This window comes from Carcharodon carcharias, chromosome 1 (genome assembly GCF_017639515.1).
Source record: "Carcharodon carcharias isolate sCarCar2 chromosome 1, sCarCar2.pri, whole genome shotgun sequence".
NCBI classification, from domain to species: Eukaryota; Metazoa; Chordata; class Chondrichthyes; order Lamniformes; family Lamnidae; genus Carcharodon; species Carcharodon carcharias.
In genome coordinates, this window is record NC_054467.1 from 231,677,009 (window position 1) to 231,896,746 (window position 219,738).

The following is a 219,738-nucleotide window of genomic DNA, read 5'->3' on the forward strand; positions in this document are numbered from 1 at the left end:
TTAATAGTCCCCTGGACAAATGTAGGTTAATTAAGGAGAGCAGCATGGATTTCTTAAGGGAAAATCATATTTGACTAACTTGCTGGAGTTTTTTGAGGGGCTAACAGAGACCGTTGATGAGGGCTAAGCTTTTGATGTGGTGCACATGGACTTCTAAAAGGCTTTAGATACAGTGCCACACAACAGACTTGTGAGAAAAGTTATAGATCATGGTATAAAAAGGATAGTCGCAACATGGATACAAAATTGGCTGGAGGACAGGAGACAGAGGGTAGTGGTTAATGGATGTTTTTTGAGCTGGAGGAAGGTTTGTTCTGGAGTTCCCCATGGGTTGGTGTTGGGACCCTTGCTTTTCCTGATATATATTAATGACCTAGACCTTGGTGTACAGGGAACAATTTCAACGTTTGCAGATGATACAAAACTTGAAAGAATTGTGAACTGAGGAAGATAGTATAGAACTTCAAAATGGGCATAGATAAGTTTGTGGAATGGGCAGACAAGTCGCAGATGAAACTCAATGCAGTGAAATGTGAGGTGATTCATCTTGGTAGAAAGAACATGGAGAGACAATATAAAATAAAGGAAACAACTCTAAAGAGGGTGAAGAAGCAGAGGGATCTGGGTGTATATGTGGATAAATCATTGAAGGTGGCAGGACAGGCTGAGAGAGCAGTTAGTAAAGCATACAGTACCCTGGGCTTTATTGATAGGGGCATAGAGTACAAGAGCAGGGAAGTTATGTTGAATTTGTATAAGTCACTAGTTCGGCCACAGGTAGAGTATTGCTTCCAATTTTGGGCGCCGTACTTTAGGGAGGATGTGAAGGCATTGGAGAGGGTGCAGAAGAGGTTCACAAAAATGATTCCAGGATGAGTCCTAATTTCTGCAAACTATCTTCATAATTGGCCTGTTTTCCTTTGAGAAAAGAAGGTTAAGAGACGTGAGAGAGGTATTCAAAATCAGAAGGAACCTGGACAGAGTAGATAGAAACTGTTTAAAGTAAATAGCAAAAGAAGCAGATATGATATGAGGAGAAACTTTTTTACGCAGTGAGTGGTTAGGTTTTGGAATACAGTGCCTGCGAGTGTTGTGGAGGCAAGTTCACTTGAAGCATTCAAAGGGGAATTAGACTTATCTGAAAAGAAAGAATGTGCAGGGTTACAGGGAGAAGGCAGGGGAGTGATACTAGATGAGTTGCTCATTCAGAGAGCTGGTGCAGACACGATGGGCCAAGTGGCCTCGTTTTGGGCCATAACAATTCTGATTCTGTGAACTCCAATTTCCTGCCTGGCCCCATAACCATTGACACCCTTTTAGATCAAGAGTCCATCTAACTCAGCCAACAATTCTGATTCTGTGAACTCCAATTTCCTGCCTGGCCCCATAACCATTGACACCTTTTTAGATCAAAAGTCCATCTAACTCAGCCTTGATTGCCCAGCTTCAACTGCTCTTTGGGGTAAAAAATTCCAAAGACTAATGACCCCCTGAGAGAAGAAATTCCTCCTCATCTCTGTCTTAAATGGGAGACCCCATATTTTTAAACTGTGCCCCCTAATTCTAGATTCCCCCATGAGGAGAAACATCCCATCAGCATCTAACCTGTCAAGCCCCCACAGAATTTCACGTTTCAATAAAGTCACCTCTCACTCTTCTAAATTCCAACGAGTATAGGCCAAACCTTTTCAACCTTGCTTCATAAGACAGCCACTTCTTCCCAGGAATAACCTAGTGAACCATCCCTGAACTACTTTCCAGTGCAAGTATACCCCCCTTAAGTAAGAGACCAAAATTGTACACAGTACTTAGGTGAGGTCTCATCAATGTCCTGTAGAGTTGCAGCAAGACATCCCTGCTTTCATACTCCATTCGCCTAGCAATAAATGACAACATTTCATTTGCCCCACCTAATTACTTGCTGTACCTGCATATTAACTTTTTGTGATTCATGAACAAGGACACCCTGGTCCTTCTGTATTGCAGCATTCTGCGTCTCTCTCCATTTAAATAATATCTTGCTTTTCTATTTTCTTTACCAAAGTGGACAACTTCACATTTTCCCACATTATACTCCATCTGCAAAATTTTTGTCCACTCATTTAATTTACCCATATCCCTTTGCAGACTCTTTGTATCATCCTCACAACTTGCTTTCCTACCTATTTTTGTATCATCAGCAAAGTTGGCAATAATGCAGTCTGTCCCTTCATCTAAGTCATTAATATTGATAATAAATAATTGAGGCCCCAGTACTGATCCCTGTGGCACTCTACTAGTTACAGTTTGTCAATCTGAAAATGATCCATTTACCCCAACTTTCTGTTTCCTTTTAACCATTTGTCTATCCGTACTAATAAATCACCCTCAACAACATGATCTCTTGTGCTACTTATCGAATGCCTTTTGGAAATTCAAATAGACTACATCTACTGATTCCGTTTTATCCACCCTACTTATTACATCCTCAAAGAGCTCTAATAAATTTATAAAATGTGATTTCCCTTTCACAAATCCAGTTTGACTCTGCCTCAACAAAAACAGAATTGCCTGGAAAAACTCAGCAGGTCTGGCAGCATCGGCGGAGAAGAACAAAGTTGACGTTTCGAGTCCTCATGACCCTTCAACAGAACTAAGTAAAAATAGGAGAGGGGTGAAATATAAGCTGGTTTAAGGTGGGGGTGTGGGGGGTGGTTGTAGGGACACCCCACCCCACCCAACCCTCCCACTTCTCTCCCCCCACCCCCCCTCCTTAAACCAGCTTATATTTCACGCCTCTCCTATTTTTACTTAGTTCTGTTGAAGGGTCATGAGGACTCGAAACGTCAACTTTGTTCTTCTCCGCCAGTGCTGCCAGACCTGCTGAGTTTTTCCAGGTAATTCTGTTTTTGTTTTGGATTTCCAGCATCCGCAGTTTTTTGGGGGTTTTTTTGACTCTGTCTCATTGCACAATGATTTTCTAAATGTCCTGCTGCTACCTCCTTAATACCATGAAGACAGATACAAAATACTTTTTTTTAATTCATTCATGGGATGCGAACTTTGTTGGCCGGGCCAGCATTTATTGCCCATCCCTAGTTGCCCTTGAGAAGATGGTTGTGAGCTGTGTTCTTGAACTGCTGCAATCCATGTGGTGTGGGTGCACCCACAGTGCTGTTAGGAAGGGAGTTCCAGGATTTTGACCCAGCAACAGTGAAGGAACGGCGATATATTTTCCAATTCAGGATGGCAAGTGACTTGGGAGGAGAGCTTCTAGGTGGTGATGTTCCCATCTATCTGCTGCCCTTGTCCTTCTAGATGGTAATGGTCGTGGGTTTGGAAGGTGCTGTTGAAGGAGCCTAGGTGAATTCCTGAAGTGCATCTTATAGATAGTACACACTGCTGCTACTTTGCGTTGGTGGTGGAAGGGGTGAGTGTTTGTGGATGTGGTGCCAACCAAGCGGGCTGCTTTGTCTTGGATGGTGTCAAGCTTCTTGAGTGTTATGGGAGCAGCAATCATCCCGGCAAGTGGGGAGTATTCCATCACACTCCTGACTTGTGCCTTGTAGGTGATGGACAGGCTTTGGGGAGTCAGGAGGTGGGTTACTCGTCACAATATTCTTAGCCTCTGACTTGTTCTTGTAGCCACAGTATTTATATTGCTAGTCCAGTTCAGTTTCTGGTCAATGATAACCCCCAGGATGTTGATAGTGGGGAATTCAGTGATGGTAATGCCATTGAGCATTAAGGGGTGATGATTGGATTCTGTCTTGTTGGAGATGGTCATTGCCTGACACTTGTATGGTGCGAATGTTACTTGCCATTTGTCAGCCCAAGCCTGGATATTGTTCAGGTCTTGCTGCATTTGGACACAGACTGCTTCAATATCTGAGGAGTCGCAAATGGTGCTGAACATCTGCCATTTCCTTGTTGCCCATTATTAATTCCCCAGTCTTACCTTCTAAGACACCAATGCTCACTTTAGCTTCTCTTGCCCTTTTTATACACTTGTAGAAGTTTTTATTGTCTATTTTTATGTTTCTAGCTTTTTTTTCTTGTACTCTAATTTCTCCCTCATTACTTTTTTTAATCATCCTTTGGCTTCTATAATTTTTCCAATCTTCTCACCACCATGACTCATTGCAACAATATACATCTTTCAATTTGATACCATCCTTAACTTGTTTAGCTAGACACAGATGGTGCATCCTTCTGATAGAGTCTTTCTTTCTAAATAGAATTTATCTTTGTTGAGAGTTATGAAATATCTCCTTAAATGTCTGCCACTACTTGTCTACTGTTTTGTCTTTTAACCTATTTTCCCAGTGCACTTTAGGTAATTCTGTCTTGTAATTGCCTTTATTTAAGTTTAAGACTCTTGTTTGAGACCCACAATTCTCACTCTCAAACTGAATGTGAAATTCTATTATGCAATGATGTCTCTTATCGAGAGGATCCTTTCCAAGAGGTCATTAATTAACCCTGTCTCATTACACATTGCCAGGTCTAAAATAGCCTGTTCCTTGGTTAGTTCCAGGACATATTGAGTGTCCCAAATAACCTCTGTAAACCATTCCTGCAGCCACTTCTGCAAATTTGATTCATCCAAAGTATATGAAGATTAAAATCTCCCACAATTATTGCTGTATCTTTCTTACAAGTCCCCATTATTCCTTGATTTATACTCTGTCTTACAGTGTAGCTACTATTAGGGGACCTGTAACTATTCCTATTAGTACTCCTTTGCTATTTCTTATCTTCACCCAAACTGATTCTACATTTTGATCCTCCAAACCAGACGGCTTCTCACTATGGCACTAACTTGTTATTTGTTAATAGAGCTACCCCACTTCCTTTTCCTTTCTTGTCCTTCAGAAATGGCAAATACCTTTGAATATTCAGGTCCTAGCCATGACCACTTTGTAACCATGTGCCTGTTATGGCTATTATGTCATACTCATTGATTTCTATTTGTGATATCAATTCATCCAACTTGTTACAAATGCTGCGTGCATTCAATTAAGAACCCTTAATCTGTCTCTTTACCATTTTTCCCTATTCTGACTTTCCTGTCACACTCAAGTTATCATTACCCATATTGCTACCCTGCACAGTTACCTCGTCCTTTCTCTTTAACTCTTCACATCTCCCCTCATGTGAACCCTCCCCCCTCCCCCACCAACTATTTAGTTTAAAGCCTTCTTTCGAGCCTGATTTATCTGATTTGCCAGGACTCTCATCCCAGTACAGCTCAGGTGAAGGTTGCTGCCACACTCTCATGCTAATGTGTTCAGATGATTTGACAATGATAATAGAGTTCTTATGAAAACTAGAAATTGATATAAATTTTAATTTCCTTCATGCAGATACTACCTGTGGTTGTTGTATATGTTTTGACCTGCATTTATATATTTATATTTCTGAATATATTCTGATATTCTGAAACTCTGCTTCTCTCTCCACAGAAGCTGCCAGACGGGTAGCCAACATAAAGGGGAATCCCAAACTCTTCTATAGGCATATGAATAGTAAAAGGGTGGTAAAAGGAGGAGTAGGGCCGATTAGGGGCCAAAAAGGGAATTTACACATGGACGAAGGGGGGTGGGCCATGGCTGAGATATTAAATTCATACTTTGCACCTGTCTTTACCAAGGAAGTAGATACTACCCAGGCCATGGTGACAGACGAGGAAACTCATGTCACTAGAAGGGTTCAAACTTGATAAGGAGGAAGTTTTGAATAGACTGTCAGTACTTGAAGTTGACAAGGCACCAGGACTGGACGAGATGCATCTGAGAATATTGAAGGAAGTGAAAGTAGAAATTTCAGGGGTACTGGCTATAATTTTTCTGTCTTCCCTAGATTCAGGGGAGGTGCCAGAGGACTGGGGAACTGCAAACATTACGCCCTCGTTCAAAAAACGTTGTAAGGATAAGCTCAGCAATTACAGACCAGTTAGTTTAACTTCAGTGGTGGACAAGATTCTAGAAATAATTATTCGTGATAGAATTAATAGTCACATGGAAAAATATGGGTTGATAAGGAAGAACCAGCATGGATTTCTAAAGGAGAAATCACGTTTAACTAATTTTTGAAGATGTAACAGAAAAGGTTGCTGAGGATATGATGTTGATGTGGTGTACATGGACTTTCAAAAGGCATTTGATACAGTGCCACACAACAGACTTATGAGAAACGGTATCGCCCGTGCAATAAAAGGGACAGTAGGAACATGGATACAAAATTAGCTGAAAAATAGGAAGCAGAGAGCAATAGTCAATGAATATTTTTCGGACTGGAGGAAGGTTTATGGTGGAGTTCCCCAGGGGTCGATATTGTATCCTTGCTTTTCCTGATATATATTAATGTTCCAGATCTTGTTGAGCAGGGGACAATTCCAAAGTTTGCAGATGATACAAAGCTTGAGAGTGTTGTAAACTGCAAGGAGGACAGTAGAACTTCAAAAGTTCGTTGACAAGTTGGTGGAGTGGGCAGATAGGTTGCAGATGAAGTCCAATGCGGAGGAGTGTGAGGTGATGCATTTTGGTAGGAAGAACATGACAGACAATATAAAATAAGGGGTGAAATTTTGAAGGGGGCGCAGGAGCAGAAAGACCTTGATGCATATGCGCATAGATTATTGAAGATGGCAGGACAGCAAAGAGGAGAAGAGTTTCCTGGTCAGCCATACTGCAGAAGGCAACAGCAAACCACTGCAGCACTTTGCTAAGCATAATCATGGACCAATCCACTGGAAATCCATGGTCACTAAAACCTTCTAAGGGCATGATACCTAAAGGAGGAAGTAGTACAGAACTTGAGCATTACTGAGAAAAGAGACATGTTGGCGAAGCTTTTTATCTTGTACTCACCTGGACAGATACAAGAATGCCAAAATCCCAAGGGAGCAACAATTTATGCTGCAGGAGAAAAGAGGTGCTGATTGGTTGGCAAGTTGGCTCTGGTTGGTTGCAATGTTGCCGTGGGGAATGCATCATGGATCTATTGTCCCTCAAACTTTTATTTATTCAAAAAATATGCAATTTCTAGACATATTTCTTTTGCCTGCAGATGACAACTTCCTGCACATTAATATTTGTAGCTTCCAGCAGGCACTGGAGTGCTAAATAGGGCTGCATTAGAGTGCTTCAGTTGGAGTTTGGTGAGAGAGGGAGTTTACTGAAGAGGGAAGGAAGGATCCTTTCATTTTCTATCTTTCCTCAGTAAGAAGAGCGGTGGCCTTGTTAAGTAGGAACTCTCCTTAATATTCTCTAAACTAGAGGAAGTAAAAGTAAAGGGAGTAATTTAAGAGTAAGTCATGGCAGGGCAGCTCAGCCAAGTGGAATGCTCCGCCTGTGCAATGTGGAAAGTTAGGGACACTTCCAGTGTCCAGGGCGACCCCATGTGCGGGAAGTGCCTCCAGCTGCAGCTACTCGAAATCGGTGTTTCAGAGCTGGAGCTGCACCTGGAGTCACTGTGGAGCATCCACAAGGCTGAGATCATCATGGATAGCATGCACAATGAGATGGTAAAGAATGCACAGGCAGAAAGGGAATGGGTGACCACCAGACAGAGTAAAAACACTAAGCAGGTAATGCAGGAGTCCCCTGGGTCCATCTCCCTCTCCTAACAGATTTTCTGTTTTGGATACAGCTGGGGGAGATGGTTTCTCAGGGGAATGCAGCAAGAGCTAAGTCTGTGGCACCATGAGTGGCTCAGCTGCACAAAGGGGGTGGGGTGGAAAGAGTGGCAGAGCAATATTGATAGGGGATTCTATCACAAGGGGAACAGATAGACATTTCTGTGGCCACAGACATGACACCAGGATGGTGTGTTGCCTTCCTGGTGCCAGGGCCAAGGATATCACAGAGCGGTTGTAGGACATTCTGAGGATGGAGGGTGAACAGCCAGAGGTCATGGCCCATACCAGTACCAATGACATCGGAAAAAAGAGGGATGAGGTCCTGAAAGCAGAATATGGGGAGCTAGGAAATAAATTAAAAAGCAAGACCTCAAAGGTAGTAATCTCAGGAATACCCCCAATGCCACATGCTAGCAAGATCAGGAATAGGAGAATAGACCAGATGAATGCGTGGCTGGAGAGATGGTATAGGAGGGAGGGAATTATATTCCTGAGGCATTGGAACTGATTCTGTGGAAGATGGGACCTGTACAAGCTGGACGGGTTGCACCCCAGCAGACCAGAACCAATATCCTCGCAGGGGTATTCGCTAATACTGTGGGGGAGGGCTTAAACTAGATTGGCAGGGGGGTGAGAACCTGGGCAGGGAGACACAAGAGGGAAACAAATATAGTAGTAAAAGGTAGAAAAGTAGAATGCAGAAGTGGAAGACAGAGGAAATAGGGCTAGCAGCAAATAGGGCCATAGTACAAAAAACAATATGTAAAAATGTTAAAAAGACAGGTCTAAAAGCACTGTATCTGAATGCACAGGGCATTCACAATAAGGTAGCCGAATTAACAGCCCAAATAGATGTAAACGGGTGCAATATGATTGCGAATACAGAGACATGGCTGCAGGGTGACCAAGGCTGGGAACTGAATATTGAAGAGTACTCAATATTTAGGACGGACAGGGCAAAAAGGAAAAAGAGGTAGCGAGGTGTTGTTAGTTAAGGATGAAATCAGTGCGATAGTGAGAGAGGATATTGGCTCAGAAAATCTAGATGTAGAATCAATCTGGGTGGAGCTAACAAGCAACAAGGGGCAGAAAACATTAGTGGGAGTTGTATATGGGCCTCCAAACAGTAGTGATATGGCACGGGACGGCATTAAACAGGAAATTAGAGTTGCATGTAACAAGTGTGCTACAGTATTCATGGATGACTATAATCTACATATACACTGGGCAAACCAAATTAGCAATACTACTGTGGTGGATGAATTCCTGGAGTGTGTACGAGATGTTTTTTTTAGACCAGTATATCGAGGAACCGACTAGGGAATAGGCTTTCCTAAATTTGGTATTGTGCAATGAGAAGGGGTTAATTCATAATCTTGTTGTGCAGGGTCCTTTAGGGAACAGTGACCATAACGTGATAGATTCCTTCATTAGGTTAGAAAGTGAAGTAGTCCGATTTGAAACTAAATCTTAACAAAAGAAACCATGATGGTATGAGGCGTTAGTTGGCTAGGATAGATTGGGGAACTTCATTAAAAGGCATGATAGTGGATAGACAATGGCTAATATTTAAGGAACAAATGTATGCATTGCAACAGTTATACATTCCTTTCTGGTGCAAAAACACAACAGGAAAATTGGCCCAACGATGACTAACAAAAGAAATTAAGGATCGTATTAGATCCAAAGGGGAGCCATATAAAGTTGCTGGAAAAGTAGCAAGCCTGAGGATTGGGAGCAGTTTAGAATTCAACAAAGGACCAAGAGATTGATTAAGAAGGGAAAAATAGAGTATGAGAATAAACTTGCAAGGAACATAAAAGCGGACTGTAAAAGCATCTATAAATATGTAAAAAGATAAAGATTAGTGAAGACAAATGTAGGCCCCTTACAGTCTGAAACGGGAGAATTTGTAATAGAGAACAAGAAAACAGGAAGAGCAATTAAACAACTGCTTTTGTACTGTCTTCATGGAGGAAGACACAAATCACTTCCCAGAAATACTAGGGAACCAAGGGTTTAGTGAGAAGGAGGAATTGAAGGAAATTAGCTGCTGCATCGCGGATGACTCCAGAGGCACATCATCAGGCACTGACTGAGCATGTGCCTGGTCCCCTGCAGTCTTCTGACTGCTGGTGTCATCAGCACTCTCTGTCTCTGCCAGCTCCTCCAGCGAATGTGAAGTGCCCTCTTTACTGTGCCCCGGGACACTAGCCGATGTTCCAATGCCCACCGAGGTGCTAGTATCTGCGTTGGTGCCTGACGCAGATGACACTTGAGGACCCTCAGGTGTGAGAGGTGGCATCTGCAGCTTCTGCTGGCCATGTTCTGATGATGCTGAAATGAACAACAAGGACAGTGGATCAGTTAGCGTGCACACAGTGACAAACTTCATCCCTTTCCCCTCCTAAAATGTCATAAGTATTTGGATGTGCGATGCCATGGCATACAAGGCTATGGACATAGTGCTGGAAAATGAGATTAGAATACTTAGGTACGTGTTTGACCAGCGCACCATCGAAGGGCCAAAGGGGCTTTTTCTATGCTCCATAACTCTGACTCTAACACTCTGCGACCGAGCAATGTTGTAACAATAACAAATTTAACAATCATCAGCGTATGGATGTTGGGAGGACATTGCGGATCTCACTGTTGGCCTCAAATACCTCAAAGATGCTTAAGAAGGCATATGCCATACTTGCCTTTATTAGCCAAGACATAGAATGTAGGAGCATGGAGGTAATGTTCCAACTGCAGAAAACGCTGCTTAGGCCACAGCTATAGTTTTATGTGCAGGTCTGAAATGCACTTTATTGGAGGGATGTGATTGCAGTGGAGAGAGTGCAGAGTATGTTTACCAGGATGTTGGCTGGCCTGTAGAGTTTCACTTATGAGGAGAGATTGCATAGGCTGGGGTTATTTCCCTTGGAGCAGAGGAGATTGAGGGAGGACATGATTGAGGTGTATAAACTTATGAGGGGCATAGATAGGGTCGACAGAAAGGAACTTTTCCCCTTGGCGGAGGGAACAGTAACCAGGTGGCATAGATTTAAGGTAAGGGGCATGAGGTTTACAGGGGATGTGATGAGCAATTTCTGGCCAATGCACCCCTTGCTTTTCAGATGAATGCCTTGCTGCCCTCTTCGAGGAGGTGGCAGCACGGTAGAAGGTGTTGGTCCCCCAGGATGGGAGGAGGGTGGTGGGAATCTGAAACGCACTGCCTGAAAGGGTGGTAGACGCAGAACCCCTCCTAACATGTCATAAGTATTTGGATGTGCGATGCCATGGCATACAAGGCTATGCTCCATAACTCTGACTCTAACACTCTGCGACCGAGCCATGTTGTAACAATAACAAATTTAACAATCATCAGCATATGGATGTTGGGAGGACATTGCGGATCTCACTGTTGGCCTCAAATACCTGGCCGCTCCACCCCAGCCTCACCGACATCAGTTGACCTGGGTGCATGGCGCCTCTCAAGCTCAAGGGTCTCCTGCTCGAAGTGGCTTGCCATGAGGTGTGCCTGGCCGCCTCCAGTCCTCGCACGCTCCGAGGCATTATGAGCGTTCTTCTCCTGAGAAAGAGAACATCATTCATTACTGCAAATTGCACATGGACTCTGCACGCGCACGCCGCACCCCAACCACTGTGGACCATATCAGGCCTCCAGTGCCTCCTCTCCCCGCTTCTGCTGATCATTCACACAAAGATAGTATGCCTGCTCCCAACTCCCCACAACAGCCACCTTGACACATGCTGCGTATATCACTTTAGGAACCACACAGTCTTTGCTCCCGTAGCAAGGATGTGCAACTATGTGCAGCATCAAGGGCAGCAGATGGTTCTTGGCCACGATACCTTGAGGCTCCCCTTTCACCATCTCATCACCATGAGTAGGACATGTGCTGGAGTTCTGAGTATGCGCCTAGCTGCATCACCTGCAGGTTGCCCCCAGACTAGTCTTGTATGACTAAGAGCAACACATGGTGTGGGGGAGAACTCATCTCCTCATGAACCACTCAGGCTGATCTAAGCATGGGCACTACCTGTTTGTCCATCCAGCATAGGAAAAATGCCCAACATAATTCAATGCAGTCACGACAGAAAGACTTGGTCGGGGGGGGTGGGGGGGACCTCAAAGGCTAAGTCCTACTTCCTGGGTTAAATGCCCAATGCCAACATAGTACTCATCCTGCCAGAGCGCAACAAATTGTTGAAGCGATTCTGGCACTGGATCCAATTGCGCCACACCATGTTGTGGGAGCTCACCACCTCCGCCACCTCATCCCAGGCACGTTTGGCCATTGGGGGGGGCCTCCTCTTCCCATCCTGGGGGACCAACACCTACTACCATGCTGCCACCTCCTCGAGGAGGGCAGCAAGGCATTCATCTGAAAAGCAAGGGGTGCATTGGCCACCCATTGGCTTACCCTGTAGCCTGCCCTGCTCCTGTGGCAGACCCTGCACCCTGGCCTTCTCCTCTGCCCTTCCCTCCAGCCTGGCCTGCTTAGCAGTCCCCCTGTGGTGCGCCCTCGAATTGGCCATTGTCACCAGCCTACAGGAGGCTGCCAGGCTTTCTTTTAAACAGATGCCAGGTTGTCATTGGACCTGGCGGTCTGTGCATGCCCGCCGCCACCTGCACACTCCCACTATCCACGGGAGTCAGCAAGTACGCGGGCCAGTAAAATGGCAGCATGGACCTGATCACAGACACTGATCGGGTCCCTGCCCGCACCCAGTCTTCCCTCCTCCGCAACGGAAAATTCTGCCCCTGGAATAACGTGTGCAGTCTTGGTCTCCTTACCTAAGAAAGGATATCCTTGCCATAGAGGGAATGCAGTGAATGTTCACCTGATTCCTGGGCTGGCAGGTTTGTCATATGAGGAGAGATTAAGCTGACTAGGCCTGTATTCACTGGAGTTTAGAAGAATAAGATCTCATTGAAACATATGAAATTTTGACAGGGCTGGATGTAGGGATGATATTTCCTCTGGCTAGGGGGCCTCGAACAAGGGGTCACAGTCTCAGGATATGGGGTAGACCATTTAGGACTGAGATGAGGAGAAACTTCTTCACTCAGAGGGTGGTGAACCTATGGAATTCTCTACCACAGAAGGCCGTGGGAGGCCAAGTCACTAAATATATTTAAGAAGGAAATAGATTTCTGCACTCTAAAGGCGTCAATGGATATAGGCAGAGTACGAGAGTATGGTGTTGAGATAGTGGATCAACCACGATCATATTGAATGGTGGAGCAGGCTTGAAGGGCCAAATGACCTACTCCTGATCCTAATTTCTATGTTTCTGTGTAAGTGAGCTACATTGCAAGCCCAACTGATAATCTTAAATTGGTTGTTTGTGTACTTCTTAGCACACTCAGGATTGAGCACGGAATCATATCTAATGTTAGACATTATGTTCTGAGTTTTGCAAGCACCTGTTGGTTGAAAATGGTCAGTACTCTGTCTACTGCGAACAGTTGAAGGGACGTGCTGTCTGACACAATCCACCAGTCATTGGGATGTACGGTCTACATACCTGGCATCGCACTGACATTGAAATTCGTTTACCACATTACTCATTTGCGTGGTAGGCAGAATGTCTTTTTGGCTTGACGGCAGCATCGTGTTAGTGGAAAACACCACTCATGTTGCCATTGCATAGTAGCAGCGTGAAGCAGCTAACTTCACCTGCTGCTCAAATTTTTGAGATACTTTGCCCTTCCAGGGTAATTTGAGGTAGACTAGGCACTTTTCAGGTCCAAAAGTGGCAGCCTTAGGCCTGTTCATGAGTATGCGCGATGCACAGTGAGCAATAATCCGATCAGGGTAGCTGTTATCTTGCAGGATAGCTTTGATGTGCCCTATTTCAGCGTGAAGCTTGCACGGTGAACAAATGGCTCAGGCCCTATTTATGAGATTGCCTATAAGACCAATCTTGTAGCACATGGAGCCTTGGAATTCTAATGTGTATTTTGACCAGGGAAGTATCTTACTAAGGCATTCAACATCATCAGATCTCTACAAGATTTTGGGGAAAATTGTCTGTCCATAAAGCTCCTCAATCACATCCTCTCTTTCATGACAAAATACACTGCACTGTACAATTTGATGGCTCCACTTTCGACAGTTTCAGAGTGAATAATGGAGACAGGGCTGTGTCCTAGGACCTACTGTGGCATCTTCTCCATACTCCTGACTTTGCCTTCTCTGCAGATGTGAAAGGAGTTTACTTGCACACTAGACCAGATGGCAAGCTCAACAGTCTCTCAAGACTGAAAATGAAGACAAAAACACATCGCGTCCCGTTCAGAGAACTCCATTACACTAATGATGCTGCACTAGTCACCCACACGGAAACTCAGCTACTGAGAATCATGAACTATCCCTTCCATGCCTATAACCGGTTCTCCCTGACTATAAGTGTCAAGAAAACTATAGGCCTAGGACAAGGTGTTGCATCTCTGTTCCTGATTACATTAACTAATACCCCACTGTAGGAGGTTAGCAAATTCTGCTATCTTGGGTCCATGGTGACAGACAATCTGTTCATTGATACAGTACTTGATACACACATAGGGAAAGCAGCTACCACCTTTGGCCTACTCATGAAACGTGCATGGAATAACATCAAGCTGACCCCTAGAACCAAGCTAATGATTTATAAGGCCTGTGTTCTCAGTCAGTTCTTCAGTATGATGAACAATTTGCTTCATCCCAGCATTCTTCAAAATTGCAGAGAATAGATTGCTTTCACTTGCAACTCGGATGATGGTCTTCATCATCCTGCAACAATAGCAACTTGCATTTATGCAGCGCCTTTGACATAGGAAAATGACCCATGGCATTTCAAAGAAAATAATTAGGAGGGGGTGATTAAAAGCTTGGTCAAAGAAGTTGGTTTTAAAGAAGATCTTTAATGAAGAGACAGGAAGATGGAGAGATTTATGGAGGGAATTCCAGAATATAGAAGACATGGCTACCAATGGTAAGGCAAAGCGAGTGAGGGATGCTAGAATCAGAGGAATTGAGAATTGTTGGAGGGCTGTAGGTTGAGGGAAGTTAAAGAAATAGTAAGGGGCAAAGCCATAAAGAAACCTAAACATGAGTATTTTAAATTAGACACTGTTGGGGACAGGATGGAGGTCAATGTAGGTCGAGAGTGATAGGTGAATGGGACTGGGTGTGGGGTGGGATACAGGCTGCAGAGGTTTGGATGAGCTGAAGTTTTTAGTAGGCAGAGGAATTTTCAGCAGTCCTGTATAGATTGTGCAAACCAGTCATGTACAAATTAGCTTTGCATTTAGACTCTCCACTTGATATGTCACAGTAGTGGAATTAATTGTAACTAATGTTATCCGCGTGCTGATTCCACTGTAGTATGTGTGCTGGGTAGTTAGATACATCTGTTTAGTATTACATTTGCACTTCATTTAACATGGCATCATCAGTTTACTTCATTCGCCTACGAATAAATTCCATTAATTGCCTCAACTGATGTGACTAATTCACTGTTTGCAATGTTTTCCTTCACTAAGAACTTGACATTTATCCAAGATAACTGGGTAAACCAATAATTTGAGTTTGTTCAAAATTATCTTCCCTCTTTCATCTAAGGATTTCTTTGATGTATTAACTCTTAAACAAGCAAGGGCAGACTCTCTGGGCAGCACTGTAAATTTCCAGGTTATTAACTATGTTGAAATAATTAATATTACAGTAATAAATTGTTGTTTCAGAAATAGATTTTATTGGATCAACCCTCAACTACAAATTATTTCAATTAAAAATCTTTAAAAGTAAATAATTCCAGTTGTCCTATTGTCATGTTTTCCCCCGATTTCACATTCTGTACCTATTTTTGTTACTGTTCAATTTTACTTTTTTTTTATCCTAATCTTTATTATGTAAAACTAACAAAAACCTCCTACCTACCTTCTTCTGACTCTTCTCTGCTGCTTCTATTTTAGAAGTGGGAGCAACTTCTAAAAAAAAATCAGAGCCAGGAACCAACTAGAAAAGTTGTTTGCTCGGGCAGTAAAGTAGGGGAGTCAATCAATATTATTTTATCATTCATTTTCACAACTCTACACTGGAAGAGGCTGTACATAGGTGTAAATGTTAATCAGAGGTCCACAGTGGAAGAGCACACTGTGAATGAACATGTCTATTTTTTTTAATATTCATTCATGGGATGTGGGCTTCATGGGCTGGGCCAGCATTTATTGCCCATCCCTAGTTGCCCTTGAGAAGGTGGTAATGAGCTGCCTTCTTGAACCGCTGCAGTCCATGTTATGTGGGTATACACACAGTGCTGTTAGGAAGGAAGTTCCAGGATTTTGACCCAGCGACAATGAAGGAACGGCGATATATTTCCAAGTCAGGATGGTGAGTGACATGGAGGGGAACTTTTAGGTGGTGATGTTCCCATCTATCTGTTGCCCTTGTCCTTCTAGATGGTAGTGGTTGTGGGTTTGGAAGGTGCTGTCGAAGGAGTCTTGGTGAATTCCTGCAGTGCATCTTGTAAATGGTACAGACTGCTGCTACTGTGCGTCGGTGGTGGAGGAGTGAATGTTTGTGGATGTAGTGCCAATCACATCCTGGTGTCCTGGATGGTGTCAAGCTTCTTGAGTGTGTGGGAGCTGCACTCATCCAGGCAAATGGGGAGTATTCCATCACACTCTTGACTTGTGCCTTGTAGATGATGGACAGGCTTTTGGGAGTCAGCAGGTTAGCCTCTGACCTGCTCATGTAACCACAGTATATATATATATATATATATATGTATGGCTATTGTGAACCAAGAGTTACATATGCTGTTTTATTCAGCTAATAGAGTAGGAGTAACATAATTTAAGAACTAGGAGCAGGAGTAGGCAATTCAGCCCCTCGAGCCTGCCCCGCCATTCATTATAATCATGGTTGATCTCATTTCGGCCTCAACTCCAATCTCTCACCCTCCCCCTATAACCTTTCAACCCATTACTAATTAAAAATCTGTCTATCTCCTCCTTAAATTTATTCAGTATCGCAGCATCCACTGCACTCTGAGGTAGTGAATTCCACAGATTCACGACCATAAGGCCATAAGACATAGGAACAGAAATTAGGCCATTCGGCCCATTGAACCTGCTTCGCCATTCAATCGTGGCTGATAAGTTTCTCAACCCCATTCTCCCGCCTTCTCCCCGTATTTCTTTGATCCCCTTACCAATCAAGAACCTATCCATCTCGGTCTTAAATATACTCAATGACCTCGCCTCCACAGCCTTCTGTGGCAACGAATTCCATAGATTCACCATTTTCTGGCTAAAGAAGTTTCTCCTCATCCTGCAAGTTAACCTTAAGAGAATCCTGGACTAGGACTCCCAAGTCCTTTTGCACTCCAGATTTCTGAATTCTGTCCCCATTTAGAAAACAGTCTATGCCTCTATTCTTCCTACCAAAGTGCATGACCTCACACTTCCCCACGTTGTATTCCATCTGCCACTTCTTTGCCTATTCTTCCAACCTGTCTAAATCCTTCTGCAGCCTCTTCAATACTACCTGTCCCTCCACCTATCTTTGCATCATCTGCAAACTTAGCCAGAATGCCCTCAGTTTCTTCATCTAGATCATTAATGTATAAAGCGAAAAGTTGTGGTCCCAACACTGATCCTTGCAGAACTCCACTAGTCACCGGCCGCCATCCTGAGGAGGAACCCCTTATCCCCACTCTCTGCCTCCTGCCAGATAGCCAATCTTCTTTCCATGCTAGTACCTTGTCTCTAAAACCATGGGCTCTTATCTTACTGAGCAGCCTCCTGTGCAGCACCTTGTCAAAGGCCTTCTGGAAGTCCAAGTAGGTAACATACATTGGCTCTCCTTTGTCTAACCTGCTCGTTACCTCCTCAAAGAATTCTAACAGATTTGCCAGGCGTGACCTGCCCTTGATGAAACCATGCTGACTTTGCCCAATTTTACCATGCACTTCCAAGTATTCTGAAATCTCAACCTTAATAATGGACTCTAAAATCTTACCAATGACCGAGGTCAGGCAAATAGGCCTGTAATTTCCCATCTTTTGCCTCACTTCCTTCTTAAACAGGGGGGTTACATTTGAGAAAATGTAAAAAAAAAAGACCCTTTGAGAAAAGTCATTCCTCCTCGTCAAAAATAAAAATACCTGGAAAAACTCAGCAGGTCTGACAGCATCTGCGAAGAGGAACACAGAGTTAACATTTCGAGTCCGTATGACTCTTCAGCAGAACTAAGGAAATTTAGAAAAGAGGTGAAATATAAGCTGGTTTAAGGGGGGGTGGAACAGAGAGAGCTGGATAGAGGGCCAGTGATAGGTGGAGATAGACAAAAGGACAAAGAGGTGTTGAAGGTGGTGATATTATCAAAGGAATGTGCTAATAGGTGACATTAAGGGTAGAAAGCAGCACGAGCAAGGTACAGATAGCCTTAGTGGGGGTGTGGGTGGGGTGGGGGGAAACAGGCTAAAAGGTAGAGATAAAACAATGGATGGAAATACATTTAAAAATAATGGAAATAGGTGGGAAAAGAAAAATCTATATAAATTATTGGAAAAAAGGGGGAATCGGATAGGGAGTGGGGATGGAGGAGAGGGTTCATGATCTAAAATTGTTGAACTCAATATTCAGTCCAGAAGGCTGTAAAGTGCCTAGTCGGAAGATGAGGTGTTGTTCCTCCAGTTTGCGTTGAGCTCCACTGGAACAGTGCAGCAGGCCAAGGACGGACATTTGGGCATGAGAGCAGGGTGGAGTGTTGAAATGGCAAGCGACAGGGAGGTCTGGGTCATGCTTGCGGACAGACCAAAGGTGTTCCGCAAAGCGGTCACCCAGTCTGCGTTTGGTCTCTCCAATGTAGAGGAAACCGCATTGGGAACAGCGAATGTAGTAGACTAAATTGAGGGAAGTGCAAGTGAAATGCTGCTTCACTTGAAAGGAGTGTTTGGGCCCTTGGACAGTGAGGAGAGGGGAAGTAAAGGGGCAGGCGTTGCACCTTCTGCTTCATCTCTGATTTAAATCTACCACCCTTTACCCTAAAACTATGGCCTCTCATTCTAGAATGCCCCACAAGCGGAAACACCTGCTCCACTCTGTCTATCCCCTTTAGCATCTTATATACCTGAATTAGATCTCCTCTCATCCTTCTAAACTCTACCAAATATAGGCCTAAACTGCTCAAACTCTTCTCATAAGACAAGCCCCGCATCTCTGGAGTGAATCTAGTGAACCTCCTCTGAACTGCCTCCAGTGCAACTACATCCTTCCTCAAGTAAGGGGACCAAAACTGTGCACAGTACTCCAGGTGCGGTCTCAACAATGCCTTGTACAGTTGCAACAACATTTCCCTATTTTTATACTCTATTCCTTTAGCAATAAATGCCAAAATTCCATTTGCCTTCCTTATTACCTGCTGTACCTGCATACTAGCTTTCAGTGATTCATGCAGGAGGACACCCAGATCCCTCTGCACTGAAGCATTCTGAAGTTTCTCTCCATTTAAATAATAAGTCGCTTTTTTATTCTTCCGACCAAAATAGATAACCTCACACTTATCCATGTTAAACTCCATCTGCCAAATTTTGGCCCATTCACCTAACCTGTCCATATCCATTTGTAAATTTCTTATTCCTTCATTGCAACTTACTTTCCCACCTTAAGAGGAATATACGAACATACTTATAGGCAAGTAAGTCTTGCTTAAACTCTGGTCAGAGTAAACTGAGAGTACTAAGTACTGTTTTTATCCCAAAGACATTCAAGCCCTGGGAGTGTTCTGCAAAGAGCTGCAAGACTGATTCTAGCATCAAGGAGTTAGTTATAAGGAAATGGGAGCTTGTAGTCTTGAAAGGTGACTGGGAAGTGATATAGAGAAATATAACAACAATGTAGTAAAACACCCCAAGGTGGTTCACAGACATGCTGATCAGACTAGACAAGGAGTAAATAGGGAAATTTAACAAAACTTTGGTTAAAGAGGTAGGTTTTAAAGAACATTTTAAAGAAGGAGAGAGGCTGAGAAGTTTAAGGAGGAAATTCCAGAGCCATGGCAGCTGAGTGGTAGAGTGAAGTAAATCAGGCCAGAATTGAAGGAGTGCAGAATTCTCAGCATTGTGAGGCCATTGGAGGTTACAGAGTTGGGGGAAGCAAATAGCGTAAAGCATGGATACCACTTCGAACCCAAACTGAGAGTAGGAGAAAGGAGCACAACTAGTGAAAAGGCAAATTTAAAATGGAAGTCAAGAAGTTCTTAATAATAGAATTATCAACACATGGAATTTAGGTAGAGTTGTAGAGGGAAAAACTCTAGAATCATGGAAGAAGTAGTGAACACCATTGTCTGTACAAATGGATCAAATAGCCTTCTCGTAATTTATTTACCTCTAGAATGTTCAAATGAAAGAACAGCAAAAAACATACTTCAATTTTTCAACAATAATGTAAATCAATATCGCGTCGACCTCTGAAGGTTAAAATAGATACGTGTGACATTCTAGAAAGCATTTGTTTGGGAATTAAACGAGAATCGGCTCAGAATTGATTGGGTTGATTTTCATGATCAAATAGTTTGTTATGGCTCGTTTTACACTTGAGCAATGATCATCAGGCTTCTGGAACCTTTAGGAAAGGGGTTGCCACTTCCTTTTCACATGCCAATTTTCTTCTCTCAATACTGTTTCCAGTGATTGAGGGATCTGAAAGTGGAAGGGGAGACATAGATGTATTATTACACATATGAGATTCAGAACAAAGAACAGGAAAAACTGCGTTTCTTTTATACACACGTTTCTGCAACTGTCAAAGGCACTGCTGGAGTTAGTAATTGAAGCGGAAATCATTTCAACATATACAAGTAGATAGGCGACGGTTCAAGAAAAAAGAGATAAAAGGAAATGGGGATCAGATAGGCACATAGGATTAGCACAGCAGCTTGTCTGGAGGAAAAATACCAACTTGGACAGGCTGGGCAAGCAATCATTTCCCATGTTGTAATTTTGATGTAATTCATGAAATAATTAACCTTTGTTGTGATACAGTTTCGTGGGCACTCGGTTCCCTCCAATAACTCGCCCATTGTTTATGCAAGCCTTAGCACAGAGTGCTGGCACGTATTCCAGAAGGCTGTGCCACTGCCAATGTAGCCTTCATGCAGTTTTTACACATGGAGTGCTGGTTCTTCATTGCTACATATACAAAGGTTAACTACAAAATAATAGCTTAGCACATAAATTTCAGTCCTTTTTATTCAACAAGCTGGTTAGAATTATCTAATGTACTCATATATATTCTATTACTGTTGTATATTCTCTTGTTTATCATTTGTTCAATAAAATTTCCTGTTAGTTATAATCTACAACAAAGTCTGACCCTTCACTTTTTCTGAAGACAAGAGAAAAGCTCTGTGAAGTTGCCAGATGGGTCCAATAAAGTCTTTCACAAAAACAGTTTTCTGTTTATTATTCTACTCATGCTTTTCAAAATTTATGTGTGTTTTTCTTATTGTTGAAAGTGGTGGAGTAACAGCTGTATCAAATACAGCTTCAATTTATATAGTAAAACATCCTAATGAACTCAGGAGCATTACCAAACAAAATTTGACACAGAGTCACATAAAGTGATATTAGGACCAATGACCAAAAGCTTGGCAAAGAAGTAGGTTTTAAGCAGTGCCTGAAAGGTGCTAGAAAGGATTAGTGAGGGAATTCCAGATCCTAGGGGTTAAGAGCTGATGGCAGTTTTGGAGAAATTAAAATTGGGGATGGGCAAGGCTAGATTGGAATGCAGGATCTCAGAAGGTTGTGGAACTGGAGGAGGTCATAGAGATAGGGAGGGGCAAGGCGCTGGAGTGATTAGAAAACAAGGATGAGAACTTTTCAAAGCATTACTGGATGGGGAGCTAGTAGGGAGCACAATGGTAATAGTTAATTGGGTCTTGGTGTGAGTTAAAATATGGACAGCAACGTTTTAACTGCCAGTTTAATTTATAAAAGAGTAACTCACCTTGTGACTCCCCGGAGCCTCTCCACCATCTACAAAGCACCAGTCAGGAGTGTGATGGAATACTGTCCATTTACCTGGATGAGTGCAGCTCCATCAACACTCAAGAAGCTTGACACCACCCCAGACAAAGCAGCCCGCTTCATTGGCACCCCATCCACCACTTCCAATATCCACTCCCTCTGCCATGATGCACAGTGACAGCAGTGTGTAGCATGTAAAAGATGCACTGCAGCAACTCACCAAGTCTTCTTTAACAGCATCTTCCAAACCCTGCAACCTCTACCACTTAGAAGGTCAAGGGTAGCAGATAGATGGGAACACCATCTCCTGCAAGTTCCCCTCCAATCCACACCGTATCCTGACTTGGAACTATATCGCCACCCCTTCACTGTCACTGGGTCAAAATCCTGGAACTCCATAACAGCACTGTGGGTGTACCTACACCACATGGACTGCAACAGATCAAGAAGGCAGCTCACCACCACCTTCTCAAGGGCACTTAGGGATGGGCAATAAAAAGTGCTGGCTCAGCCAGCAAGTCCCACAATCCGTAAAAGAATTAAATAAAGTTAGGAACTGGACAAAAAGTGAAAATGGAGTTGAGGTAAGAAACAGTGTTATTCTTTATTTTTATTCATTCAAGGGAAATGAGTCCAAGTCATAGATAGTTGCTGAGAGATGAGTTGTGAAATTCAGCTGTAAATGCTATGCATTTTCAATTATGATGGCATAAATATGAAGGTACCAGCACTGGTGAATAGTCAAATCTATAGGCAAGGACAGATGCATTAGTCTGACATCTACTCCATGTAATATAATGGAATTGATTCTCAGGAATAAATTTGTCAAAGATCTGTACAACAATAACCTAGTTAACAGCAGTCAGCATGGTACTGACCAGATCAATCTCCTTGATTTCTTTGAGGAAACAGCAGCTTAAGTGGACAATGTTAAGTCCTATGGCATGGCGTACCTCAACATCTAAAAGGCTTTTGTTAAAAGTTCTGCTGAAAGATCATTGAGTAAATTCTGAGCTGTGGGAATTAGATAAGAAAATGGCTGAAGGGCAGGAAACAATGACAGCAATTTTCAACGTCTGCCTGCTGTGCTTATGAGGCATCCAGCAGTTGAAAATGACAGGTGGCTGCATCTTCAATGCCTGAAGGTGACCTGATGCATTTTTCAGCAATTGTAAACTCAGCAGGTGAAAGATTATATGTTACAGATTGATGGAAAGGAGGATATTAGTGAGTGAGGTGTGGTATATATTGGGGTGTAAGTGGGAAACATTCCAAGACTACAATTCACCTGATATCGAGAGTTAAAGGCTGCAAAAGCAATGGGCCCTGACAACATCCTGGCAAAAGCATCCGAGACATGTGTTCCAGAACCAGCTGTGCCCCTAACCACACTGTTCCAATACAGCTACAATGCTGGAATCTACCAAAAAATGCAGGTCAAATCCAATTCAGCCAATTACCACCCCAGCATCAGCAAAGTAATGGAATGTACCATTGACAGGGCTATCAAGCATGAGTCGATAGTGTCGTGGTATTGTAGCTGGACTAGTTGGACATCCAGACACCCAGGGTAATGCTCTGGGGACCTGGGTTTGAATTCTTCCATGGCAGATGGTGGAATTTGAATTCAGTAAAAATCCAGAATTAAAAATCTAATGATGACCATGAAACTATTGTCGATTGGGTCTCTAATGCCCTGCTCTGGTCTACATGTGACTTCATACCCAGAGCAATGTGCTTGACTCTTAAATGCCCTCTGAAATGGCCTAGCAAGCCACTCGGTTGTATTAAACTGTAAAAAAAAGTCTCAAAAAAGGAATGAAACTGAACAGAGCACACGGCATCGACCTAGGCACTGGAAATGACAATAGCAAACTCAGCCCTGTTATCGCTACAAAGTCCTCCTTACTAACATGTGGGGGCATGTGCCAAAATTGAGAGAGCTGTCATAGACTAGTCAAGCAACATAGCCTGACATAGTCATCCTCACGGAATCATATTTTACAGGTAATGTTCTAGGCACCACCATCACCATCCCCCAGTATGCCCTGTCCCACCAGCAGGGCAGACCCAGCAGAGGTGGTGGCACAATGACATACAGTCAGGAGGGAGTTCAACATCGACCTCATGAAGTCTCATGGCATCAGGTCAAACATGGGCAACGAAACCTCCTGCTAATTACCACGTACTGTCCCCCCTCAGCCGATGAATCAGTACTCCTCTATATTGAACACCACTGGAGGAAGCACTGAGGGTGGCAAGGGCACAGAATGTACTCTGGGTGGAGGACTTCAATGTCCATTACCAAGAGTGATTCGGTAGCACCACTACTGACCGAGTTGGCTGAGTCCTAAAGGACATAGCTTCTAGACTGGGTCTGCAGCAGTTTAATCAAGAATCTATCTAGCTCTGCTTTAAATTATTCAAAGATCCTGCTTCCATTGCCTTTTGAGTTCCAAAGACTCATGATCCTCTGAGAGAAGTTTCTCCTCATGTCTGTCTTAAATGAATGACCCCTTATTTTTAAATCGCTCTAGCTTCTCCCACAAGAGGAAACATTCACTCCACATCCACTCTGTCAAGAACCCCTCAGGTCCTTAAAGATTTCCACCAAGTCACCTCTTACTCTTCTAAACTCCAGCAGATACAAGCCTAACTGTTCCAACCTTTCCTCAGAAGACATCCTGCCCATTACAGGTATTAGTCTAGTAAATGTTCTCTGAACTGCTTCCAATGCATTTATATCCTTCCTTAAATAAGAAGACCAATACTGCATGTAGTACTCCAGATGTGGTCTCATCAGTGCCCTGTACCACTGAAGCATAACCTCCCTACTTTTTATTTATTTCCCTTTGCAATAAACATTCTATTAGCTTTCCTAATTACTTTCTGTACCTGCATACCAATCTTTTGTAATTCATGCACTTGGACATCCAGATCCCTTTGAATTTCAGAACTCTGCAATCTTTCACCATTTAGATAATGTGCTTCTTTCTTAATCTTGCTGTCAAGATGGACAATTTCACATTTTCCTACGTTATACTCCATTTATCAGGTTTTTGCCCACTCACTTTATATCACTTTGTAGCCTCCTTTTGTCCTCTTCACAACTTACTTTCCTACCTATCTTTGTGTCATCAGCAAATTTAGCAACCATACCATCTGTGCCTTTATCCAAGTCATTTATATAAATTGTAAAAAGTTGAGACCCCAAGAACTGACCACTGTGGCACACCACTCGTCACATCCTGCCAAGCAGAAAAAGACCCATTTTTGGCTACCCTCTGTTTCCTGTTGGCTAGCCAATCATCTATCCATGCTAATATATTACCCCCTACACCATGAGCTTTAATTTTCTGCAATAAATTTTTGATGTGACACCAAACATCCACACTTCTGACCTTATGATGGAAGGAGATCATTGACTGAATGTGGCATCAAGGGCTTCAAAATTGAAGTCAATGAGAATCAAGGGGAAAGCTTTTCATTGGTTGGAGTCATACCTAGCCCAAAGGAAGATGGTTGTAGCTGATGGAAGCCAATCATCTCAATCCCAGGATGTCGCTGCAGAAATTCCTCAGGCCCAAACATCTTCAGCAATGATCTTCCCTCCGTCAGAACTGGGGATATTTGCTGATGATTGCACAATGTTCAGCACCATTTGTGACGACTCAGATACTGAAGCAGTCCATATCCACATGTAGCAAGACCAGAAAACATTCAGGCATGGGCAGATAAGTGGCAAGTAACATTTGCTCCACACAATAACTATCTCCAATTAGATCAAATGTAACCATCTCCTTTTGATATTCAATTACATTATCTTTGAATTATCAATACAATCTGCTTTGATTATATCTACAGCCCCCATTCATTTTGGGACATCCACATTTTATTTTCTCCTTTGATTTAATTCATAAATGGCAATAGTCTTGAAATAAGTACAAACAAATTAGTAGTTAATTTTTTTATATGCATGATCATTACATGCCCAGCCCCATTATCGGTAAATTACAGCAGCTTTTATTTAATACCAATTTTTTTCACAACCAGTTCCATTTAATAACCACTCCTTCAATTTAATTTATAGATTTTGGCAGAAACCGACATGCACACCATTTTTAACAATCAATTTTCAGTGATTTGCTCCAATTTTCTGTCAACATGACAGAAAAACCACAAGTAGTTTAATAATTTCTAAAATAGGGAATCAGTGTGCAATATAAATTTCGTTGAACCATTATTTTAAATGCATAATTATAATAATGGTTCATGGAAATTTATATTTCATGCTGATTCTGTAGCATTTCACTGTTACATTTTGGCCACTAGAGTGTGCTGTTTCATAGATTTATTTCTGCACACTCATTTCTGAATTAACATGGTTATTGGGAGAGGGTGACAGAGGAGTTTAGGAAGCAGACTGGTAAGTATGACTATATCAGGCTGTTGCTGGACTCGACTGGATGACAACTCTGCCAAAGTTGACTCAAGTCTCCATATGAGTGAAGAGGACTTCACAAGTCAATTGGGCTGGGTGTCCCTTTGTCACGTCGAACAGCTTCTCTTGTTCAATGCTTCCTATTCTTTGTAGTAGTTTCTGACAACCAAATGGCTTACCAGGCCACTTCAGAGGAGTGAAGAATGAAATACAGCAATATAAATTAATGTGATTAACTATAAGAATATAAGATATAGGAGGAGGAATAAGCCAATCTACTATGCCATTCAACAAGATCATGGCTGATTTGATTGTGGCCTTAACTCTACTTTCCCGCCTGCCCCCTATAACCCTGGACTCTCTTGTAGATCAAAAATCTGCCTAAATCAGCTTTGAATATATTTAATGAACCAGCCTCCAATGATCTTTGGGGTAGAGAATTCCAAAGACTAATGAACCTCAGAGAGAAGAAAAAAGCAAAAAAACTGCGGATACTGGAAATCCAAAACAAAAACAAAAATACCTGGAAAAACTCAGCAGGTCTGGCAGCATCTGCGGAGAGGAACACAGTTAATGTTTCAAGTCCGAATGCCCCTTCAACAGAACTAAGTAAAAATAGAAGAGTGGTGAAATATAAGCTGGTTTGGGGGGGGACAAGTAGAGCTGGATAGAGGGCCAGTGATAGGTGGAGATAACCAAAAGATGTCACAGACAAAAGGACAAAGAGATGTTGAAGGTGGTGATATTATCTAAGGAATGTGCTAATTAAGGGTAGAAAGCAGGACAAGCAAGGTACGGATTGCCCTAGTGGGGGTGGGGTGAAGGAATCATAAAAGGCTAAAAGGTAGAGATAAAACAATGGATGGAAATACAATTAAAAATAATGGAAGTAGGTGGGAAGAGAAAAATCTATGTGAATTATTGGAAAAAAGGGGGGGAATCGGAAAGGGGGTAGGGATGGAGGAGAGAGATCATCCTCTAAAATTGTTGAAGTCAATATTCAATCCGGAAGGCTGTAAAGTGCCTAGTTGGAAGATGAGGTGCTGTTCCTCCAGTTTGCGTTGAGCTTCACTGGAACAATGCAACAAGCCAAGGAGGGACATGTGGGCAAGAGAGCAGGGTGGAGTGTTGTAATGGCAAGCGACAGGGAGGTCTGGATGATGCTTGTGGACAGACCGAAGGTGTTCTGCAAAGGGGTCACCCAATCTGTGTTTGGTAGAGAAAACCGCATTGGGAGCAGCGAATGCAGTAGACTAAATTGAGGGAAGTGCAAGTGAAATGCCGCTTCACTTGAAAGAAGTATTTGGGCCCTTGGACGGTGAGGAGAGGGGAAGTAAAGGGAGGTGTTGCACCTTCTGCGGTTGGATGGGTAGGTGCCATGGGAGGGGATTGAGGTGTAGGGGGTGATGGAGGAGTGGACCAGGGTGTCCCGGAGGGAACGAACCCTGCGGAATGCCGCTGAGGGGGCTGAAGGGAAGATGTGTTTGGTGGTGGCATCATGCTGGAGTTGGCGGAAATGGCGGAGGATGATCCTTTGAATCCGGAGGCTGTTGGGGTGATAAGTGAGGACAAGGGGGACCCTATCATGTTTCTGGGAGGGAGAAGAAGGTGTGAGGGCGGATGCGCGGGAGATGGGCCGGTCACGGTTGAGGGCCCTGTCAACGACCGTGGGTGGAAAACCTCAGTTAAGGAAGAAGGAGGACATGTCAGAGGAACTGTTTTTGAAGGTAGCATCATCGGAACAGATGCGACGGAGGCGAAGGAACTGAGAGAATGGGATGGAGTCCTTACAGGAAGCAGGGTGTGAGGAGCTGTAGTCGAGGTAGCTGTGGGAGTCGGTAGGCTTGTAATGGATATTGGTGGACAGTCTATCACCAGAGATTGAGACAGAGAGGTCAAGGAAGGGAAGGGAAGTGTCAGAGATGGACCATGTGAAAATGATGGAGGGTGGAAATTGGAAGCAAAATTAATAAATTTTTCCAGGTCCAGACGAGAGCATGAAGCAGCACCAAAGTAATCATCAATGTACCGGAGAAAGAGTTGTGGGAGGGGGCCGGAGTAGTACTGGAACAAGGAATGTTCCACATACCCCTTAAAGAGACAGGCATAACTGGGCCCATGCTCAGCCTCTTGAGATCTTCCTTCCACAGCTTCCAACCTGATAGTCTCCCAACCTCGGACTTCTACCTCCTACCAAAATCCACAAACAGGACTGTCCCGGCAGTCCGATCATGTCAGCCTGTTCCTGCCCCATGGAACTCATTTCTTGCTATCTTGACTCCATTCTCGCTCCCCTTGTCTAGTCCCTTCCCACCTACATCCGTGATTCCTCTGACACCCTACATCATATCAACAATTTCCAGTTCCCTGGCCTCAACCGCGTCCTCTTCACCATGGACGTCCAATCCCTCTACACCTCCATCCCCCACCAGGATGGTCTGAGGGCCCTTAGCTTCTTCCTCGAACAGAGGCCCGAACAATCCCCATCCACCACTACTCTCCTCCGTCTGGCTGAACTTGTTCTCACACTGAACAATTTCTCCTTAAACTCCTCTCACTTCCTCCAAATAAAAGTGTGGCTATGGGTACCCGCATGGGCCCCAGCTATGCCTGTCTCTTTATTGGGTATGTGGAAGATTCCTTGTTCCAGTCCTACTCTGATCCCTCCTACAATTCTTTCTCCGGTACATCGATGATTACTTCGGTGCTGCTTCATGCTCTTGTCGGGACCTGGAAAAATGTATTAATTTTGTTTCCAATTTCCACTCCTCCATCATTTTCACATGGTCCATCTCTGACACTTCCCTTCCCTTCCTTGACCTCTCTGTCTCAATTTCTGGTGATAGAATGTCCACCAATATTCATTACAAGCCTACCGACTCCCACAGCTACCTCGTCTACAGCTCCTCACACCCCGCTTCCCGTAAGGACTCCATCCCATTCTCTCAGTTCCTTCGCCTCCGTCGCATCTGTTCTGATGATGCTACTTTCAAAAACAGTTCCTCTGACATGTCCTCCTTCTTCCTTAACCAAGGTTTTCCACCCACGGTCGTTGACAGGGACCTCAACCGTGACCGGCCCATCTCCCAAGCATCCACCCTCACACCTTCTTCTCCCTCCCAGAAACATGATAGGGTCTCCCTTGCCCTCACTTATCACCCCACCAGCCTCCGGATTCAAAGGATTGTCCTCCACCATTTCCGCCAACTCCAGCATGATGCCACCACCAAACACTTCTTTCCTTCACTGCCCCTGGCGGCATTCCGCAGGGATCGTTCCCTCTGGGACACCCTGGTCCACTCCTCCATCACCCCCTACACCTCAACCCCCTCCCACGGCACCTTCCAATGCAACTGCAGAAGGTGCAACACCTGCCCCTTTACTTCCCCTCTCCTCATCGTCCAAGGACCCAAACACTCCTTTCAAGTGAAGCAGTATTTCACTTGCACTTCCCTCAATTTAGTCTACTGCATTCGTTGCTCCCAATGCAGTTTCCTCTACATTGGAGAGACCAAACACAGACTGGGTGACCGCTTTGCAGAACACCTTCGGTGTGTCCGCAAGCATTACCCAGACCTCCCTGTCGCTTGCCATTTCAACACTCCACCCTGCTCTCATGCCCACATGTCCATCCTTGGCTTGCTGCATTGTTCCAGTGAAGCTCAACGCAAACTGGAGGAACAGCACCTCATCTTCCAACTAGGCACTTTACAGCCTTCCGGACTGAATATTGAGTTCAACAATTTTAGATCATGAACTCTCTCCTCCATCCCCACCCCCTTTCTGATTCCCCCCCTCTTTTTTCCAATAACTTATAATGATTTTTCTTTTCCCACCTACTTCCATTATTTTTAAATGTATTTCCATCCATTGTTTTATCTCTACCTTTTAGCCTTTTTTGATTCCTTCACCCCACCCCCACTAGGACAATCTGTACCTTGCTTGTCCTGCTTTCTATCCTTAATTAGCACATTCCTTAGACAATATCACCACCTTCAACATCTCTTTGCCCTTTTGTCATTGACATCTTTTGGCAATCTCCACCTATCACTGCTCCTCTATCCAGCTCTACTTGTCCCACCCTCCCCCCCGCCTTTAAACCAGCTTATATTTCACCTTTCTTCTATTAGTTCTGTTGAAGGGTCATTCGGACTCAAAACGTTAACTGTGCTCCTCTCCGCAGATGCTGCCAGACCTGCTGAGTTTTTCCAGGTACTTTTGTTTTTCTCTCAGAGAGAAGAAATTCCTCCCATCTCCACCTTAAATGGGACACCCCTTATTCTTAAGCTGTGCTCCCTTGTTCTAGATTCCCCAAAAAGGAGAAGCATCCTTTTAGACCTGTCAAGACCCTCAGAATGTTATATGTTTCAATAAGATCAACCCTGATCCTTCTAAACTCCAATGGTTATAAGCCCAACCTGCTCAACCTTTCCTCCGAAGCCAATCTCTTATCTCAAGAGTTAACCTAGTGAACATTTTCTATACCACCACCAAAGCAAGTAGAGCCTTCCTTGAATAAGAAGATAAAAGCTGTACACAGTACTCTGGGTGTGGTCTCACCAATGCCTTGTACAGTGGTAGCAAGTTGTATCAAGAACTGGGTATAGTTTTAAGTAAGTTATATTTGTACTTGTGGGTGTTAGAAACATGATATAGCTTTAAGTTTAATTTATACTTTTTTATTTGTGTGTTAAGAAAGGTGAACCATGGGTTTGGTTTCATTTTAGAGGGTTTTTTTGAGATGGAGCCAGGAAGGCTCCAGGCCATATTTGTATACTTGCATTTTTAATGAGGATTTATGACTCTTGAAGTAAAGAGATGGGTTCCCAAGGGGTTGGTAGTTTAGGGAAGTTAAAACAAATACAGGGAGTAGGAAAAAACTGTGCTGTTGCCTAGCTACAGGGAACAGAGAAAGACCCATTGAGACACAAGGAGAGAAAGAACAGCAGATCTGAGTTCAGTTGGTATATGTATACCACAGAGTGAAGGCAAAGAAGATCTAAGACTCTCTCTAGCTGGAAATGATGCCACACTACTGAGGAAATTATTTTAAGGAACTCATATGTATTGCTCTAAAGTTAAAGTAACACTGAATTTAGAGTGAGTCTTCTGGTTATCTCAAAGGAGATACCAATTGTGGAAGGACTTCTCGTGAATGTTTAGAAATCCACTGAAAAATAAAGCTCTTGGCAATGAACCATATCTAGCCTTGGTGTGAAAATAGTGGTACCTCTTCACTGGTGTGTTGGGTCTGTAAGGGTAATGCTGGGACAAAAAGGATAGTGCGAGTATGAATTTATTTTTTTCCTTGGTGTCTGCCTTGAAATCTTTCTAATCTTTTTGTTGTCTAGTGCAATATAGTTGTCAAGGAGATATAATAATGTTATTGGAAATTATTTTAAAGTAGAGTTTAATAGTGTCTGTGTATGTAAATGTCTGTGTCTTAATTGGATTAAAGCCAGCTAGTCTAGAGGCTTTGATGTGAAGAGAAGTAGGTTTGAAATGGTAATTAGGTAAACAAAGGAAAGTTATACGGTGAAATGAAAAGGGGGCAATTTTCATTTTTAAATAAACCATTCAAAAGAATGGGTGAAATATCACACCTAGCCAGAAGAAGCTAAACAATGGGTTTATTTTTTTCCCCAAAGCTTACTAATAAAATTGGTGACATGAAAGGGATTTTATTGTTAGAAGAGGTAAAAAAAAACCTAGTGATACAATGAGAATTTGCATTCAAAGAGGAAAATATGTATAAAGGAAGAAAACACAGTTGGTAAAAGAGGAGGGATTCTAAGATCTAAAGCCTCCCGTCTGTAAGCCTCAAGCCACTGTCTGCAAGGACCCAGAGCTGAAGGAAATTCATTTTGAATTTGACTGTCCAGGGTGTGCTTTGCCAGGGGTCTGTTTAAATCTATATGTGTTACTGTTGCCTTAACGGAGGTATAACTGAGAGTCAGATTAATTAGGGGATTTTTTTTTAAAAGTTATTATTGTAGTAATTTGTAGACATATGCATGCGCTTACATTCCTTTAATCAATAAATGTTTAACTTATTTCATAAAAACCTCTTGAGACTCGATGGTCTTATTACTGCTGAATTCAAAGCCTGCTTCTCGAAACATACAAATTGCAAAAATTGAATATGACAGCTGTTTCATGTTTTCCTCTGTGATTTGAACAACTCAGCATTTACCATCAGCTGTCTCATAATAATTGGGGGCTCTTTGCAGGATATATTTGAAATTCCTTGATTTTTTCGGAATTGGCGAATCTTAAGGTTATGAGTGCAAGAAGCACTTTCTATTCAGGAGTGGGTGTGAGGTAATTTTGACGTGGTGAGTCTGAAAACGTGGCTGTATCATGGCTAAAGCTTTTTTGGAAATAAAAGATATAACTGATTGGGTTACAGAAAGTATTCAAGAATAATTTAACAGAGTTGGTGGATAAATTACAATTGGGGTTACCTGAAGGGGCTAGGAAAGCAGATTTGGTTGAAGGTATAGCACAGCATTTGAAGTTGGAAGTGATACCTGACACTAGTGAGACACAGCTAGAGGTAGTGAGCTTCAGTTAGAAATGAAAAAGTTGAACCTGAACAAGCAAAGGAAATGAAAAAAACTTGAGCTAGAGGCAGGAGAAAAAGAAAGGACATTTCAAAGGGAGCAAGTGGAAAGGCAGGGGAAAGAAATGAAGCTGGAACTGGAATTCCACGCAAGAGAGAAGGACAAAGAAAGAGAGGCAACAGAGGGGTTAGAGAGAGAGAGCATCCTGGATTGTTTACACATTGTGTTGTAAGAGTTAAACAGGGACTTATATTAGTAAAACCAAAGTCAGCAGAATTCTCCAGACGAACCTTGTACGCCATAGGGCCAATATTAGCAGAACTCTCCAGAAAGACCTTGGGGATCATAAGGTTGTCCTGGTTAGGAGACAGAAGGGGGGATGATGAAAAAAGATAAGGATAAAGACAAACAGTGCCAAGGACGGGAGACATCTGCTTATCATGTGACTATGTACTGACAGGATTAGAATTTGAAAAACACAATATATACATAACTAGTTGTGTATAAAAAAGATGGTTTTCCTGCAATCAGTAGAGTTCTGTTTTAGCTAGTCTAAGGCAGACTCTCCCTGCATTCACTTGAATAAAGTAATTGTTAACCTGTACTTGAGTCTCCTGTGGGTCGATTCTTAGAAGGCACCACAACAGTGTGATAACGAGATCACAGGCACATTGGTTGAAATAAGAAAAACAAGAAGGACAAGCAGTTCAAAAGCTGGAAGAAGGTATTGAAGTCCACTTAGCAGGCACTGTGTTTTATAACATTGTTCAGAGAGACACAATAGAGGACAATTCAACTGAAGGTTTAACTCAAGGCAGTTAATTGCAAAAGGATTTGCAATTAAAATAGTTAGATCAGACAGCTTACTCAGAAAAATAGGCAAAATTTATTACAGAATGTTAATATCTTAAGGGTGATATTTTAATGAAAAAATTGAGACCAGATCATGTCTGAACAAAAAACTGGAGGGAGGTACATCAAATTGTTATCCTATTACGGTATAGAAATGAGATTCTGATGATGGCTTATGAAATTCCAAAGGGGGACTTATAGAAGTTAGGAAAACACAGGCAAAAATACAGAAATATTTTTATTGGCCTGGTTTGCATAACGATGTAATCAAATTCTGTAGAACATGTCACGCGTATCAGGGAATGGGGAAACTACAAGCAGTGGTTTAATCCCAATTCCATCATTTTAAGAACCTTTTACTAGGGTCATGATTGATTGTGTAGGAACCCTCCCTAAGACTAACAATGGAAATCAGTACTTACTGACAATAATAGATGCATCTATCAGGTTTCCTGAAGCGATACCTTTAAGAAATATTACAACCAAGAAGATTGTGGAAGAGTTAACTAAATTTTTTACAAAGGTATGGTTTACCTAAGGAAATACAATCAGATAAGGGTTCAAATTTTATGTCACGCTGTTTAAGGAAGTAGTGAACAGTTTGGGGATAAAACAGTTTAAGCCAACAGCTTACCATTCAGAGTCAAAAGGAGCTTTGTAAAGATGGCATCAAACTTTAAAAACCATGATGAGAGCATACTGTCAGGATTACCCGGAGGATTGGGAATGGGGAATTCCATTCCTGTTATTTGCTATTAGAGATGCCCCTAATGCATCGACTAGTTTTAGACCTTTTCAACTAATTTATGGTCATGAGGTAAGGGGACCACTGAAATTGATTTATGAGAACTTGGTAGATCAACGTTCAGAAACTTCTCTCCTGGATTACGTATCAAACTTGAGAGAGATTAGACAGTGAGTTGGCTAGGGAACATTTAAAGATATCACAGTAAGTGTTGAAAGTGAAAGCAGACAGGAAAGCTAAAGCTCGCAGTTTTATTGCTGGAAACTGTTAGTTCTGTTACCAGTACTGGGTGACTCATTAAAGGTCAGATTTGGTGGGCCTTACAAGATTGAAAAGAAATTGAATGAAGTATCTTATTTAATAAATACTCCAGATAGAAGAAAGCAGAGGGTGTGTCATGTAAATATGTTTTAAAAGTGACAGGGAAGATAAAGAGAAAGAGGTAGAAATGCAGGATTCTGAAATTGATTTTCCTCTAATCAAATTGGATAATGAGGGGGTACTTGAAAACTTAAATGTAATATTGAGTTACCTTCCAGACAAGTGTCAAAGTGAATTGAAAAGCTATTGCAGTCACACAAGGCTACCTGTGGAAATAAATGGTGGGGCTGGATGGGGGGTGGGGGGACAAATTTAGCTATACATGACGTCTCTGTAGAAGTTTCATCTTCAATAAGGCAACATCCTTATAGATTAAATCTGGCAAAGTATCACAAGTACAGAAAGAAATTTGCTTTGTGCCTCAAAATGATATAATTAAATCTAGTTGCAGAAATTGGAGTTTGCCTATTGTACTGGTACCAAAACCAGATAGAACACAAAGACTGTGTGTGGACTATCGAAAGGTGACCGCAGTGACAAAAGCGGATTCATATCCTATACCACGGTTGGAGGATTGTTTTGAGAAAATGGGACAATCAAAATTTATCACAAAGATTGACTTGTTAAAAGGCTATTATATTAGCAAGTACCATTAATGGAGACAGCATTATTGGCTTTTGTAATTCCAAATGGTCTATATCAATTTAAAGTCATGTCAATTGGTATGAAGAATGCACCTGCAACATTTCAAAGACTGACAAAGTAATCGTGGGCCTAAGCAATTGTGCTGTTTATATTGATGACCGAATAGTTTTCAGTCAGATGTGGAATGAGTATTTATAGAATTTGGAAGAATTACTCACATGATTACAAAAAGCTAATTTGGTGATGGACTTGGCTAAAAGTGATTTGCAAAAGCGCAAGTTACGTATTTAGCCCCTACCATTGGACCAAGAGATGTGAAAATCAAGGCTATCATGGATTTCCCAGTGCCTTCAACAAAACAAGAAGTTTTAAGAATGCTGGGCATGAGTGGGTTTTACGGGTAATTTGTAACAAATTTTATCAGTGTTGTTGCTCCATTGACTGAACTATTAAAAAGGAACAAGAAGTTTCAATGGACACTGGAGTGTCAGAAGGCATTGGATAGTTTGAAAACTGTTTTAACTACGACACGAGTTTTGGCAGTAGCCAATTATGCCAAGCAATTTAAGTCATCCATTGATGCAAGCAATTTAGGCATTGGGGCAGTACTGTTACAAAAAGATGATGCTGGAATTGAAAAACCGATAGGGTATTTTTCACGGAAGTTGAATGAAAAACAGAGAAGATTGAAAAGAAGACACTGAGTTTGGTGTTAGCATCGCAGCATTTTGAAATCGATGTAGTAAACAATTATGCAGAAACAATTGTTTATACAGACCACAATCCTTTAAAGTTTCTGGACAAATTTCAAGACAGAAGTGCAAGGCTATTCAGATGGAATTTATTACTGCATCTGTTTAATCTACAGATAATAAATGTCGCTGGATGAGAGAATCTGATTGCAGATGGGTTAGCAAGAGTTTGAAGCTTAAAGGGAAAATTGGACATTTAAACCCTGGACACTGAACTTGAATGATTTCTGTTGATACCAAGGATTTGTAGATATATTGTTATGTTAGTGCATCCATCTGGTAATGTAATGGAGTAAGTATATAGTTAAGCATAGGAGATAGTGTAAGATAGGTTAATAAAAATGAAGCTGTCTTTTAGAATTATGACGGTTCATTTTTCGATAAGGAGGGGGATGTCAAGAGGATATAATAATGTTATTAGTAATTATTTTAAAATAGAGTTTAGTGGTATTTGTGTCGATGTATGTGTGTGTGTCTTAATTGGATTAAGCCCAGCTGGTCTAAAGGCTTTGATGTGTGAAAGAGAATTAGGTTTCAAATAGTTATTAGGTAAACATAGGGAAGTTACAAGGTGAAGTAAAAAAGGGGACAATTTGCATTTTTAAATAAACCATTCAAAAGAATGGGTGAAATATCATGCCTAGCCAGAAGAAGATAAACAATGGGTTTTTTCTCAAAACGTACTAATAAAATTAGTGTTATGAAGGGGTTTTCTTGTTAGTAGAGGTAAAAAAAAGTGATACAACAAGAATTTGCACTCAAAATTGTATAAAGAAAGAAAAGGCTGTTGGTAAAATAGGAGGGATTCTAAGATCTAAAGCCTCCAGCCTGTAAGCCTCAAGCCACTGTCTGCAAGGACCCAGCGCTGAAAGAAACTCATTTTGAATTTTACTGTTCAGGGTGTGCTTTTCCAGGTGTGTGTTTAAATCTGTGTTTTACTTTTGCCTTAATGGAGGCATAATTGAGAATCAATTAAGGGATTTTTTTTAGAAGTTATTAGCATAGTAATTTGTAGACCTTTGTATGTGCTTACAATCTTCTAATTAATAAATGTTTCATTTAGTTTTATAAAAACCTCTGGAGACTTGGTGGTCTTATTACAACTGAATTCAAACCCTGCATCTTGAAACATACAAATTGCAAAAATTGGTTGTGACAGTTGTTTCATGTTTCCCTCTGGGATTTGAACAGTTCAGCATTTACCATCGGCTGTGTCATAATAATAGTTAATATTTCTTTTTTAATAAATGTTTTTATTTTCATTAATAAGTTAACAGCAGACTCTTGCGAATGTATTACAGCAAGATTCATATAGAAGGACAGCTGAATTCTGCTGTACTAGAACATTTTGTCATATCTATCTAAATAATATTGGTAAGAATAATAGAAAAACAAAATGGACAAGCTCACATATTTCCACTTTATACACCATCTGCCAAATTTTGGCCTACTGCACTCAACCTATTCATATCCCTTTGCAGACTCTGTGTCCTCACAACTTGCTTTCCTACTTATATTTGTATCATCAGCAAATTTGGCTGTGATACAGTCTGTCCCTTCATCCAAGTCATTAATATGGATTTTACCTTAAGGTAGCGGGACAGGTAGATAAGGTGGTTAAGAAGGCATATGGGATATTTGCCTTTATTAGCCAAGGCATAGAATATAAGAGCAGGGAGGTTATGCTGGAACTGTATAAAATGCTGGTTAAGCCACAGCTAGAACATTGCGTGCAGTTCTGGAATCCACATTATAGGAAGGATGTGATTGCACTAGAGAGAGATTTACCAGGATGTTGCTTGGGCTGGAGAGTTTTAGTTATGAGGAGAGATTGGATAGACTGGGGTTATTTTCCCTGGAGTAGAGGAGATTAAGGGGGCACATGATTGAGGTGTATAAAATTATGAGGGACATAGATGGGGTAGACAGGAAGAGACTTTTCCCCTTGATGGAGAGATCAGTAACCGGGGGCATAGATTTAAGGTAAGGGGCAGGAGATTTAGAGGGGATATGAGGAAAATTCTTTTCACCCTGAGGGTGGTGGGAATCTGGAACTCACTGTCTGAAAGGGTGTTAGAGGCAGATACCCCCATAACATGCCATGGCATACAAGTCTATGGGCCTAGTGCTGGAAAATGGGATTAGATTGGAATAGTTAGGTACTTGTTTGACCGGCGCAGACTCGATGGGCTGAAGGGCCTTTTTCTGTGCTGTAGGCATCTATGACTGTATGACTTTAATAGAGCTTTAAGCTTCCCAGATTTGAATTTAAATTACTGCCCCAGTTTTGAGAAAAAACATAAAACTCACCAACCAATCACCTACCTGCTCACCTAATTATTTCCTCTAATCCTCAGCTCTCAGGTCTCGCTGACTCTCACTCCCTATCTTGTAAATGATTATAACAGCACCTATTCCCTAACTGAGCCAAATTCCCTCACACAACCCAACTCCCAAGTTCAGTTCTCTATTGAGTCTATACTCTATGTTAATTACCGCCACTAGACAAGTCACTAAATATTATATAAAAGGTTAAATGTGATGATAGCAAACCTACAAACATATGAATTAGGAGCAGGAATAGGCCACTCAGCCTCTCAAGCCTGCTCTGCCATTCGATAAGATCATGGCTGATCTGAATGTAACCTCAGCTCCATATTCTTGCCTACCCCCGATAAGCAAGGAGGTGAAATGTTATGAAGAATCTACCTACATCTGCCTTCCACCGTCTTTTGAGGAAGACTCCCAAAGATTCATTATCCTCTGAGAGAAACAGTTTCCCCTCATCTCTGTCTTAAATGAGCAACCCATTATTTTTAAACAGCAATCCCTAGTTCTAGATTCTCCCACAAGAGGAAATATCCTCACCACATCCACCCTGTCAAGACCTCTCAGGATCTTAAAGGTTTCAATCAAGTCCCTTCTTATTTTTCTAAACTCCAGAGGATACAAGCCTAACCTGTCCAACCTTTCCTCATAAGACAACCTACCCTTTTCAGGTATTCGTCTAGTAAACCTTCTCTGAACTGCTTCCTATACTTAAATAAGGAGATCAATACTGTACCCAGTACTCCAGATGTGGTCCCACCAGCATCCTGTACAACTTAAGCATATTCTCCCTACTTTTGCATTCAATTTCCCTCACAATAAACAATAACATTCCATTAGCTTTCCTAATTACTTGTTGTACCTGCATACTAGCCTTTTGTGATTCTAGGAACCCATATCCCTCATATCTCAGAGCTCTTCAATCTCTCATCATTTAGTTAATATGCCTTTTATTCTTCCTGCCAAAATGGACAATTTCACATTTGCCCACATCATACTCCATTTGCCAGGTCTTTACCCATTTACTTAACCTAACTATGTCACTTACGTCCTAAGTCTCCTTATGTCCTCTTCATAAATTTGTGTTGTCAGCAAATTTAGCAGCCATACCATCTATCCCTTCATCCGTCATTTTTATAAATTGTAAAAAGTTGAGGTCCCAGCGCTGATCCCTATGGCACACCACTCGTCACAACCTGCCAACCAGAAAAAAAAACTCTGGGCTTCCTGTAAGCTAGCCAATCTTCTATCCATGCCTGTATATTACCCCCTACAACATGAACTTTTATTTTCTGCAATAACCTTTGATGTGGCACCGAACATCCACACTTCTGATCTTGTGATTGAGGGAAGGTCATTGACTGAATGTGGCATCAAAGAACCCTGCCAAAATTGAAGTCAACGAGGAGCAAGGAGAAAACTTTCCATTGGTTGGAGTCATACTTAGCACAAAGAAAGATGGTTGTGGTTGTTAGAAGCCGATCATCTCAGTCCCAGGACATCGCTGCAGGAGTTCCTCAGGGTAGTGTCCTAGGCCCAACCATCTTCAGCTTCTTCATCAATAACCTTCCCTCCATCGTAAGGTCAGAAGTGGGTTGTTTGCTCATGATTGCACAATATTCAGCACCATTTGTGACGGCTCAGATACTGAAGCAGGCCTTACATATATGGAGCAAGATCTGGCAACATTTAGGCATGGCCGAATAAGTGGCAAGTAACATTCCTACCCATCTTTATGTCATCAGCAAATTTAGCAACCATTCCTTCCGACCCTTCATCCAAGTCATTTATATAAATTGTAAAATGTTGAGGCCCCAGCACTAACCCCTGTGGCATACCACTCATCACATCTCACCAACCAGAAAAAGACTCATTTATGCCAACGTTCTGTTTCCTATTAGCTAACCAATCTTCTATCCATGCCAACATGTTACCCCTACACCATGAGCTTTTATTTTCTGCAATAATCTTATACACATGTTTTTGACAGCTTAGCAGGCCAATTAACATTTGCACTAAGTTTCTGTCAATGTTCCACTGGAAATGTCTTTTAATGTTTTGTCCATTCACACTATTGTGTAAGTGGGGCCTTGGCTTCAAGCTTACCTGGGCTGCACATTGTTTTGATCAGTGGAAAAAACCGAATAAAGCTAAACTGCTACAGTCATACAAGCAGCACAGACCTGCTGCTCTTCACTATCAAATAAAAGAATCATAGGAGGGTTATTGCACAGGAATCATGTCAGGAATCATTCAGCTATCATGTCTGTTCTAGCTCTTTGTGAGAGCAATCCACCTAATCCCATTCCCCCATCTTTTCCCCATAGCCCTGCATTTTTTTTCTTTTCAGATAATCAACCAATTCTCTGTTCAAAGCCTCAGTTGAACCTGCCTTCACCACACTGTCAGGCTGTACATTCCAGATCCGAATCACTCACCACTTAAAATGCCTTTGCCTCAGGTTGCCGTTGCTTCTTTTACCAATCACATTAAATCAACCCTTCTGCAAACAGGAACAGTTTCTCTCTACCTATTCTGTCTGAACATCTCCATCAAATCTCCTATTAATCATCTCTTCTCTAAGGAAAACAGCTCTATCTGCTTAACTGAAGTCTCTCATCCTGGAATAATTTTCTGCACCCTCTCTAATGACTTCATGTTCTTCCTAAGGTGTGCTGCCCAGAATTGGACACAATACTTCAGTTGAAACTGTGTTTTATAAAGGTTCATGATAACTTCTTTGCTTTTGAACTCTATGCTCCTATTGATAAATCCCAGAATTCTGTAATGCATTATTAATCACTTTCTCAATCTACCCTGCCACACTCAATGAATTGTGCATGAATACCCCCAGGTCTCTTGGCTTCTGCAACCCCTTTAGAATTGTACCCTTTATTTTATAATGCCTCTCCTGGTTCTTCCTACCAAAATAAATCAATTCACATGTCACTGGATTAAATTATCTGCCCCCTTTCCCCTCCGTTACAAAAGCCTGTCTATGTCTTCCTCACAGTTCACGATACTTCGAAGTTTTGGCCATCTGCAAGTTTTGAAGTTGCACCATGCATACCCAAATGTAGATCATTAATATAGATCAAGAAAAGCATTGATCCTAACACTGATCTCTGGGGAAAACCATTATATGTTCTTCCAGTCTGAAAGACAACCTTTCACAACAGCTCTCTAATTCCTGTCACTGAGACGCTCATTTCTACACTGGCACTGAACCTTCTATTCCATAGGCTACAAATTTGCTGACAAGCTTTTTGTGTGGCAAACGCTTTTTGGAAGTCCAGGTACACCATATCCGCTGCATTTCCCTCATCAACCCTCTTGTTACCTCACCAAAAAACTCAATCAAGTTAGTTAAATATGTTTTGCCCTTAACAAATCCATGCAGGCTTTCCTTAATTAGCCCACATTTGACCAAGTGCTGGTTAATTTTGTTCTGAATTATAGTGTTCAAAAGCTTTCCCAGCACCGGAGGTTAAACTGACTGGCCTGTAGTTGCTGGGCTTATTCTTACACCCTCTTTGAACAATAGTGCAACATTTGCAATTCTCCACAGACCATCCGGCATTAACCTCGGCACCAGAAAAGACAACACCAAACTTAGCCCTGTCAACCCTGCAAAGTCCTCCTTACTAACATCTGGGGGCTTGTGCCAAAATTGGGAAAGCTGTCTCACAGACTAGTCAAGCAACAGCCTGATATAATCATCCTCACGGATTCGTATCTTACAGATAATGTCCCAGACATGACCATCACCAACCCTGGGTATGTCCTGTGCTACCGGCAGGACAGACCCAGCAGAGGTGGCGATACAGTCAGGAGGGAGTAGCCCTGAGAGTCCTCAACATCGATGTGGAACCCATGAAGTCTCATGGCTTCAGGTCAAACATGGGCAAGGAAACCTCCTGCTGATTACCACATATCATTCCCGCCCCCCTCAGCTGCTCCTCCATGTTGAACACCACTTGAGGGAAGCACTGAGGGTGGCAAAGGCACAGAATGTACTCTGGGTGGGAGACTTCAATATCCATCACCAGGAGTGGCTTGGAAGCACCACTATTGACTGAGCTGGCCGAGTCCTAAAGGACATAACTGCTAGACTGGCCCGTGGCAGGCGGTGAGGGAACCCAAAAAAAAGAAAAACATACTTGACCCCATCTTCAGCAATCTACCTGCTGCAGATGCATCTGTTGACGACAGCATCAGTGGGAGTGGCCACTGCACAGTCATTCTGGAGACAAAGTCCCATATCCACATTGAGGATACCCTCCATTGTGTGTGTGGCACTACCACTGTGCTAAATGGGATATATTTTGAACAGAATTAGGAACTCAAGATTGGGTATCCATGAGGCGCTGTGGGCCATCAGCAGCAGCAGAATTGTACTCAAACACAATCTGTAACCTCATGACCTGGCATAACCCTCACTCTACCATCATCACCAAACCAGAGGATCAACTCTGGTTCAATGAAGAGTGCATGAGGGTATGCCAGGAGCAGCACCAGGCATACCTAAAAATGAGGTGCAAATCTGGTGAAAGTACAACACCGGACTACTTGCATGGAAAACAACATAAGCAGCAAGTGTTAGGCAAAGCTAAGCAATTCCACAACCAACAGATCAGATCTAAACTCTGCAGTTCTGCCACATGAATGGTGGTGGACAAGTAAACAATTCACCGGAGGAGGAGGCTTCACAAATATCCCCATCTCAATTACGGGGGAGCCCAGCACAACAATGCAAAAGTTCTGGCTGAAGAGTGTTGCGGATGCTTCAGCCTTCAATGCCAAGTGAATGATCCATCTCAGCCTCCTCCGGAGGTCCCCAGCATTACAGATGACAGTCTTCAGCCAATTCGATTCACTCCATGATATCAAGAAACAGCTACAAGCACTGGATACTGCAAAAGCTATGGGCCCTGACAATATTCCGGCAATAGTATTGAAGACTGGTGCTCCAGAACTTGCCACACCCCTAGCCAAGCTGTTCCAGTACAGCTACACTGGCATCTACATGGCTATGTGGTTAATTGTTCAGCTACATCCAGTACACAAAAGTCAGGACAAATCCAACCTGGCCAATAACCACCCCATCAGTCTACTCTCGATCATCGGTGAAGTAATGCAAGGAGTCATCAACTATCAAGCAGCACTTACTTAGCAATAACCCACTCACTGATGCCCAGTTTGGGTTCCACCAGGGACACTCAGCTCCTGACCTCATTGCAGCCTTGGTTCAAAAATGGATAAAAGAGCTGAATTCCCAAGGTGAGGCGAGAGTGACTGCCCTTGACATCGAGGCAGCTTTTGACCGAATGTAGCATCAAGGAGCGCTAGCAATACTGGAATCAATGGGAATCAGGGGGGAAACTCTCCACTGGTTGGAGTCATACCTAGCACAAAGGAAGATGGTTGTAGTTGTTGGAGGTCAGTCATCTCAGCTCCAGGGCATTACTGCAGAAGTTCCTTAGGGTAGTGTCCTTGGCCAAAACATCTTCAGCTGTTTCATCAATGACCTTCCTTCCATAAGGTCAGAAGTAGAGATGTTCACTGATGATTGCATTATATTCAGCACCATTCGTGACTCCTCAGATACTGAAGCAGTCCATGTCCAAATGCAGCAAGACCTCAACAATATCCAGGCTTGGACTGACAAATGCCAGGCAATGACCATCTCCAAAATAGAGCATCTAACCATTGCCCCTTAATGTTCAATGGTATTACCAGTACTAATCTCCATTATCAACATCCTGGGGGGTTACCATTGACTAGAAACTGAACTGGAATAACTATATAAATACTGTGGTGACAAGAGCAGGTCAGAGGCTAGGAATCATGCGACAAGTAACACCTGACTTCCCAAAGCCTGAATGCCATCTACAATACACAAGTCAAGAGTATGATGGAATACTTCCCACATGCCAGCATGAGTGCAGCTCCCACAACACTCAAGAAGCTTGACACCATCCAGGACAAAGCAGCCCGCTTTGATTGGCACCATATCCACAAACATCCACTCCCTCCACCACCGACACACAGTAGCAGCAGTGTGTACCATCTACAAGATGCACTGCAGGAATTCACCAAGGCCTTAGACAGCACCTTCCAAACCCATGATCACTACTATCTAGAAGGGCAAGGGCAGCAGATAGATGGGAACACCACCAACTGGAAGTTCCCCTCCAAGTCACACATCAACCTGACTTGGAAATATATTGCCATTCCTTCACTGTCAATGGGACAAAATCTTGGAACTGCCTCCCTAACAGCATTGTGGGTGTACCTACTCCACATGGACTGCAGTGGTTCAAGAAGGCAGCTCACCACCACCTTCTCAAGGGCAATAAATGCTGGCCTAGCTAGTGAAGCCCACATCCCATGAATAATTTTTTAAAAAGCCAATTGCTGGGACTTACAGCCCACATACCTGGCATCACACCGACATGGAAATTTATACATGACATTGTTCAATTCTGTATTAGGCAGAAACATTCACTGGGCTTTGGGGACTAATTGGATAACTCTTGCTAAGAGTCTGCACCGGCCACATGGATCAATGTCCTCCCTCTGTGTTGCAGGATCCTATGATTCATTTTGCTGGGCCATTGTAAGTAAAACATATAAAAGTGATGTTACCCCACCACATGATAACTTACATAAATGCTGAATGAAGTTTCAAATACAAGCTGTCAGACATTGTCAACTAAAGGCAGCACAGGTTCTACACTGCTGCAAATTGGATCCTCCTTGACAGAACTTCCTCTAATGCTCTCCACTGCCCTAGTCCTGAAGTTCAATCAGATTTCTGCCCCCGTCAGTGTACTGAAACATCATTCACCAAATCACAAACGTGACTGTGACAAAAGTAAGCTTTCTCTCCTCCATCTCTTCAACCTGTCTGCAGCCTTTCTCCAATGCCTCTCCACTGTCATCCAGTTGGATGAGACTGGTCTCACATGGTTCCATTCTTATCTAATTATAGCTAGAGAATCACTTGCAATGGCTTCTCTCCCTGCTCCAGCACTGTTACCTCTGATATACTATAAAGATCAATCCTTGGTCCCCTCCTATTTCTCATCTACATGCACCTCGACAATATCATTCGAAAGCACAGTGTTAGTTTTTAGATGAATGTTGACAACACCCAGCTCTACCTCACCACCGCCTCTTCACTCTTCCACTGTTGCTAAATTATCAAACTGCTTATCCAACACCCAGTACTGTATGAGCAGAAGTTTCCTTCAATTAATAATTGGGAAGATTGAATCTATTGTTTTCAGTCCCCACTCCAAATTCTGTTCCCTAGCTACTGACTCCATCTCTCTCCCTTGTAACAGTGTGTTTGGAACCTTAGCCCAGAGTGTTGTCACATTTGGCCCAGAGATGAGCTTCATATTCACACCATCATGAAGGTGGTCTATTTCCAGGGCCTAGGAGAAGGCGGGTGCACAAGGTGCCTGTGCTTTGTGGGGGGGTGGGGGGGGGGGGGGGGGGGGGGGGCGGTGTGTGTGGCTGGGCTCAAGTAAATATTTTCAATACACTATCATAACCCACAGCAATCACTGGGTGAATAGCCCATCAATTGGGATAATCTATGTGCCAGATTGGCTCACCATCAAGCAGGAGGCCAGGAAGCTTGGACATCAAACGTGGAAATGACCAGGGCTTCAGTTCTGGAATCCCTCCGGGTGACCAATTATATCAGAATATTTAAATGTTTAACTGAAGTAGACCACAATGGGCCATGGATTATCTTTAACGGGTGAGCTTGATATAAATCATTCTGGATTATTAAAGGGAAAACCACATTGCAAATATTCCATTGGTTTCTACATGTCCTAGGCCCAACCATCTTCAGTTGCTTCATCAATGACCTTTCCTCCATCATAAAGGTCAGAAGTGGGGATGTTTGCTGATGATTGCACAATGTTCAGCACCATTCGCGACTCCTCAGATAGTGAAGCAGTCCATGTCCACATGCAGCAAGACCGGGATGATATCTGGGCTTGGGCTGACAAGTGGCAAGTAACATTACAAGTGCCAGGCAATGACCATCTCCAACAAGAGAGAATCTAACTGTTGTCCCTTGACATTCAATGGCATTACCATCACTGAATTCCCCCACAAAACATCCTGGGGGGTTACCATTCTTCAGGAACAGAACTGGACTAGCCATATAAATACTGTGGCAACGAGAGCAGGTCAGAGGCTAGGTATCCTGTGACAAGTAACTCACCTCCTGATTCCCTAAAGCCTGTCTACCATCTACAAGGCACAAGTCAGGAGTATGATGGAATACTCTCTACTTGTCTGGATGAGTACAACTCCCACAACACTCAAGGAGCTTGTCACCATCCAGGACAAAGCAGCCCACTTAATTGACACTCCATCCAGTGATGCAGTGGCAGCAGTGTGTATTATCTACACGATGCACTGCAGGAACTCACCATGGCTCCTTAGACAGCACCTTCCAAACCCATGACTTCTACCATCTAGAAGGACAAGGGCAGAAGACACATGGGAACACCTCCGCCTGGAAGTTCCCCTCCAAGCCACTCACCATCCTGACTTGGAAATATATCATAGTCACTGGGTCAAAATTCTGGAACTCCCTAACAGCACTGTGGGTGTACCTACACCACATGGACTGCAGCGGTTCAAGAAGACAGCTCATCACCACCTTCTCAAGGGCAACTCGGGATGGGCAATAAATACGGGCCAAGCCAGCGTCGATGAAGCAGCTGTCAACTGGCTCCACTGAAGGGGAGGGTTAAGGGGAAGAGGGGATAAGGGTCCAAGAAACAGAAGCACCAAAGCCAATTATTTTTCTCCCCATTGGGCCTATTTAGACCCAAGAACATCACCTGACTTCATCCCAGACTCTGCCCATCTGTTGCTCCTCATCCACGCCTTTGTTACCTCTAGACTTGACTATTCCAATGCACTCTTGGCTGGTATCCCAAATCCTACCCTCTGTAAACTTTGAGGTCATCCAAAACTCTACTGCCCTGCCTTAACTCGCACTAAATCCATTTCACCTATCACTTAACACCAAATCCTTTTCATCCATTGCCCCCGTGTTTGCTGACCTGTATAGGCTCCAGGTCCTCATATTTAAAATTTTCATTCTTGTTTGCAAATCTCTCCACGGGCTTGCCCCTCCCTGTCTCTAATCACCTCCAGCCCCATGACCATGAGACATTTGCATACCTTTAATCCTGGCCCTTGGAACATTCCTGATTTAATCACTCATCATTGGGGACTGCACCTTCAGTTGCCTAAGCCCTAAAGCTCTAGAACAGAGATTGGATAGGTTGGGGTTATTTTCCTTAGAACAAAAAAGGCTGAGAGGTGACTTGATTGAGGTGTACAAAATTATGAGGGGAATAGATAGAGTGGACAGGATAGAATTGTTTCTCTTGATGGAGAATTCTAGAACCAGGGGACAAAGATAAGTGGCAGAAGGTGTAGGGGGGACATGAGGAGGAACTTTTTTACGCAGAGGGTAGCGGGAGTCTGGAAATCGCTGCTCAAGTTGGTGGTAGAGGCAGAAACTGTAAACTTTTTTTTAAAAAGTACCTGGATCTGCACCTAAAGTGCTGTAAGCTGCAGGGCTATGGGCCAGTGCAGGAAGGTGGGATTAGAAAGGGCACAGGGGTGTCTTCAGGCTGGCATGGACAAGATGGGCCGAATGGCCTCCTTCTGTGCTGTAACTTTTCTATGGTTCTAATATCCTCCTAACACATCTCTGCCTCTCTAGCACACTGTCAGTCCTTATAAGCTATCTCTTTAACCAAACCTTTGTTCATCTAACCTAATTTGTCCTTGTGGCTCAGTGTTATGTTTTGCTTTATACTGCTCTATTGAAGTACTGTGGGATTACAGAATTACATTTGATTACATTAAAAGCACCATGGAAATACAAGTTGTTGTTATTTACACATCCTTAGAATATCCCCAAAAGTGTATGTACAGATAGAGCATGGGGAAATGGGGAAGGCAAGTTGCACAGAGCAAGGTACTTTGTTCATCTGTTTTTGATGTTGGTTGGAGGATAAACGTCAATATGAGATAATTTTTTCTTCTTCTTTGGATAATGCCTTGGCATCTTTTGCAACAGACATGGAATTTTGGTTTAACACCTATCCAAATGACAGCACCTCCACCAATGTAGCATTCGCTCTCCTGCACTCAAGTGTCAGCCTAGATTGTGTACAGCAGTTTGGCAATAATCCATGACCTATAAAAACAAGAGCGCTTTCAAAGGGCCACCATCAATCATGATTTCCTACCATTTAGCCCATATACATACATGCAAACTAAATACATCTGAACTGACCAAAAAAGATTCCAAGCCAGCAAGTATTGGAGTTACAGTTTACGTGCAGGTTGGGGGAATGCAAAGATTGGAACAGGATAGTGTAGAATCAACTGCCAAAAACAGAAACAAAATGGGTCGTATTTAAATCTCCTGACACTATGGAGGACGTAGAAGGAGCGTTCAAGTCAGTCTCCGGCTTTGTACAACCTGCGAATCCTTCTACAGTGCTACAATTGTGAAGGAATAGGTGTAAAGAAATGTGGCCTTAATGAACGTGTTTAAGAGTAAAATAACTATTTTCCTATAAATAAGAGCTTAGAGAATTTTAAAAGGTTTTTTTTTTAAAAAAGACAAACAGTTCACAATGCCTAAATTACACATCCTGGCCTGTTACAGACTTGTGTCTTTTATAACAATAAGAGAGTCCCTGAAAAGAAAGACACATCCAAAAAACTGCACACCAGCACACTTGTTGAACACTGTTAGGAAAGACCACACAATAAAATGATATGATACTGATAATCCTAGACCGCACAACTGGAATTTTTACAACCTAGAGCCGTGTTATAATCTTAAAATGCAGACTCCTGACCAAAAAAAAACCATCATGAGTTCTGGCAAGTGTGGCTTCCCTGGCATCAATGAGTGCCAGGCCTTACATGGAATTTAACAATTTTATAAGTTTCTTTAGAATCAATAAGGATTGTTCTCAAGTAGAAATTAAGTGATCAAAGCCAAATTTGGAATGTAAAATAGGAGGAACCTAATTATAATTAAGAGAATTGTACATAAGTAGTTAGTAATGCAGCCTCAAAAAAAGTACTATAAATATTGGGGAACAAACAGAAGACAGTCAGATTTTTGTTTCAGATTTCCAGCACCCGCAGTATTTTGCTTTTATCTTCGGAAGCCAGTCAGATTTGCTTGACTAGCTCAGAAGTCTTCAATCACTCGGGAATTCAGATAAATGTTACTTTAATATTTGATGTAAAGGAATGAAATTTAAAACTGAATTCTATACTAGAAACAAGATTGTACCTTTTCTCTAGAGGCAATTTAATGTTGTGATTTACTGTTTCTAACATAACGTTGAACTGCATGTTTGGTTCTTTAATAAACTTCTATATATTTTAGAACTTATATTGTCTTATTCTTCTGTCTCACCGACTTGAAAACCCGACTCCATACTCCCTTTGATGGTGGAATACATTAGAAGAATTTTTACCTGGTCCCCGATATCTGGGTAATTATAATCTGGCTTTAATTTATTAAAAAGGCTATCCAGAGGATGTTAATAATCTTGGCTGGCTCCTCTCCTTTGGGGAGAGATGAATCAGTTCTTCAGCCCCATTTAAGTGTCCTGTGGATCTGTTTTTCTCAATCTAAAATTAAGAATCATCACTGATTGGGATTGTCCCAAAAAGAGAGTAGGGATATAACACACCATAAACCCAACTTCTTGCCACCCAGATTTCCAGAACCCGTGTCGAATTGTAATGAGGAAAAGTGCAGCGACACATCAAGACAGTAACAACTGACACTATTAGCCTTTGGGTCTAGGTCAAATTAATCACAACTGCTGGTTTCAGTATGCTACCTTTCTCTAGGCTGCGAATAATTCATTGGCAATCAAAGGGAACCAGGGAGACCTGGAAACAAAAGTAATGAGTCTATTTCCTTGATGGCTCTATGGATAAAGCATCAGTTAGCCAATCTAGCTCAATTGTTCTTACGCCCTCAAGTTGGGGAAGGAACTAAAAGCATTAAAACACAATCAGGATCTCAGCTTTTGATTGCTAACTAGTAGATAGAAAATAAATGCATAAATGGCACTCTCTTCCGCCTTAGCAGGGGTCAGCAACCTAAGGTACGTGAGAGGATTTTGAGTGGCACCCACATTGCCAGTCCAATTAATAGCACAAGTTCTAAATCTAATATTTTGTCATTTACTTATCCCGAAAAGCTGTGTTACACTGATAAAAGATGTACAGAATTTTAAAAGTAAATGCTTGCGATTTATTCATTACTGGGCTATTTTTAAGTCCCGATTTGCTGCTTACCTCAGTATCACAATGTGGAACAGTGCACTGCATTTGATGTGTATTATCTGTCGTGATTTTTTTCACTGTAAATTAAGGGGTACACTTGACAAAACATTAGCTCCTAAGAGAGCAAAGTTAGATGTTCATTCATTTCAGACTTCTTCGACAGACTAATTTGGACTTATTCAAAAGAAGGACCGCGCTGTCTGTTGTGAAAGTGTTGTTTGTTGCTCATCAAGTTTTCAATGACATTTTCAAATGAAGCATGAGAAAACCTTCCTGGACAAGGTGGAATTGTGGGCAAATTTAGAGATCTATAGAGTGCACTTGAAGCTACCAAGATCTAACACTATTCTGACCTGCTGGATGTCCCTGCCAATGAAATTTAACTGTTTGAAGAAAGTTCCATTTGCAATGCTTACAGCATTTGGATCCACATGCCTGTGTTAACAGGTATTTTCACACATGAAGTCAGTGCTCTGTCCCTCTCAAGAGCCAGTTAATAGCTCATCACTCAGAAGCCTGCGTGCAACTTAAAGTATCTAAATATGTGCCGGATATTGGAAAACTCAGCAAGGAAAAGCAAGGGCAAGGATCACACTAAACTGGTAAGGTCTGCATTTTAATTTAATTTTAAATGAAGTTTCTTCAGCATTTTAAAACCCTTATTTACTTTACATACAATATATATATATTACTGGCACATGACCCTTGCTCTAAGCTAACAAAAATGGCCATTTACAAGCATTCAAAACTATATTCAAATACACGCCAACATCTTCAGAAGGGATTTGTGGAAAAATATCTAAAAAAAAACCAGTTAATTTGAATATAGATGTGCGATGAAATAAAAAACAAAACAAGGTTTTATTTGATTTTTTTTAATTAACAACTGCTTCCAACCTTCTTGAAGATATAATTTTTGGTCTACAATCTAACAGTATCTGCATGCATAAATAGTGCTAAAATGTAAGGTTCCTGGAATTTCCAACCTCTAGTACTTGGAACGTTATCACAATTGCTCAAAATATGGTAGGTTTTTGTTCTACAGCTGATCCGGTTAAACTGAAGTATATTAGTGCAAACTACTCTAAAACATTACGACCTGAAAACACTTTTTTAGTTGCAGTTGTGCAAGTTACGTAAGTTTTGAAGGCTTGAAATAAGGCAGCCGAACAAGTTCAATATTGTACCCCCAAGCACAACACTAATGCGAGTTACTAAAGTTAAACTTACGAATGAAGTACATTTGAAAACTGTCAAAATTCTTCAGATAATGTAAACCACTACAAAACCCATGTCAAAGCCTCATTTGTTTTATTTCACCTTTTCAGTACAAACTCTGCCCGAGTTCATCATAAGCTCCTTTTTGTCATCATACAATAGTAAGTGTATTTCTTGTTCCTTTTGGATCTTTGGTCGCAAGAGACACACATATCCCACCAATAAAAAGGTGCATTGCCACAGGTAATCAGCAGCCCCCAGCAGCCAACAGGATAAGCTTGACCAACATTATCCTGTGGTTCAGATTCTAGCCTTGCCCCTTTCCACATTTCTACATGATGTACACTTTTTCAGCTTGGGAGAAGTTGTAAACCTCTTTGGTTCTTGGGCAGATGATTTTGTCATCTTGGCGAATAGAAAGTAGTGACTGAAAGAGAACAAAAATCTGTAAATCATCAGCCGACTGATTACTTACAAGCAAGCAGATGGGAGAATTAACCACAATGTCAGTTATAAGTTAATCCTGCAGGAGAAAACCCTTAACAGCCTTATGCTGAATTATTCAACTGATAAGTTATACCATTGATGTGTAGAAGGAACAAGCTTGTTGCATCAAATGTCTCTTCATTTCATAATTTCTAATGCTGTAATAACGATATTTTCTACTGCCCAGTTTGCTTTTCTATAATTAATGAGCCAATGTGAATGTTTATTCTTACAACAAAGTTAGAAATTATCTTTTGTTGCATTTATCTCCACTGCCAACATAATTTCTGGCACTTCCTTTCAAATGGGACAAGCAAGCAGTGGTGGGTAATACTTTCATATCACAAGATAATCATCTCAGTACGGGGCACAATGTAGGAGTTCCTCAGGTCAGTGTCCTAGGCCTAACTATCTTCAGCTGCCACATTAATTGCCTTCCCTCCCTTATACATGTGGATGTTCGCTGATGATTGCATGTTGTTCAGACTATATGCCTCTCCTCAGATACTGAAACAGTCCATGCTCTCAAGCACCAAGACCAGGACAACATTCAAGCTTGGGCTGATTAGTGGAAAGTAACATTCATGCCACGCAAGTGACGAGTAGTGAGCATCTCCAACAAGAGAGAATCTAATCATCTCCCCTTGACATTCAATGCCATTACCATCGCCGAGTCCCCCACCATGAGCATCCTCACTGACCAGAAGCTGAACTGGACCAGCCATATATATACAATGACTATAAGAGCAGGTCAGAGGCTGAGAATTCTGTGATGAGTAACTCATCTTCCGGCTCTCCAAAGCCTGTCCACCACCTAAGGCATAAGCTAGGAGAATGATGGAATAACTCTCCACCTGTCTGGATGAGTGCAGTTCCAAGAACTCTCAATACCATCCAGGACAAAGCAGCCCTCAATACCACCTTCAACAATCACTCCCTCCACCACTGACAGATTGTGGCAGCAGAATGTACCAAATTCAAGATGCACTGTAGCAATTTGCCAAGCCTCCTTTGGCAGCACCTTCCAAACCGGATGATTTATACCACCTACAAGTACAAAGGCAGCAGACATATGGAAACACCATTTGCAAATTCCCCTGCAAGTCACACATCATCCTGACTTGGATCTATAATCGCCATTCCTTCACTGTCACTGAACCAAAAGCCTGGAACACTCATCCTAATAGCACTGTGAGTGAACCTACAGCACCCTGGTAGCAGCCATTCATGAAGGCAACTCATACCACTTTCTCAAGGGCAATTAGGGAGGGATGGGGCTAAATGATAGTCTAGTCTAGCCAACGACACTCACATCCCATGAATGAAACAAAGAAAGATGAAAACAAATGTGACTGCATCACTGTTACGTCAAATGCCAAGGCATGACTGAGTTCATTAAGTTTGGATGCTCAAGTAATTGCTAGCAGTATAACATTCTGAGAAGAAACTTCAAATCACAAACTCAAAAGGGTTGAAACAGAACAGTTTGTTTAGTGTACATTACAATAAATTATGTCTGGTCGCCAATTTACCTTCTGAATTTCAAAGACAATGGCAACCAGGTTGAATCAATAAGCCAAAAGATGACCCCTGAAAATATCTGTGGACAGAATGTATAGCTCCATGTGTCCTCCTTCAACTCTTGCGAATATTAAATGTAAGAGGTTTTGGGCCTCATAATCATTTTGAAAATAAAGATTGGCAGGCCACCAAAGAAGAGTTAGAAACCTACATTGTATCCATACACGTAGCCATTAGGTAGCATCATGGGTGGATTATTTTCATTCATAACTTCGCCAGAGATCTTGCAGACCAGTCGGGAGTTGGCACAGTGTGCCATAGGCAGAGGCTGTGCAAGTTTGTTCAGAGATTTGCTACAGACAGGGCAGTCTGGGTTTTTAGAGGTGCCATCTTCTTTGTAACACTGTCTGTAGACGATATTGCTTAGGTATATAATATAGAAGGGAACCTGGATTTGCCATTATCATGCACTCTTCACGCTACCCCCATTTCTTACTTCACCTGCCCTTCTGCTTTCTTCTTGCACACGACCCTCCCTCCTCCCCACTCCACCAGTAATCTCAAATTAGTCTCCAGTCCAGAAACGGGATAACTGAAGGTAATCTTATCAACCTGTGTAAAATACATGACTACATTCCAAAAAGACATGCTTTCCAATTTTGCATTCTTCCTTGCTGAAAGGAATCTGCATTAATACAAAGTGGAGGGGAAAACAGCTGGAGTTATTTCCATCTTACAGAGGCAGCATTTCCAGCAGTAGTTTATAGACAACTGATTAGAATAGCCTCCTGGAAGATGCAACTAGTGTGTATTTTTTTTAAACTCTCATATTGAGTCAGTCTATCTCAGTATTATCAATTACTATCTCTGTCTTTCTTGCACATAGAGGTTGGAAGTAATACACTCATCTTACTTTTAATTTTAGATTCCCTTTATATTACAGAACTGCCTCAACTGAAAGGTTATCATGATATGCTGCAGTTCCTGATGCAATGGCACAATTGCTTGAAAGTCACAAATCCTGACTTCATTTTGACTCACCCAATTGATTTCTGGGGATGATCTCAACAATTGCTGCCTCAAGCAGCACCTGGGAACATCGTTATAGCACTAATACTATTCCATTATATATTGCATTGCCACTGGAGGTAGGACTGTTACAGGCAGCAACAGTGTCATTAAAGGAGCATTGTTTCCATAGAGAGATTTCTGGTATGGTTCATACACAGAAGTGCAGGACGACTTCCTTGCTATGGCTAACGTTACTGCATACAAAAAGTAGGTAAGACATTGTTGGTATACATCATAATCACTGATCTCCTGGAACTCACTTTGCTAATCTTCCTGAAAGAAATGCCGCAGATTTCCCACTCCTGAACTGGTCTGTTTCCTTTGTATTCTTTTTTTTTTACATCCCCCCCTTCCCCACCCCCCTCTCCTCCTCCTCCCTGGAGAAGTTACATGACTAAATGGGAGAGTACGCTGGGAGTCAAGATGCTTAACTGCACCATGACTACTTGGACATTCCTGATGAACAGTCAGAATTTTCCCTTTCACCTGTGTAGAGAGGCTATCTACTTGATAGCTATTATAATCAGTTGTCTATTTCAGGATTAGCAAAGCAAGATGTCTGCCCTCATTGGTGGTTTAATATTTGGTCTCAAGTCTACCACTTTGGTCCGTGCACTACTCAAATTGTGGCCATCGACTTTTAACCACTATGGCCCTTTGGGCCTTAACACAGCACTTCTATACACAACCTCTGTCCTCCATGCCTCACCCCTCCTCATAAACTACTCCATTAATTAATTGCTGGTTTGCCTGCTGGTCTGTGAATTTAATACATTATTTGCAGCTAACTGACTCTCCTGAAACCCATTTTTATCTGCTGAAGCTACATTTATTTGATTAATTCGTAGCTTGCCCCAAAAGTACCTTTAATAGCTTTTAAGCTTAGTGACAGGGGAGCCAGTTGTAAGCCTAGCTGGATGATGGAAGTTTTAAATGTGCAACAAAGCCAGCCACCCATGTTTATTAAAGATGAAAAAATATTACAGCTTTATCTATTAAACTTATGGAATCAAGTGTTACTTCTGTGCTATTAAGTGACATAAGACATGACAAAATTGTGACACCAAAAGGTAGGTGGGCATGGTGACCTAGTGCTTATGTTGCTAGATTGGCAGCTTAGGAGTCTTCAGTTCAAATTCTAACATGGAAAATTGTGAATTGAATGTAATACATTTGGTCAAAGCCACAAATCCTATTTTCCCAGTTGTCAATTCTGGTAACGATCCTGCTATTGCCACTTAAACCACCTCTAGACCCATCTTGTTTCTTTTTGCCTCATTACCACCCACTTTTGCCTGGCACCTTTTGTCATATCATCTTTCCTTCCCCACCGCCTTTTTCCCTAGTTCTCCAATTGTTTAAAAATTGTTATCTCTGACTGTTTTTCTCTCTCTTCCTCCATGGATGCTGCCTGACCTGTTGCGGCTTCCAGCATTTTTTGTTTTTATTTGAATAAATCTAGCAATTTTCTAGCACCAGAAAAAGTAATTATGTAAGCTGGCAGATTGTTATAAAAATCTAAATGGTTCAAAGAAACATCTAGTTCAGAATGCCACTATCCCAATATTCCTAGTAATCTTGCAATTTTAAGCACCATCTCATAAGACTGTGCGCATAACCAAGGGTTTCACAAGTTGGTTGTTTTAAGACAAGCTGAAATGTGTAAGCTTAGATGTATTTAAAAGTAACTAAGCTTTTTTTTTGTAACTGAAGCACTTTGAAACTTTGATACCAAGACTTGTAAAAGGATACGGTGTTTTTATGGCTGACAGCCCTGCTTGAAGTGTTATGGTGAACACAGAACTATTTCCAAGTTGGTGAAGTCTGTAGTTATCATATCTGAACTGCTGAATAAGCATCTTCCATCGGGCTGGATCCAAAAGATCCTGCAACAGAAACAGAAGTAGCTGACACCTATATTAAAATAAAATCTGCTCCCAAGCTTCAGAGGTTTGAACTCTCAAAGTAAACAATGACTTCCATTTCCACAGTTCCACAGCGCAAAGAGTGCACCACAGAACAGATGAAAAACCTGGAGAGCAGCAGTTGGGGTAAAAGGAAAACAGAAAGTAGATGCTGAAAACATGGTCACAGAGTTTTATTTAAGTAGCTTTCGAAAGTACTGCTGGAGGGAAAAAGGTAGAAATGAAAGCAGAAAATGTTGGAAATACACAGCAGATCAAGCAGCATCCATGGAGAGAGAAACAGAGTTAATGTTTCAGGTAGATGACCTGAACAGGGAAAAGTTAGAGCAAGTTATGAGCAAGTGAAAGAGGATAAAGTAGGAAAAAAGAACAAAAGGTAAGGTCTGTGATAGGGAGGAGGACATGAGAAATTAAGTGACAAACGAGTTGGTGATGCAAGGCCAAAGAGGAGTGGTAATGAAACAATTAAAGAAACAAAAGATTTGTCTCAAAGAGGTGCGAATGGCAGAATGATGAACATCCACCATCTGAAAGCAAAAATAAGAGAAAATGAAGAGTAGAATCAAAACCCGCAAAGAAAAAGAACACAAATTAGGGAAAAGGAAATGATGATCTGAAATTGTTGAACTCAATATTGAGTCCGGAAGATAGTAAAGTGCGTCATTGAAAGATGAGGCGCTGTTCCTTGAGCTTATGTTAAGCTTCATTGGAACAGTGAAAAAGGCCGAGGACAGAGAAGTCAGTGTGAGAGAAAGGTTAAGAATTAAAATGGCAGGCCTCCAGAAGCTCAAGGTCAGGCTCGCGGACTGAAGGAAGATGTTCCGCAAAGCAGTCATCCAGGTTGCGTTAGATCTTCCTAGTGTGGAGAAGAATGCCTTGTGAGCAGCAAGTTCATCAGTTTTGCACTATAGTCTCCCATCACACTTTAGGAAGGGTGTGAAGGCTTCGGAGAAGGTTCAGAAGAGGTTTACTAGAATGGTTCTAGGAATGAGGGATGACTGTTACTTGGATAGACTGTAGAAGCTGGGGTTGCACTCCTCAGAGCAGAAGGTTGAGTAAAAGGAGAGAAGTTATTTCTAATGGGCTGAAGGTTAAGAGAGTCGAGATTTAAGGTGGTTTTCAAAAGTACCAGAGGCAACATAAGGAAAAAACTTATGAAGAATCATATGCGACTCGAAACATAACTCGGTTTCTCTCTCTGTGGATACTGCCAGACCTGGTTAGTATTTCCAGCACCTGCAGTATTTTGCTCTCATTGAATGAGCAAAAACTTCTCTGATGTAACCCATGGTTAGGATTTAGAGTGCACTGCCTGATAGAATGGCATTTACAGATTCAATACTAGCCTTCAAAAGGAAATTGGGCAAAATATGCAAAAGAAAATACATTGAAGAGATATGCAGAAAAATCTGATAATGGGAATAATGGCTGCTCTTCAAAACAGCTAGCATTGATGCAATGGGTCGAAGGCCTCCTTCGCTGCTATGTTATTCAATGATTCTATAGAAAGTGGCCCACAGTAATATGATCTCAGACATTCCTTTCCAAGTTGGTGCGTTCCCTAGTAGTTGAGCTATATCCTACCACAGTGTGAACCAAACGAATAGGGGTCAGGACAGACTGTTTTTTTGTGCAATTTTTCATGGATTGTAAATCTGATGGGTATGAATTCATTTTATTACACAAATATATTAAGGGTATCATGCATACTTCTGAAGGGATATAATTTTAAAACAATATTTCAGGCTCTCTGGTCTGTAATTTATGATGTTTATGTTTCACACAAAGATCACAAGGAGAATTAACAAATCAACTCCCTTACCTTATAAGGTGAAATGTGAGTATCTGAGGGAAAAGCCAGCATACCCATTACTTGCCGCACCTCATCCAGCTGTCCTCCCTCAGCTTGACTGAAGTGTCTCCGTGCATGTCTGAACACAAGAGAAATAATATTCAAAATTTCAAATACACCCTTCCAATAAAAACTTTTTTTGCATTCTACTCACATAATGACAAATTATTGATTACACATCATAAAATGTCAAAGTATAGAAAACATTGCGATCAATTTAACTCAAGCAGCAAAAGTCTGACTTGGTATTCTGAGCAATTTCTTTCTATTCTGTAAGCTAAGGTTTGGTTCTATGAGCGGATTCTGTTGATCTCAAAGATAAGCAATTCACCATTTGGCGGACTGTAGGTCCAAACTTTCACAACTTAAAACACTATTCTATTATAAACCAGGATAGGAATGTGTCAAATAGAAACCCTTCTATAGCCTGTTGCAGCAATTACTCAGCTATATATTAAACTAAAACCAAATCACTTATGTTTAAATGGAAAGAACTTTGAGCCTATGAAAGCTTAAATTGCTAGGTGGTAAAATAAAGTATCTTGCCACTGAGAAATATCTGTTATAAAATCTCTCACGCACAAACACAATTCAAAAGGTTTGTCTTGGGAATCTCATACAACATGAATATAATTATGATTTAATAGGAAATCTATAGACATCATCTACCCCATTATGTTAATGAAGAGATTAAACGCACAAACTAGATCAGTATTAAATGCACTTCAAGTTACAGTTACACCATCAGGAGTAAAGAAATGGGTTCAAGAGAAGAAGGAGTTGTATGCTATACTTAATTAGCTAAAGTAACTTAAAATCAAAATACTGCACACAAATAATGCTTAACTTCTGGTCTTCCATGAGGCATGTCTGGAAGATATGGCTAAACACCAAGCACCAAATGTTAGAAAAAGTACTAGAGAAACTTAAGGGACTGCAAGCCAATAATTCCCTAGGACCTGATGGCCTACGTCCTCAGGTTCTAAAGAGATACTTGCAGAGATGGTGGATGCGCTGGCTATGATTTTCCAAAGTTCCCTAGATTCTAGAACATTCCCAGCAGATTAGAAGTTAGCAAATGCATCACTGCTATTAAAGGAGGGAAAGGGAAAAAAAGGAATTATAGCCAGTTAGCCTAATATCAAGGTTAATACATAAGATAAGGGCTCATAAATTTGGGGGTAATATATTAATATGGATACAGGATTGGTTAACAGACAGGGAGCAGAGAATAGGGATAAACGGGGCATTTTCAAGTTGACAGTCTGTAACAAATGGAGTGCTGCAAGGAATTGTGCCGAGGCCTCAACTATTTACAATCTATATTAATAACTTAGATGAAGAGGCCGAGAGTAATGCATCTAAGTTTGCTGATGATACAAATTTAGATGGGAACGTAAGCTATGAGAAGGATACAAAGTGGCTGCAAAGAGATAACACGGGTTAAGTGAGTGGGGAAAAAAGGTGTATGGAGTTTAATGTGGGCAAGTGTCAGGTTATTCACCTTGGTAGTAAGAAAGAAAATCAGTTTTTTTTTAAAAAAAGGCTTGATACTTTTTAAATGCTGATCTTCAGAGACACTTGAGTGCCAAGGAACACAAAGTTAGCACGCTGATACAGCAAGCAATTAGGAATACAAATAGTATGTTGGTTTTTATTGCAAAGGGATTTAGAGTACAATAACAAGGACATCTTACTACAATTGTATAGGGCTTTAGTGAGATCATACCTGGAGCACTGTGTGCATTTTTGGTCTCCATATCCAAGGAAGGATATACTCGTTTTGGAGGCGGTACGAAAAGGTTCACTAGGTTGGTTCCTGAGATGAGGGTTGTCGTAAAATGAGAGGCTAAGTAAACTGGACCTATATTCTCTGGAGTGCAGAAGAATAAGAGGTGATCTGTTTAAAGCATACAATATTCTGAAGGGACTGACAGAAGTTGTTTCCCTTGGCTGGAGAGTCTAAAACACAGAGGCAGAGGCAGTCTCAGGACAAGGGATTGATTATTTAGCATTGAGATGAGAAGAAATTTCTTCACTCAGTGCTGTGAATCTTTGGCATTCTCTACCTTAGATGGTTGTGGATACTCCATTGTTGAGTACACTCAAAGCTGGGACAGATAAATCTTTGGTATCTCAAGGAATCAAGGAATATGGGGAGCAGGCAGAAGTTCAGCTGTAATCACACTGAATGGCAGAACAGTTTGACGGGGCCATATGATCTTCTACAGCCACATTACCTTCAGAATTTGTAAGATAAGAAAAACATACTCTGTTTTGTGACTACTGTGGATGTATTTTCACAGTGACACATACTCTATGACTTGGACACAGGGAACTAGAAGATTAGGATATTTCTCTTGGTGAATATAATTTGTTACAATCTACCAAATGAATATGAAAGAAACGTTACTCAACTTTTGGATAGTCACCAACATCAACTGGCAGAAAAGCAGATAATACGTATGAAACACCGATTACAAAATGGTTTCAATAAATCAAGGTTTATTTATGGTTTTCACTTGAAGTTTCAAATCTAATGAGATTTTTCACAGTTTTGGATGGTTCATCCAACTGTGGTGTGTTGTTTTACATTTCAATGGAGAATAGATATTCACGCTTTGGCTTATTAAAATTTGTATAAATGACACTTACAAACTCTTTTATTTTAGTTAAAATGAATCAGGCAAAATTAGATTACCAAGAGATATTGCAACCTCTGATGAAAGCAAAGCTTTGGACTGTTTTATTTTGGTTATAATGAATCAGACAAAATTAAATTACAGCTATGACGTGACACTTTCAAATCTATTTTTAATTTCATGCTAAATATCTTTTATGTCAATTTATTTCATAATACATATGTATTATTGCCTCCATAAAATTTTGGTCTCATTTGCAAGTTTGAGAGGCAGCCATGATTAATAATGAGGAGGCAGGGATGCTTTTATAGTTTAATAAATATATAAAATTAACCTGTCTGCACAAGAAATGCAACAGAATGATTAACCTTTAGCATTCTCAAGTGCAAGGAAATTGGTCCCCCTATTGTCAACACATTTATTTTATGCTTCAGTTCAAGTATTGCAACACCAAAACAGACATTTACAATAATAAAGGTATTGGGATGTCAAGGTTTGCTTTACAGCTGTAATATCAACTCCATAAGATTTAAATTATTTATATTTATAAATAAAAAAGTGAAACATTTTAGATCCACTTGGTCTTTTGTTACCCAGCCCTTCAAATGTTCTTTACATGATTCTTTTGTTTTTGTATTGTTCCTCAACTCCTGCTTTGGATCACAGTAATTTCCAAAAATGGGTGTGATCATATCAGTCTTTGATATGTAAAAACGACAAAACAGAAAGGCTGATGCAAGAAGATTCATCATTGGACCTTGCAGTGTAATCATACCAAGATGAGTAACTCATCTGTGATGCCATTTGGATATACAAATAAAAAAAATCACATTGTGTGAAATATTGTTTCAATTTGCTGTAAAAATTACAGTTGTTCATCAAATCTGCACCAAAGAATAGAGAAGCAGAGCAAAGTACAATAGGACCAGATGATGGGAGCAAGCAGCAGGCTGGTTTTGGGTATCTGTATGGCACTGTGCAGAATTGTGCCACTTAACCTGGAGAGACAACCAAGAATCTCAGGTGACACTTTTTGCCTGCATGTTGACCTCCAACTACAAGGTCAAGCTGGGCAGATTCAAATCAGAGGCAAATAAAAGAAATAGTTAAATAGATGGTCACACCTTAATTACATAATGGTTAAGGAAACAATTACTTTTTGGGTTATTATGCATCATTGATCACTGGCCAGAAAATCTGGTGGATCTTTCCTGTCTAATATTTAAGTAATTGATGGCGATGCATAGGAATTGTAACAGGTGATCATAACACTGTATACCTCCATCTGATTCTCCTCTTTGAGAAGCAAACCATCAGACCTAGCTCTAGATCAACACATTGTTTGTTTAAACAGAATACTACTTAGTCATGCACTTAACTATTCTCAAAATGCAGCTTACTTTCTCTGTGTATATATACTTTAAATAGGCAACTAAATTCAATTAAATTAGACCACGGCTGCACAACCTTTAAATTCTATGGGAGTGGATCTAGCCTGTACCAATCAATGCCCCTTGAGCATTTTCCATTGTGTGCACATATTTTTCCTTTCCAGTTTATCTGGATTCCTTTCATTTTCATCTCGTTGAAACTAACTTTTTTCTAGTCAAAGATGTCTTCGACAATTTCTCATTTTCAAATTTTTACACCGCACCTACATTATGGTTGTGGTCTCCTAGGTGTCCTCCTGCATTGCTTGCTCCCTACAATGCTGTCTGAAACTCTCATCAGAAGATTCTCATCAGGTAAAGGGATATTGGATGAGCAGGTTTCTGCTTTAGGATAAAGTCCTGCATGGACTCCTTATCTTCTGAATGTCCATGTCATGCACACGTTTTTAAGGACCCTCCTGTGCACCTTTCTCTTCACTCTCCTCCTCCTGAAATTCTTCCTCCTCTTCCTCCTGCTGACCCGGCTCCCTTCCTCACTCTCCTCCAATGCCAAGTTACGAAACATGCAGCATGCTAAGATTCTACAGGAAACCGAGGAGGGGCATACATTTTAAAGCCCCACCTTTTTATTTTATATTTGTTCACAGGAGTGAGTGTCGCTGTTTAGGCCCTTGTTCAGAGGGCATTTAAGAGTCAAACACACAGCACATTTCCTTCCCTAAAGGACATTAGTGAACCAGATAGGTTTTTACATCAATCTGCAATGGTCATCATCAGACTTTTAATTCCATATTTTTATAGAATTCAAATTTCATCATCTGCCATTTGAACCTGGGTCACCAGAGCATTACCCTGGGTCTCTGGAATACTAGTCCAGTGACAACACCACTATGCTACTGCCTTTGCCACCCAAGTAATTGAGTTTGTCCCATCAATGATCAAGGGACTAGGATACATGTCCAAGACAGGATTCAGAGGCCTGTCAAATGAACAAGGGCAATTAGGGATGGGTAATAAATGTTGGCCCTGCCAGCAGTGCCCACATCCCATCAACAAATAAAAAAAACCTACACTGAGCAGCAGCAATATAATCAACATTTACATGCAGGTTACAGCTTGAGGAAAACCCTCTATATAAATTATCAGTATCATTTAGAATTTTTGGTGCCCCCAGATCCCATCCTGGCTCCACCAGTTATAATTATGATTTCTAGTTCCTGCTCATTTAGTGAACTATAGTATCCTTGGTATCCTTATTAATATTGGCACATGGGTGAAAAGTGAAGGGAACTTGCCAGATGGGAGGACCATGTTCCAATTGATAATTGTACACAAGCGTACAATTATCAAGCGCTTGCACTACACCGACAGATTAAAATTTGAGGGAATTGATCACGGGGGGGGAGAAAAGCACACTAACATTCCCCTTTTCCACCTGGAAAGGCAGTGAAAATATAATTTATAATTTTCATAAACATTCTCATTATTTCCATTTGATGAATAAAAATACAGAAAGGTGAAGGCCTACCAATTCAGATAGACGCAGTCTTCAACAAGCTCACATTGATAGGGAGAGAGAAAAATCAGTGCTGTTTGCTTTCCTTATTTATTACTATTTCATTTAAATGTGGGTGAACATAAAACAAGCATATATACTCCATACTATAACAGATTCCTGCCAGAATAAGTTATCTTCATAACAATGTTAATTAACAACCCAATGCATGGTTTTTTCCTCACTGAAATTGGGATTATTCTTTAATTAATGTATATGATTAAAATTATTGTAGCTTTCCAATTTCATGATCCCTCCAAATGCTTCCTCACCAGTGCTTGAGCCAAAATAATGGGGTACTGGCCAACAGTAACTCATCTTTCTACCAGGGAAAGATGGCATCAGACATCTGGTTTTGGCTTTCAGGCTTTATGGAGTACTTTAATAGTTGATATAGGGCACTACTTTCAATAGATGAGGGCACTCTGAGGTATAAAAGCAGTCAATCTGAGAGAGAAGATGGATGGAAAGCTGTCACTTAGGCTACTGCACTGTGATAATGACAATGTACTTACGCCAAATGTTGAAAGACAATGGACTGAATTTTTCAGTCCATTGTCACGTTACACATTGACAAAATAGTTAATGCTGATCACACCTTATCAGAAAGAACAGAGGAAAATTTGCATTTAAAGACTATAACGGTGAAAAAATCTAATGCAACATTACACAATTAAATACCCAGTAATTTTTTTCCAAAAAGAGCACAGTGAATCCATTATGTAGGCAAATAGCTGCAACTTTCATGACAAAATAGCAACTAAAACTTGTAAAAGGTCTATTTCACTATAAATTAATGCATATGGTACATTATTTCCTCTGATCTCAATATTATTGATACCTCTCAACTGATTCAGTTTCTCATTTAGAATTAGCAGCTGAATTAAGCTATTTACATATTAGTAAATAACTGTACCTCAAACATTCTGAAAAGTTTAAATATTTATCACATTTCTTAAAGAAAAACTCTTTGTAGGCAGCAGATACTAGTTTCAGTGGAGAATTAGTTACATGTTGATGCAGCATATTGGTATTAGAACTGCAGGAAATAAGCTTCACAGAGTTAGAGTCCAGAGGGGGATTAGAAGGCAAAAAATCAAAAGATGAATCGAATAGTGTATATCTACATGCAGCCAGCCTCAGGTGATGCTCCAGAGGGGTCTGAAAAAGAGATTGCCTGAATACACTTGCAGCCAGTAAGCAGTGGGAGGGAAACTTAAAATGCCAATACAATGACTTTTCTTCGCTAAACTCGGGAGACCAGATGGCTTCTCAGCATTGCTTTACTTTAATTAGCAGAATGTTGGATTCCCACCCCCACAACATTCCAACATTTTAAGAAATCGGAAGGCATGTTCTGGAGAACACTTTTAAACACAAAAATAATTTAATTAGTAAAACTGTCTGAAATAATGTGTGCTATTATACTGAACTAATGTAGTAACAGTAAAGTGATGGAAAGGCTCATCAACAGTGCTATCAAGTGGCACTTGCAAAGCAATAACCTGCTCACTGATGCTCAGTTTGAATTCTGCCAGGGTCACTCAGCTCCTGAGCTCATTACAGGCTTGTTTCAAAACATGGACAAAAGAGCTGAGCCCCAGAGGAGAGGTGAGTGTGACTGTCTTTGACACCAAGGCAGCATTTGACAGTGCGGCATCAAGGAGCCCTAACAAAACTGGAACCAATGGGAATGAGTCCTTCCACAAACATTAACTCCCTCCACCACTGACACACAATGACAACAATGTGTAGCATCTACAAGATGCACTGCAAGAACTCATCAAACCTCCTTAGCCAGCACTTCCAAACCCATGACCACTACCATCTAGAAGTACAATGGCAGCAGATGCATGGGAACACCACCACCTGGATGTTCCCCTCCAAGCCACACATCATCCTGACTCAGAACTATATTGCTGTTCCTTCATTGTCGCTGGATCAAAATCCTGGAACTCCCTCCCTAACAGCACTGCAGGTGTACCTACATCACATGGACTGCAGCAGCTCAAGAAGGCAGCACACCACCACTTTCTCAAGGGAACTTGGGGATGAGCAATAAATGCTGGCCTAACCAGCAATGCCCACATCTCATGAGTGAATTTTAAAAAATGACATTTTAATTGGAGCAACTGACCAAAGAAATTTTTCTTAACTGAAGATTGTGTAAACAAAATAATTATTGAATTAGGTGTCACCTAAAATAGATTTCAGAATGAAAAAAGTGTGCTACTTATGAAATGATGACAATCGTCATCAGATATTGCTGAAATTCACAGTATACCATTAGCTTGAGACGTTAAAAAATAGCCCTAGTAAAAGATTCCTTTTGAATGTGTTACCATTTAAAGAAAGATTATCCAAAAGAATGCCTTAAAATTATAATATGTATTTTATGTTGCATGCAAAGATTTTTGTTTAAACTGCCAGAAATAAACACATTCTTTGTTTAGTAGCTTCCATTAAAATGTACTTCATTTCTTTTGAGATCTATTGAATTCTAACAGTTGAACTGTCACTCAGCTTCTCAGCAGGGAGGGAGTCCATTTTAAAAAAACCTTATCACCACACCAGCTGTGTCTCAACAAAATACCAGGAAGTAGCTCAGTAAACAGCACTTCTTTATGCTTTCTAATGGATCTCTGACCTATTTTGGGCACCAAGCTTGCAAAGCAGAAATGTCCTGCTGTTGGCCCTCAGCAGACAACAACTACTTAACTATGCACAACTAGGATAATAAGAGCGAAGAGTTTATTGCCTGGTCATTTATTTGCTTCTTCTGCTGTATTAATGAAATACATTGCATTTATCAAGCTTAAATAAATTCTTTCATGAACTCAGAACAGAATAAAATTTCTACCGAGCAGTTTATTACTGCCCAATACAATCATAGAACCAACAGAAGGTCATTCGGCCCATCAAGTCAGTGCAGGCACTATGTAAGAGTAATTTAGTTAATTCCATTCCCATGCCTTACCCCATAGCCCTACAAATATTCTCTCAGGTCCTTACCAAATTTCCTTTTGAAAGCCATAATTGAATCCAATTCCTCCACCCTTACAGGCAGTGCATTCCAGCTCCCAACTATTTGCTGCGTAAAATAGATTTTCCTCATGTTTCTTTTTGTTCTTTTGCCAGTTACCTAAATCTGTCTCCTCTGCCTCTTGATCCTTCTCTGTCAATGGAAACAGTTTTGCCCTATTTACTCTGTCTAGACTCCCTCATGATTATGAGCAAATTTCCTCTCAACCTTCTCTTAGGAAAACAGTCTCAGCTTCACCAATCAATGCACATAACTGAAGTCTCTCACCCCTGAAACCCATCTTGTAAATCTTTTCTGCTTCTTTTAAAGCCTTCACGATCTTCCTAAAGTATGGTACTCAGAATTGGACACATAACCCAGTTAGGGCAGAACCAATGTTTTGTAAAGTGTTCATCAGAGCTTGCTTTTGGTACTCTATGCATTTATTTATAAAGCCCAGGATCCAGTATGCCTTTTTAATCATTTCTCAACTTGCCCTGTCACCTTCAGTGGTTTGTGCCTCTCCCTCAGCTCTGTTTGAGAAGACCATAAGAAGTAGGCCATTCGGCCCATCGAGTCTGCACCGCCATTCAATCAGATCATGACTGACCTGATAATCCTCAACTCCACTTTCCTGCCTTTTCCCCAAAAGCCTTGATTCCCATATGGATTAAAAATCTGTCCATCTCCGCCTTGAATATACTTATTGACCCAGCTTCTACAGCCCTCTGCGGTAAAGAATTCCACAGGTTAACAGGGAGAAGAAATTCCTCCTCATTTCTTTCTTAAGTGGGCGACCCCTTACTCTGAGATTATGCCCTCTGGTCCAAGATTCTCCCACAAGGGAAATGACCTCTCAGCATCTACCCTGTCAAGCCCCCTAAGAATCTTGTATCAATAAGGTCGCCTCTCATTCTTCTAAACTCCAAAGAGTACAGACCCAAACTACTCAACTCTCCCCATAAGAAAATCCTTCCATACCTGGGATCAACTTAGTGAACCTTCTCTGGACTGCCTCCAATGGCCAGTATATCTTTCCTTAGATAAAGAGATCAAAATTGTTCACAATATTCTAGGTGTGGTCTAAATAGAGCCTTATATAGTTTTAGCAAATAGGATTTATATGGCTGTTCCAGTTCAGTTTCTGGTCAATGTTAACCCCTGGATGTTGCACTTGTTAATTGAAATAGTTTTGCTCATCAGTTAAATAAAGTGAACAGAATAAAATTTCTGTTTTAACTGATTTTTTTTTTGTAGAATCTAAAATGGAGGCATAGAAATAAGATACAAAACCTGGTTAATATGTGGAATGTGAACCAGGCTTCAGCTGCACAGGCCTTAAATGCTGGAATTCTCTCCCTAATCTCCCTGATTCGCTATCTTTCTTTCTTCCTTTAAGGTGATCCTTATGTTTTTGACCAAGCTTTTGACCAACTGCCCTCATACTGTCTTATGTGACTCAGTATCTAAATTTGCTTTATAACCATGAAGCATTTGGGAAGCGTTATTATGTTCATTGAGCCATAAGTATTAATATTGTTGTTCTTATAGAGAAACCACCTAGTTCAATATCACTATTACTCATTCCCCATACCCTTCAATATCCAATTTTCTCAAGTAACTTTCTAATTCTTCCCAAAATATTTGGTGGATTCTGCTTCAATAATTGTAGTGGCAGAAAATTCCACATTCAGGTTTTGTATCTTATTTCTATGCCTCCATTTTAAATTCTACAAAAAAAGAATCAGTTAAAACAGAAATTTTATTCTGTTCACTTTATTTAACTGATGAGCAAAACAATTTCAATTAACAAGTGCAACATCCAGGGGTTAACATTGACCAGAAACTAAACTGGACCAGCCATATAAATATTGTGGCCACAATAGGTCAGAGGCTGGGAATTCTGCAGCAAATAACTCACTTCTCGACTTCCCAAAGCCTGTTTACAAGGCATGAGTGTAATGGAATACTCCCCGCTTGCCTGGATGAGTGCAGCTTTAACAATACTCAAGAAGCTAGACACCATGTCGAACAAAACAGCCCACTTGATTGGCACCCCATCCACCACCTTCAACATTCACTCCCTCCACCACCAACACACAATGGCAGCGGTATGTACCATCTACAAGACGCACTGCAGCAACTCACCAAGGCTCCTTCGACAGCCCAGAAGGACAAGGGCAGCAGATGCATGGTCAACCATGGTCTATCCAAGCCACACGCCAGCCTGACCTGGGACTATATTGCCATTCCTTCACTGTCACAAGGTCAAAACCCTGAAATTCCCTAACAGCACTGTGGGTGTTCCTACATCATATGGACTGCAGTAGTTCAAGGTGGTAGCTCACCACCGTCACCTTAGTGGGTGATTAGGAATGGACAATAAATGCTCGCCTAGCCAGGGGCGTCCACATCTTCTGAACAAATAACTTAAAAAGAGAAGTGCAAATGTTGATTGAAAAAAAAGGTTCATATCACAGCATGTTTCATTTTTATAAATCCTTAATGTATTCATGAATTGTACAACAGATCTGCATTAGTTTGGTGTTCAGAACTAAAGGACTTATTTTCTTTTCTATTCACTTTCTAAATTTCAGTAACTTGGTGGTAGGTTTAAATCACTGCAGATATTGTGCATTGCTGAATTCTATGACAAATTAAGATTTTGAAAGTAACTATTTACTTTAGCGGCCTAAATGTATCAAACAGACCAGCACAGCAGATAGAAAGTACAGGCTCCACAGAAATTAACTCACTAAGGGTAGATCAACTGTACTATTGATTTTAAATGTAGATGTTAAGACGACAATTGGAGGAAAGAGACAGTGAGGGAGGCTCAAATATTTTATTTAAAAAGTGCAATGAGGTTAGTAATCCAAGGACCTTGCATTGGAATCTACAACCTTAGCAATGGGGGAGGTGATGACGTAGTGGTATTGTCGCTGGACTAGTAATCCAGAGACCCGGGTCTGGGGACCCGGGTTCTGTTGACCCTGCAAGGTCCTCCTTACCAACAGCTGGGGGCTAGTTCCAAAATTGGGAGAGCTGTCTCAAAGGCTAGTCAAGCAACAGCCTCACAGAATCATATCTTAGAGATAATATCCCCAGACTCCACCATCACCATCCCTGGGTATGTCCTGTTCCACCGGCAGGAGAGACCCAGCAGAAGTGACGGCACGGTGGTATACAGTCGGGAGTTGCCCTGGGAGTCCTCAACATTGACTCTGGACCCCATGAAGTCTCATGGCATCAGGTCAAACATGGGCAAGGAAACCTCCAGCTGATTACCACATACCGCCCTCCCTCAGCTGATGAATCAGTGCTCCTCCATGTTGAACATCACTTGGATGAAGCATTGAGGGTGGCAAGGGCACAGAATGTAATCTGGTTGGGGGGCCTCAATGTCCACCACCAAGAGTGGCTCGGTAGCACCGCTACGGACTGAGTTGGCTGAGCCCTAAATGACATAGCTGCTCGACTGGGTCTGCGGCAGGCGGTGAAGAAACCAACAAGAGGGAAAAACATACTTGACCTCATCCTCACATACCTGCCTGCCGTATGACGGTATCAGTGGGAGTGACCACCACACAGTCCTTGTGGAGACGAAGTCCTGCCTTCACATTGAGGATACCTTCCGTCGTGTTGTGTCACTACCACCGTGCTAAATGGGATGGATTTTGAACAGATCTAGCAACTCAAGAGTGGGCATCCATGAGATGCTGTGGGCCATCAGCAGCAGCAGAATTGTACTCTAACACAATCTGTAACCTCATAGCCTAGCACATCCCCCACTCTAACATTACCATCAAGCCACAGGATCAACCCTGGTTCAAAGAGTGCAGGAGGGCATCCCAGGAGCAGCACCAGGCATACCTAAAAATGAGGTGTCAACCTGGTGAAGCTGTAACACAGGACTACTTGCATGCCAAACAGTATGAGCAGCAAGTGATAGAGCTAAGCGATCCCACAACCAACAAAGTTCCACAGTCCTGCCACATCCAGTGGTGAATGATGGTGGACAATTAAACAATTCACCGTTGGAGGAGGCTTCATAAATATCTACATCCTCAATGATGGAGGAGCCCAGCACAGCAGTGCAAAAGACAAGGCTGAAGCATTTGCTACAATCTTCAGCCAGAGGTGCCGAGTTAATGGTCCATCTCGGCCTCCTCCAGAGGTCCCCAGCATCACAGATGCCAGTCTTCAGCCAATTTGATTCACTTCATGTGATATCAAGAAACTGATGAAGGCACTGGATACTGCAAAGGCTATGGGCCCTGACAATATTCTAGCAATAGCACTGAAGACTTGTGTTCCAGAACTTGCTGTGTCCCGTGTTCCAGTACAGCTACAACACTGGCATCTACCTGGCTATGTGAAAAATTGCCCAGTTATGTACTGCACACAAAAGCAGGACAGATCCAACCCGGCCAAATACCACCCCATCTGTCTACTCTTGATCATCAGTGAAGTAATGGAAGAGGTCCACAACAGTGCTATCAAGCAGCACTTGCTTAGCAATAACCTGCTCACTGACACACAGTTTGGGTTCCGTCAGGGACACTCAGTTCCTGACCTCATTACAGCCTTGGTTCAAACATGGACAAAAGAGCTGAACTTCTGAGATGAGGGGAAAGTGACTGCCCTTGACATCAAAGCAGTACTTGACCGAGTGTGACATCAAGGAGCCCTAGCAAAACCAGAGTCAATGGGAATCAGGGGGAAAACTCTCCACTGCTTGGAGTCATACCTGGCACAAAGGAAGATGGTTGTGGTTGTTGGAGGTCAGTCATCTCAGCTCCAGGACATCACTGCAGGAGTTCCTCAGGGTAGTGTCCTAGGCCCAACCATCTTCAGCTGCTTCATCAATGACCTTCCCTCCATCATAAGGTCAGAAGTGAGGATGTTCGCTGATGATTGCACAATGTTCAGCACCATTCGCAACTCCTCTGGTACTGAAGCAGTCCATGTCCAAATGCAGCAAGACCTGGACAATATCCAGGCTTGGACTGACAACTGGCAAGTAACATTCGTGCCACACAAGTGTTAGGCAATGACCATCTCCAACAAGAGAGAATCCAAACCTTGCCCCTTGATGTTCAATGGCATTACCATCACTGAATCCCCCCACTATCAACATCCTGGAGGTTACCATTGACCAGAAATGGAACTGTACTAGCCATATAAATATTGTAGCTATAAGAGCAGGTCAGAGGCTAGGAATTGTGCAATGAATAACTGACATCCTGACTCCCCAAAGCTTGTCCACCATCTACAAAGGCACAAGTCCGGAGTGTGATGGAATACTCCCCACTTACCTGGATAAGTGCAGCTCCAACAACACCCAAGAAGCTGGACACCATCCAGGACAAAGCAGTTGGCTTGATTGCCACCACACCCACAAACATTCACTCCCTCCACCACCAACGCACAGTAGCAGCAATGTGTACCATATACAAGGTGCACTGCAGGAATTCACCAAGGCTTCTTGGACTGCATCTTCCAAACCTATGACCACTACCATCTAGAAGGACAAGGGCGCCAGACACATGGGAACATCACCACCTGGAAGTTCCCCTCCAAGTCACCCACCATCCTTACTTGGAAATATATCGCCGTTCCTTCACTGTTGCTGGGTCAAAATCCTGGAAACTCCCTTCCTAACAACACTGTGGGTGCACCTGCACCACATGGACTGCAGCGGTTCAAGAAGGCAGCTCACCACCACCTTCTCATGAGCAACCAGGGATGGGCAATAAATGCTGGCCCAGCCAGCAAAGCCCACATCCCGTGAATTAATTTTTTAAAAAAGCAGGACTTAAAACTGGTCAGATCATAGCACCTAGGCAGCTGAAAGTGTGACTGCCAAGGATGGGATAAATAAGAGGTGACATACAAGAGCTCAGATTTGAAATTCTCAGAGCTGGAGCTCAAGTTCTTGAATCTGAGTTGGTGGGCAACTGGGAAATAATGTGGGTGAGCTAGTACATAGGTGATAGGCAATTAGGTCTTGAAACAGGTTAGAACACAGACAGCAGAGCTGTGGATGAGCTACTATTACCAAAGGATATGAGACTAGCCAGGAGAGAATGAGAATATTTGATTCTGTAGATGAGCAAAGCATGGGCATGGATTATAGCAGCAGATGGTTAGGTGGAGATAGGCAATGTTACGAATATGGAATTAAGTAGCCTTCATGATGGAGACGTGATGGGACTGGAATCTTAACTTGGTGTCGAACAAGATGCAAGGCTGTATGAACATTCTGGCTCCAACATATTTTGGCTAGTGAGAGGGATGGAATCAATGACAAGGGTATGAATTTAGCAACAGGGACCAAAGTTGATGGCTTCAGTCTTCCCAATTTTAACTGATGGAAACTTAATCTAAGGCTGGATGTGGGATCAGTAGTCCAAGAAATCACAATCAGTGAGGGCTTACAAGGTGGAGGAGAGGTATAACTGGGTGTCATTAGCATACATTTAGAACCTAACCCCATGCCTCCAGATAATGTCACTAAGTTGCAGAATAGGGGGAATGACAAAGATGGACCCTTGGAGTGCTCCAGCAGGAATGGTTTCAATCAGAAGAGGAGACATTGCTGGAGAAGGGAAGCAAGAGAAGTTGTATAGGAGTGTCTGACCATCATTATCCAATCCTCTCTGGCTACAGTGTGGTGCCAGAGGACAGCCAATGTACCATGGTTTAGAACAAGGGAATACAAAATAAACTGGTAGGGTACTGACAAGTATAGAGAAACAGAAGAACCTTGAAGTGTATGCTAATGACATACCTCTCCTCCACCTTGTGAGCCCTCACTGATTGTGATTTCTTGGACTACTGATCCCACATCCAGCCTTAGATTAAGTTTCCATCAATTAAAATTGGGAAGAGTGAAGCCATCAACTTTGGTCCCTGTTGCTAAATTCAGATTCCGTGAAAGTGGCTGGACAGGTAGATAAGAGGGTCAAGAAAGTACATGGGATGCTTGCCTTTATTAGGTGGGCAAAGAATACAAGAGCTGGAAGTTATGCTAGAACTATAGAAAATACTGGTTAAGCCACAGCTAGAGTAGAGTAGAGCAGTGTGCGCAGTTTTGGTCACCATGCTATAGGAAAGATCTGCTTGCACTAGAGAGAATACAGAGGAGATTTGCAAGGATGTTGCCTGGACTGGAGAATTTTAGTTATGAGGTAAGACTGGATAGGTTAGGGCTATTTTCAGCCAGAGGAGGCTGAAGGAAGACTGAATTGAAGTGTATAAAATTATGAGGGGTCGAGATAGAATGGATAGGAAAGCCCTATTCCCCTTGGGCTGGATCGTCCATGACCAAGAGCATAGATCTAGGCTAAGAGGTAGAAGGTTTAGAGGGGATTCAAGGTGGAAATTTTTTCACCACATCCTCAAAATTTAAAAGGTATTTGGACAGGCATTTGAAGTGCCGTAACCAACAAGGCTACGGATCAAGAGCTAGGAAACGGGATTAGGCTGGATGGTTACTCGTCAGCCAATGCAGACACAATGGGCTGAATGGCCGCCTTCCAAGCTGTACATTTCTATGGTTCTGAGATGCCCTATGACTGGATAGGTAAGAATGAAGTCAGAGAAAGTTCAGCTCCCACTAAGCAGGATAACAGAAACGCATTGAAGAAAGATAATGCAGATTAAATAGAACAGAAACCCAAGGCACCAGGGGTTGAAAAGGAGTGGCGGCAGAGAGCAGCAGCTCATTGGAGGGAGCAGGAACTCTAGAAGGTGGTGAGAAACCAGCCATCACATAAGAACATCAGAACAAAATAAAAAAAGGAAGAGTAGGCCATAAGGCCCCTCAACCCTGCTCCACCATTCAATAAGATCATGGCTGATTTGATCTTGGTCTCAACTCCACTTTCCTGCCTGTTCTCCATTGAGCTAGACTCCATTATTGTTCAAAAATCTGTATCTCAGCCACAAATATAGCCAATGTCTCAGCTCCCACAGTTCCCTGGTTTTGATAATTCCAAAGATTCACAACACAGAGGAAATTGCTCATCTCTGTCCAAAGCTATGCCCCCTCATTCTAGATTCCTCCACAAGGGAAACAATCTTGCAGCATCTACCCTGTCAAGCCCCCTCAGAATCTTACATCTTTCAAGCACAGAGCGAGGGGCAGCAAAACCTGAGGGTTACAAAGCAAGTATATAGGTGGAGTATCTCGATATCGTTTTGTGTTTAGCATTTTTAGCATGTGATTAATTAGTTCAAGAATCAGAGAGCCTGGGGTAAAGCTGTGCGAATGCCAAGGTAAAAGAGCCCAAAATTAAGTCAGTACAAGAGAAAAAGCTGATTAATGAGTAACTGGCAAGTGCTCTTATTTTTGAGTATTATAGTACTTATAGTAGTTCTGTCAAGTCCAGTTAGTCTAATAAACAGAAGGATGACAGGGCATCTCAGTAGAGTGGAGTGCACATCCTGTTCCATTTGGGAGCTCCAGGATGCTTCTCATGTCCTGGACAATCACGTTCAGGAAATGTCATCAGCTGGAGCAGCTTGAACTCTGGGTTTGAGGGCTCGAGCAGCAGTTGGCGCCTTTGTGGTGCATCTGCAAGGAAGACAGTTTGGTGGATATCATGTTTTGGATGTGTTCACCCCACAGGTTAAGAGAGTGCAGGCACTGATGGAATCCATGACTGCCATCCTGTCAAGCAGGGCCGGACAGAGCGTGCAGCAGTCTGAGTGCATCTCCCTCTCTAACCACTATTCAATTCTAAATACTAGTGAGGGTGGTGATTCCTCTACGGATTAAAGTCAGAGCTAAGTTCACGTCACCACTGATGGCTCAGCTGTACGGGCGGAGTGAGTGGTTTGGTGGGGGGGGGGGGGGGGGGGGGGGGGGGGGGGGGGGGGGGGAGCGGTTTAGGCGGTGGTTGGAGGAAGATTGGGAAATCAATAATGATAGGGGATTCTATTGTTCAAGGTGAAAACCAACATTTTTCAGCCACAGATGTGACTTTGTGACTTCAGAATGGCATGCTGCTTCCTTGGTGTCAGGATGTCACTCAGCAGCTGCAGAACACTCTAACAGTGGGTTGGGGGTGGGTGGGAAAGGTGAACAACCAGAGGTTATGGTTCATATCAGTACCAATATAGGTAGAAAGAGGAATTAGGTCCTGAAGGCAGATTTTAAAGGAGTTCAGAAAGATAGCAATGCAGGACCTTAAAAATAGTAATCTCTGAATTACTCCTGGTGCCACATGAGTGAGTTTAGAACGAGGAAGATAGAGTAGACTGTGTGGCTGGAAAGATGATGTAGGAGGGAGAGCTTCAGGTTCCTAGGACATTGGGGCCAGTTTTGGGAGAGGTGGGACCTGCCTAGACCAGGCCAGACCACAAAAGGGACAGGGCCAATGTCCTCACTTATGTTGTTTGGGACGGTTTAAACTAACTTAGCAGGGAGACAAGGTCAAGTTGGGGGTAGATAATGCATCACGGTCACAGTCATTGACATGATATTTGTGACTTGGATTGGGGGCAGTTAGTGGCAGGGTTGGAAATGTGATTGAAAAGCTTCAAACATGCAGTTGCAAGAAAGATGAACACGGATTTAGGAGGTGACTGCAAGCTTAAGGGCTTCGAAAATGAAAGGGAAGTTGTAGATGGGGTGGTTATTTGAGTTCAAAGGTGTCGAGGGCGGACCTTTTTGGGGAAGAAGTGATGATGACAGTTTTGAAAGAGCACAGGACAGTATCTAAGGAGAGAAGCTATTTATGAAATCAGCTAGAATGGAAGCCAAGTAGGGAACATAAGAAAAAAAAGCAAAACAGCCCCTCAAGCCTGGTCTGTCATTTAACAAGATCATGGTTGAACTTCTCCTCAAATCCATTTCTGCCCTATCGCTAAATCTTTCGATTCCCTTTAAGTTGGTCCTCAGCAGTATCATAGGGTTGAAGTCAAGGGAGCAGGAGGCAAGTCTCAAGAATAAGGTGAGCATGAAGAAAGCAAGAAGTAAGATAGGAAATTACAAGCCATTCAATACTATTCCTCAAAACATTGCAAGTGAAAGTCCCAGGAGGTTTGAAATGGCAAGTCTCTTTCAACTGCATAGAAATAGCATTTCCTGCCATCTGCAGCATATTCTCTACCATGAAAAGCCAAGGCACATAGGTGGTAGTTATATTTTTATTTGTAAAGTGTGTAATGGCCAGCTGCAATGCTACTTGTCCCTCACTGGAACTCTTGATTGGTCCAGTCTCCACAACCTTTGCATAGCTCTGTCATGCTGACTGCAACATTTAAGCAGCCTTCAACATTGCTTCAACCTAATTAAAAGCTAAAGTCTTCAACATGTATCAAGGCAATTTTCTTTCAAAGAAACAAATTATTCTCAAATATAGAATGGGAAGTAATAACATTGGGGATAAAACAGATAAATGCATTTCTCAGCAGTAGAATTTTCAATAAGGGTGGTGCTGTTGAACTAACACTGTAGCTGCAGTACATCTTGTAGATTATACATACTGAGGCCGCAGTACACCAGTGGCTGGACTGCCATTTAAAAATTGAATGCTCTGTGCAGAAGAAGAAAGGGAAGAGTGAGTCTCTGATCTGTTGCACATGATCTGAGCTGAATCAATTACTCGCAAACACACGGATGCCATTTTGGAAGCTTCCATAAAAATCACAGACACTGTGGCCCAACACAGTGCATTGAGAGAAACCTGCAGCCAAGACACAGAATTTCTATAACTTAACAGTGATGTTAACTGACAGCAATAATCAAGTTATAAGCATGACAATTAACCTTCTGGTCCTTACGGGCCTGAGTTTAGTAGTGAAAGGCAGTGGCTGGGGCTTGTGGGAAAGGCTAGTTGCATCAATTGTCTCACCCTTAAGGTCTAAAAGTTGTGATTAGAGGAGAAGGCAGCTCAAAATGGAAGGCAGTGGTGGATGTTTGGTCAATATTCAATTAGGTTCATCTTTTGAGGTGACTGCTATAAAGATCCCCAGGGATGATAGCTTGGGGAGGAAGCTGAGAAAGGTATAATAGCAGGAATGCCCATTACTAAGGTTTCATTAGCCTCTGGAGTGCAAATGAATGTTGCCAAAACTTTCACCTTCCAAACCCACAAGCTCCATCACCTAGAAAGACAAGGGCAGCAGATGCATGGGAACACCACCAACTGCAAATTCCCCTCCAAGCCATACACTTTCCTGACTTGGAATTATATCACTCTTCCTTCCTGGTCGCTGGGTCAAAATTCTGGAACTCCCTCCCTAACAACATTGCATGGACTTCCACAGCTTAAGAAATTATATGTTAGCCATCATTGTGAGGGGAGTTGAGTACAGGAGCAAGGATGTCTCACAGCAGCTGTACAGGGCCTTAGTGAGACCATATCTGGAGTAGAGTGTGTAGTTTTGGTCTCCTTACTTGAGAAAGGATATACTTGCCATAGAGGGAGTCCAGCGAAGGTTCAGCAGACTGATTTCTGGGATGGCAGGATTGTCGTATGAGGAGAGATTGGGCTGACGAGGCCTGTTTTCACTGGAGTTCAGGGAGTTCTCATTGAAAGACATAAAATTTTGACAGGGCTGGACAGACATGATGCAGGGATGATATTTCCCCTGGGGGGGGGGTGGGGTGTGTGTGTGTGTGTGGTGTGTGGTGTGTGGTGTGTGGTGTGTGGTGTGTGGTGTGTGGTGTGTGGTGTGTGGTGTGTGGTGTGTGTGTGTGTGGTGTGTGTGTGTGTGTGGTGAGGTCTACAACAAGGGGTCACAATCTCCGGATACAGGGTAAACCATTTAGGACTGAGATGAGAAACCTCTTCACTCAGTGTTTGGCGACCCTATGGAATTCTCTACCATAGAGCTGTGGAAGCCAAATTACATGTATTTAAGGAAATAGATAAATTTCTAGACTCTAAAGGCGTTAAGGGTATGGGGAGAGCACAGGAGTACAACATTGAGGTAGAGGATCAGCCATGATCACATTGAATGGCGGAGCAGGCTTGAAGAGCCAAATGGCCTACTCCTGCTCCTATTTTCTATGTTTTTAAGTAAGTGGCTCACCGCCACCTTCTCAAGGGCAATTAGAAATAGGCAATAAATGCTGACTAAGCCTGTCACTCCCACATCCATGAACGAAGATATAAAAAAAGGCAACTGTGAAAGGAAGAAATTAAATTTGTTTTATCATCATCCAGAAAACCACTAAGTCATTACGCTATCATTCATTTTATGACTTCCCTATATTGTGTTTCAGAGGTCCTAAGATGAAATAGCCCAAACGCACCACCACTCATCTCATCACACTCTTCCGAACTACTGAGTCCCATTTGCTGCCGAGTTTTGGAAGTCAAGGGACACAACTGGTGAACTTTTGGCACAGGTGTGGAAGAAGCGCGATGGATAAAGAGATGGTCACTCTCGAGGGTGAAGGCACCACTCTCCCCAAGTCGCAGCTAGCAAAACTGAGTGCAACCTGATGGGTCCATTTTCTTACTTATTAATTGTGAATACAGGCCAATGATTGTTGCATGCTATTTGACCTACACCAAAGTCAATCTTCCTCTCCTACAATATCAACTGCTGCTGAGCTTGAAGACAAGGTCAAAATGCCCTTCTCCATCAGGTCATTGCAACTAACAATGAGAGGGAGAGTGGGAATTACCCTGTACTGTGGCACCAGGTCTTCACTTAGATATTTTTCTGACCACCTCCCCAGAAGACCTGAGTCTGTAGATGCTTTGTTCCTCAGTTATGTCCTCTGGGACCTTTAGTTGTAGTATTGGAGATGCGGACAAATAGAAAACCTCCTTCTAGCACTGAACGTAATTTCTATGTTTCTTGGAAAAACTCAGCAGGTCTAAGACCTGCTGAGTTTTTCCAGGTAATTCTGTTTTTGTTTTGGATTTCCAGCATCCACAGTTTTTTTGTTTTTATTTCTATGTTTCTTGTTCATTATCTTCATCAACCAGGTGTAAGATAAACGGGAACTCCAAAAGATGCATCCATTAGGCTCAGTATGGCAGCTGGGCTCGAGTATGTAAAGGTTACTGGTCTCTTTAAAGCAGAGCAAACGTGTTACCACTATATCTCCTCTTCAACATTATAAGGAAATTTGCAATACAAAACTTACATGGCTTTGACTTCCGATAGCATCAAATAAATTGAGCACTGTTCTGAATGCTCAGTCCTGACCTGGGGAAAATAGAGGAAATATCCAGGTCACTGACTTCATTTATTTTGTTCACCATGTTCATGGGGTAGATGGTTGGATCTGATCTTATCTTATGCTTTAGGTTTATTTTATAGCTGAAGGTATGCTGGCGTGGCGCCTCAACTTTTGTCCAGGGATGATATGTTCAGGGTACTTCTGCAGATCAAGCGTACAAAGCTATAATATGACTCCTTGCTGATTTCTGTCAGAGAGCCTTTAGTCATTCATGGGCCTTTGATTTTTAGTCACTGTAGGAAAGAAGTGTGGTTAGTGCTTAGTGGGAAGGACTGGCTCCTATGGGGACTTTATTCTGGTGTTTCAATTGACTTTTTTTGCACTATCGGTTCAATTTACATTCTGCTGAATTTTCAATAGTTTGGTTACAGCTGGTCCGACCTTAAAGCTTCAGCACTTTCAGTGAACAGATTCATCAAATGTTGCTCCTACATTTGTTTTTTGGCTTTTCGCTTAATACTTTGAGATCCGCAATTGTATTCAGAATCACAGAATTGTTACAGTGCAGGAGGCCATTCAGCCCATCGCATTTGCAATGACTGTCTGAATGAGCATTATGACTCAGTGCTTTTTCCCCATAACTCTGCACATTATTTAAATAGAAACAATCATCAAGTGTCCTCTTGAATGCCTCAGCCATTCTTGCAGGCGGTGCATTCCAGGCCGAACCATTTTTAAAAAATTCATTCACAGGATGTGGGTTTCGCTGGCTGGGTCAGCATTTATTGCCCATCCCTAGTTGCCCTTGCCTTTTTGAACTGCTGCAGTCCATGTGGTTTAGGTACACCCACAGTGCTGTTAGGAAGGGAGTCCAGGAATTTGACCCAGCAGCAGTGAAGGAACTGCAATATAATTCCTAGTCAGGATGGCGAGTGGCTTGGAGGGGAACTTCCAGGCGGTGACGTTCCCTTCTGCCTGCTGCCCTTGTCCTTCTAGAAGGTAACAGTTGTGGGTTTGGAAGGTGCTGTTTAAGGAGCCTTGGTGAATTCTTGCAGTACATCTTGTAGTTAGTACACACTGCTGCTACTGTGCATCGGTGGTGTCAATCAAGCAGGCTTTTTAAAAAATTTGTTCATGGGATGAGGGCATTGCTGGCTAGGCTAGCGTTTATTGCCCATCCCTAATTGCCCTTGTTCAGAGGGCATTTTAAGACTGCCAGACCAGGTAAGTACAGATTTCCTTCCCTAAGGGACATTAGTGAACCAGATGGGTTTTTAACAACAATCAGCAATGGTTTCATGGTCATTAACAAACATTTATCGTATTCAAATTTCACCATCTGCCGTAGTGGGATTCAAACACGGATCCCCAGAGCATTACCCTGGGTCTCTGGAATATTAGTCCAGTGACAATACCATTATGTCACTGCCTCCCTTGCTTTACCCTGGATGGTGTCAAGCTTTTTGAGTGTTCTAGGAGATGCACTCATCCAGGCAAGTGGGGAGTATTCCATCACACTCCTGACTTGTGCCTTGTAGATGGCGGACAGACTTTGGGGAGTCAGGAGGTCAGTTACTCGTTGCACGATTCCCAGCCTCTGACTGCTCTTGTAGCCACAGTACTTATATGGCTACTCCAGTTCACTTTCTGGTCAATGATAACCTCTGGGATGTTGATAATGGGGGAATCAGTGGTGGTAATGCCACTGAACGTCAAGAGGCAATGGTTAGATTCTCTCTTGTTGGAGATGGTCATTGCCTGACACTTGTGTGGCACAATTGTTACTTGCCACTTGTCAGCCCAAGCCTAGGTATTGTTCAGGTCTTGCTGCATTTGGACGTGGACTGCTTCAGTATCTGAGGTGTCATGAACGCACAATGTTCAGCACCTATCAGCAGCGAACATCCCCATTTCTGGCCTTATGATGGAAGGAAGGTCGTTGATGAAGCAGCTGAAGATGCTTAGGCCTTGGACACTACCCTGAGGAACTCCTTTGTTGTTGTGTCCTGAAACTGAGATGATGGACCTTCAACAATGACAATCATCTTCCTTTGTGCCAGGTATGACTCCAACCAGCAGAGAGTTTGCCCTCCTCGATTCCCGTTTTGCTAGGGCTCCTTGATGTCACACTCGGTCCAATGCTGCCTTGATGTCAAGGGCAGTCCCTTTTATTCCATGAGCTACAATTGTTCTCACAAGTCTGTTGTGTGGCACTGTATCAAATGCCTTTTGGAAGTCCATGTACACCACATCGACAGCATTACCCTCATCAACATTCTCTGTTACCTCTTCAAAAAATTCCAAAGCACACTTTTCCCTTAATAAAACCATGCTGGCTCTTCCTAATCAACCCACACTTTTCCATGTGACTTTTAATTCTATCCTGAATAATTGTTTCAGGAAGCTTCCCCACCACTGAAGTTAAACTGGCGGTCTGTAATTGCTGGGCTTATCCTTACAACCTTTTTGAACAAGGGCATTGGCAATTCTCCAGTCTTCTGGCACCACCCCTGAGTCTAGGGAAGACTGAAAGATTATGGCCAGTACCCCTGAAATTTTCACTCTCACTTCCATCAACATCTTTGGATGCATCTCATCTGGTCCTGGTGCCCTGTCAACTTCAAGTACCGACAGTGTATCCAATATCTCCTCCCTATCAATTCTGAACCCTTTTAGCGACAGAGTTTCCTTTTCTGTCACCATGGCCTCGGTAGCATCTGCTTCCTTGGTAAAGACAGATGCAAAGTATTCATTTAACACCTCAACCATGACCCACTGCCTCCATATGTAAATCCCCGTTTTGGTCTCTAATTAGCCCTATTACTCCTTCTACCACCCTTTCACTATTTATGTGCCTAATGACAACTTTGAGATTCCATTTTATGTTGGCTACCAGTCTTTTCTCATAATCCCCCTTCGTTTCTCCACCTCTCCTCTGAACCTTCTGTATTCAGCTTGATTCTCAACTGTATTTTCTACCCGATACCAGTCATAAGTGCACTTTTTCTTAATTTCTAAATCCTTTTTCATCCAGGGGCTCTGGATTTGTTTGCCCTACCTTTCCCTTTTGAACAATTTCTTCTTTGAAGATAGCCCACTGTTCAGCTACAGTTTTTCCCACCAACCTTTGGTTCCAGTCTATCCAGCTCAGCTCTATTCTTGCCCCACTGAAGTCGGCTGTCTCCCACATCATTATTTTTACTCTGGGTTGCCCAATGTCCTTTTCTACGGTCACTCTAAATCTTATGATACAATCATCACCATCTCCTAAATGGTCCCCTGCTGACACTTGATCTATTTGGCTCACCTCATTTCCAAGAACCAGAGCTAGCAGTGCCTCCTTTTTTGTTGGACTGGACACATACTGTAGAAAATTCTCCTGAACACACGCTAGGGATTCTTGCCCCTCTCTGCCCTTTACACAACCACTATCCCAGTCTATATTCAGATAATTAAAGCCCCCCATTATAATTACTCTTTTTTGTTTGCACCCTCTCTGTAATTTCCCTGAAGATTTGTTCCTCTACATTCTTCCTAGTTGGTGGGCTATAGACTACAGCGAGCAATGTAATTGCACCCTTTTTGTTCCATTGCTTTAGCCAAACTGATTTGTCCTTGAACCCTGGGACATCCACCTTCTCCAGCAGTGCAATGCTCTCCATAATCAATACAGCAACCCCTCTCCTTTCCTTTCTTTCCTATCTTTCCCGAACACCTTGAAGTCAGGAATATTTAACACCCAGTCCTGCCCTTCCTTTCTTATCAACACATCATTATAATTCACATGACAATCTGCATTTGTAATTCACTGAACTTATTTACTATGGCATTACCATCACTAAATCCCCCCACTATCAACATCCTGGGGGTTACCACTGACCAGAAACTGAACTGAACTAGCAATAAATACTGTGACTAGAAGAGCAGGTCAGAGGCTAGAAATCCTGTGGCAAGTAACTCACTTCTTGATTCTCCAAAGCCTATCCACCATCTACAAGGCACAAGTCAGGATTATGATGGAATACTCTCCGCTTTCCTGGATGAATGCAGCTCCAACAATACTAAAGAAGCTTGACACCAACCAGGACAAAGCAGCCCACTTGATTGGCATTCCTTCCACAAACATTCACTGCCTCCACCACCAACAAACTGTGGCAGCAGTGTGTACCATCTACATGATACACTGCAGAAACTCACCAAAGCTCCTCAGGCAGCATCTTCGAAACCCGCGACCACTACCATTTAGAAGGACAAAGGCAACAGACACATGGGAACACCACCACCTGGAAGTTCCCCTCCAAGCCACTCACTATCCTGACTTGGAAATATATCACCATTCCTTCACTGTTGGGTCAAAATCCTCAGGGACTGCAGCAGCTCAAGATGACAGCTCACCACCACTTTATCAAGGGTAATTAGGGATGGGCAATAAATGCTGGCCTAGCTAGCGACACCCACATCCCGTAAATGAATAAAAAATATACTTCATGCATTCACATACATGCAATACAACTCTGATTTGGATTTCATTATTTTCTCCCCTACTCTGACTCCACCTATTAATTTACTATTCTCCACTCCAATACATTCTGTCTCCCCCAGTATTTTGTGCACCTTGGTATTCCCTCTCCAATATTCTCTTCTGGTTCCCACACCCGACAAGTTAGTTTAAAGCCCCTTCAACAGCACTAGCAGAGCACCCTACAAGGAACTCAATCCTGGCTCTGTTCAAGTGCAATCCATCCAGGTAGTACAGGTGTCATTTCCCCCACAGCTAGTCCCAGGAACCTAAAGCCCTCCCTCCTGCATCATCTTTCCAGCCACACATTCGTCTGCTTTATCCTCCTATTTCGGTACTCACTTGCACGTGCCACTGTGGTTAATCTTGAAATTACTACTTTTGGGGTTCTGCTTGCTAATTTCTTTCCTGGCTCCCTAAATTCTGTCTGGGGGACCACATCCTCCTTCCTATCTAAGTCACTGGTACCAGCGTGAACTATGACCTCTGGCCATTCACCCTCCCCGAGAAGAATGTCCTGCAGCCACTCAGTGACATCCTGCCTTAGCTTTTCCTCCCACCATTAATCAAAGAGTGTTCAAATAGACAACCACCTTCATGAAAACAACATTCACTGACAGACTTTACCAGAAATTCTTTTGCTTTCACCCAGTTGCTTTTGACTGAACATATGCTTTTGCATTTGGATCAAATGGTTTTAAATTTACATCCATCTGGGTTATCAGTTCTTGGGTGGCAGTCAATTTCAAGTTTAAGAAAGGAGCACCAGTTGATTATTCTGATGGTGACTGACCAAAATTTCAGTTGAGGGCTGTTGCATTTTTACTCGATGAGTATTTTACTCAGTGAATCACATAACATTACATTCACACAACTGTCTCCCAAGTTCAGCACCTTTGGAATCTTGATGTCACTCACCATTGATGACAGATAGCAAAACAAGCCATTAATAAAGCTATAAAGAATGAAAAATGCGACAGTGGGCTGCTAAACTATATTTTTTCATTTTGAGTAGGCTATTTGGGTTTTTTGGCAAAGCAGTCTAAGCACAGAAGGACAGAGTATACATCAAGAAATAATGGAGGCTTGCATGAAAGGTACTGCAATAACCATGGGTGACTTTAATACGGACATACGAATTAGGAGGAGTAGGCCACTCGGTCCCTTGAGCCTGCTCTGCCATTCAATAAGATCATGGCTGATCTGAATGCAACCTCAAGCCTACATGCCCACCCCCAATAACCTTTCACTCCCTTGGTAATCAAGAATCTATCCAGCTCTGCCTTAAAAATATTCAGACTCTCTTCCTCAAAAGACAGTGGAAGACGAGGCCAAAGACACTTAACCCTCACTGAAAAAAATTCGCCTCATCTTTGTCTCCAATGAGTGACCCCTTATTTTTAAACAGTAACCTCTAGTTCTAGATTCTCCCACAAGAAGGGACAGCCTCTCCACATCCACCTTGTCAAGACCCCTCAGGATCTTAAAGGTTTCAATTAAATTGCCTCTTATTCTTCTAACTTCTAGTGGATACAAGCCTAACCTGTCCAGCCCTTCCTCATAAGATAACCCTGCTATTAGTCTCGTAAACCTTCTCTGAACTGCTAACGCATTTACATCTTTCACATTGATTGAACAAATCAAATTGGCAAAGCCTGGTGGACATATTCATAGAATATATTTGGGACAGTTTCTAAGAATGGTACAACCTCTCAGGGAACAGACTATTTTAAACCTTGTAATGTATAACGAAACAGGATTAATTAAAGGCCTCATGGTAAAGGATCCTCTGGGAAAGAGTGATCATAATGTGATAGAATTTCACATTCAGTTTGTGAATGAGAAATGTGGGTCCATAACTGGTGTTTTAAACTTGATAATTACAAGGGTGCGAAGACAGAGTTGACTAAAGTAGTCCTGGTAAATAGGTTAAAAGATAGAGGTGCTAGAGAAGCAGTGACAGGCATTTAAGAAGATATTTCATAACTCTCAACAAAGATAAATTCCATCGAGGAAGAAAAACTGAGCAGGATGCTCTGTCTCTGGCTAACTAAAGAAGTTAAGGATATCATCAAATTGAAAGAAAAGGTGGAAGATGCTGAGAAGACTACTGGTCGGCCAAGAGATTGCAAAAGTTTTAGAAAATAGCAAAGGATTAGTAAAAAAAAAATTAGAAGGGAGAAATTGCAGTATGAGAGAAAACTAGCAAGAAATATAAAAACAGAAGCAAAAGCTTCTACAAGTTATATAAAAGGGTTAATAGCAGCTAAAGTGAGCATTGGTCCCTTAGAGGGCGAGACTGGGGAATTAATAATTGGAAATGAGGAAATGTCAGAAGCTTTGAACAAGTATTTACAGTGGAAGATACAAAAAGCATTCCAAGAATAGATGACGATCAAGAGGCAAAAGGGAGGAAGGAACTTAAAACAATCACTATTACTAGAGAAAACATAATGGCAAAATTAATGGAACTTAGGGCTGACAGGTCCCCTGGACTTGACCGCCTGCCTCCTAAGATCTTTAAAGAAGTGGATGCAGAGATTGTGGATGCATTGGTCGTAATCTTCCACAATTCGCTACATTGTGGAAAGCTCCAAGCAGATTGGAGAACTGCAAATGTAACACCTTTGCTTGAAAAAGGAGGGAGACAGAAACCAAGAAACTATAGGCCAGTTAGTCCAACTTCAAATCATTGGGAAAATGCTGGAATCCATTATTGAGGAGGTAGCAGCAGGACAATTAGAAAATCATAACACAAATCGGACAGAGTCAACATAATTTGGTGAAAGCGAAAGGCAAGTTTGAGAGAGTTCTTTGAGGGTCTAACAAGCAGAATAGATAAAGGATAACCAGTAGATGTAGTGTATTTAGATTTCTAAAAGGCAGTTGATAAGGGGTCACAAAAAAGGCTACTATACATGATAAGAGCTTACGGTTTGGGGGGTGAAATATTAGCATGGATAGCTAACATGAAGCAGAGTTGGGATAAATGGGTCATTTTCAGGTTGGCAAACTAACTAGTGGAGTGCCACAGGGGTCAGCGCTGGGGCCTCAACTATTTACAAATCTTATTAATGGCTTGGATGAAGGGACCGATTATATTGTAGCCATATTCACTGATGATAGAAGATAGGTAGAAAAGCGACTTGTGAGGAGGATACAAAGTACAAAGAGTCTGCAAATGGATGTAGATAGGTTAAGTGAGTAGTAAAAATTGGCAAATGGAATATAACATGGGAAAATGTTAGGTTGTCCACTTTGGCAGGAAGAATAGAAAAGCAGAAAACTAGTTAAATGGCAAGAGACTACAGAATGCTGCAGGACAGAGGAATCACATGTCAGCATGCAGGTACAGCAAGTAATTAGGAAGGCAAATGGAATGTTGGCTTATGAGGAAAGGTTGAGCAAGTTGAGCTATACTCAGTGGAGTTTGGAAGAATGAGAGATGATCTTATTGAAACATATAACGTTGAGGGGCTTGACAGGGTAGATGCTGACAGGATGGTTCTTCCCATGAGGGCATCGAGAATTGGCACAGTTTGAAAATAAGGGATCTCCCATTTAAGGCAAAGATGAGGAGGAATTTTTCTTCTCTCAGAGGGCTGTTAGCGTTCAGAGTTCTCTTGCCCAGAGAGCAATCGATGCTGGGTCACTGAATATATTCAAGGCTGAGTTAGACAGATTTTTGACTGACAATAGAGTAAAAGGTTATGGGACACAGGCAGGAATCTGGATTTAAGGCCATAGTCAGATCAGCCATGATCTTATCCAATGACGAAGCAGATTCAAGATACTGAATGACCTTCTCCTGCTCCTATTTCCTATGTTCTTTTTGTTCTTACAAAATTATTGACAGATGTGCCATGTAATATCCAGCAAATATATTAAAAGCTTTCCTGGAAGGTATTTGGCATGCCTGAACTTAATTTATTGTACATTTACTGCTGCTGGATAGCAAGTGAACTGGGATGCATCAAGAATAGGTGATATTAGTCTGCTTGATTGCATACTGACACATGCCAAGATCTGTGACAACTATGCTTCTAGACTACCATTTCCTGCTCCTATGCTGCTGCCAGTCCTCACTCAGCAAGAACTTCCAAATGCCAAAACCCTTACCCAATCCTATTTGGCCCACATGAAGGTCCTATGGAGATGCTAAACATGGGCCCTTCCACACTGTGCCTTCACTCTTCAGTTTCACATCACAGCTGCAGCATGATACATCTTCCCCAACATCTTCCTCTTTATTTTTCACTTTCCAAACATGGGATAGAAACGTGATTAGGCCAGCATTATGACAATTAAGGCAATAGATGAATGTAAGCTGCTGTAGGATCATATGAACCTATGAATTAAGAGCAAGAGTAAGCCATTCGTCCATTGAGCCTGCTCCGTCATTCAATAAGATCATGGCTGATCTGATAGTGGCCTCAACCCCACATTCTGCATATACCCAATAATCTTTGGATCTTATCTGACTTCTCCGACAAAAGAACTTTGGAAGTTCAGCGTCAAAACTTAAGACAGGTATTACGAACCCAAGAAGAAAAAATGATTTAAAAAACTTACCTTTCACATCAGAGTTCAAGAACTACAGTTCCCAGTAGGCTCTGGTGGTCTCTGCACATGTGCCAGCCTTGGAATGGCCACACACGTGCACTTCATTCGTTTTCTCGATCTTCAGGCTCTGCGCATACATTGGCTGGAGAATGGCCGCACATGCGCAGTGGGTACATGTTTACGTCTTCAGACAGGGAAATGGCCCTGCGCACATGAGCAGCTTGTTTCTTTCATTTTTTTCAGGTTATAAGCCAGCTCTGTGCCTGCACAGAGGCAACAGCAGAAGTAAGATGAGGAAGAAAACGAAACAGTGCAAAAAGGAGGTTGAGTGACCTTCTGCATCTCCACAGAGGAGCGCCATTCTGCAAAAAGTGCCAGAAGGAGCAGGACACGAGAGCTGCAGGGAGCAGGTCCCAGAACGAAGAAGAAAGTCCCAAAGACTAGGGAATGGGGCAGAAAGAGGTGTTTCCAGAAAGAGGAAAAGAAGACTGGGAGAGCAATCGTGATAGGGTATTCTAGCATTAGGGGAACAGATAGCTGTTTCTACAGCCACAGACATGACACTGGGATGGATGGTATGCTGTCTCCCTCATGCCAGGGTCAAGGATGTTACTGAGTGGCTGCAGGGCATTCTGAAAGGGGAGTTATTGCTCTGAAAAACTACACTGCAAAAAAAAGACACTCAAAAAATAGTGAAGGGATACAGCCAATTAACATCTTAGGAAAGTAGTTGATGGAATTTTAAGATGTTATACAAAACATAAGTGGAGGATGGCACTGGATTGCCCCCTTCAACCTCTCCACCTCCACTGCAGGAGACAGGAATGAGAAGGTGAACAGCCAGAGATCATGGTCCATATCAGTACCAACAACATAGGTAAAAGGAGGGATAAGGACCTGCAAACAGAATATAGGGAGCAGTGCAATGAATTAAAAAAGACTCCAAAAGGTAGTAATTTCAGGGTTACTCCCAGTGCCACAGGCTAGCGAGATCAGGAATAGGAGGATAGAACAAATGATTGCGTGGCTGTGGCTAGAGAGATGTTTGTAGAAGGGAGGAACTTAGATTCCCGAGTCATTGGGACCAATTCTGGGGAAGATGGGACCTATACAAACTAGACAGGTCACACCCCAGCAGAACTGGGACCAATATCATTGCAGGGATATTTGCTAGTACTCTGGGGGAGGGTTTAAACTAGAGTGGCAGGGGAATGGGAACCTGAGCGGGCAGATACAAGAGAGGGAAACAAAGATAGAAATTAAAGGCAGATAAGTAGAAAGCAAAAGTGGAAGACAGAGGAAACAAGGGCTAGCAAAACATAGGGCTATAATGGCTTCATATACTGGACAGGTTTCTACTTGAAACAGATAACTTTATTAGAGCGCTCTTTTTTAGCTGCATGTTTGAACCGGGTCCATGACTAAAAAGCTACGCCCTCTGGATTACCGCGCTCATTCGTCAAGAACAATTATGTGACCCCTAATAGGGGGTAGGAAAAGGCTATACCTTCAATCACTACACTTGCTCCCCCTTTAGTTTTTTTTACATTTCCTATTTTTTTATATATATATATATATATATATACACACACACGCACAGGTCAGGTGATTAAAGATTAAGTCTCTGAGGTGCTTTTCTTATTCAGTGAAAGCTGCATAGCTCTACCACTTGAGATTCTGCTACTGGATTGACATGGTCAGGAACTGCAGCATCACATGCATAATTAGAGTTCGGGTTAGGCAATTCTACAGGGACATCAGGTATGTCTATTCTAGGTTGATCTAGGGGTTAATGGCTCAACGTTAATCACAGGTGGAATAGCTGGCAGTTGGAAAGTCTTTCCTTAGATGATCCACATATTTTCGAACAATTCAGTCTTCCACTTCCACCTGGAATAACAAGGGACCAGTTTCGGAGAATTGTACCAGGAACCCAACAAGGTCTACTTCCAAAATTCCGCACAAATACTGTATCTCCTAGAGTAAATCTTCGAGCTTTGCTATGTATATCGTGATTCAATTTTTGATTACTCCAATTCTCTCTAACTTCCCCTCTAAGTTTGGAAACACCAGACTTAACCTTGTACGTAGGCAGCGTTTCACCAATAATTCAGATGGTGTTGAGCCCATAGTTGAACGAGGAGTCGTACAATAATTGAGAAGAAAACAGGAAAGTAGAGTTTCTAGAGCGTTTTTGGATAATCTCTTCATTCCTGATTTGAAAGTTTGCACCGCTCTTTCAGCTAATGCTGATGAGGGATTACATGGGTTGTTTTAATATGTTCATTTCCATTTAAACTCATGAATCTCTGAAATTCTGTACCAATAAAGACTGTACCATTATAAGAAACAATGACTTCTGGTACGCCACGTGTACTAAAACATTGGCACAGTTTTTCAATAGCTGGACTCTATGTCGGTGATCTAACTTCATACACATCCATCCACTTAGAATGAGAATTCACCGATCAATAAAAACATGGTACCTAAGAATGGACCTACATAATCAATGTGTAGTCTAACCCAGGGTCGACCAGGCCACTCCCACAGGTGCAGTGGAGCTGAAACTTCTGTTGTTGCTGACACTGGAGACAGTGCTTGACCATGCTTTCAATGTCACTGTCTATGCCTGGCCACCAGACATAGCTTCGCACAAGCATCTTCATCTTCGATATGCCTGGATGCACAATGTGAAGCTCTGTCAAGGAATGGCTCTCCTCCTTGCAAAGGGGCGACAACTCTTGATCCCCACAATAAGTTTCCATCTTGACAACTAAACTTTGTTTTATCGGCATGGAATGATCTTATCTCTTCAGACACTGATGAATTCGATACAAGGTCTCAAACTTTTGACAAAATTGGATCTCTGTTCATCCAATTCCTTATTTGCTTCTCTCAACACAAGTGAAGAGTCCAAGAAATTCAGCACAAGCATAACTTCTTGTGGCACTGGAGCATGTACAATGCTATCTGGTAATGGGAGATGACTGAGTGCATCCACACTTGCAATTTGCAGGCCAGGGCATTGCACAAAGGAAAACTCATACGCTGATAATATCAATAGCCCAATTGTTGAATTCTTGCTGAGGCTATTGACGGAATGGTTTTATCCTCACTGAATAAACCCATTAATGGTTATGGTCTGATAAAATGGTGAAATGTTGTCCATGCAGATACTGGTGGAGTTTCTTCACTCCAAATATTACTGAAAAACCTCCCTTTTCTAGTTCGGAAGAATGCTTCTTGGCTGAAGAAGGGGTTCTGGAGACACAGCAGATTGGCCTTTTGGAACCATCCTCCATCCTGTGTGATAACATAGCTTCCACACCATAAGGAGACACATCACAGATTAATATTAATTCTTTTGATGGGTCATAACGTACCTGAAGACATGATGAATGTAATAGTTTAACTTTCACAAAAGGCTTCTTCTTGTTCCGAATTCCATGACCAACGATGATTCTTTTTTGATAGCAATTGTAATGGTGCTAACACTATTGTCAAGTTTGGCAAGAAGTGGCTATAATAATTAATCATGCCCAAAAAAGACTAGAGATCAGTTGCATTGGATGGAAGGGTGCCTCTTTGATTGCCCTAACTTTCTTCTCTATTGGATGCAACCCCATGGCATCCACCCAATGACCTAGGTAAGTGACTTTTGGCACTTAGAATTTACATTTCTCTTTCTTTAATCGTACACTGGCTTCCAAAAATCTTCTCAAAACTTCTTTCAGGTTGGCCAAATGTTCGGCTTCCATTGACCCTGTGATCAGAACATCATCGAGCTATACTAATACTCGGGGAAGTCCTTGCAAAAGACTTCCCACGGTCCTTTGAAAGATTGCACATGCAGATGATACTCCAAAGGATAGGTGCATATATATTGATACAGGTCCTTGTGCGTGTTGACAGTCACATGTCCTCTAGACGTGCTATCCAGCTCATGCTGTTGGTATGCATGGCTGATGTCCAGTTTGGTATTGGGTTTGCCTCCGGCTAGCTTTGCGTACAAGTCATCTATCCTCGGGTAACGATATTTACCTAGTTTAGTTACCTTGTTCCTGGTCAAATTGTGGCCCCTAAAAATGCGAATAGTTTGGTCAGGTTTCACCACAGGGTCTATGGGCACTGCCCATTCTAAAAATTGGATTAGCTGGATGGTGCCTAGCTTTTCTAAGCTGCACAATTCTGCATCCACCTTCTCCTTTAGGGCATAAGGCACAGGTCTGGACTTAAAGAATGGGGTGTTGCCTGCAAATCCACATATATTTTTGCTTACAAGCTTTTTAACTTCCCCAGTTTGCCACAAAATACACTGTCATATTTCCTGAACAGTTCAGGAACTCCTACTGTTCTCACTTGAAATATTTCAGACCAGTTAAGCTTAATTTTTTGTAACCAGTCTCAGCAGAGAAGATTAGGTGCTTTATCCGTCACTATGATCACTGCAAGCTGGGCTGCCTGTTGCCAATAGGACACAGGTACTGTGGCATTGCCTTTTACCTGTATGGACTCGCTGTGTATGTCTTCAATTGAGCCATGGTTTGCTCGAGATTCAGTGGCTGGGTACCTTCAATTAGGTGTTTAAATGTGGGCTTTCCTACCACTGTGGCTGAGGCTCCCGTACCTACCTCCATTACTAGTGGCTTCCCATTCATTTTAATGGTGACGGTTATTGGTTCAGTTTTTACTCCTTTGACATTGTACAGGGACTAGATATCGGCATCTGCAGCTTCAGGTTCTGTTATATTATTCAATTCAATCATTTTGATCAGCTGTCTTACGGGCTATCTCGATTTTGCCCTCCACTGCTTTATTACGTGCCCTTCCTTGTGGCAGTAATGGCATTCTGCCTTTTGAATCTGTAGATGTCCGGTATTTGGTTATCCCTGCATCTGTAATAGATTAACTTCAGAGTTGCTGCTGAAATGCTTCCACTAGGCCTTTTCCATTTTTTGAGCAGCAGAGACTGTCTCTCACTTCACTGCCATGTCTCTGGTTTTCATGCCACACCTAGCGGTAGGTTCCCACGCCAACTGAAGAATGGCGCCATGTTGCACATTCTGTAAAGCCTGCGAGTCCCTCAGCACTTTCCACGGCTAGCGTTACTTCTATGGTGCGCTTCAAATCAATGTTAACTTCTGTGAATAAATGGCGCTGAATGACATTGTGGTGAATGCCAGAAACAAACCGGTCCCACGACATATCACTGTGTGCCTCCGAAGTCACCGTGCTCAGTCAACTGCTTCAATTTCACTACACAAGTTGCAATGGACTCTCCCAGGACCCTTACTCTGGAGTTAAACTTAAACCTCTACACTATTAACGGTGGCTTCGGCTAAAAGTGCGTCTTCATGAGGTCTAACAATTCGTTAAAAGGTTTAGACTTGGGCATGTTCGGGGTCATCAGGCTGCAGGTGAGGTTATATGTCTTGCTACCACAGACACTGAGAAGAACTGCTTTCTGCTTCTCCTCCACAGTAATTTCATTCGTCACGAAATAAAAACCAAGGCGCTCTACATACTGGCTCCAGTCTTCCACGGACGCGTCATAAGGGTCAATTCTGCCAAAGAATAGCATGACTGGTGAGTATACTTTTTTTTTTCCTTAAGAATTGATGCACTCACATTTACAAAGTGATGTGCAGCATTGGAGCTATCCCATCCTTGTTGCCAAATGTAATGACAGTGTACAGGACAGGTTTCTATTTGATTCTAACTTTATTACAGAGCTCTTTTAGAAACTACATGTCTGAAACAGGTCCACAACTAGAAAGCTACTCTCCCCCCCCCCCCGCACCGCCCCCTGGATTACCTGCACTTCGGGCTCATTCATCAAGAACAATGATGTGACCCTTAATAGGCGGTAAGAAAAGACTATACCTTCAATCCCTACAGGGGCCATAGTACAAAAAAGGATGTATAAAAATTTAAAAAGACAAATCTAAAGACGCTGTATGTGAATGCACAGAACATTGGCAATAAGGTAGGCAGCTTAACAGCGCAAATAGATATAAACGGGTTCAGTATGATAGCGATTATGGAGGCATGGCTGCCGGAGGCCTGGGGTGGGGAGTAGACAAGGCTGGGAATGGAATAGCCAAGGGTACTTGATATTTAGGAAGGACAGGCAAAAAGGAAAAGGATGTGGGGTAGCGTTGTTAGTTAAGGATGAAATCAGTGCAATAGTGAGAAAGGATATTGGTTCAGAAAATTTTGATATTGAATCAGTCTGGGTGGACCTAAGAAGCAACAAGGGTGGAAAACATTAGTGGAAGTTACCTATGGGCCTCCAAACAGCAGTGGTAAGGTAGAGGATGGCATTAAACAGGAAATTAGATGCATGTAACAAGGGTGCAACAGTAATCATGAGTGACTTTAATATACATATAGACTGAGCAAACCAAACTAGCAGTAATACTGTTTTTTTTTAGAAGACCAGTTTGTCAAGGAATTGACTAGAGAACAGAATATCATAGATTTGGTATTGTGCAATGAGAAGGAGTTAACTAATAATCTTGTTGTGCGGGCTCCTTTAGGGAACAGTGACCATAACAAAAACAAAAATTGCTGGAAAAACTCAGGTCTGACAACATCTGTGGAGAGAAAGACAGAGTTAACGTTTCGAGTCCATATGACTCTTCTTCAGAACTCTTTGCTGAGTACTGAACGTTCAGCATCAGAGAGGGCAAGGCCAGGGAATATGGTGAATACACGGCTGGGGCTGGGATTAGAAGACGGGATGGGGTCAAAGGGACGGGAAGAGGTGGAGGGTCCTAGATGGGCACTGGTATCAATGAGTTGTTGGAGCTTGGATTCCTTAGCACCTGAAAGAAAGAGACAAAGTTTCTTGCTAGGGGGTCGGATGAGATCAAGAATGAAATGAAACTGGGGGCATAGGCATCTTAGAGATATGTTGAATCGGTGCTGCTGGAGGGACATGTCAAGTGTATTTATATAACGGCGCATGGCACTGAGTGTGGATCTCAGGATGCAGAGAGAACAGCAGTCTGAAGAGCGTTGTATGTCCCAGAGATACCTGTAATCCTGGGTGGGTTCGAAATATTAGGGATGGAACTTCAGTTGGAATCCACGTGGGGTAAGTTAGAGACAGAGACAGGCAATGAGGAAGGAAATACGGCTGTAAAAGTGAGTTTTAGTAAACACCTTGTCAAACACTAGGAAGGAAATGAAAAGCAATGAAGGTGAACAGGAAAAAAGAAACAAACGGAAATTCTGTCGGGGGAGAAGAGCAGTACTTCTTCAAGGTAGGCATTCCTGGAAGAGAAGTGGCAGTCAATTAAACATGAAGATAAAAACAAAATACTGCGGATGCTGAAAATGGGAAACAAAAACAAAAATTGCTGGGAAAACTCAGCAAGTCTTACAGCACCTGTGGAGAGAAAGACAGAGTTAATGTTTCGAGTCCACATGACTCTTCCTCAGAACGGAAGAGTCATACGGACTCAAAACATTAACTCTGTCTTTCTCTCCACAGATGCTGTCAGGCCTGCTGAGATTTTCCAGCAATTTTTGTTTTTGTTTCAGATTTCCAGCATCCGCAGTATTTTGCTTTTACCTTAGTGACCATAACAAGATAGAGTTCATTAGGATGGAAAGTGAAAGAGTCCAATCTGAAACCAAGATCCTAAATCCGAAGAAAGGAAACTAGGAAGGTATGAGAGGTGAGGTGGCTATGACAGATTGGGGAACTTCTTCAAAGGCATGATGGGTGGATAGATAATAGCTAATTTTTAAGGGACAAATGCATGCATTGCAACAGTCATACATTACTTTCTGGTTCAAAAACACAAGTAACGTGGCCGAATCTTGGCTAACAAAAGAAATTAAGGATAGTATTAGATCCAAAGACGAGTCATATGAAGTTGTTAGAAAAAGTAGCAAGCCTGAGGATTGGGAGCAGCTTAGAATTCAGCAAAGGAGGGACAAGAGATTGATTAAGAAGGGAACAATATAGTATGAGAGTAAACTTGCAAAGAACATGAAAGCAGACTGCAAAAGCTTCTATAACTATGTAAATAAAAAAGATTAGTGAAGACAAATGCAAGTCCCTGACAGTCCAAAACAGGATAATTTATAATAGAGAACAAGGAAATGGCAGAGCAATTAAACTACCTTAGTTCTGTCTTCACGGAAGAAGACACAAATAATTTCCAGAAATGCTAGGGAACCAAGGGTCTAATGAGAAGGAGCGGGGATTGAAGGAAATTAGTATTTGTAAAAAAATAGTGCTGACAGAATTAATGGGACGATAAATCCCGAGGGCCTGATAATCTACAACCCAGAGTACTAAAGGAGGTAGCCCATGGAAATAGTGGATGCGTTGGTTGTCATCTTCCAAAATTCTTCGGATTCTGCAACAGTCCCAGCAGATTGGAGGGAGGCAAATATATCCCCACTATTCAAAGGAGGGAGAGAAAAAAGGGTACAACAGACCAGTTCACCTAACATCAGGAGTAGGGAAAATACTTGAGTCTATTAGAAAATATCAAAGGGATTAGGCGAAGTCTATATGGTTTTTATTAAAGGGAAATCATGTTTGATAAGACCACTGGAATGTTTTGAGGATGGAACTAGCAGAATAGATAAGGGAGAACTAGTGGATGTTGTGCATTTGGATTTTATGAAAGCTTGTGATAAAGTCCCACATAAGAGGTTAGTGTGCAAAATTAAAACACATGGGATTGGGAGTAATACATTGGCAAGGATTGAGATTTGGTTAACAGACAGGAAACAGTAGGAATAAATGGGTGTTTTTTGGAGTGACAGGCAGTGGCTAGTGGGGTACCACAGGGATCAGTGCCTGGGCCCCAGTTATTCATAACTGATATCAATGATTTGGGTGTAATATTTCCAAATTTGCTGATGACACAAAAGGTGGGAATGAATGGTGGTGTAGAAGCTTCAAGACGATTTAGATAAGTTGAATCAGTGGACAAATACACGGCAGATGCAATATAATATGGATAAGTATGAAGTTGTCCACTTCAGTAGGAAAAACAGAATAGCAGAGTATTATTTAAATGGTGATAGATTGAAAAATGTTGATGTTCAAAGGGACTTAGGTGTCATTGTACACCAGTCACTAAAAGCAAGCATGCACATGCAGCAAGCAGTTGGGAAGGCAAATAGTACATTCTCCTTCATTGCAAGGGGATTTGGGTACAGGAGCAAGGATGTCTTACTGCAGCTGTACATGGCCTTGGCGAGATCACACCTGAAATACTGTAGAGTTTTGGTCTCTTTACCTAAGGAAGGATATACTTGCCATAGAGGGAGTGCAGTGAAGGTTCACCAGACTGATTCCTAGGATGAAAAGATTGTCATATGAGGAGATATTGGATTGACAAGGCCTGTATTCACTGGAGTTTAGAAGAATAAGAGGGGGATCTCATTGAAACTTATAAAATTCTGACAGGCTTGGCAGACTGGATGTAAGGACGATGCTTCCCCTGGCCTCCAGCCAGGGTCCAGAGCAAGGTCACAGTCTGAGGATACAGGTTAGGCCACTCAGAACTGAGATGAGGAGAAACTTTTTCACTCAGAGGGTGGTAAACCTGTGGAATTTTCTATCACAGAAGGCTATGGAGGCCAAGTCACTAAATATATTTAAGAAGGAAATAGATAGATTTCTAGACACAAAAAAGGCATCAAGGGGTATGGAGAGAGAACAGAAACATGGCGTTGAGACAGAGGATCAGCCATGGTCATATTGGGTGGGGGAGCAGACTTGAAAGGACAAATGACCTACTCTTGCTCCTATTTTCTATGACAGAAAGTGTTATTTGGGGGAGAATTCCAAGGCAAGTTCTTAACGTGTGAAGATTGGAAACCCTTGCAAGGAAGACAGTTTCAGTGAGACCGGCTGGCTCAGGGTGTGACAGTGACTGGTGGGTTGATTCCAAAGAATCTGCATTGGTGGCATCTATCGCTTAGTTTTGGTGTGTGGTGTGTCCAACCATAATTCACCTATTAGTTTACATGGACTGTATACTATAATGTTCACAGTTTGTAATTTGTGTTAACCTTATAGGTATAGTTGGGGTGAAGGAGTAGTGTATTTTTGTTCATCTTTTTTTGTTTATTATTTTGTTAAAAGTACACTAGCAGACTTCTGTGAATGTGTTCAGCAACCACCCTCCCGGTTTCTAAACAAAAAGGAAAAAATAAAGTTAGAATCTATCAAGCCAGGTTTCACTACTCTGGACAAGTCAGATCCCAGTAGCAACATCAGCTGGGATCAAATCAGCAGTAAACTGAGATGTCTGCCTATCCCTCTTCGACACAGAAAAAGTGGATGAATTTTGCCAACATTTGGTAACAGGAAGTCATGTCCAGTTAGCTTCGAAGAGCTTTTCTATCAAAGTGAACCTATGTTAATGGAGTTAGAAATTGAGACATTATTTCACCATAAGAGTTTGGGAAATTCATGGTTCTTATTATGATATCTGTTATCACTGGGTCAAAATCCTGGAACACCTTCCCAACAGCACTGTGGGTGCATCTACACCACGTGGACTGCAGCAGTTCAAGGCAGAAACTCACAACAACCTTCTCAAGGGCAATTAGGGATGAGCAATAAATGCTGGCCCAGCCAGCGACGCCCACATCCCAAGAATGAATTTTAAAAATCTGTTCATTTACATATCTTATGCACAGGACATTCCAGCAGCCTGTATATGAAATAAGGGATCTCTGTGCTAAGAACATATGAAGTCGGAGTACAATTGGTCACACTATCCCTTGAGCCTGTTCAGCCATTCAATAAGATCATGGCTGATCTTCAACCTCCAATTTTCCACTCTATTCCCATAGCCCTCAATTGAGTCCAAAAATCTATTTATCAGCCCTGAATACACTCAACAACTGAGCATCCACAGCTCTTTGGGTCAGAAAATTCCAAAGATTCACAACCCGCTGAATGACAGTGACAGAACATTACTTGACACATCTCGGAGGTGGAAGAAATTTCCTCATCAATCACAGGTACCCCACTGGTCTCCTCAAGCAAACGGCGGGCAGTCAGAGACACCCATAATCTCTTAGTCTTCCCTAGATTCAGGGAGGTGCCAGAGGACTGGAGAATTGCAAAATTCAAGAAGGGTTTTAAGGATAAGCCTAGCAATTACAGACCTGTCAGTTTAACTTTAGTGTTCAGGAAGCTTCTGGAAAAATTATTCGGGATAGAATTAGTGGTCACATGGAAAATTGAGACTTGATTAAGAAGAGCCAGCATGGATTTCAAAAGGGGAAATTGCATTTAACTAACTTTCTGGAGTTTTTTGAAGTGGTAACAGAGAGGGTTGATGAGGGTAATACTGTTGGTGTGGTATACATGGGCTTTCAAAAGGCATTCGATACAGCATCACACAACTGACTTAAGAGAAAACTTATAGCTTGTGGAATAAAAGGGACAGTAGCAATGTGGATACAAAATTGGCTGAGTAATAAGATTCAGAGGGTACTGGTCAATGGATATTTTTCAGGCTGGAGGAAGGTTTGTAGTAGAGTTCCCCAGAGATCAGTCTTCAGACCCTTGCTTTTCCCGATACACATTGATGATCTAAAACTTGGTGTGCTGGGGACAATTTCAAAGTTTGCAGATGAAACAAAACTTGGGAACATTGTAAGCTACAAGGAGAACAGTGTAGAACTTCAAAAGGGCATAGACAAGTTGATGGAGTGGGCAGATAGGTGGCAGATGAAGTTCAATGCAGAGAAGTGAGAGATGACTCATTTTGGAAGGAAGAACATGGAGACACAATATAAAATAAGGGGTACAATTCTTAAGGGGAGGCAGGAGTAGAGAGACCTGGGTATATACATGCATAGATCATTGAAGGTGACAGGACAGGTGGAGAGAGCAGTAAATAAAGCATACAGTATCCTGGGCTTTATCAATAAGGGCATAGATTACAAGAGCAAGGAGGTTATGTTGAGCTTATGTAAGACATTAGTTATACCTCAGCTGGAGTACTGTGTACAGTTCTGAGCACCACACTATAGGAAGAATGTGAACACATTGTAAAGGGTGCAGAAGAGGTTTGTGAGGTGGATGTGTTGTACTTAGATTTCCAGAAGGCATTTGATAAAGTGCAACATCAAAGGTTATTGTGGAAAATAAAAGGTCATGGTGTAGGGAGTAACATATTGACATGGATAGAAGATTGGCTAGCTAACAGGAAGCCAAGAGTTGGCATAGATGTGTCTTTTTCTGGTTGGCAGGATGTGACAAGTGGTGTGCCACAGGGATCAGTGCTGGGGCCTCAACTTTTTACAATTTATATCAATGATTTGGGTGAAGGGACTGAAGGAACGGTTGCTAAATTTGCTGAAAACACAGATAGGTGGGAAAGTAAATTGTGAAGAGAACGTAAGAAGGTTACAAAGTGTCATAGGTAGGCAAAGATCTGGCAAATGGATAATAATGCAGGCAAATGGGAAATCATTAATTTTGGCAGGAAGAATAAAAAAGCTTATTAACTAAATGATGACAGATTGCAAAGCTCAGATTCAGAGGGATCTGGGTGTCCTAGTGCATGAATCACAAAAGGTTAGTATGCAGGTACAACAAGTAATTAGGAAAGCTAATGTATCATTTACTGTGAGGGGAATTGATTACAAAAGTAGGGAGGTTATGCTTCAGTTGTACAAGGCATTGATGAGGCCACCTCTTGAGTAGTGTGCACAGTACTGGTCTCCTTAATGAAAGAAAGATGCAAATACATTAGAAGCAGCTCAGAGAAAGTATACTAGACTAATTGCAGGAATGGGTGGGTTGTGTTATGAGGAAAGGCTGAACAGGTTAGGCTTGTATCCACTGGAATTTAGAAGAATAAGAGGGGGCTTAATTGAATCCTGAGGGGTCTTGGCAGGGTGGATGTGGAGAGGATGTTTCCTCTTGTGGGAGGATCTAGAACTAGGGGGTCACTGATTAAAAATAAAGGGTCGCTCATTTAAGACAGAGATGGGGAGAAAATTTTTCTGACGGTTGAGTGTCTTTGGAACTCTCTTCTTCAAAAGGTAGTGGAAGCAGAGTCTTTGAATATTTTCCATGCAGAGCAAGACAGATCCTTGATTTACAAGGGGGTGAAAGGTTATCGGGGGTAGGCAGAATGTGGGGTTGAGGTTACATTCAGATCAGCCATGATCTTATTGAATGGCAGAGCAGGCTCGAGGGGCTGCCTACTCCTGCTCCAAATTCCAATGTACAAAGGAATAGAAAGGCCCTGGTATTCCTAGTGGCTACAAGGAACCAATTCCACCAACATTATCACGAGGAGACCGACGACACGGACTCGACTGCAAACACCCTCACGCATGGTGTCCAAGTCCAGGAACTAGCCGTACTCCAGTATCCCCAACCGATAATACTCAAGATGACATCAGGGAGGGCTATCATATCACCAGATAAGCTCAACCTATGAGGTTATGACTTTGGTTTGGTGGGGGGGGGGTGAGGAGGAGATGGCAGGAACGTAAGTAGTTTTGTAAATGAATAAACAGAAGAATTTAAGTTTTGACATTATGCTTGCGGAGATGTAGATTAATGGGTTAATGATTTTATTAATGAGACAATGATGTTATTTATGATGTAGGGGGTGACATCAAGGGTCACATGACCAAGAGGCTCCAAGAGGGCAAGATGTAGAACAGCTTGTGTCCTAGAAACCATGTACTTATGGGGATGTCTTGTAAATAAATAGGTTTTAGTAAAATTACACATTGACTATCCCCAGTAGCTCATAGATCGTTGAACCTCCAAGAAACAAACTGGTCCCATTCCCCTGCCTATTCCCGTTAGCCCTGCAAATTCTCTCTTCAGGTAATTATCCAATTTAAATCATTTCTCATTTTTCTAAACAGCAGAATATAGTCCCTTTCTACTCATAAGACAACCCTCATCTCAAATCAATCTAGTGAACTTTCATTACACCCTCTCCAAGGGAAGTATTCCTTTCCTTGGGCAAGAGATAGAATTCAACATCGTACTCCGATTTCAGCAAGACTTCCTTGTTTTTGTACTCTACGCTCTTGAAATAAAAGTTAACAAGCCATTTGCCTTCCTAATAGCTTGCTTTTTTTACATGTTAATTTTCTGTTCTTCATCCACATGGAGATGATGATTGACAGTGCTCCAGTACTGCCTCAGCAATTTCAGTGATCACTATATTGAAAAATCTTCCTGGATTGCTCCTTGAATCTGTGCTATCCAGCAAAGGTTCAACTTGGAGTAAAACGCACTCACTGTTACACCGCAGATTCTGCACCCTTTTGCTTTGCTTCTGCCAACCTTTTTTGTCAACATTTCATCTGCACTGTAACTGTGTTGCAACGTAAGGAGTTTAGGCTTGCAAGAGCTGAGCTGTTTCAGCATGACTCTTTCATGAGATTGATGAACCAACTATAATTACTGTGGCTAACTAAACATCTATTGTAATGGGTCCGTTGGCTGCAGAATTGTGCTGAAACAGCTGAGCTATTGAAAAACTAATTACCATGCATTTTAATGTAGCCAGATTGTAGATGATACAGGTTAAGCAGTTGATGAAAATTTTACAGGCCAGCAAAACATGGAATGTAATGCTTATTACCACCTTTTACCTTCAAAACAGTTAATACATAAAACACAACAGGATGCCCACATTTCTTAAAGGCTGACATGAATCATTGAGAAGAAACATGCATTTCCTCAGCACCTGAGACAGCTCAGATATAATGGTGTTTAATAACTACATGAAATAATAACTCACTCACAGCTGACCAGTAGCTATTATGTGCAAAATCCTTATGTTGAATCATTAGCTCGGACGGCAGAAATCACATGACCACCTACTTTTAGCCAAAACCAAGGGCAAAGAATAATGATATAATAATTTGGGCAAAAAAAAACACTAGAATGTATGTAACGGGTAGCAAGAGCGAAAGGGTCATACAAGTTCATCTCAGAATAGCAAATGGAAAAAATTCTCAGGGTACCAAGCAAATTGAGGCAGCAAAAGGAAAAAGCACTTTAACAAATAGAGTGCACATTGAATTCTGGACAAGCTGAAAACACGTAAAACACAATAGGACAACAGAACAATGTTTTAATGTATCAAAACACCTAAAACGAATATGAACAAGACAGGCAATAGTCTTGCACATGCTGTGGGAGGAACCAAGGAAATAATATTGCTGTTGATCCTAATTTGGGCTTCTGGAAAGGGGGAAAAAGGATCTCCCAGTGTTGGTGTTGTGGACAGGAGCAGTTTTGGATACAACACTGGAGGTTTTCAGAAGTGAGAAGCTTGAATATTCATATATAGAGCCATGAGATTGGCCCTCTGCTTAGAAATGAGGCATGAATGACATCTTCATAAAACTAATAAGCCTAAAGAATGCATGTATTTTTTTAAATTCATATATGCAAGCAATATTACAGGTTATTTGTACCATAAAGACAAGACCATAAAAAATAGGAGCAGAAATTGGGCCATTCAGCCCATCGAGTCTGCCCCACCATTCAATCATGGCTGATAAGTTGCTCAACCCCATTCTCCCGCCTTCTCCTTGTAACCTTTGATCCCCAATTTAACGAATAACAAGGACAAATAAATAAATGCATTACAACAAAGTTTCAAATAAGTTTACTGACTTTTTCCCAGTTCTGATGAAAGCTCATTGATTTGAAATATTATCTCTGTTTCTCTCTCCACAGGTACTACCACAGCTGCTGGGTATTTCCAACATTTTCTGTTTTTTATTTTAGGTTTCCAGAATCTGCAGTTTTAGGTCTGCTACCTTCTCACCAAATTTAAGTGTTGCAGAATCAGGTGTGAAGGTGGATGAAATAATGTTGGTCTCAATGTAGGGGTTTAGTTTCTGCAGAATGTGAAAAGGAAGCTATGCTAAACTGGTAGACATAACAATAACAGCAATAAATGGCAGCTTTAGAAAACCAGGATCAGTGTGTGTGCTTGTAACAAAAAAAACCTATGAGAAGCTGTCATGACACCACAATCCAAAAATGAAAATCAAGAAGCAAAGGTACATCATGAGGGTAAACCAAGCAATTAGTATGATGAGGGAGAAACTGGTTTACAGGAGAGCTAGGAGGCAATTGAGTGATGAACGAACTACTCACTGGAGACACCAAAAAGGCAAAAAAACAGGTAAAATGACACACAAGAGCTATAAATAAAACTTTCAAAAAATGTTAAATAGCATCAGATTGAAAATAAATTATTATAAAAATTTTAAAACATTATCCATGTTTGAGACAGTCATGCAGCCAATAATGGCAGTTAATTACAGCAATGGAGCATTATTGATTTAAAAAACCCAAATTAGCATTTATATAAATGTTAGTGATGGGACTACACCAACTAAATTAGAAGCCATAGAAATTATTTTAAGACAATATATCGTATCTACTTTGCACCTCCACATTTCAAGGGCAAATGGTAACTTTATAAAGTACCTGACAGCTTCCAGCCTCTTGTTTTGTCGAATGAGTTCAATGAACTCCTGAATCCTCAGGCTGAACTCCAGGCAGCTCTGTTAACATAAAAGAACTGATTTAACTGCAGGTCACATGATAATCTGCATAAAACCTCAGAAGTGCCAAAGGAAGCCAGTAAAACAAAAGCCAAAGCTTGCTACAAGAGCAACAGTGAGGCTAACAGCTCTCGCTTTTACTTATTTACAGATGCAGCTAAATGCACAAGTCTGGAAAGTCGCTGCCCCTGATGTGCTACTCCTCCATAAACTGTTAATATTACCCCGCTATCTGATTCCCTGTTCAAAAACAATGAACGGCAATGTAGTCCCACTATTTAAGGAAGGTGGCAGAAAGAAAACCAAGAACTACAGACCTGTTAGCCTGACATCAGTAGGGAAAATGCTAGAATCTACTATAAAGGATGAGATAACCGAACACTTAAAAAATAATGGTAGGAGTGGGGAGAGTCAACATGGCTTTATGGGAAATCATGTTTGACAAACTTGCTAGAGTTTTTTTGAGGATGTAATAATAAAAGATAAGGGGTGTCATGAAGCTATTAATGTATTTCAAATTTTGGAACATATTTTTCTTTTAAAATAGAGGTTTAGTCTGCGGGTGCATCTTAATTGGATTAAAGCCAGCTAACTTGGGTGTTTTGATAGGTACTAGTTTTGATATGGAAGAGAGATAGCGTGCATTTACATTTTTTGAATCAAGCATTCAAGTGGGGTGAAAACTTGACGCCTATCTAGCAGCCACCAAGCCATATGTTTATATTACTAATAAAATTGGTACTATGAAAGGGGTTTCATTGTTAAAAGGTGAAGTTCAAAGAGGTTGTTGATACAATGAGAAATAACATTCAATGGGGCTGGCAGGCATAATGTCAGTAGTTTTCGGGTATGCAGGGCAGAGGCAATGTAAGATCAAAAAGCAGCTGCAAGCCTCCAACTGGCTCCACAGTAAAAAGAACCTCATTCTGAACTCATAAGTCTATGTTGCTGTTGAAAATGCTTTGCCTGGTGTTAGGTTAAGTCTAGGATAAAGGCAAAATACTGCGGATGCTGGAAATCTGAAACAAAAACAAAAAATGCTGGAAGAACTCAGCAGGTCTGACAGCATCTTTGGAGAGAAGACAGAGTTAATGTTTGGTGTCCATATGACTCTTCTTCACACTCTCCTTCTGTCATACGGACTCGAAACTTTAACTCTGTCTTCTCTCCACAGATGCTGTCAGACCTGCTGCGGTTTTCCAGCATTTTTTGTTTTTGTTTGGTTAAGTTTACGTTGCTGTTGCCTTAAAGGAGATTAGTTTGGGAATTTAAAAGTTATGTTAGTAGTAATTTGTAGTCATGTATACATATATTTTAACCTGTGTAAATTAATAAGATGTTTCATTTAGTTTAATGCAAAGCCTCAAGAACTAGTGGTCTGACTCCTGAGTTTAGAGTCGCATCTCAATCGTAACACTTAAAATTATTGGTTGATAGTTGCTGAAAGTTTCCCTCTGGGATTTTTAAAATAACTCCGCTTTACCAACTGTATCGGTCATAACAGGAGAAACCAGTAGATGCTGTGTATTTGGATTTTTAGAAGGCTTCTGTTAAGGTCCCACACAGGTCAGTAAGCAAAATTAGAGCGCATAGGATTGGGGGTAAAATACTGGCATGGATTGAGAATTAGCCATCAGACAGAAAACAGAGTAGGAATAAACAGGTCATTCTCAGGCTGGCAGGCTGTAACTAGTGGGGTACTGAAAGGATCAGTGCTTGGGCTCCAGCTATTCACAATTTATATCAATGATTTCGATATGGTGACTAGCCGGTGACTGGTGGAGTTCCGCAGTGGTCAGTGTTGGGACCACAACTTTTCACTTTATACATCAATGATCTAGATGAAGGAACTGAGAGCATCCTGGCTAAGTTTGCAGATGATACAAAGATAGGTGGAGGGACAGGTAGTATTGAGGAGGCAGGAAGGCTGCAGAAGGATTTGGACAGGTTAGGAGAATGGGCAAAGAAATGGCAGATGGAATACAACATGGGGAAGTGTGAGGTCATGCACTTTGGTAGGAATAACAGATGCATAGACTATTTTCTAAATGGGGAAAGAATTCAGAAATCTGGAGTGCAAAGGGACTTGAGAGTCCTAGTCCAGGATTCTCTTAAGATTAACTTGCAGGTTGACACGGTAGTTAGGAAGGCAAATGCAATGTTGGCATTTATTTCAAGAGGACTAGAATATAAAAGCAGGGATGTGTTGCTGAGGTTTTATGAGGCCACATTTAGAATATCGTGAGGAATTTTGGGCCCCGTATCTCAGGAAGGATGTGCTGGCCCTGGAGAGGGTCCAGAGGAGGTTCACGAGAATGATCCCAGGAATAAAAGGCTTAACATATGAGGAACATTTGAGGACTCTGGGTCTATACTCAATGGAGTTTAGAAGGATGAGGGGAGATCTGATTGAAACTGACAGAATACTGAAAGGTCTGGAGAGAGTGGACATGGGGAAGATGTTTCCATTGGTAGGAGAGACTAGGCCCCGAGGGCACAGCCTCAGAGTAAAGGGAAGACCTTTTAGAACAGAGATGAGGAGAAACTTTTTTAGCCAGAGAGTGGTGAATCTATGGAATTCATTGCCATAGAAAGCTGTGGAGGCCAGGTCATTGAGTGTATTTAAGACCAAGATAGATAGGTTCTTGATTAGTAAGGGGATCAAAGGTTATGGGGAGAATGGGGTTGAGAAACTTATCAGCTATGATTGAATGGCAGAGCAGACTCGGTGGCCCGAATAGCCTAATTTCTGCTCCTATGTCTTATGATGGCCAAATGTAACATTTCTAAGTTTGCGGATGACACAAAACCAACTGGAATGAGTTGAGAGGAAGATGTAAAGAGGTCTTAGGGAATTTAGACAGGTTAAGCGGGCAGGCAAGAAGAGGGCAGATGTGAAAGTTACCCACTTCTGTAGAAAAAACAGGGATGCAGAGTATTTCTTAAATGGTGAGAGGCTGGGAAATGATGATGTCCAAAGGGACCTGGGTATCCTTACTGAAAGCCAACATACTGGTTCAGCAAGCAACTAGAATGAGAGGTGATTTCTCGAAACATACAAAATTCTTACAGGGCTCAAGAGTGGATGGCTTGGGGGGGGTGGGGGTTGCTGCAGAGTCTAGAACCAGAGGGCACAGTCTCAGAATAAAGGGTTTAAGACTGAGATGAGGAGGAACTTCTTCACTCAGAGGCTGGTGAACCTTTGAAATTCTCTACCTCAGAGGGCTGTGGAGGCTCAGTCATCAAGTACATTCAAGACATCAAGGGATATGGGGATAGTGTGGGAAAATGGCGTTGAGGTAGAAGATTAGCCATGATCTAGTTGAATGGCAGAGCAGGCTTGGAGGGCTGAATGGCCTACTCCTGCTCCCATTTCCTATGCTCCAATGCACCTGATGTTGGATATAGACTAAAAACCTTAATTACAAACAACCTCTCTGGCACTGAAAAGTAACAAGTGTGGAGTCTCTTCAGCTTTTAATAATTATTAGAGATTTTTTTTTTCATCTTCCACACTCCCCCAGCCCCACCTTAATCTTCAATTTTTGCTTCCCTCTCTTTATTTTGCTCTCAGCACCTCATTTGACATTATTTTAACCGCCACTTCCTAACAAAGGAGACACAGCTATGTGCTCTGTTCATACAGGATCCAAGTGTCCTGTACAAGATGCTACGTCATTTGGCCATCCTGCTGGCATCAACTTAACACGCAAAATCCTATGGAAATTTTATGTGCAAGTCTAACATGGCTAACATTCAGTCACCACTCTCAGAATAATTTGGCCCACGGCATACTCATCATTTGTTCAAGTGGATGACATTTTGGGTTAATTGTATGGAGCTCAAAATCAACTGTGAACTTCAATAGTTGAAAACTATTTTTCCAAAATTATTTGTGCACTTACAGCAAATGACGCATTGTTTCAACAATGATATGAAAACAATGGCCCTGTTTGAAATGTGCGTTATTGCTCCATGGGTTTTTTTTATTTAAATGTCAGTTATTCTAACTGCTCACCATGATTATGATAACATTACTTTTTAAACAATCCATTTGTATTCATGACACTAAATATAGTGAAATTTTGGTTGCTACAGAAACCTACCATCTGGGAGGACATTTATGTTGATTTAAAAAAGTTCCACCTTTGAACGATGATAATTTAATTGACTCCTCAATATGCTTGGACACAACTTTCCATACATGGTCATAGGGAGCTGTAAATCTATTTCCTATTTGGTGGTAGGGAAAGGTCTTGCTTTGCCACTCAAGAAAAAAAATTGCAAAATAAAATACCAACACATTATTATAGCACTTTGCACAGCTTCAAAGCAAAACTCACTTTTGAAACACAGTCACTTTTTAAAATTAAAAAAGCAACTGAAACGTGTGCCAGAAAATAACATTTAAGTGCTGGTCACAGAGCCACATCCAATATCAGATCAACAGCTGAACCTGTAGGTTGGACCAATTTGAGTCCAAAGCTAGATGCAAGTGGATGGGTCGAAGGTGACAAACACTTTCTCACTAATCCCAGCCAATTCAGAGTGTGGCTCATTTCTATCTTCTGAGAATGTTCGTTGTTGTTTGAATTCCGTTACTAACCCAGGGATGATAGAGTGGTGTATTGGTCCTGTATTTTAGATGGGAAGAATATTTCTCTACCAAACTGAAACCCAAGATCTCTTCCTACTTGAATAAAACTCAAGCTACAGTTCACTTCCCTTCAAAGTGAAATACCTGTGTGCAGTCAAAAGTGGAACAATGGATAATGGCAACCCAGCATTGTATTAATCTGCCACTAGGAACAAATTGTGTCATCATAGAATCATTCAGCACAGAAGGAGGCAGCCATTTGACTCATCATGTCTCTGCTAGCTCTTTGAAATAAGTATCCAATTACTCCCACACCCCCTGATTTTTCCCACAGCCCTGCAAATTTCTCCTTTTCAAATACACTTTATACCCAATTCCCTTTTCATACAGTGTACTCCAGATCACAATGTGCAACATAAACTCATTTCCTTCTTAGGTTTATGCTAATTATCTTAAATCTGTGTTCTTTGGTTAAACAAGCCATTTACCAATGCAATTAGTGCTCTGCATGTGCGCAATCAGGTCCTGCAATTTTAAAGACCTCAATTAAATCTGCCCTTAACTTCTCTGCTCAAAGGAGGAGCAATCCCAGCTTCTCTCGTTTTTCCATATAACTGGAGTCTCTCATCCCTATTACCATTCTGGTAAATTTTCCCCCTCCTTATTACTTCCAAATAGCATCAGTTCACACTTTTCTTCATTAAATTTCATCAGCCATGTGCCTGCCATTTTCCTATGTCCTCTAAGTTGGCATTATCCTTTCCAGAATTTACTACGTCAAAGCCTTCTTCCATTTGCAAACTTTGAAATTAAGACCACTATAACTATTCCAGGGCATTGACCTATACAAAAAAAGTGAAGTAATCTCAATACCAACTCCAGAGGGATTTTATTGTACACATCTTTCCAGTTATATCTGAATTTAAAACTCATGCCGCCGAGTAGCCGAAGTCTAGTTCGCCGGAGTTGGACTGACCAGAAGTGAAAAGAACTTGGGTATGACCCAGAACTGAGGGGACAAATTATGTCATAGGATTATATGGGATATACATTACATTAAAGGCCATTCAGCCCAATCAGTCCATGCTGGTATTTATTCATCACTCGAGCTTCCTCCTATTTTTTCTCATCTAAATCTACCATTGTAACTATCTATTCTCTTCACCCTCAAATGCTTGTAGATTCCCGTTAAATCCATCTACACCAGTTGTTTCAACCACTCCCTGTGGTAGCGAGTTCCACATTCTGACCACTCTTTAGATAAAGAAGTTTTGTTTTGAATTCCCTATTGGATTCCTTGGTGATTATCTTATATCAATTACCTCCAGTAATACTCTCTCCCAAAGAGGAAACATTCTCGCTGTATCCACTCTGTCAAAACCTTTTATAATTTTAAAGATCTCCATTTGGTCACCCCGCAGCCTTCTTTTTTCGAGAGAGAAGAGACTCACTTTGTCCATTCTTACCAGATAAGTATACACACACATTCCTAGTATCACCCTTGTAAAATCTGCTCTGCGCCCTCCCTAGTGCCTCTATATCCTTTTTCATTATAAGGCAATTAGAATTGCATGCAGTACTCTAATCAAGCTTCGATACAGATTTAGCATAACTGCCCTACTTTTCAATTTTATCCCACTAGAAATAAAGACTAATGCTTGGTTTGCTTTATGGTCCTGCTAACTGTGGCACAACTTTTAGTGACTGATGCATTTGTATTCTCTTTGTTCCCCTGCCCCACCTAGACTTCCACTTGCAAGTAATCTGACCTCCCTATTCTTCCCAACAAAATGTACTAACTCTGTGTTGAACTTCATTTGCCAATTATTTGCCCATTCTGCAAATTTATGAACTTTCTCCGGTAACTTGCTGCAGTCCACCTCAGTACTATCACTCACACACTTCCCACACCCACCAACACCCCCCTACTAATTTGGTGCCATCTGCAAATTTAGAAATTGTAATTTTGATCCAAAATCCAAGTTGTTAATATAAATTGTGAACAGCAGAGGTCCCAGCACTGATACTTGTGGAACACCACTTCCCATCTCATGCCATCCTGAATAACTACTCTTTATTCCCACTTTCTGTCTGAAAGCCAGCTAGCAATCCATTCTGCCACTTGTCCCCTGACTCCACATTCTTTGACCTTATTCATTATGAGTCAAATTGAGGTACCTTGTCAAAGGCCTTTTGAAATCTAGGCAAATTACAGCTATTCCATTACAATTGTCTATTCTCTCTGTAACCTCCTCAAAACGTAAAACAAGTTTGGTAAAGCTAAATTTTGCCTTTGACTATTCATTATTATATTTCTGTTTTCTACATGTTCTTCTAATAAGGGTTCCATTATTTTTCATACCACTGATATTAAGCTGACTGTTCTATAAATTCCTGGACCTTATAAAAAAAAATTGTTCATGGGATGTGGGTGCCACTGCCCATCCCTTGTTCAGAGGGCATTTAAGGGTCAACCACATTACTGTGGGTCTGGAGTCACATGTAGGCCAGGCTAGGTAAGGACAGCAGATTTCCTTAAAGGATATTAGTGAACCAGATAGGTTTTCACAACAATCATCAATGGTTTCATGGTCATCTTTCGACTTTTAATTCCAAATTTTTATTGGATTCAAATTTCACCATCTGGTGGGATTTGAACCCGGGTCCTAAAAGCATTACCCGGGTCTCTGGAGTACTACCACTATGCTACCACCGCCCCATTTCCAGTCCCCCTTTTAGATTATAGGAATTACAGTAGCTATCCGATAGAGTTCTGGCACTACACCTTTTCCCAATGATTTATTAAATATAAGGATTAATGCCACTGCTATGTCTTCCCTAGATTCTTTTATAATACATGAATGCAATCTATCCAGGCTAGGGGCTTTGGCCTGAGTTTGTTTAGTTTGTTCAATACATTCCTTCTCTCTTTTTATTTTAAATGCACATATCTCATTGCTCACCTCATCACATCATTCAATATCATGTCCACCTGTTCTATTTTCCTGGTAAATACCAAAGCAAAATAGTAGAGATTGACAGATTTCTAAATGCCAGTAACAAAGAGATATGGAGATAGTGTGAGAAAAAGGCACTGACGTGGATGATCATTCATAATCGTACTGAATTGCAAAGCAGGTTCAATGGGCTGAATGGGCTACTCCTGTTCCTATGTTCCTCTCCCCTTTACCTAGCTCTTCTGTCCAATTAATATCAGGATAGCTGAAATCCCCCATGATTATTATTCTATGAATTTTGCTCAATTCCCTAAATTGTCTGCATTTTTCTTCCTCCACCTCCCTATCACTATAAGGTGGTCTGTGGACTGCATCTATTATTGTGACTGGTTCTTCATTACCTTTTATCTCTATGCCTACAGCTTCTATTCTTGTCTTGCCAATAGCTGGATCCATTTATGTACTGCCACAATGTTATCCCTGATATTGCCCGTCAACTAAAACATTTTGCACTTCTGGGGTCCGTATCCCTCTATTCCCATCCGATTCATGTATTTCTCAAGCTGCCTCTTAAACACCAACTGCTTCCACCTCCTCTGGCAGCGAGTTCCAGACACTCACTATCCTCTGCGTAAAAAACTTGCCCCACACATCTCCTCTATAGTTTCCTCCTCTCACCTTAAATCTGGGGCCCTAGTAATTGACTCTTCCACCCTGGGAAAAAGCTTCTCACTATCTACTCTATCCATGCCACTCAATTTTGTGAACTTCTATCAAGTCGCTCCTCAATCTCCGTCGCTCTAGTGAGAACAATCCGAGTTTCTCCAACCTCTCATCATATTTAATAACCTCCAGACCAGGCAGCATCCTGGTAAACCTCCTCTGCACCCTCTCCAACGCCTCCATATCCTTCAGGTAATGTGGCGACCAGAATTGCACACTATAATCCAAGTGTGGCCTAACCAAGGTTCCATATAGCTGCAGCATGACTTCCCAGCTTTAATACTCAATACCCCTGCCAATGAAGGCAAGCATGCCATATGCCTTCCCAACTACCTTATCCACCTGCGTTGCCACTTTTAGTGACCTGTGGACCTGTACACCCAGATCTCTCTGCCTGTCAATGCACTTAAGAGTTCTACCATTTACTGTATAATTCCTGCCTGTATTAGATCTTCCAAAATGCATTACCTCGCATTTGTCTGGATTAAACTCCATCTGTCATTTCTACGCCCAAGTCTCCAACCGATCTATATCCCATTGTATCCTCTGACAATCCTCTTCACTATCTGCAACTCCACCAACCTTAGTGTCATGTGCAAACTTACTAATTAGCCCAGTTACATTTTCCTCCAAATCATTTATGTATACTACAAACAGCAATGGTCCCAGCACTGATCCCTGCGGAACTCCACTAGTCACAGCTCTCCATTCAGAAAGGCACCCTTCACTGCTACTCTCTACCTTCTATGACCAAGCCAATTCTGTTTCCATCTTGCCAGCTCACCTCTGATCCCGTGCGACTTTACCTTCTATACCAGTCTGCCATGAGGGACCTTGTCAAAGGCCTTATTGAAATCCATGTATATAACATCCACTGCCCTTGCATCGTCGATCATCTTTGTCACTTCCTCAAAAAACCCGATCAAGCTAGTGATACATGACCTCCCCTTCACAAAACCATGCTGCCTCTCACTAATACACCCATTTGCTTCCAAATGGTAGTAAATCCTGTCACGAAGAATCTTCTCCAATAATTTCCCTACCATTGAGGTAAGGTTCACCGGCCTGTAATTTCCTGGATTATCCCTGCTACCCTTCTTAAACAATGGAACAACATTGGTCATTCTCCAGTCCTCTGGGACCTAACCCATAGCCAGTGATGATGCAAAGATTTCTGTCAAGGCCCCGGCAATCTCCTCCCTTGCCTCCCTCAGTACTCTGGGGGCAGATCCCATTTGGCCCAGGGGACTTATCCACCTTAATATTCTTCAATTCTTCATTTCTAAACATATTCTACCATGCATTATTTAATACCCAGTCCTGATTTTTCTGTAGTCATGTCTCAGTAATCCCTACTATGAATGGTCCCTCCCAATGCAGATTGCCTTCAGCTTCCCTGTTTTTATGGATACCGTGGGCATTGTTGTATAGATATTTTAAACTCATTTTTAACAGAATTTCCTCTCTCTTTATGCCTAACCAATTTTTTACACTCCCATTCTAAAGCTCTGTTGATCCCTTGCCATCAATATCCTTCCTTACTTAATTCTTTCCTGTGTTCGTCTCCCTTTTTTGTTTACATCTAGACTGCTTACGTTTCTTGTCCATCCTTCCCCTCCCTTACTGGTTTAAAGCCTTTTCCACCTCCCAGTTTACCCTTTCCAGTTGGACATGGGTGCTATCTCCATTCAGGTGGAACCCATGCCATCAGTACAGCTCCTTCCTGTCACAGGATTTGTGCCAGTGTCCAATGAAACGGAACCCGGGAAGGACGTAATAGCTCTGGAGAGAGTGCAGAGGAGGTTTACAAGTACGTTGCCAGGGTTAGAAAGGCGTAGCTACGAGGAGAGATTGGATAGGCTGGGGTTATTTTCCTTAGAACAAAGAAGGTTGAGAGGTGACTTGATTGAGGCGTACAAAATTATGAGGGGAATAGATAGAGTGGACAGGATAAAATTGTTTCTCTTGATGGAGAATTCTAGAACCAGAGGGCATAGATTCAAGATAAGTGGCAGAAAGTGTAGGGGGGACATGAGGAAGAACTTTTTTTTTTACACAGAGGGTAGTGGGTGCCTGGAATTCGCTGCCCAAGTTAGTGGTAGATGCAGAAACATTAAACTCTTTTAAAAAGTACATCCATATACTCAAAAGACAAGTATGGAAATTGAAGTATTAGTTGAAATCTCTATCTGGAACATCCCAGGTGTACCACATTACCATGGGGATAGATTGTAGGGAGGTACTCTTTTGTTTGGGTTCCTCGGTGTGATTTCACACGGACAGAAAGAAAAAAACCTCCAACAGGTGCACAGAAACAGCTTTGAGACAAGGACAGAGAGAACACTGCCAGAGCAAGGAGGTAGTGAAGACCATGCTGGAGCTGGGAGTCCACATTCACGGAGGTGCTTAAAGAGTGTTAGAGGGTTAACTGGCTGAATCTTAGCGGAATGACCCTAGAAAGTCTCATACCTTGGAGAATAGCTGGAACACTAAAGAGAAATAAAGTGAATTCCTGAGAGCTGTGGCACAATTTGGTTTGATCCCAGGAGGAGTGAAGGAACTCTCAATATCCTGGGAAGTATAGGGGAGCTCTTGAGTGGAAATAAAAATAGAACGGAGAATATCCTGTTGAGGTTTTTGGGTTTAAAATCCAAGTGTTTGCAAACTACATAGGGTTAAATTAAGTACTTGCTTTGTTGAACTCTTCTACAGTAAAAGCTTTTGTTTAAAACATGAAATCTCGTGGCACAAGTTGAGTTAATAACTGGGAGTTCGAATTTCTTTTATAAAAGAAATGGTCTCCTCGAGATCATAACAATAGAGATCATTACCATTGAGATTCTGCTTTTTAATTTAGAGCCTGATCACAATGTGGACACGTTTACTGAAGAGAAATTTCTTGAAATGTTTGCCGCCATCCCTCCTCTTTAGGAATAGGAACTTATGCTTTTATATGGAGGTACAAATGAGGAAGTTGGTTTTATTAGTGCTTTTTCAAAAGTTTGTTATTGAAAGCATAAGCTTCCCAGCTACCTAAAGTACAAACTGTATCTTAACATATTCAAGCTCTTCCTACAGTTGTTAATGGAAGTAACATTTCCGTTTCCTGAGGTAAAGATTTAAACTACAAATTGAAAATTTCAGCTATGGCAAATAATTCTCAGCTGATCTCCAGATGCAACCATCATTATTACCATCGAGATTCTGTTTTTTAATTTACAGCCTGACCACAAAGCGCACACATTTACTGCAGAGAAATTTCTTGAAATGTTTGCCCCCATCCCTCCTCTTTGGGAATGGTAAATTAACATGGGTCAATTAACAAGAGCCACTCAAAACTACCTTGACTAATAATCAACAGCTACAATTCATTTTGAGAACACACCTTCATCTTCCTCAGCCTTGATTTGTTGTCATGACACCAAGCCAGACAAGTAGCTGTCTCTTGCCTTTCGAGTGACTCCTCTACCTCCTTTGCAGTAAGAAACATGTCAATATTCACCAAGTCCTAGAAGAGAAAAGCAGAAGAGTACTATGAAGAGTATGCCTGGATAGAAAAAAATGCAGTAGCATATTGCAACATAATCTTAGCAGTTATGGACTTAAAATGTGTTTCATCCTGTCTAATCAATGTTGCATAGGGAAAACAGATCAGTACATATGAAATGTCCTTATACACGCATTTCACGATGGGTTGCTTCAAGTTTAAAATTAATTGCACTCAACACACATCTCTCAAAGCATAGTAATCAAAGACTATAAACTTCTGACCATATAGAATCTTTGTGCATAACCAAAAGAACAGGCATATAGTGAAGAAAGTATACAACTGGGTGCTCAACCCCACTAACCAAACTAGGACCAGGCAAACTAATAGTAATGACTAAAAAAAAGTCAAAACCATAGTGTGCAGAATTACAATTTTGTGACTATATTAACATGGCTGGCTGCTTTGTTGTACCTTGTGTTTCATATCCACATCCCAAATGTTATTAAAGAGCGGACTCAAATCAGAAAACTTGATTAGATTTGCATTACAAACCTGGTTTGTCATCAGTTGTAGTTCTAAAATTATATTCTACATTCATATACATACAAAAACAACCTATGAGCACATCTATTTCAGGGAAGTGACTCAATACGAACATACAAAATAGGAGCAGAAGTAAGCTATTCGGCCTTTTGAGCCTGCTCCGCCATTCAATAAGATCATGACTGATCTGTTGTGTTTCGAATTCCACATTCCCATCTACCCCTGATGACCTTTGATTCCCTTGCCTAACAAGAATCTACCTACCTCAGTCTCAAAAATATTCAATAACCCCAAATCCACTGCCTTCTGAGGCAGAGAGTTCCAAAATCACACAACCCTCAGAAAAAAATTCTCCTCATCTCTGTCCTAAAAGGGAGACCCCTAATTTTAAAACAGTTCTAGTTCTGGACTCACCCACATCCTTTCCATGTCTACCTTGTTAAGGCCATTCAGGATCTTATATGCTTCAATCAAGTCACCCCTCACTCTTCTAAACTCCAGTGGAAACAAGCCCAGTCTATTTAACCTTACCTCAGAAGACAGCCCGCTCATTCCAAATATCACTCTAGTAAACTAGTGTGCAGCTTAGAAGGGAACATCACAACCTGGAAGTTGCCCTCCAGGCCGCTCACCATCCTGACTTGGAAATATATCACCATACCTTCACTGTTGCTGAGTCAAAATCCTGGAAATACCTCCACAACAGCACCGTGGGTGTAGCTACATCACCTTCTCAAGGGCAATTAGGGATGGGCAATAAATGTTGGCCTAGCCAGCGACGCCCACATCCCATGAACGAATAAAAAACTCTGAACCACTTCCAACACATTTACATCCAAACTGCACACACTATTCAAGATGTGGACGCACCAATGCCCTGTATAACAGAAGCATAACGTCCTTGCTTCATGTTCAATTCCTCTCATCATAAAGGATAGCATCCATTAGCCTTCTTAATTACTTGCTGTACCTGCATTTTAACATTTTGTGACTAATGCACTAAAACACCTAGATCCTTCTGCACCTTGGAATTCTGCAGTTGTTCTCCGTTTAATTAATACTCTGCTTTTTTATTCTTCCTGCCAAAGTGAACAACTTCATGTTTTCCCACATTATGCCCCATCTGCCAGATTTTAGCCCACTCACTCAACCTATCTAAAACTCCCTGCAACCTCTTTATGCCCTCTTCACAACATACTTTCCTACCTATCTTTGCATCATATGCAAATTTAGCTACCATGCATTTGCCCCTTCATCTAAGTCATTGATATAAATTGTGAAAAGTTGAGGACCCAGCACAGGCCCTTGTGGGATTCCACGCTTTGTCACATCCTGCCAATCATTAAAGAGACTTGTTTATGCATACTCTGTTTTCTGCCAGCCAGTGGATCAATCTTCTATCCATGCTAATGTGCTACCCTCTACACTATGAGCTTTTATTTTCTGCAATATCCCTTGGTGTGGCATCTTATCAAATACCTTCTGCAAATCCAAGTACAGTACGTCTACATGTTGCCCTTCATCCATGGCAAATGTTACTTCTTCAAAGAACTCCAATAAATTGGTTAAACATGATTTCCCTTTCACAAAACCATGCTGACTCTTCCAGATTACCTTGAGTTTTGCGAAGTGCCTAGCTATAACCTCCTTAAATGATCAATTCTAATACCTTCCCCACAACAGCCATCAAACCAATTACTATGCAAATAATTTGATAATTGATCAGTATGATAATTAAGGCAGCCAGAATAAAAGCTACCAAAGAGTATGTGAACAAGCTTGAAAGTGTTCAGAAACTGATCCTAGGTAACATGTACCAAAGCTACTTTGACACAGTCCACCAACTGAATACATGCTCCCTTGCTGAACATCAGAAAAAGCTGCCTGGACTTTGCTATGAAACTTCTGAATCCCACCTTGCATGGCCACCATCTCTTGCCACAATCACACAAAATTAAACGCGCGATGGAATCAAAGAAAAAAGTCCACAAGTAAAATATAGTAATAGACTGTGAGACGGCCCAATGTCCTGCTTTAAATCTTCAATCATTTAATACTAATTATTAGTTTTGTAATGAATTTAACCTAACAATACATGATGTATGGACTTTAATACAAAATGCATTCTGCAACATGCTGTAATTATTTCTTTGGTTGTGCAATCCATTTATTATTTTATGCTTTATTTTAATAATTGTCCATAACCATGTCATGAATAATGATCGTTTTATCTGCATCATCATCACAATTCGACATCTGTTGCCATGATGATTTTTTAATAAATCAATTATTTGTCTAACATAGCATTTGATAATAATGTATTTAATGAAAAAAAATAACATTTTTAAAATACTGAAAGTTGGTTAGATTGATGCAATAATACTAGTCATGCCACCTGCATTCAATTTTATTTAGAAAGTTTCATTTGCTGGCACTGAAAAGTGTACCTCCTGCCATTTAAACTAACAAAAAAGAATGATGATACTTCTGCCATCTAAAAATGCCAATAATACCTACATAAGGTGGTGTGACTTGTGCACAGACAGGTGGTAATTAGTTGGAAAACCTAGGAATTTGCAGGTACATAGCACCTTTCACAACCTTGGGATGTTCCGAAGCACTTTACAGCCAGTGAAGTACCTTTGAAGTGAAGTCCCTGTTCTAATGTAGGAAAGTGATGCTCTTAGCTTGATCGGTAGACAAGAACTTTCAATTTCAAATGGTGGGGAGGGGAGAGGAACAAAATGTTACTTACAACACAACTCATGGCGAAACATAAGGAGAAAATGAAGACAGAAAATGAAGGAGTTGCAAAATTTGAAAGGTAAAAATAAAGTTAAAGGCTTAAGCGGGGCTTAAAGTTTGTGAGACGGCTCTCATTTTGTTTAAGACCATAAGACATAGGAGCAGAAGTAGGCTATTCGGCCCATCTAGTCTGTTCCGCTATGCGATGAGATCATGGCTGATCCAATAATTCTCAACTCCATATTCCTGCCTTTTCCCCATAACCCTTGATTCCCTTACTGATTAAAAATCTGTATCCCAGCCTCAAATATACTTAGCTACCCAACCTCAACAGCCCTCTGCAGTAAAGAATTCCACAGATTGACTACCCTCAGAGAGAAGAAATTCCTCCTCATCTCTGTCTTAAATGGGCGACCCCTTAATCTGAGATTAAGCTCTCTGGTCCTAAACTCTCCTACAAGGGGAAACAACCTCTCAGCATCTACCCTGTCAAGCCCCCTAAGAATCTTTTATGTTTCAATAAAGTCGCCTCTCATTCTTCTAAACTCCGATGAGTACAGACCCAACCGACGCAACTTCTCCTCAAAAGAAATTCCTTCCATACCTGGGATCAACCTAAAGAACAGTCTCTGGACTGCCTCCAATGCCAGTATATCTTTCCTTAGTTACGGGGACTAAAACTGTTCACAGTATCCTAGGTGTGGTCTAACTAGTGAAACCTGGCCAATTACCGCTCCATCAGTCTACATCAATCATCAGTGAAGTAATGGAAGGCGTCCCTACAGTGCTATCACAGAATCATTAGAGTGTAGGAGGAGGCCATTCAGCCCATCATGTCTGCACCAGCTCTGAGCATTTTACCTTAATGCCAATCTCCTGCCTTTTCCCCATAACCCTGCACATTATTTAAATAGAAACAATCATCCAACGCCCTCTTGAATGCCTCAATTGAACCTGACTCCACACTTCCAGGCAGTGGATTCCAAACCCCAACTACTCGCTGTGTGAAAATGTTTTTCTCAGTTCACATTTGCTTTATTTGGAAAGCACTTTAAAACAGTGCCCTGTGGTTCTTGATACATTTACGAGCAGGAACAGTTTCTCCCTATCTACTCTGTCCAGACCCCTCATGATTTTGAAAACTTCTATCAAGTCTCCTCTTAGCATTCTCCCCTCCAAGGAAAACAGTCCAAACTTCTCCAATCTTTCCTCATAACTGAAGTGTCTCATCCCTGGAACCTTTCCCGTAAGCCTCTTTTGCACTCTTTTCAAGTGGCACAAAGGCTCAGTTTGGGTTCCGCCAAGACCACGCAGCTCCTGACTTCATTACAGCCTTGGTTCAAACATGGGCAAAAGAGCTGATCTCCCAAGGAGGAGAGAGTGACTGCCATTGACATCAAGGCTGCATTTGACCGTGTGAGGCATCAAGGAGCCGTAGCAAAACTGGAGTCAATGGGAATTGGGGAAAACTTTCCACTGGTTGGAGTCATTCCTAGCACAAAAGAAAATGATTGGGATTGTTGGAGGTCGGTCATCTCAGTTCCAGGGCATCACTGCAGGAATTCCTCAGGGTAGTGTCCTAGGCCCAACCATCTATAGCTGCTTCATCAATGACCTTACTTCCATTATAAGGTCAGGGGTGGGGATGTTAGCTGATGACTTGTCAATGTTCAGCACCATCGGATACTGAAGCAGTCCATGACAAAATGCAGCAACACCTGGACAATATCCAGGCTTGGGCTAACAAATGTGGTGCGAATGTTATTTGCCACAAGTGCCAAACAATGAGAGAATCTAATCATCACCCTTTGACATTCAAAGGCATTACCATCACTGAACCCCTCACTATCAACATCTTGGGGGTTACCACTGAACAGCAACTGAACTGGACTAGCCATGTAAATACTGTGGCTACAAGAGCTGGTCAGAGACTAGGAATCCTGCAATGAGTAACTCACCTCCTGACTCCCCAAAGCCTGTCCACCATCTACAAGGCACAAGTCAGGAGTATGATGGAATACTCTCCACTTGCCTGAATGAGTGCAGCTCCCACAACACTCAAGAAGCTTGACACCATCCAAGACAAAGCAGCCCACTTGATTGGCATCACATTCACAAACATTCACTCCCTCCAACATCGACACACAGGAGCAGCAGTGTACCACCTACAAGATGCACTGCAGGAATTCACCAAGCCGCCTTAAGCAGCGCATTCCAGGACCACTAAAATCTAGAGGACAAGGGCAACAGTCACATGAAAACACCACCAACTGGAAGTTATCTCCAAGTCACTCACCACCCTGACATGGAAATATATCGCCGTTCCTTCTCTGTCACTGGGTCAAAAACTTGGAACTCCTTTCCTAACAGCACTGTGGATGTACCTACACCACATGGACCGCAGCGGTTCAAGAAGGCAGCTCACCACTATCTTCTCAAGGACAAGTAGGGATGGGCAATAAATGCTGGCCCAGCCAGTGAAGCCCACATCCCATGAATGAATAAAATAAAGAGTTGCTTAGCAATTATTCTCCAATCACAGAATCATATCTAATGCAATATAATGTGCTGCAATCTAATCACAACCAATTTACGAACATAACCCAGCCTCACTTGCGTGTGCTAAAAGCCAAATATGTTAATATACAGGGCCCTGTCCTTTGCAGACAGAAGGAATGTATACACACATTGCACCTTTATCAACTGAAAAAAAGGTCTGGTTTCAGATTTGTTATGATGTTGGGCTTTTGGTAAGATCCATTTTGGGACCAAGAACATTTTGATTAAAGAGGCAAAGTTCGAGATTCAAGACATTTGCTAATAAAATAAAGCCACGATAGTTCACGGGATTTGAACAACAAAAATAAACTTAATTATTAAGATAAAAGCAAAGCAAAAAACTGCAGATGCTGGAAATCCAAAACAAAAACAAAAATACCTGGAAAAACTCAGCAGGTCTGGCAGCATCTGCGGAGAGGAGCACAGTTAATGTTTCGAGTCTGAATGATCCTTCAACAGAACTAAGTAAAAATAGAAGAGAGGTGAAATATAATCTGGGTTAAGGAGGGGTAGGACAAGTAGAGCTGGATAGAGGGCCAGTGATAGGTGGAGATAACCAAAAGATGTCACAGACAAAAGGACAAAGAGGTGTTGAAGGTGGTGATATTATCTAAGGAATGTGATAATTAAGGGTAGAAAGCAGGACAAGCAAGGTACAGATAGCCTTACTGGGGGTGGGGTGGGGTGAAGGAATCAAAAAAGGCTAAAAGGTAGAGATAAAACAATGGATGGAAATACATTTAAAAATAATGGAAGTAGGTGGGAAAAGAAAAATCATTGTAAGTTATTGGAAAAAAGAGGGGGGGAAATCAGAAAGGGGGTGGGGATGGAGGAGAGAGTTCATGATCTAAAATTATTGAACTCAATATTGAGTCCGGAAGGCTGTAAAGTGCCTAGTTGGAAGATGAGATGCTGTTCCTCCAGTTTGCGTTGAGCTTCACTGGAACAATGCAACAAGCCAAGGATGGACATGTGGGCATGAGAGCAGGGTGGAGTGTTGAAATGGCAAGCGACAGGGAGGTCTGGTTAATGCTTGTGGACACACCAAAGGTGTTCTGCAAAGCGGTCACCCAGTCTGCATTTGGTCTCTCCAATGTAGAGAAAACCGCATTGGGAGCAACGAATGCAGTAGACTAAATTGAGGGAAGTGCAAGTGAAATGCTACTTCACTTGAAAGGAGTGTTTGGACCCTTAGATGGTGAGGAGAGGGGAAGTAAAGGGGCAGGTGTTGCACCTTCTGCGGTTACATGGGAAGGTGCCATGGGAGGGGGTTGAGGTGTAGGGGGTGATGGAGGAGTGGACCAGGGTGTCACGGAGGGAACGATCCCTGCGGAATGCCGCCAAGGCATTGAAGGGAAGATGTGTTTGGTGGTGGCATCATGCTGGAGTTGGCGGAAATGGCAAAGGATGATCCTTTGAATGCAGAGGCTGGTGGGGTGAAAAGTGAGGACAAGGGGGACCCTATCATATTTCTGGGAGGGAGAAGATGATGTGAGGGCAGATGCGCGGGAGATGGGCCGGACACGGTTGAGGGCCCTGTCAACCACCATGGGTGGAAAACCTCGGTTAAGGTAGAAGGAGGACATATCAGAGGAACTGTTTTTGAAAGTGGCATCATCAGATCAGATGCGACGGAGGCAAAGGAACTGAGAGAATGGGATGGAGTCCTTACAGGAAGCAGGGTGTGAGGAGCTGTAGTCGAGGTACCTATGGGAGTCGGTAGACATGTAATGGATATTGGTGGACAGTCTATCACCAGAAATTGAGACAGAGAGGTTAAGGAAGGGAAGGGAAGTGTTATAGATGGACCGTGTGAAAATGATGGAGGGGTGGAAACTGGAAGCAAAATTAATAAATTTTTACAGGTCCAGACGAGAGCATGAAGCACCACCGAAGTAATCATCGATGTACCGGAGAAAGAGTTGTGGGAGGGGGCCAGAGTAGGACTGCAACAAGGAACGTTCCACATACCCCATAAAGAGACAGACATAGCTGGGGCCCATGCAGGTACCCACAGCCACACCTTTTATTTGGAGGAAGTGAGAGGAGTTTAAGGAGAAATTGTTCGGTGTGAAGAACAAGTTCAACCAGACGGAGGAGAGTAGTGGTGGATGGGGATTGTTCGGGCCTCTGTTCGAGGAAGAAGCGGAGAGCCATCAGACCATCCCAGTGAGGGATGGAGGTGTAGAGGGATTGGACGTCCATGGTGAAGAGGACGCGGTTGGGGCCAGGGAACTGGAAATTGTTGATATGATGTAGGGTGTCAGAGGAATCACGGTTGTAGGTGGGAAGGGACTGGACAAGGGGAGAGAGAATGGAGTCAAAATAGCAAGAAATGAGTTCCATGGGGCAGGAACAGGCTGACACGATCGGTCTGCCAGGACAATCCTGTTTGTGGATTTTGGGTTGGAGGTAGAAGCGGGCTGTCCGAGGTTGGGAGACTATCAGGTTGGAAGCTGTGGAAGGAAGATCTCCAGAGGAGATGAGGTCAGTAACAGTCCTGGAAACAATGGTTTGATGTTCAGTGGTTGGGTCATGGTCCAGGGGGAGGTAGGAGGATTCTGGTGATAGACGGTCCACCAATATCTATTACAAGCCTACCGACTCCCACGGCTACCTCGACTACGGCTCCTCACACCCCGTTTCCTGTAAGGACTCCATCCCTTTCTCTCAGTTCCTTCGCCTCCGTCGCATCTGTTCTGATGATGCCACTTTCAAAAACAGTTCCTCTGACTTGTCCTCCTTCTTCCTAAACCAAGGTTTTCCACCCACGGTGTTTGACAGGGCCCTCAACAATGTCCGGCCCACCTCCCGCGCATCCGCCCTCACACCTTCTTCTCCTTCCCAGAAACATGATAGGGTCCCCCTTGCCCTCACTTATCACCCCACCAGCCTCCGCATTCAAAGGATCATCCTCCGCCATTTCCGCCAACTCCAGCACGATGCCACCACCAAACACATCTTCCCTTCACCCCCCCAGGCGGCATTCCGCAGGGATCGGTCTCTCCGTGACACCCTTGTCCACTCCTCCATCACCCCCTACACCTCAACCCCCGTCCACGGCACCTTCCCATGCAGCCGCAGAAGGTGCAACACCTGCCCCTTTACTTCCCCTCTCCTCACTGTCCAAGGGCCCAAACACTCCTTTCAAGTGAAGCGGCATTTCACTTGCACTTCCCTCAATTTAGTCTACCGCATTCGTTGCTCCCAATGCAGTTTCCTCTACATTGGAGAGACCAAACGCAGACTGGGTGACCGCTTTACAGAACACCTTTGGTGTGTCCGCAAGCATTACCCACATCTCCCTGTCGCTTGCCATTTCAACACTCCACCCTGCTCTCATGCGCACGTCCATCCTTGGCTTGCTGCATTGTTCCAGTGAAGCTCAACGCAAACTGGAGGAACAGCATCTCAACTTCCGACTAGGCAATTTACAGCCTTTCGGACTCAATATTGAGTTCAACAATTTTAGATCATAAACTCTCTCCTCCTTCCCCACCCCCTTTCCGATTCCCCCCCCTTTTTTTTTCCAATAATTTATATAGATTTTTCTTTTCCCACCTACTTCCATTATTTTTAAATGTATTTCTATCCATTGTTTTATCTCTACCTTTTAGCCTTTTTTGATTCCATCACCCCACCCCACCACCACCAGGGCTATCTGTACCTTGCTTGTCCTGCTTTCTACCCTTAATTAGCACATTCCTTAGATAATATCACCACCCTCAACACCTCTTTGTCCTTTTGCCTGTGACATCTTTTGGTTATCTCCACCTATCACTGGCCCTCTATCCAGCTCTACTTGTCCCACCACCACCCCCCTTGAAACCCAGCTTATGTTTCACCACTCTTCTATTTTTACTTATTTCTGTTGAAGGGTCATTCGGACTCGAAACGTTAACTGTGCTCCTCTCCGCAGATGCTGCCAGACCTGCTGAGTTTTTCCAGGTATTTTTGTTTTTGTTTTATAAACTTAATTATACAAGGTCAGAAAGATAAAATATGAGATAGAATTGCTTTAACATTCAGGTTAAGTATGAGGCACATGTGAATTAATAGGCAAACTGTGGTCAGACACACCACACTACACAATAAATGACAGATGCAACTAAAACAGATTGTATAGATTTCTCAACAACCCACACATCCAGATATTAGCCACACAGTCAACCAATTTCAATGAAATTCCGTCTCTAACAAAGGTTTCCAATCTTCACCTTTGAAGATCCCACCTTGGAATTCTCTCCATAAGTTGCTCCAACTCGACCAGCTTTAATGACAGCCATCTCTCAGGATTTCAACCTTGTCTTCTGAGATGCCATTCTCCTGGATTCCCAAGTACACTCAAGCTTCAACTTACAAGCACAATTTTCGCTCTTTAGTCATGCCAAGCAGAGCATGACTGCTCCACAGAGTTATCTTTGCCCCAACAGCCCGCAGCACAGAGAGGCAACTTCGGGTGCCTTCTTGGCTCTTTAGGGCTTCTCTTGAACCCTCTTCAACTACAAGGGCTTCTCCCAAGCCCACTTCACTTAAAGTATACTCCACACAGCCCTTTCTCTAATCGGAGGCTGTTTCTCTGCTCCCTCCCTTTAAATGTACTTAACTGGGACCGGTTTCTGTGCCTTGTCTTTGTCCCTTATCTGGGGCTTCTTTTTGGGACCTCCCCTATCCCGTCTCCCTTGTCCCTTTCTCTCTGAGAGGCTTGCTGACTATGGCTTGCTGCACCTGGTCACCTGACCTGTGTTTTCACGCCCTTCTTCTGCACAAGTGGGCTGGGCTGTTCCTCAGCCCAAAGATGTACAGGATGTAGAACTGCACACGTGCAGCCTGCTCCTGGCCTGTGCACGTGCGTCAAGTCCAAAGACTGTCGGGACTTGGAGTTCCTGACGAGCAGTTAAGTTTAAGATTAACGATTTAAACAACTGACAGTTAACTTCCAAGCTTTATCAGTGAAAGCATCATGGATAGCACATTTAGAGAGGTGGTCACATCGCAGCTGAAGGGATTTGAGGAAGGAAGGGAATGGGTGACCACCAGGCAGTCCAAGAGAAACAGGCAAGTGGTTCAGGAGTCCCCTGGAGTCTCGCTTGCAAATCGGTATTCCGTTTTAGAGGCTGATGAGGGTGCTGGTTCCTCCAGGGAGTGCAGAAAGAGCCAAGCTTCTGGCACCACAAGCAGCCTGTCTGTACAGGAGGGGAGGAAGAGCAATAGTAATAGGGGATTCAACGTGACTCCAGGATGATGTGTTGCCTCCCTACTGCTAGGGTCCAGGATGTCACTGAACGGCTGCAGGGAATCCTGAAGGGGAAGCGTGACAAAGCAGAAGTCATGATACATGTTGGTACCAATGACATAGGTAGAAAGAAGGATGACGTCTTGCATCAAGAATTCAAGGAGTTAGGCAGTAGGCTTAAATGCAAAACCTCTCAGGCTGTAATCTCTGAATTACTCCCAGTGCCATGTGCTAGCGAGCTCGGAAACAGGAGAATAGCACAGATGAATATGTGGCTTAAGAGTTGGTGCAGGAGGGAAGATTTTAGATTACTGGGACCGTTTCTGGAGAAGGTGGGACCTGTACAAGCGGGACAGTCTGCAACAGAACCATAGCGGGACTAACATCCTTGTGGGCAGGTTTGCTAATGCTGTTTGGGGGGGGGGGGGGGGGGGGGGGGTGGAGTTTAAACTAATTTGGCAGGGGGAAGGGGACACAGAATGTTAGCAGAATAGGGGATACACCATAATGCAGGAATACGATCAAGTCAGAGGGAGTACAGCTAAATTAAGTTTCAAGGGAGTAAGGCAAGGCTGAATGACCTCTACTTCAATGCCAGGAGTATTACAGGTAAAACGGATGAGTTAAGGGTGAGGATTGACACGTGGAATTGTGATATAGTAGTCATCACTGAGACGTGGTTGAGGGAGGGGCAGGATTGGCAGCTCAACATTCTGGAATATAGAATCTTTAGGTGAGACAGGGGAGGGGGTAAAAGAGGAGGAGGCACTGCATTATTAGTTAAGGAGTCAGTTACTGCAGTAAGGAGAGATGATATCTTGGAGGGAGCATCGAATGAATCTTTGTGGATACAGCTTAGGAATAAAAAAGGGACAGCCACATTGCTAGGTGTTTATTATAGACCCCGAGATAGTCAGCGGAAAATTGAGGAGCAAATCTGTGCACAATTTGCAGAGGTGTGTAAAAACAATAATAGGGTAATTATATTAGGTTACTTCAACTTTCCCAACATTAATTGGGATAAACAGAGTGTTAAGGACTTGGATGGAGTGGATTGCTTGAAATGTGTACAGGAGAACATTTTAGGTCAATATGTAGAGGGTCCAACAAGGGACGGCGCAGTGCTGGACCTAATTCTGGGGAATGAAGCCGGACAGGTGGCTGAGGTGGTGGTGGGGGAGCATTTGAGTGATAGCGACCACAACATGGTACAATTTAAGCTTGTTATGGACAAAGAAATAGACAAGTTGCAAAAAAAATGTTTTGGATTGGGGGAAGAGCGGATTTTAGTAAAATAGGGCAGGATCTGGCCAAGATGGACTGGGAACATCTACTTGTGGGGAAATCTACAGAGCAGAGGTAGGATGTGCTCAAAAAGGAAATGGGGAGGGTACAGGCTCAACATGTTCCCTCTCAGGTGATAGGAAGGAGTAACAAGCTCAGAGAACCATGGATGACCAGAGATATTCAGGATACGATGAGAAGGAAAAGAGAGGCTTTTAGCAGGACAAGGGAAGCAAATCAGCAGAGGGATTAGTGGAATACAGAAAGTGCAGGGTGGAGCTTAAGAAAGCAATTAGGAGAGCGAAAAGGGGATATGATAAAGCTCTGGCTGGTAAAAGTAGGGAAAATTCCAAGATAAACTATGAGTATATCAATGGGAAGAGGATAACCAGGGAAAGAGTAGGGCCGATTAGGGACCAATCTATAGGTGGAGCCAGAGGACATCAGTAGAGTGTTGAACCGATACTTCACATCTGTCTTCACCAAAGAGAATGAGGAGGAAGGTATGGAACTCGGGGAGAGAGACTGCGAGGTTCTTGAGCAAATTGATATAGGGAGTGACGAGGTATTGGAGATGTTGGCAGGCTTAAAAGTGGACAAGTCTCCAGGTCCGGATGATTTGTGTCCCAGACTGCTGGGGGAAGCAAGGGAGGAGATCGCAGGGGCTCTGACCCAAATTTTTAATTCCTCTCTGGCCATGGGGGAGGTGCCAGAGAACTGGAGAACAGCTAATGTGGTTCCGCTATTTAAGAAGGGTTGTAGAGATAAGCCAGGGAACTACAGGCCAGTGAGTCTCACGTCAGCGGTAGAGAAACTACTAGAGAGAATTCTGAAGGAGAGAATCTATCTCCACTTGGAGAGGCAAGGTTTGATCAGGGATAGTCAGCTTGGCTTTGTCAGAGGGAGGTCATGCCTAACAAACTTGATTGAATTTTTTGAGGAGGTGACCAGGTGTGTAGATGAGGGTAGTGCAGTTGATGTAGTACATATGGATTTCAGTAAAGCCTTTGACAAGGTACCACATGGGAGACTTATAAAGAAGGCAAATGCACACGGGATACAGGGTAATTTGATAAGGTGGATTCAAAATTGGCTTAGTTGTAGGAGACAGAGGGTGATGACAGAAGGATGCTTTAGTGACTGGAAGCCAGTGTCCAGTGGCATACCACAGGGATCTGTGCTGGGTCCCCTATAATTTGTCATTTATATAAACGACATAGATGACTACTTGGGGGGTAGGATTAGTAAGTTTGCAGATGACACAAAGATTGGCCGGGTGGTTAACAGTGAGGTTGAGTGTCTTGGGCTACAGGAAGATATAGACGGGGTGGTCAAATGGGCAGATAAGTGGCAGATGGAATTTAACCCTGAAAGGTGTGAGGTGATACACTTTGGAAGGAGTAATTTGACAAGAAAGTATTCAATGAACGGCATGACACTAGGAAGTTCTGAGGAACAAAGGGACCTTGGCATGTGTGTCCATAGATCTCTGAAGGCGGAGGGGCATGTTACTGGGGTGGTGAAAAAGGCATTTGGGACACTTGCCTTTATCAATCGAGGCATAGATTACAAAAGTAGGGAGGTCATGTTGGAGTTGTATAGAACCTTGGTGAGGCCACAGCTGGAGTATTGTGTGCAGTTCTGGTCGCCACATTTTAGGAAGGATGTGATTGCACTGGAGAGGGTGCAGAGGAGTTTCACCAGGATGTTGCCTGGAATGAAACATTTAAGTTATGAAGAGAGGTTGGATAGACTTGAGTTGTTTTCGTTGGAGCAGAGAAGACTGAGGGGAGACTTGAACGAGGCAAAGAAGATTATGAGGGGCAAGGACAGGGTGGATAGGGAGCAGCTGTTCCCCTTAGTTGAAGGGTCAGTCATGAGGGGACACAAGTTCAAGGTGAGGAGCAGGAGGTTTAGGGGGGGATGTGAGGGAAAACTTTTTCACCCAGAGGGTGGTGATGGTCTGGAATACGCTGCCTGAGAGGGTGCTGGAGGCAGACTGCCTCACATCCTTTAAAAAGTATCTGGATAAGCACTTGGCAGGTCATAACATTCAAGGCTATGGGCCAAGTGCTGGTAAATGGGATTAGGTAGGTAGGTCAGGTGTTTCTCACGTGTCAGTGCAGATACGATGTGCTGAGGGGCCTCTTCTGTACTGTGTGATTCTGTGAACTGATGCATCCTCTATGGCAATGCCTCTACCAATCAGTCCACTTGCTAATCAAGCACTCTCTTCTCTTTCATTATACATTATTTCACCTACAGTCCTGATGAGTGCAAGACGAAACTATCAACAGCATGTGTCTTTTCTCAGCAATACTCAACTTCAGCTTCTGGTGATCCTAACTGGCCTAAGCCTGGCTTGCCCTAGCCCATCACATCATTGTCCAATTTCTAAGAGGAGACCTAAAACAGCAGTTAGGCTTCTCAGTTATGCATTTAAGCAGCCTAATGCCTGCTTTCAGCAGTTTCCAGGAGCATCTGAAAATTAGATCAACTCAATTTGGGTTGGATGTTTTCATGCACTCTTGTGGCATAGGACATTGCTCCCTGCAACTGTGCTCCCATTAAAAGCAAAGAGGCCCAATTTCATCACAGATAACTTGATAGATAGGGAGCTAATGGAAGTTAACAGAATATGAACAGTCCGAGGAGATCTGGAATTTGTATAGAGTTTTTTTAAAAATTCATTCATGGGATGTGGGCTTCGGTGGCTTGGCCAGCCTTTATTGCCCTCCTTCAGGGGGCATTCTTGAGTCAACCACATTGTAGTAGGCCAGACCAGGTAAGGATAGCAGACTTCCTTCCCTAAAGGACATTAGTGAACCAGATGGGTTTTTACAACAATCGACAATGGCTTCATGGTCATCAATAAACTTATAATTCCAGGTTTTTATTGCCATGGTGGGATTCAAACCCAGGTCCCCAGAGCATTACCCTCAGTCTCTGGATTACTAGTCCAGCAACATTACCACTACACTATTGCCTCCCCCTGCATGAGGAAGTTGGGATACAAATATGTACAGTGCTGGAGCATTGAAGGTTGTAGAAGAGCCAATTGTGGCTCATGGTTTCAGGGGAAATGGGTGATCACCCCTGCTAAAAGTGAAAGAAGCAAACAAGCAGCAAGGTATTTTACTGATATACTTCAATATCTAATATGCATCATTGGGATCATTGGAGTCATTATTATTCACAGGGGGCCGCCATTTAGCGCACAGTCTGTGTGGCTCCATTTGGCAATCCAATCAGTCCCTATCCCCCCACTCTATCTTCGTAGTCCTGCAAGTTTATTTTCCTCAAATGCCCATCCGATTTCCTTTTGAGATCATTCATCATCTCCACTTTCACCGCCAGTTCCAGATCATTATCATTCACTGTGACAAAGTTCTTCCTCATGCACCCCATCCCCAGCATCTGTTACCCAAAACCCAAGTCAAGAGTTAATACCACAGAAACATAAATAAATCATACACTCTACTTCAGTTCAGAAGTAGCTCGATTCATACCTCAGACAAACAAAACATGAAACATTTGCACCGAATTAAGCTTTGTATAAGATTCTGGCTACAGTGGCTTCAACTTATCTCTGACTGGGTGTAAAGAGATAACCACTAAGTTAAAAGCCAAAGACAGTGGATGCTGTAAATCAGAAATAAAAACAGAAAATGCTGGAAAAACTCAGCAGGTCTGGCAGCATATGTGGAGAGAGAAACAGAATTAATGCTTCGAGTCTGTCTGACACTTCTTCAGAGTTAAAGAGAAGTAGAAATGTGATGGATTTTTGTTTCAGAAGGGGTAGAGCGGGTGGAGCAAAATAAAAGGTCAGGGATAGGTGAGAGCTAAGGAGAAATTGGACAAAGATGACATGGACACAGGGCGATTTGTCCTTAGCTCCCATCCAAAATGGATAATCCAGTATCACATTGCCAACAGTTGGCCTAAAATATGATAAAAGAAATGCCAGAACTTTTCTCCTCGTGCTCCCAGTTCCACACCAAGAGGAAACAAAATAATGGAAGCCTATATCCTCTATGTACAAACACAAAAAGGTCCCATGACACTACAACTTGCATTTATATTGCAACTTTAATGTAGTTTAAAAAAGTCCCAAGGTGCTTCACAGGAGTGTTATCAAAAAAAAAGTTGACAATGAGCCACATAGGATATTAGGACAGGCTTGGTCAAAGAGTTTGGTTTAAAGGGAGCATCTTAAAGGAAGAGAGACGCAGAGTTTCAAGAAGGGAATTCCAGTGCTTAGGGCTTTGGCAGCTATAGGCATGGCTACCAATAATGAAGTGATGAAAATTAGAGATGTGCAAGAGGGCAAAACTAGAGATCTTGCAGAGCTGTAGGAAGAGCTTACCAAGATAGGGAGCAGGAAGGAGGCACTTGAAAGCAAGGGTGAGAATTTTAAAAATTGAGGCATTTTCAGACCAGGAGCCAATGCATTCAAAAAAGGGCATGGAAGTTTGCCCCAGTATCCTAGCCAGTATTTATCTCTGAACTGCTATTCATAGATAGATCAGCTAACAAGTTGTGTGGGGGAGAGGGGACGGGTGAGCACACCCACATGCCAACAGCTGCGCTGTAGCAATTGAACACTGGGAGCAGCATTCATTGCTTTAAGGGACTTCTGCCCCTGTCTCAGGAAAAATTCCCACCTTAGAAAGTTGCCAGCCAAATCAGATTGGCCAGCAGATCTGTAGTCTCAGCAGTGCCAGCTGGGACTACAGGCAGTCCCACCAAACCAAGGAGCCCAGGTGGTACTGTGTTCAGGAGTCTCACTGTGGGGAGTGAGGCAGCAGGTTCAAGAGCGGAAGGGGAATGTTAAAAGGGGGGTGCCTCTGATGGGCTCAGGAGACCTGCAAATATGAGATCCTCATCCCCCTTGTCAGCCTTTGCAGCTAAAGCTGAGGCATGGAGTGGCTATCTTCTGCCACAGGCTGAAATGCTGGCGGGTGAAATGAGGGCCTTACACATCCAACATCACCTCCCGCTGCCCCCTCCCCATTAAATTTCAGATAGGGTGGGGGCTCCAGGTGCTACATTTTACACACTCCGCACCTTCAATCTACCAATGAGGGAGGGTAAAAGCCTGCCTTGTGACACCGGAGCTTTCCAAGTAAGACATGGAGACCAACTTAGAATATCTGCTTGCTTACTAGCTTGCTATAAGTCAAACATATTACTTCCTTATGAGCCTTGAAACATCTTAAAATCCAGACTGCAAGTTGTGGCCTTTCCTCTAGTTTGGGGTGCTGCTATTCAACATTCTGCTGTGGGAATTTAGTGCAGTAGCTGTAAAGGACTTCTCGTTCTCACAGAACTAAAAACCAACACTCTCATTGGGAGGAGGCCAGAACATCTGCTGATTCAGGAACTTGAAGATGACAGGCTTCCTAAAACAATTTTATCCTGTTGCTCCTTCATGCTCTTTCCCTCTCTTGTTGTGCTGCTTTTAGCACTCACATCCACATCAGTCTCAGTATTCCAGTTTTTCCTCCCATTATTCTACTGGTTTTCGGATTAATGTCCCACAGCTTCAGTGCTTTTTCTCTCTCCTCTCCTAAAATCCTGGGTCCACTGCTCCTCAGCAATTACTCTCTCTTCCTGAACTTTGATCTCACTGCTCTTGGTGCTGCTGCTCTCCCAGGGATACAGAGCTTTTTGCCCCAATCTCATCAGTCCTTGATGGATATGATTCAGCTGGCTTCTGAAAGATTTCAAGAGTTTTAATTCACTGAAGCACCAGTGAGGTGGCGTTGGAGGGAATGACATGTCAAATCCCAAAATCCAATTTGAGATGCGGTAAATTATTATTAATTTTCCTTTAGCTATGAATGAGTTTGGAATTGGCTTACTGTGAAAGGTATGACATTGAATGGGATTGGCTTTATCCAAGTTGAGTTGGAGCACCTCATGGATTTGCAGCCAGGAGCAAATTTGGTTGCTTTATAACATTTAAAGTAGAAAATGAAATTTAACTCATTAACCACAAAAAACCAAATAATAATGTACTTCAAAAACAAAAAACTTGCTTAATTTATAAAGCTTCTGACAAAGGATCGCAATAACTGAAATGTTACTCTTATTCCTTTTGCCACATATGCTTCCTGACCCAAGTGTTTCCAGCATTTTCTATTCAGGTTTCCAGTGCTTTGCCTCTAATAAATACTGGTTTTATAAAATATAGAAGACACAGTATAAGTATTATCTTGTGGGATTAATCAGATATTGTTTTCGCACTGGAATTCAGCGCCCCACCTGCTTTGCCAGCAAGTCTTGATGCTTTGGATATGCTAAGGATTAGCCAGAACAATGTTTTTACATTGGTATTTGTTTCGTTCGGGTAACAGGAGGCATCCTTATACCAGATTCCCACTTTCACAATAGTAAATCAGTCTTTCTTATACCAGTAGCAGAATTATAGTTTCATAAAAGACAAGTAAAGTGAAACCTAGAGACTCAGATTTATGCAGTGGTTCAGCCCAAATAAATCTTGAACTTAGGCCTGCTTATTAATCAAAAATGCTGGACTCACCTGATCTTGACTGGATGCATTTTATACATAATGAACAGAACTAGGTCGTATGTCGTAGGCCAGGTTAGTCCTCCAATTTCACAAGTTTGGAACATAAATTCATATTTGTACATAGAAAACAGACTTTGAAATCCATTATTAAATGCCTAATGGTCTGTTATCCATTGTTTCCACAGGTGGTCATTTGAAAATGGGCAACTTCACAAAACAACAGTGTGGCTGCAAATTTCAGAAACCCTGAACTGGACTAGCCATGTAAATACTGTGGCTACAAGAGCAGGTCAGAGGCTAGGAATCCTGCGGCAAGTAGCTCACCTCCCAACTTCCCAAAGCCTGTCCACCATCTACAAGGCACAACTCAGGAGTATGATGGAATGCTCTCCGCTTGCTGGATGAGTGCAGCTCCAACAACACTCCAGAAGCTTGACACTATCCAGGACAAAGCGGCCCGCTTGATTGGCACCCCTTCCTCAAACATTCACTCCCTCCACCACCAGTAGCAGCAATGTGCACCATCTACAAGATGCACTGCAGGAACTCACCAAGCATCCTTAAGGCAGCACCTTCCAAACCCACATTTGCTACCATTTAGAAGGACAAGGGCAGCAGATAGATGGGAACACCAACACCTGGAAGCTCCCCTCCAAGCCATTCACCATCCTGATTGGAAATATACTGCTGTTCCTTCACTTTCGCTGGGTCAAAATAGTGAAACTCTCTCCCTAACAGTACTGTGGGCAACAGTACAGCGATTCAAGGTGGCAGCTCACCGCCACCTTCTCAAGGCAATTAAGGATGGGCAATAAATGCTTGTCCAGCCAGCGAAGACCACATCCTGTAAAAATGAATTATTTCAAAAAATGGGTGCTACAAATATGCAGAACCATATTCCATTCCAAAAAAGGTTTGAGTCATTCATAGTGACTAAAATTAGCTCACTAGCGCCAGTGATAAAAAAAACATGATTTTAGCACTGCAACTAAAAAAAAATTAGTAATTGCTCCACAAGTTTTCAGAAACAGCACTCCAAGCAATTACCAACAAAAAATATATTTCAGATGCCTCGATCATACACTGGACCAGTTTGCAAACCACTGTGTTAAGCAGCTGCTTGTAACCAACAGTATTCATGAATTACATGAAATCACAGGATTAGCATAGGAACAGGCCATTCAGTCCAACCAGTCCAGGCTTTCAAGTTCCACTTAATCCTCCCTCATCTAATGCTATCAACATAACTCGCTCTTCCCTTCTCGCTCATATGCTTAGTTTGCTTCTCCTTGCAATACTATTCACCCCAAATTTCCCAGGGTAGCAAGCTCCAAATTCTCAACACTGTCTGAGTGAAGAAGTTTCTAAATTCCCTATTGAATCTCTTGGTGAGTATTTTATATCGATGGACTCTAGTTTTGCTCTTTCCCACAAGTGAAACCACTTTCTGCGACCATCATACCCTTTCATAATCTCTATTGGGCCTCAGCAAAGACCCAGCCTGTTGAGCATTCCCTGACAGTATAAGTTCTCTGTTCTGGTACCATCCCTGTAAACCTTTTTTTTTTTGGCACCCTCTTGAATGTCATTATATCCTTTTTTTATAATATGGCAACCAGAACTCTGCAGTCCTGCAGTAGCCAGTATTAAATTGTAACAATTGACTCTAGGTTTATGAAATAATTATTAGTTGCATGGCCATTCCCTTAAGTAGATAGTTTCTTACAACCTGAAAGCTATTTTTTTTTAAAAAGTGTCCTGTACAAAATGGGGCAACCCTGAGGGTTTTTAGCAAGCACCCTTTCAGTAATCATCTTACTCAGTGAAACATAGTTGGTGCGGACAGAAACTGTGGAACTTGAAATTCAAACAGATACTCTAAATACTTTTAAAAAAAAAACTGTCAACTATATGGAGAAATAAAGCATAAATAAATTCAGGACTGAAAATTACAACACCAGTACCCCAGTTTGACAAGGATACACAGAATCACAGTGCAGAAGAAGCCCTTCGGCCCATCGAGTCTGCACCGACTTGAGAAACACCTGACCTACCTACCTAATCCCATTTACCAGCACTTGGCCCATAGCCTTGAATGTTATGATGTGCCAAGTGCTCATCCAGGTACTTTTTAAAGGATGTGAGGCAACCCGCCTCCACCACCCTCCCAGACAGCGCATTCCAGACTGTCACCACCCTCTGGATAAAAAGGTTTTTCCTCACATCCCCCTAAACCTCCTGCCCCTCATCTTGAACTTATGCCCCCTTGTGACTGACCCTTCAACTAAGGGGAACAGCTGCTCCCTATCCACCCTGTTCATGCCCCTCATAATCTTGTACACCTCAATCAGGTTGCCCCTCAGTCTCCTCTGCTCCAACGAAAACAACATAAGTCTCTTCATAACTTAAATGTTTCATCCCAGGCAACATTATGGTGAATCTCATCTGCACCCCCTCCAGTGCAATCACGTCCTTCCTATAATGTGGTGACCAGAACTGCACACAGTACTCCAGCTGTGGCCTCACCAAGGTTCTATACAACTCCAACATGACCTCCCTACTTTTGTAATCTATGCCCCAATTGATAAAGGCAAGTGATCCATATGCCTTTTTCACCATTCTACTAACATGCCCCTCTGTCTTCAGAGATTTATGAACACACCCGACACTTAACCAATAATATTACTTAAATCAAATAACAGAATTAGCTGTTAAGGTGTTTCAAAACAAAAGGGGTGCTTATGTAACTTTGACTTTTATTAAATTGGATTCTGGAATTTTTACTGGGGCCTTAGCTTCTATTATGCTGCCCATTATTCATTACAAATATTTATTGATTCAATCAGATTAAAATTTAAGGGCACAACAAGGAGGTTCACAGGACATCCTGCATTGGCTCATCATTTTTAAAATTTTCATCTTGCTTTTCAAATCATCCATGGTCTTGAGCCTCCCAGACTCCAATCTCCTCCAACCCTACATGCAACATCTCTGCATTCTTCCAATTCTGGCCTCTTGCACATTACCAATTTTCATTGCTCCACAAATTGTGGCTGTGTCTTCAGTTGTCTAGGTCCCAAACTGTGTAAGTTCCTCCCTCAGCCTCTCTGCCTCTCCACCCTCCTTTAAGATCCTGGTGAAAACCTATCACTTTTGGTCATCCATCCTAACACTTCCTTATGCAGTGTATTGCAGCAGCATAAACCTCAACACTAAAATGTACTTCCGTTGTTAAATATCAGCTCGAACTTTATGAAGAGAGTGTATAATTGGTAATTAATGCACAAAGCAGCAATTTCTTAAAATTCTTAGGGAGGCTGACAGTGAGCTGCTAATTTCATGATGTTAAGGCAAACCTTCCAGTAATTTGTGGTCATTTGCAACTCTCAGAATATCGTTTTCTTGTCAAAAATTACTTAACACCTTGCATGTTAATAACTGTATTTGAATTAAACTCACCTTTACTTTGCCAGCAAAGTCTGGCTCACAATGTCTTAAGTTCACACTACATGCAATTTTTATATCTAATAGAAAAAAATTGAAATGAACATAAATTTCAAATTAGTTTAGTTGATGCACAAGAAAACAACCACCGCACCTAATACAAACTCATCTTACTTTAGTATTATTAGAATTTATCCCATTTTACAAGAGCTGAAATGAAGCCGGAAATCGTTTGTTACCCAAATTGAGCAACAAAAAAGAATATTGTAGAACTGTAGCATGGGATTTTACTTGCCTCAGGCCAACAGTTTACAGTTGATGCACAACCTTGCAGTTCAAAGAGTATGTATTTTCACAGACAGCCACAGCAATGACTCAATTCCAAACACATTTATATTTTAACAGTGTCAAAGTGAATACTATAAAGTGCCATGCAAGCAGTAATGTAGCCTGCAAGTTTAAAATGTCATTTAAAAAATTCTTGAAGTTGATTTCCATTAACTCAGGATCCCTCATGTGGCATTCAGCAACATACGACACTGTAGAGGCTTATAGTGGTACAAAGAGCTCTGCAGGGATATTTACTATACATACTGCTCTAAACAAATAATTGTTTAGATTTCAGAATAGCTGGATTAACATAAAAATGACTTTGCAAATATCATTTAGTATAAATCCCACTATAGAACTAATATAACACGTTGAAAGGCTAAAACATTAATGTTCTCTGTTCAAATCAATTACAAGAAGCCGGTTAATCTGTCACAATGCTGGGGAAAGAATGCTTCTTCCTGAAATTATTTCCAACTAATTTCCTATTTTAATATTTTCTTCATTTTTTGCCACCTTGATTTATTTTCCAGATTCACTTTTTGTTTAAAAAGTTGCGACATACTTCATTGTGCACCTCTCTAATGAGCTCTTCCCTCATTTCCTGCAAACATCCCCCTATCGAGCTCTACCTGTCCCACCCCCCCTCTACCAGCTTATATTTCATTTCCTTTCTAAGTCTTAGTTCTGATGAAGGGTCATACGGACTCAAAATGTCAACTGTATCTCTCTCCGCACATGCTGTCAGACCGCTGAGTTTTTCCAGGTATTTTTGTTTTTGTTCTAGATTTCCAGCATCCGCAGTATTTTGCTTTTAACTCCTTCCTTCTGTCTGCCCTCATTTCTCCATGTCCTCTAATTGCTCACATGTATGCGAACATACAAATTAGGAGCAAGAGTAAGCCATTCTGCCCCTCAAGCCTGCTCTGCTATTCAAGATGATCAAGGCTGATCTAATTCTAACCTCAACTCCACATTCCTGTCTATCCCAGGTAATCTTCACCCCCTTGCTCATCAAGAATCTACCTACTTCTGCCTTAAATATATTCAAAGACACTGCCTCAACCAGCTTTTGGGGAAGAGAACTCCAAAGTCTCACAACCCTCAGAAAAATATTTCCTCATCCCTGTCTTTAACGGGTGACCCCTTATTTTTTAAACAGTGGCCCCTAGTTCTCCCACAAGGGGGAAACATCTTTTCTACACCATCCTGTCAAGTCCTCTCAGGATCTTGAGTGTTTCAATCAAGTCACAGCTTACTCTTCTAAACTCCAACGGATACAAGCTTATCCTGTCCAGCCTTTCCTCATAAGACAAATCGCCCATTTCAGGTATTAATCCAGTAAACTTTCTCTGAACTGCTACCAATGCATTTATGTCCTTCCTTAACAAAGGCCCGTATAGCTGAAGCATGCTTATATTCAATTCCCCTTGCAATAAATTATAACATTCTAAACTCAGCAGGTCTGGCAGCATCTGTGGAAGGGAGCACAGTTAACGTTTCGAGTCCGCTTGACTCTTCAACAGAACTAAGGGAAAAATAGAAAAGGGGTGAAATCTATTTTTCCAGGTATTTTTGTTTTTGTTTTTGATTTCCAGCATCTGCAGTTTTTTGCTTTTATCTTAATGATAACATTCTATCAGCTTTGCTAATTTCTTGCTGCACGTGCATACTAACCTTTTGTGATTCATGCACTAGGACACCGAGATCCCTTTGCACCACAGAGTTCTGTAATCTCTCACCATTTAGATAATATGCTTCTCTTTCATTCGCTCTGCCAAAATGGACAACGTCACATGATACTCCATTTGCCAGATCTTTGTCCACTCAATTAATCTATCTATATCCCTTTGTAGGTTCCTTATGTCCTCTTCAAAACTTACTTTCTTAACTATCTTTATGTTATCAGCAAATTTAGCAAATACCATAAGTCCCTTCATCCAAATCATTTATATAAATTGTAGAGTTGAGGGCCCAGCACTGATCCCTGTGGCACACCACTCATTACGCCCTGCCAACCAGAAAATGACACATTTATGCCTACTCTCCGTTCTGTTACCTAGCCAATCTTCTATCCATGCCAATATGTTACACCACACACCATGAGCTTTTATTTTCCATAATAACCTTTGATGAGGCACCTTATCAAATGCCTTCTGAAAATTTAGTACAATACTTCCACCTGTAGATACAGCACCTATTACTTCTTCAAAGAATTCCAATAAACTGGTTAAACAGGATTTCCCTTTCACAAAATTATGTTGACTCTGCTTGATTATCTTGAATTTATTTAAGTGCCCTGTTATAACATCTTTAATAATAGCTTCTAATGTTTTCCCTATGACATATGTCAGCTAATTTTCCAATCTAATGGAACCTTCCCCAGATCTAGTGAATTTTGGAAAATTAAAACCAACGCGTCAACAATCTCATAGCTACTTCTTTTGTGACCCTAGGATGAATCCATCAGAACCTGGGGACTTGTCAATGTGTATCTTTGTTGATCATCAATTCCACCTTTTTAGGACATAACAATCTTTGGTTTTGAGGTGTGTCATGCCCAGTAAAGGCAAGTCACATTCATTACTTTTAAAATACAAACTTAATTCAATGTAGAATCTTTTAAGTGTTGTTTTCTTTTAAAATGGACAATACGTACTGCAAAACATGGCCTCCGAAGCTCAGAAATCCTGGTCTATATATTCAAAAAGTGACTCATTGTCTAACCAGGATAAAAAAGGTACACTGCTAAATAAAGATGTGAACTCAATATATTGTAAAGATCATCAGAAGACATTACTGAGGTCCCCAGCATCACAGAAGCCATCTTCAGCCAATTCGATTCACTCCATGTAACATCAAGAAACAGTTGAAGGCACTGGATACCACAAAGGTTGTGGGCTCTGATAACATTTCAGCAGCAGTATGGAAGACTTGTGCTGCAGAATTAGCCATGCCTCTGGCCAAGCTGTTCCAGTAAAGCTTCAACACTAACATCTATTCAACAATGTGGAAAATTGCCCAGGTGTGCACTGTCCACAAAAAAGCAGGACAAATCCAGCCCGGCCAGTTACCACCCCACTCGACTAATCGATCAACAGCAACATAATGGAAGTGGACGTTGACAGTGCTATCAAGCGGCACATACTCAGTAATAACCTGCTCACTGACACTAAGTTGGGGTTCCGCCAGGGCCACTCAGCACCTGACCTCAATACATCCTTGATCCAAACATAGACAAAAGAGCTGAACTCCAGAGGTGAGGTGAGAGGACTGCCCTTGACATCAAGGCAGCATTTCAACGAGTGCAGCATCTCACCGAGTGCAGCATCAAGTAGCCCTAGTAAAAATGGAGTCAATGGGAATCAGGGGAAAACTCTCCACTCATTGGAATCTTGCCTAGCACAATGGAAAATAGTTGTAGTTGTTGGAGGCCAATCATCTCAGCTCCAGGACTTCACAGCATGAGTTCCTCAGGGTAGTATCCTAGGCCCAACCATCTTCAAGTCCTTCATCAATGACCTTCCCTCCATCATAAGGTTAGAAGTGGGAACATTTGCTGATGATTCCACGATATTCAGTTCCATTTGCGACTGCTCAGATACTGAAGCAATCTGTATCAATGCAAAGCAAGACCAGGACAACGTTCAGGCTTGGGTGGATAAGTGGCAAGTCACATTCGTGCCACATAAGTGCCAGGCAATGACCATCTCCAATGAGACAATTGAAGCATCTCCCCTTGACATTCAACGGCATTCCATTATTGAATCTCCCACTATTAACAATCTGGGGGGTTGCCATTGACCAGAAACTGAACTGGGCCAGCCATATAAATACTGTGGCTACAAGAGCAAGTCAGGAGCTGGGAATTCTGCAGAGAGTAACTCACCTCCCAACTCCCCAGAGCCTGTCCACCATCTACAAGACACAGTCAGGAGTGGAGTGGGATACTCTCTACTTGCATAGAAGCTCGACACCATCCAAAACAAAGCAGCCCACTTGATCAACACTCCATCCATTACCTTAAACATTCACTCCCTCCATCACCAATGCACACAACAGCAGCGTGTGTACCATCTACCAGATTCACTGCAACAGCTCACCAAAGGTCCTTCAACAACACCTTCTAAAAACGCAACCTCTACCACCAAGAACAAGGGAAGCAGATGCATGAGAACACCACCTATTTCAAGTTCCATTCCAAGCCACACATCATCCTGACTTGGAATTATATCATCTTTGCTTCACTGTCACTGGGTCAAAATCTTCAAACTATCTTCCTAACAGTGCCCTGGGAATACCTATACCACATGGGTTGCAGCTGTTTAAGGCAGCAGCTCATCACCGCCTTCTCAAGGGCAATTAGGGATGGGCAATAAATGCTGGCTGACTCAGCAAGATCCATATCCTGTGAATTAATAAATAAGAACAAAAAATGTACAAGGACACCCAGATCCCTTTGTACCACAGCATTCTGCAGTCTCTCTCCACTTAAGTAATATTCTGCTTTTCCATTCTTCCTGCCAAAGTGGACAAACTCTCATTTTCCCACATTATACTCCATCTGCCATCTTGTGCCCATTCACTTAACCTCTATCGATATCCTTTTAAAGGCTCTTTGTATCCTCCTCAAAACTTACTTGGCTTCTTATCTTTGTACCATCAGCAAATATGGCTACAATACAGTCAGTCCCTTCATCCAAGTCATTAATATAGATCGTAAATCGTTGAGATGCCAGCACTGATCCCCGTGACAGCTTCAGTTTGCAAAATGAAAATGACCAATGTATCCTGATTCTGTCTCCTGTTAGGATGTTAAGGCCTCAGAGGGTGCAGAGAAGATTCACCAAAACGGTACCAGGAATAAATGAATTCAGTTATGTGGTGAGACAAGGGAACTGGACAGATTCCCATAAAGCTATGAAGGTTAGGAGAACAAATAGCAGTTCTCAAAAGTGAAAAATTTTAATAAAGTGGACAGGAGGAAACTGTTTCCACTGGCAGGGGGAGTGGTAGCCAGAGGGCACAGATTGAACATAATTAGCAAAAAATAAACAAATGAGGGCAGGGGAGATGGAAAAGATGATCTGGAATGCACTGCCTGAAAGGACCAGGGACCCAAAGTCAACAGTAACTTTCAAAACGAAATTAGATATATACTTGAAAAGAAGCATTTTTCAGGGCTATGGGGAAGATTAGGGGAATGAGAGTACTCACATAGCTCTTTTAGAGAGCTGTCATTGGCATGATGGGCTGAATGTCTTGTTCTATGGTATACAATTCTATTGGTGCTCTGAAACTGAAGATGCCAAGACAGTTTACTTAAATGCTTCCTGTTCGAGCACCAATAGTCTGAATTTATTTGAGGTAGCAGAATTCAAGCAAAATACTCAATGAAGAGAAGTTATATTGGACTTGAAACATTAACTCCATTTCTCGCTCCAAAGATGCTGCCAGACCTGGAGTTTTTCAAGCATTTCCTGTTTTTATTTCAGATTCCCAGCATCCACAGTATTTTACTTTCATTTTACTCAATTTATAAATGGTTGCAGTCATAAAATGGCCCAAATTTGACAATTTTAATTGATGCCTTTCACCTAGTCCCACCTCAGTACCACTTTACAACAAAACATAATTTACATCACCATCACCTACATGAGGGCAATTAGCCATGTGGGCGTCACTGGCTGGGCAAGCATTTATTGTCCATCCAGTGAAAGAGTAACAAAAAACATAAAAGGGGACAATATCCCTAACACTGGCTCATACTAGCATATGCCACAGAAGTATATCAAAACAGAGAATGTGATAGTACACATGCTGCACAGCCATCCCAATTTTCCATCCATGTAACAAAATGGAAAACTGAGGAGGCTTCTTAATGCCCATACCCAAATTTCTGATGAGCATTTCAGGAAAGCTACTCTATGCCAGGGGCACAAAAGAGGAGAATTTACCTTGAAGCACCGACCTAATTAAAAATTATAAATGCTTCGTAAACATTTCTTTGTCAAGAAAACAAGAAATTGTAATATTTTTCTTCTGTTAATAACCCTGTCATATTTCTTATGCATTGGGAGGCATAATTGGGGGTGTAAATATGGCAATTGGACTAAGAGCCAAAGTGGCTGCAAGAGTCTCAAGCCAACATTAGCAAGTGGTTTTGATATGTTAGTGAACCAAGAGGAACTTCAATCAGAATTTAACATAAAGCAATAACAGGAGTAGTTTTGAATTGAGCTGTTTTAGTGCAAAGGGGATATATGCAGGCTGTAAAAAGGTGTAAGTAAATAAGGTAAAGATAGTTCTTTTTAAAAAAGTAAACATCCTAAGAGCTAAAGTTGAGTCTAATCAAGTCTGGGAAGAAAGCATTTCTAGAGACTGGTTGAGACAACAGAGTTCGATCAAAGGGAAGGAACTCATTTTAGGAAATACTGAAGCCTATGTGAGGAGTAGCTGTTTAGATCTCCCAGAAGACAGCAGGATAGCTGGACAGAACTCCCAAAAGACAGTGTGAACAAGGCGAGACCTCAAAACCCAGTTGCTGCCAGCCTCAGAGGATACCCAAAAAAAAAGGCACTGTGTGCTCAAAATTACTGGAATTTTATAGATTTTGAAATCAATAAGGATAGTTGAACAGAAAAGGGGACGGTTAGCTCGCAGGGTAGTTAAGATCAGTTCTTATGGAACTGTTTTAAAGTACTGTTTACTGTGTGAAGGCATTCTTGTGTTTAAGTGTAATTGTGTGTTTTTTTTTCCTTTTAATAAACATTTCCTCTACTCTAAAATCATCACTAGTAGTCAGGGAAATAATTTCTTGATTTCAGAATCTCTCCTCATACTATACAAAATTGCAAAAACCGTCTTGACAGCTGTTTCAAGTTTCCCTCTGGGATTTGGGCAGCTTGGCATTTACCATCAGCTGTACCATAAAAACTTTCCCATATACTTTAAAAAGCTAAGTCAGTGGAATAGCAATCTTTATTACATCTAAGCGATGATATTTCAGAGCCCATTAAGCATGTACTATCGGCCAAGAGTCGAGTGTAGACCAGAACAGCTGGGGTGACCTAGATGAAATCCATTCCCCCACACCTCCCCAAGTACCAGCCCACAACTCAACGGCGACTGAATTCACGATCATAATTTACTATGGCAAAATTTGAAAGCAAGTTCCAGTACCATTAGCACTATACCACCATTAGAGGGCTGAAGTGGTTTGGATTTCAAAGCCAGTCTTCTAACTGAATTAAACACAACATTTAATAAGCTACTGGACCAAATATGCAGTTTTAATTCTTCTATCAAGACACAAGTATAACCTTTACGTATATTTTGAATTTTGTTGCCAATTATTTATGGGTGTCTGATCATAGAACTTTAGAGCATTTCTGCAGTAAGTATTCTGTTGCTGTACACACAGAACAATAATCAATTTTCATAATGCAGTTAGAGTGATAGAGGTCTACAGCACAGAAAAAGGCCCTTTGACCCATCAAGTCTGTGGTCAACAAGCACCTAACTATTCTAATCCCATTTTCCAGCACTAGGCCCATAGGCTTGTATGCCATGGCATCGCACGTTAGTTAAATCCTTTTGTGATCAGCACCATTTTGCTGAGTATTTGGACTAATACTAGATAATACAAACTGTTTATCTTTTTTTTAATTCTGTCATGGGATGTAGGCATAGCTGGCAAGACCAGCATTGGTTGTAATTCCCTAACTGTCCTTGAACCAACCTTGCTAGGCCTAGTTATATGTCAACCACGTTGCTCTGGGTCTGGGGTCAGCCAGACCAGGTAAGGACAGCAGCTTTCCTTCTCTAAAGGACATCAGTGAACGAAATAGGTGTTTACAACAATCAATGATCATTTCATGGCCACCATTACTAAGATTAGCTTTATATTTCAGATTTATTAATGGAATTTAAATTCCACCAGCTCCTACAGTGAGATTTGAACCCAAGTCCCCAGAGGTTTAGCCTGGGTCTCTAAATTATTGGTCCAGTAACCTTTTCTTTAAATTATTCATTCATGGGTTAAGGGCTTCGCTGGCTGGGCCAGCATTTATTGCCCATCCCTAGTTGCCCTTGGGAAGGTGGTGGTGAGCTGCCTCCTTAAACCGCTGTAGTCCATGTGCTGCAGGTACACCCACAGTGCTGTTAAGGAGGGAGTTCCAGGATTTTGACCCAGTGACAGTGAAGGAACAGCAATACATTTCCATGTCAGGGTGGTGAGTGAATTGGAGGGGAACTTCCAGATCGTGGCATTCCCATGTGTCTGCTGCCCTTGACCTTCTAGATGGTAGCAATCATGGGTTTAGAATGTGCTCCCTAAGGAGGCTTGGTAAATTCCTGCAGTGCATCTTGCAGATGGTACACACTGCTGCTACTGTGCATCGATGGTGGAAGGTGTGAATACTTGGGGATGTGATGCCAATCAAGCGGGTTGCTTTGTCCTGGACGGTGTCAAGCTTCTTGAGTGTTGTGGGAGTATCACTCATCCAGGCAAGTGGGGAGTATTCTATCACACGCCTGGCTTGTGTCTCGTTAGATGGTGGACAGACTTTGGGGAGTCATGAGGTGAGTTACTCATTGCACGATTCCTAGCCTCTGACCTGTTCTTGTAGCCACAGTATTTAGCTGGCTAGTCCAATTCAGTTGGTCAATGGTAACCCACAGGATGTTGATAGTGGAGGATTCAGTGATGGTAATGTCTTTGAACATCAAGGGGTGATGGTTAGATTCTCTTTTGTTGTAGATGGTCATTGTCTGGCACTTGTGTGGCGTGAATGTTACTTACTTCTTGTCAGCCCAACCGGAATATTGTCCAGGTCTTGCTGCATTTGCACATGGGCTGTTTCAGCATCTGAGTCGTGAATGGTGCTGAACATTGTGCAATAATCAGCGAACATCCCCACTTCTGACCTTATGATGGAAGGAAGGTCATTGATGAAGCAGCTGAAGATGGTTGGGCCTAAGACACTAGCCTGAGGAACTCCTGCAGTGATGCCCTGGAGCTGAGATAACTGACCTTCACAACTGCAATTATCATCTTTTGTGCTAGGTATGACTCCAACCAGTGGACAGTTTTCCCCAATTCCCATTGACTCCGGTTTTGCTAGGGCTCCTTGATGCCAGATTCGGTCAAATGCGGCTCTTGGGAGTTGAGCTCTTTTGTCCATGTTTGAACCAGGAGCTGGCTGGCCCTGGGGAAACCAAACTGGGTGTCAGTGAACAGGTTATTGCTAAGCAAGTGCCACTTGATAGCACTGTTGACGACCCCTTCCATTACTTTACTGATGATGGAGAGTAGATTGATGTGGTGGCAATTGGCCGCTCCTCTTTTCTCCTAAACAATAATAGACTGCCTGAATGGAATACGTTCTAAATCACAATGTCAAAACTTAAAAACATTTTTTTTCTAAAACCAAGGTCAAGCAGAAAGTGAGATCATAACCTAATAAATGAAGTGATGAGTTTAATTCACAAGCTATTATGTATAAAAATATTTCCAAGAGTCTGCTTTTTCTCTAACAAAAATAATTTATCACCACCACATTTGGGTACCAAATGTGATTAACAAATTAGACAAATTAAAAGTATCATCACTCATGCTTTCAGTCAGCATTACTTGGTCACACGTTAGCAAAATATATTCCCAGAGTCCTTAGTTGTTGCATCACACAATTTTGAATGTAATCACTTCATTTAAGGTCTGTGCTGCCAGACAGTCATTATGTCTGTGCTGAATTTATTGTGTTTTCTGTACAGTGATAGGTTCCAATAAAATATTTTATATATAAAAGCTGGAAAATGCAATTTAGACAACTAACCCAGCTTTAAAACTGTCACACTTCATGAATGGAAAGGAAATAGGAACTAAGAAAGCATTTTGTTTGACCTCTTAAAATTTGCTGAGCCAAACCTCCTAGTTAGCAAAATGTGGCAGTACAGCTGTTATCAATCTCAACCACAGACAGGCACAAAAATAACATATATTAGTAGAAGCAAGTTCTTAACAGCAAGTTAGCATAACATTCGGTAATATTCTTCCACCGGCCTTTTCAGAAAAGCAGAGAGAAATTCAGGCAGCTGCTTTTGATTTGTTGTGTAGTGAAAGATAACAGTAATTTCCCTCTTCATGGAATCGAGTCTTAAGGGTTTTGTCACAATAAATGACAGGAACAAGGCAGGTTGTGTTTCATCTAAGATGACTATTACTGGTTGCCCCTCACCTGGATTGCAAGATCAATACCTCAGTGCTCCAGTAGTAGTAATATTTTGCTGCTATGATGCTACCTGTCCAAGAGAATGGACTGTTTTGAGAACAGAAAGAAATTGCTCAAGTCTCAGACTGCTTGCTGATATGTCTCAAGAAGGAAAAATGAAGAAAGGCACTTTAAACTAAGTGGTATAATTGTCAATGGGGTCAAAGAGACCCAGAGGTTCACATACATACAGCTTTGGAGACAGCAGGCCAAAAACTGCGGGGGGCAGAGTAATGAATGGTATGGCTCTATCCAGACCTCAGCTCTGTCTTCCAGGTCCCAGTATCTACTTCTAAATGGGTAGATGATTGCTCCCAATCATGTTCATGTGTTGAAAATGGGCCAAGATACAAACAGAGTAAATCAATAAAAAACAGCTTTCCAAACAGAGTTCTTTTAAATATTTATTCATGGGATGTGGGCATCACTGGCTAGGCCAGCATTTATTACCCATCCCTAATTGCTCTTGCTCAGATGGCATTTCAGAGTCAACCACATTGTTGTGGGTCTGGAGTCACATGTAGGTCACATGTAAGGGCAGCAGATTTCCTTCCCTAAAGGGCATTAGTGAACCAGATGGGTTTTTATGATGATCGGCAATGGTTTCATGGTCATCAGCAGATTCCAGATTTCTTCTGAATTTAAATTCCACCATCTGCCATGGTGGGATTTGAACCCAGTCCCCAGAATATTACCTCAGACTCTGGATTTCCAGTCCACTGACAACACCACAATGCTGCCACCTCTCCCCATGTTCATAACTACAAATATATAATACAAGTTGACTAAATATTGTAATTTGTGTATATGTATAGGAGGTAACAGGAAGAAGAATCTTGCAAGAAAATGCGAGGGAAAAGTTACTCACATGCAAAAAGGACAAGGGAGACAATGCAAAAACATAAGTAGAAAAAGGCAGAAGTGGAGGACAGATCAAAAAAAAGAGACAGAAAGAATTGAAAAAATACAAGAGAGAATCACAGAAAAAAGGATCTTATAAAAATTTTAGTGCATGAAAAATGCCAATGAAGATCAACTTCACTGGTTGAGACCTCTCCTTTTGTTATTATGGGAACCTGGTTCATCAGATGGATGGCTGAAATGGGAACTATGGAGAGTTAGGATGTGCTCTTTCAACTGTAGTCCAACTTTGACTGGTGACTGAATTTTTCTACATCTTTAATGACCCTAAAGGTCTTGAGTTTAATTATTCTGGCCAATGTTAACCAGATCTAGGAGATGATGGTCATTTAAAAAAAAATGTTATATCACCAAATTTTATCACTACATGGTCAGGAGGACGTCATTAAGGAACGCTGTTTCAGTCACATCATGGTGGTGAGCCTCTTTCTTGAGGAAACCCAAGGTGGAACCTTGGGCACAAACACACAGTCTCAGAGGTGGTAAAAGAGCGCGTTATTAGATATGCAGAGTTTTTGAGGTTGTTCCACTGGGGTACACAGAATGTTAATGAACAATAGATCCCTACTACAAAAGTGTTGTTTTTTAATTCATTCATGGGGACAGACGTCGCTGGCTCAACCAGCATTTATTGCCCATCCTTAATTGCTCTTGAGAAGTGGTGATGAAGCTATCTTCTTGAACTGCAGCAGTCCATGTCTGTTAGGGAGGGAAAGTCTACTGCAAGTCATCACAGATGTCACTTTAAAATGGATAAACTTAATTTATTAATTTTAAATTTATGTCACATCACTGCCAGTGTAATTGACATTAAATTGCTAGTCTAAAAACAGCATTCGTGTCCACAAGGATGGCTATTCTAGGAACTGGGAAATTTAGATGACTTCAACAGGGAATAATACTCTTCCACAAGTGATGTCAAGATGCATTGTTACCGGAAAGAAAAGGAGCTTTTTCCTGCATCTGAAGCATCTCAGGTCCCTTAACGTCACTGTACTTTCAGCATGTTTATTTTGACTTCCGACCATTTCTTTAACACAAATCATTTGCTGCCAATGTGCAATTGTGACAGCAACATCAATCTAGATCAGAGAATAAGCATCTTACCAAAAAATAAGTACATTTTCAAGCTAGCTTTTGGTTTATGTAATTATTTACTGCACTGCACATCTCTTGTAAAAGTAGTTGTAATGCAGAAACTGTGCATATACAAAACACCAATATGGAACTGCAGTTGCTTTTCAATCGTGGAAGAACCACATTATTAATTCAAGTTAAGCTAATTTTTTTAGACCTGTGTGGAGAGCCCCTGCACACCCTGTTTTTAAATCTGTCAGTAACTCAAATATTTAGAAAGATAATGATATTTATGTTTTACCAATGTTGGTCCAGTTAGTGAAATATCTATTCCACACATACCAGAGATGGTGCATATTGTAGCCAAGTTGAATATCGAAATAATGCTCTAATACAGTGAGCATAATGGGCCAAATCTTGCTGGAGTGAGCATACACCATTAGACCTTTTACCCTTATCCAGAAAATCACTTAAAGGTTTCTCTTCTCACTCCCAGAACATTAACTCTGGTGCCCCCAAAGATCTATCCTTGACACCTTTCTTTTGTTTTTAAAATAGCTTATGTGATGTGCTTCAGTGACATCATCCAGAATCATAGCATCAGTTTCCATATGCATATTATGATGCCCAAGCCCTACCACTCCTTCACATGTCTTGGCCCTCCTCTGTCTCTGAATTATCAGACTGCTTGCCCAACATTCAGTACTGGATAAGCAGAAATTTTCTCCAATTAAATGAGGAGGACTGAAGCCATTGGCTTCAGTTCCAGCCATACATGCTGCTTCCTTTCAACCAACTTCTTTTTATAACTGTCTTGAGGCTGACTTGCTATCATATCTGACCCCAAGATGAGCTTCCAAACACACATCCAAGTCATCACCAAGGCCACCTATCTCCATCTCAATAACATTGCATTAGCTCTTATGCTGCTGGAACTTTCATGTCTATTTACATTTGACTATTCCACAAACTTGAAGTCATCCAAAACTCTGCTCCCAACATCCGAACTCAAGCCTAGTTCCATTCGTCCACCACCCCTGAACACACACATGCACACTGGCCTCTGGTCAAGCAATATCTCAATTTTAAAAAATCAGATAAACACTTAATTCCCTCCACGGCTGCTGTGACATTGGTAGTTTTCTATTCTTCAGTGAAGACAGGTACAAAGTACTCTTTCTGTACCTTGGTCATGCCACCTACCTCCACATGAGGAGAATTTATTTTACTCAGAGGATTGAGTATCTTTAGAATTCTCTGGCCCAGAGGGCTGTAGAAGCTCAGTCATTGAATATGTTTAAAGCAGAGTTTAACATTTCTAAGTACTAATGACATAAAGGGATATGGGGATAGTGTGGGGAAAAAGGCATAATGGATAATCAGCCTTGATCGTATTGACTGGCAGAGCCAGCTCAATGGGCTGAATGGCCTCCTCCTGTTCCTATGTTCCACAGGAAGATCTCCTCTTGTCACAAATTGGCCTCTTGTTAGATCACACTTTTGCTATTTAAATGGTTAGAATATATTTTAAATGGTTAGAATATATTTGAGTTCTCTTTATGTTTCCTCTAAGCTATTCTCATACACTTTCTTTAGCCTTCTTAGCTTGCTTTTTAGTTGTCCATTGTACTTCTGTATTCAGAGTAGGTCACTTCAAGAATGTAACTCTTGATTTTTATTTAGCAAGAGCAAGGCAGAGCCTGGGTATTCTAAAGTGCTGCTTGCCTCTTGACCCCTTGTGGGAAGAATATTATAATATTGTCTTTGAAGAGGGTACATAACCAAGGAACAAAAATAATTCAGTGTTGGAAACAGTGGGAATAAATGGCTTATTCTCAGGGTGGCAGGCTGTTACTAGTGGGGTACCGCAAGGATCAGTGCTGGGGCCAGAGCTGTTCACAATCTATATAAACGATTTAGACATGAGGACCAATTGTAATATTTCCCAATTTGTTGATGTCACAAAACTAGGAGGGAATATAAGTAATTGATGAGGAGGCTTCAAGAGGATTTGGACAGGCTACATAAGTGGGCAAGAACATGGCAAATGGAATATAATGTGAATAAGGTGTGAAGATATCCAGTTCGATGGAAAAAACAGAAAGGCAGAGTATTTCTTAAACAGTGAGAGGTTGGGAAGTGTTGATGTCCAAAGGGACCTGGGTGTCTGTATTCATGAGTCACTAAAAGATAGAATGCAAGTGCAGCAGGCAATTAGGAAGGCAAACGGCATGTTGGCCTTCATTGCAAGGGGATTTGAGTATATAAGAAATAGGAGTAGGCCATTCAGCCCCTCAAATCTGCCCGGCCATTCAATAAGATCATGGCTGAACTGCCCCAGGCCTCAGTTCCTCTTTCATACCAGCTCCTCATAGCCCTCAACTCCACGATGTTTCAAAAATCTATTTACCTCCTCTTTAATTACTTTGTGATCCAGCCTCCACAACTCTCTGAGGTAGAGAATTCCAGACATTCACTACCCTCAGAGAAGAAATTCCTTCGCATCTCAGTTTTAAATGAGTGTCCCCTTATTCTATAACCATGCCCCCTAGTTTGAGATTCCCCCACTAGTGGAAATATCTTCTCAACATCTACCCCATCAAGCCTCCTCAGAACCTTGTACGTTTCATTCTTCGAAACTCCAATGAATAAAGGCCTAGCCTGGTTAGCCGTTCTTGGTAAGTCAACCCCTTCATCCCAGGAATCAGCCCAGTGAACTTATGAACTGCCTCCAATACCAGTATATCCTTTCTTAAATACAGGGACCAAAACCATACACAGTACTCCAGGTGCAGCCTCACCAACACCCTGTACAGTTGTAACAAGGCTTCCTTAGTTTTAAGCTCCAACCTCTGAGCAATAAGGCCAAGCTTCCATTTGCCTTCTTAATTACTTGCTGCACCTGCATGCTAACTTTTTGCGTTTCATGCACAAAAACATCCAGATCCCTCTTGTGCTGCACCTTTTGAGTCTCTCCCCATTTAAATAAGTCTCCCTTTTGATTCTTCCTACCAAAGTGCATGACCTCACACTTTCCTACATTAAACTCCACCTGCCAAGTTTTTTTGTTTTTGCCCATTCACTCAAATTATCTATATCCCCTTGCAGATTCCTTATGCCCTCATCATAACATGCCCTCCCATCTATTTTTGTATCATCAGCAAATTTGGATACATTTCACTCTGCCTCCTCCTCCAAGTCATTAATATAAATAGTAAATGATTGAGGCCCTAGGACTGATCCTTATAGTACTCCACTAGTTACTTATTTCCAACCTGAAAAAGACCCATTAATCCCAACTGTCTTCTGTATGTTAACCAATCCTCAATCCATGCTAATACATTACGCCCAATACCATGAGCTCCTAACTTGTGCAATAACCTTTTATGTGGCAATTTATTGAATGCCTTCTGGAAATCCAAATACACTACTTCTACTGGTTCCCCTTTATCAACTTTGCTTGTTATATCCTCAAAGAACTCTAGCAAATTTGTCAAACATGATTTCCCTTTCACAAAACCATGTTGATGCTGTTTGATTACGTTAAGCTTTTCTAAATGTCCTATTTCTTCCTTAATAATCGGCTTAAGCATTTTCCCAACTACAGGTGTTAGGCTGACTGGCCTACAGTTTCCTGCTTTTTGTCTCCCTTCCTTCTTGAACAGGGGAGCCACATTAGCAGCTTGCCGATCCACTAGGACCCTCCCAGTGAGTTCTGGAATATTTCAACCAATGCCTCCACTATCTCTGCAGCTACTTCTTTTAAAACCCTTAGATGCAGGCCATCAGGCCCCGGTGACTTCTCTGCCTTCAGTCCCATTAGTTGTCAAATACTTTGACCCTTGTGATACAGACTGTTACAAGATCTTTCCTCCCATTAGACCCTTGCTTATCCGATATCTTTGGAATGTTAATAGTGTCCTCCACCGTGAACACCGAGGTAAAATATTGGTTTAAATTATCTGCCATTTCCCTGTTCCCCATGATCAATTCTCCAGTCACATTCTCCAATGGTCCCTCGCTCACTTTAGCTACTCCCTTTCTTTTTATGTACCCATGGAAGCTTTTGGTGTTTGTTCTTATATTTCTTGCCAATTTACTTTCATAATCAATTTTCTCCCTCTTTATTAACATTTTAGTCATCCGCTGCTAGTTCCTAAAAAATTCCCAATCCTTTGGTTTACCACTTGTTTTCATCTTATGTATGCCTTAGTTTTTGATTGGATACTCTCCTTGTTAACGAGAGGTGGTTCATCCTTCTCAGAGTCCCTCTTTCTAACCAGGATAAATTTTTGCTGAGCATTATGTAATATCTGTTTAAATGTCTGCCACTGCTCATCCACTGACCTTCCCCTTAGTCTATTTTCTCAGCCTGTTTTAGACAACTCTTTCTTCATATCTCTGTATTTGCCCTTATTTAAGTTGAGGACATTGATTTGAGGCTCGAGTTGCTCGTCCTCAAACCGAATTTCATATTCTACTATGTTGTGATCACTACCCCCTGGAAGATCCTTAACTACAATCTCTCTTATTAATCCCACTCCATGACACATTTCTAGATCTAAAATAACCTGTTCTGCAATGTATTGCTCTAAGAAACATCCCTGATACACTCTACAAATTCATCTTCCATGTTACCCCTGTCAATCTTATTTGTCCAGTCAATATACAGATTAAAATCACCCATGACAATTTAGTGCCCTTCTTACACGCCTCCATTATTTCCCGATTTATACTTTGTCCTACAGTGAAGCAACAATAGACAACTCCCACCCATGACTACTTTCCCTTGTTATTCCTCATTTCCACCCAAACTGATTCCACATCACAATCTACTGCACCTCTATCACCCTCATCACCTCACTGGTACCTTCTTTTATTGAGAAAGCTACCCCATCTCATTTTCTCTTTTCCCTATTTTTCAGGAATGTTGAACATCCTTGAATATTGAGTTCCCAGTCTTGGTCACCCTGCAACCGTATCTCTGTAATAGCTATTAAGTCATATTCATTTATTTCTATTTGCATCGTCAACTCATCTATCTCGTTATAAATGCTTCGTGCATTCAGATAAAAGAGCCTTAAGCTTTGACTTTTTACAATTATTGCTCATTCTGATTCTAATTTCTGCTGCACTTTTCTGCTTATATTTTCTGCCCCTTCCTGTCACACTTTGATTATCGTTCGCTCCTTCACTACCCTGAATCTCTGTCTTGTTTCATTCAGATTTTTTAAACTTCTCTTCAATTGAACCCCCACCCCCCACTAAGTAGTTTAAAGTCTTACCTACTACCTTTGTTATACGATTCGCCAGGACACTGGTCCCAGCATGGTTCAAATGAAGCCCATCCCAATGGAACAGCTCTCTTCTTCCCCAGTATTGGTGCCAGTGCACCATGAATCGGAACCCATTTCTCCCACACCAATCTTTGAGCCACGCTTTTACCTCTCTAATCTTATTTACTCTGTGCCAATTTGCATGTGGCTCAAGAGGAAAGATGTCTTGCGGCAACTGCATAGAGCCTTGGTGAGTTCGCACCTGGACTAGTGTACAATTTTGGTCTCCTAATCGAAGGGAGAATATACTTGCCATTGAGGGAGTGCAACCGAGGTTCACGAGGCTAATCCCTGGAATATCAGGGTTGTTTTATGAGGAGAGATTGAAGAAATTGGGCCTGTACTCTCTACAGAAGAGTTTCAAAGAATGAAGTGATCTCATTGAAACTTACAAAATTCTTACAAGGCATGGCAAGTTAAATGTGGATAATATGCTCCCCCTGGCTGGTGAGTCTAAAACCAAGGGACACAGTCTCAGAATACGGGGCAGGTCGTTCAAGGCTGAGATTAGGAGGAATTTCTTCACTCAGATGGTGGTGAATCTTTGGAATTCTCTACCTCAGAACTGTGGAAGCTCATTCTTTGAGCATGTTCAAGACAGAAACCGATTTCTGGAGACTAATAACATCAAGGGATATGGAGATAGTAGAGAAAAACGGCGTCGAGGTGGATCTTCAACCATGATCTGTTTGAATTGCGGAGCAGGTTCAACGGGTCAAATGGCCTACGCCTGCTCCTACGTTCTTAAATCTATTGTGATTAAAGGATAAGGAAGTAGGGTTTATTTTAGGGAAAACAGAGATTAAGATGTCCAAATGAAATTTTCAACGTTATGAATGAGCACAGTAAATATGGTCCAAAAATATTACAAACGTTTTAAGCTCCAGGGAGAAAGTTAGAAAGAAGAAATAAATAGGTTCTTAGTTTACTAGACTAAATTTTTTAAACAAATTTTAAATGGTTTCAGCATGTAACTAAATATGCTCATGAAGAATGAAGGGATTGACGTTCAAAAAAATTTAGAAACAGAAATGCTGGAAATACTTGCGGAGAGGAATACAGTTAATGACTGTATGACTCTTCATCGGAACCAAGAAAAATGAGGTGAAATATAAGCTGGTTGAGGTGGATGGGACAGGTAGAGCTGGATAGAGGGCCAGTGATAGGTGGAGGCAAAGAAGAGATTGCCAAAGATGTCATAGACAAAAAGACGAAGGGGTTGACGGTGGTGATATTAGCTAAGGAATGTGCTAATAGTGACATTAAGGGTAGAAAGCAGGACAAGCAAGCGAAGATAGCCCTAGTTGGGGTGAGGTGGAGGGAAGGGATCAAAATAGCCTAGAAGGTGGAGATAAAACAATGGATAGAAATAAATTCTAAAATAATAGAAATAGGTGAGTAAAGAAAAATATATGAAAAAATATATTTTAAAAATTATAAATTATTGAGAAAAGGGGGATCAGAAAGGGGGTGGGAATGGAGGAGAGAGTTAATGATCTGAAGTTGTTGAACTCAATGTTAAGTCCGGAAGGCTATAAAGTGCCTATTCGGAAGATGAGGTGCTGTTCCCCCAGTTTTCGTTCAGCTTCACTGGAACATTGCAGCAGGCCAAGGACGAACATGTAGGCATGAGAGCAGGGTGGTGTGTTGAAATTCTCCACCCCTACCCCCTTTTTTCCAATAACTTATAATTTTTTAAATATACTTTTATATATAATTGTTTTTCTTTTCCCATCAATTTCTATTATTTTAAAATTTATTTCCATCTATTGTTTTATCTCCACCTTTTAGTCTATTTCGATCCCTTCCCCCACCCCACCAGGGCTGTCACTTGCTTGTCCTGCTTTCTGCCCTTAACGTCACCATTAGCACATTCCTTAGCTAAAAGCACCATCGTCTACACCCCTTTGTCCTTTGTCTATGACATCTTTGGCAATCTCTTCTTTGCCTCCACCTATCAATAGCCCTCTATCCAGCTCTACCTGTCCCATCACCATCAACCAGCTTATATTTCACCACATTTCTATTTTTCCTTAGTTCTGATGAAGAGTCATATGGACTTGAAACGTTAACTGTATTCCTCTCCGCAGATGCTGTCAGACCTGCTGAGTTTTTCCAGCTATTTTTGTTTTTGTTTCAGATTTCCAGCATCCACAGTATTTTGCTTTTATATTATTCTGGAAATACTTAGTCAGTTATCTGTAAAAAGAGAAAGAGTGATGACACTTCAGGTCAATAGCCTCTTGGCAGAAGTAGAGTCCCTTAATGGCGGGCAGAAATTGTAAAAAATATAATTTCTGTCTAAGATTAGTTATTTAGCACCCAAAATTCCTTAAAATGTTAAAAACATTAGTTTTTGCAATATAGTTAGAAGCCATTTGCTAAGGTAAAAAAAGTTTTTTTTTTTAAAAGCAATTCTTCCCCTAGTGAATGATAAAATACACTGGTCTTTCTTGTTGCACTTCCCAACAATGTACAGGTATGGAAGCATCACTAAACTTGTGGACTAGTAATCAAAGTGGATCACTAAATAGCACTGAAGACATTGGTTTGGAGTAACTTTTAATCTTAAAAACTACATATCAATCTTCAGAATACTATATTTATTATATATGCAAGTTAAGACATAATTGAATACATCATAAAGTGGTAGCTTTGCCAACATCTGACTTTTCTTTTAAATTGGAATAACATGTTACTCAGGTTCTGAAGATGATTCATACTGGACTTGAAACGTTACTCTTTCTCTCTTCACAGATGCTGCTAGGCCTGCTGAGTTTTTCCAGCACTTTGTTTTACTTTCACATCGCCAGTATCCGCAGTATTTTATTTTGATTTTATGTTACTCAGTATCATGCCCAGATTTGAACAGGAATTTAGTCAAGAAGCCCAAATATAGAAAAAAAATACTAGCCAGTAAAACCAAATCTAACAAAGTATGACTAAAATCCAGGTAAAATCCTTATCTTTGTAAAGACATACAATACTATATAGAACAAATACTTTACTGATTATAAAACAATTTAACATCTCCCTTAACTATTCTCAATTTATAGATTCCTTCAGTCAAAAGACCTGAAAAAAATTTAAAATGTGTCCCAGACATTTTTTTTAATACCCAAAGTTAGGAAATGTGGTATATTTGTAATACTATTGTCTTGATCCAAATGTAATAAGTTTCTTGACAATCATAATTTGTATCACCAGTGGAATATTTATTAGGCTAATTAACAGTACAAAGTTTTGAACTAACCTCAAATTTAACAGAATTTGCAGCCAAATATGCAATTAAGAAGCAAGTTAAAGGGTGATTTTCCACTTGTATCTTCTTATTTACGATTTCACTGCAACCTTTCCAGCACAATTATTGTTCTTAGGCACTACTCACCTCAATTCCACTCTGTTTGGTCAGTTTAACAGCAGTGTTATAATACCCACACCGCAGCAAATGCTCCACCATCATGCGGTCCATGCGTTTTTTCTTCCACATATTGACTGCTGCAGCTTGGTCACTGCTGTGTTCTTTCAAGTGTTCAATTCTACGTTTGCAAAGCTTTGCGCTCTCATCTTCGGCTTGGATTGACTCAACTGCCTGCCGGAAGGACAAAATGCACTCAGTAAAAATCACCCCACATGAAAACTGATTTGCAAAGCATATTTGTTCAGCATTGTTTGATAAAACAGGTGTGAATTTTGAAGTTGAACATGAAGCTGTATTTACAGCATAAGACTCCATTAAAAATATGGAAATAAGGATTTATATTGGAAATAAAGGGTAGAATGCGTGACATGAAAATGGAGAGCAACTTGCATCTGCAAACAACATTTTTATGGTCCTGTTTCAGCTCAAGATTGCACTTGGTTTCATCTTCCTGTGAGTAATGCCACAGGAGAGTGTCTCAATAGTATTTCATATAGTAGGCATTTCTTTCAAGTGTCACAGTTGCACTCCTCAAACTTTGCTGGTAATATTTTTACTGCTATAAAATCAGTAGGCATCTGCAGTTGGATACAAGCATATACAAATAATACAATATCAGTTCCAAAGAAGAGTAATATTGTACCTAACACAATGGGCCATAACTTCTGACAAGTCTCGGAAAGTGCTGGCCCATAGAAATGAGAAGAAATAAACACCAACTTACCTGGTCTTGAAAATTGCAATGCCACTTCCATTCACAGGAGCTGCTTGAGGCCTACATCAAAAGAATCCTTGCAGGCCCCAGCGAAGTGTAGATCCAACATTTTCAAGGAGGCCATACACCCTTTTTTTTTTACAGAAGGGTCCAGAGGTCGGGGGTGAGTCGGGTTGTCGGAGGGAGTCCCGTGGGGTTAGTCTGGGTCTTTACAACAGTTATCCAGAAATTAGAAGAGGTTCTAACTTCATCTGGGTAACTATTGGTAATAACCCAAGCAAATCCATCCAAAGTTTGTGATTTAAATCATATTTTTGGATGGTCCCCAGCACAGCGCAATTGTCCAGGGGAGTTAGCACTTCTGGGCAATTGCTGTGCAAACTCTTGCCTGGGAACTTACCACAGGGATTCCCCAATGCATTTTTGGGATACCTCCCAAATCCAACGCTGGGGAGTGCAGAAGTTACAGGCCATTAACTCTGTTTCGCTCTCCACAGATTCTCCCAGACCCGAGTTTACCAGCATTTTCTGTTTTTATTTTAGTTTTCCAGCATCCACAGTATTTTGTTTTTATTTTATTGCAATACCAAATTAGCCTGTGTGAATAAAAACAGTAAATAGTGTGAATTGCTCAGCAGGGCAGGCAGGGAGGAGTTAGGTCAACAACCTTAAATGTTAACAAAATGTCTCTCCACTGATGCTGCCTGACCTGATTATTTCCAACACTGAAGCAAAATACAATGGGTGATGGAAATTTCAATTAAAAACAGTTGCACCATGCTAAAGGCTAGGATGGGGGAGTGGAAAGAGAAGGTGGCAGTATATAACGTAATAGTCAGGTTCATGAAATTCTCCTGTTATGATCAATATCATTCCAGTTAAGTTAGAACAAAAAGGATTTTAAGTCTTCAAGTTTTCAGCATGAAATGCTAAATTAAACACTCAGGAATGCAAACTACTAACAAGTGAAGACACTCAGAACGCATACCTCCAGCATGCTATGTTAACTCAATATTATTGCAATTACATAACTCTTCCGCGAGGCCAGTCCCTGCCAGGCTGATCCTCTGTAGCTACAAAACTGCAAACAACTTTTTATGAAGAGCTTCCATCACATGGAGGTGGCTTCAGGCCAATATACATCCAACAACCTGCTCTGAAAGCTGTCAAAATGTGAAGAGAGTTGTAACAAATTGCACCACAGTAGCTGAGACAGAGGAACATACAAATATAGGAAACAGGAGCATGAGGAGGACATTTGGCCCATCGAACCTGTTCCACCATTCAGTAAGATCATGGCTGATCATCTACCTCTGTGCCATTTTTCCCCCATTATCCCCATATCCCTTTATGTCATTAGTATCCAGAAATCTATTGATTTCTATCTTAAGCATGCTCAATGCCTGAGCTTCTAGTGCTCTCTGAGATAGAGAACACCCAAGAGTTACCACTCTCAGCAAAGAAATTCCTCCTCAGCTCAGTCTTAAATGGCCTGCCCCTTATTCTGAGGCAATCCACAACATTCTAACTTTTGTTACAGAATGAAGAAATTGGACATTCCACAAGCATAAAATTAGTTTTGCAGGGCCAGGGAGCCTGGTTAGCAGCATTTTTCGTTTGCGCTGCTGTTAAAAACCCAGTTACACCTTATTCAACAAGGCGTAACTTTTTCCTCATGTGTTTTTGCAGCGAGACTGATAGCATAAAAAGCGAAAGCTTGCGTCGTCAAATCAGTCATTTCTACTCAAATACCATCTGTGAAGACTTCAACACCACACCATGTAGAGGAACGGGAAATCGCCAACAGCAATTTCTGGATTTCCACGTTAAATTGACCAACTGGCTGTCAGTTTCACAAGAGTAACAGTAACAAATGCTGATAGTTCCACTGTCATTTCAACTGTAAAATCTGAACCAATGCTTTACCTGTCCAGGGAAAAAAAAGTGTGCTGGGAAACATTTCTTTAAGTGGTTTAATATCCTATTTATACTACAGAAGTGCTTTGTTCCAAGATATAGCTGGATTCTCTGAGTGTTGAATCTATTCCACTTCGTGTGACATGGATTCTGTTTCTATAATGCTCGAATCACAAATACCCCTTCAAAGCAACTGCAGTTACATAAATCATGCACATATGCCCCAGAATCATACAGCTTAAAGGCTTGGGCCATTATGCCTGTGTCAGCTCTTTGAAATAGCAATACAATTAGGATCATTGGAGTAGGAATATACTATTGAGCCTATCGAGCCTGCTCCACCATTCAATACTATCTTGGCAAATCATTCACTTCAATGTCTTTTTCCCCACACTATCCCCATATCCCTTCATGTCACTGAGATTCCTAAATACCAATTTCTGCTTCAACCATTCTCAATGACTGAGCCTCCACAGCCCTCTGGGGTAGAGGTCTTCCTCAGTGAAGACAGACACAAAGTGTCATTTTGCTTCTCTGCCATTTCTCTATTCCCAATTATAAATTCTCTTGACTGTGCCTGTAATGGACCCACATTTATCTCAGCCAAGCATGTCCTTTTTATATACCTATAGAAACTTTTACAGTCCATTTTCATGTTTTTTGCAGGTTTACATTCATATTCTATTCCCTTTAATCAGTTTCTTGGTCCTCCTTTGCTGTATTCTGAAATCCTCCTACTCCTCAGGTTTACTACTATTTCTGGTGACTTTATAGGCCTTTTCTTTTAATCGATCGGTGTTGCGTCCCTTGCTGTTTGTGGTACAAAAAATGATTTAGACTTGAATGTAGGAGGGTTGATCAGTAAGCTCGCGGATGACACGAAAATTGGCGGGGTAGTAAACAGTTGGGAGGATAGCCTTAGATTACAGGAGGATATAGACGGGCTGATCAGTGGCAAATGGAATTTAATCCAGATAAAAGTGTGAGGTGATGCACTTGGGCAGGACAAACAAGGCATGGGAATACATGCTGAATGGTAGGACCCTGGGAAGTATGGAGGATCGGAGGGACCTTGGTGTGCATGCCCACCGGTCCCTTAAAGTAGCGGGACAGGTAGTTAAGGTGGTTAAGAAGGCATATGGGATATTTGCCTTTATTAGCCGAGACATAGAATACAAGAGCAGGGAGGTTATGCTGGAACTGTATAAAACACTGGTTAGGCCACAGGTAGAGTATTGCATACAGTTCTGGAATCTGCATTATAAGAAGGATGTGATTGCTCTGGAGAAAGTGCAGAGGAGATTTGGATGTTGCCTGGGCTGGAGAGTTTTAGTTATGAGGAGATATTGGATAGGCTAGGGTTATTTTCCCTGGAGTAGAGGAGGTTGAAGGGGGACATGGTTGAGGTGTATAAAGTTATGAGGGGCATAGATAGAGTAGACAGGAAGGAACTATCCTCCTTGGTGGAGGGATCAATAACCAGGGGCATAGATTTAAGGTAAGGGGCAGGAGACTTAGAGGGGATATGAGGAAGAATTTTTTCACCCAGAGGGTGGTGGGAATCTGGAACTCTCTGCCTGAAGGGGTGGTAGAGGCAAACACCCTCAGATCTTTTAAGAAGTATTTGGATGTGCACTTGCCATGCCATGGCATACAAGGCTATGGAGCTAATGCTGGAAAATAGGATTAGAATAGTTAGGTACTTGTTTGCCCGGCGCAGACTCGATGGGCTGAAGGGTCTTTTTCTGTGCTGTAGATCTCTATGACTATGACTTATACAACCCTTTGTTAGCCATGGTTGACTGACTTTTATTTTTGGGTTTTAATGCCTTGAAGGAATGTATAGTTACTGTAAATTATATAATCATTCTTTAAAAATTATCTATTGTCATCATACCTTTTAATGTATTTTCCCAATCCACCTTAGCTAACTTGACCCTCATACCTTCATAAATTCATTTGTTCAAATTTAATACCCCAGCTTCAGATTGAATGACCTCACTTTCAAACTTAATGTAAAATTCCTGTCATCAAAATTCCTGATCGCTAAAGGTTCTTTTACAACAAGGTTATTAATTAGTCCTTTCTCATTACATAATACTAGATCTAAAATAGACTGTTCTTTAGTCAGTTCCTCAACATACTGCTTTAGAAAACCATCCCTAACATACTGTAGAAACTCGTCCTCCACAGAATTAGTGCTCATTAGGTTTATCCAGTCAATATGCAGATTAAAGTCACCCATGACTACTGTATTATCCATGCTTCATGCTTCTCTAATCGTCTGATTAATACTGTGCCCCACACTACCACTACTATTTGGTGGCCTATGAACAACTCCTACCAATGTTTGCTGTCCCTTGCTGCTTCTTACTCCACCCATTTTGTTCTTCTGATCCGAGATCCTCCCTTACTAATGTACTGATGCCATCCCTTATTATCAAAGCAACACCACCTCCTTTTTCTTTTTGCCTGTCCTTCCGAAACGTTGAATATCCTTGAATATTCAGTTTCCAGTAGCCATGTTTCTGTAATAGTTATTAAATCATCTATTTAGGCCTTTAAATCATCTACCTTGTTGCGACTGCTGTGTGCATTCAGGTAGAGTGCCCTTAATTTTGCCTTTTTGTATCACTACAACGAGTACCACTCTGCTGCTTCATCATATAGCCAGGCAATTTTTTTTCCCCCCACTTTCAATTACATTTTCAATTTCCTTTTTAAAGTTACTGCATCTACTTTAAACACACTTCCAAGCTGTGCAATTTAGTTCATAACACCCTGCATAAAAATAAATTCTTATTTCCATTTGGTTCTTTTGCCAATTACCTTAAACCTGTGTTCTCTTGTTACTTACCCTTCAGGGGAAACACTATCCCCTATTTACTCCATCAAAACCCTTCAGTTCTGAGCATCTGTATTAAGTTTCCCCTTAAACTTCTTTCCAGAGAACAATCTCAGCTTCTTTAGTTTCTCCATGTAACTGAAGTTCTGTATCCCCGGTATCTTTCTGGTAAGTCGCTCCTACACTTTCTCAAAGGCATTCTCATAACATTAGGCAAAGAAAGAACTAGGTTCCTTTGAGCTCTATCTGTCCCAACACCTTCTACCAGCTTATATTTCACCCCATTTCTCTATTTCCTTAGTTCTGGTGAGGGGTCATATGGACTCGAAATGTCAACTGTATTCCTCTCCGCAGATGCTGTCAGACCTGCTGAGTTTTTCCAGGTACTTTTGTTTTTGTTTAAGGCCATATTCTCAAACAAAACACTTCTATAGGTTAAACAGGGTATTAAATGGATGAACAAAGAACAAAGAAAAGTACAGCACAGGAACAGGCCCTTCGGCCCTCCAAGCCTGCGCCAATCATATTGCCCGTCAACTGAAATATTTTGCACTTCCAGGGTCTGTATCCCTCTATTCCCATCCTATTCATGTATTTGTCAAGCTACCTCTTAAACACCACTAACATACCTGCTTCCACCACATCCTCTGGCAGCGAATTCCAGACACTCACTACCCTCTGTGTAAAAAACTTGCCCCGCACATCTCCTCTATAGTTTTCTCCTCTCACCTAGTAATTGACTCTTCCTCTCTGGGAAAAAGCTTCTGACTATCTACTCCATGCCACTAATAATTTTGTAAACTTCTATGAAGTCGCCCCTCAATCTCCGTCGCTCTAGTGAGAACAATCCGAGTTTCGCCAACCTCTCTCATAACTAATAACCACCAGACCAGGCAGCATCCTGGTAAACCTCCTCTGCACCCTCTCCAACGCCTCCATATCCTTCTGGTATGTGGCGACCAGAATTGCACACAACATTCCAAGTGTGGCCTAACCAAGGTTCTATACAGCTGCAGCATGACTTCCCAGCTTTTATACTCAATACCCCTGCCAATGAAGGCAAGCATGCCATATGCCTTCCTGACTACCTTGTCCCCTGTGGACCTGTACACCCAGATCCCTCTGCCCGTCGATGCACTTAAGGGTACTGCCATTTACTGTATAATTCCTGCCTGTATTAGATCTTCCAAAATGCATTACCTCACATTTGTCCGGATTAAACTCCATCTGCCATTTCTACACCCAAGTCTCCAGCCGATCTATATCCCCTTGTATCCTCTGACAATCCTCTTCACTATCTGCAACTCCACCAACCTTAGTGTCGCCTGCAAACTTACTAATTAGCCCAGTTACATTTTCCTCCAAATCATTTATGTATACTACAAACAGCAAAGGTCCCGGCACTGATCCCTGCAGAACTCCACTAGTCACAGCTCTCCATTCAGAAAAGCACCCTTCCACTGCTACCCTCTGTCGTCTACGACCAAGCCAATTCTGTATCATCTTGCCAGCTCACCTCTGATCCCATGCGACTTTACCTTCTGTACCAGTCTGCCATGAGGGACCTTGTCAAAGGCCTTATTGAAATCCACGTTTTTAACATCCACTGCCCTTCCATCGTCGATCATCTTTGTCACTTCCTCGAAAAACTCAATCAAGTTAGTGATACACGACCTCCCCTTCACAAAACCATGCTGCCTCTCACTAATATGCCCATTTTCTTCCAAATGGTAGTAAATCCTGTCACGAAGAATCTTCTCCAATAATTTCCCTACCACTGACGTAAGGCTCACCGGCCTGTAATTTCCTGGGTTATCCTTCTTAAACAATGGAACAACATTGGCCATTCTCCAGTCCTCTGGGACCTCACCCGTAGCCAGCGAGGATACAAAGATTTCTGTCAAGGCTCCAGCAATCTCCTCCCTTGCCTCCCTCAGTACTTTGGGGTAGATCCCATCTGGCCCTGGGGACTTATCCACCTTAATACTCTTCAAGACGCCTAACAGCTCCTCTTTTTTGATCTCAACATGATCCAGACTATCTACACACTCTTTCCTAGACAAATCAACTGCTAAGTCCTTCTCTTTGGTGAATACTGATGAGAAGTATTCATTTAGTATCTCTCCCATTTCTTCTGGCTCCACACACAGATTCCCTCCTCTGTCCCTGAGTGGGCCTACCCTTTCCCTGGCTACCCTCTTGCTTTTTACATATGTATAAAAGGCCTTGGGATTTTCCTTAATCCTGGTTGCCAGTGACTTTTCATGACCCCTTTTAGTCCTCCTGACTCCTTGCTTAAGTTTCTTCCTATTTTCTTTATATTCTCCAAGGGCTTCATCTGTTCCCAATCTTCTAGCCCTTACGAATGCTTCCCTTTTCTCTTTGACTAATCTCGCAATATCCTTCATTATCCAAGGTTCCTGAAACTTACCATGCTCATCCTTCAAAATCAAGATCTGAAACATTAACGGTTTCTCTCCCCACAGATGCTGCCAGACTTAAGTATTTCCAGTATTTTCTGCTTTTATATTATGTTAAACTGCTAAGTACTTACACCCCAGTTAATATCAAGTAGCTTACAACTCCACCAGTTTGACCAGGAATAGGTCAACAAAAGATTTAGCTAAGCCAGAATTAGGGAAACCGCATTAATGGTCCATATGTTTGAGTGGAGAGATCACTTACCCACACCTAGAACCTAAATAAATAGTGCATGCAATTTAACTGCTGTCAGCAATATATATTAGTCAGGGACACAAAGCAAAATTTATGCAGATTCTCAAACTAAGTTTTGGTACCTCCAAAGGCTGCGAAGGGCCATTGTTTAATTTATGGTGTTACCTCCAACGCTGCATTTTTCAGTGAAGGCAACCATGTAACAGGGTAAGGCATATTCAGCAATAAAATTATCTTTGCCTTATTTAGGTTGTAAAGTAGCACTAAATCATGATTTTCAAGGTTTAAAAGGTTGCTTCAATCCACAATAAACGTTTACTTTAACAAACATTTCCACTTCATTAACACTAATTAATGACAGTGACATTAGAGGAAACTCTCAAATTAATAGAACGTCAGAAGCCATCCAGGAAACAGTAAATTAACTTTAATGTTGAATAATCTGCATGTTAATCCATAAATTGCAACTACTGTATAATTAATACTAATGCATTGGTCCAAAGAGCAGGCTTTGCCAAATATACACACAGGTGCAGCTGAGAAAATTTCACTTATAGAAGTTAAAGCGCTTCCACTTGCAAAAACACTCTAATGTGGTATTAACTGCAGCTTTTATATCCAAGTCCTTGAAAACACACTATCAAAGAACAACAAGATAAGGCAAGAGACTACATTGGTATGTAATTGCTACAAAATTTATGATTGCACAATCCCAATGTTCTCTGACTTGTTTTAAAAAAGATTGCATTTATATAACGCTCTTCACAACCATAAGGCCATAAGACATAGGAGAAGTGGGCCATTCGGCCCATCGAGTCTGCTCCGTCATTCAATGAGATGATAGGTGATCTGATAATCCTCAACTCCACTTTCCCGCCTTTTCCCAACCCTAGATTCCTTTACTGATTAAAAATCTGTTCAGCTTCTACAGCCCTCTGCAGTGAAGAATTCCACAGATCAACTACCCTCGAGAGAAGAAAATCCTCCTCACCTCTGTTTTAAATGGGCGACCCCTTACTCTGAGATTATGCCCTCTGGTCCTAGACTCTCCCACAAGGGGAAACAACCTCACAGCATCTACCCTGTCAAGCCCCCTAAGAATCTTGTACATTTCAATAAGGTCACCTCTCATTCTTCTAAACTCCAATGAGTCCAGGCCCGACCTCCTCAACCTCCCCTGATAAGAAAATCCCTCCATACACAGGATCAACCGAGTGAACCTTCTCTGGACTACCTCCAATGGCCAGTATATCTTTCCTTAGATAAGGGGAACAAAACTGTTCACAGCATTCTAGGTGTGGTCTAACGAGTGCCTTGTATAGTTTTATAGCAAGGCTTCCCTATTTTTATACTCCATTCCTTTTGAAATAAAGGCCAACATTCCATTTGTCCCCCCTATTACCTGTTGAACTTATATGTTAGCTTTTTGGGATTCATGCACAAGGGCTGCCAAATCCCTCTGTGCTGCAGCTTTTCTCCATTTAAATAAAGCTCTTCAATTCTTCTTGCCAAAGTGCATAACCTCACATTTTCCCACATTATATTCTATCTGCCACTTTTCTGTCCACTCACTTAACCTGTCTATATCCCCCTGTAAACTCCATGCGACATCCTCACCACTTGCCTTCCCACCTAATTTGTATCATCTGCAAATTTGGTGATAGTACATTCATTTTCCTCATCCAAGTCATTAATCTGTAATGAAAACAACTGAAGCCCTAGCACCGATCCCTGTGACACTCCACTAGTTCCAGGCTGCCATCCTGAAAATGCCCACCTTATCCCACCTCTGTCTTCTATTAGTAATCTTCTATCCATGCTCATATACTACCCGCAACACCATGGGCTCCTATCTTGTTAAGTAACCTTACATGCATACCTTATCCAATGCCTTGTGGAAATCCAAATATATTACATCTACTGGTTCCCCTTTATCCATCCTGCTTATTACTTCCTCAAAGAATTCTAACAAATCTGTCAGGCATGATTTCACCTTCATGAAGCCGTGCTGACTCTGCTTGATTAGATTATGTAATTCTAAATGCTCTGCTATTACATCCTTTATAGTAGACTCTAACATTTTCCCAATGACGGATGTTAAGCCTATAGTTACCTGTTTTTCATCTCCCTCCCATTTTGAATAAAGGGTGTTACATTGGCAGTCTTCAAATCCTCTGGGACTTTTACAGAATCTAAGGATTCTTGGAAGATTACTATCTCTGTAGCTACTTCCTTTAATACAACCAAACATCTCAAAGTGCTTTACAGCCAATGAAGTACTTTAAGTGTAGTCACTGTTATAATTTAGAAAAAGCAGCAGCCAATTTGCACACAGCATGCTCACACAAACAGCAATGTGGTAATGATAGAGTCTGTTTTATGTGGCACTGATTTGGGGATAATGGCCAGGAGACAGAGGATAACACCCCTGCTTTTCTTCAAAATAGTGCTATTGGATCTTTTACGTGCTCCTGAAGGGGCAGAAGGGGCCTTGGTTTAACATATCATCCAAAAGATGGCACCCCCGACAGTGCAGCACTCTCTCAGGGCTAAACTGGAGCAGATCACGAAAGTACAATAATTGTCATAATAGCGTTCTGGCTTGTTGTAAAGTAGGTTTATGGATGTGAGTATAGTTGGTTTTGTGTGATTTAGTTACATTTGGAGTCAGTTAGACTGCAAGCTTGAAATTATCAAAAGAAGCTAGGTATAGAAATGTACTTGAAATGTTAGCATGTAAAGTGTGAAGAGAATTTGCATTTTTAGATAAGTGAAGGGGTTGTTGGATTTCAAAGGGATGTTAGTCTGTTTAGAACCAGCCAGATAAGCAACATTAAGCAGCGTGTTTATTTTTCCCCAAAGGTTACTGACAATATTGGCAACGTGAAAGCTTTTCTATTATGGGAAAACTACAATTCCAAACACAAATGGAACAATGGCATTTACATATTAAAGAGAGAGAAACATATATAAAAGGAGAATAAAAGGCTATGCTAGGGGCCATGTAAGATCTAACAAGAGTGTGTGAAACAGCCTTGAAGAATCCTCTAGCCATTTGTGCATAAGTCTGCTGTGTCTGGTGACTAAAGTTGGAAAAAGCCATTTGGAATTCCTCTTTAGGTGGGTACTGTGTTAACTTACTGAGTTTTTTTTAAAATCTAAAATCTATTTTGGACTATTGCCTTAAAAAGGGTGTGTATAACTGGGAGTCAGGTTAATCAGGAATTTTAGGAGTTGTTATGGTGTTAAGTAATTGTAGTCTTATGAATGTGCTTGAAATATTTTATTTTGTTAATAAATATTTTAATTTTTAAAACCTCTAAAAGATCTTAGTGGACTCATTACTTCTGAATTCAAATTGCAAAACCATTGTGGTAGCGTGACCAAGTTTCACTTGTGGATTTGGTCTGCCTGGCACACATCATTTTCCATGTCCTAATAAGCATCAGCCTTGATTTTTGTGAAGTTCTGGAATGGGAACTGAACCCGGAACCTTGCGAGTCAGACAAGAGTACTACCAACTGATCCATGGTTGAAACTGATATGTTTATTGGGCAACTGTCCCAACCAGTTTCAATTTGCCAGTCTGTTGGCAAATTTGTATTATAGAATAGCCTGTGGAGGAACAGAGTAATTGAGACTGCAACTTCTAGATTTCCACATTTAACTGTGTATGTGTACGAGACTCTATATGGTCTACTCCTGCTTCTATTACGCTTTTATGCTCCAGTATCATAGCTACTCTTAATTATCTGAAATTCATTGTCAACTGATGAGAAAACAGGGAAATTCACCACACAAATCCTCAGCAGTATTTTTTTTAAAGCAGTTATTCATGAGGATGCATTGTACCCAGTAACATTATCTTGGTCATCCCAATTTAACCATAAGAATTTATAGCACGGAAGGCAATTTATTTCCATTGTGTTTGTGCCAGCTTTATGCTTGAGCTATCCAAAGTTAATCAGTTCTACACTTACTTTACTGCCCTGTATTACTTCTCCTTCAGCTATTTATCTAATTTTCCATTAAAAGATGCAATGATCTCTGACTCTGGCAAAGGAGTTCATGTTCCAATAATCTTCTAGGTAAAGAAATTTAGCCTAGCTTTTCTTTTCATTCTCAATTTTTAATTAATGAAAACACATTATTGATTCCCCATCCACATGAAACACTACTTATTTAATATCAAAAACCATTCAGAATTTTAAAAAAACTTTTGCTTTCTCTGTTCCAATGGAAATAATCTCATCTTTCCAAATAATTATAAATTTCTCATCCATGGTTTAACTACCAGTGAATCCATACCATATGTTCCATAGTTTTGACGTCCTTTGAGGTGTCAAAATAAACTTCAGAACACTAAACAACATTTGAACACAATTATCATAACCTCTTTATTATTGTACTCCACCCCCCTTTGCATAAAGCTCCAAACTGAAACAAGGAGACAGTGGCATAGAGGTAGTCACTGGACTAGTATCTCCTCAAATTTAGCTGCCCTCAGAAAATTGTCACCATCTGTTATCTACTCCACAATGACATGCAACCCATGATCCTCACCAATGGAACCACCACAAATCTTATCTCATTGAAGGCTGGGATCAATGCTGCACCTTACCTCCAGCAAATTACCCAGAGGCATGGAAATAATCTACAGAACAGAGGAAACTCTTCAACCTACACCGCCTTCGATCCAAAATCAAAACAACTCCAACCTCAAATCACAAAGGTTCAGAATGCAGATGACTTGTGTGTGCAAAAGCTCACTCAGAAATTGAGCTCCAGGTCACTGTTGACTCATTCTCCGAAGCATTTGAGAAAATTGATCTTTCACTGAACACATGGAAAACTTAAGGTCTTCTTCTAACCAGTTCCCACAGCAGAACAACTCCCCCTGTCAATTAAAATCAGCAGAGATATCCTGAAAATTGTGGGCCATTCTCCATATCTTGGGAGTGTATGGCAGACATAGAAAACAAAATTCATCAATGCCTCCAATGTGCCAGTTCAGCCAAAGCTGAGAGCACAGTCAAGGTTTACCGGGCTGCAGTGATCCCCACGCTCCTACACGCTTTGGAGACTTGGACTCAGCAGGCACCTCAAAGCACTGGAGAAGTACCACCAGTGGTGTCTTTACAAGATTCTCAGAATCCAGTGGCAAGGAACACCGTCCAACCGCAGCATCCTCTCAAGCCAACCTGCCCATCATCAAGGCACTAATAACTCATATCCCACCCAGTGGGCCTGGTTTTGTAATTTGTATGTCTACATCAGACTCCTGAAGCAATGGCACTAAGCAGAATTAGATTGCAGCTGGAGACTCCCAGGTGAGCAACAGGAACTCTTTAGGGATGTCCTCAAAGCATCTCTGAAGAGACCATACATCCCTGCCATCCATGGCTTGCACATGGAGAAGGCTCATCCAAGGAAACATCAAACACATCAAGAGACTTCGTTGGGAACATGCAGAGGTAAAGTCTAGGTGGAAGGAGCACACAAACCTCCACCTACCCAACCATTCAAGCACCACCTGCCCTGCATGTGGCAGAGTCTGTAGATCACACACTGGACTTATGATCTCAGGGCCCAATGAACCGCAGTGGAAGCAAATCATCCTTGATCCCAAGGGACTAACTAAGAACCACTACCCCAGGCTACTTCTGTGGGCACACGGGTCCAAATCCCACCAAGGCAGCTTGTGGAATTTAATTGCAATTAATTTTTTAAATTCCGGATTAGAAAGCTAGTCTTAGTAATAGTGACCATGAAACTATCATTGATTGTCGTAAAAACCCATCTGGTTCTCTAATGTCCTTTAGGGAAGGAAATCTGCCATCCTTACATGGTCTGGCCTACATGTGACTCCAGACCCACGGCAACATGGTTGACTCATAACTGCCCTCTGAAATGGCCTATCAAGTCGGTCAGTTCATGGGCAATTAGGGACAGGCAACAAATGCTAGCCTAACCAGCAACACATCCCACAGAATAATAAAAACAAGTCCTGTTACGGTTTTATTTATCAGCACTTACACTTTCACAATTATCTTTTTAATCCTCCAGGGCTCTGTATTCATAAACACACTTCAGCATTTTCCATTGAATATATATTTGCATTTTTCTTCCAAATGTACTAAATTACTTTTAATCACCGAACATTAATTTTTTTTAATACTCTTCAAATCCAGTGATAGAAAATGTTAAATCAACTTGTATTTATATAGCACCTTAACATAATAAAGCATCCCAAAGTGCTTAACAGTGACATTATAAATCAAAGTATGACACTGAGCCACATAGGAGAGATTAGGTTAGATGACCAAAAGCTTGGTCAAAGAGGTCGTTTTTAAGGAGAGTCTTAAAAGAGGAAAACAAAGTAGAGAGGCAAAGAGATCTAGTGATGGGTGCCAGAGCCTGGGGCCTAGGTAACTGAAAGCACAGCCACCAATGGTGCAGCAAATATAATCAGTTACCCTACTATCTAATTCCACCTCTACTGTGGCCACAGAAATAAAGCTTCACAGAATATCAAAAGTTTCTTGCGATATCCATTGCCGTTTTATATTTGGATGCATTGGATTCAAAAGGAAAAGAATAAATGGCAAAAGCAAAATACTGGGGAGGCTGAAAGTTTGAAATAAAATTAGAATATGCGAGAAATACTCAGCAAATCTGGCAGCATCTGTACAGAGAGAAACAGAGTTAATGTTTCAGGTAAGGTAAACAGCAAAGACATATGAATAATCTGTCAAAGTCTGCAGGCCATAAAAAAAAGAAAACAGAAAGCCTTCTGCAGAACAGATACATTATATTCTTACTCAAACTCTTGAACAACACAATCAACAATAAAAAAAATCTCCATGAAAAGACAAAGCTCTCCCTGACCCCAAAAGGTAGTCAAATCCATTATCCCACCATTGAAGGTTATTGGGATCAGTACACATTGAAATGATTAAATACTCAATAGAAAACAATGGTTTCAATGTTATTGGGAGCAAGTTACAATATTCAGTTAAAAAATAACTGACTGGGTTTGAATAATGAAGCTAAGTTCAGGTACGAGCATTTTCCAGGGCTATATTCAGGAGTAATGGGGGATTCTGCAAAATTGTACCTCAGACATGGTTAAGTAGCTGTATATGTCACAATACAAATATATTTTGATTTAAATGTTTCTGGGATCAGAAATCAATCCAGCTTTTTGATTGCAGATAGGGGCAAAAATGTGTACTTGAATTACCAAATTTCTGCTTTTCTAGAATTAGGTTTCTCGCCAAATCAGAAAATACTCTGATTTATCTTCCTTTAAGAAGAAAATGGATGACCCCACACATGACCACGTTTGCTATAGTTTTACCCACTCACTCAGTCCACAAATCTTTGCAACTTCCTGCTCCCACCTACACGACTTGCTATTCTCCTAACTTAGTGACATCTGCAAACTTGGATATACAACTCACTGTTCCTTCATCCGGGTGTCGTGAAAATTTGAGACTCAAAAATGAATCCAAGGAACATCACTTGGCAAATTCCACTATGCTGTGTCTGCCTTATATTCACCTCCCAATTTCCAAGCCAACTCAAAAATCCATGTGCTCTCAGTTTTGCTAATCATATCATTTGGAATCTTATCAAATTTATGAAAGAGGTCCATATAGATAACGCACATTGACACTTCCTTATCTGTATTATTAGTGACCTCCTCACAATATAAAATGAAATTAGTTTGACATGACGTATCCTTAACAAATCCATGCTCATTCTCTCTGATCAGTTCATATCTGTTCAAGTACTCAATCACTCTGTCCCCAGTATGAAAAGAGTTGACGTTTCAAGTCCACATGACCCTTCAACAGTTCTGTTGAAGGGTCATGAGGACTCGAAACGTCAACTCTTTTCTTCTCCGCCGATGCTGCCAGACCTGCTGAGTCTTTCCAGGTAATTCTGCTTTTGTTTTGGATTTCCAGCATCCGCAGTTTTTTGTTTTTATCTTTGTTTTTAACTCTGTCCCCATTGTCAGATTTTAGCAGCTTCCCCAGAACTAATCTTAAACGAAGAGGAATGGGGTTGAAATCTACCCCTCCCAGGTGGTGGAACGTAATTGGGGGCATGGAGGCCCAGTAAAGTAGCACTCAGCTGTGTCAGGACAGCTCCCTATCAACGTCCCTTTGCCAGGAAACCATCACTGAGTAGAAAGTTGGAAGAGAGGTGGATTGTCTGTTTGTTCCAAAGACGGGCAGGTGATTTGCATAACTAAAGATCCAATTATGGAAAATTTTAAAGGGCCGCATTTCGTTTTGCTAATGGCGGTACGGCCCCCCACTCCATGGTAGGGCTGCCAGTTTCATGCAGATGGCCCCCCTGCAGCAGCCTGCAGGGTCCATCGGAGCCAGTGGCTCCATGGCCAAAAGAGGGGGCCATGGGCACACAAGGCAGACCCCACAGCCCCAACAATTCCCCAAAGGAGTTTCCACTTCCTTGTCCTACCGCCCTTGGCCACCTAAATATTTTAATTTTTACTCACCTTCCTCAGCAGCATCAACATCTCCCAGTGGGGCTGCCAAGGCTCTAGAATTGCCAGCCCTCTAATTGGGCTAGCAGCATTGGTGGCTGCCTACGGTAAAATCTCCATGCCTGTCCCACTGCTGGCTCTCCCGCTCTTCTAAATAATGGAATGACACTAACAAAATTTCCAACCTGCTGGCACATTTCCTTAATGGAGAGTTTTAAAAGATTATGACTATTGCTTCTGCAATTACCTCATCTACTTCTCTTAATACCTCCAAGGTGGAAAACATGAGGTCCTGGAGACTTATCTACCCAAAGAAGCTTGTACTGAATCACTAAATTCCTTCCCTTGATTTATTTTTAGTTTCCACTCTATCACTGGTATTTTGGCCCCATCTGTCTACTGTGAAAACAGATAAAGGCATTTATTAATAACAATAAAGAAATTAGCACTCTGAAATTTCAAATCTTCCCAAGGAGGATTAAATGTTCCATAAAACGGATAAACACCATTGTAAACGTCAGTACAACTATGGCTTTTGGAACGAGATTAGATTTCACCTGTGTACCAAGCAAATAAATATACATTTGAAAATTATCAAAGCAACAAATTCTCTAGTGTATCACAGTAGTCTAAGACAAATAAATTCATCTCAAATATTATAAAAACTCAACTGAAAAATGTATTTCCATTGCTCTGATTTAAACAAAATGCAAAATTATGCTTCCAATGACTGAATGGTAACATTAAAGTAGCAGCAATAGCAATGTTATTCATTGTTTGAAAGAGATATATCAGCAGAAATCTTACATCAACAAATCCCTGATGTACAAACAAAAATAGTGTGCTTAATTGAAATTATTTAATGCTTCATAGAATTTAATAGTATTTCAATGGAATGTAGCTTAAATAGAAATTGAAAATTTCTGTCCAATTGAAGCCAAAAGCTTTAAGGAATTGAAATACAAAAAAACCTCAACATAACTTCACACTTGTCGAATAACAGTAAACATGGAAGCACTAATGCACTTTTTGCAACAATGTCACCAAAAGCACAAATGCTTTGATTAAAATTGTAATCAAAAGAATTTGAAACCAACTTTGGTTAAATATTCTATGAAGAGCTACAAGACTTGCAGGGTATCCGGTTCAACCCTACTTTGTGCTGAGTTAGCTGATCTGAACTCAGATGGTGGGAGCATTACAACTCGTGATTAAAAACACAGGGTTTCTGCTTCTAATTCGTATCTAGTGATCTCTACCAGGGTTGTAGATGTATAAGTTAGGCACAAACAAAATTGGCTTGAATGTGATGACTTTCCATCTAGAGGTTGGTCTGTCTATCATAGCAAATTTATTAAATAAGTACTGTGTATCCAATTTTAACAGCATTTTATCCTTTTCCTCCACTAACTGTACAAGGGAATCTAAATGCAAATTAGAGAAATTTTGAAAAATAATTGGCAACAGAGAAAATAATGGACATTTGTCTCAAGTCCCAAAATGGTTACCCAACAAACTCCTCTCCAAGATAATCAAAAGAAATTGCATGTGTGTTAATGATACAAAGCTCTCTACATTCACAAATTGTTCATTTGGATCTAAAAATGGCACTCCATTATTTAAGGAAGTGTTGGGTATTGCACTGGGAAAGATTAACATGTGGATTCACAGCAGGCAGCCATTATTGAACTAACTTTACTTACACCTCCCCAACAGATTGGACAGCAGGGAGGGCAATGTATAATAAAATGCTCAGATATTTCAATATTTTGCACCCCTTCCCCACTTAAACTTTTGTACATGTGCCATTTTACATTTTAATGTAAAATTTCTCAGAACACAATATGACTAAACTATCAACAATACTTGAAAATGTAACAGGTTGGGTTGCTTATTTGTTTTTACCGTAATCACAATTAAAACATATTTTACTCTAAAATTACCACAGTAATTTACATGTAAAAATTGATTTTTCTTAACACCAGCATGTGTTTAACAAAAATATCATTTAACAAGAAATAAAGAAAATAATTTATTTCTTCTTCCTCCCTACAGATTTTTGCTTAATCGATCTGACTTCTTTCTGTCTCGGTATTTCCTTCCAGTTTCATTAGCTTGACTCTGCTCTCTCAACATCTTGGTCTATGTCAAACATGAACTTTGACTACCAACTCCACTTAATAGTTGGGAATTTGACATTTGGTTGATTTTCCTTATTCAAAGGCCCTGACTCATTTTGCTTTACCGGTGGATTCTACCGTTGGGTAATACCGGTAAAACTCCACTTCCTTCCTGACCTCCACTTTCAGCTGTACGAGGAATTTGGACTACAGGTGGTTTCTGAGGCTCCCCCTTTGTCAGATTTCCTCTGTCCAGCAAAGGTTCTACATGAGACTGACCACATAGAAACATAGAAAATAGGACTAGGAGCAGGCCTTCGAGCCTGCTCCGCCATTCATTATCATGGCTGATCATCCAATTCAATAGCCTGCTCCTGCTTTCTCCCCATATCCTTTGATCCCTTTTACCCCAAGAGCTATATCCAACTCCTTCTTGAAAACATATGTTTTGGCCTCAACTACTTTCTGTGGTAGCGAATTCACAGGCTCACCACTCTCTGGGTGAAGAAATTTCTCCTCATTTCAGTCCTAAATGGTCTACCCCGAATCCTCAGACTGTGGCCCCTGGTTCTGGACTCCCCCACCATCGGGAACATCCTTCCTGCAACTACCCTGTCTAGTCCTGTTAGAATTTTATAGGTTTCTATGAGATCCCCCCTCATTCTTCTGAACTCCAGCGATTATAATACTGACCAACTCAATCTCTCCTCATATGTCAGTCCTGCCATCCCAGGAATCAGTCTGGTAAAGGATGGAGCATCCATCCTCAGATAAGGAGACCAAAACTGCACACAATACTCCAAGTGTAGATTCATCAAGGCCCTGTATAATTGCAGCAAGACATCCCTGTTCCTGTACTCGAATCCTCTGGCTATGAAGGCCATCATACCATTTGCCTTCTTTACCAGCTGCTGCACCTGCATGCTTATCTTCAGTGACTGGCGTACGAGGACACCCAGGTCTCGTTGCACAACCCCTCTCTCAATTTAGAGCTATTCAGATAATAATCTGCCTTCCTGTTTTTGCTACTAAAGTGGATAACCTCACATTTATCCACATTATACTACATCTGCCATGCATTTGCCCACTCACTCAGCTTGTCCAAATCACACTGAAGCATCTCTGCATCCTCTCACAGCTCACCCTCCCACCTAGCTTTGTGTCATCTGCAAATTTGGAGACATTATATTTAGTTCCCTCATCTAAATCATTAATATATATTGTGAATAACTGGGTCCCAGTACCAATCCCTGCAGTACCCCACTAGTCACTGCCTGCCATTCGGAAAAAGACTCGTTTATTCCTACTCTTTGTTTCCTGTCTGCCAACCAGTTTTCTATTCATCTCAATACACTACCCCTAATCCCATGCGCTTTAATTTTACATGCTAATCTCTTATGTGGGACTTTGTCAAAAACCTTCTGAAAGTCCAAATAAGCCACATCCACTGGCTCCTCCTCATCAACTCTACTAGTTGCATTCTCGAAAAATTCCAGTAGATTTGTCAAGCATGATTTCCCTTTTGTTAATCCATACTGACTCTGTCCAATTCTGCCACTGTTTTCCAAGTGCTCAGCTATTAAATCTTTTATAATGGACTCTAGAATTTTCCCCACTACTGACATCAGGCTGACTGGCCTATAATTCCTTGTTTTCTCTCTACCTCCCTTTTTAAATAATGGGGTTACATTAGCTACCCTCCAATCTGTAGGAACTGTTCCAGAGTCTATAAAATCACCAATGCATCCATTATTTCTCGGGCCACTTCCTTAAGTACTCTGCGATATAGATTATCAGGCGCTGGGGATTTATTGGCCTTCAATCCCATCAATTTTTCCAACACCATTTCCCTATTAATGCTGATTTCTTTCAATTCCTCCCTCTCACTAAACCCTGTGTTCCCTAACATTTCTGGTATGTTATTTGTGTCCTCCTTTGTGAAATGAATGTATTTAGTTGGTCAGCCATTTCTTTGTTCCTCATTATAAATTCCCGTTTCTGACTATAAAGGGACCTACATTTGTCTTCACCAATCTTTTTCTCTTCACATACCTATAGAAACTTTTACACAGTCAGTTTTTATGTTCCCCGCAAGCTTACTCTCGTACTCCATTTTCTCCTTCTTAATCAGTCCCTTGGTCCTTCTTTGCTGAATTCTAAAGTTCTCCCAATCCTCAAGTCTGTTGCTTTTTCTGGCCAATTTGAATGCCTCTTCCTTGAATCTCATACTATCTCTAATCTTCCTTGTAAGCCATGGTTTGACCACCTTTCCTATTTAACTTTTGCGCCAGAAAGGAATAAACAATTATTGCAGTTCACCCACGTGCTCTTTAAACATTTGCCATTGCCTATCCACCATCATCCCTTTTAGTAACATTTCCCAATCCGTCATAGCCAACTCGCGTCTCATACCATCATAGTTTCCTTTATTAAGATTCAAGACCCTAGTCTCAGAATCAACTACGTCAATCTCCATCTTGATGAAGGATTCTATCATATTATGGTCTTGCACCAAGGGGCCCTTGCACAACTAGACTGCCAATTAGTCCTTTCCCATTACAAAATATCCAGTCAAGGATGGCCTGTTCTCTTGTTGGTTCCTCAACATATTGGTCCAGAAAACCATCCCATATACACTCCAGGAATTCCTCCTTTACAGTATTGTTACTAATTTGATTTGCCCAATCTATTTGCAGATTAAAGTCACCCATAATTACAGATGTTCCTTTATTGCATGCATCTTTAATTGCCTGTTTAATGCCATTCCCAACATCACCACTACAGTTTGGAGGTCTATATACAACCCCCACTAACGTTTTTTGCCCCTTAGTGTTTCTCAGCTCTACCCATACAGATTCCACATGGTCTGAGCTAATATCTTTCCTCACTATTGCATTAATTTCCTCGTTAACCAGCAATGCAACTCCACCGCCTTTTCCTTTTTGTCTGTCCTTCCTAAATGCTGAATACGCCTAGATGTTCAGTTCCCATCCCTGGTCACCCCGCAGCCATGTCTCTGTAATCCCAACTATATCATATCTGCTTACATCTATTTGCGTGGTTAATTCATCCAGTTTATTACGAATGCTCCTCGCATTAAGGCACTTAAGGCTTTTCTTTTTAACGTTACTTGTCCCGTTCCCACTATTTTTCACTGAGGCCCTGTTTGATTCTTGCCCTTGATTTCTCTGCCTATCACTTTTCTTATTCCCTTTTCTGTATTTTGTCCTTGTTCTTGATTCTCCCTTCTCCGACTCCTTGCATAGGTTCCCATCCCCCTGCCATTTTAGTTTAAACCCTCCCCAACTACTCTTGCAAATATTCCCCCTAGGACATCAGTCCCGATGCTGCCAGGTGTAATCCGTCCAGTTTGTACTGGTCCTACCTCCCCCAGAACCGGCCCCAATGTCCCAGGAATCTGAAACCCTCCCCTCACACCATCTCTTCAGCCACGTATTCATCCGACATATCCAGCTATTTCTACTCTGCCTAGCAAGTGACACTGGTAGTAATCTTGAGATCACTACCTTTGAGGTCCTACTTTTCAACTTACCTCCTAACTCCCTGCTTTTAGGACCTCATCCCTTTTTTTTACCTATGTCATTTGTACCAATGTGTACCACGGCTACTGGCTGTTCGCCCTCCCCCTTCAGAATGTCCTGTAGTCACTATGATACATCCTTGACCCTAGCAGTAGGGAGGCAACATACGATCCTGGAGTCTCGTTTGCGGCCACAGAAATGCCTATCTATTCCCCTTACAATTGAATCCCCTGTAACTACTGCATTCCCACATTTTTTACTCCTCCCCTATGCAGCAGAGCCAACCATGGTGGAAAAAATTTGGCTGTTGCTGCTTTCCCCTGAGAGGCCATTCTCCTTAACAATATCCAAGGCGGTATATCTGTTTTGCAGGGGAATAGCCACAGGAGATTCCTGCACTGTCTGCCTAGTGATCATCCATTCCCTTCCTGCCCGTGGACTCTTAGCCTGTGGTGTGACCACCTCTCTATACATGCTATCTACGATACTCTCCGTCTCGTGGATGCTCCCCAGCTGCTGCTCCAGCTCCGAAACCTGGGCTTCCAAGAGCTGCAGCTGGAGACACTTCTCGCACACATGCTGGCCCTGGACACTGGAAATGTTCTCGGTTTCCCACAGAGCAGGGGGAGCACACCACAGCTTTGAGCTCTCCTGCCATGACTTACCCCTTTAAATTAAATCTTTTGGAAAATACTTAATATCAATTACTCTAGGGCCCTTCTTCTCTGCTCCTTGTTGTTACAGAATATAGCCCTTACAAATGATGAACCACAAAATAAGACCTTAAAACTATAAGAGATAAAAGTAGTAAATACTTAGCCAATCGTACACATGGTATTCAAGGATCACCTCGTTCCCTTCTTACCGAACTCCATCACCAAACTCCAACTTAAGCACTCTACTGCAGCCCAGAACAGCACTCCAGTGCAGACGAAGCCACGTCTCTCTCTAATATTCACTAGATATGTGAATGCACCTAACCTCTTTATAACACCACCAATAACATACTTATCATCACCTTGGTGTTTTTCACCATGACCTTCTGACCATCACTGAACTCTCCAAGCTCCATGCCTCATGTATCATGAGTCATCTTCACTTTGACTTCTTTTTCTCTTACATTGCTATTGTTGTTAGACTTGAGAAAACCAAACCTTGTCCTAGAAGCATGATTAAACACTAACTCATAAGGTGAGCAACCTGTTATTAACTGTAGGGTTATTCTGTAAGAGAACAGAAAATTGTCTAGCCTATATCAAAGAAACTTGGAAATTACTGCCTAGCTCATCACCTAGCAAACACTTCTGCAAAGACCTCTTCACAATATGTACACTTCTTTCTGCAGTACCATTCAGTGGCGAGTGATATGGTGGTACTGGAGTGTATTTGACTCCATTCTAACTCAAATATTTCTAACTCTTCTGAGATAAACTGTGGACCATTATCATACACCAGCACCTCTGGCAAACCAACTTCTCAAAATCTCAATAGTTTTGGATATAGACTAAACATTTATCCACTTGCTATGGATATCAACCAAAACAAGGTACCTTTCCCTTCCACTTCAAAGAAATCAACATGTACTCATTCCCATGGTTTTCTTGTGTTTGACCATGGAGTGAAAGGAGCCTTGGTTGGATCATTTCTCATTCTGAAACACACTTTACAACTTTTCACCAACTCTTCAATATTCTTATCTATCTTCAGATACTAGTAGCTTCTTGCTACTGCTTTCTGTCACAACTCACTGGGGTTAGTGTGCTGCAATACCAAGCCCCACTGCTTCCCGAGCCGTGACAAATGTGAAAAGATTTGATCTAATTGTTTAAGTTAACAGAATTCGAGCACCAGGTTTGTAAACTTAATAAGTAAGTAACTGTTTATTGAACAAATTGTCTTTAACCAGTGGCAAAAGAAATAAATATAAACTAATCGCTAACTCTATAACCTAAATTCTAACCCTTCTTAAATCCCTATTCACACACACAGACACACATATATATAAGACACACTAAAACATGGATTTTAAGGGTGAGGTAGAACAGTTCAATAGCACCAATCACAAAGTACAGGATTTGATGGGTTGATTTTTATTGATGTCTTCCAAATTCCTTTCAGTTCTTTGTTGATGACACAAAGTGATCTTCCAGCACTTTCAGTATTTAGTTCACTGGTTCAGCACTTGCCTTTCAATGTTTCTAACAGTGATTTTCCTCTTTGCCTTGACAGGTGTTTTCAGAGATAGAGCAGGTTATAGAGACATGAGGAGAAAAAGCCAGCTAGCTATTACTGTAGAATTACTGGAACCTTGCACACACAGGAGCAAGAGGTTTTAGATCTTTTTCTTATGAGGCCAGGAGCTATTCTGCTGCACAGCTCTCACACAAACCCTGGTCAGCAGCCAATCAAAACATTGTTGCCAGGCAGTTCCCCAGTAGACCAGACTCCTCCTCAGCAACGTCCTGTCTTTCAGGGCACACACTGTTCCAGGAAAGCAACATTATATATACCCCTCACACTGTCCCAGTAGGCATATCCTTCAAACTGCAGCCATCGTAATTTTAATCCACAGTCCAACAGAAATAAAAAGATCTGTTCTTTACATTTCATGCACACAACTCCTGTGCGCTCTTGATCAAGTTCCTCTCACAATCACTCTCTAAACGTTGGGAAAATAATGACTCTTAAACCCCATAAGAGACAGCCTCTATCTACATACGGTTCATTTCTACATGTGAAATACTCCTGAAGCGTGTCTTCATCACACTCTTCAGGGCAGCCATTCATGACATTACTGAGCACCACTTCCTTGAGAGTTTCTTCACTAATTTCTCTGGTAGACGTTGAAATTACTTTACATACATAAATGACACAAATGACATGCAACTCAGTGGCTAAAAATGAATCAATCTTCATGGGAAATCTTGAAAGAACACTCGCATTTGCACGATCTGGTGACTTACGATATTTAATCTCTTATTGACGGCTAATTTTATCATTTTGTCCTCCTTGCTTAAAAGGCCACTTTGTACTCTACTAGCACTTCCTCAATGTCAGACGTACTCTTATTGATCTCTACTCTAAATAAGTCGGCCCAGTTAAACCCTATTCTGTTAAGCCAATTTCTTCCCATCAGCAAGACTTTATTCCTCCTACTACCACCAATGGCAAGTAATAGGATGCATCATCATAATCCACCCTAACATTAACTTCACCTAACACTGGAATACTGTTATTGAAATAACCAGCAGTTTCACACCAGTTTTGCATAAGAGAATGTAACATAGGGACTTCTTGTACTCTCCGGAGATAACAGACAATGCTGCAACTCCGTCAGCGATGAAAAGTAAGCTGTGAATCTCTGGCTTTCATTTTTAATGTAGGGCTCTTTCACTCATCTTCCATGTGCTATTTTTCTTGCTCTCTGGGTACAACTCTTGACCTTCCTGCTCAATAACATCAACTTCTATTTCCATATGTGCATGGGAGGATTTTCAACCTCTTAAGAACTAGTGTTAGATCTACAATAAGCAACCTGGGGCATGGCTACAATCTGCAGCTTTACCGTGACCTGGAGCATTATCATTTCCTCTACTCTTGCATGCTGTCTAGATGTGACCAACTTTTCCACAGGCATAGCACTTTGACTGGAAACAGAGCATTTAAATGGTTGGTAGCTACAATGGCAAAGGCAGCATCCTCTGTTTCAGGCTGTGAAACTGGCTGCTGTGGCCTGAAATCTGGTGGACCTCCCCTGAGGTGGCTCAGGAAAAGATCTCCCTTGCAATTTGCAACTTTTGCTTCTTGACACTTCCATGGATGTGACCTCATCGCAGGCTTTCTTCTATGTGAGCTTACAGGCTTTGCTAAAAAGTTTCACCTGGACTTTATTGTTATTTAGGCCTCCTAAAAACATGACTCTAAGGTTGGTTTCTAAGTTCGTACCATAGCCAGAGTGACGAGAGAGCTTTTTTAAATTCAAGGACACAATCTGCAACTGTCTCACTTGGCAACTGTTTTCTTCCATGGAATGCAATTCTCAGTGCAACCTCATTCTTAGTGGTACCAATAATGAGCTCACAATCTCACTCATTTCAGAACAGTCCGTAGTATTGGGGTGTCACGGCCAACATCAATTAGACAGCACTTCAAAAGCATCTGGCCCCATCATGGTGAGGAAAACCTTGGGGCTGAATTCCCCCACTAGCCCCAAACATGCCTTCAATGCCAGTTTTTTTTTCCCCCAATTATGTACCGTGCTGACTCACAATGGGAGGTTGAAAATGCAGGGCCAGCAGGAGGGCACGGGATGGTCAAGTTATGCAACTTGAACTCTACTTCAACTATTACAATATTAAGGACACATTCTGGAAACAAGTATAACTGCAGTAATTTTATTACAGAAAATTAAAACTTATGAGATTGGAGATAAATTATTAGCATAGATTGAAGATTGATTAAATGTCATAGTCGGAAAATGACATTTTCTGCCTGGTAGGATGTAACTAACAGAAAATCGCAGGAATTGGTACCTGGGCCTCAGCTATTTACAACCTAAATAAAGGGGTTAAATGTAACATATCCAATGCTGATGATGTAAAGTTAGGTGAGAATGTAAGCACAGAGGATGCCCAAATAAGCGGCAGAAGGATATAGATGGGTTTGGTGAGTGGGCAAAAGCATGGCAGGTGGAATATAATGTAGCGCAGTGTGAAGCTTTCCACTTTTGTAGGAAGAATTAAAGAAAGCAGAATACGTTTTGAATGATGAGAGCCCAGGAAATGTTTGCGAAAGGATATGGGTGAATCACAGAAAGTGGGTAAAAGTAAAAAGCACAACAAACACAAAAGGGTAAAACACACTGTTGGGTGTGTTCTATAGGCCCCCAAAAAGTCAGGGAGAAATACAGGATCAAATATGTAATCAAATTTCAGAGAAGTGTAAGAATAGTAAGTCAGTAATAGTAGGGGATTTTAACTACCCGTATATTAACTGGGATAGTTTTAGTGTGCAAGATGGGGAGGGAGCAAAATTTTGAAGTTGCATCCAGGAGAACTTTTTTAGCCAGTATGTAGAAAGCCCAACAAGGGAGGGGGCAGTTCTGGACCTAAATATTCATAAATGAGCCCAGACAGGTGGAAGGCATATCAGTCGGGGACATTTTGGAGATAGTGACCATAATTCAGTTAGATTTAGGAGAGTTAAGGATAAGGATAAGGTTGGGCCAGGAATAAAAGTTCTAAACTGGGGAAAGGCTAATTTTACTAAGATAAGATACGATTTGGCCCAAGTGGACTGGGAGCAGCTACTTGCAGATAAAACTGTGTCAGAACAGCGGGAGGCATTCAAGGAGGAAATAGCAAGGGTACAGGGCAAATATGTTCCCGTAAAGACAAAGGTGGGGTCGAATCCAGAGAACCCTGGATGTCAAGGGACATAAAGGTTAGGATTTTTTTTAAAAAAGAGAAGCTTATGGCAGATACCAGGGGGCTCAGTATGGCAGAGTCCTTAGAAGAGGAGAAAAAGTGCAGGAGGAACTTAAAAAGGAAATTAGGAAAGCTAAGAGTACATGAAAAGCATTGGTGGGAGGAATAAAAGAAAACCCAAAGGGGTTTTTAAAATATATAAAGAGCAAGAGAATAACTAGGGAAAGAGTAGGGACAATTAGGGATCAAAGAGGTAATCTGTGTGTGGACCCAGAAAATGTGGGTACAGTTCTCAATGAACACTTTGCGCCGGTTTTCACAATGGAAAAGGACAATGCAGGTGTAGACATCAGGGTGGAGGGCTGAAAAATTTGAGACAAAAGAGAGAGAAGAGGTACTAGTGAGTTTAGTGACTTTAAAAGTGGATAAAATCTTAGGCCCAGATGATATGTATCCCAGGCTGTTAAAGGAAGCAAGGGAAGAAATAGCAGGGGCCTGGCAGTAATTTTAAAACCCTCTCTGGCCACAGGTGAGGTGCCAGAGGACTGCTAACATTCTCCCATTATTAAAAAAGGGAGGAAGGGATAGACCAGGAAATTACAGACTAGTCGGTCTAACCTTGGTGGTGGGGAAGGCACTAGAAAGAATTCTGAGGGACAGAATATATCTGTACTTGGAGAGATATAGGTTAATCAGGGATGGTCAGCATGGATTTGTTAAGGGAAGGTCGTGTTTGGCAAATTTGATCGAATTTTTTGAGGAGGTAACCAGGAGTGTTGATGAGGCTTTGGATAAAGGTCCCTCATGGTAGACTGGTCAAGAAAGTAAGAGCCCATGGGATCCAAGGTAAAGTGGTACATTGGATCCAAAATTGGCTGAGAGGCAGGAAGCAGAGGGTGATGGTAGAGGGATGTTTCTGTGACTGGAAGTTTGTTTCCAGTGGGATTCCGCAGGGCTCAGTGCTGGGGCCCTTGCTGTTTGTGGTGTACATAAATGATTTGGGCTTAAATGTAGGGGGTATGATCAAGAAGTTCTTGAATGATACGAAAATTGGTAGGGTGATAAATAGTAAGGAGGATATCAATGGACTGGTCAGGTGGGCAGAACAGTGACAAATGGAATTCAACCTGGAAAAGTGTGTGGTAATACACTTGGGGAAGGCTAACAAGGCAAGGGATTACACTATGAATGGCAGAAGCCTGGAAAGTACTGAAGGTCAGAGGGACCTTGGTGTGCATATTCACAGATCCCTGAAGTTAGCAGGACAGGTAGATAAGGTGGTTAAGAAGGCATGTGGGATACTTGCCTTTGTTAGCTGAGGTGTAGAATATAAGAGCAGAAAAGGTTATGCTGGAACTGTATAAAATGCTGGTTAGGCCACAACTGGAGCAGTGCGTGAAGCTCTGGTCACCACATTACAGGAAGGATGTCATTGCACTGGAGAGGGTGCAGAGGAGATCTATCAGAATGCTGCCTGGGCTGGAGGGTCTGAGCTATGAGGAAGGATTGGATCGGCTGGGGTTGTTTTCCTTGGAGCAGTGAAGGTCAAGAGGGGACCTGATAGAGGCATATAATATTGAGGGGCATAGATAGGGTGGCTAGGAAGGCACTTTTTGCATTTGTTGGCTGGGGAATCTTGAACACAGTCACAGACTCCGAATAAAGGGTTGGCCAAATGGGGAGGCGGCAGTGTAGTGAACTAGTACCCAGAGACCCAGGGTAATTCTCTGGGGACTTGGGTTCGAATCCCACCATGGTGAAATTTGAATTCAATTAAAAAATCTGGAATTAGAAGTCTAATGATGACCATGAAACCATTGTCGATTGTTGTTCAAAACCCGTATGGTTCACTAATGCCCTTTAGGGAAGGAAATCTGCTGTCCTTACCTGGTCTGGCCTACATGTGACCTCAGACCCACAGCAATATGGTTGATTCTTAAATGCCACTCCGTTCTCAAGGGCAATTAGGGATGGGCAATAAATGCTGGCACAGCCAGCGATGTCCACATCCCATGAACAAACAGAAAAACAAGGACTGGGGATGTGGAGAATTTTTATTTTTAAACTCAAAGTTTATGAATCTTTGGAATTTACAACCCCAGAGAGTTGGGGGTTCTCAGTTGTTGAGAATATTCAGGACAGATGTGGGGATAGTGTGTGAGATAGTGTGGGAAGGTGGAGTTGAGATAGATGAGCCATGATCTCGTTGAATGGCACAGGCAGGCTCGAAGGATCAAATAGCTTACTCCTGCTTTTATGTTCTATTTTAGACAATAATAGTAGGAATTAGAATATATATGTTTCATGAAAAAGATGAAAACAAATGTTCAGTTTTTACATGGAGTTGAAAAACAAAATTCAACAGAATGGCAAAGGCAGATGGCCCAATCCCCTTCAACAGACCAAAAGTGAAAATTTCCACCATCATAACTCTTTGGGACTCAATAATCTTTATCCAAGCCTAAAATAAATGCAGAAAACTGCAGACGCTGGAAATCCAAAGTTCTGTTGAAGAGTCATACGGACTCGAAACGTTAACTGTGTTCCTCTCCGCAGATGCTGTCAGACTTGCTGAGTTTTTCCAGGTATTTTTGTTTTTGTTTTACCCAAGCCTTCCTGAACTATCATTTTTCGAAGAATATGTACAAGTCCAATTCTACAAATTTCCCTATCTAATGTAGGTTTCCAGTCCAAGGAATAACCTTTTTTTTTTATAAAAGCCATTTGACATATAACAAAGCCTTTTTTGAAAGCAAGATACCAAAAGAAATCTATGCAGAATATAGTGTCAATATAACGAACTAACTCATGATCAAACACGCAAGACACATCACAAGACTTGATTAGCCTCGTTAATAACTGCATCACATTCACTGCTACTGAGAGTACCCAATCAATAAAGGACCCATAAAAATCACTCTAGCTGGGTAATGCACATTCATTACATAGCTGTTACATGCAGCAATTTAAAATGTATTCACATTAAGATCTGCAATCCTTTGCCCGATGATCCAATTTGTCTAGGTCCTTTCAATGCCATCAATTACTTTATCACAAAGCAACAATTCAGCATTATCTGTAAATGTCACCATATTTATGCCAACAGCCAGATAATCAGAACATCTTCACCTTCCAACCCTTTTGAGTATAAATTAGTTCACCCTTCCTTGCATCCGCCCAATCCCCAGTCCAGGTTGTAAATACACTACCTTCAACAACTCATTTATATATCACCTTTAACATGGAAAAACATCTCAAGGCATTTCACAGAAGTATAAATCATACAAAAAAAAAAATGAACACCAGGCCAGAGATAGAAACATTAGATAACTGACCAATTATAAACCTATAAATCAGAACCATGACCATATCTTATATTTAAGTTCTCAAAACAGGCATTACTGACCTCTTCATTATTTTATATCCTTCAAGCAAATCTGGAGTGATCTGGAGTGTTTGCACAGTGTAATTTAGACAGATGAGCAGAATTCCCTTCAATATACCTTTCTTTCAATAGCTGTAACATTTCTTTAAAAGTTCATCCCTTGAAAGATCATGGGCAGAGTTTGGAGGATTTGGATACAGCGGGGAGTTGAATCCAATGAAATTGACATCTGGTCAGACCCAATGTCATCATCCCCTCTTCCAAGTTTAATTGGGATGGGACTGAAGGCAAGGGAAACTTGTTGAATCTGTCAGGTAAATTAAGGTAATTAAAAGCCAATTAAGAATCATTTTTAAACCCACAATTCTGGATTTAAACAGCAAACACCCGTTTCCCAAGCTGTTGGCAACTTGCCAGAGACACCGGAGGCGAGTACATAGTAGGATGAGCTTCTTCAGTGAAACTGGCAAGCAAGGAAGGCACTGATTAGTGAAACTGAAGAGCTCCAGTCATGGCCAAATGAAAGGCTGCTGTTCAAAGCACTTCTCCGGTGATTTCATCACTTGATAAATGATCAACTCCTTGGAAAGCACTTCAGCAATCTAGCACTTCACTTACCTTCAGGTGCAATCCCTTGCTGCTAGCCTTCATCATGGCATGGGCACAGCTGGTACAAGTTCCATCTTGCAGCTCTGCTAAGGTACATGAGAAGAAGCAACACTACCTTCAACAGCTGCATCTTCTGCAGCCACTGTCTCCTCAGGCAAATGCTCCTTCGCTGCAAAATATGGGCATCAAGATCCAGCTGGAAGGAGTTGAACACTGCCCCCTCCCCCACCATCCAAAATAAATGGTTTGGAGGCAGAAGATTAGATCTGATGACCAGTGCCTCAGGTTATTGGAGCAGGTTGCTTTTTTAAAAAAAATTCATTCATGGGATATGGGTGACGCTGACTAAGCCAGCATTTATTTCCCATCCTCAATTGCCCTCGAGAAGGTGGAGGTGAGCTGCCTTCTTGAAGCGCTGCAGTCCAAGTGGTTGTAGGTACACCCACAGCACTGTTAGGGAGGGAGTTCCAAGATTTTGACCAAGTGAATGCAGGAACGGCGATGGATTTCCAAGTCAGGGTGGCAAGTTGCTTGGAGGGGAACTTCCAGGTGGCGGTGTTCCCATGTGTCTTCTGCCCTTGTCCTTCTAGGTGGTAGTGGTTGTGGGTTTGGAAGGCCCTAAGGATCCTTGGTGAGTTCCTGTAGTGCATTTTGTATATTTTACACACTGTTGCCACTGTGCATTGATGGTGGATGGAGTGAATGTTTGTGGATGGGGTGTCAGCAATTCTCAGTTGTGCAAAACAAAAACAGAATTACCTGGAAAAACTCAGCAGGTCTGCCAGACCTGCTGAGTTTTTCCAGGTAATTCTGTTTTTGTTTTGGATTTCCAGCATCCGCAGTTTTTTTGTTTTTATCTCAGATGTGCAGCTTAATTCACAATGCTCCTTTACCGTGCTGATTTGTTTTCAATCAGATAGCCAGTGATTCACAATTGTTCCTCTTATCTCGGCTAACATTCTGGAGCACCGACACTACAACTTTGATTTCTTTTATATCCTTCCTGTAATTTGTATTTTCTTTCCTAATTCTGATTTCCATTAATACATTGCCTCACATTTTTCTACATTAAACTGCAACTGGCATCTATATGTAAATTCTGTTCTCCTTGATACAATTTGCTATTTTCTTTCCCATTCCTTCAGTGCCATTTTCAAATTCTGATATTGTGCCCTGAAATTCTTGATCCCCAAACGTATAGTATAGTAATGAACAGTAGCCCCAACACAAAACCAATGGATCACAACTCCAAACCTTTCCATTCAGAGAAGTGTCATTTTAGAAATACACTTAACTTTCTGCTCGATGACCATTTCCCTATGCATCACATCACCATATAACCATATGTCCTCATCTTTGCCACAAGTCTAATATCTTGTACCTTATAGTTCCAATGTGTTTGGCCTCATCTATCATTTCCCATATCATATCGCTTCAATGTCTGAGATGGTAGCAAAATCAGTACTATAATTAAAAATATTACAGTCAGAGCTTATTAATGCAATATTAGCAATTGAAATAACTCAAGATGGTGGCAGTGTGTTAATTTCACTGGAGTAATAATCCAGGGGCCCAGGCTAATGCTCTGGGGACATAGGTTCAAATCCCACAAGCTGATTAAATTCAAATTCAATTAATAAATCTGAAATATAAAGCTAATCTCAGTAATGGTGATCATGGAACTATCATCGATTGCTGTAAAAACCCATCTGGTTCACTAATGTCCTTTAGGGCAGAAAATCTGTTGTCCTTATCTGGAATAAGAGACCACCAAGCAAAACAAAAAAAAAAGGTTTGCAACATAGGTCACAAACATTTAGCAACATTTTTAACTTCTTGTGTCAGATGTGATTATAAAATGCTGCAAAAATCCTAACTTAAAAAAAATTGCAATCACTACGAAATACTGAAGAAAACGTCTGATTTTGCAATCAATAGGGTAATCAAATAGCTACTTAGAATAACATTCAGATATTAATTGAAACCAGAACATGAAATAGGGGAAGATATTCAACTCAATTTTAGCACAGCCATTTGGATACAGAGTTGCGCCTACACTCACCAAAAACGTAGGCTGGGTGACCACTTTGCGGAACACCTTCGGTCTGTCCGCAAGCATGACCCAGACCTTCCTGTTGCTTGTCATTTTAAACACACCATCCTGCTCTCATGCCCACATGTCCGTCCTTGGCCTGCTGCATTGTTCCAGTGAAGCTCAACGCAAACTGGAGGAACAGCACCGCATCTTCCGATTAGGCACTTTACAACCTTCCAGACCTAACATTGAGTTCAACAACTTCAGACCATGAACCCTCTCCATCCCCACCCCTTTTTGCTTTGTTCATTTTTATTTTTTTATTTTTATTTAACAATGAAAATAAGAGGAAAAAAATTTTTATTTCCATTTTTATTCATTGTTTTATCCCCAGCTTTTAGCTTGTTTTCGATCTTTTTTCCCCATCACTGTCCCCTCCCCCCACTCCACCCTAGGGCTGTCTGTCACTTTCCAGAGTGCTTACCCTGGTCTGGTCACTGTCACATTGTTTTCCACTCTTAATGTCACCATTAGCACCTACTTTAGCTAGTATTGCCATTATTAACAACCTTTTGACCTTTTGTTAATGACATCTTTTGCAATCACTCCTTTGCCTCCACCTATCACTTGCCTTCTATCCAGCATCCAGCTTCACCTATTGCACCCCCCTTAAAAAGTATATATTTCACCACATTTCTACTTCCTTTAGCTCTGAAGAGTCATACGGACTCAAAACATTAACTCCATCTTTCTCTCCACAGATGCTGTCAGATCTGAGTTTTCCAGCATTTTTTATTTTTGTTTCAGGTTTCCAGCATCCGCAGTATTTTGCCTTTGCCTTTTTGAACTGCTGACCGACATTAAACTAAACGACATTAAACCAAAACGACATTAAAATGGGTACCTGCTGTACATGATCATTCAGAATATGTTAAGTTTGATGTAGGCAATATTGACTTTGTCTTTTATTAAATTTAACAGTATTCACTTTCTGAATGTAACTGGCACACCGAGGGAGAAACTTGCAAATGTAGTAGTTTCATTTAGCACTAGCAATTTGCAAAGATCAATAACCAACACCATCTCCCCTCTCTCAGGACAGAGTAATATAAAAGAACCATTTATTGTAACTGGGATAATACTATTTAATGTGGTAGATCACACAAATTTTCAACATGGGGACCAGGCAAGACATTTTCATCAAATTTCAGCCTCTCATAGGCCAGATATTCACACCTCAAGCACAGCATCTAGAGGATTGTCCTAAATGTTTCCATAATCAATTTATTAGCAGAATCTTTCCTGAAACAATAACTTCACTTTCCATAACCAACATTGTCTTTTTGGAGTATGAATGTGTGACCCTAGGGAGTGTCAAACCAATGCTGCTTAATTATTAAAATAACGATGCTATACCGAAGCAAAAATATCAATACTACAAAAGCTGAAAATCAAACAAAAAACTGAAAATACTGGCCACATTTTATAGATAAGGCAGCACCTATAGCTAGAGAACATACGAGTCAAGATTTCAGATTGTTGACATTTTAGATTCACAATGTTTCAACCTACACTAATTCTACCTGACTTGCTGAGTGTTTCCAACACTTTCTATTTTTATTGCTATGCAGAAAGTAAATTAGTCTTAAAAAATTTAAACAAACTAAAGCTCATGAAATTTTCACCCTCCAAGCGCCATCCATGCTTGGTTACTTCATAGACAATAATTTGACCAGTGGTGATATTCCTGCATTTAATGCTGTGAGTGCGCTTAAACATTGACCAGATCTTTTGGCCTTTAGAACAATTTTCAACCGATCAGAAATGGACTTTTTTTTTTAAAAAAATGGATCTGCCATGTCCAAAATAGACAAATTCGGCTCAGAAGTGCATAAAAATAGGGTAACTATCTGGAATTTGGAAGCGGGCTTCAACTGATACAATATGTTAAGAAAATAAATCAGGATTTAATAAAAACAACTGAAAAATTGGAAAAATAATCACAACAGGGCAAGAAAAGAAAGGCTTAGCCTAATTGCTCTGTTCTTCTGTTAATTTTTACAACAGTTTTATTACACAAAAATTTACCCAGTAGTTGTACCACAATAATTATTTAATGTCTAATGGCATTGCTAATAGACAAAAATAGTTTGACTCTTACTTTTCTACCACTCTAATACTTCCTGCATGTCTTCCAACCTTTGTCCTGATACACACTATCTCACACTTTTACTCTTTGGAGTCTCAACCTCAGTTCATCTCAAACTCTTGAGATCTCTCTTCCACCTGTATCCCACATTCTTCTGCATGTATAGTGGGGTAAGGAATGGCTATGCTAGCTGCATTTGGTATGTTTTTGCTGGAATGTCATTGGGGTGGGGGATTTCTGAGGCCCATGTCGCCACAGTGCAGCACCACGATGAGAGACGTTTTTAAATTCATTTCATGGGATGTGGTGTCACTGGCCTGGCCAGCACTTATTGTCCATCCCTTACTGTCCGAGGTGATGGTGGTGGTGATGATGAGCTGCCTTCTTCAACCCCTGCAGCCCACATGATGTAAGTACACCCACAGTGCTGTTGGGGAGGGAGTTCCAGGATTTTGACCCAGTGACAGTGGAGGAACGGTAATATATTTCCAAGTCAGGATTGAGTGGCTTGGAGAGGAACTTCCAGCTGGTGGTGTTCCCACTGTCTACTGCCCTTGTCCTTCTAGATGGTAGTATTCTTGGGTTTCGAAGGTGCTGTCAAAGAAGCGTTTGTGAGTTCCTGCAGTGCACCTTGTACATGGTACACAATGCTGCTACTGTTCGTGGGTGGCGGAGGTAGTGAATGTTTCTGGATGGTGTTGATCTTCTTGAGTGTTGTTGGAGCTGCACTCATCCAGGCAAGTGGAGACTATTCCATTACATTCCTGACTTGTGCCTTGTAGATTGTGGATAGGCTTTGGGGAGTCAGGAAGAGAGTTACTTGTCGCAGGATTCCTAGCCTCTGACCTGCTGTAGTAGCTACAGTGTGTATAAGGCTAGTCCAGTTCAGCTTCTGGTCAGTAGTAAGCCCCAGGATGTTGATAGCGGGAGTTCAGCAATGGTAATGCCATTGAATGTCAAGGGGTGATGGTTAGATTCTCTCTTGTTGAAGATGGTCATTGCCTGGCAATTGTGGCACAAATATTACTTGCCACTTGTCAGCCCGAGCCTGGATATTGTCTCGGTCTTGCTGCATTTGGACATGGTCTGCTTCAGTATCTGAGGAGTTGCAAATGGTGCTGAATTTTGTGCAATCATCAGCGAGCTTCCCCACTTCTGACCTTATGATGGAAGGAAGATGATTGGTGAAGTAGCTGAAGATGGTGGTGCCTAGGACACCACCCTGAGGAACTCCTGCAGTGACGTCCTGGAACTGAGATGACTGACCTCCAACAACCACAACCATCTTCCTTTGTGCTAGGTATGACTCCAGCCAGTGGAGAGTTTTCCAATTCCCACTGACTCCAGTATTGCTAGGGCTCCTTGATGCCACACTCGGTCAAAGGAGGCCACAGCGCCTCATGGATGTCCAGTCTTGAGTTGCTAGATCTATTCAAAATCTATCCCATTTAGCACGGTGGTAGTGCCACACAACACAATGGAGGGTATCCTCAATGAGAAGGCAGAACTTTGTCTCCACAATGACTGTGCGGTGGTCACTCTGACCGATACTATCGTGGACAGATGCATCTGCGGCAGGCAGGCTGGTAAGGATGAGGTCAAGTATGTTTTTCTCTCTTGTTGGTTCCCTCACCTGCCGCAGACCCAGTCAAGCAGCTATGTCATTTAGGACTCTGCCAGCTTGGTCAGTAGTGGTGCTACCGAGCCACTCTTGGTGATGAACATTGAAGTCCTCCATCCAGAGAACATTCTGTGCCCTTGCCAACCTCAGTGCTTCCTCCAAGTGATGTTCAGCATGGAAGAGCCCTGATTCATTAGCTGAAGGAGGGTGGTACATGGTAGTCAGCAGGAGGTTTCCTTGCCCATGTTTGACCTGATGCCATGAGACTTCATGGGGTCCGAAGTTGCTGCTACATTGACAGTCATGCTGTGTTTCAAGTGCGTTGTGTCGAAGGATCTTAGATTCCCTTGCTCCACATATGGATCGGTTACAGTTTCCTACCAACCTCAGAAGTCAGTGAATGATGCTATTCTGACCTTGGGCCATCTGACCCAACAGCACATGATTGGTTGGGCAACTATTCTCGCACTCCCATCCCTTCAGCTTTTAATACCATAGGAAGTTATTAGAATCGATCATTAGGGAGGTTATAGCTGGTTACTTAGAAGATCTCAAGGCAATTAGGAACAATCAGCATGGTTTTGTGAAAGGAAAATGTTTAACCAATTTATTGCAGTTTTTTGAAGGAGTAACATGCACAGTGGATAAAGGGGAGCCTGTGGACATACTGTACTTGGATTTCCAGAAGGCATTTGATAAGGTGCCACAAAAATTATTATGGAAAATAAAAGTGCAGGGTGTTGTGGGTAACATATTAGCATGGTTAGAAGATTGGCTTGCTGGTAGAAAGCCATAAATGGATCTTTTTCTGATTGTCAGTATGTGACGAGTGGCACAGGGATGTGTGCTGGGGCCTCAACTTTTTACGATTTGCATCAATGACTTAGATGAGGGTAGTGAAGACATGGTAGCTAAATTTGCAGATGACACAAAGATAGGTAGGGAACTAGAGATAAAAACAAAAAACTGCGGATGCTGGAAATCCAAAACAAAAACAGAGTTACCTGGAAAAACTCAGCAGGTCTGGCAGCATCGGCGGAGAAGAAAAGAGTTGACGTTTCGAGTCCTCATGACCCTTCAACAGAACTGAGTTCTGTCGAAGGGTCATGAGGACTCGAAACGTCAACTCTTTTCTTCTCCGCCGATGCTGCCAGACCTGCTGAGTTTTTCCAGGTAATTCTGTTTTTGTTTTAGGTAGGAAACTATGTTGTGAAGAGGACATGCAGAGGTTGCAGATAGATACAGATAGGTTGAGTGAATGGGCAAAGCTCTGGCAAATGGAGTTTAATGTGGGAAAATGTGAAGTTGTCCACTTTGGCAGGAAGAACAAAAAAGCAGAGTATTACTTAAATGGAGAATGGCTGCATTATTCTGAGGTGCAGAGGGATCTAGGTGTTCTAGTGGATGAGTCACAAAAAGTTAGTATGCAGGTACAGCAAGTAATTAAGACAGCTAATGGAATGTTATCCTTTATAGCAAGAGGGATTGAACATAAAAGTAAGGATGCTATGCTTCAGTTATACAGGGCATTGGTGAGACCGCACCTCGACTAGAGTGTAGGTTGACACCTAGAATGAGTGGGTTGTCTTAGGAGGAAAGGTTGGACAGACTGGGCTTGTTTCCTGGAGTTTAGAAGAGTGAGGGGTGATTTGATTGAAGTGTACAAGATCCTGAATGGCCTTGACAAGGTGGACACCAAAAGGATGTTTCCTCTTGTGGTTGAGTCCAGAACTGGGGACACTGTTTTAAAATTAGGGGTCGCTCTTTTAGGACAGAGATGAGGAGACATTTTCTTCTCTCAGCAGATTTTGCAACTTCGGAATCCTCTGCCTCAGAAGGTGGTGGAGGTGGGGTCATTGAATATTTATGAGGCAGAGGTAGATAGATTCTTGTTAGGCAAAGGAATCAAAGGTTATAGGGGTTAGATGGGAATGTGGAAATTAAAACATGTTCTTATTGAATCGCGGAGCAGGCTTGAAGGACCAAATGGTCTACTCCTGTTCCTATTTCTTATGCTCTTCTGTTCAACCATTCAAGCTTAATGAAAAATTGCAAAACCTTGATGTCAACAGGTTCACAACAGGTTTCCAAAGTTTACTCAGGGCCCATGTTAACGAGTACTGGATCTCCTCAGGGTACCGTCACCTTTGCTTTTCAACCTCTACATGAATGATTGTCAATCAGAGTACAACAACATAGCGATCCTGAAGTATGATACAGTATTGATTCATTTTTATTCATTCATGGGAATGAATAATTCATGGGATGTGGGCATTGCTGGCTAAGCCAGCACTTATTGCCTTACAACAGATTTCCTTCCATAAAGAACCAGATGGGTTTTTACAACAATTAGCAATGGTTTCATGACTTTTAATTCCGATATTTTATTGAATTCAAAATGTCACCATTGTGGGATTCGAACCCAGGTCCCCAGAGCATTACCCTGGAATACTAGTCAGTGACAATACCACTATGCCACCGCCTCCCTTGTCTTGAGTACTTGTGTGTCTCATAAGGAATAATGAAGGAACTTACAGGAACTCTGCGGAGAAGTTCATAAAATGGTGTGATAACACTTCCCTTAAATTGAATGGAAACAAGACAAAAGATCTAGTTACAGACTTTTGGACAAAGATATTGCTCCCATGAAGATTCATGATGTGGTCATTGAAATAGTTACTATTTACGAAGTATCTAGGTGTCAAAGTAAATGATAAGTTGAATTGGAGGGAACAGTGTATGGATGTGATGGTCAAGGCACATACACAATTATACTAGCTCAGAAAATTAAAATCCTTTCAAGCAGATCCCACAATCACAAAACTCTTCTATACGTAGTGAGAGTGCTGTCCTTTTTGGATCTCTCTCCTGGTGCTGTTGTCTTAAGAAAGTAGATTCTTCAAGAGTACAAAGATCATTAAAACAGACAGGAAGGGTATTTGAAGAGCAGGTCTTTCTTGGCCAAATCTGCTCTCGAAGAATTTTGACGAAATTTACAAATGTCACAAACAAAGAGAATCATCTCTTGTCTCAGTAATAATGCTGGTTGCACTGAGAGAAAATACTACAATCCTTTTGCAGGACAAATCAGTTCCTGAACTTGCTTGTGTGTCCTTCTCTATAAGGGCTCTTAACAGAAATTTGATGCATGGGTGAGGATATGCACTCATATTTTCACTGATTTTAAGGCACGGGGATAGTTTTTAAGACATTGTTCTGAAGTTAGACCTCTGTGATGGGGTGATTTTCTTTTCGTTATTATTCATTTATATGCAATTTTTTAATGAATGATCAATGTACCCAAAATGAATTTCCGTATCGACAATAAAGTGAAAATTGAAATTGAATTGAGAAAATTTAAATGTGGGATTTTTGTTTGTGCAACATGCCTGGAGAATAATCAAAATGAAAAATCATCCACCAGGAAGGAGAAAATAAGATGCTTAAACAACTAAATCAACAAAGAAGAAAATTGAATATCGCCCGATGAGCCAAAACAAAAACTTCAGACTCGACAAACACTAGACAAGTGTTATTATCCTGATGAATACAAAGAAACAGCTATTGTGTAACATTACATGTTTGCAATTCATTGCAATGTAATGTCTGCCAAGTAAAATACACTTCACAGGAAAATATCTTAGTTATCACTATTCCATCCACAAGTAGACTTGCTGTTTTAAGAAAACTATTAGAACCATTTAAAACAGTTACAAATTATCTAATCAATATCCTTTTGTTTCCTCCGCTGCAGATCATTTTTGAATACAATTTGTTTAGAAAGACTATTGATGAACACTTCAGGAGCACTGATGTAGAAAAGTTACTAAGCATAATTAAGTGAAGGAGTTAAATTATTCCTATATTTCTAACAAAATCTTCAATGATAGCCCAGAACCTGGTGGAGCAGAGCATCTTGTGGTATGTATCATGAGTTGGATTTCGTCCCCTCATTCTTCAACTCCTTTTATTTCTGTGCCACAAATTGGTAGCAGGCCAGTGATGTCATCATCTTGGCCCTTGGTAAACAACAGGACTCTATTTCCTTAACCAATGAAATTTAAGGATAATGAAAGAAACAGAGCAAATAATGGAGAGCAAATAGGATAAATTAGAGTCAAAGTAGATGCAGAAAGAGAAAGGGAGGTGGTGGTAGAAAAGAGACAGGCAAGGAAAAAAAATTTTTTTTGAACAATGCCTCTACAAGCAAGTTATTACCTGCCGGAGATTCCAGAGTTTCAAATGTTCTCTTTTGGGTCTTCCAAGTTGAGTGGCATGTCAAGACTCTTAATCACCACATTAACAGTATTGTTAAGCAATGGAATAGCAGCCCTAACTTTCAACAGCATACTTACCTTGCAAATCCAGCACTTTCTTGGCACTCATAGGGAAATTCCTGTTTCTGCAAGGCAGGGCAAATTGTCCAATAATTTGTGCAATTCCCAATTTACGGCATCTCTCCCTCACCAAAAAATATTTGAGATTTCTCTTGAAAAGCACATTTATAACAAGATGCACAGAATCATAGAATTGTTACAGCCCAGGACACGACCATTTGGCCCATCATGTCTGCACTGGCTCTCCAAATGAGCAACTCACCTAGTACAATTCCCCTGCCTCCTCCCCAAAACCCAGCATATTCAATCTTGTCCAGTAACAGTCTAATTCCCTTTTGAATGCTTCAATTGAACCTGCGTCCACCATACTCAGGCAGTGTAATCCAAAGCCTAACCACTCACTGCATAAAAAAGTTTCTACTCATATCACTTCTGCTTCTTTTACTAATTACTTTAAATCTGTGCTCACCTGTTCTCAACCCTTTCACGAATGGGAATAACTCCTCCCTTTCTACACTGTCCAGACCCCTTATGATTTTGGACACCTCTATCAAATCTTTTCTCAACCTTCCCTTCCCTAAGGAAAACACAATAAACACACCATTATTTTTCCTGCAAATTCTGGACCATTAATTCAGCAAAAATAATTTTCCAAAGTAATTCCTTCAAACCAATACATCAGGATATCAAAATACCTAAAAAGCGATGTTGTACGTAATTGATAAGATTGATTTTAAACTTCACAGCAAAAATCCCTCTTTAACCAATAGTTCTTTAAATAGCCACATTATGGATGATGAGGTGAAGGTCAAGAAGAATGAAGATAATAACAGCGCTCATAACAAAAAAATAGCTAAAACTGAATAAAACTAAAATTTAGCATATATCCAAAACATCATGCATTAATATTTCTATCAGTCTTATAATGCTATAAGAAGCTGTATGAAAGGATAGGTGATGGCATAGCAGTAATGTCACCGGACTAGTAACCAGAGGCCTAGGCTCATGCTCTGGGGATACAGGTTAAAATCCCACCACAGCAGCTGGTGGAATTTAAATTCAATTAATAAACCTGGAATTAAAAGCTAGCCTCAGTTACAGTGAACATGAAATATTTACTAATGTCCTTTAGAGAAGGAAATCTGCTTTTCTTACCTGGTCTGGTCTCCAAGTGACTCCACACACACAGCAATGTGTATGACTCTTAAATGCCCTCTGAAATGGCTGAGCAAGCAACTCAATTGTATCAAACCATTATGAGCCCCAAAAAAATTAAAATTGACCTAGGCACTGGAAACAACAACGGCACACCCCCTGCCAATCCTGCAAAGTCTTTCTTACTAACATCTGAAGGCTTGTGCTAAAATTTGGAGAGCTGTCCCACCGACTAGTCAAGCAAAAGCCTGACATCGTCATTCTCATGGAATCATACGTTACAGACAATGTCCCAGACACCACCATCACCATCCTGGGTATGCCCGTACCACTGACAGGACAGACCCAGCAGAAGTGGCGGCACAGTTGTGTACAGTTGGGGGTGGGCGAGTACCCCTTCGAGTCCTCAACATTGACTCTCGACCCCCTAACATCTCATGGCACCTGGTCAAACATGGGCAAGGAAACCTCCTGATTACCAACCACAGCATGCCCTCAGCTGATGGATCAGTGCTCCCCCACGTTGAACACCACTTGGAGGAAGCACTGAGGGTAGCAAGGGCACAGAATGTACTCTGGGTGGGGGACTTGGTAACGCCACCACTGACTGAGTCCTACAGAAAACAGCTGCTAGACTGGGACTGGAGCAGGTGGTGAGGGAACAAACATGAGGGAACACCCACTAGACCTTGTCGTCACCAATCTACCAGCTACTGATGGAGCTGTCCATGACAATATTGGCAGCAGTGACCACCACATAGTCCTTGTGGAAATGAAGTCTTATCTTCACATTGAGAATGTCCTTGACTGAAGACCTGCGCACCAGAACTTGCCACACCCCTAGCCAAGCTGTTCCAGGTACAACACTGGCATCTATCTGACAAGGTGGAAAGTTACCCAGGTATGTCAAGTCCACAAAAAGTAGGACAAATCCAAATCCACCAATTGCCACCACATCATTCTACTCTCGATTAACAGCAAAGTGATGGAAGGGGTAGTCGGCAGTGCTATTCAATGGCATTTACTCAGAAATAACATGTTCACTGTTGCTCAGTTTGGGTCCTGCTAGGGTAACTCAGCTCCTGATCTCATTACAGCCGTGGTCCAAACATATACAAAAGAGGTCAACTCAGGTGAGGTGAGAGTGATTACCCTTGACTTCAAGGCAGTATTTGCCTGAGTGTGGCACCAAGGAGTCCTAGCAAAATTGGAATCAATGGGAATCGGGCGGGGGGAAACTCCACCGTTTGGACTCGTACCTGTCACAAAGGAAGATGGTTGTGGTTGGAGGTCAATAATCTTAGTCCCACTGCAGGAGTTCCTCAGGATGCTGTCCTAGCACAACCATCTTCATCAACGACCTTGCCTCCATCACAAGGTTAGGAGTGGGGATGCTCAGCACCATTCGTGACTCCTCAGATACCGAAGTAGCCCGTACGCATATGCAGCAAGTCCTGGACAATATTCAGGATTGGGCTAGGTGGCAAGCTGCATTCATGCCACTCTAGTGCCAGGTAATGACCATCTGCAACAAGAGAGAAACCAATCATCTCCCCTTGACATTCAATAGCATTACAACACCGAATCCCCTACTAACAACATTCTGGGGGTTACCATTGACCAGAAACTGGACTGAACTAGCCATTTAAATACTGTGGCTGCAAGAGCAGATCAGAGGCTGGGAATTCTGCAGAGAGAAACTCACCTTCTGACTCCCCAACGCCTGTCCACTATCCACAAGACACATGTCAGGAGTGTAAAGGAATGGTCTCCACTTGCCTGGCTGAGTGCAGCTCTAACGAAGTAGCTCAATACCATCAAGGACAAGCAGCCCTCTGAATGGCACCCCACACACCACTTTTAACATTCACTCCCTTGAACACCGATGCACAGTGGCTGCAGTGTGTACCATCTACAAGACGCACTGCAGGAATTCACCAAAGCTTCTTTGACAGCATGTTCCAAGCCTGTGACCTTTGCCACCTAAAAGGACAAGGGTAGCAAATGCATAGGAATACCACACCTGCAAGTTCCACTCCAAGGAACATGCCATCCTGACCTGGAATTCTATCACCATTTCTTTACTATCACTATGTCAGTCCTGGAATTCCCTTCCTAACAACACTTTTGGGGGTTACCTCTACCACATGGGCTGCAGAAGTTTTAGGCTTCTCAAGGGCAATTAGGGATGGGTAATAAATGCTAGCCGAGCCAGCAATGCACACATCCCATGAAAGAAGATAAAAAAAAAACAAAATCAGTGCAAGCTCATAAAAGCAAAATACTACAGACGCTGGAAATCTGAAACAAAAACAAAAAATGCTGAAAAAACTCAGCAGGTCTGACAGCATCTGTGGTAGAGAAAGACAGAGTTAATGTTTCAAGTCCGTACCGGACGTGAACTTTGTCTTTCTTTCCACAGATGCTGTCAGACCTGCTGAGTTTATCCAACATTTTTTGTTTTTGTTTCAGTGCAGGCTCAACTACTTAACTACTTCAATTTTCAGCCACATGTTAGGCATTTGGCTCGACTAGTACATGTCAAAATTTAGCACTAGTTCAAAATTCAGACCAGTTAAATTTCAGCTGCAAAATACTAGTCGCAAACTTGTAGCTGACACATAGAAAAATAAACAGTTTTGCATTTACATTAGAGTAAATGCCCAGGTAAAAAAGTTGCCAATTTTGGATATTTGTAGATGTAATCTGGAAAGTACAAGATTCAAATATAGATTGCAAATGTAAATCGCTTGGCTAGAAGATAGATGGGTGTGTTTCAAAAGAATAATCCATCTCAAGAGTTAACCTGCTACCAGCCCCTAGTATAAATATTGGTTAGTTACTTTCACTATTATACTTGCAATGTGTCATATCAAATCTATTTACAGACTTAGTGTGTGGATGAATATGAATAAAGGGGCTATTCAGTGCCACATCCATACTTGCAGTAACTTTATTCGAAGTAAAGCATTTAACTTTTCATAACTCCAATTCCCAATACAGACCACACTGATAAAACGTTATGTTTACTTTATAGCAGCTGAACCCTTCTACTAATCAACAATAGGAATTCTACCTCACTAGCCCATAAGCATGCAAATGAAACAAACAACCTTGTTATTTTGATGGGCTGGGTAAAAGAAAAATAACATATAACAAATAATAATGCACATCCTGGATCTCAGAATACAAAGTTTTTTTTAAAATGGTATAAATGTTGCTCAGACGTCAAGCAAAATCCAACAGGAATGGCCAAATGTACAAAGTCCTAAGCATAACAAAAGGGTACAATTTTACATTTTCATTAATATTTTTTCTCAAAATGACTTGCTTCAAAGTAAAAAAAACATTTGATTTTCATGAGGAAGAATGTACGTTTTTACAACAATCAATGATAGTGATAGTGACCATGAAACCGAGTCTAGTTTTCAATTCCAGGCTTTTGTTTTATTAAATAAATTTAAATTGTGCCAGCTGATATGGTGAGATTTGAACCAGTGTCCCCAGAGCATTAGTTTGGACTTCTAGATTACCACTCTTGTGGCATTATCACTATGCCACCATTTTGGTCTGCATGCACGTAACAAAGTGAATGTATTATTAAACTATCAGAATTTCATTGAGATAAGAGCCCATTCCTCTTAAAAAATGTAATTGTTATCAAGCCTTTTTAAAATACTGTTACTTTATGAAAAGAAAGACATTTTTAATTTTGCTCTTTAGGTCAGTTGTCAAGAATAGCACTGCTACTAAATATCAAGTGTACCAAACATTTCATAACACCGAAAGCATAAGCTTTTGTCACCAACATAAAATATTTATTGTACCTTTCTCTTCAGAGCACTGAGTTTCTCAACCACCCCATCTAGCAAGGTCACCACAGAATCCACTGCTGGGCAGTTGCTCAATGTTTTCTCTAGTTCTGCAACGACCATGGTCACATGACTAGTTTCTCGGTCAATATTCTTCTGGGCAGCTCGGAAACGTTTATTCAAGGTTTCATAAGGTACCTACAAGAAAACATTACAATTACTGAATTATTCCACAAAGATGAAATAGGGAAAAACACTGGCAGTACTTTGTAATGATATTTTCTATTAGGCAATAAGGTACATAACAATAATAATAATGGAAAAGATATTCAAATCTGAACCAGTTCTCTTGTAGGTAGTTGGAACAATTTAACTGTTTCATGGTCTAATGCTTATTACTATAGCAGGTTAACAGTAAAACTTTTTGATAATCCCACTTTGAGGTCAATCTGGTTCTTGCGTTCCCACTAAGAAGGGTTGGATTTATTATCCCAAGAAATCTGACTTTCTAAAATTTCTGCCTCAAATTTTCAACTCAACTCATAACAGTAAGACAACAAAAATCATACAGCGTTCTAACAGATCACTGATCTGCAATTTTAACTTTGTTTTTCTCACCACTGATGTTGTCAGATCTGTGAGTATTTCCAGCACACAAAAGAAATAGGAACAGGAGTGGATCACACGGTCCGTTGAACATGCTCTGCCATTCAATACGATAATGGATGACCTTGGGTTTAAACTCCAATTTCCCACCCGCTCCTCACATCCCTCAATTCTGTAATGCACCAGTCCCAGTCTTAAAAGTATTCAACAATGGAGCGTCCACAACACTCTGGGGCAGAGAATTGTAAGTGTTCACAACCCTTTGAGTGAAATTATTTCTCTGCATCTCAGTCCTAAATGATCAGCCCTTTATCCTGATACTGTGCTCCAGTGTTTGATTCCCCAGTGGAAACGTCTCAGCATCTACCTTATCAAACTCCTTCAGAATCTTGTATGTTTCAATGAACTTGCCTCATTCTTCTAAACTCCAGAGAACATACGCCTAATTCACTCAGCCTCTCATCAGAGGTCAACTCTTTTCATCTCAGAAACCAATTACTCTCTCGAATGCAAGTATATCCTTCCTTACATATAGAGACCATATCTGCACACAGTATTCCAGATGTAGTCTCACCAAAGCCTTATACAATTGTAGCAAGACTTAGTGCAAGAGGATTGAGCCCAGGAAAGGGCAACATGCCGGTAACATGCCATTTGCCTTCCCAATTACTTGCTGCACCTGCATGCTAACTTTCTGCACCCTTGTACAAGCACAGCTGAGACTCCTTGAACACATACAAGTTTCACACCTTCTATAAAATTTTTTTCAAAATATTCTCTATGAAAAGTGAATAACTTGACACTTCCCTACATCTGCTGTCCTTACCTGGTCTGGCCTACATGTGACTCCAGACCCACAGCAATGTGGTTGACCCAAAAATACCCCCTGAACAAGGGCAATTAAGGATGGACAATAAATGCTGGCCTAACCAGCGATGCTCACATCCCATGAATGTTTTTAAAAAATTATACTCCATCTGAGATCTTGTTGCCCAATCAGCCAACCCGCCTGCATCTACATTGCAGCCTGTGTCCTCCCCACAGCTTTCCTTTTCTCGTTTTGTATCATCAGCAAACGTAGATAAATTACTCTGTCTCTTCATCTAAGTCATTAATATAGATTGCAAATAACTGTGGCCCTGGCACAGATTCTTGAGCACTCCACTGGTCACAGCCTGCCAACTTAAAAATGCCCTGATATGCTACTCTTTGCTTCCTATCCATTAACCAATCCTCTATCCATGCTAATAGATCAACCCCCAATCCATGAGCCCTTACCTTGCCTTGTAATCTTTTGTGTGGCACTTTTCCAAATTTCTTTTGGAAAACCAGGTAGACAACATCTACTGGCTCCCCATTACCTACCTTACTGATTACATCCGCAAAAAGCACTAATAAATTTGGCAAACATGATTTCCCTTTTGTAAAACCATGTTGATTTGTTCTAATCATCCTGTACTTTTCTAAATGCATTGGTAAGGTGATGTATTTTCTCTTTTTATTTTAGATTTACAGCTTCTGAATATAGAAACAGTGCAAGGGTTGACTGGGTGTTCTTGGTATACATGTAAAAGCTGATCTCATGTCTTCAAAATGTTGATCGTGAAGAAGCCAATATATACGTACATATGAACATACGAATTAGGAGCTGGTGTAGGATATTCGGCTCCTTGAACCTGCTCCATCATTCAATAAGATCATGGCTGATCGGAACGTAACCTCAACCTCACATCCCTGCCTACCCCCAATAAACTTTCATCCCCTTGTTCGATGAGGAAAAAGGAGTTGGCTAAGGATAGATCCTTGCAGGACTCCAGTAGTAATTGTGGAAAATCAGATTGAGCAGCCAATATCTGATGGGATTATCAAAATATTGGAAGAATACTACAACAATATTTCACATCATAGCAACAGGAAATAGTTTTGAAATAATCTGGAGAAAAAAAGTGTTTCAATCACAGATGCTGCCTGACCTGAATATTTCCATCATTTGATTTTTATTCTAGATTTCCTGAATATGCAGTAATTTGCTTTTGCATCAGTAGATTAGCGAAGCGGTTTGCTAGACATCACAGTCTTAAACGACCTTCCCTGGCTCCTCCAATCTTCAACAATAAGAGAGAGAAACTCATGGACTATTCTTTTTAAATAATGATCTATCCAGCTGCCTCTGCTACTTCTATCTGCGGGGCCAAACTTTCTAAGATTCTGCCCCCATTCTCCCTGCCTACACTCAACATTCAGAAAACCAAAGTCCTCAATCAGCAAGTCCAAATCACACACCCCAGCCCCATTGATTAGGATTCATGATGAGTGCCTGGAAAATATGGAATACTTGCAGTATCTTGAAAGTTATCTTTCATAGAAGGCTGACAACTGACGAAGAAATCCAGCATCACTTGAAATCTGCTGGTACAGCTATTGGCCTCCTGAGGAAGCAACTGTTTGAAGATCATGACACCTAAACTGAAACAAAACTCATGGTCCATAATGCAGTCATGATCCCGTCCTTATTGTACACGGCTGAAACATGGACAACGTATAGTAGGCACCTCAAATCACCGGAGTCATATCATCAATGTTGTCAGTGGAAGGTCTTGCATATTAAGTGGGAGGACAGATATACCAACATAAGGTGTCTTCTCACGTATTGAGGTTACGATTATCCACCATCAACTTCATTAGGTTGGTCATATAGTTCGGATGCCAGATACCAGGTTCCCAAAACAGGTCTTCTTCCAGCTCAGTCAGGGCAGGCGTACCAGAAGACGACAGGAGAAGCCTTTCAAGGATATGCTGAAAGCCACCATGAAGAAATGCGACATTGACATCAACACCTGAGAGACCATCACCTTGGGCCGAACCAGCTGGCAGCAGAATCTGTAGGAAGGATCCTAGCTTTTTGAGACCCAATGACAAAAAAAAATGAAGAGGAAAAGCAAGAGCAGCAAAAAGAGCATGCCAGGACCTGAACTGATTACACACAACCAGACATTCCACATGACAACAAATACCCTACATGCCATAAAGTCGGATTGGCCTCATCAGCAATCTTCGAACTCAGAAGGCAATCATCCTCGCTAACCAATAATAATAATTCATATCATTGTCTCCTATCTCCCCTCATTGCCTCTCCGAGCTCATCTTGTTCATGAAACCCACCTCCTGCTTCCTTGACCCTATTCCCACGGAACTGCTGACTACCCAACTTCCCTTCCTGCCTCCCATATGGAGGCATTGGAGAGGATGCAGAGGAGGTTTACCAGGATGCTGCCTGGTCTGGAGGTTATTAGCCACGAGGAGAGGTTGGAGAAACTCAGATTGTTCTCACTAGAGCGACGGAGATTGAGGGGCAACTTGATAGAAGTTTACAAAATTATGAGCGGCATGGACAGAGTAGATAGTCAGAAGCTTTTTCCCAGACAGGAAGAGTCAATTACTAGGAGACATAGATTTATGGTGAGAGGAGAAAACTTTAGAGGAGCTGTGCAAGGCAAGTGTTTGTACACAGAGGGTAGTGAGTGTCTGGAATTCGCCGCCAGAGGAGGTGGTGGAAGTAAGTACGATAGTGGTGTTTAAGAGGCAGCTTAACAAATACATGAATATGATGGGAATAGAGGGATAAGGACTCTGGATGTGCAAAATGTTTTAGTTTTACAGGCAACATGATCAGCACAGGCTTGGAGGGCCAAAGGGCCTGTTCCTGTGCTGTACTTGTCATTGTTCATATTAGTTGATATTATTGACTGCTCTCTCCCCCCTCAGGAACTGCTTCTTTTCCTTCGCATCTGCCATCATTACCACTTGGCTCAAAAATAAAACCCAATCCCATCTCCAGACTAGCTTTCTCTCCAAATTCCTCGAGTGTGTTCTCACCTCCAAAATCCATGCCTGTCTTTCTTGAAACTTCATGTTTGAATTCCTCCCATCAAGTTTTCACCCTCACCACAGCATTGAAATGGCTCTTACCAAAATCACAAATGGCATTCAAGATCAATGTGACAAAGGTAAACCAGCCCTCCTGGTCTTTCTCAACCTAACCACAGTCTTTGACAGGATTGACCATAACATTCTGTTCCAGTCCTGTCCTCTCCTCTCCCGACTGGGTGGGACTGCATTTACCTGGTTTCATTCTCATCCATCCAGTCGCAGCCAGAGAATCACCTGCAATGACTTCCCATCCCACTCCTACATCCACTACCTCTGGTGTCTCCCAAGGATCTATCCTTGACTCCCTATTTCTTAACATTTATGACTTGTCCACAAAAAAGCAAGGCAAATCCGATCCAAAAAATTACTACCTTATCAGACTACTCTCAATCATCAGCCGAGAGATGGAAGGCATCACCGACAGTGCTAACAAGCAGCACTTGCTCACCGGTAACTAGCTCACTGAACCTCAGTTTGGGTTTTGTCAGGACCATTGTACTCCAAATCTCAATGGAGCCTTAGTCCAAACATGGATAAAAAGAGCTGAATTCCAGAGGTTGGCTGAGTGACTGTCCTTGACATCAAAGCAGCATTAGACTTGGTATGGCATCAAGGATACCTAGTAAAATTGAAATCAATGGGGATCATCGGGGAAAATATCTCCACTAACTCTACTGGGGTCATACATAATAGAAAGTAAGATGGCTACCATTGTTGGAGACCAGTCATCTCAGCCCCAGGACATCACAAGAGTTTCTCAGAACAGGTCCCAGGAACAAACACCTTCAGCCACTTCGTCCATGATCTTTCGTCCACAAGATCAGAAGTACGGATGTTCACTGGTGATTGCACCGTGTTCCATTCTATTTGCAACTCCTCAGATAATGAAGCAGTCCATGTCCATATGCAGCAAGACCTGGACAATATTCTGGCTTGGGCTGATAAGTTACAGGCAGCCTTCATGCCACACAAATGTCAGACAATGACCTTCTCCAACAATACAGAATCTAACCATCTCAGCATGACATTCAACGGTATTACTAAATAGGGGTCACCACTGACCAGAAACCAGCTATATAAATACTGTGACTCCAAGAACAGGTCAAAGTCTGAGGATTCTGAGACGAGTAACTCACCTCCTGATTTCCCAAAGCCTATCCACCATCTACAAGGCACAAGTCAGGAGTGTGATGGGAACACTCCACTTGCCTGGATGAGTGCAGCTTCAACAACATTCAAGAAGCTTGACACCATCCAGGACAAAGCAGCCCACTTCCTCGACACCTCATCCACCACCTTAGACATTCAATCTCCCCAACACTATGATATCAGGACTACAGTGCAGCAACTCATCAAGATTTCTTCAACAGCATCATCCAAACCCCCTGACCTCTACTGCCTAGAAGAACAGCAGCAACTGATGCGTGGGTCTGCCACCACCTGAAAATTCCATTCCAAGTGACACACCATCCTGACTTGGAAAAATAACGTTGTTTATGGATCAAAATACTGGAACTCTCTGTGCAACAGCACTGTGGGTGTACCTACACCAGACAGTTTACCTTCTCATGGGCATTTGGTGATTGGCAATAAATGCTGGTTTTGCTAGCAACATTCACATCCCACGAACAAATAAAAGAAAATCTACACGCTGCATCTCAGTGACACAATCTGAAAACATAGCTTCCACATGTAAGGTGCCAATATTCAGCTCCACTTTAGCTCTACTGCTTTTAACCACTCCACTGCCTCTAAACTGTCAGGCTACTCCGCCTCAGTTTATCGACCAAAGAAACCTTCATCCATGTCAGTTACTTCTAGATTTGACTATTCTAACATGTCTGGCCAGCCCCCATCATACTAAATACCCTCTACAAACTTGAAACCAGAATCTACCATAACTCACACAAAGTCCCATTCAGCAATCACCCACCCACCATTGTGCTCATTTCACTGGCTCCCAATTAAGCAACACATTGACTTTAAAATTCTCTTCATCATTTTCAAATCTCTTCATATATTTTTCTTATTCCAGCTCTGTAATCCCCTTTGGTCATACAGCCACCCCTCACAACCCCAAGATGTCTGCACTCTGCCTATTCTGACCTTTTGACCATTTTTGATTTTAAACACTCCAAAAGTGACAGTCATGCCTGACCTCAAGTCTGGAATTCCCTCTCTAAATCTCAACTTGTCTCCCTTTCTTTCCTCCTTTAAAATGCTACCTCTTTGACCAATTAAATTTAGTCATCTGGCCTAATGTCATCTTAACGTGGCCCAGTCCCTAATTTTGTTTGATAATGCTCCCGTGAAGCACCTTGGGCCATCTTATTGTGACGCTATAAAATGCAAATTGCTCGTGTTATAAATGACATCCATCAATACAGCTGATTAGAAAAATTTAATACTACGACCGAACCAAATGCAAACTCGAGTGAGTGGAGATTCGTTCATCTTAAGGAATGTATTTAGGGCATTGGAGCAGAATTAAAGTTCATCATCCTCCTCACTCCAAAGTTATACAATAAAAAAACTCGAATACCTCATCCTGAATGTAGACCAGGATATATATATAAAAACACAAATAAACATTTAGCTTCCATGGAAAGGCTAAAAGTGGCACTTGATTCTGGCTGCTTTTCTTCCTTGTGACTTCAAGATCACACCTAGTGTACAGCCGCAGAAAATATTAACTAGGCACAGCCATTAGGGAAATGATTTTATTCACCATATGCAAAGCATACCTTTAAAGTCGGATATTCCTGGACCTTTAATGCCATCGAGAGTTGAGCAGCTGATTCCTGAACCGCCATCTTAACTCAACTATCAATACTGTGGTGCAACATGGGTAAAAGAACGGAGCCAAAATTAAAGACGAGAAATGGAAAATAAAAACTTCACAAAGTGACCAAACCTGAACGAAAACTTTTTTAAAAGAAAAAAAGTCTGTCATTTGATCTGTTTATTTATTACATTTGACAACCCTGCCTCGTTTTGATCGCCTTGGCAACCCGGCAGTGGCAGTATTTAAATCTTCGGCAAGTGAACGAACGCGATAAAGGCACCAGGCACTGCCCATCGCCCCGCCCGTCTCATCGCCCCGCCCCTCTCAATGCTCCGCCCTTCTCATCGCCCCGCCCCTCTCATCGCCCCGCCGCTCTAATCGCTCCGCCCTTCTCGTCGCCCCGCCCCCTTTCATCACCCTGGCCAAATGGGCCGCCCACCACTCCTCAACCCATCCAGTGCCCGGCCCCCTCCCCGCCTCAACCCACCCAACAGCTCCCCTCCTCTTCAACCTGGACACTGCACCACCCCCTCTCCTCACCAAGCCCCCTCCTCACCATGGCCCCTCTCCTCACCCTGCCCATACCGCCACCCCTCTGTACACCCTGCCCACAGCCCAGCCCCTTCCTCACCCCAACCATTCTCCTCACTCCACCCACTGCCCCTCTCCTCAAACCATCCATTGCCCCCTCCTCATCCCACCCACTGCCCATCTCCTCAACCCGCCCACTCCCCCTCTCCCCACCTGCCCACTACCCCGCCTCCCTTCTCATTTCCTTACCATGGCCACTGCCCCACAGCCCCTCTCCTCACACTGCCTTATGCCCCACCTCATCTCTTCATCCTGCCCTTCTCCCCGCCTGCTCTCCTTACCTCACCAATTGCCCCGCCTTTCACTCACCCTGCCCCCCTCCTCATCCTGCCCCACTCATCCTCTCTTCACCCTACCCACTGTCCATTCTCCTACTCCTCACCCCGCTCAATGGTCTGCCCCTCTCCTTGCCCCTCCCACACCCAACTCCCTTCTCCTCCCTTGCCCTCCTCGCCTCGCCAACTGGCCAGTCTCCTACTCTTCGCCCAACCCCTTTCATCGCCAAACAACAATAACCCTACTCGGTGTTGCTGATGAGCTCCAACCCACACTCTGCATGCACCGGCCAGTAGCCATTGACCATTACGTTCAAACCAATCAGTCCTGTCTCATGCTTCCTCATTCCACCTGTTCCCCCACCTTCTCTCATACTATCTCTCCACATCCCACCACTTCCCCCTCTCTATTCCCTCCTTATTTCACCCCTTCCCCGACATTCTCCCTCCTCATCCCACCCTTTCTCCTAATCTCCTTATCATTTTCCCAGTCTACCTCTCCCCCTCCTCACTCCACTCCTTCTTCTACCAATCCTACATTCCCCCACTCTATCCCTCCCCTCATTCCACCCCTTCCCCCACTGCCCCTGCATTCTGCCATTCTATCCCTCCCCATCCCATCCTTTTGCCAGAGCCCTGAGCACTCTCCCACTCTATCCCTACCTTTCACTAACCCCTCCTACCAGGCAACCACTTCCCCACCAACCATATCCAAACTCCCCTCCTCCCTGAAACCTCTTTCCTAAGCCCTCCCTCTTCTCTAAGCTCTCCCAATTCAAACCCTCCCTTCCCCCAACCTCTATTCCTCTCCAAATGTTCTACCTCCCCTAACCTCTTCTCCTTCAACATTTAATAACTCTCCTCCCCACTCCCAACCCCCTCCCCCTCCAACCACTCTCTTCATCCAACCCCTGCCTGCAGCCACGATAGGTCAAATTTGGTTATAGTGAAGAGTCCTGTTGTCTTTAAATATATTGTTGAACAATTCCTGGATCTCCACCTTGATATGATGGAGAAGCTTATGTGCTTGAGAGATGCCATTAGGAGCTACTTGCTCCTTTTAGGGCCACCCATGATGGCAAAGTTGGAGGTGGTTCGGGGGGGGTGGGGCGGTGCTGGACGAAAAGTTCTCAATGGCAAAACAAGTGAAGAAAGACTGTGTATCACCAACTGCGAAGGTGGGGGAAGCTGCAGCAGCAAGGTGGTCCAGGTCACTGTGGTTCAACAAATCATCGAAATCTCACCACAACCCATCAAGATAGTGTGGATGTTGATGGCTCCCCAAGTTCCCTACGTTAAAAAACGTCACGTGCAGGCTTCTACCATGTCCATTTGCCAGGTCTTGTGGTAATGGAGAATTGGTGATGGGGAAAGGGCTGTGAACCTCAGAGTCCCTCGTCAATAATCTACACACACTGACAGATGCATGAAGATCATTGGGCAGAGCTGTCTTTGGGCAGCAACATCTGTGACTGAGCAGTCCTCTTCAGGATACCTTCTGCTCAGCCCAAATGCAGAGCGGGGTGAAAAAAGGTGACCCTAAAAATAGGTTGTCCCACTTCCTCCTGACTGGGGAACCACACCCTGTGGGATCATTATCTTTGTGGTCAAAGGAAGAAAATTTAACATTTTGCAACTTCAAATGTTAGAACACACGTGCATAATAACAAGTGATCATTCAGAAAACTGTAGAGATGGGAAGGGGTTGAGATGTGGTTGAAATGTGGTTGGTGGAGAGTGGTTGCCTAGATAGAGGGGTTAGAAGAGGGCAGGGATAGGGTAGGAGAATGCTTGGGGCGGTGGGGAAGGTGTGGGATAAGACGGGGGAGGGATAGGTTGAAAGAATGCTGAGTCGGTGTCATACTTTGTTTTATAATGCACTTGTGAAGCATCTTGCGACATTTCATTACGTTAAGCACGCTATATAGGTGTAGGCTGTTGTTGTTTGTTTTCCACTGGCATTCATTCTAAACTCAGCCCCGAAAACACAAACGTATGAATTAGGAGCAGGAGTAGGCCACTCGGCCCCTTAAAGTGGCTCGCCATTCAATAAGATCATGGCTGATCTGATTATAAAATCAACCCCACATTCCCACTTACCCCCAATAACCTTTCATCCCCTTGCTTATCAAGAATCTATCTACTTCTGCCCTACTCTGTTTCCACTGCCTTTTGGGGAAAAGAGTTCCAAACACTCACCACCCTCTGAGAGAAACTATTTCTCCTCATAATTGTCTTAAATGGGCAACCCCTGATTTTTCAGTAGTGACCTCTACTTCTAGATTCTCCCCCAGGAGGGAACACCCTCTCCACATCCACCCTGTCAAAACCCCTTAGGATCTTACATGTTTCAATAAGTTGCCTCTTACTCTTCTCAACTCCAGCAGATACAAGCCTAGCCTGACCAACCTTTCCTCATAAGAAATCCTGCCCATTCCAGGTACTAGTCTAGTAAATCTTCTCCTCTAGGGTGATAGGAAGGAGTAACAAGCCCAAAGAACCATGCATGACCTGAAGTAGGGAAAATCACAAGATATTCTATAAGTATATCAATGTGAAGAGGATAACCAGGGAAAGAGTAGGGCCCATTAGGGACCAAGGGGCAATCTATGGGTGGAGCCAGAGGACATGGCTAGAGTGTTGAATGAATACTTCATGTCCATCTTCACCCAAGAGAATGAGGATGAAAGTATGAAAGTTGGGGAGAGAGACTGCGAGGTTCTTGAGCAAATTGATATAGGGAGTGACGCGGTATTGGAGGTGTTGGCAGGCTTAAAAGTGGACGAATCTCCAGGTCCGGATGATTTGTGTCCCAGACTGCTGAGGGAGGCAAGGGAGGAGATCTCAGGTGCTCTGACCCAAATTTTTAATTCCTCTCTGGCCCTGGGGGAGGTGCCAGAGGACTGGAGAACAGCTAATGTGGTTCCACTATTTAAGAAGGGTTGTAGAGATAAGCCAGGGAACTACAGGCCAGTGAGTCTCACGTCAGTGGCAGGGAAACTATTGGAGAAATTTCTGAAGGAGAGTATCTATCTCCACTTGGAGAGGCAAGCTTTGATCAG

General features: G+C 41.8%; 1 protein-coding gene across 2 annotated transcripts; it reads right to left on the reverse strand.

Moving 5' to 3' along the window:
- Positions 1-51,542: 51,542 nt before the first annotated feature.
- maea (macrophage erythroblast attacher, E3 ubiquitin ligase) lies at positions 51,543-216,051 on the reverse strand. 2 transcript variants are annotated; one of them, XM_041191877.1, is made up of 9 exons: positions 215,770-216,046; positions 208,505-208,687; positions 161,598-161,801; positions 117,824-117,946; positions 106,085-106,161; positions 58,727-58,835; positions 56,732-56,865; positions 54,120-54,315; positions 51,543-52,328 (listed from the first exon to the last, which is right to left on the reverse strand). In XM_041191877.1, exons 1-9 carry the CDS (start codon positions 215,836-215,838, stop codon positions 52,233-52,235), a joined length of 1,191 nt encoding a protein of 396 aa, XP_041047811.1. In that variant the 5' UTR covers positions 215,839-216,046; the 3' UTR covers positions 51,543-52,232. The 2 variants fall into 2 exon arrangements, with proteins under 2 accessions (XP_041047811.1, XP_041047821.1); XM_041191887.1 differs by lacking the exon at positions 51,543-52,328 and adding an exon at positions 53,901-53,987 and having other exon boundaries at positions 215,770-216,051.
- Positions 216,052-219,738: the final 3,687 nt, after the last annotated feature.

Excerpts from the sequence above, each read along its gene's own strand:
- maea (XM_041191877.1), bottom strand. The coding sequence starts at position 215,838 with ATGGCGGTTCAGGAATCAGCTGCTCAACTCTCGATGGCATTAAAGGTC. Across the intron at positions 161,802-208,504 it reads TCAGTGCTCTGAAGAGAAAG|GCAGTTGAGTCAATCCAAGC; the intron begins GTACAATAAATA and ends TCCTTCCGGCAG. Across the intron at positions 56,866-58,726 it reads CTCACATTTCACCTTATAAG|GATCTTTTGGATCCAGCCCG; the intron begins GTAAGGGAGTTG and ends TTTCTGTTGCAG.